At 44.0% G+C, this 283,173-nt stretch overlaps 2 protein-coding genes, 1 long non-coding RNA gene and 2 pseudogenes across 11 annotated transcripts; 4 read left to right on the top strand and 1 right to left on the bottom strand.

Moving 5' to 3' along the window:
- Positions 1 to 17,808: 17,808 nt before the first annotated feature.
- LOC102138821 (small ribosomal subunit protein uS2B-like) lies at positions 17,809 to 18,834 on the top strand (annotated as a pseudogene).
- A 46,354-nt stretch (positions 18,835 to 65,188) lies between these two features.
- CMTM8 (CKLF like MARVEL transmembrane domain containing 8) lies at positions 65,189 to 195,102 on the top strand. 3 transcript variants are annotated; one of them, XM_005545549.4, is made up of 4 exons: positions 65,189 to 65,628; positions 182,191 to 182,364; positions 192,667 to 192,783; positions 194,665 to 195,102. In XM_005545549.4, exons 1-4 carry the CDS (start codon positions 65,482 to 65,484, stop codon positions 194,746 to 194,748), a joined length of 522 nt encoding a protein of 173 aa, XP_005545606.1. In that variant the 5' UTR covers positions 65,189 to 65,481; the 3' UTR covers positions 194,749 to 195,102. The 3 variants fall into 3 exon arrangements, with proteins under 3 accessions (XP_005545606.1, XP_045243008.1, XP_073886949.1); XM_045387073.2 differs by lacking the exon at positions 182,191 to 182,364; XM_074030848.1 differs by lacking the exons at positions 182,191 to 182,364; positions 192,667 to 192,783; positions 194,665 to 195,102 and adding an exon at positions 87,417 to 89,221 and having other exon boundaries at positions 65,269 to 65,628.
- Positions 83,952 to 85,406, top strand: LOC102125922 (keratin, type I cytoskeletal 18 pseudogene; annotated as a pseudogene).
- A 22,548-nt stretch (positions 195,103 to 217,650) lies between the features above and the next one.
- On the top strand, positions 217,651 to 281,771 carry CMTM7 (CKLF like MARVEL transmembrane domain containing 7). 7 transcript variants are annotated; one of them, XM_045387075.3, is made up of 7 exons: positions 217,651 to 217,838; positions 264,391 to 264,573; positions 268,829 to 269,002; positions 276,403 to 276,501; positions 279,318 to 279,399; positions 279,715 to 279,814; positions 281,189 to 281,771. In XM_045387075.3, the coding sequence occupies exons 2-7, from the start codon at positions 264,415 to 264,417 to the stop codon at positions 281,679 to 281,681; spliced, it is 1,107 nt and encodes a 368-aa protein (XP_045243010.2). In that variant the 5' UTR covers positions 217,651 to 217,838; positions 264,391 to 264,414; the 3' UTR covers positions 281,682 to 281,771. The 7 variants fall into 7 exon arrangements, with proteins under 7 accessions (XP_045243010.2, XP_065395878.1, XP_073886946.1 ...); XM_065539806.2 differs by lacking the exon at positions 264,391 to 264,573; XM_074030845.1 differs by lacking the exon at positions 279,715 to 279,814.
- On the bottom strand, positions 234,539 to 258,747 carry LOC135969602 (uncharacterized). Its single transcript, XR_010584891.2, has 2 exons — positions 258,631 to 258,747; positions 234,539 to 235,094 (listed from the first exon to the last, which is right to left on the bottom strand). It is a non-coding gene; the product is annotated as an uncharacterized lncRNA (long non-coding RNA).
- Positions 281,772 to 283,173: the final 1,402 nt, after the last annotated feature.

Genomic DNA, 283,173 nt, shown 5'->3' with positions numbered 1-283,173 from the left:
TTGTCACCCAGGCTGGAGTGCAATGGCACAGTCTAGGCTCACTGCAACCTCTGCCTCCAGGGTTCAAGCAATTCTGCCTCAGCCTCCAAAGTAGCTGGGATTACAGGGGCGTGCCACCACATCTGGCTAATGTTTGTATTTTTAGTAGAGACAGGGTTTCACCATGTTGGCCAGGCTGGTCTCAAACCCCTGACTTCGTGATCCACCCGCCTCAGCCTCCCAAAGTGCTGGGATTACAGGCGTGAGCCACCTTGCTCGGCCTCATCCTTCTTTTTCTAGGACAAATGCCAGCAAGTTCCAGGACTTATAACATGTGCTTAACATCAGAGAAGTCTTCACCAGGTGGTGATGTCCTTAAGGTGTCTTCCTCGTTTCAAAAGCTTTAAGTTAGAAACGTCACGAGATCTTAGACAAGGCCATATGCTACTTGTAACTTCTAAAACCATGTCTGTCTGAAACCCGAAGGAGTGGTTCTTCAGCAAAGACTGAGGAATTAAACTTACCTGAATTGTACACATTGTGAGTGAAATAGAGTCATTGGAAAGTACTTTACCATTCAACTCAATGCACCGTGTTATTTGTCAAATTGGTGTTATTTGACTCATTACAAATGAAAATGCTTTTATGCTATGATAGAAGTGTTATTTGCATTTTTTGTAACTAGTCTTATTTTTAAATAATTTTTCAATAGGTAACACAGTCATTTGGTTAAAAAATAAAGCCTGCTTCCCAAGTAGTTATTAGTTTGTAACAATCTCTTCTAGAATTTCATTTCACACACATAAGCAAAATATATATATTCTTATTCCCTTCCCCATTTCTCTACACAAAATTGAGCCTACTAGATGCATTGTTCCTTATCTTGCTTTTTTTAACTTAACATGACATCTTGACAATCTTTTATGTCAGTTATTTTTAACAACTGCATGTTTAACTTTTTTACTTTGAAATAATTACGAATTCATAATAAATTGCAAAGGTACCCTTCACCCTGTTTTCCCCTAATATATCAACACCTAGTTTTTAAAATTGTAAGTTAAAATAACAGTAGCAAAACACTTTCAGCACTGCTCGCTTTCTCTTTCCTTCCTTCCTTCCTTCCTTCCTTCCTTCCTTCCTTCCTTCCTTCTCTTCTCTTCTCTTTTCCCTCCCTCACTTCCTCCCTCCCTCCCTCCCTCCCTCCCTCCCTTCCTTCCTTCCTTCCTTCTCTTTTCTCTTTTCTTTCTTGTCAGGGTTTTCCCTCTGTTGCCCAGGCTGGAGTGCAGTGGCTCTATCGTAGCCCACTGCAGCCTCCAACTCCTGGGCTGAAGCATTCCTCCTGCCTCAGCCTCTTCCAGTAGCTGGGATTTCAGGCATGAGCCACCACACCCAGCTCATTTTTGAATATTTTGTAAAACCAGGGTCTCACCATGTTACCAAGGCTGATCTTGAACACCTGACCTCAAGTGATTCTCCTGCCTTGGCCCCCCAAAGTGCTGGGATTATAGGTAAAAGCCACCATGCCTGGCCCACTTTTAGCACTGTTCTAAGTGCTCCGCGTATACGAACGTACTAATAAAAATGTATCACCCCCATACACAGATGGGGAAACTAAGGCACAAAGAGGATAAAGAATGTGTCCAAATAACAGAGATAGTAATTAATGAGGCCAGGTTTTGGACCTGGGGAGTTTAGCTTAAAAGTCGGTGTGTTCTTAACTCTTAGATAATACTACATTAGCTCCTTTGAGTAATGGGTGTTCATAGTTAAGCAAAAGCAAAGAATGGTGTGAAGGGTTGGAAGTGTAATCACTCTGAATTCTCTGGCAAACTTTCATCAGTGTACTGTGTTCATGCATGCGACATATTTTAAGACAATACTGTTTTAAAACTTTTTAAATAGTTTTAATATTGAACTTTCTGTATCAATATAATCTCCTACACCATTCTGCATATCTGCGTCATTTTCTGACTCTTCCTTAGTTTATTAAAGATAACTATTTGTTTTCTGTCTTCCTTTTGTTGTAATAATTGGTGCAGAAAACACTCTTGCACATGGATTTCTGCTCATTTATGTAAGTGAATCTACAGCATTAAAGCCCGGAAGTGAATTGCTGGCCCAAAGGTATGTGTGTTCTACATTTTAATAGAAACCGCCAAATCCCCCTTCACAAAGATGGCTGCAATTTATGCTTCTGACCTCGCTTTCTGTTCCTAATTACCTCTACAGCCTCTATTAGGAACTAATTACCTCTACAGCCTCTATTAGGGAATTCTTTATAATAACCGGAGACCTAAATTGAACCAATACATCCCAGAAATGTGAGCCTGTGTACTTATCAATCATTTATGTCTCTCCTATCAGTTTCACTGTGAAAAATAAAATTTTTTGTTATCCAGAACTACCATTGTGTGAAAGCAGCCATCTTACTATAGTTGTAACAGTTGGTATTGAAAGTTCTTTTTTTTTTTTTTTTTTTTTTTTTTGAGACAGGGTCTTGTTCTGTCACTCAGGCTGGAGTGCAATGGCATGATCTCGGCTCACTGCAACCTCCACTTCCCAGGTTCAAGCAATTCTCCTGCCTCAGCCTCCCAAGTAGCTGGGATTGCAGGCACCCACCATCACACCTGTCTAGTTTTTGTATTTTTAGTAGAGACAGGGTTTCACCATGTTGGTCAGGCTGGTCTCAAACTCCTGACCTCAGGTGATCCACCCACCTCGGCCTCCCAAAGTGCTGGGATTACAGGCGTGAGCCACCGCACCTGGCCTTGAAAGTTTTTATAGTCATAGAAAGGTTCATTTAAATGATGTTTATAACGAATGTTAAAACAAGAAACATTTTTTTTAACCACAAATTCACTATTTATGCAAAACCTCTTCAAGCTATTGTCAAAACAAGCTGAAATGGGGGTGAGATGCTTTTCTGGGGGAGTTCCAGGTTCTAATTAACTATGACCCTTGCCCACTAGAGGTCGTTTTTCGTGAGTAACTTTTCCCTAGGCAGTTGGCATCCTGTGAAAGACAACATCCTTATTCCTATGGCATTTCGGTCACGTTTTTAGAAGGACACATATTTCTTATGAACTAAGCTAAATTTGTACTAGGAAGCTGCCCAGTGTCTAAGTTTCACTTTGACTTTTAAACTCAAAACGGACCACAAATTTTTTGTTGTTCCAATATAGACAGTGGACCAGATTTGGCTTGAAGTCTGTCAATCCCTAGGTTAGCAGACAAATTTTTTAAACAAGAAAAATAGAGTTGATGCAGCCTTTCTCTGCAAGGGGACACAGCCTGGGAAATAGAGATCTGGAGCAAAATGTGAGTCCCCAGAATACAAAGGATACAAATGAAGAGATGCATAGGGCCAGGTGTGGGGCCAGGGGCATGGAGCTTCCACGCCCTCGCTGGGCACGCCAGTCTCCAGGGACCTCCATGTGTTCAGCTATCCAGAAGCTCCCAGACCACAAATTTTGACATACAGCAGCTTTACTTTCACTGCTGGCCCGTGTCCACCTAGATGTCTGGGGGACTTTTGTTACTTCTTGATCTCTTTCCCTTCCTTGATGTTGGAGATCCACTCATGAACGTCTTTATTAAATTTCTGTTTTCTTCTCTCTGTCTCTCATTCTGACACTGACATTCTGACAAAAGCAAAAAACACTTGCTTCCTGCTTTTTGATTTTAGAAAAGATTCCAGGAATACACCTGGGAAATACTTTTAAAGGAGGCAGTTTCAGCAAGGAGAGTGGTAGGAAAGATAAAACCTGTTTGCATCCTAATCTTTCTGGTTTGCTTGTCCGTTATCTTTGGAGATAGCATAATTTTCACTAGGATGCTGTGTAATCATGAAGCTAATGAAATTTAAGCTTCAAGACCCTCACTTGTGTAAATCCTTTCTAAGGCCCTGTACCAAACTTTGTTTTCATCGATTTTTATTTTTCTTAAAGTCATGACCCTCTAAAACTAGTCCATCTCTCGTTTCAGGACTTTGGAGTCAAGTGGGTGTTTAAATTTTAGACCTGTGTGAACTTGGGGAAGTAAGTTCCCCCTAGGCCTTAATTTTCTCGTCTGTAAATAGTATCTTTTATCTTGGGTTTCTTGAGAAGTCAGAAAACATGTCATTTGCTTTTGCCAATTCCCTGAACATATTAGGGGACTTCATGATGGAAAGAACCCAGAGAGAAAAGGACAAATCCATATTTGGATTGAATTTCTTGGGGCCTTTGTAGGGAGATGTCCAGGAAGCAAGAGGACACTCTGGACAACAGATCAAAAGGGGATGAGGAGCAGACATGTTGGGTGAGGCCAGTACCCAGGCAGTTACTGAAGCCAGAGTTGGGTGAAGGAAGTATCTGTGTGGCAGGAAGGAAGAAGTGGGAGTCTAAGCCCAGCACAGTGTCCAGGGTGAGGCCTGAACTTCAGGAGTTCACATTTCATTTCTTGCTGGTAATTTATAAATCTTGCACCCCATTCCTCAGGACTTACTCATTCAGGACCCTGTTCTCATTGATCCTGCTGTCCTAAGTGTGACAACCATTGGGAGTCCGTTTAAAATTAATGATTGCAATACCCAGAGTAGTCACTTGAGGGCAGCACTGCGCAAGGGTTATTCAACCAACATCGTTCATTTAACAGATACTTATTGAGGACATGTTGTGTGCTAAGCAAAGTTGTAACTAGGGTCAAGGAAAGCTTTCCTGAGGAAGTGACCCTCGACCCATGTAGCAGGATGGGGTGGAATTAAATAGGGAAGGAAGAGGTGTTCCAGGTAAAGGTAGCAGCATGTGCTAAGGCTCTGTGATGGCAGAAAGTCTGGAAGTGGGGGAAGAAGGGACAGTGCGATGGTAGTTGGAAAAGTGAGTGGGATGTGGAGGTAGATCGGGGTTAGAGCTCAGTTTCTACAGCCTATTCACATTTTCTGAGCGGTTACTACATGCCAGGCCCTTTCCTATAACTTATTTCAAGGAAAGTGGTAGTAGTCCCATTTTGCAAAGGCACAGAGGTGTGGCTACCACCAGTCTTTCTTCAAGGCACCTTTCCTTCCCAGAGCATCCTTGTCTCCACTGGACACTAAGTCCTACCTTTCCTTCAATACATGGGTCAATTGTGTCTTCAAGTTGAATATCTTACCGATCTTTTTGTGCATACATCCTGTCCTGGTGACTGGGCAGTTCTCCCTAAGCCAGAGGTTCTACTGATACTGTGTCCCCTCAGCATCTAGCCCAGAGATGACCACTAGGGGGTGCTTTGTTCCAGTCGGTTCCTGTCTGGAAGTAGGCCCATGACACGGCGATGTGGCTGATTAAATGACATGGTGATGTAGTAGATCTTGGCTCCACTTCACCGCTCCCTGAATCCATGCATTTGGTCACGAGACTTTGCAGACTTTACAGACAGAGTATACTTCCCAGGCCCTCAAATCTGGGTTTGGTCTTGTGACTTGCTTTGCCAATGCAGTGTGGCAGGAGTGATGGTGTGCCAGATGCAAGCTATATATATATTTATCAACTGGAATTTCTCCTATACTTTTGCTCTATTTAGTCTCATTTTTAAGGAGATAAAATATGAATTATATTTTAAATATTTTTATTGCCTACAATAGCTCAAATTCATTTATTTTTATCTGCTGTCTTACTTTCCATTATATGAATAAATCCCATTCTAGTTATTCATTTCCCTATTGATGGGATTTAGGTTGTTTGAAGGTTTTGTTTTTGGTTTTGGTTTTTTTTACTGATAAACAAAATGGAAAATATTTCTGTGCTTGCCTCCTGTGTACCTAAGTGAGACTTTCTCATGGGTATATACTAGGAAGCCATGGGATACTCACATCTTCAAATTTACTAAAATATTACTAAATTGCTTTTCAAAGACCTTGAACCAATCTCTTCTCCCACCATTAGTAAAGAAGAATTCTCATTTCTCCACATTTGGCATCACCTGGTGTAGGTTTTTGCCAATCTGATAGGTCTGAAATGGTATCTGGTTGATATTTTAATGTTCATGTCCCTGATTTCCAAAGATGTTGAGCTTCTTTCTTTGTGTTCATTGGCCTTCCAATGAATTCCTGTGAGTTGACTGTGCATATCTTCTATTTTCCTTTTCTTCTTCCTTTTTTTTGTTTTGCTCCTGAAAGTCTGTCTTCACATGATCTTAATATTTTATATTCTATATCATGTATATCTGTATATTATATAAAGATAACATATTAAAGACTACAATATAGTGTATGCAATACATTTAAAATACATATTATTTGTATATTTGGTTGCTTATATGCACTGCAAAGATCTTCCAGTATTTTGTAACAATTTTATTGAGATGTAGTTCATATATCATACAATTCAACCATTGAAAGTGTACAATGGGTTTTTGTTACAATTTTAGAACATTTTCACAAGCTTAAAAAAAAAAAAACCCTCACCTTTTGGCTATCACTTCCCTATTCCCCCATCCCCAACCCTAAGCAACCACCAACCTACCTTCTGTCTCTATACATTTTCTATTCTGGACATACAAATGGAATCATATAATATGTGGTCTATTGTGACTGACTTCTTTCATTTCACCTCATTTTTCAAGGTTTATCCATGTTGCAGTATGTATCAGAACTCCATTCCTTTTTATGACCAAATAACATTTCATCGTAGGGATATGCTACGTTTTGTTTCCCCACTCATCAGTTGAAGTAATGTTTACTGAAAAATGTAACGAAATTCAAAACTGTTTTTAATAGCATCTGATTTCTACTCATCTGATCTGGTTGCTTACACCTGACCTCTCCTCACACACGCAAAAAGTTTGTTTTTGTTTTTTGGTTTTTGGTTTTTTTACCATGATGATCAAAAAGTTTCTGACTGGCTTTGAACTTTACTTCACTGGCGAGAATCCTCCATTCCAATCCCCATAAAGAGGCAGGCCTGGGGACCCTTGTTATCCTGTGTGGCCTGGGATCAAGAGCATCAGCATCACCTGAAGCTCGTTAGAAACGCCGACTCTCCAGTCTCCCAGACCTGTCTGGATTAGACTCTGAACTTGAAGGAGATCCCCAGGTGAGTCCTGTGCCCATTTGCTTTGACAAGCTCTGCCCTGGACCACTCTTTCTTACCCAGGTCCGCGTTGAAATCACCTGGAAGCCTTTGAGAACAATGCCAAGGACCTGCCCGCCTTTCTGAGATTCTGATTTCACTGCTCTGGAGTGGGTACCAGACTTAGCATGTCTCCAGAGCTCCCAGGGGATCCTACTGAACAGCCAGACCTGATGCAGATCTCTTTGAGGAGCAATCCCAACTTTTGTCTGTAAACCACTGTCATTTAGGGATGTTTAGTCTACATGATTTAAGCCACCAAATTTGCAATTAAGCAAAACTGGTTCTCAGTGAAGCAGCTGCAGGCCCCTTTTTAAAGGGACTGGAGTATGACGGCCAGTTACACCTTATGAGGGGGTGTTCAAAGTTCTGTTGACAAAGATGATTTGTGTTTCTAAGAAAACACAGCTGAAGCCCTGTGAAGGGTAGGTTGCCAAGGATGTGATAGTTTTTCTTGGTTCATTTTCAGTTCCCCATTTACAAATTTGCTCTGCAAATTTGGAATGGCTACTACTTTAAGCAGCGTTTACCCAAAACTGACTTCTTCCTTACTCCTGCCAACAGAGTAAATACAATAAGAACGGACATCTTGGGTAGACATCAGCATGTCTCTTTTTAAATAAACCCCATCCTGATCTTATCTTTGCTAAGGAAGCTGTGGCAGCAACAAGCTGTCAAATCCATTTCCCTCCCTTCTCATCCCTCCGAGGATTTCCTTGAATGCATGTGTTTCTGTTCCCTGTCATGTCACTGGGCTCACACAGCAGTCACCACAGTAACCATCTCACGGGTGGGGTGGGGAGTTCAGTATCCACCCTTCGTATCCACAAAAGGCTTTGCCACCTTACTGGGGGGTTGTCTATGTTTCCTTGTCATTTACAACCCTGTCCCATTTCTGTTCCAGATAGTGGCACAGTAATGCTCCAGATGGAGGCCACTTGTCTTGGAGTTAAAGGAAACAGGAGAGGGATGTGTGGTGTTTGCGCCATGCATCCTGCCATTATCCAACTCACAGGTACGCGTGTGCGTCCTCCGGACTTTCTGGCAATGGTCTTTTCAGCCACCCCAGAGACTGTGTCACCTTGGCTTACCGAAGGGAGTGACCACATGAGAATCAAAGGCCCCGGGCTTCCTGAAATCCACACCAGGCAGGGCACATACAGGTGTCAAATCGCTTCTTGGGTTCTCTCCATAAGCAGCTAAATGACGACACTGTTAACTTGATCTATTTCTCTCATACTGGGCCAGCGAACCCTGCTTTATTTTCCAGATACCTAGTGCTAATTCTCCTGTGTTTGTGACACGTTACGAATTCCAAATCTGGGCTATTTTTCTACTACTTGAGGCAGATTCCTTAGAGGTTTTTAATCTGATAAAGAGTTCTCAAACCTGGACAATCCAAGGTGTGAGTCTCAGTTTGAGAGAGGACAGACCTCCTTTGACCCAGCAAGTCAGAGATCTTTCCTGGGTGGTGAGTTCTGTGCCCACAGAAGCAAGCATGGCTTGCTTAGCAGTACAGTACCTTGGGCCTGCCATGGACAATTACTTCTGGTTTTGATCTTCAGTAAAGACTTTTGCTTCATTTTCTGGTACACTGCCTTTCTGATCACATTACAGGTCTGCACCTGCGTGTCTGTGCGCATGTGTGTGTCCTTTGTAAATAACAGCCTGTTCTCTTCTTTCAGCCAGTCCTTGCCTGCTCCCCTGCCCTGGCTTTTTTATTTTTTAAACTGGTTTCATTCTTGTAAATCAGAACTCCAATAAACAATTGAGTAACCTGGCCTGAGGTCCCTGTCTCCTGGAGGTGGGAGGATGCACACAATGCTTCTTGGCAATTTCCACAGAAGTGTGTTGAGCCACTTGCAATGCGATTTATTTTTCCTCCAGAACAACTGATCACAACTTCTGAGACATCTCTGATGTCCTCTGCAAACTCCAGCGTGCATGTTCCTGCATGTGCTCTATTGACAAGGATTTGATGTGAACATCGTTTCTTTCAACTTTAGTACGTGTATCTGCGGAAGAATCTGCGTTCTTGTTGGTTCACAGAGCTGACTTCTTCATTGGTTTCTATGACAGCTTTCTGAAACAACAGGCTGGGGTGTGTGAGTGTGTGTGTGTGTGTGTGTGTGTGTGTGTGTGTGTGTGTGTGTGTGTGTGTAGAGGAGGAGAGAGAGAAACAGTGCCCCATGGATTGATTTCATTTGATCATTATGCCTAGGTTTCCAAGTCTGTCTGTCACTCCACTGCGTCCCTGTACTCTCATGCCTCTCTTCTACTCCCTTTTCTTTCTTTTTTTTTTTTTTTTTTTTTTTTTGAGACAGAGTCTCACTCTGTTGCCCAGGCTGGAGTGCAATGGTGTGATCTCGGCTCACTGCAACCTCTGACTATCAGGTTCAAGTTATTCTCGTGCCTCAGCATCCCAAGTAGCTGGGATTACAGGCGTGTGCCACCACGCCCAGCTAACTTTTTGTGTGTTTTTAGTAGAGACGGGGTTTCACCATGTTGGCCAGGCTGGTCTGGAACTCCTGACCTCAGGTGATCTGCCCGCCTCAGTCTCCCAAAGTTATGGGATTACAGGTGTAAGCCACTGTGCCCAACCTTCTCCCTTTTCTTTCTCTGCCCCCTCTTGCTTATTTTCTTCATTCCTAACCATCACATCCAGTTTCATCCACTTTAACACAGAACATTATATATGATTCTAAATTAATTGAACTGAAGAAGTTTTACTGTTCTCTGTTATTAAACATCAGCAGAATAGAATGATTTCTTTTTCTTCTTAAAGAAAGGAAAAGAGTGGTAATTCAAATGCTTTCTTTTTCCTCTTGAGTTTTTTGGATGCCATATATATGGTTTTGATGTCAAAATTTCAATCACCCTATATGATCCCATTTTTTTTTCAGTTTGTATTAAACCAAGAGCATTTTCCCGTAGTATTAAATATCCTTAGGAAATATACTTAACCATGTATAAGTTGATGGCATTTTTAGTGTTTTGTTTTAATTTGGGGATACACAACCTAATATATCCATTGGTCTATTGCTAGTGGTAGAATTACAGGATTTGAAGGGTAGATTTTCAAAGCTTTCAATAAATATGACTCAACTGCCTACCAGCCACGTATGAGTGCCCAGGTTAGCGCCCATGCATCTGGCATGGAGCAATATCTTGGAAAATACAACTTTGCTCATTTAATAGGCGAAAATAGTATCTTCATATTTTCAATTTGCATTTAAGTATCAGTAAGTTGAAGATCTGGAGATAACAGCATTTAGAAAAGGAAAAAGTTTACTTGCAAGAAATATGGGGACCTCAGAAGGAACTGCTCATCAGATAACAAACACAACAGGTCATTAACACCAAACACTGCTAAATTACCAACGTGACTGAATTTACAGTTGGTGTGTTCACGACAGAAAACCAGCAATTTCCTTACGGGGTTATCGTTTCTACAAAGGCTGGAGTAGTCTTCAGACAGCAGTTTTGCAAAAGTCTGGGATAAAGTTGTTTGCATTAAATAGTCAGCAACTTACAGGAAATGCTCTGGAGTTCATTTGTTTGGGGGGCTAGGATTAGAGAGGGTTCAAAATGTTTGTTTTCTTCTAACCATGGGACGTGACGGAGGCAAGAGACCTGTTTTGCTTCCATGAGGTTTTTCAGGTGTAGACAGGACTGTGTATTTCTGCTTGTATAACTATATGTGTCTTTTGCCCTGTTTAATTTTACTGGGACTTACCTTTTGCTTATTGAATTTTGCTGTACATTAAAACTCCATTGTCCTAAAATGTAAAAAAAATAGCTTTCAGTGTCATTTGCCTTTTCGTTTATGATATTTTTATCATAACTAACACTTTCATCTTTATGTAGTCAAATTGTTCAATTAGTTTCCTTATAATTTCTGCTTTGGCACCACACTTAGAAAGTCCTTTTCAGTCGGGTGTGGTGCTCATGCCTGTAATTCCAGCACTTTGGGAGGCCAAGGCGGGCGAATCACTAGACGGCAGGAGTTCAAGACCACCTGGCCAACATGGTGAAACCCCATCACTACTAAAATGACAAAAATTAGCTGGGCGTGGTGGTGCACATCTGTAATCCCAGCTACTCAGGAGGCTGAGGCAGAAGAATCCCTTGAACCTGGGAGGCAGAGGCTGCAGTGAGCCAAGATTGTGCCACTGCACTCCAGCCTGGGTGACGGAGCGACACTTCATTTAAAAAAAAAAAAAAAAGGGAAGAAAGAAAGTCTTTTTTGGCTTTGTAAATATTGTTTATAAGCATCCCACAGAATGAGAGAAAATATTTGCAAATCATATAACTGATAAAGGATTGATTTCCAGAATATACAAAGAATTCCTACAACTCAACAACAACAAAAACACTCAATTTAAAAACTGACAAAGGGCTTAAATAGGCATTCCTCCAAAGATATACAATGGCAATAAGCACATGAAAGGATGCCCAACATCACTAATCACTAGAGTAATGCAAACCAAAACCACAATGAGATACCCCCTCACACTCATTAGGAAGCTTGTTTTTTTCATGATATGTAGTTAATAACAAGAGTCAGTAAGGATGTGGGAAAATTGAACATTGGAACCGCTTTGCATTGCTGGTGGGAACATAACATGGTGCAGCCGCTATGGAAAATAGTATAGTGGTTCCTCAAAACCTTACAAATAGAATTAGCGTATGATCTAGCAGTTCTACTTCTGGGTATATACCCACAAGAATTGAAAGCAAGGGCTCAGATATTTGTATGCTGACATTCCTAGCAATATTACTCACAATAGCCAAAAAGTAGCAGGAATCCAATTGTCCACTGAGATGAATGGAGAAACAAAATGTGTTCTACACATACAATGGACTATTCTTTTTCTTTGCTTTTTTTTTTTTTTTTTGAGACGGAGTCTCGCTCTGTCACCCAGGCTGGAGTGCAGTGGTGCAATCTCGGTTCACTGCAACCTCGGCTTCCCGGGTTCAAGCGATTCTCCTGCCTCAGCCTCCTGAGTAGCTGGGATTACAGGCACGCGCCACCACACCTGGGTAATTTTTGTATTTTCAGTAGAGATGGGATTTTGCCATGTTGGCCAGGCTGGTCTCGAACCCCTGACCTCATGATCCGCCTGCCTCAGCCTCCCAAAGTGCTAGGATTATGGGTGTGAGCCACCGTGCCTTGCCCATACAATGAACTATTGTTTAACCTTAAAAAGGAAAGAAATTCCGACACCTGCTACCACATAGATGAACTTTGGAGATATTATGTTAAGTGAACTAAGCCAGATACAAAAGAATAAACAGTGTATAACTCCACCTATATGAGGCACACAGAGTAGCCAAATTCATGGAGACATAAAGTATAGTGGTGGTTCCAGGGACGTGGGGGAGGGGAGGGTGGGGAGTTGATTAATGAGTACAGAGTTTCATCGTAGGAAGATGAAAAAGTTTTGGAGGTGGATGGTGGTGATGACTGTGTAACAGTGTTCATGTGCTTAATGCCACTGAACTATACACTTAAAATGATTAAAATGGCAAGTTTTATGTATATTTTACCACATTTAAAAGATATTTTGCTTACATTTCCTTTTAATACTTTATAATTGCATTGTGTACTTTTCAGAACTATTCTGGCTGTGAAAGCATCAGCAATTCCTATCTACACTTCAAGTTTACCCATTGGTGGTGACAGGTGGTGGTTGGGTGCCTGGTGAAAATGAAATCAAGGCTGAGTTAGAAATGAGGACAGACCTTGAGAGATGGAGTCAGGCGTGCTCCTCAGGCTCTTTTGATGACAAGGAGCTGGATTTTCTTAGACTACCTGTCCCACTTACTATCACTGTATAACAAACTACCCTAAAACTTGGTTGATTAAGCAAAACCATTTTATTATATGTCACAACTACATGGTCGCTGCACGGTTTTTTTGACCTGCCCTTGGAAGACACATCGTGTTACCTCCACTGCACTCTGTTGACTATGGTAATGTCAGCTCAGACTCAAGGGGAAAGGAATCATAGGCCCCGTCCTGATGTGGGAGTGGCAAGGTCACACTGAGGAGAGCATGTGGGATGGAGATACTGTTGTAGCCATCTTTGAAAAATAGAATCTCCTCCACTGCTAAGAAAAAGAGGATTTATTATAAAAATACAAAAGACTAGAATTAGGAAAACCCTAGAATGGACCAGTTGCTCTGTCTCTGACCTCTGCATGTCTGCTTTGCCCTCTTTCTACTCAGTTTCTCTTGGTCTTGTTTGGTTTCCCTCAGCTTCTGCTCCTCCCCAGCACACTGCCCTTTGCCCTGCTATGGCCTCTCCAGCCTTTCTCAAGCTTCCCCGAATGTGTTAGTTCAAACTCCGGAGAGAGGCTCTGACTGGCTCATCTCATATGTCTCAGCAACACTTGGTCCAATCAAATGGAGGGGCTGGCACAGGCGGGGAGTAAAGGGAAAGAGGAGCTGGGCGGCTCTCAGATCACCCTGCACTGGTTCTCACACCTGGCTGCATATTCGGATCACCCACGCAGCTTTAAAAACAGACCCACGGCCTGGGTCCCACCTGGGTCCCACCCTCAGAGATTATGATTCAATTAATCTGGGGTTAGAGACTAAGCATGTGTGTTGTTTTAGATGCGTGGTACCCATGCTTCTCCCGAAACCAGGGAAATTTGCTGCTCGCTGTGATGACCGGGGAATAGCCGGCAGGTGTGGACAGCAAGCTAGCCCAGGGAGTATCATTTATCAGACAGGGAAAGAAAAACCGGCTTTTCTTGCTTTTTAGCATGTGTTGTTGCTTGTGTTGTTTTTTTCACAAATCTCAAAGAAATTGTGAACTCGAAGAGACCTTAGAGACAATCTAATTCAACACATTCATTTCCAGGTATGGAATAGGGCAACCAATTCGTCCTGGTTTAGCTGGGACTGCCCCAACTTTAGCATTGGAAGTACTGCTACATCCCAGGGAAATCCCTCAGTCCCAGGCAAACCAAAAAGGCTGTACCTTATATAGAAACTCTAACCCATTAGCAGTCACTGCTTGTCCTCCCTGCCCCCAGCTGCTGGCAACCATTTATCCACTTTCTGTCTGTATGGATTTGCATATTCTGGACAGTTCATATAACTGGAATCCCACAATATGTTGCCTTTTGTTTCTGGCTTATTTCACTTAGCATGTTTTTAAAGTTCATTCATGAAGCAGCAGGTGCACATACTTCATTTCTCTTTATGGCTAAATAACACTCCCTTATATGGCTTTACCACATTCATCTGTTGATGGACATTTGGGTCATTTCCACTTTTGGGCTATTATGAATAATAGCTCCTGTGAACATGTGTATGCAGGTTTTTGTGTGGACATGTCTTTAGTTTTCTTGGGTATACACCTAAGAGTGGGATTGCTGGGTCATACGATAACTCTTATGTTTAACATTTTGAAGAACTGCCAGACTTTATTAAAGTGTCTCTATCATTTTTTGTTTGTACCAGCACAAATATGAAGATTCTAATTCCTCCATAGCCTCACTAGCACCTGTTATTATCTACCTTTTGATTCTAGCCATCCTAGTAGGTGTGAAGTAGTATCTCATTGTGGTTTTGATTTGTGTTTCCCTGATGATTAATAATGTTTAACATCTTTTCATGTGCTTATTGGCCATTTGTGTATCTTCTTAAAGAAATGTGTATTCAGATCCTTTGCTCATTCTAAAACTGGGTTATTTATCTTTTTATTACTGAATTGTAAGAGTTCTTATCTATTCTAGATACAAGCCCCTTGTCAGATACATGATTTACAAATATTTTCTTCCTTTCAGTGGTTTTCTTTTTCATTTTCTGGGAGGTGTCCTTGAAGCATAATAGTTTTTAATTTTGATGAAGTCCCATTTATCTATTTTTTCTTTTGTTGCTTGTGCTGTTGGTGTTATAGCTAAGAAACCATTACCTAATCCAAGATCATGTAGATTGAAGCCTATGCATTCTTTTAAGAGTCTTATAGTTTAGCTCTCACATTTATTTAGGTCTTTGCTCCATTTTGATGAAGTTTTGTATATGGCATGAAGTAGGAGTTCAATTTCGTTCTTTTGCATATGGCTATCCAGTTGTTTCACCACCATTTTTGAAGAAACTTCCTTCTCCACTGAATGGTCTTGGCACCCTTTTAGAAAACCAGTTGACCATAGATGTATAAATTTCTGTCAGGACTCTCACTTCTATTCCATTGACCTATACATCTATCCTTACACCAGTACCATACTGTCTGGACTACTACAGATTTGTAGTAAGTTGTGAAATAGAGGAATGTAAGTCCTCCAACTTACATTCCTTTTTTAAGATAATTATGGTTATTCTGGATACCTTGAACTTCCATATGATTTTTCTTTTTAGTTTTTCTCATTACTGTTGGGTTTATTTTTTAATTAATTAATTTTAATTGACAAAAATAGTATATATCACGTGCAACATGTTTTGAAATATGTATACATTATGAAATGGCTAAATTGAGCTAATTAACAAATCTATATGATTTTCAAGATCAGTTTGTCAATTTCTACAAAAAAATCCAGGTGAGATTTTGATAAGGACCGCATTGAAACTATAGATCCCTCCAGGGCGTATTCCCATCTGAGCAATGTTAAGTCTTTCGATCCATGGACATGGGATGTCTTTTCATCTGTGTAGGTCTTCACTGATTTCTTTCAGCAGTGTTTTGTAATTTGAGTGTACTAGTCTTATACTTCTTATGTTAAACTTATTCCCAAGTAGGTTACTCTTTTTGATACTATTATAAATGGAAATGGAATTTTTAGATTAATTTCATTTTCAGATTGTTTACTTCAGAAAAATCAGAAATACAATTGATTTTTGTATATTGATTTTACCTCCTTGCTGAACTTGTTTAACAGTTCTAATAATTTTTAGTGGATACTTCGTAATTTCATATATATAAGACTTATGTCTGCCAATAGATAACATATAGTTTATTTCTTCCTTTCAAATATAGATGCCTTTTATTTTATTTTCTTTCCTAATTAATTTGTCAATTAGTTGAATGTTGAGTAGAAGTGGTGAGCACAGACATTCTTATCTTGTTCCTGATTTTAGGAAAAAAGCATTTGTCTTCCACCATTATGTATGATATTATCTATGAGCTTTCTTTTTGTCTATGCCCTTTATCAGGTTTAAGAAGTTCCCTTCTAGTCCTGGTTAGTTGAGTGTTTTTGTCATGAATGTATGTTCAATTTTGTCAAATGCTTTTCCTGTGTCTACTGAGATGACCATGTGGCTTTTGTCCTTTTTTCTATTCATGTGGTATATTACATGATTTATTTTCATATATTGCCAACCTTGTATTCCTGGGATAAATCCCACTTGGCCACGGGGTGTAATTCTTCTATTTCACTGGTATTTTGTTAAAGGTTTTTGACTACATTTATAAGGGATATTGATCTGGAGTTTTCTTTTACTGAGTTGTCTCAGGTATCAGGGATAATACTGGCATCATGGAATGAGTTGAGAAATGTTCCCTCCTCTTCTACTTTTTGAAAGAGTTTGTGAAAATAATGGTATTCCTTCTTTTTCAAATGTTTGATAGAATTCACCGAGTGAAGCCATCTGAGTCTGGGGCTTTCTTTGTGAGTAGTTATTTGATTACTAATTCAATCTCTTTACTTGCTGTAATTCTCTACATAGCATTCATCTTGAATGCTTACACAATACTGTGTCAGGTCCAGTGCTAGTTCTTAAATTTCTTTTGGGAGGTTTGGACACTAAGAAGAGGGAAAGGGGCTAGATTCGTTCATTCATGTGGGTGTTCTTTCAAAACATGTATTGAGTACCCCTGGCTGTGTTCTGTGCTCAGCCCTGAAGCTACTAAGACAAAAAAAGACAGCCACAGGAACTACCCTTAGGACGAAGGAGTGAACAAGCTGATTTCAGATCAGAGTCTGGGTGGCCACCTGCTGAGTGTGAGAGGAGACCCAGCAGTACTCATTGGTGTTGGAGTTGTTCTTAGCTCCAAACAAACGATGATGCCTCAGAGTCCTCTGGCACTTTGTAGGTTAAAAAGTGCTTTCACTTATAAAATCTCATCACAGTTGATCCTTAGAGGCAATTCAGCACAGTTAATTATCCCTCTTTGCAAAAGATGGAAAACCAATGTTCAGAGAAGGTCAGTATGAATTTAAACTTTTAGGCAGTGCTTCTCCTGTACTAGCCCCATGTAAGGCCCTAGGAGATAAAGCTATGACAAGGTTCTTGCCTTCAAGGAGCTGTCAGTCTGAGACAGAAAGAAAGAGACAGGAAGTCAGAGAGACCTAACGGTCTATGATGGTCATCTCACAGGGTGAAATGGAGGCAGAGAGGAGGGGGTTCAGAAATGGTTTCACCATGAATGTGACCCTTAAAATGTGGCTGGGAGCAACCTGGACATTACACCAGGAAAGAACAAAAGTCATTCAGAACTGGGATGACTATATGTCCTAGTTTCCCCAGGATAATACGTTTGCTTCTGTTGTCACAGTTTAAGTATCAGTAACACCCTTTTTTCCTCTCAAAATACATGTTTGCTATATGCATGCTTTCAAAGTATTTCCCTAAAAAACTGTTGTAATTATGAAGGAAAAAATAGTAACTTTACCGTAGAGAAATCTGGCAGATGCTTAATCCAGTAACGAAGATTAATATGTTCACAGATGGTACCGATGGACATCATGTGCCTCCTGTTAAGATGTGCTGAGAGCTTTCCGCGCTCCCCACAGAGCGGTCCATACGGCGTTGTTCTGGATTCCAGTCGTAACTTAAAGGGAAACTTTCACAATATCCGGAGCCCTTGATGTCCTACAAATGAAGGAAGAGGATGTCCTTAAGTTCCTTGCAGCAGGAACCCACTTAGGTGGCACTAATCTTGACTTCCAGATGGAACAGTAAATCTACAAAAGGAAAAGTGATGGCATCTACATCCTAAATCTGAAGAGGACCCGGGAGAAGCTTCTGCTGGCAGCTCGTGCCATTGTTGACATTGAAAACCCTGCTGATGTCAGTGTCATATCCTCCAGGAATACTGGCCAGAGGACCGTGCTGACGTTTGCTGCTGCCACTGGAACCACTCCAATTGCTGGCCGCTTCACCCCTGGAACCTTCACCAACCAGATCCAGGCAGCTTTCTGGGAACCACAGCTTCTTGTGGTTACCGACCCCAGGGCTGCCTCTCACGGAGGCATCTTATGTTAACCTACCTACCATTGTTCTGTGTAACACAGATTCTCCTCTGCACTATGTGGACATTCCCATCCCATGTAACAACAAGGGAGCTCACTCAGTGGGTCTGATGTGGTGGATGCTGGCTCGGGAAGTTCTGCACATGCATGGCACCATTTCCCGCGAACACCCGTGGGAGGTCATTCCTGATCTCTACTTCTACAGAGATCCTGAAGAGATTGAAAAAGAAGAGCAGGCTGCTACTGAAAAGGCTGCGACCAACAAAGAATTTCAGGGTGAATGGACTGCTCCAGCTCCTGAGGTCACTGCTACTCAGCCTGAGGTTGCAGACTGGTCTGAAGGTGTGCAGGTGCCCTCTGTGCCTATCCAGCAGTTCCCTACTGAAGACTGGAGCGCTCAGCCTGCCACGGAAGACTGGTCTGCAGCTCCCACTGCTCAGGCCACTGAATGGGTAAAAGCAACCACTGAATGGTCTTAAGCTGTTCTTGTACGGGCTCTTAAGGAACATGGAAATAAGGTTGATGGAAAATAAACATCAGTTTCTTACAAAAAAAAAAAAAATGTGCTGAGAAGGGCCAGGCACAGTGGCTCACGTTCATAATCCCAGCACTTTGGGAGGCCGAGGCGGGCAGATCACATGAGGTCAGGAGTTCGAGCCAGCCTGGCTAACATAGTAAAACCCCGTCTGTACTAAAAATACAAAATTAGCTGGCCATGGTGGCGTGTGCCTGTAATCCCAGCTACTCAGGAGGTTGAAGCAGGAGAATTGCTTGAACCCAGGAGGTAGAGGTTGCAGTGAGCCGGGATCACGTCACTGCACTCCAGCCTGGGCAACAGAGTGAGACTCTGTCTCAAAAAAAAAAACAAAAAGAAAGAAAACAAAAGAAAAAAATGTGCCAAGAAGGACACAACAGCACTTTTGTGATATTGTTGCCAGAAATATATAAACTGCCATCTGGTCACTAAGAAATATCAGACAAACCCCAACTAAGGGACATTCCACACAACAATTGAGCCACAAAACATATCAAGGTCACGAGAGACAAGAGAAACCAAGGAACCATTCTAGATTAAAGGACACTAAAGAGAAATGACAACTAAATGCAACACATGGTACAAGATTATATCCTGAATGGAAAAAAAGTACATCAGCAGGCCGTGTGAAATCTGAGGACTGGAGATTAGATAACGGCTCTGCTATCCATGTAGAACGTCCTTAGGTTTAGGAAATACACATAGAAGTAATTAGGGTTTTTTCAAAGTGCCACAGTTTGGATGATAAATGGTGATGGTGTGGTCTCCCTTTCCAGAACCCAGTGAGACCCCAGCCCTCTCCACTCCCAGGCTGTGGACCTGTCACCGTCAGCCACCTCAGATGGCCACTCAACTCCTCACCACTGAGAGGGCATTCAGATGAGCCAGCGGCTGGTGTGCCCCGGGACACACAGGACCCCTTGTCAGCACCATGCCAACCTGTCCACCCATGAGGTGTCTCTGTTCCTCCGGCACCTTAATTCCCTAATAAGGTCTCAGCCAAGTGAAACCACCACTCAGCTTTTCCCGGCAGTCAGAAGTAAGAGTCTCAAACAAAGGAAAAAAAAAAACAAACAGGAGAAAAGTTGGCCTTTTTGTGGTCATTTCCACTTTCTTGTTGGGTGGGCTGAAGCCTCCTCAGACCTGATTCTCTGAATATGTCCTACGTGGTCTGTAGGCTAAATGGTTACTAGAGAGACTGTATTTTTTTCCAACTACATCCTTGCACCCGACTTACCGGTCTCTTAAAATCAGGTAATCCTCTAGGGCCAGAATACGAGATGAGGACATCTTGGGCAAGCTAATAATTTGGCATTCCCTTAAACTGATGTTCCGTAAATATTTGTTAATGGGGAGCAGAAGGAACTGATTTTCTGTTCATACATAGGCAGTTTGACTCACTGAATATACCTCTGCTGGCCGGAGCAGAGTCAGTGGACTTCAAATAATGTGCAAAAAATATTTCCCCTGGATCTGAAGTCCTAATTCTTTCTCCAGCTTTTCTCTTCTTTTCTTGTCCTTCTTTTTCTTTCTTTCTCTTTTTTCTTTTTCCTTTCTTTCTTCCTTCCTACCTTCTTTTTTTTTTTTTTTAATTTTTATTTTTTCAGAGACAGAGTCTTGCTCTGTTGCCCAGGCTGATCTCGAACTCCTGGCATTAAGCCACCCTCCTACTTCAGCCTCCTGTGTAGCTGGGACTACAAATGCATGCCAGTTTTCTTTGGGATTTTCTGAACCAGGCAAATATTTTTAACATCAGTTACAGAATTAAGTTCTTTTATGATTCAGTTTATCACTTACTATCATCTCTGCCTGCACTGTGCCTCATTTTTATATGTATTTTATTTTATTGGATTTTCCCCCTTCATCTCTGTTCTATGTTTCTTTTTTTCTTTTTCTATTTTTTTTTTTTTTTTTAAGAAAGGGTCTCCCTCTGTCACCCAGGCTGGAGTGCAGTGGTGCGATCTTGGCTTACTGCAACCTCTGCCTCCAGGATTCCCAAGTACCTGAGATTACAGGTGCACACCACCATGCCTGGCTAATTTTTGTACTTTTAATAGAGACGAATTTTCGCCATGTTGGTCATGCTGGTCTTGAACTCCTGGCCTCAGGTGATCCGCCCACCTCAATCTCCCAAAGTGCTGGGATTACAGGTGTGAGCCACCGCGCCCGGTCTCTGTCCTGCATTTCTGTTCCACCCTTTTCCCCAACAGCACTCATTATAATGTGTAGTATTTCCTTAACTATGACCCTACCTTTGAAAAATACAGAGCACAACTTAGTATATGTATGCATTTTAAGTGCATGTAAATGTAACCCAGCTTTAGCTGCATCAGGATGATCTGGAGAAAACACAGATTCCTGGACCAGAGAGTCTGATTCAGCAGGTCTGCATGGGGCCTGAGAGTTAACATTTGTAACAGGTTGCCTGGGGATTCTGAGGCTGTGGACAGTGGACCACACATCAAGCTGCACAATTCTAGATCCCACTCTACTATAAAATAAATAAAAAATAAAAGAAATAAAATGATAATAATACAAAGTATTATCATTCAACATCATGTTTTCAAAGTCTGTCTATATTATGGACGTACCTTGAGTTCGTTGCTTCCATCTGGTCCAAGTGTCTGCCTCTCTTCAACAGTGTACTTTCCTACTCTCCCAATGAGGGACACCTTAGGTTGCCTGCAACTCCTCTATCACACGGGATGCCGCAATGAATGTTGTTTTCCAGGTGTCCTCATGTACCTAGGAATGAGATTTTCTGGGTCATATATCCAGGAGAGGAGAATACTGGGCTGTCAGGTACATATTTGCACATCTAATTTCTCTAAGTATTTCCAGACTGCTTGTTCTCCAGGCCGACAAAGCCGAATCCACTCCCACACACCGTGGTGCATGAGGAGTCCACACACTTCCTGGGAGACATAAAGAAGTTTCAATTTTGATAATAAAAAAAATCTGTCAGTCCCTGTAACAGCAAGATTATAAACAATCTTTGGTTTCAGAATTTTACCTCACCAATACTACATGCTGCAAAAATCCTGGGCAGCCACGTCTGTGCCCGTGAGGGACGCCCACACACACAGAGGCACACACGCCTCAACCCCATGACACGGCCTGGCTCAGCACAGGCAGGAGCCATGTTTATTCTCCTGTCTTACTTACCCTCATAAATCAGGGGCCTGCTTGATACGGCTCCAACTTCTGCTCAGTGAAGCCTTTGGAACCGGAACTTGCTCCAGGGTTGTGAGAAGACCATTAGCTCCCTGCAGGCTGGACCAGAAGCTCTGTGGCAGTGGCCAGATAACCCATTGTCTGGGATTATCTGATTTCACTCTGTAGGGTTGTTTTCCTGTTGTTACCTGATTCTCTCAACAATGAGCATAAAAATAGAATCTTCCTGACTAGCCCAGGGTTTTAAAATTACCAACAAAAGGGTGCAGCAGATGTCTTTTTGGACTTCAGATCATTTTTTTTTTTTTTTTTTTTTTTGAGATGGAGTCTCGCTCTGTTGCCCAGGCTGGAGTGCAGTGGCCGGATCTCAGCTCACTGCAAGCTCCGCCTCCCGGGTCTACGCCATTCTCCTGCCTCAGCCTCCCGAGTAGCTGGGACTACAGGCGCCCGCCACCTCGCCCGGCTAGTTTTTTGTATTTTTTAGTAGAGACGGGGTTTCACTGTGTTAGCCAGGATGGTCTCGATCTCCTGACCTCGTGATCCGCCCGTCTCGGCCTCCCAAAGTGCTGGGATTACAGGCTTGAGCCACCGCGCCCGGCCCTTCAGATCATTTTTTAAAGGCTATCCTATTTGGCACAACCAAAAGTAAATTGAACATTGCATTCAAATAACCCAGTTTTCCTTTCCAGAGGGGTAAGGGGAGGATTAGTGGGCGTATGGTAATTTGTACAATCCTCTAAATAACAGGTAACTACAACCAGTCTGGTTACACTGAAATGCCAGGAACCTTTTGGAAAAAAGTGATCAATTGATTTGGAGAATAGTAAATGTGACTTTAGAAAAGCAGATTTTAAAAATTTCAGGGAAAAGTACATATTCATTCTTTCAAGTATTTATTTTTTTAATTGACAAATAATAACTGTACATATTCATGGGGTGCATAGACATGTTTCCATACATTTAATGTACAATGATGAGATCAGCATAATTAGTGTATCCATCAGCTCAAACAGTTATGATTCCTTTGTGTTGGAATCATTCGATATCCTCCTTCTAGTTATCTAGCCGTTTGAAGCTGTATAAAATATTATTGGGTTTGTGGGGGTTTTTGTTTGTTTTGTTTTCTTTTCTTTTTTTTTTTTTTTTTGAGACAGAGTCTCACTCTGTTGCCCAGGCTGGAGTGCAATGGCATGATCTCGGCTCACTGCAGCCTCCGCCTCCCGGGTTCAAGCAATTCTCATGTCTTGGCCTCCTGAGTAGTTGAGATTACAGTCATGCACCACCACACCTGGCTAATTTTTGTATTTTCAGTAGAGACGGGGTTTCACCATGTTGGCCAGGCTGGTCTCGAACTCCTGACCTTAAGTGATTCGCCCTGCCTCAGCCTCCCAAAGTGCTGGGATTTTAGGCGTGCGCCACCTCGCCTGGCCTGTATAATATATTATTATTAACTGTAGTCATCCTACACTGGTATAGAACGTTAGAACTTATTCTTCACAGCTAGCTGTTCATTCAAGTATTTTATTGAGACTTTTTGAACTAGTGTGGTACTGTTTATTCCTCTGTCCTTCACATTTTGAAAAAAATCAACAATTAATTTAAAAGCAAAAACCTTAAAATCCATGCTTATCAACTTTGCAAATGATCCCAAACTCAAAGAAATGGCAAATAAAAGAGATGGCATAATCAATATTTAAATGATTTCAACAGATCAGAATCCTGAGGTGTAGCCAACAAGATAAAAGGGAAATGACAGCTGTATTTATGTATAAAATAAATACAACTGCACAGGTATGGGATGACAGGTGCCTGGCATTGTCCCAGTTTGTATGGCACATGGTTTGTTGTGGAAATCAAATACGATAATACAGTTTTAGGCAGCATGAATAGGACGAAAGAGTGGTGGTCAGGAAAAATCAAAGCGGCACCTGGCACTCTGCATACCCAGCTCCCCAACACCTGACACTCTGCATGTCCAGCTCCTTCGAGATACGACACACTTCATGAGGCAGGTATTGCATCTGTCCTGTGCTCTTCTAGAGCCCTGGATGACAAGCAGTGCCAGCCCCCTACTTAGGTGCTCAATGCCTAGTTGATGAAAGAATGAAGAAACACCATATTCAGTACAGCACTCCCCTTTCAGAGGGAACATTCAAAATGAAGATCCATCTTGAGGAAGACGGTCAGAATGGTGTGGGGTTTGGATTCTGGGTACGACTAACTTAGGCCACAGAAAGTCTGGGCTGAACATGTGTAATGAACCTGATAACATCTTAAAATATCCAGAAGGCGGTCATGGGAAGAAGTAGAATTGTGCTTCTTGGTCCAGAGCCCAGAAATGCACGGCTGGATGAGAGAGAGGCAGATTTGGCTTTAATGTAATACCCTTCTCACAGTGAGGACTGGCGGGGGTTGGAAGATGGACAACCTCTTACAGCAGTGTGTTCTCTCCCACAGACATGTTCCAGCAGCACCTGATGACTTTGAGGGGATCCTGTTGAGTTAGGAATTTTATGTCCCCCAGAATTATGTTTCTTGGGTTTCCTCAATTATATAAAAAAAGGAAGAAAACAAACAAAAAGTATCTATAATCCATTTCCGAGGAAACCACCCAAGGTGAAAATAAAAGTATTAAGAAACATTTACGCCAGAGGCGGTGGCTCAGGCCTATAATTCCAGCACTTTGGGAGACTGAGACAGGCAGATCACTTGAGGTCAGGAGTTTGAGACCAGACTGGCCAACATGGTGAAACCCCGTCTCTACTAAAAATACAAAAATTAGCCAGGCATGGTGGCGCATGTCTGTAATCCCAGCTACTCAGGAGGCTGAGGCAGGAGAATTGCTTGAACACAGGAGGTGGAGCCGAGATCGTGCCACTACACTCCAGCCCGGGTGACAGAATGAGACTCTGTCTCAAAAAAAAAAAAAAAGAAAGAAAAAGAAAAAGAAAAGGAATATTTAAGACATTATTTTATTTTTATTTATTTGGTTTTGGGAGATGGGATGTCACTTGTTGCCTCGTCTGGCCTTGAACTCCTAGGCTCAAGGGATTCACCCCACTTCAGCCTTCTGAGGAGCTAGGACTACAGGCATGAGCCACTGTGCCTGGCTTTTAAAACCTTATGTTAAATTCTACTTGTTGAAGCTTAAATCGGTAGTGGAAATAAAGGCTATCATTTTTTAGCTGGATCCAGATTACAAAAGGTCTTGAATATTTGGCCTCCCAAAATCTAAATTTTATTCAGGTGGTCTCAAGCACTTCTTGTTTTTTAGGGCCAATGCTGGCCTTCAAAATCTGAAGGGCTCCTTTGTTAATTAGCTAGATTAACCATTCCACAATAGATATGCACTTCAAAACATCATGTTGTACATGATAAAAAAAAAAAAAAACATACAATGATATCCGTCCATTTAAATAAATAATAATTTCTTTTTTTTTTTTTTTTTTTTTGAGACGGAGTCTCGCTCTGCCGCCCAGGCTGGAGTGCAGTGGCCGGATCTCAGCTCACTGCAAGCTCCGCCTCCCGGGTTCACGCCATTCTCCTGCCTCAGCCTCCCGAGTAGTTGGGACTACAGGCGCCCACCACCGCGCCCGGCTAGTTTTTTGTATTTTTTAGTAGAGACGGGGTTTCACCGTGTTAGCCAGGATGGTCTCGATCTCCTGACCTCGTGATCCGCCCGTCTCGGCCTCCCAAAGTGCTGGGATTACAGGCTTGAGCCACCGCGCCCGGCCATAAATAATAATTTCAAACAAAATAAAACAAAAATACGAAGCATTCAACCAAAGAGATTGTTCTGAGAAACATATGTGAGTTGACTGCCGCCATCAAGGATCATAAAACTTACAACTTTACACCTTCTCAGAGCAGAAACTTCCAAGAAGAAATGGATCCCATTTATTGCTAAACCTGCTGGGTTTGTTTCTTTAATCATAAATCTCCACAACTTCCACCTAAACCCCTAGCTACATTGGCAGAATTGGGTCTATAAAGTAATACAAGTCCTCCCTTGGGATGGCAGGCCGGGAGCCCATTTATCCAAGGAGCCACATTCTTGGTCGCCCGGAGGAGGGGAGGGAAGAGCAGTCTTTATGAGCGATGCCTCCAAGACCGCATGTCTTAAGGTCACGGTCTCTTGCCTATGGTGGATAGCTATTAATGTGTCTGCTCAGGACAGGACACCCCCCTTCTTCTGGCTCTACTCCTCACCCTCAACCTGTTCTTATCCTCTTGTTTAGAGCCATCTGCTTTCAGATCTCACACCCTAAGCCACAGGGATTGGCAGAGGTAGGGCCCCAACTCCAGATAAACCAGTAACATTATCCAATCTCGTACCACAGCAATTGGAACAAAGATGCAACCCAAACTGGGCCAAAGGCAAAAAGGGCATTCCTCTGGGATGACGGAGCTGAAGCTGGGAACCTGAGAATTATTGATGCCCGTGTCTTCCATGCCTGGCAGAAGCTAACTTAAGGGAATGAACATGATACCTGGGTGGCAGATTGCGCTTCCAAAAAATGGCCACAGTCATATTTCCCATCACACGTGTTTTTCCAGAACCTGGCCACTCCCGAACAAGAGGTGGAGTCTACGGTTGTCCCCATCCCCTGAAAAAACTGGGTGGGCCTTTGTGACTGCCTCCATCAGTAGAGAAGGGCAGAAGTTATACTATCTGACGTCTGAGCCCAGCCCACAGAAGCCACCCAGCTTCCTCCTGGCTCTCTTTGGGGATGGCTTGTCCTTGGAACCTGGCTCTGCTGCTATGAGAAGCCACACGGAGAGACCCACCTAGAGAGACCCCTCTAGCCTCAGCCCTGGCTGATTGTCTAGTTGACAGCACCGACTTGACAGCCTGACTGAGCCATCATAGAAGCAGATTTTCCCCAGTTGAGGCCTGCAGCTGACACCACATGGAACAGAGACTTCCTTTCCTTCCCCACCACACCCTGTCCAAATTGCACAGTCATGAGCATAATCGTGTTGTGGGGCTGCAAACTTCAACATAGCACGATCTGCTCTCAAAGGCTTCACTTTACAGAACTGTGGGGTGGTGGATAAACACGCAGCTGACTTGTCATGGCTGGCTCTTCCTAGCAGTGCTTTGCCTCTAGCCGTACTGGGGAGAGACCTAGGTGTTAAATGGCTGCATTCTTTCATGAAGCGGTATTGAGTAATGAGCAGGTAAGCAGATTTGAGATCTAAAGGAAGCCAGGTTAAAATCTCAACGTCAATCACTTATTTTTGTTTACAGAGATTGTGCAATCTACTTCTCAGTTTCCCTGACTATTAAATAGAAATGTCTTCAGCTGAATTTCTCAGAAAGAGACCCGAGAATAGGATTCATGCACAAGTGACGTATCAGGAAATAGTCCCGGGAGACAGGGAAGGGAAGAGGGCCAAGCTAAAGTGCTATATCAAGCCAGATACCATAGAGGAAAGTTTTGGTTTAGTTCCACAAGGGTTTAGGGCTACTGGGGGAGGGAGGTATGTAAACTGCCAGGCATTTGCAACTAGGCAGCCCAAGAACCATTCTAGGACAAAGAAACCAGAGACGCAGGTGCTGGCTGGGGAACCTGCGTGCAGGGAAATGGTAAAGGGATCCACAGGGATAAGGAACATGAACAGCACCAACCAGGGGATGACAGCACTGCTCATACCTAGTTATGTTGCTGTGCCTGGCTTCTGGTAACTGCTTAAGAAGCAGGAGGGAGTGAAGAAGAGGAACAGGAGGAGAAGAAGAGGAAGGCGAAGGAGAGAGGAAAACGAAGGGGGAAAGGGAAGAGGAGGAGGGGGAAGAAGGAGGAGAAGTTCTCCTGGGGAGGGCTAATACCCCATTGCGCAGTCACTCTGAAAGAGAAGAAACAGAACTGGCTATGCTCAGACTCGCTTCTTTACACTTTATGACCAAAACACAAACCTAAGGGTAAACAACCTGGGCTAAGTCAAGCATCCTCTCCTCTCCAGACCTAATGAGAACATATCTTGCACTATGGAGAAGAATCTGGAAAGGGCCCGGGTCAGTATGGGTCACACAGAGGAGAAGAATTTGCTCACAGAGCCACAGCACACTGGCAATCGTTTTGGTAGAGCAGTGGATATCTGGTCTAGCCAGTGGACAGCCGGCTATTAGTGAAAAGAAGGATTGAAGGATGGGACAAAACTGTAACACAGCTGGGATTTGCAAGAAAGGCTTTCCTACAGGGTGTGGTCCAGTCATTATCACTGTGTAACAATCCAGGCTAAACTTCGTGGCTTCAAAGAACAACCATTGTATTACGCTCACGGATCCTACAGGCCCAGGAATTGGGACGGACTTCGTATGGCTGGCTTGCCTCGGCTGCACAGTGTCGGAGGCCTTGACTGGGAAGACCTGGAAGTTGGGATCAACTCAATGGCTGGGAGCTGGAATCAACTGAACACTTACTCACGTGTATGGTGATTGATTCTGGCTGTTGGTCGGGACTACAGCTGGGCCTTTTGGACATAAAACCTGCATGTGACTGCTTAGGCTCCTGAAAGCATGCTGGCTAGGTTCCAAGAACAATTGTCCCAAGAGAACCGGGCAGAAGCTCTTTTGTCTTTTATAATCTAACCTTGGAAGCCATGTAGTATCGCTTCCAACACAGTCATATGCTCACCCAAATTTCAGAGGAAGAAAAACAGATCCAAATTCTCCATGGGAAGAGTTTTAATATCACATTGTAAGAAGAGAATGTGGGAAGATGTGGGAATTTTGAGAAAAAAAAAACTGCTATAGGCAACTGGTACATAACTCTGAAGGAAAAAGGGTTATCAGTTTGATTAATTTGAAGAGAAGTCATTATACACTAGCATATTAAAGCTCTGCAGTGTCCAACAGTAAGTCGATCTTATCACTTTGCTCGGCACAGCATATCTCCATTTTTTTCTGCTTCATACTAGTACATAGAACACTCTAGCGGACACCTGCCTAGACTAAGTTCACCCCTTCAGGAAACCCTTAACCCAACTCAGAATTTGAGTATGTAAGATGAGGCAACTTCTGTCATTCTTTCCCCACAAACAGTCCCTAATGAATTAGACAGAGCTGTATTCTTGGAAAAAACAATTTACTGCTTCTCAGCTCTGAATGCAACCTTCAGTATATGCTCTGGGATCAGCCTAGGATTCTTTTAAGCATTTCTTCTTGAAGTAGGGCATGATGTTCATTAAACTTCTCTGTACAGGGCGCTGGAGGAAACTGCAGGAGGAAGCGACTCTCCTGTCATTTCCCGAGTGAGCCAGGGGTCAGTTATATGGGTCCCGGGACATCCAGTAGAGCCTACCCCAGCCCAGGATTCAGTCCCTCTGTGACAATACAGCCTCAGCCTGGCGATAGCCTTTCCATGGCCCTCTTGTCATGGAAACCAAAGCTCCGGTGCAGCCCATGTGCCCTGAGGGGCTCCTGTCCCCATGCAGACTCCCACGCTCACCCAAGCCCACCTCCCAGGCTGCCCTCTGGAAGGTGGCCTTTTGCTTTCCAGCAGCTGCAGGCCGGCTTTGGTTCAGCAGAATTGGAAACCACTCTGCTGCCCGCTGGGCTGAACGATACCTTCTCCAGTGAGATGTGAACCTCTTTCAAGTTTGTGCTTCCTTTAGTACTTTCCCTCAGCCCAGGGCACCATATAGCATTTTCTTGTATCTTATTGTTACTCTTTTAGCATAGTTAATACTTCTTTATATAAAACCTCCTCTACTTCACCTATGGTGTGGTTCTTTCTCCTGAATGGACCCATACTGTGAAACGCATGATATTACAGTTCATTTATCCAAAGCAAAACATCAAGAAAGAGTAGTCAGGGTAACCATTTCTGATTAAGAGAAAAAAAAAGGGAATTGTAAATTAAATGTGAGGCTCTCATGTCAGCAATTTGTGTTAAGTGTTGAAGTGCCTCCCCCACACCACCCACCCTTTTATTTTTTTTTTTGAGACAGGATCTTGCTTGTTACCCAGGCTAGAGCGCAGTGGCACGATCATGGCTCACTGCAACCTTGACCTCCCACAGCTCAACCTCCTGAGTAGCTGGAACTACAGGTGTGTGCCACCACACCCAGCTAATTTTTAAACTTTTTGGAGAGACGAGGTCTCCCTATGTTGCCCAGGCTGTTCTGGAATTCCTGGGCTCAAGCAATCCTCCCACCTTGGCCTCCCGAAGTGCTGGAATTACAGGCATCAGCCACCACGCCTGACCTTAAGTGCTTTTAATAGCAAATAGTTACTTTTAAAATGATCTGCTTTAGCATGGAGTCATCCTTTAAGTCATTAGTCTGAAAATGGATAAATCCAAAGCACATAAGAAATACAATGGATTAGTTAAAGATGTATGTGTGTGTTTCATGTGACCAAAATCAAAACAAGACAAGACCAACCTCCCTAAAAAACCTCAAATTGCTTGAAGAAGAGATGGACTACATTGGCTTACATAACCACAATATCCAAAGGCAGTGCTGGCTTCAGAATCAGTGTAATCCAAGCCTCAAATGTTGTCTCCATGGGTGACTTTTTTTTCTATGTTTTTAAATTTCTTCTCATACTATACCAGCTGCTCTCCCTCCAGCAGTGTCAGGTTCTCCCCTGTGTGGCAGCAAAATATCCCCAGAAAATACCTTCCTGTCTCACTAGTTCTGATTGGGATATATTCCCTTTGCTGAACCAGTCAAGTGGCCAAGATGGTGACTTAGGCCAGTCAGGGCTCAGCCTTAGCATCAGTCCCATCTAAACCACATGGCTGAGAATGAGGAAACAGTGGTTTCCCAAAGGAAATTCAAAGTAATGTCTTAAATTCAAAGTCATGTCTTAACTGCAGAGTAGATGCTAAGCAGCTTTTTAAAATGACAAGTGTGGCTGGGCGTGGTGGCTCACTCCTAAAATCCCAGCACTTTGGGAGGCCAAGGAGAGTGGATCACTTGAGGCCAGGAGTTCGAGACCAGCCTGGCCAATATAGTAAAACCCTGTTTCTACAACAAATGCAAAATTTTAGTAGAGCGTGGTAGCACGTGACTATAATCCCAGCTACGCCGGAGGCTGAGGCACGAGAATTGCTTAGACCCAGGAGATGGAGGTTGCAGTGAGCCCAGATTATGCCACTGCACTCCAGCCTGGGCAACAGAGCAAGACTCTGTCTAGATAGATAGATAGATAGATACATGGACAAGTGTCATCTGTAGAAAGGATTCTAAATGTGAAAGCAACACAAAACAGAAAGATCATGCTCATTAGGGTGAAGAATTTGTGCCTTCTGCTTACCTTCCAGAACTTTGGAGAAATAGGTCCATCTTAAGGGAGAAACGGTGGTACAATAATGAGTAATATGAGAAAAACACTTCAGAATGCCAGCCCCCAAATCCTAGGAATCTGACCTGTTATCATTTTTAAATACATGTGAAAAAGTTGATCATTCACGAAGCCACTCCTAGCCCATTTGGTGCCTTTGTGCAAAAACGCAATCCTGATCCAAGACATTTTACTGACAACTACCAAAAATAGGCATACTTATCCAGATCTACAATGTGTACAATATGAATGGTGCCTCCACAGAGGGTGACACAACGGGTACAGCAGTATGCAGAACACCAGTGCATTCATTCCAATGGTTTAAAACACAAAGGCACTTGAATAGTATGTCTCCTTCCTTTCCCTGGTTTCACTGACCAGAGGCAGTGTTCCCAGAGAATTTGAGCTTCCCAAGATGTTTCCTTATTCTTCGTCACCTCTTGGGCTTAGAGAATACCAGGAGAAGAATAAAGGTATTAGAGATTGCTTCACATCAGATAAACTGGCTTTCTTCCCAGCTGAAGGCAAGTGATGGCTCATTTTTCTAACTGCATATCCATGGGTACATTGATAATGTGCTTCTGATGGTAACCCTAGAGCACAACTTCTTTTATCTACTTACAATATTTATGGCCTCTGATTACCATAGTGGTTGTTAATAGATATTAATATGCAGGACATCCTCCTAAACTGCAGTGTACATACCATTCTTCCTTGATTCTGTCCCTGATAAAATTTCCACATAGAAATTACTACCTGCTCCCAGGATATTCAGAAATTATTATCACTACTGTTGCCACCAAATGTCCACTGGTTTTCAGAATTAAATTTCACATGAATGACTATCTCACTCCTTTTAGACACTGCTGAAAAAATGACCTTTCCAAATGCCAATATAATCATGTCATTCTTGTGCATAAATATTTCAAAGTTTTCCCCCTCTTTTAAGGATAAATTCCATACCTCTAACATGGTATGCAATAGCCTTCATCAAAGTATAATTTCGAAAACTGAAAAAATTAGACTTTCATACAAATATGGAACAAAAAGGTTAAAATTTATTGAATTCATTAATTAGCAAGGGAACCAATCAGAAAGTAGAGCTGGACTGCTTGGGGAACTAGGATTTATATGGTCCTTTAAAAAAAGGTTAGAATAAGTTTGCTAGGTTAGACATAAAGCTGGTTAATATCCTGCAAGGCAATAAAATTGTAAAATTATTTTTCTACCAGACAGAAATTATTTACACCTCTGCTAGACACAAATCTACTAATTTACATGGAATGTTACAAAGTCTGAGTCCTTAATTAATAGTAAGTAGCAAAATCTGCTGGCACTGTGGCTCACATCTGTAATCCCAGCACTTTGGGAGGCCGAGGAGAGTGGATCACTTGAGGCCAGGAATTTGAGACTAGCCTGGTCAACATGGCGAACCCGTCTCTACTAAACATACAAAGATTAGCCAGGCATGGTTGCACACGCCTGTAATTCCAGGTACTCAGGAGGCTGAGGCACGAGAATCACTTGAACACGGGAGACAAAGATTGCAGTGAGCCGAGATCACCCCACCGCACTCCAGTCTGGGTGACAAAGCAAGACTCTGTCTCAAAAAACAAAAAGGGCTGGGCATGGAGGCTCACGCCTGTAATCCCAGCACTTTGGGAGGCTGAGGCAGGCAGATAGCCTGAGGTCAGGAGTTCGAGACTAGCCTGGCCAGCATGGCAAAACCCCGTCTCTACTAAAAATACAAAAAAATTACCAGAGTGTGGTGAAATGCACCTGTAATCCCAGCTACTCGGGAGGCTGAGGCAACAGAATCACTTGAACCCGGGAGGCAGAGGTTGCAGTGAGCCAATATCGTGCCACTGCCCTCCAGCCTGGGCGACAGAACAGCGCCACCCACTCTGAGGTTCATGTCCCTTTCTCCTCTACTGTAAGGTCCTAAAGGTCAGGGAAGACTGTATTCTCTTCCACTCTATGAACCATTATATTTCTTCAAATCTAAAATTTCATCAACTGTAAGATATATCATTATTTTGTGTACAATTAATAAAGTGGAGAGAAACTCTGTCAAGACAAATACAAGGAGTTTGTCTTTAACTCTATTGTATTAGAGAGGGTTCTCTACAGGGACCAGACTAATAGGATAGATGTATATATGAAGTGGAGTTTATTAGGAGAACTGACTCCCACGATCACAGAGTGAAGTCTCACAATAGCCATCTGCAAGCTGAGGAGCAAGGAAGCCAGTCCGAGTCCCAAAACCTCAGAAGTAGGGAAGCTGACAGTGCAGCCTTCAGTCTGTGGCCAAAGGCCCAAGAGCCCCTGGCAAACCACTGGTGCAAGCCCAAGAGTCCAAAAGCTGAAGAACTTGGAGTCAGATGTTCGCCAGTAGGAAGCATCCAGCACAGGAGAAAGATGGAAGCCGGAAGACTCAGCAAGTCTGCCCTTTCCCTTCCTGCTTTTAGGCTGGTGGCTGATGAGAATGGTGCCCACCCAGACTGAGGGTGTGTCTGCCTCTCCCAGTCCACTGACTTACATGTTAATCTCCTCTGGCAACACCCTCACAGACACACCCAGGAACAATACTTTGCATCCTTCAATTCAATCAAGTTGACAATATTAATGATCACAAGTCCACCCCTTGTCAACTTGAAGCCATACACATTTCCTGAAATCATATATAATCTCCAAATAAAGACAATAATAAGGTCATAATTATACCTAACATAATACAGCTATCCTTTGTACAACCGGAAGCACACTAATCCTTAACCTAAATGTTTTTACATAAAGTTAACACCACTTAAATGCTGATATAAAGTCAAAAAATCTTAAGTCACATAATAAAGGAAAAAGAAAGGAAATTTTGAATGAAGATATTTTCTTAGTACAAGTGTATACATGCACAAACGTATTCTTAATAAAACAAGGAGGAAATATTCACAATTACGGTCCTTGTTTCTGCAACTGGTCACATGGTCGTAGCTGGTATTGATGACTAACTTCTTCTACTACCCATTCTGTATTCTCTTTGCCTTCAGCAAGCACCTCAGCAGGTTGTGTTTATTTATTTATTTATTTTTTTACCTGGTGGAATGACCCAAACCTTCATTCCTGAAGGTTCTCGGCCATTTGTAGTCCTGCCTGGATTGGGCTATTGTAGTTTCCCAATGACCTTAATTACAGGGCATGGTACTACTAAGAGACACCCTAATGGATCTCCTGTATTCCACACATACTCTTCCTTACCTCCATTGTGGAGTAGCAGACTGATTTCATCTTGGTAGTCCAGGTCAATCACCCCAGCCAACATTGTAACTCCCTTCTTAGCCTGTTGACTTAAAGGTAGGAGGAGCCCAAAGTGACCAGGTGACAATCTTAACTTCCAGTTTAATGGAAACATTGTTGTGTCTCCTGATGGCAGCATTCCTCCCTCTGGAACTAAGACCTCTAGATCAGTATAGAACATAATGTCACGGGAATATCTATTTTTCAGTAAACACTGTCTAACTCTGAGCAGGCCTAATGGCTAAATGCTACCTGATCACAGTATCTCACAGGGAAGTCATTAGCGAGAACAATGACCCTCCCCTAAGATAACATGTGAGGCTATGTCTCTGATAGAATTCTCACTGAGAGCAGTGGCGGTGTAGTAGATGTGGTTGCTGCCCCACCCAGATGGCCTTACCTGGCTGGCAGAACGATTCCCTAGCTGCTGCTGACTGTTGGCTGCTAACAGGTCACAGCTCCCCACCTTCTCCAGAGAACTGCATTCAGAACCACCTTGTTCAGAGATGCATATTCCCAACGTGAGAAGGTGTGGCACCCGACACCATTGAAAGACTGAAAGAGGGGTATACAAGCCCAGCCTCTTACCCCAAAGTGGGAAAACTCCCTCTCCAGGGTTGCCCATGAGATCAGACTGAGGCTGGACTTGGGCTGAACCTACATCTTCACTTAGCTTCAATCTCTGGCCCTATGCTGCATCCTTTAGTCCCTTCCAGGTTTTTCCTGAGAACACGACCTCAATAAATCCCTTACACAAAGGCATCCCCATCTCAGGCTCTGCTTCTAGGGAATCCAACCTAAAACAAATGTGGCTTAGGAGGAAGAATTATTGGAAGAACCTTGTCTGAGACTGAGCCTTTACTAGCCGAATGATCCTAGTTAAGTTATTTAACTTCTTTTTATGGGTTCATTAAACCAATGTATATTGGGCTAATCATGTGGCCTACCTACAGGATGGTTAACAAGATGCCACAAATATAAATATAGAAACCCAGTGCAATCTGTAAAGCTCTAAAATATAAGGACTGCTTTGTAGGTGCACTCCCATGGTCCCATTACAGCACTCAGCGCCACCCACTCTGAGGTTCATGTCCCTTTCTCCTCTACTGTAAGGTCCTAAAGGTCAGGGAACACTGTATTCTCTTCCACTCTATGAACTATTACATTTCTTCAAATCTAAAATTTCATCAACTCTAAGATATATCATTATTTTGTGTACAATTAATAAAGTGGAGAGAAACTCTATCAACTAAACTATGAGACAATGACTCCTTATCACTTAAATTTTTTTTGTACTTCTTGAAAGAGCTCTTTTGGATTTATTTTTATTTTTTATTTTTATTTATTTATTGTGAGATGGAGTCTCACTCTATCGCCCAGGCTACAGTGCAATGACGTGATCTTGGCTCACTGCAACCTCTGCCTCATGGGTTCAAGCGATTCTCCTGCCTCAGCCTCCCGAGTAGCTGGGATTATAGGTGCCTGCCACCACACCCAGCTAATTTTTGTATTTTTAGGAGAGATGAGGTTTCAGCTTCTTGGCCAGGCTGGTCTTGAACTCCTGACCTTGTGATCCACCCACCTTGGCCTCCCCAGGTGCTGGGATTACAGGCATGAGCCACCGCACCCAGCCTGGACTTCTTTTTAAAAATTTTTCCCACCATCTTATTTTGAAAATTTTCAGTCATACAAAAAAGTTGAAATTTTATCCCCAATTATCCACCACCTTAACGTTTCAAATTAATTTTGGATACGGTATGAGGTAGAGAGCAAATTATTTTTTCTTGTTAGTATCCACTGTTCTGGCACCATCCATTGGAAGATTTTTATTTTCCTATTGAATTACTTTGGCCTTTTTAATAAACTTATTTACACAAATTTTTATCATATCTTCCTCTTGTGTATATGTAAAAGGAAAATATGTTAATACATATGTAATATATAGATTGTATATGTATCATATTGTCCTCTAAGACATCCAGAGTATCGTATATATTCAGGATCTTTTAAGAAAGTGCTCTATTCTTCCTGGCTGGGAGCAGGGGCTCACGCCTGTAATCCCAGCACTTTGGGAGGCCAAGGTGGGCGGATCACGAGGTCAGGAGATCGAGACCATCCTGGCTAACATGGTGAAACCCCATCTCCATTAAAATTACAAAAAATTAGCTGGCTGTCACGGTGGGTGCCTGTAGTCCCAGCTACTTGGGAGGCTGAGGCAGGAGAATGGCGTGAACCAGGAGGCGGAGCTTGCAGGAGCCAAGATTGCGCCACTGCACTCCAGCCTGGGTGACAGAGCGAGACTCTGTCTCAGAAAAAAAAAAAAACAACAGAAAGTGCTCCATTCTTGTCTCCAGGTTTTTCCCAATGCTTTGACACCCATTTTGTGAATCTTAATGATTTTTCTGGGTCAATAGAAGGGTTTTAGACAATAACCAGGACTCATATTTCTTCTTTAAATGCTTTTTAAATGATTTGTTGACTGATGTAATTTGAGTATGTCTTTCCAAACAACATGTGTTGAAAACGTAATGCCCAATGCAACAGTATTGGGAGGTGGGGTCTAACGTGAGGTGCTTAGGTCATGAGGGCTCTGCTCTCAAGGATGAATTAAAGCCAATTCTAAAAGGGCTTGAGGCTGAGTTCTATCCACTCTCTCTTTCTCATCTTCTCTTTGCCCTTCCACCATGAGACGATGTGGCAAGACGGCCCTCACTAGATGCTGACCCTTTGATTTTGAACTTCCCAGCCTCCAGAACCATGAAATGATAAACTTTTTATTTTTCATTTTATTTAGTTTTTGAAACGGAGTCTTCCTCTGTTGCCCAGGCTGGAGCGTAGTGGCATGATCTCAGCTCACTGTAGCCTCCTCCTCCCAGGTTGAAGTGATTCTCCTGCCTCAGCTTCCTGAGTAGCTGGGATTACAGGTGCCTGCCACCACACTGAGCTGATTTTTGTATTTTTAGTAGAGACGGGGTTTCGCCATTTTGTCCAGGCTGGTCTCGATTTCCTAACCTCAGGTGATCCGCCTGCCTCGGCCTCCCAAAGTGCTGGGATTACAGGGATGAGCCACCGTGCCTGGCCTAAACTTCTGCTCATTATAAATTACCCAGTCTCACATATTCTGTTATAGCTGTACAAAATGGACTAAGACTGACCAAAACATTAAAGGAATTATAACTAAATTCACAAACGTGTAAGCAGTGACAACTACTATCTGGACAATAGCGCTTTTAACTTTTTTCTTCTTCTTCTTTTTTTTTTTTTTGAGATGGAGTCTGACTCTGTGCCCCAGGAGTGCAGTGGTATGGTCTCAGCTCATTGCAACCTCTGCCTCCCAGGTTCAAGTGATTCTCCTGCCCCAGCCTCCGGAGTTGGTGGGATTACAGGTGCGTGCCACCAAGCTTGGCTAAGTTTTTGTATTTTTAGTAGAGATGGGATTTCACCATTTTGGCCAGGCTGGTCTCAAACTCCTGACGTCAGGATCCACCCACCTCGGCCTCCCAAAGCGCTGGGATTACAGGTGTAAACCACCACGCCCGGCCCAATAGTGCTTTTTAGACACCATTAGCTACCTCTCTACTTTTGAGATGTCAAACTGTTGGGGGAAAAAGTCTAATCTAGCATTGTATACCCAGTGAGGACTGTGCCTGCCCACCAGGTGACCTTCAGTAAGTATTTCTTAATTAAATAAATTAATTTTTTATCTTACAGATTCCTTTGACTTGCTATTGTTCTCTGTTTCATAGTTCTGGCTTATGAAATATACTGTCATTATGTTTGCCAAGCCCTAAACCACCTGCTTAATAACGATGAAACCGTGTTTTGGGAACACTCTTAATTACTGTGCTATTAGCTTTCTTTGATTTTGCTATACGCAACCTCAAGAGTGAAGGGAATGAGGTACCAAATGAAGGTGCCAAAATAAAACACATAGCTTTTGAGGAACTAATGTGGGTGAGGCCTTGAAGGCAAGTTTTTAAATTCCAACTAAAATATACTGGTGCCATCGTTCTTACGATTGTTACAGATGCTGCTGATTGCTGTTTGGAGCAATGCTCCAAAGTATATGTGATGTATATATGATGTACTATGAAGTACCTAGTACTTTAAGAAAAATTTATTTTCAAACCCATTGCCACTAAATATAAATGTGTTTGGGCCATCAATATCATTTGTTACTCTAAATTCAGTTATTCAAACTAGGAGGGTGTAGAATTTAAAACAATATTGTCCGTCAAAGCCCATTACATGTTATGTTGTTGACATCTACCCAGTCCTGTGACCTGGTATCTTGTTACTTTCACTAATTAAAAATGTTAATAGGTCCTTCTCCTATATAGAAACCTTGTAGAAAACTTTTATGTGGGTATAAAGAATTCAAAGGGCCTCTTGTTATATTTATAGCAGGATTTTCCCAAAATGATGACTTGATGTTTCAAAAAGAAGTGAGAAAAAGAAAAAGAAAAACAAACAAACAAACACTTTCCTGGCTTGGATAGTATACTATGGTTATATCCGATGTAACCACTGGGGGAAGCTGGCTTCAGGGTTCCAAGGACCTTTACTGTGCTTGCAACTTCTTTTCTTTAAAATTAAAAATAAAGAAATGCTCTTTTGGATCATTGGATTTTAGGATTATAACTGGTAACTGATTTATACTCAATTAACAAGTAGAGTGACATTGACCTCCAGAAAAAGTATCTTTGCATCGATGTATGCGTGTGTGTGTGTGTGTGTGTGTGTGTGTGTGTGTGTGTGTACAAAGCATATTTACTTTTTTTTTGAGACAGGGTCTCTCTCTGCCAGCTAGAGTACAGTGGTGTGATCACAGCTCACTGCAGCCTCGACCTTCCAGGCTCAAGTGATCCTCCCACCTCAGTCTCCCAAGTAGTTGGGATTACAGGTACACACCACCACATCCAGCTAATTTTATTTTTATTTTTGATAGAGATTGAGTTTCGTCATATTGCCCAGAGCTGCTCTCGAACTCCTAGGCTCAAGCCATCCACCTATCTTGGCCTCCCAAAGCGCTGGGATTACAGGCATAAGCCACCGTGCCTGGATTGTTTTCTTTTTCTTTTGTTTTGTTTTGTGTTTTTTGGACAGTATCTCACTTCGTCACCCAAGCTGGAGTGCAGTGGTCCAATCATGACTCACTGTAGTCTCCTGGGCTCATGTGACGCTCCTACCTCAGCCTCCCAAGTAGCTAGGACTACAAGCACACATTACCATGCCCAGCTAATTTTTTATTTTTTGTAGAAATGGGGTCTCACTATGTTGCCCAGGCTAGTCTCAAATTCCTGGCCTCAAAAGCCTCCTTGGCCTCCCAAAGTAGTGGGAATACAGGCATGAGCCACCACGCCTGGCCAAAAACCTTTTTAAATCTTGCTTAAATTAAAAAATACAGTTATTGGCCAGGCGCGGTTGCTCACGCCTGTAATCCCAGCACTTTGGGAGGCCAATGTGGGCAGATCAACTGAGGTCAGGAGTTTGAGACCAGCCTGGCCAACATGGTGAAACCCCGTCTCTACCAAAAATACAAAAGTTAGCTGGGCACGGTGGCAGGTGCCTGTAATCCCATCTACTTGGGAGGCTGAGACAGGATAATCGCTTGAACCCGGGAGGCAGAAGTTGTGGTAAGCCAAGATCGCATCACTGCACTCCAGCCTGGCGAGTGAGCAAGACTCTGTCTCCGAAAAATAAATAAATAAATAAATAAATAAAATAAAATTATTGTTACTTCTGAAGAGAAGAATAGAAAAGAAGCAATTTTCATTTCTTGCATTTCTTTATTGTTAGACAATGAGTTCTTACTGCTTTCACAATTTAGTGGTAAAAAGTGCTTACGGTAGACATTTCCTTAAACAACTGTAAGACTCAAATTATCCAGTGACAATTTTCCTAAATATTCTTTATTATCAGAGGGAAATCTTATTCCCCTTTCAGTCTTATGTTTTGGGAATAATTTCAGCAGAGGAATAAATTTATGAACCAAAACTACTATTTCTACTACTCTACTAAATAAAAGTGAACTACATGATATTAAAACTGAATCTTAACATGCATTTCCCTAAGGATTCTAGACTTTTCAGAAAGGACTAGATACTTATTATAATTCTATAAACTATCATTTTTATGTTTTCAAGATTAAAACATATTCTACAGCCACAAGCAAGTCAGGCACTATAAATAATTTTCTTTTCAGCACGGGATTATCAGTATAAATATTGAAAGATCTTAATACTTGTTGACTGCAAGGGAGATTTCATTCTCCAAACTTTGGTTTTGGAGTAGCAGATCCTGTTCCATAAGAAAATTTTGAAATCATTGCTGTTTATGGAACACTCCCATGCCTTGGGTGATATTTACCTCCTCCTTTGTTTTCCTCTGCCTCGTATCTTCTTAAAGCTCTCTCACTCAATCAAAGGGATTTCAAGTCAATTCATTTTTTCTTTTTCAGTCATTACTAGTGGCCTATTGTGATTAGTGAGCAGGCTCAAGCACAATACAATAACTACAATGAAATAATTAAGACTGGGCTTAATCAAAAAATCTCAAGGGAAAATATCAATCCTTTGTTGACTTTAGTTCCTCAGTAAACATTTCCAGGGTACCTAGCATGTCTCAGATTCTGTTCTTGGCACTGAGGACACAAAGATGAAAAGAAAATAAAGGGCTCCGTTCCTCAGGGAACCCACAGTCTCAGTAGGGAGATGCCACAAGTCAGGGTGACCTGTGCTATAATTAGAGCAACGGGGCAACTGTCCCCAAGGTGGGACAGTTTTAAGAGTCAGAGGAGAAACTATTGATACAACTGGAAAAAAACATGTACACTCAGATTGTCACTGGCTCTAATGAAAGTTTACATCATATGTTATGGGAACAAAAAGGAAGGAGCTGGATGAAAAAACAACTGAAATAAAAATCACCATCCATTTCGATCCCCTAGTACTTCCAAAGCTAGACTTTTAAAAATAATGTGCAATTAAATTATTTAACTTGTGAAGAACCTTTATTCAAATGGCCATGTACAAAAGGCACTATTAAAAGCAAAGTTGCCCAGTGTAATTTTTGAAAGTTGTATGAACATTTGGGTACATGGAAAAGGTTAAAGATAATTTATTCCTGGAACAAGTCTGTCATAGATAGATTCATTTAATATCAAAAGTTAATAAACCAGCTCTAATGGAGTATTTATTTGAAAGCTCCCATCCAAAGCTTTCCTTTTTTACCCATTGCCATTCCCAGCACTGTTTAAAACTTCAATCCGAGCCACTGCAGATAATTATATGTGCTCGTCTGGCATAAGGAATAAATTAATTTTGCAAGTAATTTCCCACAATGACCTATATGATGGGCAATCCTATTTTATACTTCCCCCCCGCCGAATGACAATAAATAGCACTAGATATATGTGAAACTTTACCTTGCTACGGTTTAAAATGTCTAATTATTTTTAGTTTACTCACGACGGTATTTCTAGTCCACAAAAGCACAGGTTTTTCTAGAGGGACTTATAACCATGTAAAATAAATTTTCTGTGTGTGTCTTTAATGGCTGTGCCTGTTGACAAATTTGTTTGTTTTCCCAAGTCAGCTGCCTCGGGTCAGATGGGCTGCACGCATTCTGTGTACAGAGGCTTTCAGAGGGAGCAAAGTCTTATTTGCCATCCAAACAGGCCATTCCACCAGGGCAGGCTGGAAATGATATTTGCATGTGTGCAGCAGATACCTGAACAGTTGGTACATTGTGAAAAAACATCTGGACACCCATTATGTGGTATTTGGACAAATATGGATCGTTGCTTGTCTGTAGGGAAGGGAGTGCTGGGCTTAGGTCCTAACTTTGAGCACTCATCTATCCAGGTTGTTCTTGTATCTGTGAGGTCTGGGGTTCCACATTCTCTAAGCCTCCTCCCTACCGAAAGAATCCGAGTCCAGTCCATAGCCTTGAGATGATGCATCATAGGGAGCAGCTGATGCAAGCCATTTTTGTTTCATATACGCTTTCAGGCTTAATAAGATGGGACACCCATGATGACAATGTGCCAAAGGGGAAGCAGGAGGTGACAAAGGAGGAAATGCTGTCATCCCTATTTGAATACACAGGGCTCTGCCACTGGCCTGTGAGTCTACCATGGCTGGCTTTCTTTGGGATATTTAAATGCATAAAGATTCAGGGTATAAAATAAGACCTCAGAAGTCACCTATAACAACACCTAATTTTCCAACAAATAATTATGATTTTCACCCAAATAATAATTACTACTCCTAATAATAAACTTTAAGAAGGCAGACCCAGGTTTCATGGGGTCAGAAAAGTTTTGCAGTTTTGAGTCTTCTTTAAGAAAGAGAATACACAACTAGGCAAAATAAATAAATAAATAAATAAAGACATTCTTAGAAGTCCTCCTAGGGCCTTTGGAAGGGCCTGTGCAATTGAGGGGCTTATAGATTAAGCATAATTAGTTTCACAGTAGGTCTGCCTCTTACTACGTGTTCAATAAATACTTGTTGCATACATGAATGAAAAGTAAAAACAAACCCTAACATTTCTAGGTCTCAAGAACTATGCTGAGTACTTTACATGTTATAAACTCATTGGATGCTCACAACCATACTATGAGATCAAAATTGCTAATAGTTATTGCTACTTGATGGCAAGCAGCGGCTGCTCTTGGTGCTTTACAATATTTAGCAGTATAATTCTGACAAGAGCACTAGAAGCAAGCGCTCTGATTACAATTCCTGGTTTCCAGATAAGGAATCCAAGGCACAGAGAGGTTAAGTCCATTGCTGATGGTCACATAGTTAGAAATGGCAGAGCTGGAATTCAAAGCCAGGTAGTCTGGCTTCAGAATCTATGCTTCTGGCTACACTCCAGCCTCCTAGATAAGGCTCAGAGAGATTCAGTGAAAAGTCAACTTTGTTCATGCCTGAAATCAGCCCAAATCTCTCTTGCATTAGCCTATGTTTCACAGTTCATTTTTTTTTTTTTTTTTTAAAGACAGAGTCTTGCTCTGTCACCCAGGATGGAGTGCAGTGGTGCAATCTCGGCTCACCAACCTCTGCCTCCAGGTTTCAACTGATTCTCATGCCTCAGCCGCCCAAGTAGCTGGGATTACAGGCACACGCCACCACACCCAGCTAAATATGTTTTTAGTAGAAATGGGGTTTTGCCATGTTGCCCTGGCTGGTCTTGAACTCCTGGCCTCAAGTGATCCACCCTCCTCTGCCTCCCCAAGTGCTGGGATTACAGGCATAAGCCACCGTGCCCGGCTGGTATACACTTCTTAGATAATACAAATATTGCCTGCTTACTAGCATGGGAAGCAAATACTTCTCAGCTCAGTCTTCATTAGAACCCAGACTTTGCTGAAACATAAGAGAAAAGGAAGAATTGAGTTGAAGTCACATTAAAAACCCAGTGGAAAAAAGGAAAAAAAACATTAGATGTCTTTCCATTCAAGATGATGATTTCTAGGGTTCAGAAGGAGTTACCTTAATCACTGTCTCTCTTCACTGCCCGTGGCCATTAGCCCAGACTAGTGAATCTTTCTCCCAATGAAGCCACTTGACATCAATGTAATTTTAAAAGATTCCAATTCAAATGTATTTTGGTCATATTCCACTTCCTCCACCACCCACCACCACCACCACTCACCCACACACACACATCTTGCAATAATATCAGGGAACTTGGATTCAAATACCTACTCATAAGGAGAATGACTGGGCCATCCCTCCAGGAAGTGGCATCCATTTCCTTATATCCTCGGGAAAGGTACTTAACCTATTTGAACCTTCATGGTTTTTCCTCTGTAAATTAAATCAGGATGATGACTTTGGGTTGGCTGAGCTCGCTTTGCTCCTGTGGATCTCCTCTCTATACTTTCCCATCCTGCTCTGGGTACCAGACAGCCATCTTTGGCCCGTGGAGGCCCACCTGGCACTAAACCCTGGCCACTGCACAGCCCCTGCCCCATGTGGTTTTCTACCCTTTCCATAACTTCTCAAATAGTTATTTTATTAAACCCTTCTCAAATCACCCAATCTGATGGTACTATCAGTTTCTGGGCGGGTCCCTGACTGATACAGATATCTTAATAACTAGGATGTTGTGAGAATTAGGGAGAAAGGAAATGTGGAAAATTGTTTTCTCTACGGACAGCTAAAGTGAGCCAGCTGGGCTTTCAGTAGGGAGAGGGAAAAGGAGTGGGTTGCACAGCTGCCACAAGCCCCTCCCCCAAAGCCTAAACTTCCCAAGGGCACCATCACTAAGTCCCCAAGCCAGCAGATGTAACACACCTGTGACAGGTGAGGAGCCGGGCCTCCAGGAGACGCATTAATGTTAGATGTGAAGCTGCTTAAAATGATCCCACCTGAAAACCGACAGTGTTCCTTCTCAAACGGCTCTGCAAGATCACAGCCTTGAGTGTCTGAATGTCAGTAAGAACAATAGTAAAAAGTATTCCTTGGGCATATACTATGCCAGACACAAGTCTCTTAACTTATCCAATGCTCACAAAATCCCAGTTAGACTGTGAGTACTATTATTACATCCCCATTTTTCAGACAAGCTATCTGAGTGTGTACGTAGCATGCACAAGGTAAAAAACGCTAATAGTGGCTGTTCTGGTTATCTGCTGCTGTGTAGTAAACCACTCCAAAACTTGCTCATGTAAAACAACCACCATTTTTTTGTGCTCAGGGAATCTAATGGCCAGGAATTCAGACCAGGGCACCACAGAACTCGCTGGTCTTTGCTCTATAGTGTCTGGCTATCAGCTGGGAAGACTTGGGTAGCTGGTGGCTAGAATAATCTGAAGGCATTCTTATTCACATGTTCGACACTTGGGCTGAGACGACTTGACCATCTGGGCTTCACTAGCACAGCGAACCAGAGTGTCTGCATATGACCTCTTCATGTGGCTTGGGCTTCCTCACAGCATGGAGGCCCTCAGAGTAGTTAGACTTCCTACGTGGTAGCTCAGGGCTTCAGGAGTAACTATTCCAGTGAATAGGATAAAAACAGTATCTCTGTTTATGATCTAGCTGAAGTCACATAGTATCACTTCCACCCACATTCAAGGGTACAATATACATGACAGGACATAGACTTCACATCCTGGTGGGGGAAAGGTCAAAGAATTTGCAGCCATGTTTAAAAACCATTCGAGTGAAACACAAATTTGACCCTCGTCAATGCCTCAGTTTAGCCACCATTTCATTGGGAATGACCTAAAAAATATAATCCAGCACCTGAGATTTGTATAGTCTTTTACACTTTACAAATCAATTGCTTGATTTGTGAAACTTATTTCACAGGGTATTTCTATCCCTGTTGTACAGTTAAGGAAACTAAAGCAGCTCTGAGACTTAAGCAACTTGCTAAAGCCAAATGGCTAGTCATTCTGACCTCCTGACCCCAACTCTAGGGCTCTCTCCTGTAAACACTGGTCTTGACTATAGCAAGTAGCTTGGGCTGTGATTCAGAGGCTCCAGTTACACCACTTTCAAAAACATCTCTTCTAACAATAAAAGTTTGATTCCTGTGGGTTTGGAAGGAATCACTGCTTTTGGCGGTGTGCAAATAGCATAAGGTGAGTATGAACAATTACCTGTCTCTCCTCCATAGGGCATGATTTAAGGCAAAACCCTGCTGGGAAACAGAAGGGGCTTAAGTGGCAAGGACAAAAAGGTCAAAGGAGAGGAAATGCCACCACTGAAAGACATACTATGAGCCTGCGGCTATGCCAGGTGCTTTATTTCCTTCATTTCATTTAACACTTCTAAAGACACGACAACATTATCTCCCATCCCATATGCTCTTGTACAATCTGATATTGTCACTCCTCCAATGAGAGCTGGGGTGTAATTCCCATACTCCTTAGTCTGGGCTGGCCTTACAACTCACTTGCAACTAAAAAGATGTGAAGAAAATGATGCCATCTGACTCCCCAGGCTAGGTCAGAAAAGGCTGTACAGCTTCTACATGGTTCTCTCGGGATGCTTGCTCTGGGATAACCCAGCTGCCACGTAAGAAGTCAACTAAGGGTTGGGTGCAGTGGCTCACGCCAATAATGCCAGCACTTTGGGAGGCAGAGGTGGGCAGACCACCTGAGGTTGGGAGTTTGAGACCAGCTTGACCAACATGGAGAAACCCCGTCTCTACTAAAAATGCAAAATTAGCTGGGTGTGGTGGCACATGCCTGTAATCCTAGCTACTCGAGAGGCTGAGGCAGGAGAATTGCTTGAACCCAGGAGGCAGAGGATGCAGTGAGCCGAGATTGCGCCATTGCACTCCAGCCTGGGCAACAAGAGCAAACTCCATCTCAAAAAAAAAAAAAAAGTCAACTAAGATTGTCATTCCAGATAGGCCACGTGTAGGTGCCCCACTCAACTGTCCCAGCGGAGCCCAGGCTTCCAGCCATCTCCACCAAGGTGCCAGGCATGGGTGACACCATCTTGGATTCTTGCAGCCAATCCATCCGCCAGCTGTGCAACCTCAACTGACACTACAAGGATCACATAAATGACCCAGCCAAGTCCTGCTCAAATTCCTGACCCACAGGATCTGTGAGATATAATAAAATGGTGGTTGTCGTAAGTCATTACCCATTGGGGTAGTTTGTCATGCAGCAAGTGTAGTGGAACACACGCCTTCATTTCCTGTAATCTTTATGACAATCATTATTTCCAGATTAGGAAACCAGGGGAGAAGAAATTAAATAACTTGTCTAGCACTGGCCAGCTGATAGCTAGGGCTATAGCCTGGATCTTTAAGAGCAGGCAATCTCTGCTGCTTCTACTGCCACATGTTCCTTCTGGTGGGTGAGAGACAACCTGGATGAAAAGTCTACAGAATGCTAAGGAGAAGCAATGTCTCTCTCATGATTTGTCTGGGTCAGGCTGGTCCTAAGATAATTAATTATGGAAACAGATACATCTCCCACAGGCTGTGGAGTTAGACTCGAGCAGCCACCACCATGGCCTCAGCTTCAGAAAGGTCTTGGAAAAAACTGTTTGTTGTATCTCTCTGGGGTTCACGAAAGACAGGAAGCAGCTGGGGAAAGAGAGATGTTTGTCACCAGTCGTGAAGTCTCTCTGGGACAATGATTAAAGTCCCCTTTACTGCCTGCCCACAGACCGACTTCCCATCTCAGTTCATGGCAATTCCATTCATCCTGATGCTCAGACCAAAAACTCTGGAGTCATTGCCAATCCTTTCTTTCATACCCCCATCCAATCCATCAGCAAATCCTGTTGACTGTATCTTGAAAATACATCCAGAACGTAACCACTTCTCATCTCCTCCCCTGTGACCACCAGCATCAAGCTATCATCACCGCTTGTCTAGATTATTGTGGTCACCTCCTCACTGGTCTCCCTGCTTCCTGCCCCCTTGCCTACTGCCACTGCCGAGAGACCTTTCCTGGCCATCCCATAAACAGCACAGGCCTCCTGTAACCCTTCCTCCTTTTGAGTTGTGTCTTTCTACATGGCACTTGTCTTCATTTATGATTTATTTTCTGTCTCCTCCTTTGTATGGAAGGGATTTTGTCTGTTTTTTTTTTTTTCACTTCTTTATCCTCAGCACCTAGCACAATATTTAGTGTGTAATAGGCATATAAGAGTTATCAAATGTCATTGAATGAATTGAATCACACACTTCCTTAAAAATCTGATGACAGCAGAGACCTTCTGCTCAGATCAATACTTGGGCAGGCCTCGTTTTGCAGACAATTTCTGGGAGCCCCCAGATTTCCTGTATCCATGCAAGTTAAGAGCCTCTCTCTGCTTTAGAGTGCCAGTTTCAAAAGGCAGGAAGTGTAACCTCTGAATTCTAGAGAGTTGGATGTCAATCTCTAATTAGACTCCAGTCAGGTATCTAGTTATTTAGATTATTCTTTTATCCATTCAACCAACATTTGTTCAGTGTCAGCTGTATGATAAGCTCTGTGCTAAGCCCCTGCGCTAGGAGAACAGAGGTATCTATTCTTAAGGCCCTTAGATCAGAAGAAACATCACCAGGTAAACACCTAACTCTAATAAGATCACTTCAAAACTGGAGTGTTGTGCATCGTTCAATGAAGACCTAAGGGATGGCATGACTAACTTTTCTTAGTTGACCTAGGAAGAACCCACAGAAAAGCATAAGCTTGAATTGGGTCTTGAAGCATGAGTAGGAGTTTGTCTGGCAGACACCAGGGAGAAAGAGTGAGACAGGCAAAGGGCCAGCAAACATCCTGGCATCCACAAAGAGAAAGCCACACATTTAGTCTAAAAATTCAACTTCAACAAAACTGTCTTAGTTTAGACTTCCCCTAGAAGCAGACGTGCATCAAGGATTTGGGCATAAGTCATTTATTTGGGGATCTTAAGGGAGTATGGGAAGAGAACTGTGAAGTAATGAGGAGTAGAGAAGGCAGCTAATAGAGGGGGCATTGCTAAATTACTTACAGACACTGGGCACCTGGAGGTTAACCCCCAGGTGAAGCTCTAGGAACTGATGTACAACACATGGCTCAGAATTATCTCATTCCAAGATAACGAAGCTAGGGTATGTAGGAATTAACTCCTGAGCATTGAGAATTATCATTGAGGGCTGCATCTCCATTTTTCTATCTTTCCCCAACATATTGGCTTGGTCCTCAGACCAGCTTTCTCCACACCAGTCACGATGGCAAAGGGAAGTGGGATAAGCCCCAATTGCCCTGAACCAATCATGGTCCAGCCAAGGAGCTGGGAGTGGGATCAAACTCATTCTTCCATGATGGCCTCCGTAGTGGAGGGGTTGATAGGCGTTGGGGAAGAAATCTTAATGGCTATCAATTCCCTCTTTTCATACATGAACTCATCTTTCAACTTCAAGATGTGGTTTAGGAGGCTCTGAGGAACCTGGCATGTGCTCGTAGTTCCAGGTGGCTGCTTGTTTGATTTGGTGGCTCCCTAGATTTGGGGAGATGACCAAAGTCCTGGTTGGTTCAGTCTGCTATGTCTGACTCTGCCATATTTCACCAGTCACTGCTTGCTGAAAAGCCTCCTACCTCCCACAGATTTTAAGTTCTCTGGTTTTGAGTTTCAACATCTCCCTCAATCAATTTTAGGAAACGTGATTCTTATTACTCAAGAAAAGAAAGGAGTGGGGGAGATTGAGAGGTGACATTGAAAAGCCCTGGACTGGGGTGATGATTGACATTCCGGGAGAGAGCACAGACCCTTTCCTGTGAGGCTAATTTTGAGAATAATAAAGCAAAGGGGTCCCCTCCCTCAGTGAAAGCTGCCTTGACATAAAAGGACAATTGTTCTGCAGTAGCTTTCCATTATTTCCCTCTGATGCTATCTAGCTAAAGAAAACCTGAACTGGCTTTGACGGGTTCTGGAGAGCTTTTTAGTTTAGCTGCTCACAGCAGGAGCAAAGCATAAATTGAGCAGCCCAGAAGGCTGAGACCTTAAGCAAAATGGAAAATTTCCCCAGGTTGAGACATTGAATCAATAACAAATGGCATTCTGTGCTGTGGACACCAAGGTGAGCATCAGGAAGCCTAATATTTATGTTTTCCTTTCCCTGCCTTCAAAAAGTGGCTTGGAAGAGAGAGAAAAGTCCAGGCTGACGCCTAGGGGTGTGGTTCTGGAGATAGAAGAGGTAGAGAAATAGACAGGCATAATGTTTTTCAATCAATTCTTGAAAAGATTCAAATAGAATCTTTAGGGCTATATTTTTGCCTGGAGTTACTTACTTTAAATCTAAATCAAATAGCGCAATAGGATAACTAGGATAACTGCTTTCTTGGAATTCACTGTCCTAACAGAAAGGAGATTTTCAGGACTGACTCTTTAGTTAATTTGGGGGCAGGGAGAGAAGTGGAGTGGAGAGTGTGGCAAGGGAAGACCCTTAAGGCCGTGGTTCTCAAATTTTGCTGCCTTTACAGTCACCCAGGAAGCTCTTGAAAAACTCAACTCTGGCCAGGTGCAGTGGCTCACGCTGGTAATCCTAGCACTTTGGAATGCTGAGGCAGGCAAATCACTTGAGGTCAGGAGTTCGAAACCAGCCTGGCCAACATGGTGAAACCCCCATCTTACTAAAAATACAAAAAAATTAGCTGGGCATGGCGGCAGGTGCCTGTAATCCCAGCTACTTGGGAGGCTGAGGCACAAGAATTGCTTGAACCACTTGAACCCTGGAGGCGGAGGTTGCAGTGAGACAAGATCACGCCACTGCACTCCAACCTGGGCAACAGAGCGAGACTCCATCTCAAAAAAAGGAAAAAAGGAAAAAAAAAAAAAAAAAAGCTCAATTCCCAGACTGTACTTCAGATCAATCAAATCGGAATCCCCGGAGGTGGGATCTGGCTTCAGTGTTTTAAAAAACTCCCCAAATGACTCTGATGTGCAACCAAGTTTGAGAATGAGGGTCTCAAGGTGGCATTTCTCAAGTCTAACGTGCACACAAAGCACCTGGGGATTTTGTTAAAATGCAGATTGTAGTTCAGCAGGTCAGGGGTGGGGCCTGAGATTCTGTATTTCTAATAAACTCCCAGGTGATTATGATGTCACTGGTCTGTGGACCACCTTCAATAAGCCAATCTTCGGATGTTTCTTTAACACCTGAAGAGAATGGAGCCACTAACAAGTCACAGAACAAAGCAAAGCACTTTTCAGAACACACAGCTCCCCACTTAAAACCTTTCTGAGAGGATTCCTCTGTACTGTTAAGATACATTGCAAACATCTTACTATGGCCTACAAATCATCACCTGGGCAACTTTTGACAAAGCACCAAAAAATCATAGTCTCTGGGGTAGGGCTTGGACTTTGGCAGATTTTTAAGACTCCCCAGGTGATGCTGATGTGCAGCCAGGGTTGAGAATCCTGTCCTAAGTCCCCGTAACAATGTCCTAAGTCGTTGGCTCCTGCAGTTTCTATCAGAACAGCCCTTTTCCCAAATCCCCATGGCTATATTCTCTCTGGGCATTGTTGATTGGATGAAAGGCAGGCAGTGGGCTTAAGCTACAACATTGTGCCCCTTCCCTGGGAAATTAGGTGTGAGACCCAGCTTGATCTGGCTATTTCTGTGTATTAGTCCATTTTCACACTGCTGATAAAGACATATCCAAGACTGGGCAATTTACAAAAGAAAGAGATTTAACAGGACTTACACTTCCACATGGCTGGGGAGGCCTCACAATCATGGTGGAAGGCAAGGAGGAGCAAGTCACCTCTTACATGGATGGCAGCAGGTCAAGAGAGAGCTTGTGCAGGGAAACTCCCATTTTTAAAACCAGATCTCATGAGATTCATCACTATCCCAAGAATAGCACAGGAAACAACCACCCCCATAATTCAATCACCTCCCACTGGGTTCCTCCTATGACACGTGGTAATTGTAGGAGTTACAATTCAAGATGAGATTTGAGTGGGGACACAGCCAAACCATATTATCCTGTTAACCCAGGAAATATGTAGTGGGGAGCAGTTGGTCACCATTTCCCCCAGGTAGACTGGTAACAGAGAAAGCTGCTCTCCCACAGGAATCCAAAGAAGAAAAACAGTGGAACTTGGGACTTGGGGCTGGGGGGTGGGGAGGTTTCCAGGTCTCCCACCTTGAGGTTGTACATGGCAGAGTATGCGAGAATCTCAGTAACTACCACCTTTATCTCTGGAAGAGGGCCAGTTTCCAGGCTGAGGGGCTTCATGAAACTGTCCCTGCAGCTTAGAAGGTCTAATGTGACCCACAAACCTGGAATAGTCAAACCTTTTAGGAAAGATCCCTAAAAATCAGCTTAAACGCAGCATTTCTGTGTCATAGCAACATCCACCTCCTTTAAAATTTATAAAAGATGAGCAGCTATTTTGCAAGCTTCAAGAATAAGGGCTTTTGGGGTCTCAAACTGGTTCTATTTGTAAAGGAATCATCAGTCTTTAATTTCTGCAGCTGCAACTTCTAAATCTAGGCTCTCTGTTGACTTTGGGGGTATAATTGCATGTCTTGCCTGCTTTCTCATCTATGAACTGGAACTAAGAGTACCAATCTGATCAGATTGCTTTGAAGAATAATAAAAGGGTTATGAATCATGATACAGACATGGAAATGTCTCTTATGAATGAGTCACCATCTCCAGGAGGCACTGCTGTAGTGAAAAAGAGGCCTTTGGTGAAGACTTATTGAAATCCCAGCCTATTCAACTATCCAATTATGTGACCTTAGACCAATTACCGCCCTGGGCCTCAGATTCCTCATTGCAGATACTGGCCAATAATCCCTATTTTGCAGAACTTTTGTAGGAACTGAATGAGATAATATATGAAGACACCAGATACAGAGTAGGTGTTCAAAGATATGTTTCCCTTCCCTCTGTGACCTAGATTAGTTAGGGTATACCCCTTGTTACAGTATGGCTGTGATGAAAGACTACCTTTCCTCTCCAAATAACAATGGCTAAAATCAGCTCAACACTTCTTTCTTTCTCATGTAACAATCTGAACATTGGGAATCCAGGCTGATGGAGATAGTTCTGTGGCTTTGGGAACCCTAGGCTTTCTTTTTTTTTGAGAGACAAGGTCTCACGCCGTCACTCAGGCTGGAGTGCAATGGCATGATCATGGCTCACAGCAGCCTTGAATTCCTAGGCTCAAGCAATCCTCCTACATCAGCCTTCCAAGTAGCTAGGACTACATGGTCATGCCATCACACCTGGCTAATTTTTTGTTTGTTTTTGGTAGAGATGGGGTCCCCCATATTGCCCAGGCTGGTCTCGGCCTCAAGTGATTCTCCTGCCTCAGCTTCCCAAAGCACTGGGATTAAAGACCACTGCACCCTGCTGCACCCAGGCACTTCCTATCGTGCGGTCCTGCCAACTTCAGTATGGAGCATCCGCCTTGTAGTTGAACATGGTGATTTTTAGCTAGGAGGAAAGAGAGAAGGGGCAATGGACAGCAATCCTCTCCCCTTTGAGGGCACGGCCTAGAAGTTCTGCTCTCATCCATCGGGCTAAATGTAAGCTAATGGCAAATGCAGCAGCCCCATTTTTGAGATGAAACCCCAGCTCTACCATTTACTATCTGTGTGGCCTTGGCCAAGTCATTTAACATATTGGTGCTCCTGTTTTTAAACATTTCATGAAGTTATTGTGAAAAGTACATGGGTTAGTATATCTAAAGCATTTAGGAGAATTACTCAGCACATATAAGAGTATAAACTATTATTATTTTTATTTGTGTAGCTACTTGGCCACCCCTAATTGTGAGGGAGACTGGGAAATATCTCTAATCAGGTGGCTGTGTGTCCAGCTAAGGTTTTAGAATTCTATATTTGAAGGAGGGAAGAGTGGACACTAGCAAACAACCAGAGTTTCTGCCATATCTGGGTAGTTAAAACAAGTGAAAAGACTACAGAAGGGACATGATTGTAATCTCTAATTTGGGTCTTAAAAAGCCTACATAGGCTAGGCGTGGTGGCTCATGCCTGTTATCCCAGCACTTTGGGAGGCCGAGGCGGGTGGATCACCTGAGGTCAGGAGTTCGAGACCAGCCTGGCCAACACGGTGAAACCCCATCTCTACTAAAAATACAAAAAATTAGCCGGGCATGGTGGCGGGTGCCTATAATCCCAGCTACTCGGAAGGCTGAGGCATAAGAATTGCTTGAACCTGGGAGGCGGAAGTTGCAGTGAGCCGAGCTTGCACTATGGCACTCCGGCCTGGGTGACAAGAGCAAAACTCCATCTCAAAACAAACAAAACAAAAGCCCACATAAGGCCAGCCACGGTGGCTCATGCTAGTAATCCCAGTGCTTTGGGAGGCTGAGGCAGGAGGATCACTTGAGGCCAGTAATTTGAGACCAGCCTGGGTGACATAGTAAGACCCTCTCTCTACAAAAAACAAAGAAACAAAAATTTTAGTTAGCTGGGCATGGTGGTGCATGCCTGTAGTCCTAGCTGCTTGGCAGGCTGATGTGGAAGGATTGCTTAAGGCCAGTAGGTCGAGGCTACAGTGAATTATGATTGCACCACTGCACTCTAGCCCGAGCAACAAAGTGAAACTCTTGTCTCAAACAAAAACAAAACACAGCCAGGCGTGGTGGCTCACACCTGTAATCCCAGCACTTTGGGAGGCTGAGGAGGGTGGATCACCTGAGGTCAGGAGTTTGAAAGCAGCCTGACCAATGTGGTGAAACCCTGTCTCCACTAAAAATACAAAAATTAGCCAGGCTTGGTGGCGCATGCCTGTAATCTCAGCTACTTGGGAGGCTGAGGCAGGAGAATCACTTGAACCTGGGAAGCAGAGGTTGCAGTGAGCTGAGATCCTGCCATTGCCCTCCAGCCTGGGCAACAAGAGTGAAACTCCATCTCAAAAAAACCCAAAACAAACAAAAAACCCTACATAAAACTCCTCCTTGTGTGATAAAGCGAATGTGCACCATTCCTAGAGATGGAGAGAAGAAAAATAACAACAATATGTGAGGCTCAGCGCCCAGCTGGATCTTACCTGTCCACAATGCCAAGTTTGGAGGCCTCATAATATTCTGACTTTATGAAAAGTACCGTGTTTTTTAACCCCATTCTCTCTCCAGATCTTGTTGAATGCTTACCATCTGCCAGCTGCCAGGCACTAGGCTGGGTGTCCATGGTGAATTCTCTTCTCTGTGGCAGTGCCATCACGCTCTGAAGTTTGTGAAGGCCCTCACAGGCACGGCATCAGGACTCCCCACTGTGAAAACACGGCTCCCATGAAGGCATCCCCTGCTCCTTCCCCACCAGCCCCCACCCTCCCAATGTGTCAGGAGATCTAACTGGCTTTTCTGGTTATAGATTCACTAGGTCAAGGGAGGGGAGGAACAGTTTGTCATGCAGTCATACACCTAATGCTAACATTACTTGAGCTTGTGCAATGGGAGGCCTAGAAACACGGGCCCAAAGCCTCTCCCCCAACTCCCAAGGCAGGTACAGGCTGGGCCCAAAGGACCAGTTACTTACCTTCCAGCAAAGTGGATTTGAACATGGAAATTAAAAAACAAAGGAGTGATTCTTCACATTATAAAAGATAGGCAATAGAATTTCCAGAAAAACCCTGTAATACATTTTACCTTTTATTTGCTAGTAACTCTTCAAGAATGCACACTTAAAATATATCTTTTGTACAAAGTTGATATTTTACTGATGTTTCTTGGTGGTAACTCTTTAAAGACCCTAGCCACCTTTAAATTTCTCAGCTCCATCATGCCTCCTCAAATAGTTTATTGTTCATAAACAATCACTTAAATGTTTGTTGGCTCCTTTGGCTCAGAAGAGCCTTCCAATTAATTCTTTCTAAAGCCAAATAACCTGGTAAGCAAATAACCACTCTGTAAACTGCTTGCCTAATGTGTTCCTTTCAGAGTCTTCTGGTGAGGAATGTTATGGGTGTAATTACTCTGCCTTTTTTTTTTTTTTTTTGAAACAGGGTCTCCCTCTGTCACCAGGGAGTGCAGTGGCGAAATGGTGGCTCACAGCAGCCTCAACCTCCCAGACTTAAGCGATTCTCCTGCCTCAGCCTCCTGAGTAGCTGGAACTACAGGTATGTGCTACCATGTCCAGCTAATTCTGGGAAGGGTTTGTTTTGTTTTGTTTGTTTTTGTAGAGATTGAGGTTTCACCATGTTGCCTGAGCTGGTCTCAAACTCCTGAGCTCAAGTGATCAGCTCGCCTCAGCCTCCCAAAGTGCTGGGAGTATAGGCATGAGCTGCCATGCCTGGCCTGCTGTCCAGTTTTTTGATGTGCTTCTGATTTCATTTTGCAACCATCATGGCACTTCTTTAGGGGTTGTTAGCTTTGGATGGACAGGCTCCTGCTCCTCCTTGGGCAGAGAAAGGCGTTGGCATTAGGACCTTCATATTCACCTTTTCCAAGACCTTATAAGGGGGCCTAGAATTTTTGTCAGTAAAATACAAATAAAGCCTACAGGTTTTGGCACATGTACTTTTAACAAGGTGCTAGTAACATGCACAAGGTATTTTTAGCAGCCACTGCCTTGTGATTTCCCATGATTCCACGGAACTCCTAGAGCAGGTCCTCCAAACTCAGCTATCTTTTCTCTAAAACCAACGTCCATCTCACTTGGGCTTCATCCACAGTCATTCATGGGTTTCCATCTGCTTGTCATTAATGCTGTTTCCTTCTTCGAACTGGGCCCCTTCAAGACATGTTTCAGGTAAACCTGCCCTTTCTTCAACAAACCTCAGTTACTTTCTGCTCTGCAACCTGATCTGGGGTTAACTAAGCCACCCTGCAGAGGACAAAGTGAACTGTGTGTATCCACCCACCCCCACCCCATCCTCCAGTCCTCTTACTGATTTTTGTGGGAAAATGTATGTGTGTATACATTTAAGTATATGTAGAAATTTAAATTTTCTACTGATTTGTCAAAGTAATTGCTAAAAAAAGTTAAAAGTCTGAAGACCAGGAAAAGACTCAAGGATTTCACCTTTCTAAGATTATACACACACCCACACCCGGTGCCCTTTCACTATCTGGAACAGGATGTGAGTATGGTTTGACCGCAAGCTTCATAAATGCTCATTGATGGAATTTCTCCACATCTGCCCCTTTGCCAAGCACAATTTAGTGAACGTTTATTGAAGGAAGGCAGAGGGAGCAGGGATGGCCCATTGTCTCCTATGCTGCGGGCGCAGAGGGTTGAAACTCCCTGTAGCTGCATTTCTCAGCAAACACACTGGTCATAATGCATCTTGTTGGGACAGGTTGTGTCCCTCCTTCTAGAATTTCCTCCTCTGTCCTCTTGTTCTTTCCTTAGCTAACTTTGAATGGCCCTTGAAAACAGTTTAAATGGCTGCTCCTTGAGGAAACTGCCTGAGCCCCAGGCTGACCTCACCATCCTCCCCTTACATGGGGATGGCCCTGGGCCCACCTGTGGCCTGGCAGGGGTCCCACCCATCACTGATGTACGGTCTCTCTCACTCTCCTGATGACCTATTCATTAAGGGAAGGGATAGTGTCTTATTGAGTTGTGTATTTTAATAGTGAGTGGCATATTAGATAAATAAATGTTGAGCCAATGGATGCAGCTAAGAACTTTGAGAAATCCATCTTTCTCATTAAGGTCAAGACTCCTAAGAATTTTGTTTTAAAAGAGACAGGGTATTTCTCTGTTTCCCAGGCTGGAGTGCAATGCCACAATCATGGCTCACTGCGGCCTCAACCTCCTGGGCTCAAGCGATCCTCCCACCTCAGCCTCCCAAGTGAGTAGCTGGGACTACAGGTATGCGCCACCATATCCAGCTAATTTTTGTATTTTCTGTAGAGACAGGGTTTCACCATGTTGCCTAGGCTGGTCTTGAACTCCTGGGTTCAAGCAATCCGCCCACCTCGGCTTCCCAAAGTGCTGGCATTACAGGCATGAGCCACTGCCCCCACACAGAAAATTTTTTTATAATCAGTGACCTAATAAAATGATTCAAAGAGTTAAGATAGTGCTTGGCACAAAATAGGCCAACAATAAATTAGTTATTATTACATCTTCTAAGAATGCCTACTTCTAAATAAGTTAATTCTTAACATCCCTCCATAGTCTCCCAATCTGAAACTTCCCTGGCTCAGAAAGCCCTCTTCTGCCGTTAGCAGCATCCCATTTGTTTCACGTTTTATTCACCACTCTTCTAAATATTTCCTCCAGCTACTCTGCTCTTAGAGTCACCCTCTTGACCCAAATTTTGTGTCCTCTGAGGCCTCCGGAGGGCCTTGCAGGGAGGTAAGGGTCCGAGGCAGCTGGAGAGAGAAGAGAAAGTCTCCTTGCTTTGTCTGAATCCGAAGGCATCAAATGATGGTTCTCAGATATGTTTGTTTGGCCCACAAAGGCGACACACTGTGTTTTGAAATAAAGGATACTAGCTGCCAATATTTATTCATAAAAATTGGGATTTCTGTCAACACGAGGCCAAAATTATTCTTTTTTTTTTTTTTTTGAGATGGAGTCTCGCTCTGTCACCCAGGCTGGAGTGCAAGTGGTGCAATCTCGGCTCACTGCAAGCTCCACCTCCCGGGTTCCCACTATTCTCCTGCCTCAGCCTCCTGAGTAGCTGGGACCACAGGTGCCCGCCACCACGCCCAGCTAATTTTTTGTATTTTTAGTAGAGATGGGGTTTCACCGTGTTAGCCAGGATGGTCTTGATCTCCTGACCTCGTGATCCGCCCGCTGCAGCCTACCAAAGTGCTGGGATTACAGGCGTGAGCCACCGCGCCCGGCCACTAGGCCCAAATTCTTTCAAGGCAATAATCAGGTGGGGCAGAGACTGAGATGGCCCCTTTAGAGCACTCGTGCTCCTGTTCACCACAGACCCCCTGCCCCGCCCCAACTCCCTATTCTGCCCCAACGGAGTTCAAATGCTGGGGCTGATTTCACGACACTCGCAGTTTCTCCCAGTGTTATTTTCCTCATAGGAAGAGGAAAGGGAAGTATTTCTTGTCCCCGTGTCTCAAACTAAAGAGAAAAATGAGAGTGAGACCCAGGAGGTCATATGTTTTGAGAAAAATACAGTGAAGGTACTCTTTGTGTAAGTAAAGAATTTGATACAAAGTTAACATATAAGCCCAAATATGTCTGGTTCAGAAGTATACAATTCAAGAGGCCATTCTGAAAACAATCTGGCTCAATTCACTTATTTTCTTACCTTATATGCTTCACCGTGTTGTCATTTGGGCTGAAAACCTCTGGTCAAATTGACAGAGCCTCCTGGAACTCAAATCCACCTGAGATCCAAAAGTTCATTAGTGAATGGATTTAGGTTCCATCTCTTCCTATTTTCAAACTGAAGATGGACTAGGCTGACTGGTGGCTTTGGGGACTGGAGTGGGAAGAACACTCTTACTTCTCAGCCAAGCTCCTGATTTCTTTCCCTACAAGACAAGTATTAATAGCAAGATGAAGGGAGGCAGGAAGTTCTAAGATGGATAAACCACAGAATCCAGTGTGCCTGGAGAGTGTGAACTACTGTTTGGATTAGAGAGCTCTATTTTTAATCAACCATAAGTAATTATTTTTATTTTCTTAACTTTTCTTTTTGAAACAATTTCAGTCCTTAAAAAGTTGCAAAAATAGGCTGGGCGTGGTGGCTCAGGCCTGTAATCCTAGCACTTTGGGAGACCGAGGCGGGCAGATTGCCTGAGCTCAGGAGTTCAAGACCAGCCTGGGGAACACGGTGAAACCCCGTCTCTACTAAAAATACAAAAAATTAGCTGGGCGTGGTGGCGGGCGCCTGTAGTCCCGGCTACTCGGAAGGCTGAGGCAGGAGAGTCACTTGAACCCGGGAGGTGGAGGTTGCAGCCTGGGCGACAGAGTGAGATTCCATCTCAAAAAAAAAAAAAAAAAAAAAAAAAAAAGGTTGCAAAAATAGTAAAAAGATTTCATATGAACTTTTACCCAGATACTCAAAATGTTAATACTTGAGTATAAGAATTACAATCGCCAGACGCAGTGGCTCACGCCTGTAATCTCAGCACTTTGGGAGGCCGAGGCAGGTGGATCACAAGGTCAGGAGATTGAGACCATCCTAGCCAATATGGTGAAACTCTGTCTCTACTAAAAATACAAAAATCAGCCGGGCGTGGTGGTGCGTGCCTGTAATCCCAGCTACTCAGGAGGCTGAGGTAGGAGAATCGCTTGAACCAGGGAGTTGGAGGTTGCAGTGAGCCGAGATTGCGCCACTACACTCCAGCCTGGTGACAGAGTGAGAATCCATCTCAAAAAAAAAAGGAATCAAAATCATGAAATTAACACTAACACAATATTATCATTGTATCTATGTAACACTGACACAATGTTTATCTGATCTACACAATTTATTCTGATTTCACCAATTGTCCCACTATTGTTCTTTTTCCAGCCCAGGCTCTAATCCAGGATTTCACATTGCATTTCACTGTCAGGTCTCCTTAGTCTGTTTTAGTATGGAACAGTTCCTCAGTGTTTGTCTTTCATGAACTTGACACTTAATAAACCATCTCTCAATTTCAGTCTGTCTGCTCCCTCCTCAGGATTAAATTCAGGTTATGCATTTGGTAAGAATATCACAGAAGTGATGTTGTATCCTTCTCACTATATCACATTAGGAGATACATACTGTCTGGTGATATCCCAAAGGTTTCTCCACTGTACAGTTATGAATTTCAAAGGGAGAATAGTATCTTCTGAAGACTTTGAAATGATATCTTTTTGTTATTTTCTTTGTTACTTCTATTTTTTAAGAGATGATGTAAATATCCTTTCTCTCATCACACTTTCAACCAACATCCATTGATGATTCTTGCATAAAACTACCATAATTTTTTTTTTTTTGAAACGGAGTCTTGCTCTGTTGCCCAGGCTGGAGTGCAGTGGCACTATCTCAGTAAGCTCCACCTCCCAGGTTCACACCATTCTCCTGCCTCAGCCTCCCGAGCAGCTGGGACTACAGGCGCCCGCCACCACACCTGGCTGATTTTTTGTATTTTTAGTAGAGATGGGGTTTCACCGTGTAAGTCAGGATGGTCTCCATCTCCTGACCTCGTGATCCGCCCGCCTCAGCCTTCCAAAGTGCTGGGATTACAGGTGTGAACCACCGCGCCTGGCCTAAACTATCAGAATTTAAAACTAGAATAACAGTGAGGAGAAACATAAACCTATGAAAATTACCTAAAAAACGGGAATGTCCCTGGTCCTCTCTTTCTCAGAGAGCAGGTGGAAGTTATAAGCTGTCCATTTTTTTCTTTCAATTACTAATGAGTCCTGGGCCTCCACTGAATGGCCTTGACCCTACAGACCTTTGAGAGTGCTGTGTCTCATACCTTTGGCTCATTGGGTAATATGGCCTTGTGGCATCCATATTTTAGACTCTTCATAAACCCTACACTCCACGCTAACAGATCTTAGATTTTTCTGTATCTATTTGCACAGGACCTGCTCATCCTGGCACATGTGGTGTCACTTGGGCTGTACCTGTTTCCATTTTCTTCACCATTTTTACAAATCAAATACTTCCCAGAAGTCTCGGCTTGAAGCTTTCTTCTGCATTAAGGCATTATGGGGGTACAGGGCTTAGCTTTTCTTTTGACATTTTTCTGTACTTAAGAATGAAGCTTGGAGCCAGCATGGTGGCTCACACCTGTAATCCCAGCACTTTGGGAGGCTAAGGTGGGAAGATCACTTGAGTTTAGGAATTTGAGACCAGCCTGGGCAACAAAGTGAGACCTTATCTCTACAAAAAAATAAAAAACTAATTAGCTGGATGTAGTTGTGCCCGCCTGTAGTCCCAGCTACTCAGGTGGCTGAGTGGGGAGGATTGCTTAAACCTAGGAGGCCAAGGCTGCAGTGAGCTGTGATTATGCCACTGTACTCCAGTCTGGGTGACAGAACAAGACCCTGTCTAAAAAAAAAAAAAAAAAGTTTGGGCCTCAGCATTCGTTCAATACCTCCTATAGCAGGGGGCAGACAAGGAAGGGTAATTCATATCTCTTGAGAAGTAGTAAAAAGAAGTGCATAAAATCAATGAATTGTAAAACAAAGAAAAGAACAAAGCTCATGGAAATCCAAAGAAATCACAGAAAAGGTGGCATTTAAAATGGGCCATGAAGACTGCAGATTCTGAGCTCTGTGTGAAGGTAGGAAGCTTTTAGGCAAAGAGGAAAGCTGGCTATGGGCATAAAGTGATCACACTTACAGAGATATATGCAAAGTGTATCCGGGGCTGAAACAGTATGCATTCTAGAGTGGTTGAGAAAAGGGATCATAAGAGATAGGCTGAACTATCTTATATAGGCCCTTATGCTGTGCAGAGTGGTACCTTAGCCTGGGGTTTCAGGACAATAATTCTTGCAGGAAGATGGAAGGTGGACTGGATAAGGGTGTTATTGGAAGAATGGGCACCAATCAGTAGAGTTTCAGGTGGAAGACAATCACCCAAATGTAGGCAGCAGTTAGAAAGGGGCAGCTGGTTTTCAAGCAACCAGTGTATATTTTTTTTCTCTGCAATTCTGAAATCTCAAAAGCTGAAAACAAAAAATATTTTCCTGAGCTTGCATAAAACATATTTGGTAGAAAAACGTAACCTAAACTGATGCAAAGCTATTTATTATCTTTGTCTTTATTTCACCTAGATTAAAAGACAGCCATAATTCTTTACTGCTCCTCCCATCCACAGGTGGTGTCTGTTTCCCCTCTGCATGAATCTAGCTGGCCTTGTCATTCATTGGCTTAGACCAATAGAATGTGGTGGAAATGAGTCTATGTAGCCTTCAGGGCTGGGCCTTAAGAGATCTGCTTCTGCATTTGCCCATCTTAGAAAGTCTCTTCCAGCAGCCAGCTGCCAGGTAGGAGCCCAACCACCATGAGCTTATCCATACTGTTAGAAAGCCCAAAGTTGCACGGAGAGGCAAGTTGAAAGAGCACTGAAATGCTCAAATGGGAATGAAGACTTTTTGGATTTTCTAGCCCTGCCACGTCACCAACTGAAAGCAGCTGAGTAAATGACTCCAATCACACCATGCAAAGCAGAAGAACCTGCCAGCCAAACCCTTCCCAAATTCCTGACACAACAGATTTCTGAGCAAATAAAATGGTGATTTTAAGCCACTAATGTTTTGTGAACATTTGTTACATTGCAATAGATAATCCAAGCATATACTTATGTAATTCATGATTTTCCTTGCAGAAAATTAGTAGAGTGTCACCCCAGACCTTACCGAAGGTATTATGTAATATATGATACACGCACATTTTACCTTTCTAAATTGAAAAACAAAATCTAAATTTAGAAATTCATCTGACCCCAAGAATTTTAAGAGAGGATTGTCCTTTGTACTATGGAAATAGAGTTGTCTAGACTCCCTGTCTTTTGCGTTCACTAAACGTCATGCATGATGGTTGAGTCTCCTCCAGTCATTTCATGTATGTATCTCTTATTTCCCCAAACTCAATAACAGTTTCTCTAAACCAGCAGCTAACTTCAGCATGCATCAGTGTCTTTTGGAAGGCTTGTTCAAACACAGCTTCCTGGCTCCACCCTCAGAGTTCCTGGCTCCACCCTCAGAGTTTCTGATTCAGTGGGTCTGGGGGTGGGGCTTGAGAACTTGCATTTTTGGTAAGTTCCCAGGGAACTTACCTGCTGTTGGTCCAAGGACCACTTTGAGAACTACTGCTCCAGGGAAAAGTGCTATATTTTAAATTTTAATTATTTACCCACCAGCCCAAGGTGCTTACCAAATACACATGGATGGAATTTCTCCGCATCTTCCATCTTTGCCATGCTTTTAAAGCCTCAACTTTTACTCCCGGAGGTCTTCCTGGCTAGGTCCTAGACTTAAAAGACATTAATTCCTTGTTTTATTAGATTGTCGTTTTTGCTTTCTTCTCAGCACATTCGATAAGACACTGTGAAGAAAATGTCCCTTGTGATCTCTTTTTTAACCTGTCTTGGAACAAATCAGCAGAAATGCCTTCACTGTGAATCAAAGTTACCCTCGATTTATATAGCCTTTTCCTCCTTTCCTTATTTCCTTTTCTTTTGGTGGCTTCCAGATAAAATGTTTCTTGCTACCGTTTCACAAAATAGAAGGAGGACCAACAGGAAGATAATGTTTTTGTTCAGAGGCCCATCTGTCAAAGCCTGCATTTTAGAGACTGCATTACTGAGGCCCGAAAAGTAGAGCCACTCGCTCTGGGTCATACAGCGGATAAACGCAAGCACCCGAGCTCAGTTCTTCCTGACCTGTTACAAACGGCCTCAGTAAATGAGGACCCCCATCCCCTTCCCATGCCAGGAAAGCACCGCTCATTTGTCCTAAAGTTAACTTTACACAAATCACACCTTTCAAGCCTTCTTGAAACTTTTTTTTTTTTCCCTCAAGGGTGACGGGACGGTCACGCTGATTCATCTTGGCCAGGGACCGCAAACATCTCCCCTCCTCCGGCCCAGGCGCCGTCACCCAGGCTCCACGGGTCCGCGGGACACAGCCGAGGAGAGCGCCTGGAAGCGTCGCGCCCTCAAAGCCAAGCGATTAAGTTGGTTCCTCAAATTGTTCCCGACAGGAGGGGCAGGAAATAACACCGGGTTCTGGCGGAGGCCGCAGCAGGAGGGGCAGAAGCGCGGGCCGTCTCCCGGGCCGTGCTGGCGGCCTCTCATCGATCTCGGGTCTAAGGTCCGGCCGGGTCATCATTCCTGCCGTTTCCCCAGCATTCGCGGTACCACATCACCCCTGCCTCGGTCGTCGCTCAATCACTCCCTCCGCGCCGTGTCCTGGAGCGGCGGGGTTCCTGGAGGCCTGGGTTTCCTTAAGGGGCCCCAATGCCCGCAGCCCCCGACCCGCCCAGGTGGAAGGAAACAGGTCACTGGCAGCCGCAGGCCCGGGCCAGGCGGGGCCTGACAGAGGCAAAAGCCGGGAGGGGAGCGGAAGACGGCCAGGAGGACCCCTGCGCCCTCTCCTCCGCGCCGCCGGCCGGGCTGCCAACCCAGCCACCCGGGTGCGACGCGGCGCCTTCTCGGCCGCTGGGAGTCGGGCAACAGGTGAAGAGGCCGGGCGTCCGCTGCGCCTCCGCGGGGCGGTCCCTCTCCTGCCCGCCTCCCGCCCGCCCCTCTCCACGCCCCCTCCCCTCCTCCGGGCCTCCACCGCCTTCCCCGGCTGCCCGGCAGCCTCCCCTCGCTCGCTCTCCTCTTCCTCTAGGGCCCCTGCGCAGCTCGGGAGCCCGCGCACCGAGGCGCTAGGGGCGCCGCGCACTCGAGGGACACGCGCCGCGCCTGGACAGCCCCCGGCGGGCTCCCCCTCGCACCCTCTGCCCCGCGCCGGCCGCGCTCCCCTCCCCCGCGCCTGTGTCCCAGGGGCGCAGGGCCGCGCGTCCAGCCGCAGACCCGCCGGGGGTCCCCGGGGACGCGCCAGCCCGGCAGTGGCTCGACGATGGAGGATCCGCAGCGCGCCCGCTCGCACACGGTCACCACCACCGCCAGCTCCTTCGCAGAGAACTTCTCCACCAGCAGCAGCAGCTTCGCCTACGACCGGGAGTTCCTCCGCACCCTGCCCGGCCTCCTCATCGTGGCCGAGATCGTGAGTGCGAACGGGCCGGGGGTGGCGGGGGGCTCAGCTGGACCCCGGCGCGTGCTTCCGCCGTGCTTCTCGGGATGGAGCCTGCTCAGATCTTCCCGCGGGCTTTAGGGAACGGTTTTGCTCAGCCTCGCCTTCTTCCCAAAGTGCAAGACTCTCTAAACAAGGTCCAACAAACTCTGGCTCTCCTGGGAAGAAAGGGTTGTGATCCTCAGGATGTCTTGCTGTGGGAGAAATGCAGCTTGGTGGGCCCTCTCGGTGCGGCAGCGGATCCTGGGAGCAGGATACTTGGGTTAGTGGCTATTGAGTTTGTGTTGAGTGTCAGAGACACCTGGTGCCTTTCTCACCTGATCTCCACGTGGATGGCTTCCTCCCTGAAAATAAAGCTTTCCTAAGATCAGGGGAAGAGGAAAGGGCTTCTTTCTTATCCTAATTTATCTTCCCGGTAGTAACATTGAGGTGAGTCAGGAAAATTTTCCTGAATAAAATCCGAGTGCCGCAACCTATTTTAGGACCAAAGAGGTCTTTTGCAAGGTGCTGTGCACATCCTGGTGTAGGCTCAGAACATTCCTGGGAAGGAGGCAGGGCATGGGCGTTCTTCTCTCCATTGGAGGGCATAGAGGCTGGAAACTCACGTGATCTCCCCAGAAGTCCCAGCCAGTCCTTCATGGCTGAGAAAGGACTGGAGCCCTGTCAGCAGCTAGAGGTGGTCACTGTTTGAGTCTTCTTCGTGTACCAGAGTCTTGTCAAGCCCTTCAGATGTCCTCATACCCTCGTGTCATCCACACGACCACCCTCCCCTGTGAAGGCCTAGAGAGGGGACGTAAATCACACCAGTGGATGGTGAAGCATGGATTCAAACCCAGGCCTGCCTTTCTGCAGGGCCCCGCTAATAACTGCGAACAGTTGAGACAGCTTCCAGCTGCCTCAGCAGTGCCCTTCTGCCATCTCTCATAGACTTTTGTTAAATATTTGGGAATTCAAATCGAGCTTATGTGGGAGTTAGAGAATGGGCACGCCATCACGGTGCAGAAGTGACTGAAGACCTGGCCAGTTCCTTTGAGAAACCTGAAGTAAATCCTGTGTACCTCAAGTAGCTTGCTTGCTCCCCCAGTCTCAGATCCCACCCGGACCTGCTCTGTGAAGCTCCTAGTGGTCATAGTGCACGTAAGGTATGAGAAGTGTTGGCTTAGCTCCTCTCCCAGCTGGTTGCCTCCGCGGGTATTGAGGACTTCAGGAGACTCAAAAGCCGAAGGTATTAGAATCGCCTTGCAGGGCCTGGCTTTTAGGAGTTCAACAAATATTTGCTGTGCAAATGGAGGAGTTGGCAGGCTCCTGTGCTTCAGTAGCACAAACAAAAGCTAAAATGAGGGAGATGGGCCTTCTACCTTGGGGTGGATTTGGGCCAGGCATGAAGCATAACGCCTTTTTTTTTTTTTCTGATTTATGATCAATATGCTCTGTGTACTGCACTTTTCAGGAAATACAAAAGTGAAAGAAATGTAAATGGCCCACAATCCCATTACTAGAAATAGTCACTGTTAACATGTTAGCATGTATCCTTTTAGATTTCATTTAAGTTGTTTGAAAAAGATGGGAAAACATGTAAGCAAAATCACCCTTATTACTACTATAGTTTTTATTTTTGACAGAGATAATTATGCACCTTTTTTGTTTGTTTGCTTTGTTTTGAGACAAGGTTTTGCTCTCTCAGCCTGGGGTGCAGTTGGCACCGTCATGCCACCTTGACCTCTCCGGCTCAAGCGATCTTCCCATCTTAGCCTCCTGAGTAGCTGAAACCACAGGCATGCACCACCACAGTTGGATAATTTTTATTTTTTTTTCTAAGGACAGGGTCTCTCTGTGTTGCCCAGGCTGGTCTGAAATTCCTAGGCTCAAGCAATCCTCCCACCTTGGCCTCCTAAGGTGCTGGGATTATAGGCATGAACCACTGTGCTCCACATTATGCCCATATTTTAAAGATTCGGTCCTACAGGCAGAAATGTATGTTTCTCTGACTATCTTCATCTCTTAGAGCTCTAAACAACATGTTTATCATGCTGTTTTTTGGTGTTCCCTCACCCACCCAGTGGTAGACATTATCCGTTGCCTTTCTACTCTGAAAGGTGAGGCTTTAGCTGGGATGCCCTCTTCCCCGCCTCCAATTATACATACCCTCTTCTTGTCTCCCAGTATAGGTCCCCACTTATGATGGTTCAACTTAGGATTTTTCAGCTTTACAGATGTTGTAAAAGCAGTATGCATTCAGTAGATATCATACTTTGAATTTTGAATTTTGTTCTTTTCCCGTGCTAGTGATACGCGGTAGATATTTTTTCATGATGCTGGTCAGCTCTCAGTCACCCACGCCATCACCAGTGCAAACCACCCATCCTCTCCAGCGTGCTGTGCTGCCGGGTGATTCTGCCAGCTGTAAGCTAACCTAAGTGTTCTGAGCACGTTTAAGGTAGGCTAGGCTCAGCTATGATGTTTGGTAGGCTGGGGTATTAAATGGATTTTTGACTTTGGATACTTTCCACTAGGGTGGGTTTATCAGGACGTAACCTCATTGTAAAGTCAGGGGGCAGCTGTGTAGTCTTCAGGTGATTTGGGTTAGATCAGCAGCCAGTGTTGACCTATGACACTGTACATGCCACTTACAACTGACCCACTGAGTAGACTATGAATGCTTTTCCTTTCCTGCCCAATTTCTTTTTTGCCCTAGTGTTAGTAATTCTCTTTTTTCGTTTCATATTTCTCCAGCTATTCAGTCACTAATTTAACCCTAGTTATTTAAGTCTCCTATCAAGAAGCTGAAAGACTTCGGGTATTCTGTCAGAATCACCCTCATGACCGGCCTCTCTGGGAGCCTCTGGCCTGGTGGCCTGCGCACAGCTGGCCGAGTGGGCTCTCCTGCACCATCACCCTGGAGATTCTCTTCCTTTCTTTCCTGGGTTGGATCCTCTGCTTCCCATGTCCAGTGTCCTCTGTCTTGCCTTGCTTCCACTGGGGGCACACAAAGCCTCTTGTGGTTTTCTAAGAAAGCATGCATGTGGAAATGGAAATTTGCACCTTTCAGAATATCTTGATTCTATACACAATTCTTAGTTCAACTGGGTAAAGAGTGTTAGATTGAAAATGTTTTTTTTCAGGATTTAAAATGTATTCTTTTATTGTCCTTTAGCTATTCTGATCTAGTTTTGCTTTGTTTTGTTTTGTTTGAGATGGTGTCTTACTTTGTCACCAGGCTAGAGTGCAGTGGTGTGATCACAGTTTACTGCAACCTACCCCTCCTGGGCTCAAGTGATCCTCCCACCTCGGCCTCCCAAGTAGCTGTGACCACGGGCATGGGCCACCATGTCCGGCTGATTTTTTGTGTATTTTTGGTGGAGACAGAGTTTCGCCATATTGCCCAGGCTGGTCTCGAACTCCTGAACTCAAGTGATCTGCCTGCCTCGGCCTCCCAAAGTGCTGGGATTGTAGGCATGGGCCACTGCACCTGGCTGTAAAAATTTTTACTTCAATTATTTATCTCCCTCTACCCCCTGACTTCTGGAAATGTGTTGAACCTTCTTTTTCCCAGAGATCTAAAATATCACAATGATGTGCCTTCATTTGAGTGTGTTTTCTCCCAGTGTACTAGGCACCTGGTGTGTTCTCTCAAGTAAGGGAAATTTACGTAAGCTTTAGGAGACTCCTCCCCCGTTTTACAAAGCTATTTTTAGTAAACAAAATACAATTTTTTTTTTTTTTTTGGAGACAGAGTCTGGTTCAGTTGCCAGGCTGGAGTGCAGTGGGTCTCATAATGTCACTCAGGCTGGAATTGCAGTGGCGCAATCCCAGCTCACTGCAACCTCTGCCCCCTGGGTTCAAGCAATTCTGGTGCCTCAGCCTCCCAAGTAGCTGGGATTATAGGCGTGCACCACCATGCCTGCCTCATTTTTGTATTTTCCATAGAGACAGGGTTTCGCCATGTTGGCTGGGCTGGTCTCCAATTCCTGACCTTAAGTGATCCACCCACCTCAGCCTCCCAAAGTGCTGGGATTACAGGTGTGAGCCACCTCACCCAACCAAAATAAAATAATGGCTCTTTTAAAAGTTTATAAAAAATAAACATTTACACATTGTTGATCGGGCATGGTAGTTCACACCTGTAGTCTCAGCACTTTGGGAGGCTGAGGCCAGCAGATTGCCTAAGCCCAGGAGTTTGAGACCAGCCCAGCCAACATGGTGAAACCTCATCTCTACTGAATGCATGGTGTTAGGCATCTGTAGTCGCAGCTACTCAGGAGGCTGAGGCAGAAGGATCACTTAAGCCCAGGAGGTTGACGTTGCAGTGAGCTGGGTTTGCGCCACTGCATTCCAACCTCAGTGACATTGTGAGACCCTGTCTCAAAAAAAAAAAAAAAAAAAAAATCACATTCTTTTAAGTTAAAGGTATAGGTTGGGAGTGTATCCTTGGACACATTTTTGGATAACTGTCTTTTCTTCTCAGCTGCAGTTCACTCAGACTGACTTTTACATTACAAATTCGGGAAGGCAGTACAGCTCACTGTGGTTGAATGCATTTGACCTGTGTTCAGTTTCTGGTTCTGCTCTTCACCATGTACAGTGTGAGCCATTCTTTCAATTGGAAAGTATCTCATAAAGTTGTCAGGACCCGAACCACACAGCTGTGCATGAAATGCTTAGCAAAATACCCTGGATTACTCTTCAGTTATCTCCTGTCTCATTGCCTTCTCTTCAGCTTCCAGTTTTTGCTGTTTTGCTTCCAGCCTTTTCGTTTGGTATATTTTAACTCCAGCAAATGCCAGACAAAAATGAGGCAGGCACGGTGGTACACGCCTATAATCCCAGCTACTTGGGAGGCTGAAGCACCAGAATTGCTTGAACCCAGGAGGCAGAGGTTGCAGCCAGAAACCGTCAAACCTTCTAGCTCCCTGGACTTGACCTTCCACAGCTCCCTCTCCTCATGTACTTGTCTGGGGGCTGGGCTATGTTGATCAGGAGTGAATTCAAAGTTGGTCTACCATGAACTGGAAGATGCTTGAATACTCATCCCTGCTGCTATAATATCTTGGCAGAGAAGCCAATGTAACATCATGTGGAAACCAAACCGTGGTAGTTTCCTTTGTTTTAAAGTTTTATAACAAGCTAGAAGCAATCCAGTACTTGACCTGTGAATTGTAGGATGCTGTGATCTCATCACTATTACAAGTACTTGAAGAATGAAAGTGGTTTGTAAGAAGCTGAGTAAATTGTGCCCTTCCTGTTATTGATGACTTCAAAATGAATTATAGTATCCATGTAATAATGTTAAGTCACCTTTTATTTATTTACTGTTATGAGCAAACTTAGTTGGGAAGGATAAATAGGGTTTACTGAGAGTTGGAATTTTAATTATTCTATTGCCCTGTTGAATTCCTTTAAAAAATAGTGAACATGGTTTCCATTTCTTGAAAGCAATACCCGACATTTGTAGAAAAAACTTTTATTTATTAATTTTATCAGCCTCCTGAGTAGCTGGGATTATACGTGTGCACGCCACCACGCCCGGCCAATTTTTGTATTTTTCGTAGAGACAGCGTTTCACCAAGTTAGCCAGGCTGGCCTCGAACTCCTGGCCTCAAGTGATCCACCCACCTTGGCCTCACAATTGTTCCAGAATTTAAGTTACGTATCATCTGTAATATTTTTTAAAGCGTAGTCTCTTGTAAACTACTCTGTTTCCTGCTGTGACCATCTGTGCTGGATACCTTCCATTTGTCCTTCAGATTCCCTCTCCACCGTGCTCCTGTATGGACTTCATAAGGGCCTCCCTGCCCTCTGATGTCCCACTGGCTGTATCTACTGGTATCATCAACACGAGGCTCTCGGGTGAGAGGAGAGCAGGTTCTGGACCTTCATTCCCCAGGGTTCCTCCCTGCTGGGTCTCTGCTGGTTGTCTGTGTCCCTGCACAGAAGACAGGCTACCTAGCAGCTCTCTGCACACTGCTCTTTTCCCTGACTTCGATAACTATTCGCTCACCCCCGCTTCTAATTGCCAAGTACTGCCCTATAGCCTGCGGTTTTCCTGCACCCTGCTGTATAAACAACATCCTTATTAAACCCTACTCAGATTACCCAATCTGAATGTGCCTGCTTTCCTGCTGAGACCTGATATATTAGCGTTTTCATCAGTGATTAATTTCTCATGACATTCATAATGGCCACATAGTATTCCGTAAATATTCAGGCTCCTACTGTTCAACGTATGTTTATTTCCTCCTTTTAAACATCTTTGAAGCTAAATCTTTCTGGATGTTCTTTAGTGTTTTCTGAGGATGATTACTTAGAATTGATGAGAGGGTATATGAATCTTCTTTAAAGATAAGTTTATTGGCCGGGCAAGGTGGTTCACACCTGTAATCCCAGCACTTTGGAAGGCTGAGGCGGGAGGATCACCTGAGGTCAGGAGTTCAAGACCAGTCTGGCCAACATAACGAAACCCCATTTCTACTGAAAATAGAAAAATCAGCCAGGCGTAGTGGCGGACACCTGTAATGCCAGCCACTCTGGAGGCTGAGGCAGGAGAATCACTTGAACCTGGGAGGCAGAGGTTGCATTGAGCTGAGATCGCACTACTGCACTCCAGCCTGCGTGACAGAGTGAGACTACATCCCAAAACAAACAAACAAAAAAGATTATTAGGTATACAGTAAATCCACATTGTTTAGTGTAGCGTTCTGTGAGTTTTGGCATTTGTGTTTTTGAAAAATAGCTTTATTGAGATATAATTACATATAAAATTGACCTTTTTAAAGTCTGCAACTCAGGGGTTTTTAGGATATTCACAGAGTTGTATAGCTATCACCACTGTCTTAATTTAGAATTTTTTTTTTCCCCCTGAGATGGGGTCTCACTCTTTCACCCAGGCTGGAGGGCGGTGGCACAGTCTCAGCTCACTGCAACTTCCGCCTCCCAGGTTCAAGCAGTTTACCTGCATCAGTGTCCTGAGTAGCTGGGATTATAAGCCACCACACCTGGCTAATTTTTTTTTTTTCTGAATTTTTAGTAGAGATGGGGTTTCACCATGTTGGCTAGGCTGGTCTCAAACTCCTGACCTCAAGTGATCCACCCACCTCGGCCTCCCAAAGTGCTGGAATTACAGATGCGCACCACCACGCCCAGCTAATTTTTGTATTTTTAGTAGAGATGGGGTTTCGCCATGTTGGCCAGACTGGTTTTGAACTCCTGGCCTCAAGTGATCCACCCATGTAGGCCTCCCAAAGTGATGGGATTATAGGTGTGCACCACCATGCCCAGCCAAATATTTTCTCTTTTAAAAATTTTAAAAAATGTCTTCCTACTGTCACTACTCTTATTAAAGAACGTTTTCACCCCTCAAAAACAACTTCATCCTTATTAGCAGTCACTCCCCATTCCTCCCTTCCCTCAACCTTTGGTGACAACCAAGTTAACTTTCTATCTTTAGGAATTTGCCCATTCTGGACATTTCACATAAGTGGGATCCTATGTGGCCCTTTTGGTCTGACTTCATTCACTTAGCATCATGTTTTTTAGGGTCATCCATGTTGTAGTATGTATCAGTACTTCATTTTTTTTTAATTGGCAGATATTTCACTGATGTATACATTATTTTGTTTACTTATCAGTTGATGGAGTTGTCATAGGTACTTCGTGTTCATGTTTTAATATCTGAATCAGGGTGCAGCTTATAATTGATGCCAAATTCGTATACTGCTAAAACAAACAGAAACCAGGCAGCTGGGATTTCAGTCTGGATTCTGTTGAATCTATAGATCAATTTGGTGAGTACTGCCATCATAACAAAATGAAGTCTTATAACCTATGAACATGGGATGTTCATATTGCCTATTATGAATAATGCTGCTGTGAACTTTCATGTACAAGCTTTTCTTTTCTTTTCTTTTCTTTTCTTTTCTTTTCTTTCTCACAGTCTCACTTTGTTGCCCAGGCTGGGGTGAAGTAGCGCAATCTCGACTCACTGCAACCTCCATCTCTCCAGTTTAGATGATTGTCCTGCCTCAGCCTCCTGAGTAGCTGGGATTACAGATGCCTGCCAGCACGCCTGGCTAATTTTTGTATTTTTTTAGTAGAGACTGGATTTCACAGGTTGGCCAGGCTGATCTGGAACTCCTGACCTCAGGTGATCCACCTGCCTCAGCCTCCCAAAGTGCTGGGATTACAGGCAAGAGCCACCCTGCACCTGGCCCAAGTTTTCTTTTTTTTAATTAACAGTTTTTTTTTTGTTTTTTTTTTAGAGACAGGATCTCACTCTGTTGCCAGCCTGGAGTGCAGTGGCATCATTATAACTCATTGTAACTACAAACTCCTGGGCTTGAGCAATTCTCCCCCTCAGCCTCCAAGTAGCTAGGACTACAGGTGTGAGCCACCCTGCCTGGCTAATTGTTTAATTTTTTGTAGAGACAGGGTCTTGAACTCCTGGCCTAAAGTGATCCTCCCACCTTGGCCTTGCACAGTACTGGATTACAGTCATGACCCACTCTGGCTAGGTCATGTACAAGCTTTTATGTGTACATATGTTTTCAGTCCTCTTGAGCATTTAGCAAGGAATGGAGTTACTGGGTAATGTCATATCTTTATGTTTAATATTGAAGTGGCTCAGTGTGGTGGCTCACGCCTGTAATCCCAGCACTTTGGGAGGTCAAGGCAGGCAGAATGCTTGAGCCCAGGAGTTAGAGACCAGCCTAGGCAACATGGTGAAACCCCATTTCTACAAAAAATACAAAAAATTAGCTGGGCATGGTGGTGTGTGCCTGTAGTCCCAGCTACTCAGGAGGCTGAAGTGAGAGGAGCACTTGAGCCAGGAAAGTTAAAGCTGCAGTGAGCTGAGATTGTGCCACTACACTCTAGCCTGGGAGACAGAGTAAGATCCTGCCTCAGGAAAAAAAAAAAAAAATTAAAGCACTGCTAGACTGTTTCCAAAGGGACTGTACTGCTTTACGATCCCTGCTGCAACTTGAGGGTTCTAATTCTTCACTTTCTCGTCAAGGCTTATTTTCTTTGATTCTGGCCATCCTAGTGAATGTGAGATCGTATCTCATTGTGGATTTGGTTTGCATTTTCATAATGACTAACAATATTGAGCAATCTTCATGTGCTTAATGGTCATTTGTACATTTTCTTCAGAAAGCTTTTGTCCATTTTAAAAATGGATTAATTTGTCTTCTATTGTTGAGTTGTACAAGTTCTTTACACATTCTGGGATAAATCCCTTGTCAGATATATGATTTGAAAATATTTTTCTCCCATTCTGTCTGTTATCTTTTCACTTTTCTTGAAGATGTCCTTAGAAGTGCAAAGGTTCTTAATTTTGAAAAAGTCCAATTTTTATAGTTTTTCTTTTGTCATTTGTGCTTTTGATGTCATATCTGAGAAGACTTTGACTAATTCAAGGTCACAAAGATATTCTCTATTTTCTTCTAAAAGTTGTAGGTCTTATATTTAGGTCTACGATTCATTTTGAGTTCATTTTTGTCTATGATGTGAGGGAAGGGTTTAACCTCAATCTTTCACATATGGATATCAATTGTCCCAGCACCATTTATTAAAAGACTGTTTTACTCCCATTGAATTATCTTGACACTCTTGTTGAAAATCAAATGATCATAAATATGATGGTTTGTTTCTGGATTCTCAGTTATATTTGATTGTTGCACATCTCTACTCTTATGCCAGTACCATGCTGTATTGATTACTGTAACTTTGTGGTAAGTTTTGAAATTCAAAATGTGAGTCCTCCAACTTGGTTCTTTTTCCAAGTTGTTTTGGCTATTCTGGGCCCCTTGCATTTCCAAATTAATTTTAGGATCAGCTTGTCCTACAGTGCCAAAACAAACTACTGAAAACCTGGTGGCTGGGATTTCAGTCTGGATTCTGTTGAATCTATAGACCAATTTGGTGAGTACTGCCATCATAACAAAATCAAGTCTTATAATTTATGAACATGGGATATCTTTATATCTATTTAGGTCTTCTCTAATTTCTTTCAACAATATTTTGTAATTTTCAGTATACATGTCTTGCGCTTCTTTTGTTCAATTTATTTCTAAGTATTTTATTCTTTTTGATGCTATTGCAATTGGAAGTATTTTCTTAAGTTCATGTTTGGATTGTTCAGTGCCAGATTATAGAACTCCAATTGAGTTTTTATTTCTCTTATTTTATGTAAAAAATTTATACAAAAAAATTACAAGGTTTCAAACCTTGTTGCCCAGGCTGGTCTCAAACCCCTGAGCTCAAATGATCCACCTGTCTTGGCCTCCCAAATTGCTGGGATTACAGGCATCAGCCACCATGCCCAGCCTCCAAATGAGTTCTATATCCTTTCTCTTGTATTCTATAACTTTGTCAACCTAATTTACTAGTTCTAATAATTATTTTGTGGTTCGACATATGTTTTTAAGGCTTTTGGTGTTGCTGCCAAGTTATACAAAAAAGTTCATACCAGCTTGCATTCGAATGGTGTTTCAGCATATAACAAGATTTGTTTCTGCAAATACTCAAATTTTCTTTAGATATTTGCCAACTTGTTTGGGGTAGGAGATATTTGGAATAATTAAAACCAATTTGGCATGGGCACCAACTGGTCAGAGAGAACATCAGCTATAAATAATATTCAGGGGAGCCTGGACATGTGAAAAAGAGCAAATTGTTTTTATTTGCATTTCTGTGATCATTAAAGTTGAACATTTTAAATATGCTTATTAGACATCTATTTTTAATTAATTTATGTTTTTTGAGACAGGGTCTCACTCTGTTGCCCAGTCTGGAGTGCAGTGGTGTGATCATTGCTTACTGCAGCCTCAACCTCCTGGGCTCAGGTGATCCTCCCACCTCAGCCTCCCAAGTAACTGGGACTACAGGCACACGCCACCACACCCGGCTAATTTTTTTGTATTTTTGGTGGAGACAGGGTTTCACCATGTTGCCCAGATTGGTCTTGAACTCCTGGGCTCAAGCAGTCCACCTGCCTCAGCCTCCCAAAATGCTAGGATTACATGCCTAAGCCACCATGCCCAGCTACATGTTACTTTTTATTACTATTGATGCCACTTTTTTTGTCAGAAATTCTAATTTGTATGAAATATTTATGAAGATAAACTGTTATCTTCCTTTAGCCTTCTGGGCATTACTTAGCTAAACAGGGCTTCCCCAGCCCCAAGGTTACACAAATACTTGAAGAAAATATAGGATAATTTTTTTTTTTTTAATATTTACTTTTTTGGTTGGGTGTGGTGGCTCACACCTGTAATCCTAGCATTTTGGGAGGCTGAGGCAGGTGGATGGCTTGAGCTCAGGAGTTTGAGACTAGTGCGGGCAACATGATGAAACCTTGTGTCTACAAAAAACACAAAAATTAGCTGGGCGTGGTGGCGTGTGCCTGTAGTCCCATCTACTTGGGAGGCTGAGGTGGGAGGATGGCTTGAGCCAAGGAGGTGGAGGTTGCAGTGAGCCATGATCGTGCTGCCACTGCACTCTAGCCTGGGCAACAGAGCCAGACCCTATCTCAGAAAAAATACAATAAAAATATTTACCATCTTAAATTTTAAGAAGATCTTCTTGTGTGTATAATGTAAGAATTTTACTTTTTTGCCCAAGTGGATATCCAATTGCATCACTATTAATCATATTTTATTTCCTTATATGCAGAACTATTTCTTAACCCTATTTTGTTCTATTCCTGTGTGAATTCCCAGGCCCTTTTAATTATTATAGTGTTATATATTTTAATATTCAATAGGGTAAGCCATACAAGATTTTCTGTTTCTTTGCTGTCGCTGTATACTTATACTAACATTTAAGGTGATTTTTAGAATCAGTGTTTCTTCAATTCCATTTCAACTTGGATTGTGATTTCACTATATTTATAAACTAATTTGAGGAGTTGACTTTCTATTATCGAGTCTTACCATCTAGGAATGTTGTATCTCTTCATTTATTCAGGTTATTTTATGTTCTTAAAGTGCTCAGTTTTTTCCAGATTAATCTTAGACATTTCTTACTCAGTTTTAAGTATTTTCAATTTTTGATAAATGAGATTTGTCAAAAATGAATTGGATTTCACTCATTTCTGATCATTTGTGATTTATAAGAAAGCTGTTAATTTTTAAATTTTTGTCTTGTGTGTAGCTATCTTGAGTTATTCTCATACTTTTTGAATATAGGTAGTTTTCATTTTCTTTTTATACTTTTTTCCATTATTGCATAGACTAAGATTGCCAGTATAATGTCAAATAATTGGGATGATGTAGATATCCTTGCCTTGCTCATAACTTTAATTGGATATTTCCAGTATTATAATGATAGTACTGTTTTAACTGTAGGGTCTGTTATTCTTTATTGAGTTAAGGAAGGGAAGTTTAACTGTGTCCCCTTTTTAATTAGGAATGATTTGAGCAGTAAGAATGGGAATGGAGCTAGGAGATAGGATTGTTTTGGTGGGGAAGTGCCTTTTATTGAGGTGATCATTTGAGTTTTGTTTATTTCAGTTGGCTAATGTAGTGAACTGTATTAGGAAACCTAATGTTGAATTATTCTTGTACTCTTGGGATATCCTCTACTTAGTTATATGATTTTAATAAACTATTGAATTTAAATGTTTTTTACTCTTGGATTTGATTTATTAATATCATATCTAGGGATATTGTGGCTATGTGCGTATGTAAAATCAGCCTTAGTTTCCTTTGATGTGTTGCATTTTGTCTGATTCTAATCCTGTCAGACCAGCTTTTTTTATAGCATTTATTTATTTTCTTGTCCCTTTATCTTTTTTTTTTTTTTTTTTTTTTTGAGACAGAGCCTCACTCTGTCGCCCAGGCTGGAGTGCAGTTGGCGCAATGTTGGCCCACTGCAACCTTTGCCTCTAAGATTCAAGTGATTCTCCTGCCTCAGCCTCCCTAGTAGTTAGGATTACAGTTGCCTGCCATCACACCCAGCTAACTATTTTTGTATTTTTATTTTAGTAGAGATAGGGTTTCACCATGTTAGCCAGGCTGGTCTGAAACTCCTGACCTCAGGTGATCCATCTGCCTCAGCCTCCCAAAGTGCTGGGATTACAGGCGTGAGCCACTGTGCCCAGCCTCTTTATCTTTTTAAACTAATCATGGTAATTTATTTTCACCATGCATTTCTCCAATTTCTTTTTTAAGAGACCAGTTCTTGCTGTGTTGCCCAAGCTGGAGTGCAGTGGCTGTTCACAGGTGAAATCATAGTATACTTCAGCCTTGAACTAATGACCTCAGACAATCCTCCCACCTCAGTCTCCCAAGTAGCTGGGACTGCAGGTGAGCACTAATGTGTCCAGCTTGTCCCTTTATGTTTTTATTTTTTATTTTTTGTGGGGGGGGGATGGAGTTTCACTCTTGTTGCCCAGGCTGGAGTGCAGTGGCACGATCTCAGCTCACTGCAACCTCTGCCTCCCAGGTTCGAGTTATTCTTCTGCCTCAGCCTCCCAAGTAGCTGGGATTACAGGCGCGCACTCCATCACGCCCAGCTAATTTTTGTATTTTTCGTAGAAACAGAGTTTTACCATGTTGGCCAGGCTGGTCTCGAACTCCTGACCTCAGGTGATCCACTTGCCTCGGTCTCCCAAAGTGTTGGAATTACAGGCGTGAGACACTGCACCTGGCCTTGTCCCTTTATTTTTTAATTGAGTGGGATTTGTATAACATAAAATTAACCAGTTTAAAATGAACAATTGAGTGGCATTTACTACATTTACAATGTTGTACAATTGCCACTTCTAATTCCAAAACACTTCATGTCCTCCAAAGGAGACACCCCTTTTATTTTTTACCTTTCCTTGTCATCTTGTTATAAGTACATCTTCTATATGTATCATATAGTTAGATTTTATTTCTATACCCAGTCTGAGAACTTGTCTTCCAATATAGGAATTTAACACATTTATATTTATTGTGATTATTTAGAATTCTTAGTTTTCCTTATTTTTTCCTCTAGTGATTTAAAGTTATAAATTCTATTTGTTTGGAGTTACTTTAAATTTTTTACCCAAATTTTAAGCTAATAGTTTTCTAAATATCCAGATAATTAATCAAGATATATAATTATATGATTCCATTCAAAGGACAACACTTTCCTCCTTACATATTCCTGGCCATGTACTTTATGTCAGCCAACTTTCTCTGGATTAAAAAAAAAAAAAATGACAGCTTTATTGAGATATAATTTACATACTGTAAAGTTCACCCATTTAAAGTATACAACTAAGTGGCTTTTAGAATATTCACAGCATTGTACAATCATCACTACAACTACTTTTAGAACATTTTCATTACCCTAAAAAGAAACCCCATACCCACTAACATATATTCTCCATCTCTTCCCAAATCCTCCCTCCACCAGCCCTAGTCAGCTACTAATCTACTGTCTGTCTCCATAAATATGCCTATTTTGGACATTTCCTATAAAGGGAGTCCTATAATATATGGTCTTCTTTGACTTCTTTTTGTGGCTTCTTTCACTTAGCATAGTATTTTCAAGATTTATCCATGTTGTGGCATGTATCAGTATTTCATTTCTTTTTTTTAACCAACTAATAGTCCATTGTGTAGAAATATCACATTTTATTCATCTGTTTATGGATGTTTGGTTGTTTCTGCCTTTTAACTATTATTAATAATGCTGTTAAGAATATTTATGTAGAGGGTTTTGTGTGGATATATATTTTTATTTCTCTTGAATATATTTCATGCAGTTAAGAGTGGAATTGCTATCATCATATAGTGACTCTCCATTTAACTCTTTGAAGAACTGCCAGACTATTTTTCAAAGGGCGTGTGCCATTTTACAATCCCTGTACTACTTTTTAAAAAATGATTTCTTAGGAATCATTGCTTGGCAGTCATCTTAAGATTTCCACCCGTATTACTGAACAACTATTTAGACTTAACCACAAGTTTAAGTTTGTTCACGATATTACTTTTCATGTTATTTTTTGTGTCACTTACTTTCTTGATTTTTCATTTTGCTGGAGATACCTTTTTGTGTAATTCTTTTAGAAAGGGTTTGAAAGTGGTAAACTTTTTGAATCATTGCACATCCATAACATCTTCTTTTACCTTCATACTTGACTAATAATTTGGTTAGTATAAAACTGTAGATCTCAAAATTTCATTAATTTTTACTCAGTTCTTTTTTTGGAGGGGTGAGGACAGGATCTAACCCTGCCACCCAGGATGGAGTGCAGTGGCATGATCTTGGCTCACTGCAGCCTCAACATCCCCAGGCTCAGGTTATCCTCCCACTTCAGCCTCCCGAGTAGCTAGGACCACAGGCACTTGCCACCATGGCCAGCTATTTTTTTTGTAGAGACAGGATCTCGCCACATTGCCCAGTCTAGTCTCAAACTCCTGGGCTCTAGTGATACACTTGTGTTGGCCTCCCAAAGTGCTGGGATTACAGGTATGAGCCAGCATGCCCAGCCAAGACAATTTTTAAAAATTAATTCTTTAAGGATATTGTTCCATTGTCTTCTAACATCCAGTGGTTTTTGTTTTTTGATTTTTTTTGTTGTTGTTAGACAGGGTGTCACTCTGTCACCTAGGCTGGAATGCTATGGCTCAAACATGGCTCACTGCAGCCTCAGCCTCCTGTGTAGGTGGGACCACAGGTGTGCACCACCATGCCTGGATTTTTTTTTTTTTTTTTTTTTGTAGAGATAGGAGTCTCACTTTGTTGCGCGGGCAGGTCTCCAATTCCTAGGCTCAAGCAATCCTTCTGCCTCAGCTTCCCAGAGTGCTGGGATTACAGGTGTGAGTCATTGTACCTGGCTGCATTCAGTGTTGTTAATAAGAGACTTGATGGTCTGGTAGTATCTAAACAGGCCTGTTAGTCTCAGTATCTACCAGGCCTTGACCATTCATGAATGTACATTCCCACAGACTTTGTTGCAGCAGAGTCTTGCGTGAATGATGTCTTGTACTACTACCCATGCAAATGTACACGGGTGGTGTAGCAATGAATTGTAGGTGAAATGGCGGTGTTATATACAGGAGAAATGGCTTATGAAAGGCAGTTTTGTAACCATGTAAGATAATTACAGGGAAGTTTCTTCAGGTTGATGTGGTTTGGAATAAAAGATTGTTAAGGCCTTCCTTGGAGTTTCCCAAGTCCTGGTGGGATCTCTCCCTGCCCTCACTCTAATCTGAGAGGACTCAGGGTGACAAGGCCCTTCTCTCAGGACAGCTCTAGCCTGATATTTCCTGGTGTTACCTGCTGAGAATATGTTCCTTGCATCTATTGCGGTAAATTGTAACTTCTATAATGTTTGTCAGAGGACTAGCTTTCGCTGGGCTTCAAATCCACTCCTCTGTGGGAATCAGGTTCTCTTTTCCTTTTAAGTAACTAAATGGTCTTTTTCCCTCCCTAGAAGCTTTTGAAATTGTTTCACTAACTTTAGGGATCTATGGCGATATCTCCCTAGATACTACTATATGTCTGGAAGAGGCACGATCTCGGATCACTGCAACCTCTGCTTCCTGGGTTTAAGCAATTCTATGTCCCAGTAGCTGGGATTACAGGCGCGGCCACTATGCCTGGCTAATTTGTGTGTTTTTAGTAGAGACGGGTTTTTGCCATGTTGACCCAGCTGGTCTCAAACTCGTGACCTCAAGTGATCCACCCACCTCAGCCTCCCAAAGTGCTGGGATTACAGGCGTGAGCCACCATACCTGGCCTGGAAAGGCATTCTTTATTTGTCCTCCTCGTCACTTTTTGGGCTCTTTATAAGTACTATACAAATCTAGCTTCAGCATAGGGAAATTTCTCTTATTTTCTGCATTGGTTCTTTGTTTTCTCCTTTAAAGGAATCTTAATTCAATCCAGGAGTTCCAGGACAGATTAAACTATCTTCAATATCTCCTAATTTTTCTTTCATGTTTGTCTTTGTACTTTGCAAAGAATGTAATTTTCTAGAAAAATTACACTTTAAGCCCAAATTCAGATTTCCAGTTAAGTATGCTCTGCCTTTCAACCCATCTATTGCTTTATTATGGCTTTGATAGTTTTGATTCCCAACAATTAGTCATTCTAAAATGTTTGCTTTTAGTCTGATCTCTTTTTTATTGAATCACTGTGAGGATCTTGAGCGTACTTTCTCTGTTGCTGAGAGACCACTTCTGCTTGTTGAATCTGTTGCTTCTCCTGTGCTGTTTTCTCCAGTCATGTGGTGATTAATGGTTGTCCATGTTTGTACTCATAGAGGAAATGACTGGAGCCTGTTTGCTCGCCTTAAGTGAGAATCCCCGTACCCCGGCAGGGAAGACGGGTTTTTATCATGTGATCTGCATCTGGTGGTTTTTCAAAGGAAAGGAAATCTTGACAGGCCTGGGAGGGGGAAACTAGGGGTAGTGGAGCTGCATAGGCTGTCTTATGATGTGTGCAAATAGCTTGTTGAAGCATCTGGAAATCTCAAATCTTTATCCTGGGGGCTATTTCCAGAAGTAGCTGCTGCAGGGAGGGGGAAGATAATTCACTCAGTAGTTTCTAAGTCTTTAAATGTACTCCCTAGCAGATTACCCTTGACTCATTCCTTCTCCGATTTTGGTTATTGCTTCGAATCCTTGGCTTATCTGAGAGTGTTTGGAGGCTTGCTTTTTTTTTAGTAGGTCCTCTATTTTTTGCTGCAGAGCTGCAGACAAGAAACTCCCTTGATTATCATTGGTTTGTTCTGAAGTGCCTTCCAGGAAGTTCTCTCTGCTCCAGACTGCTGTTGCTGCTTTTTCTAGCTTTTCAGCACTACTACGTATTTTTTTAATTTGGGGGTGGGAGACGTTTCAGTGGAATTTGGGAAGGATAAAGAGGTCAACATACAGGTCTAGCTACAAAGAAGTTCAGTAGTTTTGTTATTCACTTATAGATATTTTTAGCGTCTATTAGGAATATTGACCCTCTTTGTTGTGAATATTTTTTCTAGCTTATCTCTTAGTTTTATTTACGGGTTTTTTTTTTTTTTTTTTTTTTTTGAGATAGTCTTGTTCTCTCACCCAGGCTGAAGTGCAGTGGCACAATCACAGCTCACTGCAGCCTCGACCTCCCAGGCTCAAGTGAGCCTCTCACTTTAGCCTCCTGAGTAGCTGGGACTACAGTTACATGCCACCATACCTGGCTGATTTTTTTGTTTGCTGCACGGTTCTCAAACTCCTGGGCTCAAGCAATCCTCCCGCTTTGGCCTCCCAAAGTGCCATAGTGATTTTATTTACAAAATCTAAAGTTTATCTTCAAATCTCTCAGTCTTACTGTCTTCCCCATGTTGGACATCATCCTTAGAAAGTACTGTCTCACTAACATGTCAGCAAAGCCTGAGTTCTGTCTCCTCGCTTCCCCTCACCCCCGTCCCCGGACAGCATGAGCTTCACCACTTGTTCCACCTTCTCCACCAACTGCTGGTCCCTGGGCTCTGTCCAGGCGCCCAGCTATGGCATCCGGCCAGTCAGCAGCACAGCCAGCATCTCTGCAGATGCCGGGGGGCTCTGGTTCCCAAATCGCTGTGTCCCGCTTCACCGGCTTCCAGGGTGGCATGGGGTCCGGAGACCTGGCCGCGGGGACAGCCAGGGGTCTGGCAGGAATGGGAGGCATCCAGAACGAGAAGGAGACCGTGCAAAGCCTGAACGACCTCCTGACCTCCTACCTGGTCAGAGTGAGGAGCCTAGAGACCATGAACCGGAGGCTGGAGAGCAAAATCCAGGAGCACCTGGAGAAGAAGGCACCCCAAGTCAGAGACTGGAGCCATGACTTCAAGAGCATCAAAGACCTGAGAGCTCAGATCTTCTCAAATGCTGTGGACAATGCCCACATTGTTCTGCAGATTGACAGTGCCCGTCTTGCTGCTGATGACTTTAGAGTCAAGTATGAGACAGAGCTGGCCATGCGCCAGTCTGTGGAGAATGACATTCATGGGCTCTGCAAGGTCATTGATGACACCAATGTCACTCGGCTGCAGCTGGAGACAGAGATCGAGGCCTCTCAAGGAGGAGCTGCTCTTCCTGAAGAAGAACCACAAAGAGGAAGTAAAAGGCCTACAAGCTCAGATTGTCAGCTCTGGGTTGATCGTGGAGGTGGATGCCCCCAAATCTCAGGACCTTGCCAAGATCATGGAAGACACCTGGGCCCAATATGACGAGCTGGCTCAGAAGAGCTGAGAGGAGCTGGACAAGTACTGGTCTCAGCAGACTGAGGAGAGCACCGCAGTGGTCACCACACAGTCTGCTGAGGTTGGAGCTGCTGAGATGCTGCTCATGGATCTGAGATGTACAGTCTAGTCCTTGGAGATTGACCTGGACTTCATGAGAAATCTGAAGGCCAGCTTGGAGAACAGCCTGAGGGAGGTGGAGGCCCACTACACGCTGCAGATGGAGCAGCTCAACGGGATCCTGCTGCACCTGGAGTCCGAGCTGGCACCGACCCTGGCAGAGGGACAGCACCAGGCCCAGGAGTACGAGGCTGTGCTGAACATGAAGGTCTACTGGAGGCTGAGATTACCACCTACCACTGCCTGCTGGAAGATGGCGAGGACTTCAATCTTGGTGATGCCCTTTACAGCAGCAACTCCATGCAAACCATCCAAAAGACCACCACCGCCGGATAGTGGATGGCAAAGTGGTATCTGACCAATGACACCAAAGTTCTGAGACATTAAGCCAGCAGAAGCAGGGTGCCCTTTGGGGAGCAGGAGGCCAATAAAAAGTTCAGAGGTCATTGGAAAAAAAAAGAAAGTACTATCTCACTAACAAAGCTAAATATAATGGACTATACATTAATATTTTACCTATATTTTTCTTGTGCTTTAAAATATTTAACTTTAATATTGAACTGCATTTCAGCAGAAATATAAAGTTGGGCTCTAATTTTGTTTTCAAATGTCTACTCAGTTGTCCCAACATTTCATATTGGTAAATTCATTGTACATTCCCTTACCTGGATTGCTTTCTGTTTTTCATTTACTACTTGTACCTGCTTGGGTTCAACTGTACACTTTCTAGTCTGTTCTATTCTTTGTTTCCATGTTAGTTCTAGATTACATGTTAATATCTGATAGGATAATCTATCCCAGCTGTGATTATTTTTAAATTTTTTTTCCCCAATTTTCACATGTTTATATGTTTCTTCTTCAAGTTGACCTTTATAACTTTTTTCACAGTCACTGCTGGTGCCTCCTTTCCTTTGTCAGATTATATTGGATTTTTATATGACACATAGATTAATTTTGGGAAAATCATTTTATACTACTCTAGTTCCTAAGAGGGAAACTTTTCAGCTATTTCTTTGTCTCAGGTTATGTCTTAGTATTGATTCTTAAGTTCTTCAAGGTCTTTCCAGTCTAAAATGCTATGAAGGTTGGATACAGTGGCTCATGCCTATAACCCCAGCCCTTTGAGAGGCCAAAGCCAGAGGATTGCTTGAGGCCAGGAGTTTGAGACCACCCTGAGCAACATAGTGAGACCATGTCTCTACAACAAATTTTAAAATGAGCCAGGTGTGGTGGTGCATGGCTGTAGTACCAGATACTTGGGGGGCTGAAGCAGGAGGATTGCCTGGGCAACAGAGTGAGACTGTGTCTGTCTCTTAAAAAAAAGAAAAAAGAATAAAAACTTAAGAAAACAAAATGCTATGAGTTTTACAGTGCAAATTAATAATGCATATCTTGTTTATTGTCATAAAAATGTGTTGAATATTTACTGTGTGCCAGACTATGTGTCTAGCCCTTAGAATATAGTGGTAAATAGCACTTTTCTATGTTTGTTGAAACAAATGATCAATTACAGGATTTAAGACATGTAAAGAAAAATACGCTTAAAAAGATATTAAATTATAGTAGGAAAAACTCAAGTTTTCAAATGTGAGGTGAAATTCAAGAGACATTTATTCCTTGTAGGTATTTGGTCCTTTATTCACCCCATAGAGAGAGTTAAATCTAAAATTTGGCAGGAAAATACCATTTGTTTGTTTTTGATAAGATTGAGTAGCACTGTTTCTAGGAAGGTGCCTATACATTTAGAGAAACACTCTACCATTTAAAGGGTTTTCACGTTCATTATCTCACTTGATAATAAACCAGTCCCACGTTGTGGGGAATCCCTTCTTTCTTTCATTTCCATTTCTAGTTGAGCCCTGATTTGAGGAAACAGTTCTTAAATAACACATGAATGAGTCAACCACACCCTTGTGGAGTTCAGCGTGAAACAAATGCCATCTGATATGCTTGTCCATCCTCTGTACACACCCACGAGATTCATGGTACCAGCCTAGTAATATGCCCCTTTCATGGGAAAGTAGAATATTCATTGTCTTAGAGTTCAACTGAAGATGTCAGTCTACTGTAGCTGGTTGAAGCTGCAAGGGATTTATTATGCATCATTAGTTGGCTTCCAAAATTTTTGGTAGGGTTGGAGGAGCAGGCTCTAGGCTGAGCTTCCAGGAGCACCTACTGGAATACCGCGGAACTGGCCTGCCATCAGAAGGAAGGCGAGGAAGCAGGATCTACTCTCATGTCTGCTGGGTCCTGGATGTCTATTGTCCCCATTGTGGGTCATGATACCAAATGGCTGCCCCCTGACTTGCCTCTCAACACTATGAAGCAAGGAATGGGACGCTGGGATTTCAGTTTTCTGTGGACTGACGCAGAAAAACAAGTACCTCCATGGCTATGTCTGCCAGCAGGAACATAGAGGCATCCAAAGCATGTCCTTTGGGCCATGGTGGTGTCTTTTTCCTTCTAAGTCTAGGTTGGGTGTGCCTGCCGAAGCTACATCATTGTGTGGAACCCGAGCTGTGGTCCAGCTTTCCAGCCTCTAGTGAGCAGTAAGGCACACTGCAAGGGGAATGTGGCAGAGATGAGTGGATCCACATGGAGTATTTACTACATCCACTTCATTGGATTCTACCTGGGTCACTGTGCTGGAGGTGGAAGGCCACCTGTGATTTGTGTTGCTTCTAAAACATCCTAAGGACTTGCCCTATTTCAGTTAAGACACACATTTGATTTCTAGCTATGTAACCTTTACAACTGACCTGATACTTCCTGACCTTCCATCTGTAATAATGAGAAAGATAATGACGATGTCACATGTTAGTAGAAGATAAAGTGAGCAAAAATACATCGAAGCTCTGTCTCAGAGGTAAATATTAGCTTATTTCTTGGGTTACTATAGGCTTATTTCTTCCCTTTTTTTTTTATCAGCCGGTCTAGATATTGTAGATTAATTCTGCTTGGACCAGGCTGTGTTTGGAATGAGTGGTCATATCAGCTTCTAGTGAGTTTTCACACACTCAGCAGTGAGCGGGAACATAGAATTTAGCCTCTCTGGTATATACTAGGGTTAGAATTAGGATCATACCTGTAACTAAAGAAAGCTTAAAAGCTATATTAAAAACCACAGAGACCTGCTTATTTGAACTTTGAACACAACAAGTTCATTTAGACCACGTAAATGATTAGTAGAATGATCTAGACACCATCATGAGTGATGCCAGCTTTGTAGGTAGAGTGGGAAGATTCCACTGATTTGTGTTCCTATAGACTTTCTTCAAAGAAGTCCTAAAAAACCATGGGGTAGTCAATTTTCCAGAGGTCTGAGTTTAATGACCTGTGTTGGAAAACATGCAAAGCTCTGATCTCATGCCTTATCTTGCCTTGCCCTTTCCTTCATCTATTCAAAATCTAATTATAACAGGTACCGCTTTCTGTGGGGAAAATGGGGATCTTTATTGTGTATTTTAACCTGCCTTGTTTCCAGAAAGGGTTTCAGGTAGGACAGAAATCTTTAAATTTAGGTTTTAAAGGATGCAACAAGTAATCTACATCAGTCAAAAACTGAAAAGCATCAAAGATCACTTTGTTTGAAGCACTAAACACTGAGCAGGCTTGAAGGGATATTCTCAGGTAAGTCACCTTTAGAGACAAAAGGCAGTTATGTTGCCTGACACTGTTCACAGCAGTCTCGGGGTAAACAATATTGAGAGCTTGTCAGCTAATCTCCCTGCAACTTTAGTTTCAGAGGGGAGAAATGTCTGTGTTCTTCGAAGCTCTGACCTTCTTTTGGTCTCAGGGAATTTCCTCAGGGAGAGAGATGTCTAAAGAGATCTATAACAGGTATATTTAATATTCTACTAGCTTATGCTTTGGAAATTATGTCTAAGATTCCTTTTAATTGTGACATGAATATTGAGCAGTTTTCCTTTTTATTCACATTTCAGATCATGAACTAATGTTCATACCTCCCTGGGAAGCTAATGTGAGATTTTTAAACTTCCCTTTATGTGATTAGGTTGCTTTTGTGAAAGGTAGAAGACCAAACTCAGTTAACTAGGTCACTGGTTACTAGCAGGCTGGTTTAGCGGCTAGCCTGTGGAACAAGAGCTCAGGTGGGAGCTGACGCTTATGTTTCCAGTCTCCCAAGGTACGAGAAAGGTCAGTCCACAAGAGTTAGGTTGCAGATTTACATAACCAATGTCTTCTGCGTGCCCCCAGAACTAAGATTCCTTCTTTGTTTCACTAAAACTTTTTGTGTGAAATATCATACAGTACTAAAACCCATATACAATTTGTTTTCTTTAAGAGATGGGGCCTTGCTCTGTTGCCCAGGCTGGAGTGCAGTGGCATGATCATAGTTCACTCTAAACTTGAACTCTTGGACTCAAGCAATCCTCCTGTCTCAGCCTCCTGAGTAGCTAGGATTACAGGCTTGCACTACCATGCCTAGCTAATTTTTTTTTTTTTTTTTTTTGAGACAGGGGTCTCACTGTGTTACCCAGTCTGGTCTCAAACTCCTATACTCAAGTAATCTTCCTGCCTCGGCCTCTCAAAGTGTTGGGATTACAGGCATGAGCCGCCGTACCAAGCTACCTGGCTAATTAAAAAAATATTTTTGTGTGTGGGGATAGGGTCTCACTATGTTGTCCAGGCTGGTCTCGGACTCCGGGCCTCAAGCAATCTTCGTGCCTTGGCCTCCCAAAGCTCTGAGATTATAGATGTAAGCCACTGGGCCTGGCCTAGACTTTAAATCATGATCAAACAAGTAACCATACGCAGCCACTGAGGTTAAGAAATAGAACATTACGATATTTTAGAGACCCCTTGTAGCCCCTGCCCTCTTCTGCAGAGGTAACCACTATCCTGTTTTGTTTTGTTTTGTTTTTTTAAGTGTGTATGCATTCTGTATCCTTTTTTTAATTTATTTTTTATTTTATTTTATTTTTTTGAGACAGAGTTTCACTCTTGTTGCCCAGGCTAGAGAGCAATGGTGCGATCTCAGCTTACTGCAACCTTTGCTCCTGGATTCAAGTGATTCTCCTGCCTCAGCCTCCCGAGTAGCTGGGATTACAGGCATGCGCCACCACGCCTGGCTAATTTTGTATTTGTAGTGGAGATGGGATTTCTCCATGTTGGTCAGGCTGGTCTCAGACTCCCGACCTTGGGTGATCCGCATGCCTCGGCCTCCCAAAGTGCTGGGATTATAGGCATAAGTCACCACGCCCGGCCGCATTCTGTATTCTATAAAGTTCAAAATTTTCCAAGTATTGTTTACCTTGCCTCATTTTGCATCTTACGGAATACAGAATCACATGGGATTTCCTTCTCTGACTTGCTTCTTCCATTCATCATTGAGTGTTTTCCATATCGACATAGGTAGCTGTTGTTCCTTAACTTTTAAAGTTTTACCATATTTTATTTTATGAATGCACCATGATTTGCCCCTTCTAGGTTGATGGCCTCCTGGATTGCCATCTTTTGAACTGATTAACTTTGTTTGTGTGTGTTTCTCATTCCCTTTCTTCTGTTTGTTTGGAAGTTATGCTGTATTCTTTTAGTAGATCTCTAGCTGTCTTAACATGCATACTTAGTCTATTATACAGGCTAAAATTAAACAGTATTTTTATCCTGCTCCTAAACAAATACAAAGACCTCAGAACTCTAAATCAGATAACATTCTTCACAATTTATAGTATTTTCTTGTTATTTAGTGTTAGCTACTTTTCCACCTACAAATTAAGCATTCTAGTTGTTTTACATAGTCAACAATTTAGCTTTACTCGCAACCCACATAGTTGCCTTATATCTTTGCTCATTGTTCCTTCTTACACCTCACATCTCCCATTTTTCTCTGGAAATCTTTTTCTTTCTCATTCTTGAAAGATAATTATACAAGTTATAGAATTCTAAGTTGGCAGTTATTTTTGTCTCAGTGCATTTGAAAGTATCATTCTTCTATCTTACTGGTCTCCATGGTTGTTGTTGATGCTGGCAGTCAGAATTGCAGATTGCCATTCTTTTTTTAAATTTAGCTACTTTAGTTTAAAAGTTTTTTTGTCTTTGTATACAGCAGCTTCATTATGATATGCCTAGCTAAGGTTTTCTTTTTATTTATCCTTGGGTTTGATTGAGATTCTTAGATCTAATTACTACTCTTTCAACAATAATGGAAAATTATCAGCCATTATCTCTTAAAATATTGGGAATATTGTCTTTCCCATTTTATTTCATCTACTTCTAAAACTCTAAATATGTATTAGATCCTTAGACTCTATCTTCCGTGTCTTTTAAACTGATAATTTTCAACTCTGGATTCCTGGGCTGCATTTTAGTTATTTATATAACTTCAATTTTAATCATTTTTTTTTTAGCTGTTTAATGTATCATTGGATTTTGAATTTCAATTCTCTTACATCTCTAGAAATTCTTGAACTTTTCCAGATCTACTGTGTTCTTTATGGCCTACATAGACTCAGACCCAACCCAAATGAGAGAATAAGTGTGGTTATAAATTGAAAGGGAGATCTTTTAACCCTCCACTCATTGCCGAGATTGAGATACTGAAGTTATCTTGCTGCTCCCTCTGGACACTGAGTTAATTTCTTGTCCATCCTCACATTGAAGGGATGGCCTTTTAAGATCCCAACTGTACATGGGTGGTTTCCTGTTAGACTTTCTCCTTAAATAGGCCCTTTGCTTTGTCTCCCAACACCCTGTACCTAGATGAAAGCTTGACAAAGGATTTGAGTAGATATTTCTCCAAAGATATACAAACAGCAATAAGCACATGAAAAGATGCTAAACATCATTAGACATCTAGACATTTAGAGAAATACATTCCAAAATCACAATGAGATACGGCTTCATACCTATAAGGATGGCTACAATTAAAAAGATAGTAACAAGTCTTGGCAAGGGTGTGGAGAAATTGGAACAAATATATGTATGTTTGTGTGTGTGTGTGTGTGTGTGTGTGTGTGTGTGTGTGTACGTGCCCAGGCTGGTCTCAAATGCCTGGGGTCAAGTGATTCGCCCATCTCAGCCTCCCAAAGTGCTGGGATTACAGATGTGCGCCACCGTGCCCAGCTAAAACATTTTTAAACATGTTGCTGAGCTGGCATGAAAAGAAAGTATCCCAAGTTATATGTATATCTGTACACACACACACACACACACATATACACACACATACATGCTTTTTCAAGGTCATGAATGTTCATCGTAGCGTTATTCATAATAGCCAAAAGGTAGAAACAACTCAATTGTCCACTAATGGATAAACAGAATACCCATACCATGGAATCTTATTTGGCAATAAAAAGAAATAAAATATTGATACATGCTATAGTATTGATGACCCTTGAAAACATTATGCTAAGTGAAAGAAGTTAGACACAAAAGGCCACATACTGTCAAATTCCATTTATGGGAAATGTCCAGAATAGGCCCATCCGTAGAAACAGCAAGTAGGTGAGTGCGTTAGCGTGTGCTGGGAGAGGGAGGAATGGAGAGCGATTGCTGATAGGTGTGGAGTTTCTTTTGGGGATGATAAAAATGTTATCATCTGAAATCAGATAGTTGTGGTAGTTGCACACCTCTTTGAATAGTCTAAAAATTACTGAATTCTACACTTTTAAAAGGTGAATGCTATGACGTATGCATTATATCTTGAAGTGGTTTTAAAAAAGGATGGAAGCTCAAGAGTCCTCAAGGTTTAACAGACTTTCAGGGTGGAAACTGGTTTTGGCATTGATGACTCCCAGGATTCTTGTTTTATTTAATGTTTGGCTTCTTGGGATATTTTCTTTTCATGCCAGCTCAGCAACATGCTTAAAAATGTTTTAGCTGGGCACGGTGGCTCACATCTGTAATCCCAGCACTTTGGGAGGCTGAGATAGGCGAATCATGTTTGAGACCAGCCTGGGCAACGTGGTGAGACCCTGTCTCTACAAAAAATTACAAAAATTAGCCAGGCGTGGTGGTGCATGCCTGCAGTCCCAGCTACTTGGGAAACTGAAGTGGGAGGATTGCTTGAGCCCAGGAGGTTAAGGCTGCAGTGAGTAGTGATCGTGCCACTGCACTCCAGCCTGGGTGACAGGGTGAGACCCTGTCTCAAAAAAAAAAAAATCATGTTTTACCCATACTTGTTTCATTTGGGAGGATACCCAGTCTGTCACAGTGTCAGAAATTGAAGTCAGAATTCCTTTAATTTTTTTTATTTTAAAAAAGTTCAAGGCACTAAGAAAAGTTGTAAGGACAGTATAGTGAACTTCCTCATACATTCACTGTAATTTCTCAAATGTAAATATCCTGCTTCATCCTCCCTCCTTCCTGTCTGTCTGGTTCATATTTTATGGAACCATTTGAGAGTAGGTTGCAGACATCATACCCCTAAATACCCTAGCTATTCCAGCATGCATCTCTAAAGGACAAGAATATTCTCCTGCATAACCACAGTATAACTATCATTCTCAAATTTTACCAAATTGTCCTAATAATGTTCTTTATATTCTTTTTCCCTGTCCAAGATAGAGCATAAGAGCACACATTATATTTTGTCATCATGTTTCTTTAGTGTCCTTTAGTCTAGAATATTCAGTCTTTGTCTTTCAGGACCTTGACAATTTTGAAGAATCCAAGTGAGCTGTTTGGGGAATGCTCTGCAAATTAGGTGTGTGTGGTGTTTCCTCATGAGTAGATTCAGGTTATGTATTGTTGGCAGAAATCCCACTGAAGCAATGTTTGTCCTTCTTAGTACCATACATCAAGGGGCTTGGGATGTCAGTGTATCCCATAATTAGTGAATGTAACCAGAATCACTTTTCTTTTCTTTTCTTTTTTAAAAGACAGAGTCTCACTCTGTCACCCAGACTTGAGTGCAGTGGTGCAATCACGGCTCGCTGGAACCTCAACCTCCCAGGCTCAAGCAATCCTGCCACCTCAGCCTCCCAAGTAGCTGGGATTACAGGTGTGCACCAGCACACCTGGCTAACTTGGTGTTTTTTTGTGGAGACAGGGTTTCGCCATGTTACTCAGGCTGGTCTCAAACTCCTGAACTCAAGCAGTCTACCCATCTCAGCCTCCCAAAGTGCTGGGGTTACAGGTGTGAGGCATCACACCTGGCCAGAATCACTTTTCTGCAAGCTAAATGTGATCTTTTTCTGAGCAGAATGACACAGAATTGGGAGCCAAACAGACTTGGCTTTGAGACTTGGCCCTGCTGCTATTAGCTCTGAGATCTTAAGCAAAATATTTAATATGTTAAAGCATCTGTAAAATATGTCTAATAATACCCACTTCTTACGATTATTGAAAGAATCAAATAGAAATTCATGTAAATTGTTTAGCACTGGCACATTATAAGAACTTATAACTCTTGTTCTGGGGGAGATGATAGTATCCAAATGGCATGGGGACCTCTCCGTCCGTCAAAGCTATTGGTGAAATTGCTCAGAATCTCTGACAAGCACAAAGGCCTCCCATGTATTTCTTTCTTTCTTTTTTTTTTTTTTTTTTTTGAGACAGAGTCTTGCTCTGTCACCCAGGCTGGAGTGTAATAGTGCGACCACAGCTCACTGCAACCTCTGCCTCCAGGGTTCAAGCAATTCTCGTGCCTCAGCCTCCAAAGTAACTGGGATTACAGGTGTGCACCACCACACCCAGCTAATTTTTGTATTTTTAGTAGAGGTGGGGTTTCGCTATGTTGGCCAGGCTGGTCTTGAACCCCTGGCCTCAAGTGATCTGCCTGCCTCAGCCTCCCAAAGTCTGGGATTACAGGCATGAGTCACCACTCCTATGTACTTCAGTTAATTCCCAAAGAGCCCGTATTCTCTTGCCCTTTTCTGCCTTCTCCCCCACCTCTTTTATCCTTTGCTGTCATCCATCTCTGGTGTCTGTAAAAAGCTCACTGGTCCCTGTGGTGGGTTGGTTTTAGGTGTTGACCGATGACCGGTACAGAGGCTCTTGGAGAATGCAAAGACCTACCTCCTGTTCCATTCTCCTCCCACTTCTGTTTGATCTCCCTTCCCTCCTGGATTACTCATCCTTCTCCTCTCCAAATCCTTCTCCATCTGTTGTGCAGGGAAACTCTCTCCAGCTCCTCCCTCCAAACTGTGTATCTTAATTCAGTGAGGGCACTGCAGAGAAAAGACTTCTCACCAAACCCGAAGCAACTCCCTAGAGGACAGTGGGCCTTATAAACAGGAACTTCTTTTCCTGTAACATGATTGTTTTTATTCTTCTTATTGTGCAACAGCAATGCCGTGGATATTTCCCTGATGTTTATTTTGACTTGAGAGCATAGCAAGTGGTTTGAACCTGTATGAGCAATACCTTCATGCTGGCACTGCTTGGCTGGCAATTAGAGTAATTGCCCGTGGCTAACCATGGACCTTTGCATGGGTGCTTTACCTGAATCCAGAGGAGAAAGCTGGGGTCAGCTGAAATTGTGCCCAGAAGATCTTTGTTCTGTGGAGGGGAGTATTAGCTGGGGCCCCGTGCAATGCTGATGCCACTTTGGTTGTTTTCTTATAACCCGTGTTGTCAGTGGTTCCCACAAAATGAGCATTGGATGTTGCACCTTCTGCGTCTTCCTTTATGCCACCTCCCACTCCTCCTCCACGAAGCTGTTTGTCTGGATGAACTTGTTTGGTGAGGCTGCCAGACCTTCCATATCAAACTGAGGGCTGCCTTTTTCACCTGCTGTTTTTTGCTTCATGATTCTAATATCTAGCCCTGTCTGCTGAGAAAAAAAAAATTTTTGTTTTTTTGAGATGGGGTCTCACTCTGTCGCCCAGGCTAGAGTGCAGTGGCGCAATCATAGTGCCCTGCATCCTTGAACTTGGCTCAAGGAATCCTCTTGCCTCGACCTCCCGAGAAGCTGGGACTACAGGCACATCCCACCATCCCCGGCTAACTTATTAATTTTTTTGTAGAGATTGGGGTCTCACCATGTTGCCCAGGACAGTCTTGAGCTCCTGGGCTCAAGCAATCCTCCCACCTCAGCCTCCCAAGTACCTGGAACTACAGGTGTGCTCCAACGCACCCAGCCCTGAGAAATTATTTAGTCTTGAAAAGGAGAGAAAGGGAGAAGAGAAAGGAACAGAGTTTAATCCTGGTAAAGGCTGCTGGTGTCCAGGGAGGCCCTACATGGTGAGGCTGTGGGCAAGTAAGGCCCCACCGTGGCTGCTGCTGCTGACTTAAAGGCTTTGTCTTTCCATTTTCCAAGGATTCTCCTTTCTTTCTTTCTTCCTTTCTCCTTTCCTTTCCTTTTTCCTTTCCTTTTTCCTTTCCTTTCCTCTCTTTTCCTCTCCTTTCCTCTCCTTTCCTGAGACAGAGTCTCACTATGTTACCCAGGCTAGACTCAAACTCCTGGGCTCCAGTGATCCTCCTGCCTCAACCTCCCAAGCAGCTGGGATTACAGGTGTGTGCCACCACATCTGGCTTATTCTCCAGGGAATGGGACTGCATTTGAGGGTAATGAGAGTTTGTAGGCACTGTGTTGTGTTGCCCAAACTCAAAGGACTCTATTACCCTAAGTTATGTTACTTGTTCCAATGAAGTCGTTATTTTGGAGAGGCCTGTGGACCAGAATGATACCGGGCCCCAGACCAGTTGTGTTGGCCTATACAGTGCTGAAAATCAGAATTAGTTGCCAGGATGTAAATATCAGATATCATAAGAAAATCTAGATTTCCATGATCTCTTGGAAAATTGGACAAATGCACAATACTGAGCCTACAGTTCCTCATGGCAGTAATCCTTTGGAGCCAAGAAGTGGCCGCCCTCTGCATATAAGAGTGTTGGTCAAGATGCGTGTTTGACTGTTGTAACAAAGACCAAAACAAGTGGCTTAAACAAAGTAGAAACTTGTTTTTCTCTCATGTGACAGTCAAAGCACTAATTGCCCAGGGCAGATATGATAGCTCCATGGTGTCAGAGACACTATCTACTTCTGTCTTGTTTTTTCCTGTTCTCTGCAGTGGGTTCCATCTTCTGGTCCAAGATACTGCTTCATTTCCCACCTCCTGCCTGCTCCAGCCTTCAGCAGGATGGAGAAGTAGGTCCCTTTCTTCAAGCTCCAACCTGGAAGTTACATGTATCATTTCCTCTGGCATCCTATTGGTCAGAATGTACAGCATGGCCATGTCTGACTGTAGATGAAGCTGGGGAAATGTGGTCCTTATCCACGTGGCCATGTGAATAGCTAAAACCCACTTCTTGCTAAAGGCAGAAGGTGAGAGTGGATGGTATGGACAAACTATATTCTGTGCTGTGAGGGGCCTTCCAGTCACCTATTTGCTACTACCCTCAGCTCTCTCCAGTCTTCCTGTAACTGAGGCCAAGAGGCATTGTCATTTGTTGCCTTACAACTGATGTGTTTCACTCATTTATGTTACCTGCTTGGTCCTTGTAGACATTTGAGTTTGCCTTCTCAGCTAACCCCGATCGTCTCTTTCAACACACCTCCATGCTTTTATATGTGTTGCTGCCTCTGTTTAGAATTACCTGGCCTCCCTTTCAGGCCTGGCAAACTCCTTCTCTGGATAACACAGCCCCATGCCTCCCTTCCCAAATTGAGTTATCTCTGTTGACATATCCTGATACATAAGCTGCTAATGTTACATAATACCTTTTAGTTTACTTACCTTTATATACTTGATGCCCAGAACAGCACTGGGTACATAAAAGACTAAGGGTCAGTCCCGTTTACTGAGTGTTCATTCAGAAAAAGACACTTCCTAGAACTTCAAAGCATTTTTAATATCTAACAGTGAAATACTCTATTAGTCACAACCTGTACAGCTGTAGATGATGGAAACTTGGCTAAATTGGCTTCCATGACAACGAAAAGGAGGAGGACTTACTGGCTCATGTATCTGACAAGCTGAGCTATGTATCAAGCTTCAGGTATGGCTGGAACCAGGAGTTCAATAGATAGCAGGACTCAGTCTCTCTCCTCAGTGTCTTGGCTGTGCTTTCTTCTGAATAAACTTCATTCTTAGAAAGACTTCCCCTGCATGATGACAAAGATGCCACCCACAGTTCTGTATTTTTCTTATAGTTAGTGACTTTTTAAGAAACCATCAATCTGTTTCTTCACAGTGGTAACCAAGCACTTCATAGTGGCCACCAATCAGGAGGAAGTCCCTGATTGACTTAGCTCAGGTCACATGGTCATTCTCGGTCCAGTCAATGTGGCCAGGCATAAGTGAGGGGGGAGAATAGGGTCTGGAAGCAGGGAGCCTAAGGCTGATTGACGCTGACTTGCTAGAACGGAATCAAAAGGAAAACCCCAACTTTCCATGCCCAGGTAACGAAAGGATCAGAGGCTACTTCCTTTGCACCCCCACCCACTTTTCCTTCGTGGCAGATGGAAAATGGAAAGTACTCTGATTGGTCCCCTCCTGCAACCAATCAGACTGGTCGTGGGCCTAGTCTTCATTTGCATAGGGGTATAACTTTGTAACTTCACTTCAGCCTTTGATTGGTCACCTTCTGCAATCAATCAGACTGGTCATGGGCCACAACTTTATTTACATAGGATGTAACCAGATAACCAATGAGAAATCTCTAGAAGGTATTTAAACTCCAGAAAATTCCATAACCAGCACACTTGAGCCCACTCCCACACTGTGGAGTGTGCTTTCGTTTCAAAAATCTGTGCTTTCATTGCTTCATTTGTGTGTTTTGTCCAGTTCTTTGCTCAAAATGCCAAGAACCTGGATGACTCACAGTGAAGACCCCTCACTGGTAATATAAGTGCTCTGGCCACACTTGGGTTATCTGTCTACTTCTCGTACCTGGCATGGAGTCAACCCTACTCCAATTACGTTGAAGGAAAGATAGGTCTCCAAGACAAGAGAAAACAGGCAAAAAAGAAAAAAAAAGTGACAATTACATTTGGAACTACCTTTGTCTCATTTTATAAATAAAGCAGTTGAGGCTGAATGATTATAGTAACCTAAGGTCACAACCAGGAAATGGCAGAGGTGGGATTCACACCAGATCTTCCTGACTCTAAATGGTAGACTGTTAATTCACTGTACCCAGCTATTTCTGAAGGGAGTTATCCTGGAACCCCCCAACCCCCATCTCTGCATGGGGACAGTCCTGAGGTTTGATGCTCCCGTGTATGACTGTTAGAATATAGAGATACCTTGTAGGCCCATCATGGCAGGATTTTGTGTAGGAGCACATGTTTAGCTGTAAGCTCTGTTTTCCCTGGCACCTCTCTAGCGGCTACACTGTACCTGAAAATATTTCTCTTACCCATCAAAAGAACTCTTTACATTAATAAAAGTTGGAAGAGTCAGGCAGCTGGATTCGTCTCTTCTCTTGGAACACTTTTTGTTAATTTAGCACATGCATTCTCATTAAGGGGCGGTGTTGCTTGCAAGGGAGCAAAAACAGGTTCTTGGCGGTAGGGAGGGAAATCTTACCTTTTTTAAATGAATAAAGTACATATATACATGTAGTATGTAAATAGACAGTTTATCTGTGATGTTAAAATTTCCTGGCGATAATATGCTGTGATGAATGCCATCTTGAAAACTGTAACAAATCATCCCTCCAGGTCTCATTCTTCAACGGTTGTCACCTTTTTTCTCTGCTCCACCTTGGCAGCAAAACTTCTTGAAAGAGTTGTCTTTATTTCCTAATTCCTCTCATCCCATCTGCTCCTGAACCCTCTCCAATCAGCTTTGTCACTAGTCTACCCAAACAGCTCTTACCGAGGGCACCAGTGCTGTCTGTTTTGCCAAAGCCAAGGGGTCAACTTTCAGCACTTATCACATTGAGCCTGTAGGCCACATCGACACAGTTGACCCCTCCCCTCAATCCTTTAAATATCTTATTTTCGTGGCTTCAAAGGTCACTGTCCTAATTTTTTTTTCTTATCTCACTGGATGTGCACCTCATCTTCTTTCCTGGTGCCTCCTTATCTCCCCAACTGTAAACACAAGAGTGCCAGGGCTCAGGCCTCAGAACATTCCTCTTCTCCATCTACATTCATTCCCTCAGAATCATGGCTTTCAACTCTCTCTGTAGGTCCTCATTTCTAGCCTCAGCCTAGACTTCTCCCCTGGATCCCAGATTTGTATATGCCCACTCACCATCTTTTCTAATATGTCTCATAGGGAACTCAGGCTAAGTATCAATTTTGGGTTAATACAGAGAACAGAGAAACATATTAAAAGAACCCATGAGGACACAGTCAGCAAAATCCAGATTGTACGTACAGGACAAATGACCCCGTTTTTTCAAAAAACAAATTTTAAAGAAAAAGTAATAGAGGAGATGCCTATCGATTAAAAGAGATTTAAGAGAGAAATGTCAATCAGTTGCAATATATGTACCATATTTGGGTATTGATCCAAGCAACCATAAAATAATTATAACATGATCAGGGTTATTTGAATATTGACTGGGTATTGGATATTATCGTTAATTATATTTAGCTATGAGAATGGTGATTTGGCGATATTAGAAAGAAATTCAAGAAAATATACCCAGAATGTTATCAGTTCTTACCACCTGCAGTATAATCACCCTCAGCCAAACTAACATTCTCTCGTCTTATTTTTATATTGCCTCTTAGCTGATTTCCCTGCCTGTAACCAACCCCCTACACCAGTCTGCTCTCAGCACAACAGCCAGAGATATCCTGGTAAGATGTGTCATGGTATTCCAATTCCCATTGCATTTGGAGTGAAAGAGCCAGTCTGTTCAGTTTCAGTCTACAAGACCCCATGGGTTCCTCCCTTACCTCTCTGACCTCATATCCCACGCTCCACTCCTGGGTGAGCCGCTCTGGCCCCATTGCTGCTTTTGTGACACAGCAGGCATGCCCCAGCTCTAGGCGTTTGTATTTCCTCTTCCCCGTGCCTAGAACCCACTTTCTCCAGGTCTTATTTCAGCACCTCCTTTCCCTGAACACTCTATGTAATAAGTTAACCCTTATCTCCTTAGCCTACCTAATATTTTTCCATAGCATTTGTCACCATCTGATATATGTACTGTTTTTTAGTCTGATGCTTCCACTAGAACATGAGTTCTGTGAGAGTAGAAACTGTATTTTTCATTGCTCTATTGTTAGGACTTAAATTGCACATAACAGGCACTAAATAAATGTTGAAAGAAAAATAATTTTTCATGCAGGGGAGAAAGTGTTTATAAATGTTTAGGGGGAGCATGATAATGAAATCCCTAACTCAGGGAGTTGAGAATCCCTGCTTTAGCCTTGGGAAGCATGTGGTCATCTTGTCCCTGCTCTTACTGTTGCTGCTGTACTTACATTTCTCTCTCTTTTACACCTTGGGATAGTCTTTTTTATCACATTTTAACGTGTCATACAGCAAAACTTTGTGAATTAGCTCTAACTGGGGGAAAAGCCATTTGAGTTTCTTCTCTTCAGACTGAGCGCTTGCTGTCTGGCTTCTGTACTGCAGTCGGGGAACTGCACATCGCAGGCGCATGTAACGTGACCAGCATATCCCAGGGGAGTTAGCTTCCTTCCCCATGCATGAGCTGGAGCCTGCGGAACAGGATGGGGACAGTTTACTGAGGTGCCATTGATCCCGGGACATGTCTAGGCATTTCAGGCCGGGCAGTTGACCATCATATGGGTCTCTTCTACACAGCAGGATGTTTACTGTGTCTGCCTTTCATGATTTATCTTGACAGACAAAAAAACTTGTTTTTTACATGCCCACACACATCCCCTCCCCTCCCCTCCATCCCTCCCTCCACGCTTGGAGAACTAAGATGTCAGGGAGGCCCCGAGGAGGAACAAGCAAGAAATGAGGCAATCCAGGCAGGCACTCAGATATGCCCTTAGTTTATGGCCGGAAAACAGTGCTCTAGGTGTGTTCAGATGACTGTAGCACCTTTTCTGAAACTCCATTTGTAAATATTTATAGCACACTTCTTTCCAAAAAGGATTTGAAGTAGCTTTATGAGTATACATAAACCGACACACAAATATACACTTCGGGCTGGGCGCAGTGGCTCACGCCTGTAATCCCAGCACTTTGGGGGAGCCGAGGTGGGTAGATCACCTGAGGTCAGGAGTTCGAGACCAGCCTGGCCAACATGGTGAAACCCTGTCTCTACTAAAAGTACAAAAAATTAGCTGGGTGTGGTGGCACATGCCTGTAATCCCAGCTACTTGGGAGGCTGAGGCAGGAGAATCACTTGAGCCCGGGAGGCAGAGGTTTCAGTGAGCCGAGATTGTGCCACTGTACTCTAGCCTGGGCAACAGAGCAAGACTCCGTCTCAAAAATGAACAACAAAAAATAGATATATATGTATACACACTTAGATTTAACAAAACAGGAGTGGAAAACAAGAAACCTGGCCTGAAAGAAGAGGAGGAAGCAGTGAGGGAGTCTTGAGGGTTAAATTGGGATCTGTGAGGGGAATCACATGCAGCTGGATGCCCTCTGCCAGCCCAGTGCCCAGGGAAGCAGGGTGGGGCTGCCTCACCTTGTCCTCCCCTTCTACCAGCCTGTGCATTATATCTCATAATTTTTCCCCTTTAGTCATCACATTGGGTTATCTATTGAAAAATCCTAGTAGCCAACTATATAGTATCATTTCAAAGTGGACATAGGACTTTGAGGAGACATTCTAGGTGATCGGTGCCTGTCTCCAGCCTGGCCTGTGACCACAGCTCGCAGGGGGCGTGAATTGCATCTGTTCATCTTTGTACTCCCGTACCTGGAAGCCAGGAGGAACTCAATAAATATTTTACCGTATAAATGAATGGCATTACAGTTCTTCTTACAAGAAAGGAAGAAGCCTGCCAGTTGTGTGAGGGAAAGGTTTTTGTTTTTGTTTTTTCCTGGTTCTATTTTGAGCGTTCTCTCGTGGGCGGTTATATTAGGAATTTTGAGTGATGTCCTGGGTCTTGTTCTCAAGAAAATTGGAAGAAATGCAGACACAGAATTCATGTGGCTTTCCTTGTAAAGGGGAAAATTGAAGTCCTGACTTTGATGAGCAGTTTAATGCAAATCTGAGAGGCCCCAGCGAAGGTGATGAAGGGACACACCTTTTTGTCATATGACCTGGTTCAAGAGCAAGCAGAGATTCCTCAGGGAGGGTAGAGAACGGTACCTTAATGTTAACTGCTTTCAGGGCCACTTTGGGTACATGCTAGAGGTGGTTCAATTTGGGATTATGTAATATAGTAGTAAAAAGCAGGGACCTTGCATAGAATTATACACAAAAATATACCGCAAAAAATAATAGTACAGCTGGGTGCAGTGGCTCTTGCCTGTAGTCTCAGCACTTTGGGAGGCCAAGGTGGTTCGATCACTTGAGGCCGGGAGTTTGAGACCAGCCTGGGCAACATGGTGAAACCTGATCTCTACTAAAAATACAAAAATCAACTGGGCGTGTTGGCACACACCTGTAATTTCAACTACTCAGAAGGCTGACACATGAGAATTGCTTGAACCTGGGAGGCAGGTTTCAGTGAGCCAAGATGATGCCACTACACTCCAGCCTGGGTGACAGTGCAAGATTCTATATCAAAAAAATAATAATAAAATAAATAATAATAGTAGTAGTACGTGTAAACGTGGGTGAAATCTATGTGAAGTGTATTGCGCTCATTTCGGTTTCCTGGTTGTGATAAAGTACTGTAGTTACATAAGGTGCCACTAATTAGACAAATTGGGTGATGGATATATACGACCTCTCTACACTGTTTATGAGTCTATAATTCAAAATTAAAAAGCAGGGCATTGGCAAAAGAGTTGGATTGAATCCCCCATTACCCCAGCTGAGAGGTGACCTTTTTCTCCTAGCATTTAACATAATTCTTAACTACCTATTTGCTCTTTGCCTTTCTCCCCCAAGAAAAAGCAGAAGCTGAGTCCGTTTTGTTCACTGCTAAATTCTCCGTCCCCTAGCACAGTGTGTGGCACCTGTGTTTTGAAGTCAGATGTTTGGATGAAAGAGTAATTGTGGACACAGGTGACTTAAATTCTCTCAGGCGGTCTGCAGTTAGGTCAATACCTCCCTCTCAGGACAATGGGAGAATTAAATGTGTAAAATGTAGCTAAAGCTTAGGACCTTCTGCAAGCAAACGCTCAACTCCAGGAGGTGGCAGACTTTTCCTGTCAAGGGTCAGATAGCAGTGTCTCGGGCTTTGCAGAGCATGCGCTCTCTTTTGTAGCAGTCCACCTCGGCCACTGTAGCACAAATGCAGCCAGAGACAATCGGTGCATGAATGAGTGTGGTGCATTTAAAAATGCAACTTTAAATCTTTTAAATAGCAAATTAAAAATAATGCTTTTATGAATCTGAAATTTGAATTCTCTCCAACCATTTCAATGTATAAAATTATGTCTCTCTTAGCTTATAGGTGGTGGGCTAGATGTGGCCTCAGGTCCACAGTTTGTGCACTGTGATGGGCACTGTCACTTTTGGCAAGCTCCTTCTCCACACTGCTGGCCACTGGGGTACACAAAGAAGCTGTGGAAACTGTATAATTTGGTGGCAAAGTTAATATTCCCCACAAAAGCATATCTGTGCAATGAGTTTCTCTCTGGGCTGGGACGAAGGCTGCTCCTGTGGCCCAACTAAACCCAGCATGCATTTTACATGGGAGGCTCTGTACAATTGGCACCATTTCCCATAGGAAGGTGTAACACACATGTTCTCAGCTCTAGGCAGCTTGCTATAGAGCAGGGCTGTCCAATCTTTTGGCTTTCCTGGGCCACACGGGAAGAAGAAGAATTGTCTTGGACCACATATAAAATACGCTAACACTGACGGTAGTTGATGAGCTGAAAAAAAAGGCGCAAAAAAACTCATGTTTTAAGAAAGCTTACGAATTTGTGTTGAGCTGCATTCGAAGCCATCCTGCAGGTTGGACAAGTTTGCTGTAGCGTGTTGTCCAGGTGCACTTGTCTGCTAGAAAGGGCAGATGGATGTGGGCTCCAGCCCAGCCTGATAGCCTCTCAGCTCTGAGCATGGGCAGATCTCTCAGGCCCTCTGAAACTGGGTTTCTTCTGCTTTCAAGGTGGAATGTTGAGGTGCGGTGGCGTCCTACTTGTGGCTGCTTTGCTTAATTTGGGGTTAGCTAATAGCTGTTAAATTCCTTTTTCTGTCTAAAATAGCTATACTGACCCAATCCATTACAAAGTTGCTTTGAGGACTAAAATGAAACAATTTAAGGTGCCTGGCATTTAACCATCAGTTTTATTGGGCACCTTCTTAATGTTTGAATCTACAAAAGGTAAGATCACGTACATTCTTTCAGACACACAGCCATTTACTTCTCTGAATTTGAAATTTTTCTTCAATTTTTTGTCTTCATAAGAATTAACGTGTTAGAGTCATAAATTTTGTTTCCAAAATTTAACCTAAAACCCTCAGATATCTTGCTCCTAAGTAGGTTAAGGACCAATGTGATACTGCCCTCAGTCTTAAAATCTTGAAATCCTTCAACTGTTAATACCATTAAACCATTACGAGCTGATTTATTTTTGTAGTGTTCAAGTAAATTTTAATATAGGTTGGGTGAAACCTAGAAAAGTTGTATATTTTGTTTTTCTTTATGTATGATAGGAATTACAAGAAAGTGCCAATTCAGAGTAAAGTTAAATGAAAACAGGAGAGTTAGGGAAATAAGGCTTTGTTAAAATACATAAATGCCTTCTGTGTTCGATTAGATTGTGAGAATCCGAATAAATATTTTAGAAAATTATTCTTTGAATAAAAGTGCACGTTATTTTATGTATCCCTCATTATTTAATGTATTCCCTCAACCATATGGAGATGGTAGAAGAGATATTGATTCAGACTCTGGTTGTGAGTGAAGGAGATAGGAAAACTATCTGGAGGCTGCTGGTAGGATTATAAGGAAAAGCACTAAAGAACCTGGAAATATGTTCATATGCCAGTGCCCCTCACCAGACAGGATTCCGTGCTTGAAGTTTGGCAAGAGAGAGCTAATCCGTTTATGACTTTTTAAAAAAAGTATTTACAAAATCTTAATTCACATGATATATACTATTTATTTGACATGTTTTATTATGGATCATAAAACTAAGGTTCTGGAAGATTAAGTCACTTGCCAGATATCGCATAGTTAGACCTGGAATCTGAACACAGTTGGCCTGACTTGCAATCCGTGGTCTTTTGACAACATCTTTGTTTCTCTGTGTTCAGGACTCTGCTAACACAGGATTTTACATGATGGGTCTTGCTCGCAAGGAGCTTACAACTTAATTGAGGAGCTGACTTTCATATATGAGAGTAATGAGAAGAAAATACAGCTATCATTTCTTTTTTTATTTTTTAGAGACAGGGACTTGCTCTGTCACTCAGGCTAGAGTTCAGTGACATGATTGCCCACTGTAACCTTGAACTGCTGAACTCGATTGATCCTCCCACCTCAGCCTCCCCAGTAGCTGGCACTGCAGGCACCCACCACACCCAGCTAATTTCTTAAAAACTTTTTTTGTAGAGATGGGGATCTCACTGTGTTGAGTAGGCTATACAGCTGTCATTTCTTTTCTTTTTCTTTTTCTTTTTCTTTTTTTTTTTTGAGATGGAGTCTCGCTCTGTCACCCAGGATGGAGTGCAGTGGCTCAATCTCAGCTCACTGCAACCTCCACCTTCCTGGTTCAAGCAATTCCCTTGCTTCAAACTCCCAAGTAGCTAGGATTACAGGCGCATGCCACCACGCCCGGCTGATTTTTTGTATTTTTAGTAGAGACGGCATTTCACCAAGTTAGCCAGGATATTCTCCATCTCCTGACCTCATGATCCACCCGCCTTGGCCTCCCAAAGTGCTGGGATTACAGGTGTGAGCCACCGTGTCCGGCCACAGCTGTCATTTCTAAAGCACCTTTTGGTTTCCAATGAGCTATCTCATTTGTATTTCCTACCACTATGAATTAGCTGAGGTACATGCCATTAGCTCATTTTCATGGTGAGGAAACCATGAAAAGGCTCAAAGAGTTAGTGACTTGCCTAAGATTATACCAGTAAGTGATAAAGCCACGGTGTAGTACTTTGTGTCTTGCAGTTTCTTTTGTACCAGAAGTCACAAAATCAACTGCATACAGGGGCCAGGAAGGCGGAATATATGAGTAAAGCCTGTTGTAAGGCAACAGGGAGCAGTGGGTTTGTGATGAACTGGAGACTGAAACTTCCGTCTAAAGAGGGCATTGCTACTTGGCTACAGCTGGTTGTGCCCATAAAGGAGGGAAAGCCCCAGTGATAACAGATCTAATTTCTCAGAGATGCCCTAAATCTGAATTCAAATTTAAAATCTCCTGATTAACCTCCTCTTTAAAAATTCTCAAAACACTGAATTAACCAACACTATGTGTGCTAAACAAAACTGTCTTTTGGGCCTCGAGTTTGAGAATGAACTCTGCTTTATACTCTATGGCCTCTAAGACAAACTCTGATGGCTTTTCCCCAAATGAGTAAGAAGTCAGGAAGCTTCAGAGAGCCGTGGTGTCAGAAAAGGCTTCCTGGAGGAGGTGGGATCAGAAAGGAACCTTGAGGGATGGATAGTAGAAGAGAAAGGAGGGATCCTTCCAGGCTAGGAGAGGGGAGAGAATGTATAGTACTGAGCACAACACCTGAAATATTATCTGAGGTAATAATATTAGCCGTGATGCCAGTATGCTAGTATATTAATAAGAAAGCCGGTCTAACTGAAATAGATGCATAGAAAATGTAGGACTAGCCGCCCAAACCTCCAGCAAATACCATACTTAGTGATGAAACATTAGAAGCTTTCTTTTATAAAATCAGGAACATAAGGATCCTATTACCATTTATATTCATCGTAGTACTGGAGGCCCTAACCAGTATAGTAAGACAAGAATAAGAAATATAGGGCCGGGCGCGGTGGCTCAAGCCTGTAATCCCAGCACTTTGGGAGGCCGAGACGGGCGGATCACGAGGTCAGGAGATCAAGACCATCCTGGCTAACACGGTGAAACCCCGTCTCTACTAAAAAATACAAAAAACTAGCCGGGCGCGGTGGCGGGCGCCTGTAGTCCCAGCTACTCGGGAGGCTGAGGCAGGAGAATGGCGTGAACGCGGGAGGCGGAGCTTGCAGTGAGCTGAGATCCGGCCACTGCACTCCAGCCTGGGCGGCAGAGCGAGACTCCGTCTCAAAAATAAATAAATAAAAATAAATAAATAAATAAATAAATAAATAAATAAATAAATAAAATAAATAAGAATAAGAAATATAAGGATTGGAGGAAAAGGAGGCCAGTCATGGTGGTGCACACCTGTAATCCCAGCACTTTAGGAGGCCGAGGCAGGTAGATTGCTGGAGCTTAGAAGTTCGAGGTCCGCCTGGGCAACATGGTGAAACCCCATCTCTATAAAATATACAAAAAGTAGCCAGGTGTGGTGGTGTACACCTGTAGTCCCAGCTACTTAGGAGGATCACATGAGCCTGGTCAAGGCTGTAGTGAGCTGAGATTGTGCCATTGTACTGCAGCCTGGATGACAGAGTGAGACCCTGTCTCAAAAAAAAAAAGAAAAGAAAAGAAACAGTCATTATGCATAATCAGTATTATCTGCAATAAAAATCCAAGAGAATTTACAAGTGTTCAGCATGATTGCTTAATGTAAGATCATAATACAAAAGTCAATTCCACTTCTGTATACAAACAATACACAGTTTGCAAATATAATTTCTAAAACTTACTATATATATTACCTTTATGGAGCGAACCTGTGAAACTTCATAGAAAGATAAAGATCTAAATAAATGGGAAGCTGTACCGTGTTCATGAATGGGAAGCATCAATATTGTAAGATGTCAGTCAGTTCCTAAACACATTTGATGTAATTATAATTCAAATCACAGTTTTGTGTGAGTATGGATAACGTACATGTATATTACACTGCTTCTAAAATGTGTTGTATGTGAAACAGGTAATCGAGGGCCAGCTTTGGAGGACTTTGGTGCCGGAACATGGAGTTTAGACCTGATCCATCCTGCTGCTGTTTCTCAGACTAGGGCCAGTGCTTGTGTTTTCAAGCATTAAAAACACATTTTTGTGTTATTTTAACAATTCAAGCAAATTCTGGAATTTAAAATTTGCCCAAGGGCTTCTGGGTGATTTCAGGCTAGACACTTGTGTTTGTGTTTGCAGTCACATTTATACCGAGTTACAATCATTTGTCATGGGCTGATGACAGAAGAACAAGGCAGACTGATTATATAAGCATCTGGTTAGACCAAGTGTAGGCCAACTAATCTTACAGCCCAGCAAAGGCTTGCAGCAGCTAGTGTAAAATGGTTGAAGAATTACGAGCCTGGCTCATTTTTGTATTTTTTATAGACACGGGGTTTTGTCATGTTGCCCAGGCTGGTCTTGAACTCTGGAGCTCAAGTGATCCACTCACCTTAGCCTCCCACAGTGCTGGGATTACAGGCATGAGCCACTGTGCCTGGCCAATTTTATTTTCAAGATTTTACTGCTAGCAATATGTAGGATAAATGGGAGATAAGAGGCAAAGGTGAGTTTGAGTAGAGAAGAATTTTTTCGTTCTTTTTTTTTTTTTTTTGAGACGGAGTCTCATTCTGTCGCCGAGGCTGGAGTGCAGTGGCACAATCTCCGCTCACTGCAAGCTCTGCCTGCCGGGTTCACGCCATTCTCCTGCCTCAGCCTCCTGAGTAGCTGCGACTACAGGTGCCCGCCACCACACCCTGCTTTTTTTTTTTTTTTTTTTTTTTTTTTTTGTATTTTTTTAGTAGAGACGGGGTTTCACCATGTTAGCCAGGATGGTCTCGATCTCCTGACCGCGTGATCCGCCTGCCTCGGCCTCCCAAAGTGCTGGAATTACAGGCGTGAGCCACCGTGCCCAGCCGAGAAGAAAATTTATTGAAGGTCAATTGTTGACAAGTCATTAGGCACTTACTCCCCTCAAAACAACCCCATGAGATAATTTCTCCCTTATATAAATGAGGAAGCTGAGCCTCAGAAATGTTTAGTAACTTATCCAAAGCTACATAGCTAGAAAGTGAAGCAGGTAGGTTGTCAGTTCAGATTGCATTCTATCGAGCGATAATACAGGGATGAGTAGTAGCCACTCTGGCATGGCCACAGGGGAATCCAGATAAAGGAATGAATCTGGAAACCTTAGTTTTGAATTGCCCTTTCCCACTAGAAAACCTGTGATATCCATCACCTGCCTGGTGTATGGTCTGTTAAGCCTGTGACCTAGGGACTGTGTGGCTGGGTCCCAAGCCCGGCTTCCTTAAACCTAGTTCCTAGAATGTATGATTAGAGGGGGCGTCCTTCCCTGCCACTCTGTATAACTAGTCGCGACTAGTTTCATGGCCTGTATGACTGTTGTTTTTTTATTACTTGGTGATTGCATATAGGATGTAAATATTTTCTTGGAAGGTGGAAAAATAAATTAGGTGAGATTATATCTACTTGAACTCTTCCTGCAGGTCTATAGCTCTCGTTACCTTCTATCCGGATCAGCCTTGTGGTCTGAGTTTTAACAACCTGGCCTGGAAACAGAATGTTTTGTGTTTCGAGGAGAGATTACTGGAGAAAATGTTCAGGAGAATCCAAGTATTCATGAGCTTGAGTTTGTGTGTGGTAGAAATGTCTGCCTCCCACATTCAACCCACGCCACCTTGGATTGTCCCCACCTTCATCATGCAGGGCAGCTTGAAATCAGAGGAGATTGTGAAATTGGAGATTTCAAAGGAACCTTGAGCTCCTCTCGTATAGATGCCTGGCAGATAAGACAGGGGCCAAGAGACAAGGATGCTTTGTGAGTTTCTGGAAACCCAGCTGAGTCTTGATCTAAAGCCTCCCCTGTTTCCCATATGTTGCAACTTTGTGTTTCTCTTTTCTCAATTAAACTCAATTTTCAAATAGGCATAGACTAGGTAATCCATCTACATGGTTCAAAAGTATGAAAAGCTGTGCACAGAAATCTTGCTCTCCCCCACCTTCCTGCCATTAACGCTACCTCTTACACATGACAACTTTAGGTTTCTTATTTCTCTTTCTTTATATAAACAAAGGATACTGTTTATCCTTTAGGCCGGGGTTTCTCAACCTGGGCACTGTTGACATTTGGGGCTGGATAATTCACTGCTGTAGGGGACTGTTGTGTGCATTGTGGGATGCTTAGCAGCATTCCTGACCTCTACCTACTAGATGCCAGTAGTAGCAACCCCCTAACCTGAGTCTTGGCGACAAAAATGTCTCCAGATGTTGCCAAATGCTCTGTGAAGGGCAAAATCACATGTAGTTGAAAACCACTGCTTTATGCAAATAGAGGCAAATGTGAACATGTATTTTGATTTTCACCCTTTTCCTTGAGCAATCTATATACATAGCTTCTCTTCCTGACATGCATATATCCTGATAGACATATATCCATATCCTAATAGATAGATATATATCCATGTCCTGATAGACATCTATGCATATCCTGATACATATATCCCAGAATAGATGATATATGTGTGTATATATGTGCATATGTGTGTGTGTGTATATATTTAACTTTTACATGTATAGATATCCTAGAGATCTCTGAATCAGTGGAGGCTGCCCTCACTTTGGAGCTGTGCAGCAGTCCATGGTGTGGAGGTGCCATCATTGATTGAACTTGTCCACTGTGGTTAGTTGGGTACTTGTTTCCAATCTGTAGCTATTAAACTGTGCTCAGGCCAGGCGTGGTGGCGCATGCCTGTAATCCCCACACTTTGGGAGGCTGAGGGGGGCGGATCACTTGAGGTCAAGAGTTCGAGACTAGCCTGGCCAACATGATGAAACCCCATCTCTACTAAAAGTACAAAAATTAGCCAGGCGTGGTGCACACCTGTAATCCCAGCTACCCGGGAGGCTGAGATAGGAGAATTGCTTGAATCCAGGAGGCGGAGGTTGCAGTGAGCTGAGATCGTGCCACTGCACTCCAGCCTGGGTGACAGAGTGAGTGAGATTCTGTCTCAAGAAATAAATAGGCCAGGTGTGGTGACTCATGCCTGTAATCCCAGCACTTTGGGAGGCCGAGGCAGGTGGGTCACCTGAGGTCAGGAGGTCAAGACCAGCCTGGGCAACATGGCGAAACCCCGTCTCTACTTAAAATACAAAAATTAGCCAGGTGTGGTGGCACGCGCCTGTAGTCCCAGCTACTCAGGAGGCTGACAGAGGTTGCTGTGAGCTGGGATACTGTGCCACTGCACTCCAGCCTGGGTGACAGAGGGAGACTCAGCCTCAATAAATAAATAAACTGTGCTCTGTAAGCCTGTTCATGTGTCATTCTTCTTTGTGCAGGTGTATCGGTTGTGCGGGTGTATCGGTTGTGCGGGTGTATCGGTTGTGCGGGTGTATCGGTTGTGCGGGTGTATCTGCTGTGCAGGTGTATCTGCTGCGTGGGTGTATCTGCTGTGCGGGTGTATCTGCTGCACGGGTGTATCGGTTGTGCGGGTGTATCTGCTGCACGGGTGTATCGGTTGTGCGGGTGTATCTGTTGTACAGGTGTATCAGTTGTGTGGGTGTATTGGTTGTGTGGGTGTATCTCTAGGTTAGGTCCCAGAACTGGGGTTGCAGGATCAAAGGTATATACACCTCATTTTGGTGGCCACCTCCAGATCTCTCCTCCATGAGAGTCGTGCCCTTTGGTACTCTTATCAGCGGTGACTTGAGAGGCCAGTTTATCCACAGCCTCACCAACAGGATTATGAAACGTTTGAATTGTTGCCTATCCCATAGATGAGAAGTGTCTCATGTTTCTTAACCTGCATAACATTGATCCAGCCTTACATAGCGTGAACAAGGAGCTAAGTGAACTCAGCCTACTCTGCTTTTCCCTGAGTGGCAAGTGTCCTGTGCACGTCTGTGTCCAGGCCTTTGTGCTTGCTGTCCCTCTGTCAGGAATGCTCTTCCGTTTCACTTCAGACATTTTCACATCCTGTGAGGCTTCCAGGTGCCGCCTTCTCCAAGAAACATTTTCTGATTGTGCTTTATGCTCCATTTTCATCCTTCTCCACGTTCCCTCTAGCTTACTGCTGCTGCCTTGTGCAGCTGCCAGTCACATAGCTGTTGCCCAGAGCCAGGTGGGAGTCTGCGGTCAGACAGGTCTGGTTTTGAATTCCAGTCTTATCACTTACTATCTCTGGATCCTTGGTCAAATTTCTTCTTGGAGGCTCAGTTTTCTCACCTATAAAATGGGAACAGTACTTCCCTAGGAGAAGCCACATGAAGTATGCAGCAGCAGATAGGCGTTTAATAAACATCAGCTCCTCAAGGGCAGACCTGTCTTCTTGTTTTCTGGCCTGCCTTCCATGTGCCTTTGTACGCGGTAAATATTGTATCTGTTCTTTAACACACAAAACTGTGGCCGGATGCGGTGGCTCACACCTGCAATCCCAGCACTTTGGGAGGCCCAGGCGAGCGGATCACTTGAGGCCAGGAGTTTGAGACCAGCCTGGCCAACATGGTGAAACCCTGTCTCTACTAAAACTACAAAAATTAGCTGGGCGTGGTGGTGCACACCTATAATCCCAGCTACTCAGGAGGTTGAGGCAGAAGAATCTCTTGAGCTTGGGAGGTAGAGGTTGCAGTGAGCTGATACCGTGCCACTGCAATCCAGCCTGGTGACAGAGCAAGACTCTGTCTCAAAAAAAAAAAAAAAAAAAAAAAAGTTATAGAAAGTGAATGGTGATTTATTCAGCCATTATTTGAACACATATTTTGTTCCAGGCATAGATCTAAAAACTGAGGATTTAGGCTGTGCGCAGTAGCTCGTGCCTGTAATCCTAGCACTTTGGGAGGCCAAGGCAAGTGGATCACCTGAGGGCAGGAGTTCCAGAACAGCCTGACCAATATGGTGAAACCCTGTCTCTATTAAAAATACAAAAATAAGCTGAGCATGGTGTCATGCACCTGTAGTCTCAGCTACTCGGAAGGCTGAGACAGGAGAATTGTTTGAACCCTGGAGGTGGAGGTTGCAGTAAGCCAAGATTGCGACAGTGCATTCCAGCCTGGGCAATAGAGCGAGCCTCCATCTAAAAAAAAAAAATCACCTGAGGATGTAGCAGTGGAAACAGAAAATCCCTGCCTTTGTGGAGCTTGCATCCAATTAGGGTGATAGACACCCAATGAATAGAAGTAAATGATACAGTAGTAAGTGTAGATCCAACTACTGTATATCGTTTTGTTAAGGAGCTGTAAGTTCCTTGGGGGCAGGAAGGATGACTGCCCTTCATGGAACCTTCTCAGAGCCTAGTACAATGGAGGAAACCCAAACCCACATCTATTAAGGTCTCCCCTCTGCTTAAACCCCTAGCAGCTCCTCGTGGCCTCTGGGCTATGGTTCAGACCCCTTTCCTGGACTGCAAGGCCCTGCGTCGTCCGGGGCCCGCCTTTCTCTCTGGCTTTATTTGTTGCCTGGATATCTATCCACCATATGTTCCAGCCCCACTGGACCTCCAGTTCCTAGATTGCTCCATGCTGTCTCATCTCTGCTTTATTCTACCTGCTATTCCACTTGCCTGTAGTGGTTTCCATGCCTATCTCACCTGGCTAATATCTATATATCCTTTAAATCCTTTTGTTCTCTCTCGTGTGTCACTGCCTTCAGGAAACCATCCTCGATTTTCCCCCCTCAGTCGGGGTCATGTGCCAGCCCCGCTGTGCTCAGTAACAGTCAGGACTTCTTTGCTTCAGACTTTTTTTTTTTTTTTTTTTAAATAAAGATGAGGTCTCACTATGTTGCCCAAGCTGGTCTTGAATTCCTGAGCTCAACTGATCCTCTCACCTCGGCCTCCCAAAGTGCTGGGATTATAGGCATGAGCCACCACACCTGACCCAGACTTCTACAGCATTATAGGGTAATTGCTGGTTTACTTGTCCGAATCTCCCTAATTGTTCAGCCCCCTCCGGCGTAGGCATGTCTCACCCATCTGGTGGTATGTATCTGCAGTGAGTACCTGGCACAATGAGTTATGGCTAGACAGAAGACAGATGGATAGCTGAAGCGTAGAATAGGAAGTGGATACATGTTCTGACTTGGCTCTCCTCACAGGGGCCAGCCCAGTCGGAACCTGTTTTCCTTTGTAGAAATCTTGTTTCCCTTTGCCCCTCCCTTGAGACAAGCAACAGGTCCTGCTTCTGGCCCATCACAGGTCTGATGACCCTGGAATGATCACTTACCATTCTGGGGCATTTATTAAATGACCCACTGGGGCTGCAGGATTGCTTAAGTGCAAGGGCTCTGTTGATGTCTTCCACAGGAATGGCACCCCTTAGGGTTGTGTAATGTGCCCATGTTGCATTAGATGTTCCTACCAGATCTGAGGTTCCATGGGCGGGGGCCTCCTGCCTGTCTCACCCAGGTTTTCCCTGGGAGGAGCAGTGCCTAATTAAACCACAAAGGGAAAAACCAGGGCAGCTGTGTTATTGTGGCTGGTGATGCTTGACCTGGCCAGTAGAGGGCAACAGAGCCATCCACCATGATCTCCACATTTTTGTTATTGTAAATAAGGGATCCTCAGGATGCCTTCTCCGCCCCCTCCCCATGTGTTTGCTCTCCTAGGACGGTTGTTTTTCTGGAAGGTTTGTGGTCTAGCCATTGAACAGAGAGAAAAACATCCCCTTAGGACGTGTTGTTGCAAAAAGATGATTTTAGAAAAATTGCCCTCTGGGTTTGAAGAAAGATTACATCATTTTCTCACCTTGAATGTACACAGTCTGGGGATATCTAACTTTATTTTATTTTATTTTGTTTTGTTTTATTTTATTTATTTATTTATTTTGAGATGGAGTTTCACTCTTGTCACCCAGGCTGGAGTGGGTTATTTATTTATTTATTTATTTTGAGATGGAGTTTCACTCTTGTCACCCAGGCTGGAGTGGGTTATTTATTTATTTATTTATTTATTTATTTTGAGATGGAGTTTCACTCTTGTCACCCAGGCTGGAGTGCAGTGGTGCAGTCTTGGCTCACTGCAACCTCTGTCTCCTGGGTTCAAGCGATTCTCCTGCCTCAGCCTCCGAAGTAGCTGGGATTACAGACGCCCGCCACCATGCCCAGCTAATTTTTGCATTTTTAGTAGAGATGGGGTTTCACCATGTTAGCCAGGTTGGTCTCCAACTCCTGACCTCAGGTGATCCACCCACCTAAAGTGTTGGGATTACAGGCATGAGCCACCGTACCTGGCCTGTACCTAAACTTTGATGAGGCCATTCTCATCTATGACCAACATTTGTGACTAAAGCTCACCTTGGGGAATACAGTGGTAGCCTTGCACAGAGAATGCTGTGGCCAGCAGCAGCCCTGTTCAGGGTGGCACAGACATGCCAGGCTGCTTTATCTGTCTGAAATCCCAGCAGTGTCATCACAGCATCTTGTGCAAAACATTGATGGTGAAAGATAACAATTTCTTCTATTGTTCACCAGCCTCATTTGGAAAGTTAATTACCAGCTTGTGGAAGTTAAGGAAAAATAAAGTTATTAAACTCAGAGGGATTTGGCAGTTTAAAATAAAGGTCTGTGGGTGGGGAAAATAAGGTTTGTGTGTGGGAAGGATTTGGGAAAATGGGCTGGGTACTAATTTAAGGACTTGAAGTGTTTATGAGGGAACCCTGGGTAAGAATAACATTTTTAAAATTGGAGATGATGAGAAATTCAAGGACCGAGGTAAAGAAGTCTGGCTTGTGTTCTTCAGCTGGTTTCATGGTCGTTAGCAGCAGCCATTGCTCAGAGTGCCAACAAAAGCTCTCTAATCGCCTAACTAAAACCTTTTTTTTGGCGGGGGGCAGGGGGGATGCGAGTGGGGGCTGGAGTCTTGCTTTGTCACCCAGGCTGGAGTGCAGTGGCGCATTCTGGGCTCACTGCAACCTCTGCCTCCCAGGTTCAAGCAATTCTCCTATCTCAGCCTCCCCAGTAGCTGGGACTACAGGCTCCCACCACCATGCCCAGTTAATTTTTGTATTTTTAGTAGAGACGGGATTTTGCCACGTTGGCCAGGCTGGTCTCAAACTCCTGACCTCAAGCAATCCACCCGCATTGGCTTCCCTAAGAGCTGGGATTACAGGCGTGAGCCACCACGTCCAGCCCCTAATTAAAAACTCTGTATAAATATTTGAGGATCTAAAATACAGAGATACTATAAACATATGACTTTTTCTTTTTTTTGACTTTCTGAAATCTTTCGTTCTCTTTAAAAAATTTCAGAATAAGAACTCTTGGTCTCTTTCCAGGGCGATCCTTGCTAGGTATTTTTCTTACATCCAGCTTCTGCTAATTAAATTGAAACAATCCTGACTTCATATTTCACTTGCTCTCCTACCATTCAGCTCCTTATCAGATTGCTGCTTTTAAAAAAAAAAGTTCTTTTGAGAACAGGGTTTCACTCTGTCACCCAGGCTGGAGTGCAGTGGTGCAGTCTCAGCTCATTGTAGCCATCTCCTGATCTCCAGCAGTTCTCCGACCTCAGCTTCCCACATAGCTGGGACTAGGGGCATGCACCATGACAACCAGCTAATATGTATGTGTGTGTGTGTATATATGTATATATATGTATGTGTGCATATATACACACACATACATATATACACACACATACACACACACACACACACACATATATATATATGTTTTTTTTTAAGAGATAGGGGTCCAGGCTATGTTGCCCAAGCCAAATCAAATGATCCTCCCACGTCAGCCTCCGAAAGAGTTGGGATTATAGACACGAACCACTGTGCCTGGTCCAGACTGCTGCTTCAAATCCCTCTTGGGATCACACCTCAGAGTCCTGACGTATTTTCACAGAAAACAGCCCGTGGGCCTAGAGCCTGTATTATCATACAGTGTGAGGTGAGAAAATTTCAAGGCACGATTTCAAAATGTTAATTTTTCTTCCTTTACTCCTTCCTTTTGGAGAAGAATTTAAAAAGGACCGTTGGTTTGAATCAGTGAAAATACTGGCTTAGGTTACTCTGTATTTTGTAAACTTGTTGGAGTACTTGGTTTAACCACTGAAATGCCAAGATTCTATTTAGCTCAGCTGTCTCTACACCAGAGATCAACTTCCCTTTTATAGGAGTCATTGATTCAAGAGGAAAATATAAACTTGTATTAGGTCATTTTTAAGAAAACTTTTTAAAAAATTTTTGTGCCTACATAGTAGGTGCTTATGTACATGGGGTACATGAGATGTTTTGATGCAGGCATGCAGTGCATAATAACCACATCTTGGAAAATGAGGTATCTATTCCCTCATGCATTTATCCTTTGAGTTACAAACGATCCAGTTATACTCATTTCTTTTTAAATTTATAATTAAATTATCATTGACTATAGTCTTCAAGAAAAATTTACCTGAAACTTAGAAAAAGGTTCAAGCAGATGACTGAGTGCCCTTTTAATATCCTACTAGAATAACATTGTCTGACAAACCCAGCAAAGATCATCTGATATTCTAGGGAAAAACATAGCCATGTTTTTCTGCAGATGGCCAGATAGTAAATATTTTGGGCTTCGTAGGCCAAAATATGTACTCTCCGTAGCTACTTAACTCTGCCATCATAGTGTGAAAGCAGCCACGGGTAATACATAAGTGAATGGATGCAGCCACTGTCGGTGCTAAAAAGGGACGATGCCTTTCTTCTCCATCATGAAAATCATGGCCAGCATCTCTATAACAAAAAGGTTAACAGACAAAAAGCATAACACATTTCTTTGATCATAGTTTTACATGACACAGGAGTCTTCAGATCGAAGACCCAAAGATACAGGGGAAGCTGTCCATTTTTATGCTTGAGTTTGATGATGAATGGATAGCTGTGTGGAACTGTGGTTGGACCAAAAGGGTATGATCTAACGCTAATAGGCTGAGGGAGGGAACCCAGCAAGGGCTGTCTGTTCAGATTCTTCTTGGACTCTCTGCAGCATAATTTCCTTCCAGCTATGGGGCAGAACCCTATCTGGAATGGGGGTCTCATGACCTACGACCAAACAAGGTCGGTCAGATTATTTCTTCGTGGCCAATTCTTACACAGAAAAGTAGGGGAAAGTTTTAGATTTTATGACTGGCTTTGGGAAAAAGGGTTTTGGTTTCCATGATCTCCATTGGGGAAGAGGGATTCTAGTATCTGTGGCTTGCCTTTTTGGGGGAAAGGGGGAATGAGGCTGAGAGGCAAGCAGGAGAACGTCAGAGAGAAACTGCTTCTGAGTCCTTACTTTAGGGTATTGTCTTCTGAGCCCTAACACTGTTCCAATAAAACTTTATTTATAGACACTGAAATTTGGATGTCATAGCATTTTCATGTTTCATTTTATGTTATAAAATATTCTTTTAGGCCGGGCACGGTGGTTCATGCCTGTAATCCCAGCACTTTGGGAGGCTGAGGCAAGTGGATCACCTGAGGTCGGAAGTTCAAGACCAGCCTGACCAACATGGAGAAACCCTGTCTCTACTAAAAATACAAAAAATTAGCTGGGTGTGGTGGCGCATGCCTGTAATCCCATTTACTTGGGAGGCTGAGGCAGGAGAATTGCTTGAACCTGGGAGGTGGAGGTTGCGGTGAGCCGAGATTGCATCATTGCATTCTAGCCTGGGCAACAAGGGCGAAACTCCATCTCAAAAAAAAAAAATTATTTTAATTTTTTTCAACTATTTAAAAATACAAAAATCATCCTTCACCTGTAGATCTTACAAAAACAAATGGCTGAGATTAACAAACTGCAAATGATTTTTGTCCAGTTAAGATGGGAAGGGTTTTCTAAGGCAGAAAAGGAGCATCAGGGGTACTGCTTTATGCCTGGCAGGACGTTAACCAGGTTTGTTTCTAAGTTTCCAGCCTTATTCCAGCATTCATTTTTCCACAGATTTTTTTGCCCTACTTAGGTTTCTGTGCCATCCGCCTTTGAGCCAGCTTTGTCATTCTGCTTAAGTTGACAAACTCATCAAGTTACAGAATCTTTGGCATATGCATACTCTATATGAGTCAAGAGCTGACCTTTTCAAAAAAAAATTATACTTTGACAGCCATATATATGTAAAGCAACATAAGACATTTTAAATAACAATGTATAAATTTCTATCCTTTTGTTTTTAAAACTAGAAACAGGGCAATTAAATAATCATTCAATATATGGGCAAAAGGATTCTACCTTATCTTTCCCTCCTACCAGTGGTGCAGAAAGTGGTCAAGGGAGAGTTGTGGATGCAGAGGGATGGGGAGACACAGTCCTTGGGGAGGGGTCCTCTGCCTACCTGGACTTCATCAAGCTGCAGTGTGACTCCTCCCAGCATTAATGGTGACATTGCAGTGGAGATTCCGGAAATCTCATACAGTTTTCCACTAATGATTTTGGTTTCCATCCAGCAGTTCTTATCTTGATATGAAACAAACAAAAAGGAAAAATAGTATTTTTCAGAGGGCATTAGTGTGAAAAGGCAGGAGATGTCAGAGAACATTGGACTGAGTGTCAAGAGGTTTCCATTTCAAGTCTGGCTAACCAGCCATGTGACACTGGGTAGATCACAGTACTTTTGTTTTTGCATGTGTCAAATGAAAAGCTTGAATTCATAGTCATTAATATTCTTTCTGGTGCTAAAATTTTTGCAACAAAAATAGGGTAGACCCAAATTCCTTTTGGTGGAATTAACAGTGATCACTGACTGCTGACTTTTTTTTTTTTCCCTAAATAAGAATAGCATAGACTGGACATGGTGGCTCATGCCTATAATCCCAATGCTTTGGGAGGCCAAGGCAGGAGACCAACATGGGCAATGTGGTAAGACTCCTGTCTCTACAAAAAAAAATTTTTTTAATTAGCTGGAATGTGGCACGTGTCCTAACTACTTGGAGTGGGGGCTAAGGTGGGAGGACTGCTTGAGCCCAGGAATTGGAGATGCAGTGAGCTATGATTGCACCACTGCACTCTAGCCTGGGTGACAAAGACCTTGTCTCAAAAACAAAACAAAATACCCCCATAAAATAACTACCTTCACGTTAATTCTTTATTGGAACAAGTAGCACAGCATTGGATAGAAAAGTACAAAATGGAATTGACTGTCCCTGTATGCTGTTCAGTTTATGGTTGTTCCCGACATCTTAGGTCACTTTCCAGTTCAAAGTTAGTTTTAAGTCTGAGAACAAAGATTTCCTTGCCTAAGGGAGGATAAGATGAAACAAGGCTCCCAAAAGGCTATTGGCCCCCTAACAGAGCCGGAACAGTGGTGAGACAGATGGAAGTAGAAGAGAAGGAATCAGAGGCCCTTTTGAATTTAGAAGTAGACTTGTGGTGCTCGGAATTCCCTGGGTTTTCAAGCCTAGAGAAGAGATAGGAGCAAATTTCACAAGGTATGGGTTTTCACCTATTTGAGGAGGTGAGGAATCTGTTGAGAACAGAAGGCGGCTAGGTCCCTCTCCTTGGAAACCTGTGCGCGTACACACCAAGTTTTGTCTATAACTTCAGGATCTTTCAAGACCCGTGGCATGAAACTGACTGGCTGAATTTGAACAGAGGAACCCTGGCGCATTAGATGTAGAACTTTGTTGTCTTTGGAGAGGGACCTGGTCTCACACTTAAATACCCAGGTGGCCCCATTTTGTTTTATTAAACCAATTTTGTCTCTTTAACCCCCAGCTCTTAAACTCACAAGCCCGATTGCACAGCTTTCCCCCTTTCTTCAGCGCATCATTTTCGATCACTATTACATAAACTCTAAATTGAGTGTCCAAACTGCACAAGTCTAGGATCCAAAATAAATGTAGGTTGCAAATAAGTAAGGTTTTTAAAAAAAAGATCTTTGTCTTCTTAAGTTGCTGATAGTTACTGCTTGCTGGGAACTGTAGGCCTTTCCTGGCAAGATTTCTCAACATTCTCTTGAGAGCAGTTGTGTTAACAAGTTATGAAGATTACTTTAATGCTCTGCTTGGAATTCATTTCGTATCGGCATAAATCTTCAAGGCCATTATCATATCAGTGAGATATTTCTAGTATTTTTGAGAACTCTGATGTATCAAAATGTCTGAGTTCAGCTCGTTCTTAATGTGGTGACAGGGTCAAACATGTTGGATTAGATTCAGGTGTTTCGTTTTTGTTATTATCTTATGCCTCCAAACACTTAGAAGTAAATTGGGTCGCTTATCTTCAGATTTGAGGCAGGAAATACTATTTGGTTCTTATACTTTTTTCTCGTATGTTGCATTTCTGAAACATTTTGGCTTGTTTACACATTGATGGCAACCAAGCTTCTCCCTCCTCCACCCAACTATAATTTCGAAAAATTTCAAATCTATAGGACGATAGAACAATATAGACTCCTTCGCTTAAATTTTGTAGACTCCCTCACTTATATTTGCCAGTTCACATTTTTTTACATCTGCTTTCTCTCTCTGTGTGAATGTGTGTGATCATATTTTTGTTTTGGTGGTTGTTAAACCACTGGGAAGTTGCAGGCCTGACGTTTATTCCCTAGGTATTTCAGTATGTATTTCCCAAAAATCGTTAAATAACTATTAAATTATTTAAATTAACTGTAATACCTTCACACTCAAGGAATTTAGCATCAGTTCCTAATATGTGATGCAGTCCATATTCAAATTTCCTGCATTGTCCCAAGAATGTTCTTTACCTCAGCCTTTTGAGGATCCAGTCAAGGATCAACAGATTTCATTTAGTTGCCATGTTTCTTTAGTCACCTTTAATCTGGAAAAATCCCCAGCCTGTTAGACCATTTGGGTAAGAATACAGCCCAGGTGGTGCTGGCATATATCTGGTTGTGATGACATGATGATTGGTTATACCAAAATCAGTGTTGCCAAGTTTGGTCACTTAGTTACAGTAGCATCTGCCAGGTCTTATAAAAGGGACCCTATTCTCATGTAAAAGTCTGGATGTTGGCAGGGGGGTGAAAATGGGGGTCCTATTCTGAGACAAGGAGAATGAATTCTTCCCCAACAGACGTGGCCTCTCTGATTGTAACATCCACTGATCTTCTCAGCTGTACTTTGATTTGTTGTTGGAGGTGGCATGGGGGAAAGGAAAAGTATAAAGGAAATGTATTCCATCAGCTCTTTGTAGAATCATTTCCATTGCTCCTTTATTTGTATAGTTACAAGAAATGAATTATGTGAGTGCTCTGTATTTTCTAGATTGTGATACTCAATCTATATGAACAAAAGAAGCTTAGTTTACTTGTCTCTGTAGAGAAACCTCCAAGGCAAATATTTGTCTGGAGTTAGTAGCCTGCAATGATTACCCAAGGTCCAGATGAGGTTATTAAAATGCCTGGTGTTTGCCCTGGTGGCACACACAAGATAAATGAGGCAGAATTCTTTCAGCTTGGTTACGTGTTGGTTTTTCATGTTCTGGTTAATAGTACAGAGTAGGAACGTCTGCTTTAGCAGCCTCAGCTAGATAAACAGCTTCTGCAGTATGACAGAAATCAGCAGCCTATAGCATTGACTTAAGGAGACAGATTTAAACTTTGTAAATAAAAGATTTGACTAAAGCTTATGAGGAGGAATATTTCTGCATAGATGAGAAAGCCCAAGTGAATTTTGTATTTAATCTTTCCCCATAGGGTAGTGAACTAAAACATTAGTTTGGGCTAGTCGCTGAGAACCATCTCTTTAAGAAGGAAATATTTTGGCAATCTAAATCTCCCTTAGGCAGTATTAGGTAGAGAGTGATGTAATTCCTGATCTCAAACATTTTTGTTTCAAACATATTAAATGTTTCTACAAAGCCATCTTTCGAGTTGTGGCTTTATGGACTCAAGTGGCTAAGGCAGTGGTTCTCAGAGTCAGGGTGCAGTGTTTTTTCCCTAGGGAACATTTGGTAATGACTGGAGGCTTTTTCTTTTTTTCTTTCTTTCTTTCTTTTTTTTTTTTTTTTTTTTTTTTTTGAGACAGAGTCTTGCTCTGTCACCCAGGCTGGAGTGCAGTGGCACAATCTCTGTTCACTGCAAACTCAGCCTCCCAGGTTCACACCATTCTCCTGCGACTGAAGGCATTTTTGATTGTCACAACTAGGAGCATGGTATTAGCCTCACGTACAAAATGTCACTAATGCCAAGGTTGGAAAAACTGCTTTCCAGGATAGAAAACATTTATTGACAAATGTTTGCAGGATATGAGATACTGGGTGTTCCAAGAAAATGAAGTCCTAGACCCTGCCTTCAAAGCTAGTTAGATCACAGCTGTTGACAATCACAAAACTATGGTAAATACACTTTCTTATTCATCTGCAAACCTTAATGATCTGAGAGAAGATGGCACAGCAGGCTGTAAACAGGAGCCCCATTTGGGCTGGGATTTACCAGATGAGTAGGCATTACTAAGTGTGGAGGGTTGAGAAATCCCACTCTTCAGTTCACACAGCTTGGTCCAAGGAGGCCTCCTAGTGTTTCCTCATTTGTGCCTTCTTTCCTCCGTGCCATTGGCAACCATATTCATGGGTTAAACATAATAGAACTCTTTAATTTTGCATATTTTTTAAAAAGTAAAATGTGTATTGACTATAGATAACTTATGTAAATGAAATTGTGTTAAGATATCTCATTCAGTTCTTTTCCAGTTAACCCTACGCTATTAAAATCGATTCATGTTGCTATGGACCCATCTATTCTGTTGCTTCGGATTGCTTCCTGATACTCCTTGGAGTGTGTAGCAGTTAGTATGCTTTGTGATAAACCATCCCAAACTTAGTGACTTAAAACAATGGTCACTCCTTTTTCATGAGTCTGTGGGGTTGGTTGAGTGGTTTGGCTGATTTGTGTCTGGGTCGGCTGATCTCAGCTGGTGTCACTCATTCCTCTGTGATCTGCTGGAGACTGCATGATTTAAGAGGGCCATGGCACTTTATTGCTATCCTTCATCAGTTTGGCCTGAGCTTGGTCACCTGATGGCAAGGCCAGGAATTCAAGGGAGGAGAATTGCTCAAGGCCTATACTTGGAACTTGAACACAGTCATTTCTGCCATATTCTGTTGGCTAAACCAAGGCATGAGTCCAATCCACAAGTCCAATTTAGATTCAAAGTGTGGAGAAATAGACTCCACCACTTGATGGGAGGAGCTGAAAAGTGACATTGCATAGGGAGTTTAATTAGAGCCATTGATTAGTCAGAGTATGCATCCACCACCTTTTCCAGTGATGCATTCACTCTTCCAGTGATGGAAGCCAAAGTTGATTCCAACTCTGGATGCTGTGATAAATATCTTTGTACAAGTCACCTTATGGAACTGTTTGATAATTTGGGAGCTATATTCTCAGGAGTAAGATTGCTGAGGCATGTGGTTACATCTATCTGGAATGTCTGTAGGAACAGCAGGAGATGAGACTGGGGACTTCCTTGTTGAGAAGTTGGGACTTGGTGCTAAGGTTTAGTGGGCAACCTTGAGTTTTAGGTAGGGTTAATGCATTTAGACTCATGTTTTAGAGGGATTATCTTGGCAAGAGTGTGAGGGTGGAAAAGACAGATACTACGTTAGGTCCTTGGGTGCCTCATTGGAAGCTGACTTAGGCCAGCTGAGAACCTGAATTAAGGTCATAAAAATGGAGAGAAGAGGCCAGGCACAATGTCACACGCCTGTAATCCTAACACTTTGGGAGGCCGAGGCAGGCGGATCACGAGGTCAGGAGTTCGAGACCAGCCTGGCCAACATGGTGAAACCCCGTCTCTACTAAAAATACAAAAATTAGCTGGGCGCGGTGGCGGACGCCTGTAATCCCAGCTACTCGGGAGGCTGAGGCAGGAGAATCACTTGAAACTAGAAGGCAGAGGTTGCAGTGAGCTGAGATCACACCACTGCACTCCAGCCTGGCTAACAAGAGCGAAACTCTGTCTTAAAAAAAAAAAAAAAGGGGGGGGAGAGGAGGTAGAATCAACCTGACCTGGTGGCTGACTGGATGAGGGAAAAGCAGGAGTCTAGGATGACTTCCTGGTTTCTGTCTTGGGTAGGTGGGGAGATGGTGTTGGCATGAGTTGCTGGGAATAAGGGAGAAAGAACAGATCTTGGAGGAGATGAGAAGTAGGTCCTTTTTTGGCAGTGTTGAGTATAGGAGACTGTGGCAAGGCAGAGATGTCCAGAGAGCATACTTGCATATGTAGGTGCGTAGCTTGAAGAGAAGTTAAGGTTGAAGATGAAGATGTGGGACTTTCCAGTCAATGGGAGGGGGTGACTGCTGGGGGTGGGTTTGTCTAAGGCAATGGTTCTCAAACTTTAGCTGCATCAGAATCACCTGGAAGGTTGTTAAATCGGAGGTCACCAGGCCCCACCCCCAGAGTTCCTGAGTCAGTAGATCTGGAGTGGAGCCATAGAATTTGCATTTCTAACAAGCTTCCAGGTGATGCTGATGTTGCTGGTCTGGGACCACGCTTTGAGAGCCAGTCTGGGGCAAAGGTACAAATGGAGAGAGCCCTGGCAGGCCATGGTCAAGGAGCGGGCAAAGGGAAATAAGTCAGCTAAAGCATTTAAGAGAGTTTAGGCTCAGAGAAGCCAAGAGAATACTGAGATACCCAGTTAAGACCATTCCTTTTAGTGGCTCAATTCAAAAAGAGAAGAGAGCAGAAAATAGAAGACACCACAGGGTGTCGAGGATTTTTCCTTACCATTTAATTGTTATCATAAGAGACTTAAGCATCCTTTCAGGATGAAAGAGTCACACCTCCTTCAGACTCTACCGACTCCTTGTCTCTAACTTAGCACAGGGAGGAGGAGACATTCAGACTAAATGGTCGTCCTTTCCACAGCATCAGAAAATGCAGAAGCAGATTCATGTCTACAGTGGGAGAGATGTTAGTGATATACTGTGAAGAAATAAAAAATCAAGCTACAGAGAATATACTGAGTTGTCTTTATAGAGAAAAACAATTATGTAAAGTCTCTCTCCATACGCATGGTTATGCTTAAAAGAAAACAATTGCAGGAGAGCTCTTGAGCACACAGCTAAGCATTTCCACCCCGCAGTTTCTTCTCCAGAACTTAGCTGCTTGGATGGGACAGTGGAGAGTGCGCTAGAGTTGGAAAAGGCATGAGATCAGGGCTGTTTCATTGTTCATGACCTCAGCATGACTTCACCTCTCTGTGTCTCAGTTTCTCCATCTGTAAAATGGAACTAATTATGGTACCTACCTCAGAATCATGATGAGAATTAAATAAGAATACATGGAAAGCCCTTAGAACACTGCAAGGTATGTATGAGGTACTCAAAATAGACATAATCTGCTCTTAATATATTTTAATATGGGTTGATAGACACAATGATGCTTAGTGAACTTTAATATATATTATCCATTAGATCCTATGGTGCAACTGTCACATGAAAATAAGGTGGTAACACCTCTAGGAACCTATGGTTCAAAACTCTTTCAGAGTTTGGGGTCACAGCAGCCCCACCAGTTAGAGATGGTCCTTCCTGTACTGGAAAGTCATCGTGGCAGCTCTGTATCAACCATGACTGGAAGGGATTGGCCCCAGTCTCCAGACAGCCATCATCCCTGAGGTTATGGCATTATGAGGTTGGGAGAATCAGGAGGTTTAAAAGGTCATTGGATGTTTCTTAGTGAGAGCTCGGTGTCCTGGGGAGTGCTGAGTCTGGATCATATGTATGCATGTGTACCAAGTTGCTCATCTCCAGACAAGCATCCTTAACACACTTACTGCTGGTTCACAGAAATGGTGGGTGGGGCAGAGCATTGCCTGAGCCTTTCTAGACTTGGTGCTGTGGCAAGAACATGCCTGAGCTCTCAACCAATTTACCTATTTTATTTTATTATTTTATTTTATTTTAGACAGAGTCTTGCCCTGTCACCCAGGCTGCAGTGCAGTGGTGCAATCTCAGCTCACTGCAACCTCCACCTCCTGGGTTCAAGTGCTTCTCATGTCTCAGCCTCCCGAGTAGCTGGGATTACAGGTGTGCACCACCACACCCGGCTAATTTTTATGTTTTTAGTAGAGACAGGGTTTTGCCATCTTGGCCAGGCTGGTCTCGATCACCTGACCTCAGGTGATACACCTGCCTCGGCCTCCCAAATGCTGCGATTACAGGCATGAGCCACCACACCCAGCCAACCAATTTTTTTCTTATGCCCCCATGCTCGACTCTTGTGTCCATGTGGTATTCCAGACTTACAGAACCTAGGTGTCTCACTTTTCCTCAAAGGTCGGCCATGCTTTCAGTAACTTGGCTATTCTAATTGAGCCTGTGGTCCATCAGAAGTCCAGAACAGATGTTCATACCCTGTGCTAGCCCTGTCTCTGCTCCTGCAGTTTATGATTTCCCAAGTCACAGTAGGGAATGGGAGCTTTAGGCAGGGAAGACCCCTCATACTGTGGGCATCCTGAACTTTCGATGAGAATGTCTGTTCACACCCCCCAGGCATCAGATGACTGAGTTCAGTCACCCTCAACCTTGCCTGGTCAGCCCTGCTTTCTGCAGGACCATTTGAGGTCCTCACAGCCAGTCTTTATTTTCACAGGTCAGTTTTTAGAAAAGAGAAAGCAAATTAAGGACATCTCAAGATGAGACTAAGTGAACACAAGAGATCCATCCATTCTTGTTTTTACTGTTCTCACATGTGTAGAAAGGAGTAGTGGCGCTGTGGATGATTTAAAAATTTTTGTGGGTTTTTTCCCAAAAAATTGAGTTTATCAAGGCTAAAGTGTGGCTTTGAAATTAGGTACCCAGCTGTGGGGGGCAGATCTGGGAGATGGCTCTCCAAAGGAAGGTCCCATCAGCATTCCAGCATGGCAGAATTCTAGAGCAAAGGGATGTTGCTGACACTGTCAGGCTTCAGCTTAAATTTACAGTTCAGCTGTGTTTTTGCTCCAAGAAAAAACATATACCCGAGCTGTAGATACACTGTCTGGAGATGCTTTAGAAATCTCCCATCCAGTAAATAACGTCTTAATGGGAGGCCTTGTCCTTGCCAATGAGGGGTGCCAAAGGAAGAAATGAGTTCAAGTAAACTAGGCCGGCTTAAAAATAGCCGTTTACTACTTTCTCCTAGGGTTATTTTCCTGCAGCGCGAGGAAGAAATCATACTGCGAGGCTCAACACAGCAATCATGTGCGCCATTTCCTCCCAGGAACCTGAGAATTCCTCTGCCAGGATTATCCTTATGGTCAGCTATGGGCTCACGCTTTTGAGTGGTGCCAGGTGTGACTCTGAATGTCTAAACAAACTAGGAAATACTCTGACTTGTTTTATGGGATTGGTTTGCATTTTCATATCATACAAGTATAAAGAATTGTGAATTGTAGAAAGTTGGAGGAAAACATAGAAATTTGGAAATATACAAAGTTGGAAAAAAATGGTAAACACCTAAGCTACTATAATTTTTGCTTTTCATTCTGGACATTTTTAGAGCATATGCTTAATATTGCAATAATTAATAATGATTATGATGAAGACAAGGTAAACAATTGAACCTTTCAACAGGTGAATGAATAAACAGTTGTGGCATAGTCAACAATGGGACACTGCACAGCAATGTTAATTACTAATGTACACAACCTGGATGAATTTTAGACATTGTGTTGAATCAGAAGCCAGACACAAAAGAGTATATACGGTATCGGGGTGGTCAGCAAACCACAGCCTACAGGCCACACCCGCCCCATGACACAAGCTAAGAATGACTTTTATATTTTTTAATGACTGTGGAAAAATTAAAACAAGAATACTATTTTGCAGTTTGTAAAAAATTATATGCAATTCAAATTTCAGTGTCTACAAATAGTTTTATTGGAACACAGCCATTCACTTGTGAACTGTCTATGGCTGCCTTTGTGCTCCAAGGACGGAGTTGAGTCATTGTGACAGAGACCGTATGGCTGCAAAGCTTAAAATATTTGCCATCTGGCAGGACTTCACTCCTTCTGGAGGCTCTAGGAGAGAATTGGTTCCCTTGTCTCTCCAGCTGCCTTCCTGGGCTCATGGCTCCTTATTCCATCTTCAAAGTCATCTTCAAATCTGACTCTCCCGACTCGTTTTTCACCTTTGTGGACCCTTGTGACAATATCAGGCTCATCTGGTAATCCAGGAGAACTTCCTCACTTTAAGATTCTTAATCACCCCAGCACTTTGGGAGGCCGAGACGGGTGGATCACGAGGTCAGGAGATCGAGACCATCCTGGCTAACACGGTGAAACCCCGTCTCTACTAAGAAATACAAAAAACTAGCCGGGCGAGGTGGCGGGCGCCTGTAGTCCCAGCTACTCGGGAGGCTGAGGCCGGAGAATGGCGTGAACCCGGGAGGCGGAGCTTGCAGTGAGCCGAGATCCGGCCACTGCACTCCAGCCTGGGCTACAGAGCGAGACTCCGTCTCAAAAAAAAAAAAAAAAAAAAAAAAAAAAAAAAAAAAAAAAGATTCTTAATCACATGTGCAATGTCCTCTTTGCCATATGAATAGAACAACTCCTGTTTCCTCTCTAGTATTCATCATCAGCCCACTTCTGTGGTCACGTGTGCACTTCTTTTTCCCACACCAACCAATTCTCCACCAGCTGGATGTCCTATAAATCAGTTCAATTCTGACAGGAACTAGAGTTAGCACAGATCCCACAGGTTGAAGTCTCAGTCCCACAAGACTGCCCCTACCCACTTCAAATGTCAATTGCAAGTAGTAGGTCCTGTTGACCTAAAGGAAGAAACTGAGGCAAATTAATATAGATAGAGAATTGGTTTGGGATAAGTTGATGACTGCAGCCCGGAAAGCACTGGGAAGTCCTCTGGAGAACAAAAGAGAAGCTTCAGCTTTTAAAGAAAAAAGGATGACTCAGAGGAGGGGCGATTATAAAAATTGTTTTTCAAGAATTCTCTCCTTGGTTTTCAGAAGTAACATTGATGAGTGACTGGCTATACATTGTTGAACTATAGGGTATGGGTTATGGTGTCCAGTGTATGGCATCATTACGTTAATTTATAGCTATTTGTGGTGTCAGTCTAGAGCCCTCGTAGCACAGCAACTCGGAGATGATTACTTAGTTCAAGCTCAGAGCGGGAGGATGTGACCCCTGAAATGAAATGTCTCATTTCAGTGCCTCCCTAGGCTTGATAATTTAAAGGGGGGCTGCATTCCTCAGATTAAAAGTTTCTTTTCTTTCTCAGTCCCCAGGTTACCCACAATTTCTGTCTGACTTAGCTACAAATTGAAGTTCCTGTGATCTCCCCCCACCCCCACCGCCACACACTCAGGTACAATCACTTGCTGGAACAGCTCACAGAACTCAGGAAACACATTTAGTGTAAAGGATATTACAAAGGATACAGATGAACAGCCAGAGGCAGGGGTCCCCAGGGCAAGGCATGTGGGCAGGGGCATGGAGCAGCAGCTCTGTCCCCATGGAGTTGGAGGTCACCATCCTCCTGGCATGTGAACGTGTTCTTGCTCACCAACCTGGAAGCTCTGCAAACTCTGTCCTTTGAGGATCTTATGGAGGCTGCATGACAGAAGCACGCTAGATTAAATCACTGGCCATTGGTGATCAACTCAATCTTCAGTCCCTCTCCCCTACCCAGAGGTTGGGATGCTGGGCTGAAGGTTCTAACCCTCTAATCACATGATTTGTGCCCCTAGCAACCGCCCCCCCATCCTGTGGTGGTTATCTAGTGGCTTTCCAGAAATCATCTTATTAACATAAACTCAGGTGTGGTTGAAAGGGGCTTGTTAAATAACAAGACTTCTTTTCACCTTTATTGGTCCAGAGGTGTTCCAGGAACCAAGGACAAAAGACCAAATCTTATAATAAAAGATACTCCTATTGCTCTAATCACTTAGGAAATTATAAGGGTTTTAGGAGCTATAAGGCAAGAACCATGGATGAAGACCAAAATGTACATCTTATTTCACAATATCACACCATGTAAGGTAACATATTCACAGGTTCTGAGGATCAGGACATGGACATCTCTTGGAGGCCATTATTCTGCCTACCACCAATGGAGACAGGAGGCAGCCAACTCCTGCCCCCAATGAAACCCCATCTTAAGCCTAGAACAGCCTGAAAGCTGAAAAACCGGACTGCTGGTCCCGGATGAAGCCCACTCTTTCCCAACTGATTCTTTCTGAATAATGCCCACCTGAGCACTGGGAGGACAGCATGGGGCCTTGGAAAGTTCACACCATTGGCAGCAGGGAGGAGCCTGGCGTTTCGTGTTCCTGTGTAGTGAGGTGGGATTCAGTCAGTCAGGTAGAGAGCCTATTAGCAGGATTCCATCTCACTCTGCTGAGTTGTTTTTCCTTTTTCCTTTTCACCCAGTAAATTCCATTCCTCACCCTTCTATGTGTCCATGAGCCTAATCTTTCCTGGTCGTGTGACAAGAACATTTTTTTTCTATAACAGCACAATGAGTCATTCTTCCTCCCACTCTTCCTTCTTCACCTAGTCTTTTAAAGCAGTGCTTTGCAAAGTGTATCAGTTACCTGTAACTTGTGAAAATGGATTCCAGAGCACTAAACCCCCAGAGATTCTGACCCAGTAGTTCTGGGATGGGTCCCAGATGTCTGCATTTTTAACAATTTCTCCAAGAGATTTGGATGCCGGGCCAGGCCTGGTGGCTCACATCTGTAATCCCAGTACTTTGGGAAGCCAAGGTGGGCACCTTGCTTGAGCTCAGGAGTTCGAGACCAGCCTGGGCAACATGGCAAAACCCCTTCTCTACTAAAAATACCAAAAAATTAGCCGGGCATAGTGGCATGAGCCTGTAGTTCCAGCTACACAGGAGGCTGAAGTGGGAGAATTGCTTGAGCCTGGGAGGTTGAGGCTACAATGAGCCATGATCGTACCACTGCACTCAAGCCTGGGTGACAGAGCAAGACCCTGTCTCAGAAAAAGATTTGGATGCCAGTAGTCTAAGCATCACACTTTAGTCTGAGCATCTGAGAAGATGACTCAGTCTCAGAGAAGCTGCCAAGGCTAGTTCCTGGAGAGGGTTCTACAGGATCTAGTTCTCATTTTTGGAGGCTGGTACAGCTGCAGTAGCAGCTATACCCTACAAAAGTAAAGCATCATTACTTTGTTCTCCATCAACCATTGGGCCGTCTGGAGAAAGGGGAGCAGTGTGAGTTAAGAAAAGGGCAACCTTGTTATATGACATGAGAGCAATGTTGGGTGTACAGGACTGTGGGGGCTGGTTGAGGTACCAGAGGATTTGCTGATGAGTGCTGGAAGCTCCAGACCAGTGGCTGCTCAGCAGAAATTGAGAGAGGGTTGATGCAAGTTCCTAGTTCCAGAGGAGCCAGCCCTTCAGACCCCAGGGGTGTGAAGGCAGGTCCTACTGGGGAGAGGCCGGGTAGGCAGACTACGCCAGAAATTTTATCTTTTTTTTTTTTTTTAAGACAGAGTCTCTGTTGCCCAGGATGAAGTACGGTGGCACCGTCCCAGCTCACTGCAACCTCTGCTTCCCGGGTTCAAGCAATTCTCGTGCCTTAGCCTCCCAAGTAGCTAGGATTACAGGCACATGCCACCACGCCCAGCTAATGTTTGTGTTTTTGGTAAGACAGGGTTTTACTCTGTGGGCCAGGCTAGTCTCAAACTCCTAAGCACAAGGGATCCACTTGTCTTGGCCTCCCAAAGTGCTTGGATTGCAGGCATGAGCCACCACACCTGGGCCAGAAATGTTAATATGCCTTTCTTTTTTTCTTTCCATTATTGGTAAGGAAGGAAAATTTTCTAGGGTGGGCTCAGGGTAGGGGGGTCCAATTGAGGCCTTGTTGATGGAGATATTGATAGCCTTTTACACAGATCTTTATTTTTTGTGTGTTCTAGTGAACACAGGTAAAAACTTAGTAAGTGCCAAAAAAATTCCCATCACAGTTGTCCCTGTTTCCCTGTTCGTACTTCCTGACTTTTGAGTGCCCCGATGAGCTTTTGGTCTGTAGTTCAGTGGTGAACTAAGTGCTATGGGGAAACAAAGTAACTAAGCCACAGCCTCTATTTTCTTCTTCTTCTTCTTCTTTTTTTTTTTTTTTTTTTTTTTTTTTTTTTTTTTTTTTTGAGACAGGGTCTCACTCTGTTGCCCAGGCTGGAGTGCAGTGGCATCATCTCGGCTCACTGCAGCCTCTCCCTCCTGGGTTCAAGTGATTCTCCTGCCTCAGCCTTCCGAGTAGCTAGGATTACAGGTGCGCACCACCACACCTGGCTAATTTTTGTATTTTTAGTAGAGATGGGGTTTTACCATGTTGGCCAGGCTGGTCTCAAACTCCTCACCTCAAGTGATCCACCCGCCTTGGCCTCCCAAAGTGCTGGGATTATAGGCGTGAGTCACTGTGCTCAGCGCTGTTTTCAAAGACTTTGCAGTTCAAGGAAGAGATGTGGACACTGAACCACGAAACAGGGCAGGATGAACCAATTGCTAGAATAGAGGCACCACTGGCCAGGTGCTCAGCGAAGGCACCCACAGTGGGATCCCCGGAATGTTAAAGCAAAAGAGAGTCCATGGCTGAGCAAGGTTGGAAGGCCAGGTTAGCTTTAATATGACACATTTCCAAGAGATGGCTTGAGTCCAGCTTTTCCCAGATTTGACCATGAACCTTTGCTTCATAAACTATTTCTGAGAACATGCTTTGAAAAAGGTGACTTATGGAACAGATGGCATATTTTTGGTGGCTTGTGTAGTATTAAATACTAATTCCTAAACTATCTGGAGTTGACAACCTATACTTTCTTTCTTTTAAGAAACCCAGATTCCTCTCACTCCCTCTCTTTTTAATGAATCAGATCTATTTTGAGAAACTCCTTAGTTCTCCTTAGTTGTGTACTCTCAAATAACTACACATCCTCTGGAAAGTTACAAAAGAACATTACCAAGATCTAACATTTTACTTGATCTTTTCTGTGATTTCGCCTTTTTACTTTCTCAAGTCCATTCACTAGTTAAGCAGATTTGATGAAGTTTTGGCCATTGTCTTAAAAATAAAATTCCCCTGAGAATACTTCTGACTTTCCCAGATGCTCGGTGTTTATACATTGTGTCCTGAGCCTTGACAGATGGGCAGCGTTTCAGAGCAGCTTAGTAAAAGGTTGACAGAAGGCATGACAAGAATGCAACCTTTATTGTTGAAAGGTTTATGGCTAAATGTATAGAGCCTGATGGAGATGTTGAATCAGTTGTTGAGCTCTATGCTACCCGAATATGAAATGAAAGCTGCACCTAGAAGTTCCTGCTTGTTTGGGAATTTTTTTCCCCCTAAAACAGCGGCAATTTTCATTGAAACTCCAGATTTATTCAGGGGAAATAATATTTGGGAGTGAGATGGGAAGGTGAGTTGAATGACTTGAGTTGAAAGCTAAATTTTTCAGTAAAGTTTTTAGAAACCAGTTATTACATGGCAGGATCAAATCCCTGACTGTAAGTCCAGACTTGAAAGTCAGTTTGCCAATATGGTAGATATCTTCCTATGATAGGAGGATGTTTTTGCATATAATTTATTCCTAAAAATGTAGGACAAGCCAGTGTTTGGAAATTGAACATTAGACTTGCATTTTACTCTAAGAGAACTGAATATTGGAAGTGTCTTGGGATCTAAATTTCTAACGCTTCAGAGAGCTCTGCGCAGATAGGCAGCCAAGGGAAAGGGTGAAGTACATCTGAAATCTGCTTGTCACTTGCAAGCTGTGGGACCTGGGACAGGGACTCATATCTGTGCTACTTTCCTCATCCGAAATCACAGTTGGTCATAGGATTGACCTCAGGGCCAGGCTAGGATTAAGTTTTTCAGTACGTGGAAAGGGCTCAGAGCTGCCTGGACCACAGGGACTTCTCAGTAAATGTTAGTTTATTTTTTATATACTTAAAATATAGATTAAACCGTAAGTATGGACAATTGTGATTACTTTTTTAAAGTAAATTCCTCACCTTTACCTTGGTCCATCTTACTTGAAATGACAGTTAGTAGGAAAATAAACGTTAATGTTGGAAGAAAGACTTACTGCTAAAGGGAAGGAGGTAAATGGTCATGACTTTGGATTTTATTTTTGAATTCACACATTGTTGGTGGGAAATAAATTGGTCAAACCTTTATGAAAGTCAGTTTAACAGTAGCCATCACAATGATGAATGCAGGTACCCTTTGATTTTTTTTTTTTTTTTTTTAGTTATACTTCCATATAAACTTACCCTAAGGTGAACCTGAACACATACAAAGTGGCATGTGTAAAGGTGATACTATGCAACACTGTTTGCAATAGGAAGAGACTGGAAACAACCAGAAATGCTCACCAATGGAGAACTAGTAGACACACTGTCTTATTCAGGAATACCAACTTTGTAGCAGTTTAAAAAGAAATAAGGGCCCGGTGTGATTGGCTAATGCCTGTAATCCAGCACTTTGGAAAGCGGAGGTGAGCGGATCACGAGGTCAGGAGTTCAACACCAGCCTGGCCAACATGGTGAAACCCCATCTCTATTAAAAATACAAAAAATTAGCCGGGCGTGGTTGTGGGCACCTATAATCCCAGCTACTTGGGAAGCTGAGGCAGGAGAATCACTTGAAACCAGAAGACAGAGGTTGCAGTGAGCCCAGGTCACGCCACAGCACTCCAGCCTGGGCAACAAGAGCAAAATTCTGTCTCAAAAAAAAAAAAAAAAAAAATGTGTTCTAACGTCTTAGAAAAGATCTCCCAAATGCAAATGCGTTAAATCAGGAAAGCAACCTGTGGGATGTCGGGGGGGGATTAATGATGACTTTGGAAAGATACACAAGAAACTAAGAACACTGTCCACCTCTAGAGAGTAGGCAGTAAAAGCCGTGGCAAGGAAGACCCCAAAGGGTGATTCCAGAGACAAGGAGACTTCTCCCAGTCTAACCTCTTACACTTTTTCATTTTTTAACCACGTCAATGTGTTATCTATTTGAAGAATTAAAATAATTAGAAGGAATTCAACCCCACCCTTCCTCCTTTTATAAAGGTGTCTGCAGCAAGCCGTAGCCCTGTTAGCGGTGCTGAGACCCCGGGAGCTTCTTTCTGTGTTTAAGTCTCAGGAATGGCTAGTTTTATTTTTATCTGATTGTGGGAAATGTGAAACTGCACACAATAAAATCCCATCTGCCCACTACTCAGCTTTAGTCATTATTAATTTATGGTCAGTATTGTTTCATCCATGTCCCTACCTGTTCTTCCAGCAGGATTTTAAATGAAATTCTAGATGGCATATCATTTCATCCATAAATATTTTCATAGGTAGCCCTAAACAATAGGAATTTTCCTTAATATTTTTGAAAATATTAACATTTTATATATATATATATATATATATATATATAATTTTTTTTTTTTTTTTTTTTTGAGACGAAGTCTCACTCTTGTCACCCAGGCTGGAGTGCAGTGGCACAATCTTGGCTCACTGCAACCTCTGCCTTCCAGGTTCAAGGGATTCTCCTGTCTCAGCCTCCTGAGTAGCTGGGATTACAGGCACCCACGACCATGCCTGGCTAATTTTTGTATTTTTAGTAGAGATGGGGTTTCACCGTATTGGCCAGGCTGGTCTCGAACTGCTGACCTCCTGTGATCTGCCCACCTAGGCCTCCCAAAGTGCTGGGATTACAGGCGTGAGCCACCACATCTGGCCATAAAATATAAATTTGTGAGTTAAGCTTAACTTCTCTCCTCCTCCACCCCTCCCTCTCTCTCCCTATGCCCCCACAAAATCACAATACTATCATACTTGAAAATTTGCCATGCTAGGTTTTCTTAAAAACACGAATCCTCAGTGCATACTGAGTTTTCTCCACCTTGCTTTTTAGATGCTCTGTAGAGAATTACTTCCAGCATTTCCTACATGTTAAGTGGCCCTTTTTAATTGAACAGTCTAGTGACTGTCATCCTGTGAACATGTAATTAACAGTATTAGCACTAGCATCAGCAGTTCTGCTGTTCCATCTTCCACTCACTTTAATAGGCTAATAAAGGTAAAAGGCAAGGAAATATTCAGATATTTGTGCAAACTCTTGCTGCTGCAAAGACAGGCATGGCAGAACTGTCAAAACAGCCCTTGAGGAAACAACCCTTGGAAATATTGGTTTTTCAGCTCATGTCAGGATGCTTAACATAAAAGTCTTTGGGGGTTACAGTCAGTACTGTGCCAAAGTTGAACTTGAAATTTGAGGCCCATGTGTACTTTCTTAACATAGGTACGCTCTGCTCCGTGCAGCTTGTAGGAGGGGCAGCACCAGGAAAAACTTGTGTTCCTTCCGACTAGAGACCTGATGACTCTCTGATCTAAAAATCTAAATTGACCCCTTGCTGGGCCATTCCCTCAGCTCCTGAGCAAGCTTCCCTTGTGCATTTGAAAGTGTGTTTGGTTTAAGATAAATGAAAACACACAAAAACTGTACACGAGTGTCTTTTGCAGCATTCTTTACAATAGCCAAAATGTAGAAACAATCCAAATGCCTGTCAACTGATGAATCTATAAACAAAACGTGGTATACTGAACAGTGGAATATTGTTCAGTCATTAAAAAGATCGAAGCACTGTTACATGCCACAACGAGGAGGAACCTTGACAACTTTAAGGTGTATGAAAGAAGCCAGACACAAAAGGCCACATCTCACATGATTGCATTTATGTGAAATGTCCAGGATAGGCAAACCCATAGAGCCCATAGATGAGTGGTTACCTTGGCCTGAGGGTGGTAGGGGTGGGAGAGAATGGGGAACAGCTGCTAATGCAGAAGAGATTTCCTTAGGGTGATAAAAATCCTCTAAAGTTGATTGTGATGATGGCTATACAATTCTATGAATATACTAAAATCTATTGAATACTTTAAGTGGTTGAATTTATGGTGTATGAATTCTCTCTCAATAAAGCTGTTATGTATCAAATAGGATTCATTTACACTGATGCCTCAAGATATGCCCAGAGGTCTTCACTGGCATTGATTTTTATCTTTTTCTTTGAGTTGGGGTGCAGTGCGGGACCAGGGTGGGGGGTATGCTGGGTAATACAAGGGTGCGGGAAAACCGGTGTCCCTTCATCTTTAAAACTCTGTGTAAACTTAGTTCCTCTCCTCAAAAATCACCCATGAAACAGTGGTGACTTCGTTTGGTCCTGTGGTCTTATTTTACTTCCAGTTCTTCATTGGAGTTACTTTAACAGATGATAAAGTAACTCCTTCCTTCTCTACCCACTCCCCTCAAACTAAATGTAAAGCATCTTTGTACTTCATAGACAACAGTCAATGACTTTCCTTTTTTCTGGAGTTTTCCTGGGTCAGGAATTGCTTTAGTCTTCAAAACACAGTATTGGTATCAGCTAAAGACAGGCCCTTTTATTTACAGGACCCGTCAAGCAGACAGAGTTTAAAAATAACACCAGGTCAGTGGTGTGTTTTCCTAGGGTGAAGCGGGGAGCGGCCAGCATTGTTTCCCAGAGAAACGCGACTCTGGTTAAACAACACTGGGTTCATATGTCAGCTTATTCCCTTGAAAAACTGCTGAATGTAGAAAACCGTGGTGGGAAGAGGGGCAGGAGCGCATTCACCCCGGCGTGCACGTGCGACGGGGGCCTGGGTGTGCACGTGGACCCTGATGCCTCCGTGGAGCCTTGTGAGGAAGAGGAGGGAGGTCAGGCTTGACTTTTTCAGTGCCATGTTGTGCTGAGGAGGAGTGTGCCCTCCCGAGTGGGAGCCCCCAGCCTCGGACCCCCCAAACTCCATTTGCTGTGAAGGGAAATTATGACCATAATCTGCTAAATCAGGAGCTGGCAAACTACAACCTGGGGACCAGATCAGGCCTACTGCCTGTTTTTAGAATTTTTTTTTTTTTAAGACAGAGTCTTACTCCCATCCCCCAGGCTGGAGTACAGTGGTGCAATCATGGCTCACTGCAGCCCTGACTTCCCGGGCTCAAGCAATCCTCCCACCTCAGCCTTCCAAGTGGCTGAGACTACAGGCGCAAGCCACCACACCTGGTAATTTTTTTTCTATTTTTGGTAGAGACAGGGTCTCACTATGTTGCCCAGGCTTGTCGTAAAATCCTGGGTTCAAGTAATCCACCTGCCTTGGCCTCCCAAGGTGCTGGGATTACAGGCGTGAGCCATGGCACCTGGCCCCTGATTTTGGAAGTTTTTGTTCAAACACAGCCATGCCCATTCGTTTATATGTTGACCGCTTTCCAGCCTCAACGGCACAGATGGGTTAGCGCCTGTCTGTCCTCTGAAGCCTAAACCGTTCATTATCTGGCCCTGTCTAAGAGAAAGTTTGCTGACTTCAGTGCTAAATGATGGAATTCCCTTCCCATGGGAGTCCCCGAAGAGGCCTTTATTGGTGGTACTTGGAATTTGAGTCTACTGTGTGTATGAGGAAAACCACAGGTCCCAGAGCTGTATGCCTAGGGGTTTAAGAACCCAACTGAGCGTGCAGTCCAATTCAGATTATTCTGACATGGCACATTGGCTGTGTATTCATTAGATGGCTTGTTTTTGGTTTTTTTCCTCCCTGGAGTAGTCAAGAAGGTAATTATTTGGTCATCTTTCAAATATTTTTTAGTGGTGTGTTTATTAATTACCAGAGCATTTGGAGTCAGTGAGGAGCAGGCATGAGACTAATTTACATTTGGCTTCTAAAGGATGAAGTTGTATGACACCAAGTTTAATGTTTCCCCGTGAGGATTTGTAATCTCCTCATGGACTGATAACCTAAGTAGCTTCCTGACTGGGCTGCTTCTCATACTGCCCTGGTAATGGATACCTGTTGAGTTATTTGTTCACGGTGTTTCTAGGAATTGTTAGTCCTTCTAACAGACTCACATGTGTGGTGGCAGTGGGAAGGGTGTGTTCACTTACTGTGATATCCTCCCACCGACCTTCCCACCCCAGCCATGGCATAGATGGTTGGTTCAAAAGTGGGTGCCTGGCCCAAGCTGAGCCAATAGTGGCATAGCGTTCCCTGGGAAATTAGACCTCAGACCGGGTTGCTGTAAGTCTCTCTCTAAGTAACCGGAGCTCTAACATTTACAACTGGGATTGCCTTTTTCTTTCATGTGGCTAGGATACAGAATAATCCAGAGACCGAGATAGCAGAAGGGGACATCTTGCATTCCCCATGACATCTTGGAAGATCTTGGTTCCTGCTTCTCCAGAGTGGGTATTTTATGGCTTGGGCGGGGCGAGACCTCAGGGGATGCTGCATAGGCTCTCACCATAGACCCTGGCCCAGGTGCTAGCCCTGAGGCCTGGCCTTTCCTACAAGCAAAGAGACAGTGAGGTCAGCCTAGCAGTTGGAGGACCAGGGATGCTGCAGCCAAGGGGAGATGATATTCAGATGCTTTGGTGGCAAGACTAGGAGTGAGACCTCCCAGTTGCACATCTGGCAGCTTTTGAGCTCCCGAGGCCAGCCTGGCTGGGGGCAGGAAGGATGGGGACAGCTGGACAGCTATTGAGGGCCTGTTCGGGTAGCTTTCTACTAGCCACGCTTCCATCCAGGTTCCTGTCCCGAGTTCACTTCCTTGAGATGCATTCATGGATTTCTGGGAGCAAGCAGCAACAGTGGAATAACCGTTTTCACGTTCTTTCCCAACTCACCATCTCTATTTTATGTAGTTTACAAAAACAAGCTTGTTTTACTCCATGTATAAAATATATTTTTTTAAGTTATTGTGGGCATGGCCAGATTTTGACTCTCATACTTTGTAACTTTTACCTATAAGGTAACCTTGTAACTTTTACCACCAATAGTCCTTCCATATAAATAGTTACCTGTTGTTCTTAGACCAGAGACTGAATCATCACACGCTTCCTTGGAACGTATGAGACTCCCAGAGCCTTGTAGCAAAGCCCCTTTCCTGCTCAGGTTCACACTGAGGACGTCTGTGACCCTGAACTGCTGCATCCCCTTGGGCGTTTTGAGCATAACTCTAGAGAGGGCCGAAGATCTCATAAATGAGTAAAACCTCTAGAAGTCAGAAAATCAGGTACAGATTCTGCCTCTTATTTGCCTGCTTTGGGCAAGTTGCCGAGTTAGCCTCTGTTTCTCCACTTTGAAAACGTGGATAAAATCAACACTATCAAGTTGTTGCAGAGATGAGTGGTGATACTTAGGAAGCCCATGCTAGGGACTCCAAGAGTGTTCACTGTTTCTCTTTTTCTCCCCTGCAAAATGATGCAGGCCAGGGCCAAAACTGACCAGTTCTGCTAGTTGCCAACAGCTCTGTAGAAAATTGGGTGGAAGAAGAAGTAAATGGCTTTGAATCTGTTCAAGTGAATTTGGGAGATGGATGGTAAACTTTGATATGCCAGCCCTCCTGTTTCTACTGCTAGTTGAGTCGGCTGCGCTTTAGTTTTCTATTTGAACCCCTTCCTTAATTTCCATGTCTTTCACAATTATCAGACTTTTAATTTCACCAGTGGTTTGCAACATGACCTATTACCCCGTTTATTTAAGAATAACAAAGTAGAGGTCTGGTTATGAAGTCGTATGCTTATAACATTAAAAAAAAAAAAACTTTTTCCAGTCTGGTAGCTGAATCTGGTGAGTTTGGAAAATCTACTTCCATCCAAAAATGCTTTCAAGCTATTCCCAGAGAAAAAGGGTTCCCTGGGCCTTTCCTTCCAAAAGAGAACGCAGACTTGTTATAAATATTATCAATACCTGTCTGTTAACATTTGAGAGGAGGGTTTGTTGTCCACAGTGCACAAGCTGTTGATTTAAGTGTAATTGTCTCAGGTTTATTGGCTAATTTTGGGTATGTCTTTCCCTTACGTAAAACTATGCCATGCTCCTCTAAGAGGGTGAAAAGGTAGCAGATGGTCTGTTTTTCCTCATTTAGGGAATTATTACTGTTAAACTTGTCTAAGGACAAAGATGGCAAGGTCTTTTGGCAGCATCTTACCCAGGAAGGAGCTCAGTGATGTAGAGGAGGCAGAATTACCTACCAACCCCCTGCATCTGGCTGGGAATCAAATTGACATCAGACAGGTTAACGGGAGAGAAGTGTATAGATTTATAGATTTTTACACATATGTGGGAACCCCCATAGGAAAACAAAGACCCAAGGAAATTGCAAAGCCCAAATGTTTATCTACTAGGTTGGACAAAAAGAGGCAATCGTGAAAAAGTAACATAAGAGGAGACCAAAGGAAGATCAGAGTTATGTTAGGAAGTTCTGTTTGCACAGAATTTTCTTGGCCTCAGTTCCCCACTTCTGGTGATAAGAATGTTCCCTTTCCTTCTGGGGCAGGGAGGGCATCTTTTTATCTCCTGCTTTCAGGAAGAAAAGTGGGCGGTCAGAGCACCCCTCTTGCACCTGTTGTTTTCCAAGTGTCTTTAGCTCAAATTAATGCTATGCCAAAGTGGCATATTTCAGGGTAGCATATTCTGCCATCCTGCAGTGAACTGTTTAAAATTTCAGCTCACTTGGCAGCAGCACTTATTCCAGTTTTAGTGGGGGCATTGATTTATGACCATCCCCAGTGGGTCATTACATGCCTATTTAAATTGTGAAATAGACCAAGGGGTGCTTCTGTGTAACTCAGTTACAGGGGGGAAAGTTCCAATAATAGAGATGCATTATTATTTGCATCCTTAAGAAGCCTCCACAATTGTCAGTTCAGATAAAAGGCCATGCTGAGCCATGAATAATCACTTGCTCCTAGAGTAGGGGAGGGGACTTCTCTTTTTTTTAAGACGTAATGGAACAGAAATGTCACAGTAGGCATCTAAATTAATAAGTCTCGTTTCTGTAAGCCTGGACTTTCTAAGCTTTGCAGCCAAACTATCTCACGCCTCTGACAGTGAACTTACTCTCTCAGGGGTCTTAAGGTGAGGCCCAGAACTACCCAGGTTCAATTTTAGTTTGAAGTGTTGTTTTACTTTTTAAATTTCTGTGAGCTGTCTTCTCCCCTACAATATTTCTGGTTGTGATTTTCAGTGAAAATGTATTTATTTATTTCTCTGTGACAGTGCTGCTTCCCTACCTGACTCCCAAATTTTTGAATAAAAGTGATTCTCCATACTCCAGCAGATCTCCAAAATTAGTTGGGCACTGCACAGTTTTCCTTCTCATCACTCAGTAGTCACAAAGGAAGCCCAAAGGGGTGAGCAGCTAACTGTGAAATGCCCGTGGAGCTTTCGAGCCCACCGAGGGGAGGGCTATTCCTCTCCCAGGGGCAGTGGCGTCAGTGGCTTCAGCCAGGATGGGGGCGTTTATTAATGAGACTTGTGAAGCAGCCAGCGCAGGATGACTGGCACGAAACCTTCTCTCAGGAATGCAGGTCTGCTCCCAAGAGGGGCAAAGGCAGCCAGGAAAGGCACAGACCCCACTCTGGCAGGGCCCTCCCCACTACACCACTCATCTGCTGGCCTTCTAGGCAACATTGCATCGAAGCAAATCCTGCTGACTAGTCACACTCGATCGCATGACTGGGTCTCCCCATACAGCCATTGGCAAAGGAGATCTTGAAGATGTGCCAACTCTGCAACACTGATGCCAGAATAGGTTTTCGAAAATGCCTCTGGTTCTATCACTGCCTGCTCAGTGACTAAAATCTGAACTCCTTAACCTGCCATTCCGAGCACTCCAGTGCAGCCCCAACCACCTCTCCCTCCATATCTCACATTACCGTCCAAAGTGTTGCCAACTTTATGGCCCTTTACCGTGTCCTCAAAGCAGGTAGGTGCCAAATCCCAGCCTCAGCCCGGCCTGGAGTACAAGTGCTCACACTGAAGTCCTGACTTTTCTTTCTCTCTCTCTCTCTCTTTTTTTTTTAACAGTCTCACTCTGTTGCCCAGGCTGGAGTGCAGTGGCATGATCTTGGCTCACTGCAACCTCTGCCTCCCAGATTCAAGTGATTCTCTTGCCTCAGCCTCCCAATTAGCTGGGACTACAGGTGCGTACCACCATGCCTGGCTAATTTTTGTATTTTCAGTAAAGACAGGGTTTCACCATGTTGGCCAGGCTGGTCTCAAACTCCTGACCTCAAGTGATCTGCCCACCTTGGCCTCCCAAAGTGCTGGGATTTCAGGTGTGAGCCACCAGGAACAGTCAGTCCTGGCCTTTTTGAGGCAGTGAGTTCTCTCCGGGCACCCAGAGTCATTTATTGGTCAACCCCATACCCCAAGAATGAAGCTCTCAACATGTCTTGATGGGATTCCACTTTCTGGACCTTTGCCGTTGGCTACATTTGCAGTGCTAGTTTTCTATTTGTTTTATCTCCCTGGCCACACTGAACATTCTTCGAGGGAAGGGGCTCTATTGTCTTTCTTGTATACACTGGCCTTGTGCATGACTTCCTTCGTTGTCCTGGTGTCCAGTAACCTTAGTGACCTTCATTCTGCTGCTACAAGAGTTTAAAAAAAAAAAAAAAAAGAGGTTTTCATAAAGGTGCTGTAAACAGGTGCAATCCAGGAAAAGTCAAGTTTACATGGAAACTAAATTAGAAAATGGTTGTCCTTCCAAATAGAATTATATGCATTCTCTTCTGAATAGTACTTCTCTGAGGCTTTTTTTTTTTTTTTTTTTTTTTTTTGAGAGGGCGTCTCGCTTTGTCACCCAGGCTGGAGTGCAGTGGCGCGATCTCGGCTCACTGCAAGCTCCACCTCCCAGGTTCACGCCATTCTCCTGCCTCAGCCTCCAAGTAGCTGGGACTACAGGCACCCACCACCACGCCCGGCTAATTTTTTGTATTTTTAGTAGAGAGGGGTTTCACTGCGTTAGCTAGGATGGTCTCCATCTCCTGACCTTGTGATCTGCCTGCCTCCGCCTCCCAAAGTGCTGGGATTACAGGCGTGAGCCACCGCGCCCGGCCTCTGAGGCTTTTAAAATAAATTTTGATTTACAGCAACTTGATAACATCTTTTAGAAAAAAATCCCTTAAAATGTTGGGCCTCACCTAGATTTAAAAATATGGTTGTTGATGCATTTTTAAAAGATATTAGAAAGGCAATATTGATGGCTGTTAAATTTAAAAATAAAACGTACTCCTAAACTCAATAATTCATCTCTCTCCAAGGAGGATTTTATTTTTAAGGAGTTGCCCTACTTTGATTGCCTGAAGGTTTTGATTCTTCTCCTCTTGGAATGAAATTTGAATTTGAGACTGTCAAGCAAAATTGGATTTTTCTCAGTTGCAAAATACCAGATTTAGCATATAGGGGCTTTCAGAGGGTAACTGGAGGGTTCTATTCCCATCTGCCAAATTATATAAACTGTGCTGCAGCCTCTCCTAGTATTTAATGTAGGTAGAAATTTCATTTTTTATGTGGCAGGTCAAAAAGATTGAAGTTTGGAATACATTGAGAGGAGAAACTGCCTGCACCATCTTTAGTATTATGGCAGATTGGCCACTTTCTCCATGCAGATTCTTTTCTATTATAGCAATAGGTGAACTTATAATCAGTGAATATTAGAACCCATGAATACAGTTATATGCTATACATTTGTATGCTAAAAGGATATGTGATTTTTGCAATCAAGAAAGCAACACCTGGCTAGGTGCAATGGCTTATGCCTGTAATCCCAACATTTTGGGAGGCTGAGGCAGGAGGATCGCTTGAGCTGAGGGGTTCGAGACAAGCTTAGAAAACATAGTAGAACCTCATCTCTACAAAAAATTTTAAAATTAACCTCATTTCTACAAAAAAAAAAAAAATTAGGTAACTGGGCACAGTGGCCCATGCCCGTGATTCCAGCACTTTGGGAGGCCAAGACACGTGGATCACTTGGGGCCAATCACGTGGATTACTAGCCTGGCCAACATGGCAAAACCCCATCTCTACTAAAAATACAAAAAATTACCCAGGTATGTTGGTGCAACCTATAATCCCAGCTACTCAGGAGGCTGAGGCATGAGAATTGCTTGAGCCCAGGAGGTGGAGTGAGCCGAGATCACGCCACTGCACTCCAGCCTGGGTAATAGAGTGAGACTCTGTCTCAAAAAAAAAAAAAAGTAATCCCAGCTACTTGGAGGCAGAGGTAGGAGAATCACTTGAGCCCAGGAGGTCAAGGCTACAGTGAGCTCTGATCGTGCCACTGCACTCCAGCCTTGGCAACAGAGCAGGACCAAAAAAGAAAAAAAAAAAAAAAAGCAACATTTAGTTGGTTTTTTGAAAAGATTAACAGAATTGACAAGCCCTTAGCTCAGCTAAGAAAAAAAGAGAAAGGACTCAAATAACAAAAATCAGAAATGAAAGAAAAGACATTGCTCAAAAAAAAGTTGAAGTATCATAAAAGACTTCTATGAACAATTATATGCCAACAAATTGGATAATCTAGAAGAACAGATAAACTTCTAGAAACATATAACCTACCAAGACTGAATCATGAAAAATCTGAACAGACCCATAACTACTAGAAAGATTGAATCAGTAATCAAAAACCTCCCAACAAAGAAAAGCCCAAGGCCAGATGGCTTCACTAGAAAATTCTACCAAATGTTTAAAGAAGAATTAACACCAGTCCTTCTAAAACTCTTACAAAAAATTGAAGAGAGAATGCTTTCAAACTTATTCTACAAGGCCGTCATTACCTTGATACCAAAATGAGACAAAGATACTGTAAGTAGACCAAGATACTATACTACAAACCAATATCAATATTGATTCAAAAATTCTTTTTTCTTTTTTTTCCCCAATACAGAGTCTAGCTCTGTCACCCAGGCTGGATGCAGTGGCGCAATCACTGCAACCTCCACTTCCCAGGTTCAAGCAATTCTCTGCCTCAATCTCCTGAGTAGCTGGGATTACAGGTGCCCGCCACCAAGCCCAGCTAATTTTTGTATTTTTAGTAGAGATGGAGTTTCACCATGTTGACCAGGCTGGTCTTGAACTCCTGACCTCAAATGATCCACCCACCTCAGCCTCCCAAAGTGCTGGGATTACAGACATGAACCACCACGCCTGACCTGATTAAAAAATTCTGAACATAATACTAGTAAACCAAATTCAACACAGTAAAAGGATTATATGTGTTCAACTGGGATTTATTTCTGAAATGCAAAGATGGTTCAACATGAAGACTGATGTAATACACCACATAAATGGAATGAAGGATAAAACCACATGATCATCTCAATTGATGCAGAAAAAGTACTTGGCAAAATTCAACATCGTTTCATGGTAAAAACACTAAACATACTTGGAATAGAAGGAAAGTACCTCAACATACTAAAGACCCTATATGACAAGCCAACAGCTAGCATCATATTTAATAGTACAAAAAAGATTTTTGGCTAAGACTAGGAGCAGGGCAAGGATGCCTACTCTTTCTACCTCTATTCAACATAAGACCAGAAGTCCTTTCCAGGCAAGAAAGAGAAATAAAAGACATCCAAATAGGAAAGGAAAAAGAGTGATTATCTATGTTAACCAATGACATGACCTAGTATGTAGAAAACATTAAAGATTCTACCAAAAAAGTGTTCAACTAATAAATTCAGTACAGTTGCAGGATACAAAACCGACACACAAAAAAATCAGTTGGCAGTTCTCTGCATTAACAATGAGCAATCAAAAAGGAAGTTAGGAAAATTCTATTTACAATACAATAAAAAAGAATAAAACACTTAGGTGTAAAAGACTTTTACACTGAAAACTACAAAACACTGCTGAAGGAAATTAAAGGAGACATAAATGGAAAGACATTCTATGTTCATAGAGTGGAAGATGTAATATTGTTAAAATGCTTATACTACCAAAGATGATTTACAGATTCAGTGCCATCCCAATCAAAATCCCAGTGGCTTTTGTTGTTTGTTTTGTTTTGTTTTGCAGAAATAGAAAAAAAAATCCTAAAATTCCTATGGAACCACAAAGGACCCCAGAGAGCCAAAACAGTAGAAAGAAAGAAGAATAAAGCCACAGGCCCCACGCTTTCTGATTTTAAAAGGTGATACAAGCTGGGCACAGTGGCATGCTATTTGGGAGGCTAAGGCAGGAGGCTCTCTTGAGCCCAGGAGTTTGGGACTGTAATGAACTATAATCTCACCTATGAATAACCACTGCACTCCAGGCTGGGCAACATAATAAGGCCCTTTTAAAAAAATATGTATATGTTTGTTTTATATGTATATAAAACAAAGCTACATAAAGGTACTGGCATAAAGACAGACATATAGAGCAATGGAACAGAATAGAGAGCCCAGTAATATACGCTCATGTATGTAGTCAAATGATCTGTGGACATTCATAATTTGTGATCAATATATATGGATAATAGATCATTTTCCAAACGGTCTATGGAAAAATGGACAAACATACCAAGACTACACAATGAGAAAGAAAAGACAGCCTCTTCAACAAACAGTTGGGAAAACTAGATATCCACATGCAAAAGAATGAAGATGAATCCTTACCTGACACCATGTATAAAAAGTAACTAAAATAAATTATAGACCTAAATGTAAGACCTGAAACTCAAACTCCTAGAAGAAAATGAGAAAAGCTTCATGACTTTGGACTTTGCAATGATTTCTTGCATATGACACTAAAAGCACAGATGACAAAAGCAACAGTAGACAAATAGGACTATCCCAAACTTAAAACATCTGCCCAGCGAAGGAAACAATGATTACAGAAAGGGAAAAGATACCTGCCATGTATCTGATAAGAGGTTAATATCCAGAATATATAAAGAACTCCTATAACTCAACAACTACAATAAAAATCAAATTTTTAAATGGGGAAAGGACTTGAGTAGACATTTCTCAGAAAAAGATATGCAAATGCCAATAAGCATATGGTAATATGAGCAATATTACTAGTCATTAGGAAAATGCAAATCAAAACCATAATGAGATATTACCTCACACCTGTTAGGATGGCCACTATCAAATAAACAGAAAATAGGTTCTAAGATGGCCGAATAGGAACAACTCCAGCCTACAGCTCCCAGCGTGAGCAACACAGAAGATGGGTGATTTCTGCATTTCCAACTGAGGTACCAGGTTCATCTCACGGGGGCTTGTCGGACAATGGGTGCAGGACAGTGGGTGCAGCCCACCGAGCGAGAGCTGAAACAGGGCAAGGCATCGCCTCACCCAGGAAGCACAAGGGGTAAGGGAATTCCCTTTCCTAGCCAAGGGAAGCTGTGACAAACAGCACCTGGAAAATTGGGTCACTCCCACCCTAATACTGCACTTTTCCAAGGGTCTTAGCAAATGTCACACCAGGAGATCATATCCCACGCCTGGCTCGGAAGGTCCCATGCACACGGGGCCTCCCTCATTGCTAGCACAGCAGTCTGAGATCGAACTGCAAGGTGGCAGCAAGGCTGGGGGTGGGGCACCAGCCATTGCTGAGGCTTGAGTAGGTAAACAATGCGGCTGGGAAGCTCAAACTAGGTGGAGCCCACCGCAGCTCAAGGAGGCCTGCCTGCCTCTATACACTCCACCTCTGTGGACAGAGCATAGCCAAATAAAAGGCAGCAGAAACCTCTGCAGATTTAAATGTCCCTGTCTGATAGCTTTGAAGAGAGTAGTGGTTATCCCAGCACGGAGTTTGAGATCTGAGAACGGACAGACTGCCTGCTCAAGTGGGTTCCTGACCCCCGAGTAGCCTAACAGGGAGGCATCCCTCAGTAGGGGCAGACTGACCTCACATGGCTAGGTACCCCTCTGAGACAAAGCTTCCAGAGGAATGATCAGGCAGCAACATTTGCTGTTCAGCAATATTCACTCTTCTGCAGCCTCTGCTGCTGATACCCAGGCAAACAGGGTCTGGAGTGGACCTCCAGCAAACTCCAACAGACCTGCAGCTGAGGGTCCTGGCTGTTAGAAGGAAAACTAACAAACAGAAAGGACATCCACACCAAAACCCCATCTGTACGTCACCATCATCAAAGACCAAAGGTAGATAAAACCACAAAGATGGGGAAAAAACAGAGCAGAAAAGCTGAAAATTCTAAAAATCAGAGCGCCTGTCCCCTTCCAAAGGAACGCAGCTCCTCGCCAGCAATGGAAGAAAGCTGGACAGAGAATGACTTTGACAAGTTGAGAGAAGAAGGCTTCAGACGATCAAACTTCTCCAAGCTAAAGGAGGAAGTTCGAACCCATCGCAAAGAAGCTAAAAACCTTGAAAAAAGATTAGACGAATAGCTAACTAGAATAACCAATGTAGAGAAGTCCTTAAATGACCTGATAGAGCTGAAAACCATGGCACGAGAACTACGTGACAAATGCACAAGCTTCAGTAACCGATTCAATCAACTGGAAGAAAGGGTATCAGTGACTAAAGATCAAATGAATGAAATGAAGTGAGAAGAGAAGTTTAGAGAAAAAAGAATAAAAAGAAATGGACAAAGCCTCCAAGAAATATGGGACTATGTGAAAAGACCAAATCTACGTCTGATTGGTGTACCTGAAAGTGACAGGGAGAATGGAACCAAGTTGGAAAACACTCTGCAGGATGTTATCCAGGAGAACTTCCCCAACCTATCAAGGTAGGCCAACATTCAAATTCAGGAAATACAGAGAACACCACAAAGATACTCCTCGAGAAGAGCAACTCCAAGACACATAATTGTCAGATTCACCAAAGTTGAAATGAAGGAAAACATGTTAAGGGCAGCCAGAGAGAAAGGTCGGGTTACCCACAAAGGCAAGCCCATCAGACTAACAGAGAATCTCTCTGCAGCAACTCTACAAGCCAGAAGAGAGTGGGGGCCAATATTCAATGTTCTTAAAGAAAAGAATTTTCAACCCAGAATTTCGTATCCAGCCAAACTAAGTTTCACAAGTGAAGGAGAAATAAAATCCTTTACAGACAAGCAAATGCTGAGAGATTCTGCCACCACCAGGCCTGCCCTACAAGAGCTCCTGAAGGAAGCACTAAACATGGAAAGGAACAACCAGTACCAGCCACTGCAAAAACATGCCAAAATGTAAAGACCATTGATGCTAGGAAGAAACTGCATCAACTAATGGGCAAAATAACCAGCTAACATCGTAATGACAGGATCAAATTCACACATAACAATATTAACCTTAAATGTAAATGGACTAAATGCTCCAATTAAAAGACACAGACTGGCAAACTGGATAAAGAGTCAAGACCCATCAGTGTGCTGTATTCAGGAGACCCATCTCACGGGCAGAGACACACATAGGCTCAAAATAAAGGGATGGAGGAAGATCTACCAAGCAAATGGAAAACAAAGAAAGGCAGGAGTTGCAATCCTAGTCTCTGATAAAACAGACCTTAAACCATCAAAGATCAAAAGAGACAAAGAAGGCCATTACATAATGGTAAAGGGATCAATTCAACAAGAAGAGCTAACTATCCTAAATACATATGCATCCAATACAGGAGCACCCAGATTCATAAAGCAAGTCCTTAGAGACTTACAAAGAGACTTAGACTCCCACGCAATAATAATGGGAGACTTTAACACCCCACTGTCAACATTAGACAGATCAATGAGACAGAAAATTAACAAGGATATCCAGGAATTGAACTCAGCTCTGCACCAAGTGGACCTAATAGACATCTACAGAACTCTGCACCCCAAATCAACAGAATATACATTCTTCTCAGCACCACATTGCACTTATTCCAAAACTGACCACATAGTTGGAAGTAAAGCACTCCTCAGCAAATGTAAAAGAACAGAAATTATAACAAACTGTCTCTCAGACCACAGTGCAATCAAACTAGAACTCAGGATTAAGAATTTCACTCAAAACCTCTCAACTGCATGGAAACTGAACAACCTGCTTCTATATGACTACTGGGTACATAACGAAATGAAGGCAGAAATAAAGATGTTCTTTGAAACCAATGAGAACAAAGATACAATATACCAGAATCTCTGGGACACATTTAAAGCAGTGTGTAGAGGGAAATTTATAGCACTAAACGCCTGCAAGAGAAAGCAGGAAAGATCTAAAATTGACACCCTAACATCACAATTAAAAAAACTAGAGAAGCAAGAGCAAACACATTCAAAAGCTAGCAGAAGGCAAGAAATAACTAAGATCAGAGCAGAACTGAAGGAGATAGAGACACAAAAAACCCTTCAAAAAATCAATGATTCCAGGTGCTGGTTTTTTGAAAAGATGAACAACATTGATAGACTGCTAGCAAGACTAATAAAGAAGAAAAGAGAGAAGAATCAAATAGACTCAATAAAAAATAATAAATATCACCACCGACCCCACAGAAATACAAACTACCATCAGAGAATACTATAAACACCTCTACGCAAATAAACTAGAAAACCTAGAAGAAATGGATAAATTCCTGGACACATACACTCTCCCAAGACTAAACCAGGATGAAGTTGAATCCCTGAATAGACCAATAACAGGCTCTGAAATTGAGGCAATAATTAATAGCCTACCAACCAAAAAAAGTCCAGGACCAGACAGATTCACAGTTGAATTCTACCAGAGGTACAAGGAGGAGCTGGTACCATTCCTTCTGAAACTATTCCAATCAATAGAAAAAGAGGGAATCCTCTCTAACTCATTTTATGAGGCCAACATCATCCTGATACCAAAGCCTGGCAGAGACACTACAAAAAAAAGAGAATTTTAAACCAATATCCCTGATGAACGTTGATGCAAAAATCCTCAATAAAATACCAGCAAACTGAATCCAGCAGCACATCAAAAAGCTTATCCACCACGATCAAATGGGCTTCATCCCTGGGATGCAAGGCTGGTTCAACATATGCAAATCAATAAATGTAATCCAGCATATAAACAGAACCAAAGACAAAAACCACATGATTATCTCAATAGGTGCAGAAAAGGCCTTTGACAAAATTCAACAGCCCTTCATGCTAAAAACTCTCAGTAAATTTGGTATTGATGGAACGTGTCTCAAAATAATAAGAGCTATTTGTGGCAAACCCACAGCCAATATCATACCAAATAGGCAAAAACTGGAAGCATTCCCTTTGAAGACTGGCACAAGACAGAGATGCCCTCTCTCACCACTCCTATTCAACATAGTGTTGGAAGTTCTGGCCAGGGCAATCAGGCAGGAGAAAGAAATAAAGGGTATTCAATTAGGAAAAGAGGAAGTCAAATTTTCCCTGTTTGCAGATGACATGCTTGTATATTTAGAAAACCCCATTGTCTCAGCCCAAAATCTCCTTAAGCTGATAAGCAACTCAGCAAAGTCTTAGGATACAAAATCAATGTGCAAAAATCACAAGCATTCTTATACACCAATAACAGACAAACAGAGAGCCAAATCATGAGTGAACTCCCATTCATAATTGCTCCAAAGAGAATAAAATACCTAGGAATCTATCTTACAAGGGATGTGAAGGACCTCTTCAGGGAGAACTACAAACCACTGCTCAATGAAATAAAAGAGGACACAAACAAATGGAAGAACATTCCATGCTCATGGATAGGAAGAATCAATATCATGAAATGGCCATACTGCCTAAGGTAATTTATAGATTCAAGGACATCCCCATTAAGCTACCAATGACTTTCTTCACAGAATTGGAAAAAACTACTTTAAAGTTCATATGGAAACAAAAAAGAGCCTGCATTGCCAAGACAATCCTAAGCCAAAAGAACAAAGCTGGAGGCATCACGCTACCTGACTTCAAACTATACTACAAGGCTACAGTAAGCAAAACAGCATGGTACTGGTACCAAAACAGAGATATAGACCAATGGAACAGAACAGAGCCCTCAGAAATAATACCACACATCTACAACCATCTGATCTTTGTCAAACCTACAAAAACAAGAAATGGGGAAATGATTCCCTATTTAATAAATGGTGCTGGGAAAACTGGCTAGCCATGTGTAGAAAGCTGAATTTGGATCCCTTCCTTACACCTTATACAAAAATTAATTCAAGCTGGATTAGAGACTTAAATGTTAGACCTAAAACCATAGAAACTCTAGAAGAAAATCTAGGCAGTACCATTCAGGACATAGGCATGGGCAAGGACTTCATATCTAAAACACCAAAAGCAATGGCAACAAAAGCCAAAATTAACAAATGGGATCTAATTAAACTAAAGAGCTTCTGCACAGCAAAAGAAACTACCATCAGAGTGAACAAGCAACCTACTGAATGGGAGAAAATTTTTGCAATCTACTCATCTGACAAAGGGCTAATATCCAGAACCTACAAAGAACTCAAACAAATGTACAAGAAAAAAACAACCCCATCAAAAAGTGGGTGAAGGATATGAACAGACACTTCTCAAAAGAAGACATTTATGCAGCCAACAGACACATGAAAAAATGCTCATCATCACTCGCCATCAGAGAAACGCAAATCAAAACCACAATGAGATCCCATCTCACACCAGTTAGAATGGCGATCATTAAAAAGTCAGGAAACAACAGGTGCTGGAGAGGATGTGGAGAAATAGGAACACTTTTATACTGTTGGTGAGACTGTAAATTAGTTCAACCGTTGTGGAAGACAGTGTGGCGATTCCTCAAGGATCTAGAACTAGAAATACCATTTGACCCAGCCATCCCATTGCTGGGTATATAACCAAAGGATTATAAATCATGCTGCTATAAAGACATATGCACACGTATGTTTATTGTGGCACTATTCACCATAGCAAAGACTTGGAACCAACCCAAATGTCCATCAGTGACAGACTGGATTAAGAAAATGTGGCACATATATACCATGGAATACTATACAGCCATAAAAAAGGATGAGTTCATGTCCTTTGTAGGGACATGGATGAAGCTGGAAACCATCATTCTCAGCAAACTATTGCAAGAACAGAAAACCAAACACTGCATGTTCTCACTCATAGGTGGGAATTGAACAATGAGAACACTTGGACACAGGGTGGGGAACATCACACACTGGGGCCTGTCATGAGGTGGAGGGAGCGGGGAGGGATAGCATTAGGAGATATACCTAATGTAAATGACAAGTTAATGGGTGCAGCACACCAACATGGCACATGTATACATATGTAACAAACCTGCACGTTGTGCACATGTACCCTAGAACTTAAAGTATAATTTAAAAATAAATAAACAGAAAATAATGAGTATTGACAAGAATGTGACGAATTGGGACCTTTGTGCCTTGTTCATGGGAATGTAAAATGCTGAGGCCACTCTGGAAAACAGTATGGAGGATCCTCAAAAATTAAAAATAAAATTTACCATATGACCCAACAATCCCACTTCTGTGTACAGATGCAAAAGAATTAAAAACAGGATTTTGAATCTTACACTCAGCTGATTAAAAAAAAAAATGAACAAATAAACCATACAAAAAAAAAAGGATCTTGAGATATTTGCACACTCATGTTCATTGCAGCATTATTCACAATAACCAAGAGTTAGAAGCAACCTGAATGCACATCAACAGATTAATGGGTAAAGAAAATGTGGGATATGCGTACAATGGAGAATTATTCAGCCTAAGAAAAGGAAATTCTGTCATATGCTACACATGGATAAACCTTGAGGACATCATGCTAAGTGAAATAAGCCAGTCACAGAAAGTCAAATACTGCATGCTTTCACTTATTTGAAGTAATCAAACGCTTAGAAAGTGGAATGGAAAGTAGAATGCCAAGGGATAAAGGGAAGGTGCAAGGGGGAGTTGCAATTCAGTGCATCTACAGTTTCACTTTTACAAGATGAAAAAGTTCTAGAGATCTGCTACACAGCAGTGTGCAGTCAACACTACTATACTGTGTACTTAAAAATGATTAAGGTATTAAATGTTACGTTCTTTTGAACACACACACACACACACACACACACACACACACCATGAATAAAAAGGAAAAAAAAGCAACACCTGGCCAGGCACAGTGGCTCAAGCCTGTAATCCCAGCACTTTGGGACGCCAAGGCGGATGGATCACGAGGTCAGGAGGATCACGAGGTCAGGAGCTCGAGACCACCCTGGCTAACACGGTGAAACCCCGTCTCTACTAAAAAAACAAAACAAAACAAAACAAAAAAGTAGCCGGGCATGGTGGCAGGCGCCTGTAGTCCCAGCTACTCGGGAGGCTGAGGCAGGAGAATGGCGTGAACCCGGGAGGCGGAGCTTGCAGTGAGCCGAGATTGCGCTATTGCACTCCAGCCTGGGTGACAGAGTGAGACTCCGTCTCAAAAAAAAAAAAAAAAAAAAGCAACACCTAAATTGTGAGGCAACTGTAAAACAGATGAGGATTCAAGCAAATTTTGGATGAAAAAGTTGAAATCCTACAGAAGCACAGTGCAATTAGAAAAGCAAGGCATTGTCCATATGGGGCTGGGTTAGGTGCAGCCCGTCACAGTGGACGCAGCACAAAATGTAAAGCTGGGGTGCTGGTTTCTAGTTCCACCTGCTGCAGACCTGCAGTGGGGACAGTTACCTTTGAGCGTCAGTAGCCTCAGGCATATATAAGGAAGGTGACCTCTGCCATGTGAAACCCAGCTGGAAGAGAGACGGGGCTTATTAGCTGGGATAGAATCTCAAGCAAAATCACAGTGGGTTTTGATACCTGAGGAGTGGCAGAGAGGAGTCAGGAGATGAGGGGTGGGGAGCTTGGAGGGGGCACAGAAGGAGGTGATAGGAATGGAGATCTGGCCTGTAGGGTAAAGGCCTCATGGGGAGGGGCTGAGAAACAAGGTTGCTGAGACATGAATTCAGGCTGGTTAGGGAAGTGCCTTCTAATGCTGTCCTGAGCACGCTCAATGGCCTGGATCCTTCTTGAATCTGTATAAAGCAGCCAGTCTCTGAAAATAGAGACCATTCGATGGGGCCTCTAGGGGATCCCTGTAAGAGGAGAGAGATGCTTAGCGAGACAGTCTTGGTCGGTGATTCTCAAACTGTGTTGGACTTGGGAAAAGAGTTAACTTCCCCACCCAGTTCATGGCACTGTACCCTCATTGGTCCTCAAAAGGCCCCCCTTGTTTGGTTTGTTGCCTTTTATCCTTGTTTCTTACTGTTATTCCCTCCCCTTCTCCCATGGGTTACCATTAATAATATGTGTTTGATGCATATGCTGTTTGTATGTATTCTTATAAAACAAGAAGGTTTGGAATGTGTGTGCTTTTAGTGTACATAGATGGTAGCAGTCTAGAGCAGCAGTTGGCAAACTGTAAAGGGCCAGAATAGTAAATATTTTAGGCTTTATGGGCCATATGGACTCTGTTGCAACTGCTCCACTGTGTCATTGTAGCACAAAAGCAGCCAACGACATATGCAAGTGAATGAGCACGGCTATGTTCTAATAAAACTTTATTTATGGACACTGAAATTTGAATGTCATATCATTTTTATATGTCACAAAACATTCTTTTGATTTTTTTCCAACTGTTTAAAACCACTTGTAGCTTGTGGACCGTACAAACACACTGTGGCCAGATTTGGCTACTGGGTTGTAATTGTGTGATTCCTCATCTAGCTCCTTGCTGCTCAGTATGTTCTGTGGACCCACAGCAGGGGCATCACCAGAAAGCTTGTTAGAAATGCAGATCTCAGGCCTCATCCCAGACCTGCTGGGTCAGCACCTGCATTTTAACAAGATCCTTGGTGATTGTGTACACACTGATGTTTGGGAAGCACTGGGCTACACTTCATTTTTTTTTTTTTATATCCTTTCTCATTTAGCACTCTTCCAAAGACCAAACCATTTTGCTAGATCTAATCCATTTCTTGTAACTGCAGCACAGTATTTCCATATTCATTTTTCCACCAAAAAAAAAAAAAGAAAAGGTACAGAGACATTGGAAAGATTACCGGTTGTCGAGGGTTAGAAATGATGCAGGTGAAAGATGAATAGGCAGAGCACGGATTGTTTTAGGTGGTGAAAATACTGTGTGCTGCTCTGATGATTGATACATGTCATTATACATTTGTCTAAACCCATAGAGTGCCTACTACCGTGAGTGAACCCTAATGTAAACTATGGGCATTGGTCAATAATAATGTGTCATTAATTGGCTTATCAATTATATAAATTATAGGGGAGCTCAGGGAGGCGAGAAGGGGATATGTGAGAACTCTGCATGCTCCAATCAATTTTTCTTTTTTTTTCTTCGAGACAGAGTCTCCTGTCACCGAGGCTGGAGTGCAGTGGTGCAATCTCAGCTCACTGCAACCTCCGCCTCCCAGGTTCTAAGCGATTCTCCTACCTCAGCCTCCGGAGTAGCTGGCATTACAGGCGTACACCACCACACCCAGCTAATTTTGTATTTTCAGTAGAGACGAGGTTTCACCATCTTGGCCAGGCTGGTCTCAAACTCCTGGCCTCAGGTGATCCACCCGCCTCTGCCTCCCAAAGTGCTGGGATTACAGGCGTGAGCCACCATGCCTGGCCCAATCAATTTTTGTGTACCCAAAACTGCTCTAAAAAATGTCTATTAACAAAAAAAAAAAAAAAAGAGGGCGAAGGAGCGTGTCCCAGAAGCTCCCCAATTCAGCACAATTTGAACTTTTTGAAGCCAAAAAGTTTTTCTCTTAAAAATACATTCAAATTTGTATTTGCCATATTCTTTTGCCGTAATGTGACAATTAAATTTTAAATTTCTTTCTACTTAAAGTTCACCTCCCCTCCCCTAGTTAAAAAAAATTGTGTATAGTGAAAGCTACAGGAAGATGGGTTGTTACTACCCTGTGACATCCCCTGCTCATGCCTGCCCTCCACTGCCTCAGTTGAAAACTGAAATCCTAGGCCAACTCCTACCTTCCAGAAGGTGAGGCCAAGGGTCTCCTGCACTTTTGCTCCCCTAGCCCCTGGGCCATCTTGGTGAGGGAGGGAGGGAAGGGAGAAGTTGCTGGCACATTGGGGGCTGGGTCTCTCAGTGCCTACTATTGCTCCCTGAGTAATAGCATACCTTTGACATACTGTGCCCAAGTGGGGAGGCCTGGCCAGGGGCAAGAACTCTGTCCTGCCAGGGCTCTTATGTCAGATATGGAAGCAAGGACCTGGCTTGGTCTCCAGGGGCACCAGTGGGTCTGCCAAGCTGACACCAGGCTGCACCCCCATCCGACTCCTTTCCTGGGAGAGCTGGGAGAGTATGAAGCCTTCCTGTACATCTCATTCTCCCCACCTTGAGCGTATTTGTGCTCATCTCTTTATGGGTGTAGACAAAGAAGGACCACTGTGGCATGTCGGAGTCAGGCACAGTAGGTGGTGGAACTCTCTAGTAAGCTGTACATCTCCCGTCGGAAGCAGACCAGCTTGCCTGGGGAAAAGGCCACATGGAAATGTGTGCAGTCAGACTCACCTCCATGGAGGGCTTGACTTTACTAAACTTGTTTTCAGGCGCCAGGTGTCAACTCTCTCCATCTCTGCAGCCATGAGTTTACTGCCCTTGGCCATTGGACCCTACTGAGCCTGGTGCAGCTGGCAGCTGTGGGGGCAAAGGCTAATTGGGTAGAACAGATGTGTTCAAGGTCACCTGTTCTCGTGTGTTTCCTGGACTCATCATTATGATTCAAGGCCCTCCTAAGTTTTCTTGTGTTTGAAAGAAGGTCCAATAACCCAGGAATTTTAGAAGTAAAAATGGACATGACAAAGGAGTATAGATTCCTAAAGGGCATGTATGTCTGCCAGGCCCTGTCAGCTTCACAAAAGCAAGGATACTTGTAGGGCGGGAGATCAGAACTCTTCCCTGGAAGATGAGGCGCAGTCTTGCTTCCTGCACTCAGAGGCAGTTACACATCCAGAGGGCAAGTGGACTGCGGGAATGGCAGACTCCAGAAAGCAGCCCTGGCCAAGTGGGAGAGGCCCTCCAGGGCAGCGACTCTCAGCACGAGGGCATGGATTCTCACACCTGCCGGCGCTGGGGCAAATGCTTGGCATCTTTGGTGGAGGCAAGCATTTCATCATCCTCCTTGTTTGATTTTTATTTCGTTGCTTTTGAGATTGACATTAAAGAGTAGCCGTGTGACTTTTGATACATGCACAGTTGTACAACTGCATCTGAACCTTTTTGTGTGATGTCCCTCCCTCCTCCCAACTTCCTCCTTAGTGCCTAAAGGTAGAAGGACAGAGGTGGAGCTATCCCAAGTGGAGCCGGTTCTCAAGCTCTGTGCAGTCCCTTCAGGGGACCTGTGATAAAGTGGAGTCGGCACAAATCAAGGCTTGTACATGTAAGATTTTATCTTGACCTCAAACTGAGCTGTGGACCTGAGGCAGTGCTGGGAGGCTCTGTAGCAGAAAGGAGTCCTTAGACCTGGCTTTCAGCCAAGGCTCCAGCAGCTTTGCAGAACATGGTTTTGAACATAGCCTTTCACTGCTGTGAGCCTCGGTTTCCCTCTCTAAAATAGAGACGATCATATCTCCATCATACAACTGGTGTGTGGCTAAATGAGATGTGAGTGATGTAACTGGTGACATCCTATACAAATACTGATGGTACTGGAAGTGAGACGTTTATTGTCATTCAATAAACGTTTCTCTCCCACACAGAAATGGAAAAAGCTGTTTGTATAGGGACTCTTGCCTCCTCCTCACTACTCTCTCATCCTCTTTCCTGTTGCTTCTTTCCTGTAAGCCTTTATCTCAGTTCTGTTCCTTAGGAGATAGCATTCATTTTTTCCTTCTCCTCTTTGCCTTTTATCCACCCGCTTCACCAAAACAGAAGGAAATTGTCTGTTTTCTGTTGCTATGACTGAATACCTGAGACTGGGTAATCTATTAAGAAAACCGTTGTTTCTTCCAGTTTTGGAGGCAGGAATTCCAAGGCCAAGGGGTTGCAGCTGATGAAGGCCTTCTTGCTGGTGGGGACTCTCTGCAGAGTTTTGAGGCGGTGCAGGGCATCACATAGCAAGGAGGCTCACGAGAGACAGCCAGACTGGCTTTTAAAACAGCCTCCCTCTTGTGATAACAAACCTACTCCCATGATAACTCATTAATCCATGAATGGATTAATCCATTTGTGAGAGCAGAGCCCTCATGATCCAGTCACCTCCTAAAAATCCCACCTCTCAACACTGCTGCATTTGAGGACCAAGTTTCCAACACATAAAGTTTAGGGGACACATTCAAACCACAGCAGAAACCAACATGTGAAATGGAAAAGTGTTTAAAGAAGTAAGTAAATGTGGGAGCCAGGTTAGCATCTGACCACAGACAACACCATCCAGGCCTGCACAGACAGAGGTGGCCCTGGAATATCACCAACTCCAATCCTCTCACTCTAAGAGTCTTCTTTTCACACAGTTTGTTCAGTGTTCTTGAAGACTCTAAGCTGTTTGGCTGGGGCTGGCTGCTACTTTACTTATTGGTGATCCAGGACCATGATCCAGGTGTTTTTCACTGATTCTGGGGGAAGATTTGTGTTCTTTGTGAGTCCTGAGAAGATCTTGGATTGGGTCATCAGCATCCAGTATTCCTCTTAAATCCCTGGTGGGTGGAGCAACCCATGAGAAAGAGGAAGAATATAGTACTTCTTAATAACACTTGAGCTGCTTGGGAAGACACCTTGCTGGGCTCCTTCCCAGAAATGCTGATTCAGCAGGTCTGGGTGTGACCTAAAAGTCTGCATTTCTCACACGCTCCTGGGGGATGCTGATCCTGCTGGCCTGGGACCAGACCACATCATTGGAGAAGCCAAGGCTACAAGGTAGAGGTTGGCAAATTACTGCCAGCTGCCTGTTGTCAATAAAGTTTTGGTGAAACACAGTTGCTCCCATTCATTTACATACTGTCTATGGCTGCTTTCATGCTACAGTGGCAGAATTGAGTAGTTGTGGCAGAGACCATGTGGCCCACAAAGCCAAAAATATTTACTATTTGGCCTTTTTTTTTTTTTTTTTTTTTTTTGATTGAGACGGAGTCTCGCTCTGTTGCCAGGCTGGAATGCAATGGCGCAATCTCAGCTCACTGCAGCCTCCGCCTCCTGGGTTCAAGTGATTCTCCTGCCTCAGCCTCCTGAGTAGCTCGGACTACAGGCGTGCGCCACCACGCCCAGCTAATTTTTGTAGTTTTAGCAGAGACGGGGGTTTCACCATGTTGGTCAGGATGGTCTCGATCTCTTGACCTTGTGATCTGCCCGCCTCGGCCTCCCAAAGTGGTGGGATTACAGGTATAAGCCACTGTGCCCGGCCTGGCCTTTTACAGTAAAAGCATGCCAACCTCTGCTCTTGCAGTTCCTCAGCACCCTTAGCCCAGTGGTTCTAATTACAGGCATGGGATACCTCCCACTCCTCTCTTTCACTGACTGAGTACCTAGGACCACTACTGCTAAGAATTTCTAATGCTTAGAAATGCTAAGCATTAAATCATATTCTCCGGAAGAAAAAACGTGAGACTGATATCACTGCTTTACCTCTCTCTTTGTAGATCACAAAACACCTTAAGACCCTGTAGCAACCTAGGTGGTGCTGTACCCATCTTGAGGAGGTACAAACGAAGGCTCAGAGGAGAAATAGTTATGCCTGTGGTCACACAGCAAATTAGTGACAAACGCGGGTCTTCCAGGCTTTGTACCTAACACACTATCTATTGTATATAAGGCAAAATTGGATGGTACTTGGTATATTGGTCATCTAATTCTGTGTAACAAATTACCCCTAAATGTAATGGCCTAAAGCAGTAGTAGACACTTATTATTGCTCACAGTGTCTGTACGTAAGGAATTCAGGATCAACTTGGCTGAGCAGTTCTGGCTCAGGTGTTTTCCTGAGGCTCCATCAGATGTCAGCCAGAACTGCAGTCATTTAAAGTTTAACTGGGGCTGGAGAATCCACTTCCAAGGATTCAGCTTGGAGAATCAGCTTCACTCACGTGGCTGGCAAGTTGGTGCTGGCTGTTGGTGGGAAACTTCATTTCTGTTCCATGTTGACCTCCCTGCAAGGCTGCTTGAGTGTCCTCACAACATGGCTGCTAGCTTCCCCAGGGGAAATGACCCAAGAGTGAAACAGCTGGGGGATGCTATCTCCTTTTTATGACGCAGCCTCCCAAGTCACATAGCATCATTTCTGCCATGTTTCTGTTTATCAAAAGCAAGTCAGGAAGTCCAGCGTACCTTCAAGAAGAGCGTCAAAGAACTTGTGGGCATATTTTAAAGCCAGCCTAGTAGGCCCATTTCCATTCCCTTGCCTGCTGGGAAAATTCAGGGTCCTGTGGTGTTGTCACAGTGCTGGTCTTTAGTTGATTGTAGAATGTGAGACTAAAGTCCTAAGCAAGAATAAGGTAATTCACAAATTACTAGCAACATCTAGGCCTCAAGTTTTGTTCTGTTCTGGAGTAGTGTACCCAAAGGAATCCTACAGATGGACTTCAGAAAAGGTCAGCGAGGGCCAGAAGGAGATGCCCATCTTCATGCTGTGTTTGAAAACAGAAAGACGACCACGTGGTTCGAAATCCTCCCACGCAATCAGACATGCTTCTCCTAACGGCCAGCTCTCCATTCCCAATTAAAAACTACCTTTCTAGCCCAAAGGCCAAGTGCCTTGTTGGAGAAAGCAACAAGGCCTGAAGCCCTTCGGTTGTACTGGTTGATGCTCCACACAGTTCCCCTATAAAGTATTAAACACACTTCAGTAAGAACTTTGTAGGGGTAGGCCGGGTGCGGTGGCTCATGCCTGTAATCCCAGCACTTTGGGAGGCCGAGGTGGGTGGATCACGAGGTCAGGAGATCAAGACCATCCCGGCTAACACAGTGAAACCCTGTCTCTACTAAAAATAAAAAAAAAAAATTAGCCAGGCAAAGTGGCAGTCGCCTGTAGTCCCAGCTACTCGGGAGGCTGAGGCAGGAGAATGGCGTGAACCTGGGAGGCGGAGCTTGCAGTGAGCCGAGATCGCACCACTGCACTCCAGCCTTGGCTACAGAGCGAGACTCCATCTCAAGAAGATAAATACATAAATAAAAAGAACTTTGCAGGGGTAGAAGGAGGAGGCTGTGAATTTGTGGATTAAATTCGCCCTTCCAAGTCTTTGTATTAATTCATCCTTATCTCAGCAAGCTGACTGCATTTCTTGTCAGATCTGTTTCCAGGCAACATCTGGTACTAATGGGTGAGAGTCGAGTTTATTCTTCTATGCCCTGCCACCTCTATGCAAGGCGTTTTAAGTGTAGGAACTCATTCAGACAGATGGTAAACTCTGATCTCTCTCCATTGAATAGGGTCTGGTTGTAGTGCCTTAGTCTTTCATAAGCAGTGTTTGGATACCCTCTAGTGGATAAGTGAAGATGGTCGCCATGCTTGCTAAACAGAAGGGCTCCAAACCTGGGATGGGAGTGGAGGTGACTGGGGCTTGAAGAGCCCCTTTGACTCTGGAAAACAAATGTAGGGAGAGGTCAGTTTGAGGATAATGTAACTCCTTGATGGTCCAGGAAAGAGGTATACTCTTTCATTGTATAATTGTCTCCAGCTTGATATATTTAATAACCTGATTTGAAAAACAGGTAACAAAAACATAAGGACACATATATGTGCATGTGTGTGTATTTCCTAGTGCAAAGAGTGTATGTCGTGGTAAACAGGAATTGGCAAACCTTTTCTATAAAGGGCCAGATAGTAAATATTTCAGGCTTTGTAGCCAAGAGGCCACATATTCTGTTGTTGTAGTGTGAAAACAGCCAGAGATAATACATTCATGAATAAGCATGGCTGTACTCATTGACTATACAAAACAGTGAGCCACATGTGGCCATGGGCCAAAGTTTGCCAACCCCTGGTGAAAAAGAAAGAACTGAATTGTGTTTGTCTCTTGCACTAGATGGCAAATTCCTCCTGTGCAGAGACCCAAGCCTCATTCACCTTTGTACCCTGGGCACTCAGTATTGTGCCTAGCCTGTGGCAGGTGCCCACAGCCTGCTTACTGACTCAATAAGGCTCCTATGTCAAACTCTGTAATATATCACCTTTCTTGCAAGATTTCTTGGAATTCATTGAATTAAGAGCCGCATGCTCTCTAACTTAGATGTTTAAGCCATCAGAGCACATAGGGTTAGTTGCCATCCTGTTTTCCGTGTACTTGTCCTTAACCAAGATGCCACGTGAAAGACCAGCGATTCAAAAGGCCTTGTCGTGATCAGCCCTATTCAGTCTGAAGATGGCACTCCCTCGTGGGCCAACAGTGGTGGGCAGCTGCCGGGCATCTTGTTTTGCAGAAGTGGGAGTGGGTTTGCACAGGGGCGTCTACTGCCTTTACTAGAATCTCCACATGCCCAGAACTTTGCACGTGGGAAGGGACTGGCTGGTGGCATTCCAGGTAATGTCCCATCCCTAAGAACATGGCAGGAGCCAGCTTCTCTGTCTCAAACACCAGCCTATTCCTCTAAGGCAGGCTTATGGTCTGCCAAACTGCTCTGTTATTTTAAAGTATTAATCGCAATAGCAACTATCATTTGTAGAGCTTATTGTCTTATGTGGATTTTAGAAAATATGTATTATCTCTACGTATTGATGAAGAAACTGAGGCACAGAAGAGTTACATTACTTGCGGCATGGTGTTGATGTGTAATACAGTAAAACTTGAGGCCGGGCATGGTGGCTCACGCCTGTAATCCCAGCAGCAATTTGGGAGGCCAAGGCAGGTGGATCACCTAAGGTCAGGAGTTCAAGACCAGTCTGGCTAACATGGTGAAACCCCCACTCTAATAAAAATACAAAAATTAGCCAGTGTGGTGTCATGTACCTTTGATCCCAGCTACTCTGGAGGCTGAAGCAGAAGAATCACTTGAACCCAGGGGGCGGAGGTTGCAGTGAGCCAGGGTTGCCACTGCACTCTAGCCTGGGCGACAGAGCAAGTCTCTGTCTCAAAAAAAATAAATAAATAAACTTGGACTAAGTTTTTTTAACTCACTGTGCCTTGGTTTTCCTATCTATAAAATCATCATGATAAAACCTATTTTAAGGCTGGGCGTGGTGGCTCACGCCTATAATCCCAGCACTTTGGGAGGCCGAGGTGGGCGGATCACCTGAGGTCAGGAGTTTGAGACCAGCCTGGCCAACATGGGGAAACCGCGTCTCTACTAAAAACATAAAACTTAGCTGGGTGTGGTGGCATACACCTGTGATCCCAGCTACTCGGGAGGCTGAGGCAGGAGAATCTCTTGAACCCAGGAGGCGGAGGTTGCAGTGAGCCAAGATCACACCACTGCAGTCGAGCATAGGCAACAGAACGAGACTCCATCTCAAAAAAAAACCCAAAAAAAACAAAAACCTATTTTAGGGGGCTAGCTGTGTGGGCCAAATGAGGTAAGGTACAAGAAGCGTTTCCTTACTCCATAGTAGATATTAGACTGTTACCAGGGGCTTGGGCACATAGGTCCTCGATAAATATTGGTTGACTAGATGAAAGTTATTTGCCTAGTCACACAGGTGGTAAGAATTCAAAGCCCAGCTCTTCCTACCAGGCCAGATGGCCTTGGCATTATACCATTTAACCAAACAGGAACAGGGGCATGCTAACCATGGTATTGAGGTGGGCCATGTGGCATTCAGGTGTCCACACAGGGCAGGGAAGACAGAGGTTCAGGGTTAAGCATTCACGGTTCACTTAGCCTGACATCGTATTGGCGTTATTACTTACGAGAGAGCTCTCAAGCTCAGTCCATACATCCAGGGAGCTGGAAATAGACTTCTTGGCTCCACACAAGTGTAAAAAGCTTCAGTTACAGAGAAAAGTAGGTGTTTTACCTGAGAAACAGGAGAGGTGTTCCTCCTAAGAGCCATTGTAAACCCTGACAATAATATTAGCATAGCAGTAATAATTGCCACAGCACCTCGCAAGCACTGTTGTGCACACACTGATTAACTCATTTTGTCCTCGCACACCCTAGGAGGGAAGCCTCTGTATCCCCATTTTACAGTTGAGGAAACCGAAGCTCAGGTTAGTAACTTGCCCAAGGGCTAATGGAATTCAGGTAGACTGACTCCACAGTAAGGATTTTCCCCATGAAGCAAACTCTGCCTTTCGGTCTGCTATTACCATGTGTGGTAGTGTCACCTCAGTGAGAGAGGAAGGAGGAGGAAGGAACAGGGAATCAAACAGTGAAGACTACAGGATAAATAAAAACAGCACCAGATTGGAAGATGCCGCTGAACACTAGTTCTGCTTTGACCCCTGACTAGCTCCATGACCCTAGGCTGGTTGCTTCTGAACGTGTCCTGGACTTCTCTTCATTTGTAAGCATCTCTTCATGTGTGAAATGAGTTAATCAATCCAACACTAACATTCTCTGGCCTTCAAACCACTATGGGATAAGTCTTGGCTTTAAGAAAAGGTGCCATCCTTGGAGACTGCTGTCTGATGCCAGGCTTTCTTTGCAAGTGGATTCCCACCTGGTCTTCATGTATCAAATCAAGACCTCGAAAGGACCCATGTCACCAGCTGGGGTGTCTGTCTCAGAGTTTTGGCATTCCTCCCACCACCCAAATTTTGCCTGGCTAACTCTCATTCACCTATTTGTCTCTGACTTCCTCTGACCTTCCAGACTGGGTTGGGTCCTTATGCTTTACATTCTTGTATCAGCATAGTTTCTTTTCATAGGATTTATTACAGCTTATAATTAAATATCAATTGACATACCTTCTCTAGGGCCAGACACCATGTCTTTTTTCCCCATCGTTGCACTGCCATTGAGACCTCAGGTGTTTTGTTTTTGTTTTTGAGATGGAATCTCACTCTTGTCACCCAGGCTGCAGTGCAGTGGCATGATCTCAAGTCACTGCAACCTCTGCCTCCCGGGTTCAAGTGATTCTCCTGCCTTAGCTTCTCAAGAAGCTGGGATTACAAGCATGTGCCACCACGCCCAGCTAATTTTTTGTATTTTTAGTAGAGATGGGGTTTTACCACGTTGGCCAGGCTGGTCTCAAACTCCTGACCTCAAGTGATCTCTCCGTCGCAGCCTCCCAAAGTGCTGGGGTTACAGGCATGAGCTACCACGCCCAGCCAAGACCTCAGGTTTTTGAATGAATGAATGTTGCCACATGTGCGCCATATTAAATGTGCACCAGAAGTAGAACAGCCAGGCATGGTAATATTGGTTGGTTCTCTTCTGGCAGGCCACATAATAGCAAATCTGCAATCACTGATTTCCAATGCCGCTTCATTGCAAGGAATTAGTATGATAAATGATTTAAAATCTAATGAGGTATTTCAGAGGTATGCTGAGATCGCACCAGAACGATGCGAAGCCAGATGGGAACAGCTGGTGCATTGCTTCTAGGTTAGCCTAGTTAATTGTCAAAAGTTACCTGTTTTCAAGGCTAGAGTACATTTTCAATAATGGTACTCCTGCCAGTCAAGGCTAAAGTCAAAACTAAATCAGCCAACTTATGTCCTATAGCAACGTAGCATTTCCTGCCCCAGCAACAGTGCCTAGAAAACCTGTGTCATAATAATGCTCAGTAGGTATTTGAATAAATGAGACTTTGTAACACTGCCATCAGATAATTCCTCTGAGCAGCAGAATAGCTGTCACAAAGCTCATAGATACCACAGGGAGTCCTCAGGGACAAACTTATTGTCTCTCTGGAAGATTTTGAAAATTGTGCCAGAATCAGTGGCTCATACCGGTAATCCCAGCACTTTGGAAGGCTGAGGCAGTAGGATCACTTGAGTCTAGGAGTTCAAAATCAGCCCGGGCAGCATAGTGAGACCCCGGCTCTACAATAAATTTGAAACCTAGCTGGGCATGGTGACATGCACCTGTAGTTCCAGCTACTTTGGAGGCTGAGGTGGGGTAATCACTTGAGCCCAGGAGGTCGAGGCTGCAGTGAGCTGTGATTATACCACTGCACTCCAGCCTGAGTGACAGAGCAAGACCCTGTCTCAAAAACAAAAACCTGACATTTGTTTTCTTAGTCCATAGAATACTCAAATACAGATGATGTGGGGGTAGGAGGGTACACACAAAGGACAGAGGAGGGCAGTTGAAATCAGCTCACTGAGAGCTGCAAGAGGTGAGTTGATTTTCAATTTAAAAAATTTCTTCAGGCTGGGCATGGTGACTCCTGCCTGTAATCCTATAATAGCACTTTGGGAGGCCGAGGTGGGCAGATCACTTAAGCCTAGGAGTTCAAGACCAGCCTGGGCAACATGGCAAGACCTCGTTTCTACAAATTAAAAAATTACCTGAGTGTGGTGGTGTAGTCTCACCTACTTACACTTGTAGTCCCAGCCACTCAGAAGGCTGAGGTAGGAGGATCACCTGAGCCTAGGGAGGTCGAGGCTGCAGTGAGCAGTGATCACGCCACTGCACTTCAGCCTGGACAACAAAATGAGACCAGTCTCAAAAAAACAATTTTTTTTGGTCATAGAAAAACACACATAATCTGGTACCATTCCAAATAGAAGCAAGCAATTTCCTTCTATAGCACAAGGCAGCAATTGAAATATTTCATGTTTGTGATGACGCTGGGTCATCAGAAGGTTTAGCTGTGTTAGTAATACTGTATTTAATTTTGAAAAGGAGATACAGAAAATATATTTAATTGAGCTCATCAACTTACTGTTCACCGGAGAGGTTGGAAAAGAAACCTTAGGTCACTGAAAAGTAGAAACTTTCAGCTCCATAAAAGGTATCCATCATCTATCAAAAACCAACAACACATATAAAAATGTAAAACATTAAAATGATAAAACAGAATAAAATAAGGATTGCCACCATCACTTGTGTTCTGGAAGATTGTTCTGGATATTTAATGCAATAATTCAGGAAAAAGAAACAGGTGATACAAATATTTGAAAGGACCAAAGCTGCTGTTATTGCAGATGGCTTAGCCAGAAAATTCTAGAAATCGGCCAGACACAGTGCCTCACACCCGTAATCCCAGCATTTTGGGAGGCCAAGGTGGGCAGATCACCTGAGGTCGGGAGTTCGCGACCAGCCCAACCAACATGGTGAAACTCTGTCTCTACTAAAAATACAAAATTAGCGGGGGCGTGGTGGCTCATGCCTGTAGTCCCAGCTACTTGGGAGGCCGAGGCAGGAGAATCGCTTGAACCCAGGCGGTGGAGGTCGTAGTGAACCAAGATCATGCCATTGCACTCCAGCCTGGGCAACAAGAGTGAAACTCTGTCTCAAAAAAAGAAAAGAAAAGAAGAGAAAAAAGAAAATTCTAGAAATCAACTAACATCAGTAGGGTGGTCAAATACATGTAGACCCAAAAGGCTTGTGAAAAACAGTCACTTCCATAACTCCCCATGTTTCTCCTCAGAGACAGCTACTCTGGCTTTACCTGTATCTGTAGTTATAAATAATATGTGAGCTGCCATCTTTTGATTCAGTTCTACATGTTAACTAGTCACCTCTCGTTACCTTCTTTCTTAGCTTGGGCTGCCATAACAAAATACCATAGACTGGGTGGCTTAAACAACAGGAATTTCTTTCTAATAGTGCTATAGACAAAGTCCAAGATTAAGGTGACAACAGGTAGGTGTCTGGTGAGGGCTCTCTCCTTTGGTTGCAGACAGCCACCTTCTTGCTGTGTCTTTACATGGCCATTCTCTGGTGCATATCAGTGGAGAAAACATGAGAGGAAGCTCTCTGGTGTCCCTTTTTATAAGGGCACTAATCTCATCATGAGAGGTTTAGACTGCATCTAAACCTTATTACCTACGAAAGGCCCTACCTCCTGATACCATCACGCTGGGATTTAGGGTTCAACATATGAATTTGGGAAGCACACATTTGATCTGTGGCACCATCTACATGCTTGAAGCGTCTTTTCTCCATGTTATAATTCCTTTTTTCTTCTTCTTCTTCTTTTTTGAGACAGGGTCTCACTCTGTCATCCAAGCTAGAATGCAGTGGCACAATCACAGCTCATTGCAGCCTCAACCTCCTGGGCTCAAGCAATCCTGTCACCTCAGGCTCCTGAGTAGCTGGGACTGTAGGCATGCACCACCATGCCTGGCTTGCTTGCTTGCTTATTTACTTAATGTAGAGACAGAGTCTTCCTATGTTGCCCAAACTGGTCTTGAACTCCTGGGCTCAAGCAATCCTCCCACCTCAGCCACCCAAAGTGCTGGGATTCCAAGGTATGAGCCACTGTTCTCAGCCTATTAGTTTATGATTTAAGTCAATATTCTGTGTTTATTATCCTTATGTAAATATTATTTAGAGCTGAGTATCATAGTGAACAGTGATTTTGTTTTTGCTAAGGTTAATAATAGAGTGGGTTTGTTTTGTTTTCTTTAGTTTTTTTGGTCGTTTTTTTGTTTAGTTTTTTTTGTTTTGTTTTGTTTTGTTTTTTGGTGTTTGTTCTCTCTATTTATAGAGACTCTGGTTCTAGAAACAGCTCGCCTGCAGCTGGCTGGCTGGACCAGCACACACTGACGCTGACGGGGCTAGACTATTTACAGGCCCATTGTGGGCTGTACTTTGGCCACCTCCCAGCATAGCACTAAGCTGTGACGATAAAATAAGTTAGGTCCAGCAGGGCAGGGCTTGGAGGGGGCAGGGACAGGGGCTTTACACACACGTGCTGGGGGGCCCAGGGCCTCAGTACTCTCAAGGACCCAGCTTTGTAGTTAATTTTGTCTCACATTTTTTCCAATTGCCTCTCAGTGAAGTTTCCCACAAGGCCAATCACATCACATAATCAGAGTTCCCATTTTTATCTTGGATGTATTTCTCTTGGGGTCCTCCCTTCACTGTCATCTGTGGAATTCCTTTTGCCTTTCTGTTAGGTTGAATTTCTTGTTTTCTTATCTTCCTTATTGTCCTCTTTCTTGCTTTCCTCCCTCATTGTGATGGAGCAAGTTCCCTAATAGCTTCAATCAATAAAAAGGGAGGAAAATGACATCAGGCATGGTGATGAGAGCCTTTAACGTGGCGTGGCTGTCTTTCGAGTCACTCTGCTCCAATCTGGTTACCTTCTATGTCTGAGGCACCTGTCATGCTTGGATTTCCCTTCATCCTGGGGATGACCTTCACCTCTCTCTGTAGTTCTCTTGTTGGTTTATTCCATGTTGCCTTTTTTAAAGTTTTATGCTCTCCTTTTGGTGAGTCATGTCCTTCAGTAGATTCCTAAGACAGAGTGCATGGAAGGTAAATTTTTCAGATATTACATGTATGAAAAAGAAAATATTCTCCACTTGCCCTTCATTGATCATTTTTGCCAGGTAATTTCTAGATCAAAAATAATTTTCTTTCAGTAATTTGAAATCATTGGTCATTGTCTTCTAACATTCTATTTACTTTTAGAAAAGGTTAAAAGCCATTCTTGTTTCCACTTCTTTTGTTAGGCAGCCTATTTGTTCTCTGGTGGTTTAAAGAACCTTCTCTTTGTACCTGATGTTCTGAAATTTCATCATGTACCTTGATTTGGGTCTATTTCATCCACTGTGCTGGGTACCTAGAGGAGTCCTTTTATATAGAAATTCACATCCATAAATTCTGAGTTTCCTTGAGTTATTTTTCTTCACTCTCTCTTCCTGGAACCTTTTTTTTTTTTTTTTTTTTTTTTTTTTTTTTTTTTTTTTTTTTGAGACAAGATCTGACTCTGATCTCAGCTCACTACAGCCTTGACCTCCTAGGCTCAAGCAATCCTCCTACATAAATCTCCCAAGTAGCTAGGACTACAGGCCTGTGCCATCACACCCAGCTAAATTTTTTTTTTTTTTTTTTTTGATGGAGATGGAGTTTTGCCCTGTTGCCCAGGCTGGTTTTGAACTCCTGGGCTCAAGCAGTCCGTCCACCTCAGCCTCCCAAAGTGCTGGGATTACAGGTATGAGCCACCTCGCCTGGCCCCTGGAACTTATTAATCAGATGTTTGACCTTCTGAACCCATCCTCTAACTTTTTTACTTTATCTCACCTGTTTTTTAATTTTTCATTGTTATCTTTTCTAGGAAATTTTCTTGATTTTATCATGCAGCATTTCTATTGAGTTAATTTCTACTATTCTGTTTTTAATTTCAAAAACTATTTTTGTTTTAAAGGACTATTTTTGTGTCCTTCTTGCAACCTCCAGTTCCTTTTTCACTTTTGTAATATCTTTTCTCTCTAAGATTCTGATGATTTTGGGGATGGGAAATGTTTTCTTCTACCGCTTCAAAGGTACTTTCTTCCAGTTTATTTTTTGGTTTGTACTCTCTGCCCTGTTATATAGGCTTTGCTTTCTTCACAGATCCAATAATCTTGGTTATCTGCCTATGTTTCAAGAGTGCAAAGCTGTCTGGATGCTCTGAGCAGGTAGACGGGGCTTATGAACCTTGAACTTCATTGAAGATTGACCTGGCTGGGCTGTGTGTTGAGGAATCCCCAAAGTCAGTATCTTTGTCTTTTTTCTTACGCTAATGAAGACCTGGCTGCCAGTATTCTTAGGACCAAGCAGAGGGAAAGGTTAGGGATTGGACAGATGAGGAAGTGTTCATACTGAATACTTAGTCATTTAAGCCCCTGGTTTTCACTATAATGTTCAAACCTTCAACTGTGTCCCTCAATCCAGAGACTATTTCGTTTTACCTTTTTTAGTGTTTCTCAATCAAAAGTAATTTTGCCTCCTAAAGAACATTTGCCTCCTAAAGATATTTTCGATTGCCATTAAGAGTGGGGAGGTGGAGCACAGCTGCTGGCATCAAGTAGGTAGAGGACAGAGAAGCTGCTATACACATCCTACAGTGCACAGGACAGCACTCCAGATCAATAATTTTATTGGCCCAGGCCAGGCGCAGTGGCTCACGCCTGTAATCCCAACACTTTGGGAGGCCAAGGCAAGCAGATCACTGGAGGCCAGGAGTTCTAGACCAGCCTGGCCAACATGGTGAAACCCCATCTCCACTAAAAATACAAAAATTAGCTGGGTGTGATCCCAACTTGTAATCCCAACTACTCAGGGGGCTGAGGCAGGAGAATCACTTGAACCTGGGAGGCGGAGGTTGCAGGGATCCAAGATTGTGCCACTGTACTCTAGCCTGAGCGACAGAGCAAGACTATGTCTCAAAAAAAAAAAGAATTTTATTGACGCAAAATGTCAATATGCCTGAGACTGAGGAATCCTAATCTAGAGAATAAACTTTTACACTAATGACAGAAGTGGGGCAATCAACCAGCAGCTTGCAGTAGAGCAAAGGGTAAGGACTTAGTGACTTTCAAACAGCTTCCCACCAATCCTCCTTATTTTAGCCGCTCCTCTCCCACCCCCAACCTTCGTTTTCTGTCCTAGAGCTACTGAGTCTTTTTAGACTTTGCAGTGAAGTTGGTTTGTTTCTTGACTTACCTGTTAACCACCTTAGAACTCGGCTTTCTCAGGGTCATTAAGTCAGTTATCCATTGTTCATATGTGTTCTAAGCCTTTTTTTTTTTTTTTTTTTTTTTTGAGACAGAGTCTCGCTGTCACCCAGGCTGGAGTGCAATGGCGTGATCTTGGCTCACTACAACCTCCACCTCCCGGGTTCAAGTGATTCTTCTGCCTCAGCCTCCCAAGTAGCTGGGACTAGATAGAGGCATGTGCCACCATGCCCGGAAAATTTTTGTATTTTTAGTGGAGACGGGGTTTCACCATATTGACCAGGCTGGTCTCGAACTCCTGACCTCAGGTGATCCACCCACCTCAGCCTCCCAAAGTGCTGGGATTACAGGCGTGAGCCACCATGTCAGGCCTAATTTTTGTATTTTTAGTAGAGATGAGGTTTCACCATGTTGGCCAGGCTGGTCTCGAACTCCTGACCTCAGGTGATCCATTCGCCTCAGCCTCCCAAGGTACTGGGATTACAGGCATGAGCCACTGCACCTGGCTGTGTTCTAAGCTTCTAAAAATGTTACTGTTGTCTCTTCTCCTATTCAACCCATCCTCTTGAAAATTTTAAAAGGGTTTTTGGAGAGAGCAAAATTAGGTGTTCAGTCTGATATACTTTCCAAGAATGCTAAAATACATGAAATACATGTTGAAGCTACAGTCATTGGCACTGACACAGCAGATGAACACGGGTGAATGGAATGGAATAAAGATTCCAGAAACTGCCACAATATATGGGAAGACACCGATAAGTGTCTATCTGCTAGAAAAAATAAAATTTGCCTTTATTTACCCCATATATAGAACTCAATGCTAGTTGGAGTAAAGATGTAAGCATATATACAAAACTATAAAAATATAGGAGAATGTTTTTGTAATCTTCTGTTGAGAATGACCTTGCTAAGAAGGTAAAAAAATAAAAGAGTTAAAGAAAACCAATTATGTCAGCCAGGCATGGTGGTTCTCAACTATAATCTCAGCACTTTGGGAGGCCACGGCAGGAGGATCACTTGAGCCCAGGAGTTCGAGACCAGCCTGGGCAACATAGCGAGACCTCATCTCTACAAAGAAATGAAAATCAGAAAGTTAACCAGGTGTGGTGCATTCCTGTAATCCCAGCTACTCAGGAGGCTGAGGTAGAAAGATCACGAGCCCAGGAGGTAGAGGTTGCAGTGACCCTTGATCATACCACTGCACTCCAGCCTGGGCAACAGAGTGAGACCCTGTCTCAAAAAAAAAAAAAATTATGTAAAAACTTAAAACTTCCATAGACAAAAGACTGTATGGCTTTGAAAAATAAAACTGGATCAGGAAAATGTTTGCCACATATATGGTTGGTTACCATCTCTCTTATGTAAAGATCTCTACAAATCAGAAAGTGACTTTTAAAAATCTATCAGGCCAGGCATAGTGGCTGGCCAGGTGCAGTGGCTCACACCTGTAATCCTAGTACTTTGGGAGGCTGAGGCAAGCAGATCACTTGAGGTCAGGAGTTTGAGACCAGCCCAGCCAACATGGTGAAACCCCGTCTCTACTAAAAATACAAAAAATTAGCCAGGCATGGTGGTGCACTCCTGTAATTACAGCTACTGGGGAGGCTACAGCATGAGAATTGCTTGAACCTGGGAGATGGAGGTTGCAGTGAGCTAGGATCACACCACTGCACTCCAGCCTGGGTGATGGAGTGAGACTGTCTAAAAAAAAAACCACACACACACTGACAAAAAAAAAAAAAAAGAAAAAGAAAAAGAAACTATCAGGAAATAAGAGGAGAACTCTACATGGTTGATAGCATTATAAGCATTCAAAAAAAAATGCTCTACTGTCCTTGACACTGATGAAGAAAAATGCAAATTAAAGTAGAAACAAGATGCTATTCATCAGTGGTTCTTCATGTGTAGTCCCTGGGCCAGCAGCATCAGCATCACCTGAGAGCTTGTTAGAAATGCAAATTCTCAGATGCATCCTAGACCTGAATCACAGGCAAGTGGTAGGCCTAGCCATTTGTTTCAACAAGCCCTCCAGGTGATTCTGATGGTCAAATTTGAGACACCAGGAGAAAGAAGGAACTACCTTCGGTATTGCAGATGACTCCCTCACAGTATTTAGCAAGAGATGTCAGACATAAGACTGAGTACTATAGGATCCATTTATATGAAGATCAAAAGCAGAAATTAATCTAGGATGATAGAGATCAGGGCAATTGTCACCCTTAGAGGAGAGGAGTAACTAGAAATGGGGGTAAGATTTTCAGGTGCTGGCAGTGTTGTGTCTCTTGATTTGGATGCTGGTTACACAGGTTCGTTCAGTTAGTGAAACTTCCCCAAGCTGTTCACTTAGGACTTGTATACTTTTCTTTATGCTATATTTCAATACAGCAGTGAAAGTTAAAACAGTGAGAGTTCTGTTTTTTAAAATCAGGTTTTTAGCCATTAAAACATAGAAATTTAGTCTGGTGAAGATGGAAAACATGCATATACTGATAATAGAGTAAACTCATACAAGCATTTTTTTTTTTCCTCTGGAGACAGAGTCTCGCCCTGTCACCCAGACTGGAGTATAGTGGTGCAATCTCAGCTCACTGCAACCTCCACCTCCCCAGTTCAAGGTATTCTCCTGCCTCAGCCTCCCTAGTAGCTGGGATTACAGGCACTCACCACTACGCCCTGCTAATTTTTGTATTCTTAGTACAGATGGGGTTTTGCCATGTTAGCCAGACTGGTCTCAAGCTCCTGGCCTCAAGTGATCCACCTGCCTCAGCCGCCCAAAGTGCTGGGATTATAGGCGTGAGCCGCTGTGCCCAGTCAGTAAATTAGTACAAGCTTTTGCCGAACAATTTGGTAGTACCTCTAAAGCTTAAAATATGTATTCTAGAAATTTTCCTCCTAGACATCTCCTGGAATTCAGGTATACAAAGGCATAGGTTATAAAAATGTTTCTGGGTATTTTTGTACAAACATAAAGAAGACAACCTAAATTTCCATCGATGGGGAACTGGTTACATGAATTATGGAAGACTGAGCAACTGTTAAAATTGGCAGAGATGCGTGTGTAGTAGTGTGGAAGGTTGTCCTCTATGGTATTACTGACTGAAAGAAGCAAGTTATAGACTCCGTGAACAGAGTGATCCATATTTATACGGGAGAAAAAGAAAGATGTGCAGGCAGTGGTTATAAATGCTAGGAAAGAGGCTAGAAAGGGTAAATACAAAATTGTTTATGTTGGTTTTTCTTGAATTTTTATAACTGGTGGATAGGAATGGGGTTGTCATTTCTTTATATACTTCTGTGTTGTTTTTTTTTTTTTGAGATGGAGTCTCGCTCTGTCGCCCAGGCTGGAGTGCAGTGGAACAATCTCAGCTCACTGCAAGCTCCGCCTCCCGGGTTCATGCCATTCTCCTGCCTCAGCCTCCCAAGTAGCTGAGACTACAGGCGCCCACCACCACGCCCGGCTAGTTTTTTGTATTTTTAGTAGAGACAGGGTTTCACTGTGTTAGCCAGGATGGTCTTGATCTATTGACCTCGTGATCCGCCTGCCTCGGCCTCCCAAAGTGCCGGGATTACAGGCATGAGCCACTGCGCCCGGCCTACTTCTGTGTTTTTTATTTCATTTTATTTTATTTTATTTTATTTTATTTATTTTTGAGATGGAGTCTCCCTCTGTCACCCAGGCTGGAGTGCAGTGGCGCAATCTCGGCTCACTGCAAACTCTGCCTCCTGGGTTCAAGCGATTCTCCTGCCTCAGCCTCCTGAGTAGCTGGGACTACAGGCATGCACCACCACGCCCAGCTAATTTTTGTATTTTTAGCAGAGACGGGGTTTTACCATGTTGGCCAGGATGGTTTCGATCTCTTGACCTCGTGATCTGCCCACCTCAGCCTCCCAAAGTGCTGGGATTTACAGGCGTGAGCCACCGTGCTTGGCCCTGTGTTAATTTTTTACCTGCGTTTATCACTTTGAAAGGTTAGTTCTGCCATTAAAAAAAAAAGTCTTAGCCTAAAAAAAAAACATGCTTATAATGCTTATCAGAGAAAACAAAAACAAACAGTATTTTTGTAGTCTAAGCAAATAAAGATTTAGGTTTATCTTAAAGCAGAAGATGAGTCACATTTTTGAAGAGTGGTTTTTGTCAGTATTGGCTATGGTGGAGAGAAAAGGTTTGCTTCTTGATATATTTCAGTTACCTAGGAAATTCACTTGGGTAGAACAATTCTTTTCTTGACGGAGACATTCTTTTTACTTTGTTTGCTTGTGAGGTCATGTGTCAAGTATTCCTGTTCTTTGAAAGACGGCTCAGTTAACAATATTGTGCCTTTGTGTAAAAGATGACCACAGCCAGCAAACTAGACAATGCAGCCCGGGACAGCAGGCTTCACTTGTGTTAATAATGAAAAACGTTTTTGCATTCAGAGCCAAGAGCTGTGAGTTGAGCCTGTTTAGCTGGATACAGACTTGTGATGGAAACTCTTAAGCCCTTGTGATCACACAGAGAGATACTATCAACACATCTACAGTGCCTCTTCACTCACTGTTATGTTTCCTATGTGAATCATCCACAAAGGGCCGTTCTGACCCCAACTCAATCAAGAAGCCTGAAATGTTTCAGACGCTGCCATGCCGGATTACATCTATTACCAGTCTTACTGATCCAACAGAATGTCAAACACATTGTATAGATTACCTGTCAGAATCAATTTGGGCCAAAAACCTCATTAGTGTGAGGCTTAGCGCTTTCTGGAATTATATCCCATTCTGTGTGTCTTCACTTTCAATAAGTGTTGTTGCCACAGATGTAAACACAAAAGCACATCTCCATTAAGCATCTTGTCTCTGGAATTCATATACTAATATCAAGCAGATAAAAGAATGTTGATGCTCAAATCTAAAGAGCAGAAACAGCAACATTTAGAGTCTTAGCTGCTCCCCGGCACAGGCACCCAAACTGTAGCGGGAAAGTGGCTTCTCTCGGGAAGCGGTTTAACACGTCCCTTGGAAACCTGTCTGATGGCTTCAAGATCTTCACAGGAAGTCTTCCTTCTTAAAGAATGGCCTGAAGTCTTCTCTCTTCAACATCCACTTCTTCTAATCCCTGTTTGAAGGTCCCCAACTACCTCAAACTGAGTAGTTTGAAAATTTAACTCATGAACAACACTCCCTTAACCTGTTCCTCTTCCACTGTTCCAACAGAACAAGTCAAACCCTGATCTACTCCAGAAATCTTTCTAGAGACCTAGGGATCATTCCACTGTATCCTCTCCCTTCTCCTCCCCCAACCCCATATCTAATCCATTAAAGTCCCATCTGCTGAAATTTGTCATGAATTCACTCACTTCTTGATATTCACTGCCACCATATTGGTCTTAAAGACTTCATATTCTTCCTGCTTGGATTATTGCACGCTTTCTGAATTTGTCTCCACACCACTGCTCCCCCCTTCCCCTCCACATGTCCATTCTCTACCTGCAGCCAGAGTGGCTTTATAAAAAAATCTAGCCTAATCTTAACATTCTCTTGCTTAAAACTCTCCCACTGCCCTTTGGATAAAGCACAAAATCTGTAGGCCTCCTGGGCTCGTATCATCTCACCTTCCCCAGGTCTCTAACATTTTGCACCAATATCCTAACTTACTACTTGTTCTTATAGGTTCTAGAAGGTAGCAGAGCCCTTCCCACCTTCAGACCTTTGCCAACACTGTGCCCTCTGCCTATAACGTTGCCTTCCCGCTTCTGTCTCGCCAGTGCTTTCAGCCTTCAGGTTATTCTTCAGCCTGGACTTCTCCGATGCTTCCTGTGCCTGCCAGCAAGGTCATTTCCCCCATCACAGACCCTTATCATACCCTTTACCTTCTTCATAACATTTGCCACAGTTGTAATCTGTCAGGTATTTCCCTCCACTAGACTTTAGTTCTCTACAAGCAGGATCTGTACAATTTGTATACCACTGTCCTTGGAGCCTGACAGCAGGAAGCCCAGATATTGTAGGTGCTCCTGTGTTAAACAAATAAAGGAAATCTGTCTTCCAAGCCTGGTGATTAGAGTTACTTTAGTATTTTGTTTCATATACCACAAAGAAAGCTAAACCAGAAATGAAATTCTTTGTCCTGAGTCACACACAGCAAGCCAGGACTTGCAGGGCTAGAACCCACCCTGGACTCTTGTTACTGTGTCCTGGGCATGTGGTTCACATCTCAACTTTTTGGGACTTAGGAATAAAGTCCACTTGGAAGGTGCTAGAATGTGAGTGCATACCTTGCTCTAGCCTTCCTTTGTCCAGGACTTAAGACACCTACAGTTTAGGTCAGTTTCCTTTTCCTTGATGAAGCCTTCCTTTAGTCAGTGAGTGGTGTTAATTTGTTTGGGTATGGTCTTCCTCATCAGCAGCTGGATGACTATTGCTGGGGTAAATGCACAACGTGTGGTAAAATACTGAGTGTCTACATCTGGACTGGGCTGTTGCTCACTCTCTCTTCTGAAAGCTGTCTCAGACCACATGTTACTGGCCATCTGTGAGAACAGCAGGGAATGCCCAGAGGTTCGTCCCTTGAAAGCAGATCAGCTCCAGGGACCACCTCCAAGTGCACCTGCAGTCTTGTTTCCTTGGCACGTATCAGCCTGGGAGCAAATTCCAGCCTTGGATGTTGTTTTTCACCAAGTGGTGTTTTAAAACCCCTGATTAGTGCTAATATTTAAAATCGAGATTATTATGTACAAGCTTGAGTTTCTGTGTTCTCCTGGGGTGGAGGAGACCTGGCAAAACCAGCCCACAACTATCAGCTAGGGCTGAATTTTAAGAGAACCCCCTAAAACAAGACATTATTGATCCCTGCCTGGACTGCCATGGTTACCTTCCTGGCATTTGTAGGCACATGAGTTTGCAAACCCTGTAATATTTTTAAGTCACGGCAGGGGAAGGTGGGGGTATATGCATGAAAGTTGTAATTGACTTAGCTGGGCGTGGTTCTGCACGCCTGTAATCCCAGCTACTCGGGAGGCTAAGGAAGGAGAACCCCTTGAACCCGGGAGGTAGAGGTTGCAGTGAGCCGAGATCGTACCACTGCACTCCAGCCTGGGTGACGGAAGCAAGACTCCATCTCAAATACATCAATAAATAAATAAGTTGTAATTGACATTCTGTATAATTTTTTTTTCTTTGTCCCTACTTCCTTCTTTTTCTTTATCTTCTACTTTCCCTTCCTCTCTCCACTGCTTCTACCATTTTACAGGTTCTGGGGCTGCTGGTATGGACGCTTATCGCTGGAACTGAGTACTTCCGGGTCCCCGCATTTGGCTGGGTCATGTTTGTAGCTGTATTTTACTGGGTCCTCACCGTCTTCTTCCTCATTGTCTACATAACAATGACCTACACCAGGATTCCCCAGGTGCCCTGGACAACAGTGGTAAGGAAGCTGTGGGTGGTGGTCTTGTCCAGTGCCTGCTCGGTAGGATGGCATTAGTCCTCCACTAGTCAATCCAAGACTGTCTCTCTGCCCAAAAAAGGTGGGCCATACCATGGAGAACCCGACACAGCAGACAATCTCAACATCCTCTAAGTGCCTCTCAAGTGGCTTACAGCTGGGTGTGAAACTGGGCACATCAGAAGGTCCAGAAATTCCTTTCAGGCAGAATTGCAAACCAATTCTCAGAAGACTGAATCAAGAAAAGCCAAGTTCTCTCATGTAGACTCTCATTTTATTATTTCCCTGTGAACAATGTCACGTGGAAATAAATATGTCAGGGCGCCAACCTCTGCAGGTCATGCTTCCTACAAACCTCTCCTGGGGCTGTGGCCTTAACCCTTTGTACATCACAGCTCTTTGATGCTGGAGCACATTGTGTATGGAGTTAGCATGCAAATGAAAATTGAAATTAGAACACATAGGTGTTCTTCTATATTTGACAAAGAGAATTGTCAGGAATGACTGGATTCTCATCCTGGCTCTGGCACCATGCTGGATGCAGGATGGTGAACATGCGGTCCAGGGGAAATAGGTAAAAAAATGAGAAGATACGAAACCCTGTGGCACACACTGCAGTGGGGCTGTGTAGAAAGTGTGATGGAGGCTGCCACCTCAGCTTAGGATGACTGGGAACTCTTCAGAGAGGAAGGGACATTTAGCTTCATCCTGGAGATCGAACACACACATCCTAAGTGGATTCACAGCGACGGAAGGTGGGTTCCCCTTGCCTTAAGAGCATTGACAATCTGGTTGGGAAATTCAAAGTAGCTAAATGATTTACAAAAGAAATTCCAGTGGTACCACATGTGTTTATGTATAAAACAGAGCTCTCCAGTGACACTATTTTTTTGTCTGTTTTCAACCAATATGTGAGAAAAAATATTTAATTCCAAATAACTGACTTATGAACCAAATTTGAAATATAGTCTATTTGTAGTTATAAACTAAGTTAAGTTGGCAGACTTTCAGACAACACTATCATTGTTCAGAATGCACCTGGCTTTGTTCTTTCTGTGTTGCTAAGTCCCCCAGGAAAACAAGTCTTATTTTATTTCACAAAGCAGTTTGACTGACTCTTGACCATTTCCCCAAATCCAAAAGTAAGGACTCTTTATTAAGGTTTTCAAGAAAGCGTTGCAAGTTTGAAAAGTAATTCCAAACAAGGTGCTTAATCACTGTCTAGGGTGGGGGAAGCAGCCTTGTCAGAACTGGTGTTTTGCTGCCTCAGGTGGGCATCCGGAGGGAAAGACTCGTTTAGATGCTGGATTCAAAAACAGTTAGCACTTTGAAGTAATAGTAACTACAGAAGCACAGGATGAGGGAATAATCAAAGTTGGTTGGAATTTAAGGAATGCCATTTTGGAGAAAGTTGTGTTCTAGGGTGGGTCTTGAAGAAAGTGCCTGTGAACTTGAAAGAAGAGGAACTTGGACAGTGTAGTAGGGGAGCAAATTGTTGGGATGGAGGAATGGACAGTACCCTTGTTTCCACTTTTGCCTGAGTCTCAATTTCTAGTATGTTATCTAGATCAGCAGTTGGCATGCTGTCTTTGTAAAGGACCAGATAGTAAGTATTGTAGTCGTCTTGGGCTATACTCCCATGGCCCAGCCACTCAACTCTGCCTGCAGCATTGAGAGAAGCCATAGGCAATTTGTAAATGAATGAGCATGGCTGTGTTCAGGTAAAACTTTATTTATAAAAACGGATGGTGGCTGGGCACGGTAGCTCACACCTGTAATCTTAGCATTTTGGGTAGACACCTGAGGTCAGGGGTTTGAGACCAGCCTGGCCAACGTGGCAAAATCCTGTCTCTACCATAAATACAAAAATTATCCTGGTGTGGTGACGCATACCTGTAATCCCAGCTACTCGGGAGGGTGAGGCAGGAGAATCTCTTGAACCCAGGAGGCGGAGGTTGTAATGAGCTGAGATCACACCACTACTCCAGTTTGGGTGACAGAATGAGACTCTGTCTCAAAAAAACAAAACAAAACTAGTGGTGGGCCAGATTTGACCCACAAGCCATAGTTTACGGACCTCTTGTCTAGATCATATATAGTCTTTCTCTTCTCCAAGCCTAAAACTCCTTCACTGATTTATTACATTAAAAATTTAAAAAGATTGCCTTTAATGGGATTTTAAAAAGAATATTAACATGCCTTCTTCCGGCACCCCTAGTTTTAAAATGCTTTGATTTGCATTATCAGAATTTATTATCATAAGGTATGTCCCCATTTTATAGATAAGGAAACTGAGGTTTGGAGTCTTGTGACTTTGCACAGATTTATACACAGCAGGGGTCCACATCTCTTGACTTCCATCTGCATTTTTTTTCTGATCTCATCCTGCTCCAGGCCTCCTCTGCCTGAGCGGTAGGTAACAACTGCAACCAGACACCAGGAAACCAGGACTCCTAGTCCCTTTAGAAGGGTTTAATCATTTATCCCCCTTAAGCAAGGCTGTCAGCCTCCAGGTCAGGGGTTGCACACTCAGATGTGTGAGGCACCAGTCAGGTCGGACAAGTGAGTAAACTCGGCATGGTGTTGAACCTTGCCACCCAGACACACTTTCTTAGCATCTTAAACAACTTGAGAATATTCTCACTTCACAAATAAATAAGCTGGAAATGTGCTCCCAGGATTGCTAACTGTTCTGTTTGTTTTCTAAGGCGATCTAGAAATCTGGGCTTTGGTGTGAACTCTCCCAGTTTTAAAACGCTTACAGCCATAGTCTTAAAATTCATTTGCTGCTGGCAGAAGCTACAGGTCAAACATGTCTGACTTCTGGTTGGGGTTTATGTTTACTGTTACAAATAAATACACCTTTGTAACTTCTTAAAGCATTTGTGAGTTGGGTACATGGTGTTAACCAAATATCCAGAGTGGAGACTGGAAAAAGTTTCCGTCTGTTAACAACTAAAGACTCTGACTAAACTTCCATATTTTCTACTACCCAGCAGAATCTCTTACAGAACAGCCTGTGGGGGATTCAGATCCCAGCCCAACTGTCGTGTCCCAGCACAAATCAGGAGCGTAGCAAGTGTCAGGCTGGGACTTCGTGCTGAGGCAGCTGACAGGCTCCTGGTGCCGAATTGGACTGCCTAAACTCTTGCTACTCAAAGTGTGGTCCCTGGACCAGCAGCATCACTGGGAGATTATTAAGAATACAGAATGTTAGGCCCTACTCTAATTCTGATTTGTACTGACTGAATCAGAAATTCTGTAGAGGGCTTTAGAATCTCTATTATGACAAGATTTCCAGATCATTCTTAGGCATCTAAAGTATGGGAAACACTGGTTTAAAAATATAGATCCATAATCCCTGAGTCAAAACCTTTGGGTCAGATGTGAATTAAGAGTTTGTTTTGTTTTTTTTGAGATGGAGTTTCACTCTTGTTGCCCACGCTGGAGTGCAGTGGTGCAATCTCGGTTCACTACAACCTCCACCTCCCGGGTTCAAGCAATTCTCCTGCCTCAGCCTCCCGAGTAGCTGGGATTACAGGCATGCGCCACCACGCCTGGCTAATTTTGTGTTTTTAGTAGAGATGGGGTTTCTCCATGTTGGTCAGGCTGGTCTCAAACTCCCAAACTCAGGTGCTCCACCTGCCTCTGTCTCAAAGTGCTGGGATTACAGGCGTGAGCCATAGTGCCCGGCCTAAGAGGTTTTTTTTTCTTCCAAATTTTAGAAAGGTAATAAGGTAATTTTGTGCATTTATGTCAATATGTGACATGTACCCCTGAGTCTGGGACTGCACTGTAATGAGACAAATTCATGTTTCTGCAAGAACACGTGGATTTTCCTGCTAAGAGGGATAATGAGGACCACATTGCTCCCATGTCAGCTCAGGTCAGCTTTTACTGCCAAATGACTTTTGAATTTACTCTTGCTTTTCAGAGGATTTAGGGAATCTACGATTGCAGAGAAGGGATTGGTAGACTTGGTTTTAGTCCCCTGGGAACTTGTCTGGGAGACCACTGCAGAAACCAGAGTTTTATAATCTCGCATGTAGCGCCTCCATTGATAAGGCATGAACTTTGCATTGGAATCTTATCTTAACAATAGCTCATTCCCTTAATATGTCTAGGAAGATAGAAAGTGACCTATATCCATTTTTAATGTGCAGCAGGAACCACAGCTGGTTCCTACTGGCACCTCTAAGCTCCTGGGCCACAACGGTTATGATACCATTTATTCAGAGAGGCTTCGATAGGTTTTCCAACAAATCTGATTTCAGCTAAAAGGTCAAAGCAATAACATTTGCCTTCCTCATAGCACCAAGCACTAGGGTCTACACACATGTGTTTCCTGAGGATTCATTCTCTGTAGCTCATCCTGCTGACCTCACTGCAAGCCTTGTGAGCTCCAGAGAACAGGGCGTTTGTCTCCCTTTACCAGTAAAAGCAGCTACTATTTCTTTTTCTTTTTTTGGAGATGGAGTCTTGCTTTATCGCCCAGGCTGGAGTACAGTGGTGCATTCTCGGCTCCCTGCACCCTCCGCCTCCCAGATTCAAACAATTCTCCTGCTTCAGCCTCCTGAGTATCTGGGATTACAGGTGCCCACCACCACGCCCAGCTAATTTTTATTTTTTTTTAGTAGAAACGGGGTTTCACCATGTTAGCCAGGCTGGTCTTGAACTCCTGACCTCAGGTAATCTGCCCACCTTGGCCTCCCAAAGTGTTGAGATTATAGGCGTGAGCCACTGCACCTGGCCAGCAGTTACTATTTCTTAAGTACATGCTGTGTGCCAGATGTCACACTGGGTCCTTTATATTTTATATCATTTTATTTAATCCTCATAGTAACTCTGCAAAGATGGAATGCATTCTGTCCATTTTGCATATGGAGAAACTGGGACTTGAGGGCCTGAAACTGAGAGGATGCTTGAGGGCCAGGAATGGAATGCAGGTCTTCTAATACCAACCACAGTTGTGAACCTTGGCGTCTGTTTGGCTCCCAGTATACACAGATGTTCCAGTTTCTCTTGCCCCTGGAAGTAGCCATTTCCACTGTACCGTCCTGAGCAGGAAGTGCCAGCCCAGATGTTGGGTCTTGGCAGTCTTTTCAGCACAGCAGCTCTAAAGAGCACCATTTGTTATTACAAATCTTCCAAGAGACCCTTCTACTAAGGATGGTGCCAGAACGGAGCACATGACTTATTAGCAGGGGCCGAGAGTCAGAAAATGAGACCTTCCTGTTGGCACTGTCTCCAGCCAGCCTGCCTGAACCTACAGGCCTCAGTCCCTGCTGTCACCTGGTGGGATCACGTTATAATCAGGATCCACTGAGTCTTCCTGTCTCCTCTTAACCAGTCAGTCCAAATGCCTTAGCCTGACAGGCACAGTCAGGTTCTAAATGACTGCCTCTGGCCTCTAGCTGATACAATCCTTAAACAGGAATAAGAAAAGTAAGCTACTGTGTATACTTTATAGTTTACACAACTCTTTAGCAATATGGTCCCCTTTGAGATGGGTGAGATTTGTACAGTTTTTCCCATTTTGTAAATGGAGTACAATCAGTTTGATGGAAGGTTTAATCCCTATAAGAGAGGTCCAAAATAGCATTGGTTTAAAACTTATTTCTCTCTCCTGTGATAGTCCCGAGGTAAGTCACCCGTTCTATAAGATTACCTGTGCCCCAGGTTCCTCCTTTCTTGCATCTCTGCCATCTTTAACAGTTGGCCTGTGGTCCAAGGTGGCAGCTTCAGCACCTGCCACCACATCTACATCCTAGTCAGGGGGAGGGAAGGTAAAAAGTGGGCAATGGAGGGCACACTTCCTCCCTTTAAGGCATAGTGTTGACGTTGCATATGTTACATCTGCTCACATTCTGTTAGCCTAAACGGGGTCACCTGACCACATCTCCTTCCAAAGGAGGCTGGAAGGTGGAATTTTTAGGTGGCCATGTGCTCAGCTGGAAACTCCGTTACCAAATAAAAAGAGAGAAACATAGCCGGGGACAGCCAGCAGCTCTGCCACCGATGAAACAGCTAAAGAGGTTATTTGCCCAAAGCCACATAGCTATGAGCGCTACTGGCCCATCTCCTGGATCCAGCAGCCCTTCTTCTAGTTGCTTATTATATCTTCCTTCTTTCTTTTTTGGTTGTGGATTCAAAATACAGCTTTTTAGATGAAACCTACATGGAGATTCCCAACAGACCTGAATCGGTGTGTCTGGGGTAGGGCCTGAGAACATGCTTTTCTGACAGATTTCCGGATAGTGCTGATACCACTCCTGCACTTTTAGTAGCACTGAGTTCCTTTACTAGCTGGTTGTAGACAAGGTGGGGAGGGAAAAGGGGATTCTTATCCAGCATCAGCCTATACCTTTTTCTCAGCCTTTGCCCAGACCCAATTTTCTGTCAAGCATGAGTGTCTCTTCCACTAATGTGTGGTAATAGGGACTAGAGGGCCAGAAAAGCAAGCCGCAGGTGAAGAGGACATCCCTACCACCCTTAAGAAGTGAACTCTGGGCCAGGTGCAGTGGCCCACGCCTTGTAATCCCAGCACTTTGAGATGCCAAGGCAGGAGGATCACTTACGCCCAGGAGTTCAAGACCAGCCTGGGCAACATAGCAAGACCTGTCTCTACTAAAAATAAAAATTAGGCTGGGCGCAGTGGCTCACGCCTGTAATCCAAGCACTTTGGGAGGCCGAAGCAGGCAGATCATGAGGTCAGGAGATTGAGACCATCTTGGTTAACCCGGTGAAACCCCATCTCTACTAAAAATACAAAAAATTAGCTGGGTGTGGTGGCACGCGCCTGTAGTCCCAGCTACCCGGGAGGCCAAGGCACGAGAATCACTTGAACCCAAGAGGCAGAGGTTGCAGTGAGCCAAGATCACGCTACTGCAGTCAGCCTAGGTGACAGAGTGAGATTCTGTCTCAAAAAAAAAAAAAGAGAGAAAAGAAATGGACTCTGATGGAAAAGATGTGTACAATGCTGATTATACTAATAAAAGGGATATTTAAATAAATGCTGAAAAGAAAGGCAGGTGAAGCTCCAGGGGAGCCATCCTTCCCAACTGTTCACTTAAATTTTCGGCAGTTTGGGTATGCCAGATGGTGAACCTAGGTAGCTATGTCTTTAAACTCTTGAGGACCCAATATCAGATGCCTGAAAATCTTGCCTTCTTAGCTGTCTGATTAGATGTAACAACAGGGACAGGAGCTGCTCATTATCCCCCAGTATCCGTTTTCTTCTGTAGTAATAGAAGTTTCCATTGAGCCTTGGCCACTCTGCCACTGGGTGGGCCCTGGGACTGAGTTCCAGCTGAGAGGATGTTAGCAGCAGTGATGTGTGAAGCTTCATGGCCCTAAAGTGAGGCTACTGCTTTTCTCCTCCCCCACCCCCGCTTCCTAGCCGCTGGGATTCTGCTGTGGTAGTGGGACACCTCCCGGGCCATGTGGAGAATGGTGAGACCCTAGAGATGACCAAGTATTGCGGATGGAGCCTGTGTCCCTGTCACCCTGAGGCTGCCGGAGCAGCTCTGGTTGCCTACGCCTTAGATAGGAGTGAACTCTCTTTCCTAGGCCACCATCTTGGGCCATGTCACCACAGCCAAACTTACTAACTGTATATTATCTCAGGGCTTCTTTCCATTATCTTGAGACCTGAGATTTATCTTAATATGTCCACAAGTACTATGCGTAGCTGGGTAAAAATAAGCCAGTATTTGAGGAATTAAAAAAAAAGAGAGAGAACATTTTTATACCAAGGAGGGATTGGCTTTCAGAAAACAATAGACTTCTCTCTCCTCCCTTCCTCCAAAAAAAGAAGTTGGAAACCTTTTGGGTTTTTTGTTTGTTTGTTTGTTTTTGTTTTTGAGACGGAGTCTCACTCTGTCACCTAGGCTGGAATGCAGTGGCATGATCTGGGCTCACTGCACCGTCCCCTCCCAGGTTCAAGTGATTCTCAAGACTCAGTCTCCCGAGTAGGTGGGATTACAGGTGGCTGTCACTACGCTCAGCTAATTTTTGTATATTTAGTACAGATGGCGCATCACCCTGTTGGCCAGGCTGGTCTCAAACTCCTGACCTCTCAGGTGATCCACTCGCCTCAGCCTCCCAAAGTGCTGGGATTACAGGTGTGAGCCACTGCACCCGGTGGAAATTTTAAGTTACTATATTGTCCTTGTAGCTGTCTTTCACCATGGCCCAGGGAACTGGCATTTCAGTTGGAGGAGCTATAAGGTTTTTCAACTTGAAGACTCTCTGATCCAGGGCCTATTTCTCTATAGCAACAAGACCTCATGTTTCTGTGAAGCTCAGTGCCATTCTAGAGCCCTCTGAAGCTTCACGTATCCCTCCTTCACTTCTGTAGCCCAGATTTCTTTTTTTAACCTTTATGATGATCCTGGTTTCTTTATTCTTCTCTTTTCTTTCATCTCTCCACTTATTTTCACTACATTTCCTCCAACCCAGGCATTCCCCTGGATATGTTTACTTTTGGGAGTGTTAAACAAGACTAGGGAAGTCACAAAGTTAGGTACTATGAGATAGTGCCTGAGAGAGGCTTCTAATAACCTGGCAGAGCCCCCAGCGTGGGGGGTGCACAGCGGGAGAATGCCCCTGCCTTCTACTTACGTCTCTACCAACCTTCTTCCCCTTCCCCATTTCTTTCCAAGGGAAATAGCAGTTTGTTTTTTCTCTAGAGTTCAGAAAAATGGGCCATCCTTACTGAGAGATGGGGTCATTGCATGTTCACAGGTCCTAGACTCAGAGAGTCTTTCTTTCCCCCATCTCCCCTCTGCCCCTCTCATCCACATGGGTTCATGCACAAGGCCCAGGACATCAGGGCAGTTCTGGCCAGGCTGAGCTTTCCCTGAATTCTCTTTCATTCATTCTCATTCTTTCCTTGTATAAAGAACTAGACATGCATGACAGCCCTGAAACACATCCTCAAAGATGTTCACTGCAGTAGCATTTGTAATCCTGGAAAAATTAGCAACATTGAAATGCCCATCACTAGGGAAAAAGTTAAATTATGAAGTATTAGTGACGAGACAAGACTAAATGGCTTGGCAAGTACTAAATGTGCGTAACTCTATATTCTAAGAGGTGATAAGGCGGAAAAAATACCAGTAAGAGCTTCTGTGTGAATGCACAGATGTGTTTCTAGACCAAAAAGTAAACAAAAAAACAACCAACAATCCTAATGAGTCATTCAGTGAGACCAGGGCTTCTTAGGGGACAGTTTCGGCAGCCTGACCCTGGGTCTGACTGTGATGAAGCCCTTATCTTAAAGGTGAAGTGCCCTGACCTGGGGACAATGTGAGCACAGGTGGAGGTGGTGACAAGGACATCCAACCTCTGCCACAGTGCTAGGGCCTGCAGTGGGAAAATTCTATGTACCTTTTTTTTCTCTGAGAAGAAAAAGATTGCTTCCTCCCTTTCCCCTACCCCTTCCTCTGTCTCCAAGTTACCGAGGGAAAGATGTTAGACCGCAGAGGGCCCGCTCCTTGAGAGGCATCCCCCTTCCTCCCCAGTTGGTTTCTGCTCTGGTTTCACCTCACCACCGCCCCTCCCCTGTTCAGGCAGGACCCAGCTTTGCATGGTTCAGAGCATGGTTTCTTAGAGTTTAGACATAACTGAAAACCAAATACCTACCGGGACTTACATAACTTCTCTAAAAATAGGAAAAAATAAGGTGAAGCCAAGGGTGACGTTAGCTCCCAAAGGGCTGTAATAGTGTCTATAACCGCCTTTTTAAGAACTTACAGCTAGGACAGAGAAGCTCACTTAAATATCCCTCCCTGTTTGGAACAGGAGGTTAGGGAGTCAGCTGGGTCTGTTTTGGGGGACACTCTATTGCACCTCTATGTCAGGGACACATGCAAGGACCACAACTGCTGCTGAGGGCCAGGGGCTGAGGCTGAGCCCACTGAGTGGGCGCCACTGTTGCCTGCCATCCTCAGACAGTGTCAGCTCGGCTGACATCTGGATGAGATGAGGCTCAGGAGCAAACCGAAGAAGCAAAATGACTGAAGGGGTGGCATGCAGTCTCAGTGTCTTGTGGGGGCAGGGGGTGGCATCTGGTATGAGCTGCCGTAAAACCCTCTCCTCTCGCACTTGCTGCCTCCCCAAGGCCCTGAGAGCTGCCTTCCCACCGCCTTGTCTCCCACCCTCCCACAGGTGTCCCACTTGGGCCCCTTCCCTCACCAGAGGTACAGCCCTGGTCACTTCTGAAGTCCAGAGATGTGCAGACCCTCCCCTCTCCCTAAACACTCTGCCCCTGTGTCCCCCCAGGGCCTGTGCTTTAACGGCAGTGCCTTCGTCTTGTACCTCTCTGCCGCTGTTGTAGATGCATCTTCCGTCTCCCCTGAGAGGGACAGTCACAACTTCAACAGCTGGGCGGCCTCATCGGTGAGTAGCCCTCCCTCCCCACATGATCCTCCTCTTCCCTCTCCAAGGCTTGCTTGGGGCTGGGGAGGACAGAGTCATTTACAGGAAAAAGCAGCGCTTGCAGTAGTGACAAATTAGCAATTGGCTTATTGGTTTGAAAATATCTAAAACTGGCAGGGGCCCTCCTGGCCTGAAGTGGGAAAAGGCTGGGAGATGCTTGAGTGAATGCTGAATGACTGGAACAAGATAAGGATTCAAGGGAGAAAAACTGTGTAAAGCATGCTAAGAATAATTCTACTGCCTATAATTTATTAAGTGGGGGAAGGTTGCAGAAAATGAACAGAATATGATTCCATTTAGTTTTTTTTTAAAGTGAAAACATTTGTTTATGCATTGAGAATGCCTAGAAAAATATATACCAGTAGAGGTTCCTTCTAGAGAATGGGATTGGGAAATGAGGGGAGTGGGACGAGGAACTTCTACTTTTTTTTTTTTTTTTAGAGAAGGGGTCTTGCTCCATCACCCAGGCTGGAGTGCAGTGGCATAATTATAGGTCACTGCAACCTGGAACTCCTCGGCTTGAGCCATCCTCCTGCCTCAGCCTCCTGAATAGCTGGGACTAGAATCTGCACCACCATGCCCAACTAATGTTTTAACTTTCTATAGAGACTAAGTCTCGCTGTGTTGCACAGGCTGGTCTGGATCTGGGCTCAAGTGATCTTCCAGCCTTGGCCTCCCAAAGTGCTGGAATTACAGGAGTGAGCCACCGCACCTGACCTTACTTTTTAGTTTATATACTTCTGTTTGCATTTTTAAACCATAAGTGTATATTATTTTTCTAATTAAAAAGAAAATACTGGTATTAAGAATCTCTCTGAGATTGGCCTTAAAATAGCCCATCTCCAAAAGAAGCCTATCAGAGGAGGGGAGGCAGTTAGACAGAAATGCCAGAATGATTATGTCAGAGCTGATTGATGGTACATGGGGGTTCATCATATTCTTTACTTTTATTTCTATTTGAAGATCTCTATTTAAAAGAAGATTGGTCGGGCACAGTGGCACATGCCTGTAATCCCAGCACTTTGGGAGGCCTAGGCGGGTGGATCACCTGAGGTCAGGAGTTCGAGGCCAGTCTGGCCAACATGGTGAAACCCCATCTCTACTAAAAATACAAAAAAATGAGCCGGGGGTGGTGGTGGGCACCTGTAATCCCAGCTACTTGGGAGGCTGAGGCAGGAGAATCACTTGAACCCAGGAGGCAGAGGTTGCAGTGAGCCGAGATCACGCCATTGCACTCCAGCCTGGGCAATAAGAGCAAAACTCCCTCTCAAAAAAACAAAATAAAATAAAAGTAGAGCACATGGATGCCGGTGACATTAAAAATCACAAGCTTCGTCAAGACTGGGCTCAAGTTAACACATAGCAAGAGTGGACTAGAACTGGGTGGACGCTGCCCCATTAATTCAGAAGGGCCTGCATTTCCTCCTCCCTGTTCACACCACACACACCATGTGGGCTCATTGCTGACTCTGGCCCACTCCACTCATTTATGTGAACTGACACTGTAGCAATCCCAGATTGTACCCTGGACCTAGGTTGTCTGTGCTAAATTAGAAATGATATACTTTTCTCAGATGCACTGCCGGTGCATTCACTCCTAAGTGAACTCCCTGAGGTTATTTGAGCAAAACTACAGGCTTTCAGATGTTCTCTAAAATAAAAGCAGCATAGCCAGAAATCATTTGAGAAGGATAGCAATTGAACCAATAAAGTAGTTTTAGATGACAAAGCCTGGTATCAAGAGAAGGTAGTGAGTGCATGATTCAATGGAGGTGAAATGATAACTTTTGCTAATTAGGATGTGCCCTAAACCCCACTTCTATTATGCTTTGTTTTCTCCAGTTCTTTGCCTTCCTGGTCACCATCTGCTACGCTGGAAATACATATTTCAGTTTTATAGCATGGAGATCCAGGACCATACAGTGATTTACCATTTTGATAATTAAAAGGGAAAAAAAAGGAAGACTGTCACTGTAAAAACAGCTGTAGGTATAATGTATATTCCCAGAGAATTGTATTTAACTAATTAATGTTTTTTATATTCTTAAATTTGCTCACAAATTGTGGTTTGTTACAATTAAACTGGATACTTATTTGCACAGTGTTGTAGCTTATAATGAACTCTTAAGTATCTTATTAATGTATTAATGTCTTCATAGATGGTATTTTCTTAGACAATGTTTAAATAGATAAATTGCTAATATCGAGAATGTATCAAGTTTGTAAACCTAACTTTTAAGATGCCAGATTCTTTTTTGATTAAATGTTGCAAAATCCCAACTAATGTGTTTGATTGGAGAAAGGAGACCTACTGTTGAAGCCGGAGGCTAGGCTGTCAAGGCTGGCAGGAGGCTGGGAAGTCTCCCTCTCCACAGGGCTGCATGGTATGATATTGTCAGGAGACACTTATCCATAGTCCCAGGGCAAAGAGGCAGGAGATTCATCTCCCCAGTTCTGGGGATCATCGATCAGTGTTCATGATTTTCATATGCTAACAGGTTGCCCCAGAAAGCACCTATTCAGACCTGGCCTTGGACATCAGTGATAAGCTCATGGGAAGCTATGCTACCAAGTGCAGTGACTGACGTGCTTGTGATGTTTTTTCTAATATGCATTAGAAAAAAATATATAACCATTAAAAGGATAAATATCTGAATTTATTGAATATATCTTAAAATTATCTTGCTGGCTGGGCGCCGTGGCTCATGCCTGTAATCCCAGCACTTTGGGAGGCCAGGGTGGGCAGATCACAAGGTCAGGAGATGGAGACCTGCCTGGCCAACATGGTGAAACCCCATCTCTACTAAAAATACAGAAATTAGCTGGGCGTGGTGGTGGGCGCCTGTAGTCCCAGCTACTTGGGAGGCTGAGGCAGGAGAATCGCTTGAACCTAGGAGGCAGAAGTTGCAGTGAGCCAAGATTGTACCACTGTACTCCAGCCCGGTGACAGAGCGAGACTGTGTCTAAAAAAAAAAAAAAAATTGCTGACCACAGTAACACGTGTACTATCTTTTGTGAAAACCACTGGGCTGGGCCAGGCATGGTGGGTCATGCCTATAATCCCAGTACTTTGGGAGCCTGAGGTGGGTGAATCACTTGAGGTCAGGGTTCGAGACCAGCTTGGACAATATGGCAAAACTCCATCTGTATCAAAAATACAAAACATAAGCCGGGCATGGTGGTGCACCCCTGTGGTCCCAGCTACTTAGAAGTCTGAGATAGGAGGATCCCTTGGACCTGGGAGGCAGAGGTTGCAGCGAGCCGTGATCATGCCACTGCACTCCAGTCTGAGCAACAGATTAAGGCCCTGTCTCAAAAAAAAAAAAAATAAATAAATAAATAAATAAATAATAAGACACTGCTGGACCAAAAGGTTTCAATATGCCAAATCTTCAGTGCAAAAATATTATAACAACATCATTATTAGATATTATCAGGTAAGGAGAAGAACTCAGCAAGGCAGTATGTACTTAGAGGAAGTGTTTTTAGGTAGGACGGTTCTTGTTAGTACAGCAGTGTATCTTGGATGACTTTTCAATATGAGCTTTTGAAAAACAAAAAACCACAGAAACGTTCGTGTAGCTGATGAGAATGCACAAAGCTGAAGCTGTGAGCTCTGTTGGTATGACTCCCATGGCCTCTGCCTCTTGGTCTCTCACCTGTTTAGCAGTGCTGTTTTTTTCTGTTTGTGCTGGTTCTCTTTTTCTGATTCTAATTCCGTATCCAAGCTCTGATTACCCCTACACAGGAGAGTTGAGATTTCTTCAGTGTCTAGTCATACCCACCACAGACCTTTGAAAGTACCAATGAAGAATGTTCTGGGGTTGTGGACTAGGCCCCCACAAAGAGGTAGTGGGGAGGGGAGCTCCAAAAATGAGAGGTGAGTGTAGGGTATGGATGTGTGTGAGCGGGTGGTGTTGGCGGGCACACAAGGCCACTCTGTGCCCAAAATGTAGCAAGCCATGGAAGGCGGAGCTTCCATAGCACAGACCTGTAGGCAATTGGTGCTGTGATCTTTGGGGAGCTGATTCCCAGTCATCAGTGATTTTTTTTTTTTTTTTTTTGAGAAGGAGTCTCACTCTGTCGCCCAGGCTGGAGTGCAGTGGCGCGATCTCCGCTCACTGCAAGCTCCACCGCTTCCTGGGTTCATGCCATTCTCCTGCCTCAGCCTCCCTAGAAGCTGGGACTACAGGCGCCCGCCCCACACCCGACTAATTTTTTTGTGTTTTCAGTAGAGACGGGGTTTCACCGTGTTCGCCAGGATGGTCTCGATCTCCTGACCTCGTGATCCGCCCGCCTCGGCCTCCCGAAGTGCTGGGATTACAGGCGTGAGCCACGGCGCCCGGCCGTCATCACTGATTTTGCAGAAAAGCTGAAATAACTAGTCCCATTTGGCATGCTCTGCCTTTCCGTCCAGCTCTCCCTCTCACACTCACAAAACCATGTGCACCTTTCACATACCCTGTGGGTTTTTCAAGTACTTTATGTTGCAAACAACACTCCATAAAAGTCAGAAAAACAGTAACTTACAGAGGCCTGCTTCTGGAAACAGAAAGAAGCGTGCTTTTATGCTCCATGCAAGCATGTGTGTGTCATTTCTATAATGATGGCCACATTTATAGAATGTAACTTCTGGGGTGAAGAGTGCCATAAACCACACTTTGAAATGTTCTCCAAGTAGACTGTAATTTTAGTTCTTTCTTGAACTGGTAGCACCAAGGCATCTGTTTCAAAAGAACAATGCCTAGTTTGTGTCCATGCAGAGGCACTTGCTGTCTTATTTTATTGGTGTTTTTTCAGAAGCATGATCCTTTATGTTACCTGAGAGTTCACTAAAACAACACCGAAAAGCATTTATTTTTAGCTGAAAAATAATTATTTCATCTTTTGAATACTGAGGCTTCGTTCATGAATAAGCTTTAAGTATAGGTTTTTAGACAACAAAATGATTCTCCATTGTTCAGATTGGAGCTGTAAGTTGTGTATTGGGTTTGCTTTAATTTTTTTTTTCTAATAACAAGAGAAAACAAAGCCACACACAATGCAGTCAACATAAGCATAGGTTTCTGGGAGCTTGAAAAATATTATTACAGGGATAGTATACAAGGTACTTAAACTCATCTCTGCCATCTGCACTCGCCATCTGCATTCACCTCTCAGCCATTCCAAAACCTTCATGTCCTCTTTGGTGGAGCACAGTGAGTTTTTAACTTGATATATTTACCCACTCATGGAAAATCAATAAAATGCTTTAGGCAATTAATCTCTCTTTATTGCTATTTCCAACTTACTTCTCCCAAAAGATAAATATTTGGCCAACCTTTGAAAACTACAAGAAAATCTAGAGAAGAGGATGTTCGATATCAGTAATTTATTTTTTATTTTTAAGTTGCTGCCTTCACAGGAAAATCCCTTCAGGGCATCAGCACAAAAAAGATTATAAATACATGAAGTATCTCTGTAATAGAAGGTAGACATTTAGAAATGCTAACTGAAGATGCAGCCCTGGGTAGAAAATCAACTTAAAGTCCATATTTTTGTCCTCTAGACAATTATTATTTTGATTGAAAAGATGAGTTTTCACAGAAAAAAATTGGTTTTATTGAAATTTAATTGAAAAGATAAATTTTCACAGAAAAAAAAAAATCTGGACATATGATATATGCAAGCAGATGCGCACACACACACAAGCCCACACACTCTGAAAGGTGGCAGCCTGAGCACTTGTTAACTTGGCTGCACATGAATATTCATTCTGCTGGCAACATCTGCCGCCAAATGTGAATTGTAAGCAGACACCTGGGAAGGAAGGTAAGATAACTTCCAGTGTTGATGGTGACCTAGAATAATGGGGAAGATTATAATGTATATTGTTATAAGTTGGGGAGTATATAAACTTGGGTTTTTGGTAAATACAAAAGAAGATAGGGTTTGGGAGAAAGTGCTTGGCATCACAGAGTGATGACTTTTCAGAAACTTAGGAAGGTAAGTGGGAAGAAAGGTGTTGATTAAAAAGATATTCCATTTGGAAGATATGTTTTGAGAAAACTTTCCTATCTATGGCAGCATTGTTTTTGCTAGAATATTCAGAATAGCTAAATGAACCCAGGGCATAGTGAACCTTGTGGCTGCCTCCCCAGCATCTTTTCTTCCTCCTCATAGTCTCAAACTGCCCTAGTTTTTAATTCAGTATCCAGAACACCCTCTTATAGCCCCAGTGTTTTGTGAGAGGCCAATTCCATTAGCACTCTAGGAATGTAGCCTACGGCTCTGCCTCAGCTCATCCGCATGAGACCACCCTCCGCCACAGTGATTGGTTCAGAGATGGTCATGTGACCCAGGGCTTGCTTGGGAGTTCTGGGAAAGAGGCATGCTGTGTATGTGTGTGTTACGTAATATACATTGACCCTTTATGCCAGGCACTGTACTAAAGGGCCTTCCATCTATTATCTCATTTAACTCTCAGAAGGGGAACCCTGCACAGTAGATACTAGATTATCCTCACTTTACAGATGAGGAAACTAAGGTACAAAGAGGTTAAGCAATTTTATAAAATGTTATAAAAGTCATCTAGCTAGCAAGTGTGGAAAGCAAGCATATTAACTGCTGGGGTTAATGTATTATGTATTTAAAGCACCTGGCACACAGTTGGTGCTCAACAAATGATTTCCCTTTCCTTCATTTTTTTTAATGTTTTGTTTTAATTGACAATAATTGTATGTATTTTGTGGGTACAATGTGATGTGGCTTTGGGGGGTTTTCTTTTTTATTTATTTATTTATATTTTTCAAGACAGGGTCTCACTCTGTTACCCAGAGTACAGTGGCACAATAATGGCTCACTGCAGCCTCAACCTCCAGGGCTCAAGCAATCCTCTCACCTCAGCCTAGCTGGGACCACTGGGACCACAGTCGTCTACTACCACACCTGGTTAATTTTTTATTTTTTTCGTAGACATGAGGTGTCACTACATTGCCCAGGCTGGTCTCGAACTCTGAGCTTAAACGATCTTTGTGCCTCAGCCACCCAAAGTGCTGGGATTATAGGCATGAGCTGTGCCTGGCCACAATGTGATGTTTTGATTTTTGTATACAGTGTGGAATTATTAAATCCGTGCTTACTCTTTTTTTTTTCTTCTTCTTCTTCTTTTGAGACGGGGTCTCACTCTGTCACCTAGGCTGGAGTGCAGTGGCAGAATCACGGCTCATTGAAGCCTCGACCTCCCTAGACTCAGATGATCCTCCCACCTCAGCTTCCCGAGTAGCTGGGACTACAGGCATGTGTCACCACGCCTGGCTAATTTTTGTATTTTCTGTAGAAACAGGGATTCGCCATGTTGTCCAGGCTGGTCTCAACCTCTCAGGCTCAAGCAATCCACCTGCCTCTGCCTCCCGAAGTGCTAGGATTACAGATGTGAGCCACTGCGCCTGGCCTGCAGCTCTTTTGATGGAACCCTTAGAACCAACAGTCCTCTCCTTGGGTGAGAAAATACGTAGCCAGAAAGTCGTTTGCAAATATTTTGTGACCACAAGGGGGAGTCAGTCATAGGATAACAGTAACGAAGAGTAAAGAGGTGTTAAGAAACTTCATCAATGACATCATTGAACCATTAAATCAGTTCAGCCCTGAATGCTACCAAGCTTTGACTTTGCAATTACATGAGCATTTCTACCCACTTAAACTAATTTCCATTACTTGCAACAACATGCATCGTAACCATTACACAGGACATCCTGGCAAACAGCTTTCAAGCAAGTCACCACAGGGGCCTGTAGAGATGGTAGTGATGATAAGAGGAGCCACCTTTAGCACCAGTGCTATTTAGCAGTAGAAGGGTACATAAAGGGACATTTTGAGAGCCCATTTGAGAGTGACTCGGGCCTTCCTAAAGTTATTGCTGAAGGTGGCAATAGCATGGGAAAATCCTAGAAAGAGAAAGAGCTGGGAGGATGGGTACTCAAAGGAGCACCGCGTGACCTGTCTTTGGCCATTGCAATAGGAAAGCTGAGTGTGGAGGAGGAACACGAACCATCTGGCCTCCAGCCATTTTGACTTAGGAGAATTCCACCATGTTGTGTTGTCGTAAAGGCAAATAGCCACTGGAGAGGTGGCTTCTTTCTCTCTGGGTAAGTTGAGCATTAAGTGCCAAAGAACGTTGGGAATGAGGTCTAGACCTAAACTCTTGGCATTTAGGAAAAAGAACTTAGATATCAAATATGGTCCAATCAAAACCACAATGAGATCCTATTTCACACCCTCTACAAGGGCTAAATTTTTTTTAAAAATACCAGGTGTTGGCAAGGTTATGCAGCATCTGGAATTTTTATACATTGCTGGTGGGAATGTAAAATGGTATAATTACTTACAAAGTTAAACCATACTTACAACCCAGCAATTCCAGTCCTAGATATCTACCCATGAGAAATATATCCACCAAAAGATTGTGCAAGAATATGCATAGCAACTGTATTCATAGTTGCCCCAAACTGGAAACAACCCAAATGTCTATCAAATGGTGAATGAATACATTGTGTATCTCTACAATGGAATACTGCTCAGCAATAAAAGGGAACAAACTACTGATATAGGCAACAATGCGGATGAATCACCAAAACGTTATGCTGAATGAAAGAAGCCAGACCAAAAAAATCATTTGATTCTATTTATATGAAATTCTAGAAAAGGCACAACAAAGCTATAGTGACAGGAAGCAGATCAGTGGTTGCCTGGAAATAGGGATGGAGCAGTTGGCTTAGAAAGGGGCACACGGAGATGTTCTGAGGTGACAGAAATATTCTACATCTTGATTGTGGTGGGGATTGCATGGGTGTATACATTTGTCAAAACTCACAAAATATTCACGTAAAATGGGTGTATTTTAATATAAATTATAGCTTGATAAAGTTGATTTTAAAAGAAAAAAAAGTGGGATATTTTAAAATGTCCACTGTAGCCCTTCTCCCATCGGCCATGCTGTTGAATTGTTTATTACCTCCTATGTTCCATCTGGTTTATGATCTTTTGGAGAGTTGGGAAGGTGAGGTTTCATCCCCATCTTCCCTCTGGAGCTCAGCACAGTGCCTGGAATGTAGTATGTGTTCAATTAAATGTCTACTGAAGTGAAAAGACTAGGAAGTTAGAGAAGAGTCCTGGAACACCGTGAAGGGTTATCGAGTCAGAAGACAATAGAGGTAAAGCAATAGAGAGGGCAAGCTGAAGAGAGGTCTGTGAAATGACAGCTGTGGGGATGAGAGACTGCCAGGAGATGCAGGAGGCTACAGCTGGGTGATGAGGCCACCAGGAACCTGGAAGTGAAGAGCTGAATCTGTGGATGCATCTGTGTTGCCCAGAAATAGATTGTCAGAACAGTGCTTGATAAATAGCAGCTACCAGGTGGCTAATGAACTGGGTACCTGGGAAAACACACAACCAGTACATGGGTTTCTAGAATATAGAAATGACTGTTTATGAGCTGTGGAGCCAAATAACCTCCAACCATTTAATGATACGGTATTAGGTTGAGCCATGTGAAATGGTCACTATTAGACTCTGTCCTACAAAAATGGCAATTTCATACAACTCAACCTACAACTTTATACTTGAGTTTCAAACATAATATCGGTTGATCCTCAAATCTTTGCCTTGGCCGGGTGCGGTGGCTCACATAAATCCCAGCACTTTGGGAGGCCGAGGCGGTTGGATTACCTGAGGTCTGGAGTTTGAGACCAGTCTGGCCAACATGGTGAAACCCCGTCTCTACTAAAACTACAAAAAATTAGCTGGGCGTGGTGTTGGGCGTCTGTAATCCCAGCTACTCGGGAGGCTGAGGCAGAAGAATCTCTTGAACCTGGGAGGCGGAGGTTGCAGTAGGCCAAGATCTTGCCACTGCACTCCAGCCTGGGTAACAAAGTAAGATTCCATCTCAAAAAAAAAAAAAAAATCTTTGCCTTACATTAGGCAGGTGTCCACTGTTCCATTTATCTGATAGGGACAATGGAGGCTTCATTGAGTGGTCAATGACTTGCCCATGGTTACACAGTTAGAATAGCTTGGGCTGACACAGATTTTCTCACTCCGTCGCAACTGCTCCAGCCTAGTTTACTGAAGACATCTGAACTGCGAGGAAAGGAACCAAGTGAAAACTCTGCAAGGTGTGGGGATAAGGTAGTACATTTCCAGAAATCTGTTTGGCATTGTATATGAAAAGTCGTATATATGTTTGTTCCCTTGATTTGGGGATGCATCTCTTAGGAGTTTAAGATTGATGCACAAAGATGTTAATCATGTCTTTAATCCAGGGAAACAACTGGAGTCAGCCTAAAACCCTAACGGTAGGAGAAAGCTGAAGTAAGTAGTTAAATCTACTCAAGGAGCCTTTAGAAATTAATATACTACCAATATCCCCTCCCAAGATTTTTGAGAATCAGAATCAGCTAACACCATTATTAATGACTCCACTTTGTATTTTTAACAGATATATTTCTCAAGCTGTGCTGAACCGTGGTTGCTAGATTGTTTATGAAATCGAAGATCAGTTAACATGTTGTCTTTCTAAAAATACATAATGGAGAAAAGTTGTGCACACAAAAATATCAGTAGCACTAAAAACTGTTTACGAGGAGTGTTTAGTAGAAAATATTTATGGTGTAACTTCGAATTTACAAAAGGCAGAGCAAACTTGAGTAGTAAAGAGTGGCAGGATTGCAAGGTGATTTTTTATTATGTTTTTCTGTATTTCTCCCAATTTTCTCCAGTAAGCATAAAACACATTCATAATCTGGAAATAAATATTTTTAACTAAAAGACAAGATAAAGCAGTAGTCTTACTAGGTTAATCAGGATCCTACTTGTGGAAAAATTAAAATCTTCCAGCCTCTTTGCAAAGGCAAATAAGCAGCCTGGGCAGTTGCATGAGGACCACTGAGAGGACTGCACCTGTTGCCTTTGCCTTTTTTGGGGAAGGAAGTGCAGTCAGCTTTGGTCATCATTTATCTCATTTATGAAAGATTTCATGGATAAAGTAAGAAAGAGAGCTAAGCGTGAAAGAAGTGGATTTCAGTCTTTAAAGGTTATTATCTACTACTCAGTGGCTGCCTGCTTGCAAATCCCTCATTTACAAATTTTGAGTAACAAGATTATTGTGAAAATTTATATCTGTTTACTTATGTATAGTAGAAAAAAAAAACTATGAGAATTTACATTTGTATTCCTACCCTACATGGAGAGAAGTTCTTGCATTCACACTATTCTGCTGTCTTACACAATTCTAGAATATTCGTTCACCATACTTAGAGAATGTATAGCATGTAATAGTCTTCTGTGATTTCTTAAATAACACGGGACTTTAACTTTTTAAAAATAAGCGATAGCTGAGCATGATGGCATGTGCCTGTAGTCGCAGCAATTTGGGAGGCTGAGGCAAGAGGATTGCTTGAGTCCAGGAATTCGAGACCAGCCTGGGCAGTATAGCAAGACCCTGTCTCTACAAAAATAAAATAAAATAAAATAACTACAACAGAAAAATTAGCCTAGTGCGGTAGCACATGCCTATAGTCTCAACTACTTGAGAGGCTGAGATGGGAGGATTGCTTGAGCCCAGGAGTTCGAGGCTGCAGTGAGCGCTGACCATGCCACTGCACCCCAGCCTGGGTAGCAGAGCAAGACTTTGTCTCTAAAAAATAAATAAAATGTAAAAAATAAAATAAGGGATGATGTTCATTATGAATAATACTGTAATCCAGCAAAGTCCCACCCCAAATGGCCTCATTCTTAATTCCTGTGTCTACTTTTCATAGATTTACAGGCTCTTTCCTCACTGTCCAGACTGACAGTCTCTCTTTTATGATCGTACATCTCCCCTCGCAGCAGTCTAACCCCTTCTAATGAAGTGTTCTTAATTTTCACTAGACTTGTTGGAATGGTATATAAAATGAGAGCTGGCACAGGCTGAAGGGCAGCATCTCTTATAAGTTTAGGGCATGATCCTTAATGCTTGAGCACTTAAACTTGGTCTTAACGAAATGTTTAAGTTTAGAGAGAAAATATTTGCAAAGTGCAAATCTAATAAGGGAGTAAATATAATAAAATATATAAGGAACTCAAGAAAAAAAACAACACAATTTTTAAATGGGCAAAGAACGTGAACAGACATTTCTCCAAAGAAGATATGCAGATGGTCAATAGGTACATGAAAAAATGCTCAACATCACTAATCATCAAGGAAATGCAAATCAAAACCACAATGAGGTATCACCTCTCACTTATTAGAACAGCCATTCTCAAAAAAGATAAGGGCTGGGAAGGATAAGGAGAAAAGGGAACCTTGCACGCTGTTGGTGGGAATGTAAATTAGTACAGCCATTATGGAGAACAGTATGGAAGTTCCTCAAAAAGTTAAAAATAGAACTACCCTATGATCCAACAATCCCACTTCTAGGTATACACCCAAAGGAAAATAACTCAGCATGTCAAAGTGGTATCTGCACTTCCGTGTTCATTGCAGCATTATTCACCATAACTGAGAATGGAGGCAACCTGAATGTCCTTCAACAGACAAATGGATAAAGAAAATGTGGGCATACAGTGGAATGCTGTTCCACTTAAAAAAAGAAGGAAATCCTGTCATTTGCAACAAGGATGAACCTGGATGACATTATGCTAAGTGAAATGTCAGGCACCGGAAAGACAAATACTGCATGATCGCACTTATGTGCGGAATCTAAAGAAGTCACACTCCACAGAAGCAGACTAGAACGGGGGTTGCCAGGGGCCGAGGGGAGGAGAGAGGAATGTTGGTCAAAGGGTACAAAGTTTCAGATAGACAGGGGAAAAAAAAGTTTAAGCCTTAGTTAAAAGGCTTTTATTTTTCTTGCTTGTTTCCTCTTTGTTGTTACTATAACGTTGACAGTTTTATAATATATTTACATTCAGAAAAAAGGCAAAGATATTCCCAAATTTTAAGGATAAAAACAGTTTTTAATGTTTTAAAAAATGCTTTTGATTTTTTGAGAATGATCAAGAGATTTGTTTTCTGGAAGAATTCTTGATTGGTTCTGAATGCAAAACATAAATGGTATATTCTGCTGGGGTTGCCGTAACACAATACCACAGACTGGGTGGCTTAATCAACAGAAATCTATTTTCTCACAGTTCTAGAGACTAGAAGCCCAAGATCAAGGTGTCAGCAGATTGAGTTTCTTCTGAGGCCTTGCTCCTTGGCTTGCAGATGGCCACCATCTCACTGTGTCCTCACTTAGTCACCTTCTCACTGTGTCGCCTGTTCCTAATCTCCTCTTCCTACAAAGACACCAGTCATATTGAATTACGGCACACCTTACCAACCCCATTCTAACTTAATTACCTATTTAAAGGCCCTGTCCCCAAATACAGTCATATTCCAAGGTACCGAAGGTTTGGCCTTTAGCATACGAATTTGGTGGCGGATCAGGCGAGGCATAATTTAGCCCATAACAAATGGTAATGCTTTTTTCTCCCCAGATACATGTATTTTCCCTCTGTCTCTGTCTGTCTCCCTGTCTCTCTGTCTCCACTTTTTCCTCTCCTTTCTCTGCTGGTAGCTTCATAAAGAAGTACCAGTTCTAGGCCGGGCGCGGTGGCTCACGCCTGTAATCCCAGCACTTTGGGAGGCCGAGGCGGGCGGATCACGAGGTCAAGCGATCAAGATCATCCTGGCTAACACGGTGAAACCCCCATCTCTACTAAAAATACAAAACAAATTAGCCGGGCTTGGTGGCTTGAGCATGTAGTCCCAGCTACTCGGGAGGCTGAGGCAGGAGAATGGCTTGAACCCAGGAGACGGAGGTTGCAGTGTGCCAAGATTGCACCACTGCAAATCCAGGCTGGCGACAGAGCGAGACTCTGTCTCAAAAAAAAAAAGAAAAAAAAAAAGGACCAGTTCTGGCAGAAAGCATTAGCATAAAGACTAATAATGCCCTACACTTGTGTGGTGTTTGATGGCCTTTCTCAACATTTCAAACCCATTTCTGGGTGAACATTTCACAAAAGCAATCACTGAGGTCCGGACAATGTCATTTGCAGGCAGGCAGACCAGCAGCTGGAGTCCCACTTGCTTATTCCAGAGGTCAAGTGAAGCAAAACTGGCCTTAACGCAGACCACCTCACTGCTTACAAAATGAGGGGTTGCTCCCCTTGTCCCGCCCTTTCTGCAGGTACAGCCAAAAGCATGAGGAAGTGACCCTCCTGCAAGTTATAACCAATAGAGAGCACTCATGAAGCGAAATGTCCGCAGGGAGGCCACGGTCTGTCTACCTGGGGAGACACGGCAAATAATCACACAGGAAGTCATCAAAAAATGAGAGTCAACTGTCTAAAGCTTCACTGCCTGACCCATGAAATGTCACCATGCCCTCACTGGCCAATGTCAAACCTCTTTTTGCCAATCATGTCGAAGCACACAAACATCAGTGGTGATCTGTCTGCTGGTTGACAGTCAACTTTATGTTGGTTTTTCTAGAGATACATTGCGGGGAGATGGGGTAATGCAGGGACCACCTGTGCAGTTCAGCGCCAAATCATCTCTTGCCGGTTGAAACTAAGTACAAGTGGCCAGAGCTGGGAAACAATTGTTAACCAATTTTATTGTCCGCCCGCAACTGTGCACAGAGCTCTGTTTTGGGAACCCGAGGGGACCCTGGACGATGCACATAAGCTGGGCGAGAGCTACGCAAAAGAGGGTGGGACTAAGCCAAGGGCAACCCAGAGGGGCGTTTTGTTTTGTTTTGTTTTTGCTAGGTTCTGGCTCAAAGTGCTGTTTGCACTTGTCTGCCAATACTCCCAACATGCCAGGCCCAACCACTTTCATCCCAGCCTATTTCAGAGGCCACTAATGGGAACCAAATACCTGAATAAGTAAAATTTCATTTAGTCCTTAGCCCAGTGAGGTAAGATATGTGAACCCCATTTTGCAGATGTGGAGACTGATACGCAGAATGGCTCTGAGGCCCCTAAATTACAATCCAGGTCTTCTAAATCTGAATCCAGTGCTCTTTCCACTTTTTTCTTGAATTCCCAGATGTTTCCTCTAATTTATTCCCCACTTTTTTTTTTTTTTTTTTTTTTTGAGGCAGAGTCTTGCTCTGTCACCTAGGCTGGAGTGCAGTGGCACAATCTTGACTCACTGCAACCTCCGCCTCCTGGGTTCAAGCAATTCTCCTGTCTCAGCCTCCCGAGTATCTGGAATTACAGGTGCACACCACCACGCCCAGCTAATTTTTTATTTTGAGTAAAGGTGGGATTTTGCCATGTTGGCCAAGCTGGTCTCGAACTCCTGACCTCAGGTGATTCACCTGCCTGGGCCTCCCAAAATGCTGGGACTACAGGCATGAGCCACCACACCTGGCCTGTTGCCCATTTTTAAGTAGACAGTTATTCTGCATGCTCAACAAATAATGCAGACTGAGCTTTCATGTTTAGAGTTAGACTCAATTTCATAAAAGAGTGAAGTTGATCTTCCCTGTTTAATGACAGTCATAATTATTCTTGGGCTGCATAGCAATTAAGCATAACTAAATAGTAAACAGGTCTCCCCTGCCTAATTTAAAAATTATAAAGCTCCACTACTGCATACTAGGCATTGTGATTGGTGTTGAGGATGTCAGGATGAAGGCCAAGAAGAGCCTGCACACTTCAGAAGACTTCGTATGTACCAGGCACTGTGCTGAGGACTTTCCATGCCTTAATTTATTGAATCCTCACAGAAGGCTTTGCAGATTCTGTTTTCCAAAGATGATCACAACAATATCATCATACACCTTCCTAATCCAGTGGTGGAGTTTATTTCAGCATCCCCTTCAATGTGGGCAGGCCCTGACTGGTAGCACACAGAGGGAGTAATGATGTTCAGTTCCAGGCGTAGTCCTCATCTGTCTTGGCAGCTTCTTCTTGCTTCCTGGAATACCTACTCTGCAATGTTTCCTCTCAGAACCCAGCTATCATGCTCTGAGAAGCCCAAGCCATGTGGAGAGGCCACACGTGGACATTCCAGTGACAGCCCTCACTGATCTCCCATCCAACTGCCAGCATCAGCTGTCAGCCATGTGAGAGCCATCTCGGATGTCCAACCCAGCTGAGCCTTCAGATGACTGTATCCCCAGCTGCATTCTGACTACAACAGCATGAGACTCCAGATGAGAACCACCCGGCTGAGCCCAGTCAAATCACAGAACCATGAGAGATAATTTAAGCCACAAACCTTTGTGTTGCTTTGATTTGCAGCAGAAAATAATTGGATTAGGAAACATAGGTATGAGTTTTCATCCCCATTGGGACAGATGGGAAAGCGTGACCCATCTGTCCCATCTGGGTTTAGAAATTTCCCAACTCCACAGAGCTGGTAGGTGGCAGATTTAGGATTTAAACCCAAGGCAGCATGACCCTGACTGCCGAGTTTCCACACATGACTTCTTCTTTCTATGAGCTCCCAGTCTCAAAAGAGTCAGCCAAGACTTAAGTGAGATATGTCACACACACTTCCAGTGTGGGCAGAGGGCTGGGTGCACATACAGGAGTGAGGTAGCTCACCCACATTTGCCATATTATCTTGCCACCTATCTAGCCTCAGGTAGCACCTCCCACTTCTTTGGACCTCATGCTTAAGCTTGCATGAACTTCATACCCTCTAATCTGTCATGCCCAAGTACTTACCTGGAACTCTCTCCTCTCTACCCACCCAAGGCTGGTTAACACATCTTTATCCTTCAGTATGCAGCTAAGATGGCCCCTCCTTCGGGAAGCCTTCCCTGACTTCCCCATCACATCCCTGACAGGGTAAGGTATCACGCCATGGGCTCCCATAGTACCCCACTTTTATCATTAGCATTTATCATACATATTGCCTGTTTTCTCAGTCTGGGCAAAGAACATGTACTCATGTGCCTGACACAGGGCCTGGCACTTTGTCGATGCTCAGTAAATATTGCCATGGGGATTACTCATCACTCAAAGAAGGCTTCTCAGAGGCCGTAACATTTTGGCTGGACTTTGTGAGATTGGTGGACATTTGCCAGGTTAGCAGTTTTCAACCAGGGTCATATATGCATGGAAATCACCGGTGCAACTCTTCCCGAACATGGATGTCCAGCCCCTGCCTGAGCACACTGAATCAGAATCTCTAAGGCTAAGCCTGGGCAGGGACAGTTTTCATAGGTTTCACAGGTGATTGCAAATGACAGCATGGGATAAGGAAAGATAAGACAGATCTCATTATCATCATCATACTCATCATCTTACTGTCAGCAACAGTTCTCAGCATTTGACATATCTTAACCCCTTTGAGCCTCACAGTGTTCACTGTCTACATAAAGCACAAATCCTAAGGTGGGCATCCACAGTCCTGTGGTATCTCTCCAGCCAAGGCCCCCAGCCCTTTCCCCACGTCCCCACACTCCAGTCACGCCAAAGGACTGGGAATGCCTGGAATCCATGGTGCGGTTTCATGCCTCCTTTCTCAACATGTGTCATTCCCTCTTTTGCCCACCCCATACATTTTTAATCGCCCTTCAAGGCCTAGTTCCAAGCACAAATTCTTTTTTGAAACTTTCTCCTCCCAGTTCAAGACAAGCTGGTTACCCCCAGCTTTGGGCTGTCCCTTACAGGGATGCTACAGCTCTGCATTAATCCCACAAATATACACTGAGTACTACTTTGGGTCAGGCACTCTGCTAAATAATACTGGACACAAACAGGGAACCGTCTAGCCCAGACCTCTACTCCTCCCAACGGAGATGACGACCACAGCTTCCTCAGTTATCGGACTCTATTTCCCTGTATTGCTATGGTTACAATCTCCCTGGGGGAGGGAATTCTTCTGGGAAGTGTTGGGTCAGGCATGCTGAAGGCTCTCAGTAACATTTGCTGATTGAGGGTTGTGAGCAAATAACAAGGTGAATCCTCCTCTCCTCCCTTCCTCTCTCAGTAAAACTTTTCCCCAGCAGCTCTCAAAATTCCTTGGATTACCTAAATCCAAAAAGTCTTTTATTTCACCCTTAAAGATGGTCTTTGATGCTTACGGTTATGGAAATGGCAATCTACAGGAGTCCCTCAGCCCTCAGATAATGAATCCTCATTGTTCGATACATAAGGACTTAGGAAAAATGATTAAATAGGTCACATTTATTACTATGAGCCAGACGCTACTCTAGGCAGTTTCCATAGTTCTTATCCCATTTAGATCTCGTAGTTACCCTGAGGGCTCATTTCTATTGTTGTTCCTCTTTACTGAGAAGGAAATGGAGGCTCAGAGAGGCCTGCCCAAGGTTGCACATCTAGCAAGTGATGGAACTAAGGGCCAAACCCAGGCAGTTTGGTTCCAGAGTCCTGCGTCTCAGTCACAGTCAGGCAGCACAAAGACAAAGGTTTCAGGGTCCCACCTGGCCCTAAAGACCAGATGTCCTGGCTGGCCCCGCTGTGGTGGGCACATGCTGCTCTCCCTCTGCTGGGCCTGGGCCACTCTCTTCTGCTCTGCCCTTCTTATTTCCTCCCATGGCTCATCCAGCCTCCTGGCTTCCACCTTCTCTCTATGTCCCAACTGCTAAATCCCTCTCAATGCCTCACATTCAAACTCCGCAGGAGACAGAATCATCAGAGGAGCTCCCACTCTTACTAGGCAAAGTTCCGTTATAAGGCCACTCCAAACACTACTGGCCAACCCACTGATGGGCTGCCCTTGGCTCAGGAGCCACCCTGATGCAATAAATTTCCAATGGATATAAGGCAGCTGATTGGGGATTCTCAGAAGGACCTGAGAGTTTGACTGATTTACAGAACCCAATAAACTTTTAAAAATTCACTGGAGGCCGGACGTGGTGGCTCATGCCTGTAATCCCAGCACTTTGGGAGGCCGAGGCAGACAGATCACGAGGTCAGGAGATCGAGACCATCCTGGCTAAGACGGTGAAACCCCGTCTCTAGTAAAAATTCAAAAAATTAGCTGGGAGTGGTGGCAGGCACCTGTAGTCCCAGCTACTCGGGAGGCTGAGGCAGGAGAATGGCTTGAACCTGGGAGGCGGAGCTTGCAGTGAGCCGAGATCGCGCCACTGTACTCCAGCCTGGGCAACAGAGCGAGACTCCGTCTAAATAACTAAATAAATAAACAAAAAATAAATAAGTTCACTGGAAAGAGATTTTAAAGACTGATATTGGAAGAGTTTCATGGATACCTGATGCCTTTGCCTGCCTGGCATAGCTCAGACTTCCTAACAAAATACCATAGCCAGGTGGCTTAAACACCAGAAATTTATTTGCTCATAGTTCTAGAGTCTGGAGAGTGCAAGATCAAGGTGCTCATCAATTTGGTTCCTGTTGAGGGCTCTCTTCCTAGCTTGCAGAAGGCTGCTTTCTCGTTGTATTCTCACATGGTGGAGAGAATGCCAGCAGGCTCTCTGATGTCTTTTTAAAAGGGCACCAATCCCCCCCTGAGGGCTCCACCCTCATGATCTCACCTAAGTCTCATTACTGCCCACAGGCCCCATCTCCAAATGTCATCGCACTGGGTGTTAAGGCTTCAACTTATAAATGCTGGGGGGACACAAACATTCAGTCCATAACACTGCCTAATATTCACTCCCCTTTCTGATGCTCGCACCCTGATTTTCCTTTTTGGAACCACCCCTTCCTCACTCAGTTCCTGTGGTTCTACTGGGCTGAAACTATCCCACCCCCAGCTTCATGGGTAGGTAGAACTTGACCTGGCCACCAAAAATGTTCCACTCCTCTGGTCATAGTAATTCATTGAAAGATGGAACCATGACCCATATTTGGACCAATGAGAGATAGTGCCTATTATGGACTGAATCGTGTGTCCTCCCTGCCCCAAATACATATGTTGCAGCCCTACTCCCCAATGTGACTGTATTTGGAGATGGACCCTTTGGGGAGATAATATGGTTAAATGAGGTCATAAGAGTGGAGCCATAATCCAATAGGACTGGTGTCCCTTTAGGAAGAGCACCAGAGATCTCTCTGTCCCTCTCCATGCCCACAGAGAAAAGGCCATGTGTGGACACAGCAAGAAGGGGGCCATCTAAAGTTATAAAGAAAGGCCTCACCAGAAACCAACCCTGATGGCAACTGGATTTTGAACTTCTAGTCTCCAGAATTGTGAGAAGTGAATTCTTGTTGAGAAGCCACCCAGTGTGTGATATTTTGTCATGGCAGCCCAAGCAGACTAAGACAGTACCAGAGCCAGTGGAAAAGACAGGCTGTTATAACGAAGGTGGGATTATCATGTAAGCCTGAGCTGTCAGAGCTCATGAGAGGGCCTGCCTGACAGAAAAGCCAACACAGAGCAAAGTGAAGCCAGGAGATGGAGGTCCTGACTGTGCCTGAGGAGCACCTGGATCCAGCCATGCCTGAAGTGGGTCTATACCTCTGCACATCACAGTTACTCAAGCCAATGAATTATTTTGTTTTGCTTTTTATTGGTTTGTTTGTTTGTTTTTGAGACAAGTTCTCACTCTGTTGCCCAGGCTGGAGTGCAGTGGCACGATTATGGCTCACTGTCATCTTGAACTCTTGGGCGCAGGTGATCTTCCCCCCCTCAGCTTCTTAAGTTGCTTGGACTACACACTTGGCTAATTTTTTAATTTTTTGTAGAGATGGGGGTCTTACTATGTTGCCCAAGCTGGCCACAAAATCCTGGCCTCAAATGATCCTCCTGCCTCGGCCTTTCAAAGTATTGGGATTATAGGCATGAGCCACCATGCCAAGCCTATTTTGTTTTGTTTTGTTTTTAAAGACAGGGTCTTGCTATGTTGCCCACGCTGGCCTGGAACTTCAGGGATCAAGAAATCTTCCTACCTCAGTCTCCTGAGTAGCTGGGGACTACAGGCAGGCACCACTGCTCCCAGCTTGAATGAACTCTTTTTTTTTTGCTTGATTTTAGTTTCTGTCATCAAAAGCACCGTGACTAATACAGAGTCAACTCTAATTTTATTACTTTTTTCATTATATCTGATCAGATATAACATCATAAGCACACTGGTGAAAAAGAGTTGTAGTCAGAGTACCACTCGAATTGAAGCTTTAAACTGTTAATAAGCCACCTGCAATCCCTCGGTGCAAAGAAAAGGAGAATTTGGACATCTTGATTTCTCACCTGGTATTCAGAGGTCACCAACCTGGCTGGCTCCCTCTTAGAGTGTGACATCTTTAAAGTGGGCTATGAAGCCCTTTGCCTAAGACCTTGCTTTCCCAAGGGGCAGCTATTCACACCTAGCAGACAACACGCTGGTGTAGACATCTCAGTGCACTCGGTAAGCCTCTGAAGCCTCTTCTTGTGAGTCAGGCCAGCAATGGCCCTTGCACTGGCAAGCATCTTGCTCAAGCTCTTAAGTGCTCATAATACAGTGATTAACACAGAGTGTCCAGAACAATGATTATTTCCTATCAGAGGTGGGTGGTGCATTAGTCAACAACAGGCAGAAAAGCCCAGCAATGTTTCTGAGCAGACTCAGAAAGTGACAGTTGTTCTCAAACCTGAGTATGCATCAGAATTGCAGAGAATGGTGGTGAAGCGGGTGGGGAGTAAGGGTGGGGTTGCGAAGACTTGTCAAGACACACACGGCTGAGCCCTACCCCTAGAGTTTCTGATTCAGCAGGTCAGAGTGGGCCCCTAGAATCTGCATTTCTCACAAGTTCACAGGTGCTGCTGGTCGGGGGGCTATACATTGAAAATCACTGTTAGAAGATTGCTGAATTGGATAAAGGCCCCTCAAAGGAGAAATGATCCAGCACTTGTTTTTTCTGCTTCCCTGAAACCCTCATCTCAACAAAGATGCCCTGTCATCTCCATTGTGGGTCCTGAAGCCTTGGACAAGTACAGGAGTGAAATGTACATCTACATAAAAAATGATACACAATGCTAACTTCATGCCTGTGGGTATAGAGCCAGAAATGTCACAGCACGCCTGCATATCTATCACATTGTCACAACAGCCCCTAGATGCAATTATTCCTGTATTACAGAGAAAGAAGTGGAGGTACCAGGCAGCTGTGACTGTTTCTACAGAGAAGACACACATGGAAGGCAATTTTTTTGGTCATGAGAATTGTCAAATGTACATAAAGGTGGAATAAATAGTGTAATAAATCCCCAAATGTCTCAACTGCAGTGGACTCTGGCAATGACAGTGGTTCTCAAATTTGAGTGTGCATCAGAATCACCTAAAAGACTTGCCAAAACAGAGATTGCATGGGTATCATCCACAAATAAGAATTATTAGGACTTCGCCACATTGAAAACTCTTTTGATGACAAGACAGCACTGGCAGGGAATAAACTTACAAAGGTAGTTTTATGTTTCGCTTTGTTTTGTTTTGTTTTGTTGTGTTCTTGAGGCAGGGTCTTGCTCTGTCACCCAGGCTGGAGTACAGTGTTGTGATCATGACTCACTGCAGCCTCAACCTCCTGGGCTCAAGTGATTCTCCCACCTCAACCTCCTGAGTAGCTGGGACTACAGGCATGTGCCACCATGCCCAGTTAATTTTTGTATTTTTTGTAGAGATGGGGTTTCGCTATGTTGCCCATGCTGGTGTCAAACTTGGGCTCATGAGCTTGACTTTGGGATTACAGACACGAGCCACCGCACCCAGCCAGATTGTTTGATGTTATCTCCAAATGAATAAATGTTGGCCACAGGGACACTGCTCAAAAGGAACATTGATAACATACCTCGTTTTGGTAGTCCTGTTCGGGCCTATCTTCATTTTTATGTTTTTTTTCTTTTTCTTTTTAAGAGATAGGGTCTCACTCTGTCCCCCAGACAAGAGTGCAGTGGCAAGATCATAGCTCACTGCAACCTTGAACTCCTGGCCTCCAGTGATCCTCATGCCTTGACTTCCCAAAGTGCTGGGATTATAGGCGTGAGCCACCACGCCTGGCCTCTTCATTTTTCAAACAACCCAGAAGGGATACAGAATAGAACGTCACTTGGATAGCTGTTTGACAGCTTTTTTTCTTTTTTTTTTCCTTTAATTGAGACAAGGTCTTGCTCTGTGGCCCAGGCTGGAGTGCAATGCCGCTGTCGTGGCTCATTGCAGGCTCAACCTCCTGGGCTCAAAGGCTACTCCTGCCTCAGCCTCCTGAACAGGCATGTGCCACAGCGCCCAGCTTATTTATTTATTTATTTATTGAGAGGGAGTCTCGCTCTGTCGCCAGGCGGGAGTGCAGTGGCTCAAGCTCAGCTCACTGCAAGCTCCGCCTCTCGGGTTCACACCATTCTCAGCATCCCGAGTAGCTGTGACTACAGGTGCCCACCACCACGCCCGGCTAATTTTTTTGTATTTTTAGTAGAGACGGGGTTTCGCCGTGTTAGCCAGGATGGCCTCGATCTCCTGACCTCGTGATCCGCCCACCTCGGCCTCCCAAAGTGCTGGAATGACAGGTGTGAGCCACCGCGCCCAGCCCAGCTAATTTATTTTTATTTTTTGTTTTTTGTAGAAATGGGATCTGGCCATGTTGCCCATGCTGACAGCTTCTAATAGAAGCAAATATATGCTCTCCTTGTAACCAGTAAGTTCACTTGCAGATATTTATCCCAGAGAAATGAGAGTTTGTATCCACCAAAAAAAACTTGTAACAGAATAGTCACTATAGCCAGAAAAGAAATGAGGGAGGTGGGGAAGGAGGGAGGGAGGAAGGGAGGAAGAGAGGTAGGTAAGCCGGCAGGCAGGCAGGCAGGCAGGTGGGAAGCAAGCTAGGTGTCCATCAACTGGGTAAACTTTTTAAAAATACGGTATCGGCCGGGCGCGGTGGCTCAAGCCTGTAATCCCAGCACTTTGGGAGGCCGAGACGGGCGGATCACGAGGTCAGGAGATCAAGACCATCCTGGCTAACACGGTGAAACCCCGTCTCTACTAAAAAAGACAAAAAACTAGCCGGGCGAGGTGGCGGGCGCCTGTAGTCCCAGCTACTCGGGAGGCTGAGGCAGGAGAATGGCGTGAACCCGGGAGGCGGAGCTTGCAGTGAGCTGAGATCGCGCCACTGCACTCCAGCCTGGGCGGCAGAGCGAGACTCCATCTCAAAAAATAAAAAAATAAAAATACGGTATCTTTACACAGTGGAGCACTACTCAGCAATAAAAAGGAAGGAACTGATATGAACTACTTATATTCCCAACAGGATGGATCTTCTAATTTGTTATGTTGAATGAGAATATTCTGTATTACTTCAAGTTTATGAAGTACAAGAACAGGCAAAATGAACCTACAGTGACAGAAAGCAGAATACACTGTAGTAGTTGCCTGAGGCTGGATGGGGAGAGGTCTTAAGAACCGGGACAGGGAAGGAAGGTAGGTCAGGAAGGCCCACACGGAACTTTCTGGGGTGATGGGCACGCTCTATTTGTTGATCTGGGCGACGGTTACACAGGTGTACACATATATAAAAATTAGTGGAGCTGAACACGTAAGGTCTGGGCATCGCACTGTATGTAAGTTAAACTTCAGTAAAGTGCTCTCGGCACACATCCGCAGCCACACCCACACAAAATCCCAGGAGGCTCAGTACCAGCTGTGGTCCGGGCCTTACCCACTTCGGAGAGGCCACGACCCAAGGCATCCGGTTTCCTCTCGCTCCAGTTCAACTTCCGCGCTTACGAGGGCCGGGACTGCAGCTACCTTTCTGGAAGGCGCCGGCCAGCCAGTCACCGGCTGAATCCCGCAGGAGGCGGCTCCCAGTCTCCGGCTGCGGGGCAGAGACCCGGGCGCCCCGCCCTCGCCAGCGCCCGCCCCCGCCCGCCCCCAGCCCGCCCCCAGCCCGCCCTCCGTATCTGGCCCCTGGGCAGCTGTCCCGGGAGGCGGCCAGCGAGTTGGGGCCGCGCGATGTCACACGGAGCCGGGCTCGTCCGCACCACGTGCAGCAGCGGCAGCGCGCTCGGACCCGGGGCCGGCGCGGCCCAACCCAGCGCCAGCCCCTTGGAGGGGCTGCTGGACCCCAGCTATCCCCGGACCCACGCGGCCCTGCTGAAAGTGGCGCAGATGGTAAGTTAGCGCGGGGCGCGAGGCCGAGGTCCCACGAGGCGTCCCGGGAAAGCAGGGGTCGGGGAGCGGACGCGCCGGGCGGCTGGACCGGGCCGGAGCCCAGGGAGCATCGCGCAGCGGGCGGGGGAGCGCGTCGCTAAAGTTCGCGGCAGGCTTCCTCCGGGAAAGTTGCTGCCGCAGCCCCGGCGCTGGAGCTCAGTCCGCCGCGCTGGAGCTCAGCCCCCAGCGCCGCCCCCGACCTTGCTCCCGGGGACCCAGGTCGCCAGGGTTGCAAGTTTCTCCGGCCATCCCCCTGCGGAGCCTGACCCTCCTACTGACTGAAGCCACGGGCACAGTTCCTTTTCGTCTTTCTTCCTCTTCTCTGGGCCGCGCCGCTTCGAACCCGAGTCGGGGGTGGAAGAGTCGCCCAGGCGGCGGCGCTGAGGCAGCGAAACCCTACCTCCTCCCCGTCCATGGCCTCCTCTTTCCTCCGAACCCGGCGCGGCAGGGCTTCCCTGCTGTGTGTGCAGTTTCGCTCGAAGGAGGAGGTCAGAGGGTCTTCCGTTCCATGGTAGGGAGAAAGAACTGGGACCATTGAGACGGCCGTCCTGGCCCCCTGCGCTCTCAAGTTCCGAGGGAGGGCCCGGGTCTCAGGGGACTCTGGACGGCAGGTGGTCAGCTGGGAAAGGCCTGTTCTCAGGGGCTGGTACTCATGTGGGGGAGCCAGACTGTTGAATGGGAGTCACCCGTGGAGCCAGGCAGGATGAGTGTCTGGGCTTGGATTGTGACCAGCTCAGCACAAGGGCCTTCTACCAGGGCAGACGTTGCCTGGCCGATTCTCTTGTTCCCCACTCTTTTCTCTTCTCCCCTCCCGTTTTTTTCTTCTTTAAAAAACACCTTTTCCGTTTGTATGATGTGTTTTGAAACTGGGTTGGGCTGTTTGTGACTCTCCACCATTGTAATGTTTGCACCAAGAATGGTGGGGAGGGCAGCGGTAAGTTTCAAAAAGAGGTGTGGGGAAAGGCGTGTGGGGCCTGGACAAGGTCACAGACCCAGAAGCTGGGGCCTGCTAAGGTGGACTGGCCCCAGGGGGTTGGGCACAGGACGTCTGTGCATCTATAGCATTGCTATTCCAGACACTGAGTGTGCATAAGGTGGCCCTCATGTCTTGCTTGGGCCAGACCTAAAGAGAAGGGGCACTGAGTTCCTGCCTCCCTAGGAAGGGTGTCTAGATAGACCAAAAATTAGAAATAGAGGCATTTTAGCAAAGTACAAAAAAATATCTGGTGCTGAGCATTGTTGGGTTTGAGCAGGGCATTTTTTGGCCCAGGCTAAGAGATTTGATCAGCCAAATAGAAGAGATCAGCCCATCTCACCATCCTTAAAAGAAGGGCTGGGGTGAGACAGGCCCTACCTGAGCATTGGAAGGGATGAGTTTGGTAGAGAATGGGATCAGAAGCCTCCATCTTGGCCCATGAGTTTGCTGGACAAAGATATTGTGGGATGAAAAGTCTCCTTGTTGGTCTATGAGTTTGGTACACAAACATAATGGAGATGAAACCTGGGCAACATAGCGAGACTCCCATCTCTACAAAAAAAAATTTTAAACCCGGTGTGGTGGCAGGGGCCTCTAGTCCCAGTTACTTGGGAGGCTGAGGTGAGAGGATTGATTGAGCAGAGGTGGTCAGTGAACTGCACCACAGCACTAGTCTGCATGACAGAGGGAGATCCTGTCTCAAAAAAAAAAAAAAAAAAAGAAAGGGTAATGGAGATGAGAAGCCTTCATGTGGTCCATGATTTTGATGAATAAAGATATTGGGAGATGAAAAATCTCCATCTCATTTTAAGCTTCTCAGCTAGCCTCTGGCCCTTGGGCCAATTTACAGGTGACAAGAGTGGGGCCTGTTGTTCCAAAAAAGAGAACAAAGACTTGAAGAATTTCTTTATGTGGCTCCTGCTTCTCTGTGTGCCTCTCTTAAAACCATGCTGAGGAGTCTTACACCTGCCCTGGAGGATTCCCCATCACTGCTGCAGGCTTGTTTGATCAGACCCTCTGGGAGCAAAGTTGCCCTTGCAGGATGGCCTTGTTAGTCCTAGTTAGGGCTATGTGCTTGGGCCTCTTGTCTAACTCCTCCCTATTTTCCCCCTTCTCCTCCTTTCTAAGGCTCTGCTTCGGCATTTGAGATTCATTTGTCTTCTTTGCTGGAAAATGCTTGTTTAGCCAAGTTTTAACATTGGAGAAGGACAGAAGCAGCTAAATTAATACCACCCATTGGGCTCTCTTTCTATGGGTCTCTCATTTTGACCATTGATTTCTCAGTTGCATGCTGAACAGGCTGACCCTTTTGTCCTCAGCTTCTCATGAGATGTTTTCATCATGATCTGATCAATAGATCTGCCAACACGTTGTCTTAAGAAATCACTGCAAAGGCTGTTCCATTGGAGAATGACTTCCCTTGTCTTGGGCCTCTTCTGGGTCCACCATTACTAGAAAATGAGTTTCTAAGTGAATGTGTATACTTGACATGTCATTTATACATGTGTAATTTTTATAATCTTCTGGCCATGATAATTCAGTTTCTTCGGTCTTCCTTTTCAGAGTAGAGACACAGTCACAAGTTTTGACTTTTGACTTTAAAGGACTCTTTTTTTTTTTCTTTCTTTCTTTCTTTTTCTTTTTTTTCGAGATGGAGTCTCGCTCTGTCACCCAGGCTGGAGTGCTGGAGTGCAGTGGCGCCATCTCAGCTCACTGCAAGCTCCACCTCCTGGGTTCATGCCATTCTCCCACCTCAGCCTCCTGAGGTAGCTGGGACTACAGGCGCCCACCACTACGCCCAGGTAATTTTTTTTTTTTTTTTGTATTTTTTAGTAGAGACGGGGTTTCACTCTGTTAGTGAGGATGGTCTCGATCTCCTGACCTCGTGATCCGCCCACCTTGGCGTCTCAGAGTGCTGCGATTACAGGCATGAGCCACCGCGCCCGGCCTTTTCTTTCTTTCTTGAGAGGGAGTCTTGCTCTGTCGCCAGGCTGGAGTTCATTGGCACAATCTCAGCTCACTGCAACCTCCACCTCCCGAGTTCAATCGATTCTCCTGTCTCAGCCTCGCGAGTAGCTGGGACTACAGGCACGCAGCACCACACCCAGCCAATTTTTGTATTTTTAGTAGAGATGGGGTTTCCCATGTTGGCCAGGATGGTCTCAATCTCTTGACCTCATGATCCACCCCTGCCTGTGCCTCCCAAAGTGCTGGAATTACAGGCATGAGCTGCTGTGCCCGGCTAAATGACTGGTTTTTTTTTTGAGGGAGACAGAGGGTCTTGCTCTGTCGCCCAGGCTGGAGGACAGTGGTGTCATCATGGCTCACTGCAGCCTTGACCTCCTGGGCTTGGCGGTTGTCCCACCTCAGCCTCCTAAGTAGCTGGGACTATAGGCACCCACCATGATCCCAGCTAAATTTTGTATTTTTTGATACAGATAGGGTTTCGCTATGTTGCCCAGACTGGTCTTGAACTTGGGGGTTCAAGGGATCTGTCCACCTGGGCCTCCCCAAGTGCTGGGATTACAGGCTTGAGCCACTGCACCTGTATGAGACTCTTTTTTTTAATAGCTATATATTTTTTAGCCCTATTATTGTTCTTGATAATGTTCTAGTAATTATATACTATATACCATGTGTGTATAATCTCATGAAATGTTTCTAAGAATCCAGTGAAGTAACATGTTTGATAGGTAAGGAAACTGGCTAAAGAGTTAAAGAGACACTAAAGTCACACAGCCCTTAGCAGTAGTGATGGAACCGATCCAGGCCTAATGGCCTGATCTCTAAAACTCATAACTCTGGCAGAGTTATTGCTTGTTAATAGTTCTAGGGAAATAAAAGCCACAGTGAGATAACACTTCACACCCACGGAGATGACAATAGAAAATAACAAGTGATGAAGATGTGGAGGATGTGAAGAAATTGGAACTCTGATACAGTGCTGATGAGAATGCAAAAATGGTGCAGCCACTTTGGGAAACTGTGCAGTTTCTCAAAAATTACCATGTGACCCAGCACTTCTACTCCCAGCTCTACCCAAGAAAAATGAAAACAGATGTCCACATGAAGACTTACACGTTCATATGTGTTCATAATAGTATTATTCATAATAACCAGAAAATGAAAACAACACAGCTGCCCATCAAATGATGAATGTATAAACAGCAACTAAAAGTAGGTGGTACATTCATACAATTGAATATTATTCAGTCATAAAAAGGGAGAATGAAGTACTGATGCCTGTAACCATATAGATAACCATGAAAACACTAAGGTGTGAAAAAAAGCCAATCACAAAAGACCACGTGTTACATGATTCCATTTATATGAAATGTCCAGAATAGGCAAATGCATAGACACAAAAAGTAGATTAGTGGTTACCTAGGTCAGGGAGCAGGGGTTGAAAGGAAATGGGACGTGACTGCTATAATGGATATGGGGTTTCTTTTAGCGGTGATGAAAATGTTCAAAAAATTGGTGATGGTGCCGGGTGCAGTGGGTCACGCCTGTAATCCAGCACTTTGGGAGGCCAAGATGGGTGGATCACCTGAGGTCAGGAGTTCAAGACCAGCCTGACCAATATGGTGAAGCCCTGTCTCTACTAAAAAATACAAAAATTAGCTGGATGTGGTGGCAGGCGCCTGTAATCCCAGCTACTGGGGAGGCTGAGGCAGGAGAATTGCTTGAATCCGGGAGGCAGAGGTTGCAGTGAGCTGAGATTGCGCCACTGTACTCTAACCTGGGTGACAGAGCGAGACTCCGTCTCAAAAACAACAACAACAACAACAAAATTGGTGATGGTGATAGTTGTACAACCCTGTGAATATATTAAAAACCACTGAGATTTACACTTTAAATGAGTGAACTGGATGGTATGTAATTATGTAAACAGACCTGTCGATGAGTGTGAGGGGGCAAGGTGCGCTGCATGCAGCCACTGGGTGTGGGGAGGCAACAGCTACACTTCAGGAAATCCCTGTGGTGTTCCCGCCACATCCACTCCTAGAAGAAGGGGTGTCCCCTGCAGGAGTCACAAAAGGTGGGCTGAAGGGCATCCCCTGAGTGCCTGAAGGGTCTGAGCTGAAAGGGATGCTCTGGGATCTGAAGGGGTCTAGATATCTTTGCTGTGGGATTAAGGAGACCCCAGGATGGGGCTTGTGGCCCTGCCAACACTCCCTATCTATTTGTTCATTCAGCAGACATTTATAACTGCCACATTCGTCTCCATTTGTGCAGAAGCAGATGACTGTGACAAAGTTCTTGCCCTCAAGTAATCTGTGGTTCAGCTTGTCATGGGAAGAGGGGTCTTGTCCCAGATCCCAAGAGCCGGTTCTTGGATCTCGTGCAGAAAAAAAATCGGGGCAAGTTGTAGAGTATAGTGAAGTCAAGATAGTTTACTAGAGACGACTCAGTTACAGAGTAGGGAGTCTTCAGAAAGCAAAAGGAGGAATGCACCCATTGCAAATACAATGCTTGCTTATACAGGTTATTAAAAATAGTGTACTTTATTACAAAAGTTTGTGGTCAGCTTGTGACAAGCTATTAGTATTGTTACTTTCCTATGTGATTATTGATCTTAGCGAGAATTTATGAGTGGGCCATTATTTTAAAAGCAGAACCTATTCTTAAACTAAGAATACTTTTTCTTCTTAAAGTACTGGGACATTTCCATAAGTTCTGGGTCTTTATTTAGTTAGTTAATATTATTAACTCGGGCCGGGTATGGTGGCTCACACCTGTAATCCCAGCACTTTGGGAGGCCAAGGCGGGCAGATTACTAGGTCAGGAGATCGAGACCATTCTGGCTAACACAGTGAAACCCCGTCTCTATCAAAAATTCAAAATATTAGCTGGGCGTGGTGGCACACGCCTGTAGTCCCAGCTACTCAGGAGGCTGAGGCAGGAGAATCGCTTGAACGCGGGAGGCAGAGGTTGCGGTGAGCTGAGACTGTGGCGTTGCACTCCAGCCTGGCAACAGAGCAAGACTCTGTCTTAAAAAAAAAAAAAAATTATTAACTCATTCCCTCAGCCATAAACATCTTGTGACCGAGAGTGCCCAACCCCTGGGAATGTAACCTAGCAGATTTGGCTTTCTCTCGGCCTTTATTCAAGATGGAGTCACTCTGGTTAGGACGCCTCTGACGAGCTGAGGGGATGAACAACTACCAAAATTGGCTGCTCAGGAAGGTAAAAGTTCTGATAGTTGCCCACCTTATGGAAGAGGGTCAGAGGGCAAAGGTGATATTTAAATTGCATCTTGACAGATGAGTGTAAGTTTTTCAGGTTGGGAGTGGCTCATTTACCCCTTTAGTGCCTTTATTCAGTATATGTTTAAGTTAGAGATAAGTGATATGTTAGGGGTGGAAAGGAAAAAGATGTAGCAAGAAATGAGCAAGTATTGGGGTAATTATCTTAATCATCCCATCCCAGACACTTAGAAATGGGTGCCATCTTATCCATTGAGCATCTGCTATGCTCTTACTCTTATGCTATGTGAAATACAGCTATTAACAAGATAGACTCTTTCTGCCTCTGCAGCAAAACAGACTGTGACATTTGCATAACCATAACATGGACAGAGAATCAGAATGTATTTCACAAGCGGCAATGATGGAAATCTAAATGTCTTCCGGGAGGTTCATTTATTTATTTGGCAAATATTTGTTGATCACCTGCTGTGATCAGCTAACTAGTAGGTGATCACGACTGTGTGCTAGGGCACTGTGGAAAGAAGACGGATGAGCCCCTGCCTCTTTATACTCAAATAGAGAAAATAAACATTAATCGAAATGGTTATGAATATGTAATTACAAACCAGTTCCAAATTATGAAGGAGAAATACTCAGTGGTGTAGAGCATATACGAGAGGGTGTGACCTTTTGGGGATCAGGAAGGGTGTTTCTGAGGAAGGGACATCTGATGTGAGCATGAGGAAACTGCATCACAAGCAGAAAAAAGAGCACTGGCCGGCGCAATGGCTCATGCTTGTAATCCCAGCACTTTGGGAGGCCGAGGCAGGCGGATGGCTTGAGCCCAGGAGTTTGAGACCATCCTGGGCAACATGGTGAAACCCAGTCTCTACAAAAAATACAAAAATTAGATGGGTGTGGTAGCACGTGCCTGTAGTCCCAGCTACTCAGGAGGTTGAGATGGGAGGATCGCTTCAGAGGTCTAGGCCTCAGTGAGTGGTAATCGCCACTGCACTCCATACAGCCCAGGTGACAGAACGAGACACTGTCCTCCCATCCCCCCAAAAAAGAAAAGAGCATGGACCCTTAGTGGAGGGAGGAGTATCTCTAGGGCTGGAGGGGAGAGAACAGGGTGGGAGTATTGGGAATGAGACTGGAGGTATGCAGGGACCAGACCCCAGGGTCTGCCAAATCTTGGTGAATATATAGTCCTTAGTCTAAGAAAAATCAGCAGAGCATCCTATCAACTCACCATTCATGAAGTGACTCCTAACTAGGGGCTGTACTGCCCCCTAGGGGTTATTTTGGAATTTTATGGAAGTTTTTTTTTTTGGTTGTCACAGGGATTAGGGTCATATTACATAAACATTTTATTCATTTCAGAATAGTAATGCAAACTGGAATTTTGACAGTGCGATTTTTGGTTGTCACAGGGATTAGGGTCATATTACATAAACATTTTATTCATTTCAGAATAGTAATGCAAACTGGAATTTTGACAGTGCGATTTTGACAGTGCAAAATACTTTATATCCTAAAAGGGTGTTTTGTCTGAAATAAGATTGAAGATGCCTTCCCAGACTGGGTGCTACGGGGAGTACACTAAGGTTTCTTGTCAGGAGGGTGGGTCCTAGAGACCCTCTGAGAGGCCTGGGCAATTCCAGGCTTCACTTTGGGAGTTCACAGCTTAGGTGGCAAGTGGAATTCAGCTGTGGGGGATGTCTGCCTCTGGTATAGCTGTGAATAGACCTGTTAGCACAGAACAGCCCAGCCTCATCCAGAAGGGCCCACCGCTTTATGTTCTGCTTTAGACCTGGATGGTGGGGGGGAGGCGGGGGTCTAGTTTGGTTCCCAAGTGCAGTCTGCACACCATGTCCTACTTCCTGGAAGCTGGAGAGTAAAAAGCAGCAAAGAACCTAACTGCCAAGATTCTTTGACCTCGGCCCATTCCTGACAAGAAACTACTTTCCATCAGTGACCAAACAAATGCAAAACTAAAATATAATAAAATAAGTTACTGACTTTATTCCTGCTAACAAAAGTAATACTTGTTCATTGTGGAGACTTTGGGGAGCACAAGAAGAAAATAGATTCACCCACTCCCTCTTCCCCAAGACTAAAAAGTAAAACTATTTTATAGTAGATACACATAATTTTGGTGGTGGGTTTTTTTTGGTTTTTTTAATTGAGACAGAGTCTCACTCTGTTGCCCAGGTTGGAGTGCAATGGTGTGATCTCAGAGTGCAGTGGCGCGGTTTCAGCCCAGTGCAACTTCCACCTCCCAGGATCAAGCGATTTTCCTGCCTTAGCCTCCCAAGTAGCTGGGATTACAGGCATGCGCCACCACACCCGGCTGATTTTTGTATTTTTAGTAGAGATGGAGTTTCTCCATGTTGGCCAGGCTGGTCTCGACCCCCTGACCTCAGGTGATCCACCCGCCTCGGCCTCCCAAAGTGCTAGGATTACAGGTGTGAGCCACCATGCCCGGCTGGTGGTGTTTTGCTTTAAACAAAACTAGGATGATTCTATACATATTTTGTAAATGCTTTTCTTTTTTTTTCTTCTTTTTTTTTTTTTTTTTTTTTGAGATGGAGTTTCGCTATGTTGCCCAAGCCGGAGTGCAGTGGCGCGGGCTCACTGCAACCTCCGCCTCCTGGGTTCAAGCCATTCTCCTGCCTCAGCCTACCGAGTAGCTGGGACTACAGATATAGGCCACCACGCCCAGCTAATTATTGTATTTTTAGTAGAGATGGGGTTTCACCGTGTTAGCAAGGATGGTCTCAATCTCCTGACCTCGTGATCCGCCCACCTTGGCCTCCCAAAGTGCTGGGATTACAGGCATGAACCACCATGCCTGGCTGTAAATGCTTCTCTTGCTGTTTGTTTAATATGTGGTGCATTTTGTTCGTCTGCAGTTTGGTTTCTAACAGTGCTGTCGTGGCCAGTCATGGAGGTACCGTGGTTGTGTGTACCATGGTACACTGTGGCTCAGGGAGCCTCCAGTTCTACCTGCATACAAAGGAGGCTGTGATGAACCTCCTTGTAGAGAATCCTGGTGTACACATCTGTAAATACTTCTTCAGGATAAACGGCACTGACCTTTTCCGAGAGAGAAATGAAGTGCCTCTTGCCCTACTCAGGTGGCTGGCATAAAACAATTCTCTAGACTTTTTAACATCTAGAAATTAATGAGCGCCCCTTTATCATCCAGGAGTTTCAAGGAGCCAAGTGCGATAGTAATAGTATTTAAGCTGTCATCGTATTTTTGGTGTCTGATGATTTGGAAAAGGAACAGTGACAGACAGACTAGAAAATTCAAAAATGCTTTTAAATGTTCTTGTATTTAAGTAATGGCCTCAGTAGCTGCATATATTTGAAGAATGGAAGTTCCACTCTTGTGGAAGACCTTATCCATTCAGGCTGCAGAGCTTAAGGCTTTAGTAATCACTGGCAAGAATTCCCATCCAGGACACCTCAAATAACCACGTACACTCCGGCTGGGAATCACTGGCCGGAGTGAGGCGATAGGGATGGAAACACCAGCACAAGGTCCTCCAGGCTGCCCGGCAGCCAGGGCGAAAGCGGGTAGAGGAGGGGTTCGGGGTTGGTTTTCTCCACTGCAGGGGCCCTAGAGACCCCCGCCCCCGCCAGCACGCCAGGACCCTGGAATCCTGGGGGAGTCCCTGTGTGGGCCGGTGTATTTATTTAAATTCTCGTTGCAGCGAAGGCCGCCCTTCTGTCTTCCTGCCAGCCCTGGCGCTTCCTGTGCAGCGCCACTGGACAGCCGTCTGTTTCCTCCCCCTCTGCCATCTGCCTCGCGCCCGGCCCAGCGTGCGGCCCTGGAAGCCTGGCTCGGCCGCCGCCCGCGCACGCTGGCCTTCTTTGTTACCACTTTGGCTCAGTGGTTTCCTGGGCTCGCTGCTCATTCCCTGGCAGGGCTTGCAGCGTCCGGGGCGACTCCTGGGATCGGCAGGGGCCTGGCTTCGAGCCCAGCGCCGGCAGCAGCCCGGGGACTGCGGAGGGGAAAGGGGGCTGGGACGCGGGCACTGCTCCAGGCACCCCGCGCTTCTGGGCGGAAATCGCGAGCAGAGCCCTTCTCAGCCTCCTGCAGAAAACGCGCCTCACCTGGCTTGTGTTTAAATCAGCAAGGGCAGTGACGCGGCTCTTCCTTTTCCTGGGGCAGTCACGCTCCTCCCTCTGCCGAGCCCTCTCTCTTTAGTTTACTTTAAGCAAAGGTTTTGTTTGTTTGTTTGGTTTAGGTTTTTTTGAGACGGAGTCTAAAAAAGTCTCCAGTCTGTCGCCCAGACTGGAGTGCAGTGGTGCAGTCTTGGCTCACTGCAACCTCCTCCTGCCCGGTTAAAAAAGATTCTCCTGCCTCAGCCCTCCCAGGTAGCTGGGGCTGCAGGCGCGGGCCATCACGTCCAGCTAATTTTTATATTTTTAGTAGAGACGGGGTTTCTCCATGTTGGCCAAAGTGGTCTCGAACTCCTGACCTAAAGTGATCCACCCGCCTTGGCCTCCCAAAGTGCTGGGATTACAGGCGCCCTGCCAGTTTACTTCAGATAGTTAGAAAGACCGATTGATAACCAGAGAGAAGGTAACCCGCAGTTTCCACTTACTACTCCCAAAGGGTTGATCTGAAGCTTAAAAGCTGTGTCATGCTCATTTATTTTATTTTATTTTATTTTTCGAGACAGAATCTCGCTCTGTCGCCCAGGCTGGAGTGCAATGGCCTGATCTCAGCTCACTGTAACCTTCGCCTCCCGGGTTCCAGCAATTCTCCTGCCTCAGCCTCCCGAGTAGCTGGGATTACAGGCTCCCGCCACTGCGCTCGGCTAACTTTTGTATTTTTAGTAGAGATGGGTTTCACCATGTGGCTAGGCTGGTATTGAACTCCTGACCTTGTGTTCTGCCCACCTTGGCCTCCCAAAGTGTTGGGATTGCAGGCGTGAGCCACCATGCCTGGCCACTCATTTTTTTTTAAAAGAGAAAAATGAAGTTCCTTCTGAAATAAATGGGAAGGGGAAAAGGAGAAATTAATTAAATGCTTTTGGGTACAGAGTGAAGTGGAGCCTTCTGGAAAGCAGAGAGAATTACTGTAGTGTGACCTCTGAATACTTTGTCTCTTCTTCCTCTTCAGATTTCCTTTATTCCCTGAGAAGCCAGCGTCAGCTCTCAACATTGTTTGTGAAGAAATCTCTTTAAACGTTTCCTCTTAAGTTATGAGAGTGGTACTTAACTAAATAATAGCACTTTGACCTCCTTAGGTGACAGCCACTGGGCTAGGTGGTTTTTGTTTTGTTTTGTTTTGCTTTGCTTTTGGTTGTTCTTGTTTGTTTTTGAGACAGGGTCTCACTTTGTCATCCACGCTGGAGTGCAGTGGCGCTCTCTCTGCTCACTGCAGCCTTGACCTCCTTGGCTCAAGCGATCTTCCTGCCTCAGCCTCCCTAGTATTAACAGCTGGGGCTACAGACGCAGGCCACCATGCCTATCTAATTTTTTGTAGAGACTGTGTTTTGCTGTGTTGCTAAGGCTAGTCTTGAACTCCTAGGCTCAAGCGATCAGCTCACCTCGGCCCCGCAAAGTGCTGGGATTACAGGCATGAGCCACGGTGCCGGCTGGGCTAGGTATTTTTTTTATATGTGTTACCTTGCTTAATCCTCACAACAATATTATGGGGTGGGTCATATCATTATCTCCAATCCACCGAGGAAATTGAGGCACAGAGTCATAAATACTGAAGGTGGATTTGGAGCCAGGCGGTCCAAGTCTACCACTTGAGCTCTTAAAAGGACAATTTGGGATATTTTTTTCATGATCATTATGTTGTGTATATTTTCCTGTGTCATTAAACACTGTTTGAAAATGGTGTTGTGATCACTGCATTCAGTCCGTTACTTGGTCGTACTCTATGTTCATTTGGCTCTTGCTTGATGGGCAGGCTGTGGCAGATCTAGAAGGAGGTGCTGAGACATAACAGCAGGTACTAGTGTGACTTCATCCTTTGCCAGAGATGAATTCGGCTGGAGTGGGGAAAACGCCTCCCTGGGGTATTGAACGGACTAAGTACATGCCATATTTTAGGAAGCATTTTCACATTACCCAACGTTATTATTATCTTCATTTTTAAGTTCTAAGTTTCTCCAGGAAGGACTGAGAAGAGAGAGGGGATCTAAAGTTTCAATTCCTGCTCTACTATGTCTGGTGATTTTACATGCCATTTCCCTTTGTTTTACCTTTTCTTCCTTTTTTTTTTTTTTTTTTCTCTTTTTTCTTTTTTTTTGGAGACAGAGTCTCACTCTGTTGCCCGGCCTGGAGTGCAGTGGCTTGATCTCAGCCCACTGCAACCTCTACCTCCCAGGTTAAAGCAATTATCTTGCCTCAGCCTCCTGAGTAGCTGGGATTGCAGTTGCATGCCACCATGCCCTGCTGATTTTTGTAATTTTGTAGATTACGGGATTTCACCATGTTGGCCATGCTGGTCTCAAACTCCTGACCTCAAGTAATCCCTGCTCCTTGGCCTCCCAAAGTGCTGGAGTTACAGGTGTGAGTCGCTGCGCCCAGCCTGTTTAACTCTTCTAATGACTCTGTGGAGTATTCAGTTTTTCCTCCTTTTGGTTGAACAGAGCTGAGAGGTTAAAAGTTAAATACATAGCCGTCCAAAGTTGAATACATCTATGAAGTTGTGGATCCAGCATTTGAACCCAGGTCCAGCAAGTCTTCTTTTTCCACCGTGGTGTGCTGTCTGTGTACAGAAAGCAGTCCCCCACCCTAGCCCACCATGGTACGCACACCTGAGGGTGACTCCTAGTCAGTCACATCCTGTGTAAGTCCATCCTCTTGAGTGTGAGTGAATTCTCTGACTTGCTTCTAACCAATGGAATATGGCACAAGTGGCAGGATGTCATATGCCAAGGTGAAGGGATGTTACAAATGCAGTTAGGGTCCCAAAGGAGTTGATTCTGAGTTAATCAAAAGATTTTCCCCAAGCGGGCCTGCCCTCATCAGGTAAAAGCCTTAAAAGAAGTACTGGGTCCTTCCCAAAGGGAGACAGTCTCCTGCTGGCCCTGAAGAAGTAAACTGCCTTGTTGAGAGAGAGCCTGTGAGGGGCCATGTCACAAGCATGCAAGGGTCATGCCTGGAAGGCAGAGCAGCCCTCAGCTGACAGCCAGCAAGAAAGCGGGACTTCAGGCTGGGTGCGGTGGCTCACGCCTGTAATCCCAGCACTTTGGGAGGCCAAGGTGGGCAGATCACAAGGTCAGGAGATCGAGACCATTCTGGCTAACACAGTGAAACCTCATCTCTACTAAAAATACAACATAACTGGTTGAGGTGGCAGGCACCTGTAGTCCCAGCTACTCGGGAGGCTGAGGCAGGAGAATGGCGTGAATTCGGGAGGCAGAGCTTGCAGTGAGCCGAGATCACGCCACTGTACTGCAGCCTGGGCGACAGAGCGAGACTCCGTTTCAAAAAAAAAAAAAGAAAGAAAACGGGACTTCAGACCTGTGGCTACAAGAAACTGAAAGCCACTAAGAGCCATGTGAGCTCAGAAGAGGACCCCAAGCCTGGCCAGCCTCCTGTTGCAGTCTTGTGAGACCCTGAACAGTGGACTTCTGCCCAGACTCCTGCTCCATGGAAACTGTGAGATGATAAATGAATGTTGTGTTGAGGTGCCAAGTTTGTGGTAATTGGTTGTAGAGCAATAGATAAGTAACGCACTCACAAAAGCCTTTTTATCCTGCATCAAAGCTGGAGCTCTGATGGCTGCTCCTCAGCAAGGGAAGATGGAGCAATAGCAGTGCAGTGGGCAGCAGGGGCAGTGGCCGTGTTTATCACTGGGCTCTGGTCACGTAGTCATTAGATTCATATGGAGTAAATCCATGTATCAAGTTATTGCTCTTGGCATCCTGTGGCTTGTTTTACATGCAAGAACTCATTCATTATTACAATATCCCTATGAGATGTTAGTATTCCCCCTTTACAGATGAGGAAACTGAGGCAGGGAGTTTAATTATCTTGTCTGAGCCAAGTGTGGTGGTGCGCGCCTGTGGGCCCATCTACTCGAGAGTCTGAGGCGTGAAGATTGCTTGAGCCCAGGAGTTCACGGCTGCAGTGACCTCTGATCTGTGCCACTGCACTTCAGCCTGGGTGACAGAGCAAGAACCCATCTCTTGAAAAATTAAATAAACAAACAAATAAATATCTTGTAAGTTATACAGACTGACTCCATCTCCAGGCTGTCAGCCTCTAATCCATGGTATTTTCTTGGAGCAAGTCCAAAGCCAAATCCTGATGCAAACAGTAACTGTGGTTGTACATTGTTAAGTTGTATTTACTTTTTTGAATAGATAACATTTACATGATCAAGATTTAGAATGTACCAAAGTCCCCCAATTTTCAGTTTTCCTCTCTGGAAATATACAGGAGGCTACTGGTGATACCAGTTTCTTGTGTAACCTTTAGGAGTTGTTTCACACTTCTGTGTCGGCCTCCCTTCCTGTGCCAGATAAGAGCATACGTACACTCACTGCTCTGTACTTTTATAACCTAACTTTCTGACTTGGAGGTAATTCCACATCCATTCAGAAAGTGTCCTCATTCTCCTGCTTTTTTATAGCTGCATTGTATTCCAGAGAATGGATTTACTATATTTATTTAACTAGTCCCCTATTGACAGCCATTTAGGGTATTTCCCCCTTTTGTTATCTAGCCTGCTGTCATGGTTACTCTTGTACATATAGTCTTGTGTATGTACAAGAATATGAGGAGGAGCAGCTCCTGGAAGTGGAGGACCTGCACCGAATGTTGCATGCGTTTGAACATTTTTTCATCCGTTCTGAAACTCAGCTTCTCAAACATCAACTTGTGATCTTCTCCCAGCGGGTTTTAGGGGTCTTCTGCGTCCGCTGTCATGGAGAAGGACTCTACTTAGTGTTGAGACAGTGTTCAGAGTTCCACTGCTCTCATATCCCACTCAAATTTCTTTAGCATATTAGGAACCAGAGGCGTCTAAGTCGGGAAGAAGAAGACCTGCTTGACTACCTTTTTTCTTAGTGTTTCCCAAGGTTCGTTAACACGGAGTGTTCAAGTCAGCTTCCCTAAAAGCAGAACTAGATATGGGGATTCTTGTGCAACTGGTTTATTGAATGAGGAAAGAAAGCAAGGGTAGAAAGAGGAGGACAAAGACGAGTTTCAGAAGCCCAGCCTCAGCCTGATTCTGTGGGGAACACTGGAGAATGAACTGCACCACAAAGATTGCCCTGTTCTGAGGCAAGGGAGCTGGGCTTTTGTACACCTTTCGTTGCCTACAGACCAGAAAGGAGGGTACATAAACTCCCAGGGATCTCTGAATCAGACAGCTCTAGTTGTTCAATGGAAACCACTAGCAGAAGGGTGCATGCATAACAAGTTAGCAGCAGCACCTGCAGTAGCTGGGGGATGGATGCACAGACTTGGTGAAAGGGAACCTGGGAATCTGAACAGGGCACCAAGGGAGTCTTTTTCCTTGGTAGCTTATTCAATGAGAGAAGCAGTCCTTGAATTTCTGCTGAGAAAAACAGAACAATAAAGACAGAAGAAAACATCAGAGAGTGGTTCTCAGATGGCAGGGTGGGGGCAAAAGATGGAAAGTACATTCCAAAGAAGCACTGCTTCTAGCCTTCCACAGATGATGAATAAAGTATCCCCAGATTCCCCCAAACCATCAGAATGCCAAATAAATCTTATTGCATCCTAGTAGAATCTTTTTTTTTTTTTTTTGAGACGAAGTCTCCCTCTGTCGCCCAGGCTGGAGTGCAGTGGCGTGATTTCGGCTCACTGCAAGCTCCGCCTCCCAGGTTCACGCCATTCTCCTGCCTCAGCCTCCCAAGTAGCTGGGACTACAGGCGCCCGCCCCCACGCCGGCTAATTTTTTTGTATTTTTTAGTAGAGACGGGGTTTCACAGTGTTAGCCAGGATGGTCTCGATCTCCTGACCTCGTGATCCGCCCACCTCGGCCTCCCAAAGTGCTGGGATTACAGGCGTGAGCCACCGCGCCCGGCCCCTAGTAGAATCTTTGAAGATGAGCTACTGCAACCCAAAAACATATGTATTAAAGTAGTCAAGTTAGTATTGCTTAGTCTACTAGTTGTGAATTGATTGCTATCTTTTTAGTGTTTGTAGAAGTATAGGATGATTTAAGTCTCTTAATTATATATTTTTGTAACTTTTTTTTGAGACAAAGTGTCACTCTGTCGCCAGGCTGGAGTGCAGTGGTGCAATCTCGGCTCACTGCAACCTCTACCTCCCAGGTTCAAGCAATTCTCTTGCCCTAGCCTCCAGAGTAGCTGGGACTATAGGCACGCGCCACCACACCCAGCTAATTTTTTGTATTTTTAGTAGAGACGGAGTTTCTCCGTGTTGGCCAGGATGGTCTCAATCTCTCAACCTCTTGTCCTTGTGATCCACCCACCTGGGCCTCCAAAGTGCTGGGATTACAGGCATGAGTCACTGTGCCCGGCCGTAACTTTTTATTTATAAATAATCCCAGGTTTATACAAACTTTTGAAGAACAGCACAAAAAACTCCCCATATCTCCTTCCCCCAGGTTCTCCATTTGTTACCGTTTTACATTTGTTTGATTGTTTTCCATTTGTATACATGCTATTATTTTCTCGGAACCATTTGAGAGTGAGTTGCAGGCATCATGCTCTTTTGTCCATCAGTACTTCAGCATGCATTTTCTAAGAAGAAAGACCCCTTCTTACATAACTGCAGTACAGTTACTTAAATCAGGAAATTAATAACACAAATGCTGTTACCTTATCTACAAGCTTTACTCAGATTTTGCCATTGACCCACTAATGTCCTTGGGTCTAGGATCCCATCCCAGATCATAAGGTGTATTCAGTTGTCACATCTCTAATTTCCTTCAATCTGGAACAGGTTCTCAGTCTTTCTTATTCTTCATGACCTTGACATTTATGGAGAGTCCAGGACAGAGCAGTGCCTTTGTTGGATATTAAAGTCGGTTTGGTGGGACCCTCTGATTCTCAGCATTTTGTAGCTACACTGAAGGCAGAAGGCAAAGAAAGAAAAGAAATCATGTTTGGCATAACTTGTCTCAATTTGAATGCTTTTGTTTCCACCAAAGTCCCTTTTGCAGGTGTCTTATCTGAAGTTAATAGTTAATAGTTAAAGTTAAGCTTTGCTGGATGTCCTGTTCTTTTAAAAAGCCTTAGCTCAGATGTCACCTCCTTGGGACAATGGCTAACTACCAAGTCTTATTGTGTGAATTTGATGTGAATCACCTCATTTAATCCTCACAATAGCCCTATCATTTAGGTACTCTTATTTTGCTATTGTATAGTGAGGAAACAAAAACAAACCCAGGTCTAGGGTGTGCCTGCTTCCCGGCTGGACTGCCCCCTCTCCTGCCTCAGAAGGGCCTTCCCCAGCCTCTCAGCTTAAGTAGTCCCCTGCACCACCCTGCTACCATCACTCTACCCTGTCTCCTGGTTCTGATTGCATTCCAGCACTTTGCCAGCCAGAATGCCTTTGTTCACTTAATTACCTGTTGATGGTGGGCCCTCTCTACCAAGCCCTGAGCTGCAGAGGTGCAGCCATCTTTCTGTTCAGGTCACCACGGGGTGTCCAGTCCCTAAGGTGGTGCCTGGAACACAGGAAATACTCATAATCTTTTTTCAAATGAACACGTGCATATTTTCTTTGACAAGGCCTTTGGTAATAACACTGCTTTCCAAAAAGTCAGCATGGGTGAAGTGCTTGAGAGACTTGGGTCTCCTCCAGAAGATGAAATAATGCTGTGTCAGACACGTGCTGAGGAAGGGGGCTGGGGTGTGGGCCCAGCGGTGGAAAGAGCCCTTCTGCCGGGCCCAGAACAGGCCATGGGGCCTGGGGCACATATCTTCAAGCCTGTGGGCCAAGAAGCTGGAAGAAGGCACAGGTGGGTACCCCAGCGAAAAGAGGCTAGGATGCCTGTCCTGGAGCAGCCCCCCCCACCCCCCCACCCACAGTTTGCGATAGAGATGCAGTTTCTGTAGTAGCTGCTAGCCTGTTGTGATAGCGCCTTTCTTTTTTCTTTAGTTGAGTTGACAGGTTTCGGCAGACTCACAATCAAAACAGCAGAAGCAAACAGAGACAAGCAGAGGGATGACAGAAGTGTCTGTCAGCTCATCAAGCTGTCAGGGCAGGGTTTCTAATTTAAAGCAACACCAGGAAACACTGAATAGTGGCATTACTATATTGGATTAAAGGCTAAAAGAATCAAATGCCAGAAATGGCAAGCTCAGTTTCTGATACCATTCCTCACTCGAGTGTTAGCCATTTGGTGTGGTCCTAGCCGTGGCTCTTTGCCTGGCAGAGGCGCTACCTTAAGTCACTTCATCAGATGTTTATTGAATGGCTGCTGTGTCCCAGCTCTGTGTCACCCGCAGGGGATACAGCTGTGAATGAGACAGAGCCGGCTTCCCTGTCACTGAAAATCAAGACCCTAAACAAGGATGGTATTTCACCACATTGAAGGCACCGTTGTTTTAGGCACTCCCTAAGAAAGAAAGAAAAATATTTATTATGTGGTAACACAAATCTTTCTTATCGTTTAGAATTTTTGTCTTATGCTTATTGAAATGACTTTTAATTAAATATAGATTTTATATATTTTTATGAATATATAAAAAGGAAAATAGGTGAAGAAAAATAAATTGGTTAAGATATCCCTAAAACTTGTTTTACAGCCAGAGCATTCTCTTCTAAATCTTTTTATTTTTAGAATATTTCTACACAAGCTATTGTCCTCTATGCCATCAAGAGTGTGAGCCATGCAGCATTTCTCAGAAGAATCCATACAAAAACTACAAGCCATCAGTGCTGGGTTTGTGCACTGGCTTTTGACTCCCACTTTGGGAATGATGCTTAGCGACCCCTGAGTCACTGTCCCTGCCATCAGTCCCACACCCTAGGGGTCAAGGTGCTCTACTCTTGTCTCTGGGATTTTCTTCCTCCTGCTGGCACCTATGCCACACGTTTTGATGCTGGTGTGTCTGACCTTGCCACGTGCATAGGCAGTGATAACTACACAACTGTTTTTCCAGTGGCCATTGAAACACCCCGACTTGGCCATGTGCAGTGGCTCACGCCTGTAATCCCAACACTTTGGGAGGCCGAGGCAGGCGGATCATTTGAGGTCAGGAGTTCGAACAAAGCTCCAGGCTGAGACCTAATGCACGGGAAGGGGCAAGGCAGGAGGAAAAGGTGGAAGGGTGTCCTGGAGGAGAGAACAGTCTCTGCAAAGGCCCAGAGTTGGGAGAGAAAGTAAAGGGTTTGCAGTCTTCTTGGTCAGTTCATAAAGTAGGCTTTTTGCTAGTGGGAAGTATGGAAGAGCTGTTAGCCACAAAAATGGTAGTGGTTCTGTTGGGCTTTGCCAGCATCCCCACCATAGCTGACTGCCTCGTAGAAGTTGCTGGAGGAATTAATGATGCAGTGGGCATGTTAATATACCTAAATTAAAATATCCATTGTAACCTGGGCATGGTGGCTCACACCTGTAATCCCAGCACTTTGGGAGGCCGAGGCAGATGGATCACCTGAGATCAGGAGTTTGAGACCAGCCTGGCCAACATGGTGAAACCTCATCTCTACCAAAAATGTAAAAACATTAGCCGGGTATGGTGGCGCGCGCCTCTAGTCCCAGCTACTCAGGAGGCTGAGGCAGGAGAATTGCTTGAACCCAAGAGAGAGGTTGCAGCGAGCTGAGATCATGCCACTGCACTCTAGCCTGGGTGACAGATTGAGACTGACACACACACACACACACTCACTGCATCATTAATTTCTCCAGCAGTTTTTCTTTCATCTGGGTCTTAAGTTGAAGGATTTTATAGGTCTAGCATTTTTTTTTTTAAGTTTTTGAGATGTTTATTTTATTATACAAATATGAATAGGGAAATATTAATATAATTAAATCTGAAAGTTATTTGAAACAACTAAATTCACCCATAGGCCCCCCATTCCACAGTTTCTACAATGTTATATTTTGGCCCTTATTTGAGAATATGTGTGAAGTTTGCAGGGCTGTTACGCTACTGACAATAATAGATTCTGCTTTGTTGCTTATTTTTCTATTACAAAATTTAGTATTTGGTAATGTCCCTGTTGCTATAAAAGCTTCATAATTGCGCATAATATATACAGACATCTAAGTGGATATTTTTAAATTTACGTGACCACTCACTTTTAAACATGTAGGTTGCTTTTGAGCTTTTAGCTACTGTAAGTGATATTACACTGAACATTTTCAGGGGTTGGCAAACTACAGCCCACAGACCAAATCTGGCCTTCCACCTGTTTTTGTAAATAAAGTTGTATTGGAACACAGCCAGACCCATTCATTCATGTATTACATATGGTCACTTTCGCACTAGCACTTCTATAAAGATTGTGTGGCCTGCAAAGCCTGAAATATGTACTATTTGGTCATTTACCAAAAATAAATTGCCAATCCCTGTTTTACAGTATGCAGTACAGTTTTCTTTTGACTTAGATTCTTTTCCTTAAGATAAATTCTGAGAGATAGATATTTATTCATAGGATATATAACTTAGTTTGTTGATTTCAAAATAACCTCTATTTGTAACATGAATATGGCCTTAAAGACATTGACATATCAGAACAAATGAATTAGCTGATTCATTGATACATTCATTTATTAACTGCTATAAGATTAGAGTGATTAGAAGATACTATTAACGCACCTTTGGTCCATTTCATTTGTACTCAGAAATAACTAATCTTCATCTCCATTATAACTCCTCTAGTAGCACCCAGTTCTTTTCATTCACAGCATTTTTCATAGTTTTACATTTTTTTATTAGTGTAACACTAGCTGCTGTAACAAATAACTCTCAAATGTTACTGGTTTGACACAACAGCTTTCTCCCTCCCCCATTTAGGAACCCCAGCATGGGGGTTCCTGGTCCGTGGGCAGCTTTTTCCTTTGTGGCTATTCACGTTTGGGCCAAGATTTTTTTTTTTGTTTTTGTTTTTGTTTTTGTTTTGAGATGGAGTCTCACTCTGTCACCAGGCTGGAGTTCAGTGGCACGATCTCGGCTAATTACAATCTCAGCCTACTGGGTTCAAGTGATTCTCCTGCCTCAGCCTCCCGAGTATCTGGGACTAGAGGCATGCACCAGCACACCCAGCTGATTTTTATATTTTTAGTAGAGACGAGGTTTCACCATGTTGGCCGGGATGGTCTCGATCTCCTGACCTTGTGATCCACCCGCCTCGGCCTCCCAAAGTGCTGGGATTACAGGCGTGAGCCACCGCGCCCGGCCGGGCCAAGATTTTTCTGTTCTTTTTTAACTACTTTTTTGGGGAAAGAGCCCACTTAAACACTTGCAGTGAACATACTGTTGTGTGCCCAGATATCCCCTTTATTGCTGAGGCATTCATCCCCCGCAGGTTCCAAGAATGTGACCTGCCGAGTCCCTCCCCACAAATCGATGTCCACCAAAGGGACTCTCCTCACCCAGGATGATGCCTGTCCTCTCCCTGGAGACAGCCTGTATCCAGTGGTCAGTGGAGAGTCAGGGAGGCCTGGTCTCCTTGCTTCAACAGAGAAAACTCTGAAGAGCGGTCCTAGCTTCAGCACTCCTCAGAGCATCAGCCAAGGCCTTTATTATGACTGCTCAAATCCTCCCTCCACCTGGTCCTGCCTGGCTTACTCTCCCACTGTTACCTCCTGGAGAGCACTCCCCAGTTAATTTTTTGAATGCAAGTATCTTTCTCTGAGTCTATTTCCAGGGAATTCCACCACCCCAGGCCCAAATGACCAAGCTACATGTTCTTGGTTCAGTTTTCATTCTTCACTCTCCATTGACTTTGAAAGTTTGCACCTTCTTTACTACTGTATTTCAGCACTGTGTTCACAGCTTCTGTTGGGTGCAAGTCTCTGCTCTTCCCCGCGTCTTTGGCATTTCTTACTAAGGCTCCTTTTATTGCCTCATTACCTTAGGAAGAGGTGAAGTACAAATTACCATGATAATAAATACTCAGATTGCACAGACCATCTGCCCCTGAACAGATGTCCACTTTAGGTCAATGTCAGTCTCCATCCATGGGGCAAGGGGAGAGGTGAAGAAACTTTACCATTGAAGCTTCATGGGAGGAAAAGGGACGCTGGGGAAGTGTGGCTTGTATTGAGTTTCTGATTCATACACAGGAAGAGATTCCTTCCAGAAAATTCAGCTAAGGAAGAGGAAATGATAACCCAAGAATGTTACGATAATGCAGCCTGCCAATTGTTTACGACAACAGAAGTGCTGCATGGACCCAGTGAGAGTTTTACTTTTGCATTTGGCTCTTGTGGGCAGAGCATGTGATGCATGCCAGGAACTATGCATAGTGCTTTTCAGGTATTAGAAGAGCTAACTCTCTAAGTGGGTTACTATTTGTCACCCCCACTTTCCAGGTGGAAAACAGGCCCTGGGAGGTTACATAGCCTTTCCAGGTCACACAGCTAAGAGGCAGTAGGAATTTGACCCCAGAACTGTTTGACTCCAAACCCAGGTTCTTAATCTGTATTTCCTCTCTTCTGTAGAGGCCAAGGTTGTCCACAGTCTAGCCCAGGGACCAGCCAAAGTACTTTGGCTGGGGAGGGAAGTAAACCTGTTCAAAATGCAGATTCCTGGGCCCCAGCTCAGACCTACTGGATTAAAAACTACTCTGACTGACGAGATCATGCCACTGCACTCCAGCCTGGGTGACAGAGCAAGACTCCATCTCAAAATAATAATAATAAAAATAATAATAATAATAATAATAAAAACTCTGGCTGAGGGGCCCAGGGACCTGCATTTTAACACGTCCCCTTGTGGATGCACTCTCTAAAGGATGAGAATGTCGAGTAGTGACTTTCTCACTGCCGTACAGATCACAGGCCACCTTCATAACTTCCCTTGCCTTGTGTCAAGCAAACCAGCAGGGACCTGAGACCATCAGCACCTTTGTGACACCTGCAGGTCGCTTCCACTCTCATGCTGCCTTTTCAGTAGGCCCTCCTGTTGGGATTGAGTACTTTCTTTCATGCTGCTCTTCATCTCCTGATAAGGGAGGGAAAGTGGGGCAGTGGAACTGCTGGATTCCTACTCCTCAGTGAAATCTTGGGTACGTCACCTACCCTCTCTGTGCCTCAGTTCCCTCTTCCGTGAGATGGGGGTGATAATATTACCGGCACAGGGTTACTGTGCAGATCTTCTCTGAAGTATTTAAGCTCTGAGTGAATGTTAGTTATTATTTTATTACCTCCTTTCAGTAGTCTAGTGAGATCTTTAATCTTTTCTCCAGAAGTCAGGTGAGTCTGTTCTTGCTATTCCATATTCATAATACTTTCTACAAGGTCTTCATTTCCTTCTTCCCTTTGCACATCTCCACTTTGCCTCTACAAATCTATGCTAGTCCCTTTCATAAGAATATTAGATTAGCACAGGTCTGTGTCCGCATGAGGAGAGAGTTCACTTGGTCTTTGTTCAAGGCATTTCAGACGTTTGATTTTGCAGTTAGCTGTCATCTGTAGAGCATATCATACATGCCGGGCTCGTGTTTTTGACTTAGCATAGACATCAAGGTGATGAAGAAAGAGCATTGGGTTGACTCTTGGCTCTGCTGCCCACTAGATGGGTAATCCTGGGTAAATCACGTCCCCTCTCTTGGTCTCAGTTTTCTCTTATGAAGTAGGGGGAGATTTTTTGAGATCAGCATTGTTCTAATCATGATATATATGTGCACATAAGTACTTTTTTTGTGTTGTGTTTTGTTTTGTTTTTGAGACAGAGTCTTGCTCTTGCAACGCAGGCTGGAGTGCAGTGGTGCCATCTCGGCTCACTGTAGCTTTCACTCCCGGGTTCAAGCAATTCTGCCGCAGCCTCCCGAGTAGCTGGGATTACAGACATGCACCACCACGTCGGGCTGATTTTTTTTGTACTTTTAGTAGAGACGGGGTTTCACCATGTTGGCCAGGCTGGTCTCGAACTCCTGACCTTGTGGTCCGCCCGCCTCGGCCTCCCAAAGTGCTGTGATTACAGGCGTGAGCCACCGTGCCCAATCATATGTACTTGTTAAGAATGAATTGCTGGGCAAGCTCAAAAAAGCCTGGGCTCTGATATAGATGAACTGTGAGTACTGGGGGCTGTGGCATTGCTGCAAGGTTTTCTTTTGGTATCAAGAAATTCCGGGGCAGAGAAAGTAAGAGTTCTAAAAAAGCTCTATGGAAATGAAGTGAACTTCTTACAAAGTGTACTAAGGGCTGGGACCTCTGAATTTCATCTCTTCTTCACAATCTAACTCTCATTCCGCAGTAGTGTGATTGTGCCATTTCTTGGCAGATGTCTTTTTCTTTTAAGTTTCTTAAATAAGAGTTTTATTGAGATAGAATTCACATACTATAGAAATCATCGATTCAAAGTGACAATTCAGTAGTTTTTAGTCTATTCACAGAGTGTGTACCTTCATCACCACAATCAATTTCAGAACACTTAGAACAGTTCTGTGGGTTTTGGCAAATGCATAGAGTCATACATCCATCGCCACAGTGTGTACAGAACAGTTCCATCCCCCTCAAGTTCCCTCATGCTGCCCCTTTGTAGTCAGCCCTTTCCCCACCTAGTAACTCCTTGCAACCATTGATCTGTTTTCCATTCCTATAGTTTTGCTGTTTCCAGAATGTCATATAAATGGAATCATATAATATGTAGCTTTGGGACTGGCTTCTTTCACTTAGGAAAAGGGGTTTAAATTAATCCACGTTATCACATGGATAATAAAAATATTCTATTACTGAGTAGTGTTCCGCTATATGGATATGTGTCTGTTTACCAGTTGAAGGACATCTGTTTCCAGATTCTGGCAATTATGAATAAAGTTGCTATAAACATTCACTTACACGTTTTTCTTGTGTATATAAATGTAAGTTTCCATTTATCTTAAGTAAATACCTATCCGTAGTTTTGTTGGTTTGTATGTTAGGTATATATTCAAATGTGTAAGAAACTACAAAATTATTTTTTACAGTGGCTATACCATTTTGCATTCCCATAGCAATGTATGAGAGTTCTAGTTGTTTACCACACTTGCCAGCATTTGATATTATCAGAATTTTCTAGTTTGGATTTTGTTTAATTTTAGCTATCCCAATAGGTATGTAATGATATCTTACTGTGGTTTGTTTTTGGTTTTTGGTTTTTTTTTTTTTTTTAGGACAGGGTCTCACTCTGTTGTCCAGGCTGAAGTGCAGTGGCATGATCTCAGCTCACTGCAACCTCTGCCTTCTGGGTTCAAGCAATCCTCCCATCTCAGCCTTCTGAGTAGCTGGGACTACAGGTGTGTAACACCACACCTAGCTAATTTTTGTATTTTTTTTAGAGACCAGGTTTCCCTATGTTGCTAAGGCTGGTCTCGAACTCCTGGGCTCAAGAGATCCACCTGCCTCAGCCTCCCAAAGTACTGGGATTACAGTTGTGAGCCACCGCGCGTGTCCTTATTGTGGTTTTAATTTCCATTTCCCTAAAGACTATAATGTTGAACACCTTTTCATGTGCTTATTTACCATCCACATAGCCTCTTTGGTAAAGTATCTGTTCACATTTTTTGCCCATTTTTAAAAATAGGCTTGTTGTTTTTTTATTTTTAGGTTTTGAGTATTCATTGTATATTCTGGATAAAGTTCTCTGTCAGAAATGTGATTTACAAAATATTTCCACTGCTCTGTGTCTTGCCTTTTCTTTCTCTTAGTCTCTCAAAAGAGCAGGGCAAAAGTAAACTTTGATAAAGTCTAATTTATCAGTTTTTTTTTTTTTTTTTTTCGTGGATTGTGTTTTTTTTTTCCTCGTGGATTGTGTTTTCAGTATCTTATCTAAAAACTCTTTTCTTAATCCAGGTCACAAAGATTTTCTCCTGTGTTTCTTCCAGAAGTTTTACAGTTTTATATTTTAGGTCTGTGATCCATTTTGAATTAATTTTTGCATAAGGAGTTAAGTATGGGCCAAGGGTCGTTATTTTATATGTGGATATCGAGTTGTTCTAGCACTACTTGTTGACAAGGATATCCTTTCTCCACTGAATTACTTTACACTTCTCTCAAAAGACCAGCTGATTATATTCATATGGGTCTATTTTTGGACTCTGTTTTGCTGCATTGATCTATTTGTCTGTGCTTTCACCAGTACCACACTGTCTTGATGACCATAACTTAATAGTAAATCTTGAAATTGGATAGTGCTCTTTTGCAAAATTGTTTGGTTATTCTGATTCCTTGCCCTTTACATATGAATTTTAGAATCAGTTTTCCAATATTACAAAAATAACAATAAGCCTGTCGCTGGGATTTGATTGAAATTGTGTTGAACCTGCATATCCATTTGAGGAGAATTGGCTCATTAACAATACCATGTTGTTCAATCCATGAACATGGTGAGCCCTTCCAATTATTCAGGTCTTTGATCTCTTTCACCAGTGTTCTATCGTTTTCACCATATTGTAAAGTTAGATTTACACCTAATAAATATTTCCCTTTTTGCTGCTATTGTAAATAGTCCTCTCCTTTGCTTTTAATTTTTAACTTGTTGTTCATTGCTAAGATATTGAAATGCAGTTGATTTTTGTAAATTGATTTTGCATCCCATGACATTACTAAAGTTATTTATTAGTTCTACGGAGGTTTTTAGTAGATTCTTTGGGATTTTCTAACATAGATCATTATGTTGTCTACCAATGAAGTAGTTTTGTTTCTTCCTTTTCAATCCATATGCCTCTATTTTTCTTACCTTATTGCAACTCGCAGCAGTATGAGAATGTGAGAAAAGACATCCTTTCCTTGTTCGCTGTGTTAGGGGAAAGCATGCAGTGTCTCACCAAGTATGAGTTAGCTGTGGGTTTGTAGATGCGTTTCTCAGTTAAGGAAGTTCCCTCCTATCCTTGCTTGCTGAAAGTTTTTTTGTTTTGTTTTGTTTGTTTTTTTTATCATGACTGGATATTGAATTTTGTCAAATGCTTTTTCTGTCTCAATTCATACCAATATATGAGTTTTCTTGTTTTGTCTATTCATAAGGCATATACCTTTGAAACATTTGGAAGTACTGAACCTGTCATGCATTCCTGTGACGAACCTTAGCTATGGTGCATTTATATTTCTTATATATGTTGGATATGATATGCTGATACTTTATGGAGGGTTTTTGAGAGCCTGGAGTTTCTCTGTAAGCTTGTTAATGACTCAACCCACTTTGCATCCTTCCTTTTGAGATATTCATGTATTCATAGTCTAGTGTGAGTTATTCTGAATCCGGGTCTCTCTTTCCTGTCTCTGTGATTGGTGTTCTTTTGGCTTTCTGTGTTTCTCCTTTTTGCCTACATGTTAGGAAAACATGAAGTTACGCAACTCAATTCAGGAACAGGATTTACGAAGACGTATTTGAGTCCAGTAACAAGATTCAAATTGATTTGTCTCACATTATTGAGGTCCTACCAAGTGCTGGTTCCCTCTTGTCACCTTAGAAGAACAGTTTGTTTGTGTCTATCTGAGCAGTCCGGTTCTCCATTAGGAGGCACATGAGAGGTATTGTTGAGGATGGACCTTTCCTCCATGTCTCTCTGTGGCCTCCCTGTTTCTTCCAGAGGCATCCAGATCAGGGCAGAGGCAGAGCCCGCTCCATGGGGACTGAAAGGCCTTCTTTGTCTTTCCACCAGGAGACTTTTGCAGCGGCCAGGAGGCCTGAGAATGACCCTGCAGGCAGGGCAAGGGGAAGTGTAGGCAGTGACCAGGTTCCGGCCTAACAGGTTATTTTTAAAAAGTGAAGCCCAGGGAGGTGGGGAACTTTCTGAAGGGAGGTCTTTGTTTTCACTTGGCACTTAGATGACTCAAAAGTGAGAGAGCAAAGGAGAATGCAGGCTGACTCTTCGCCTGCCTTCTGAAATGACTTCAGCTCCCCCTGGGCTGCAGGTCACAGTGGTCATGCCTTTGAACGGTTGAAAAGGCTGGAAGAGGAAGAAAGGGGCAAGGTGTCCACGCCACTGCCTGCCTGACTGAAGGGCGGTTTACCACAGCTGGCTTTTTGTTCCCTAGCAAATACAGCGGCCAGAGAGCAGGTGGGAAAGGCCCTCTCCAGGGCGTTGTTCCTCAGAGCTGGGTCTGGGGGCAGGAGAGGGGGCCAGCTAATGGCCTGCAGAAGTGGCAAGGCCTGCTGCCTTGCTTGCTTGACTCAGCGGTTTAGTTTGTGGAAGAGTTTGCACAGATGGAATCGCTTGAGCATAGTGTCAACAATCTGAGGCAGCCAAGCCAGTCAGTCGGGGGAGTTTTTTTGTTGGTCTCACCAGCTGTCTGGACCCTCCCATTGGAGGCGACCCTGCCCCCCACCTCACCATGCAGCCTGGGTCCCTGGAGGCTCCCTGGGACATTCCTGCCACCTGCTGCCCTCCTCTCCCACCCAGCTCCTCTCCCTTTTCTTCTGGCCAGTATTCTGATTTCAGTCCCCATTACCTTGCTAGAACTGACACAGCCTCCTACAAACTGACTTCTGTGTCTCTTCTCTCCCATCTCCAGTCCACCTACTACTAGATTCATTTTCCTCAAGAACAATTCTGCTGTGGCTCTTCTCTGCTCAGTAACCTTCACTGGCTCCCCATTGCCCACCTGGCGTATCTACTTCCTCAGCCTGGAATCTGATCCCCACTCCATCCCGCCAGCTTTGCTTCCCATCACACCTCTTCACACACCTGTGCAGTTTGCCTAATATGGACAACAACCCTCTTGTTCCCAAATATACTCTTGTGCTTTCCCACCCCTATGCCTTCTGTGGCTGTGTTCCCACTGCCAGAAGCCTCTGATTCCGCTTCTCTGTGTGTTGGAATGCTTTTGTGGAGTCCACACCAGGGCCACGTCTGCTCTTCATCGGGGCCATGCCTGACCACCTCCTTCCTCTATTCCTCACAAATTGTAGCTCTCTGGTAGTATTTATCCCCTGGTTTGTTGCCATTACTTGTGTCTGGATCTTAAGCTCCTTACCCTTTAGGACGGGGTCCGTGTCTAAGCTGTCCTCATCTCCTGGTGACAACACACTGCACTCAGAGGAATCATCATTTTTGTGCTACTCTGTGCCAAGACCTCAAACATTATCCCATTTTTTTCCTCCCAACAAACTTCTGAAAGGAGTTTTAATACCTAACATTTGTTGAGCATTTACTGGAGCAGTACCAGGCTGTTCTAAATATTTTGCCTGAATTAGTTCATTTAATCCTTGTATTAACTCATCAACTCTTTGTGGTACGTTTGATTATTGTCCCTCATGCCAAAGATGAGGAAACTCAGGCCCAGCGGGGTTAACTAGCCCCTACTGGCTGTGTTGAATGACTGTCTGACCTGTGGGGGTTGCTAGCCATGCTTTATTGCTCCCGTTTGGCCTTCCTTCCTCTGATGGAAGGCCAGCCTTTGGCTAACACTCAGACTTCCTTCCCCAGGCCCCGCAGGGCACCACGCAATGATCACACGTTCTCAACAATAGTGATTTTTCATCCGTGACACACGCTTACAAATCCCTTAATGGCTTTTGTATTCTTGCTTTGTCGTTTTTTATCCCAGACTAATTTCTTCTTCCCCAGGCTGGCACTTATTTGGCATTGTGCTGCCTGGGGTTTCAATCAAGGCGGCCTACACCCACATTGTGAAACTCAACAGGCACTCACTTGTGGCACGGGCCCAGGGCTGGGTGCCAGGCCTCCTGCTGGGACTGGCCCCACAGCTTCTCCAAATATTTATTTCCCCAGGGTAGTGGCCAAAGTACTCAGCAGCAGAACTATTTCTTCTGTGTCAAGGTTCCTTAGGATTCTCTTTGGCAAAATGGCACCCAGTGTCGTCTCGTATCCCTAATGCCAAGCACAGAGCTGGACATGTGTTTGGCCGTCAATAAATAATCCTTGAATGAATAACTTCATTCTCTTTTCCTTTTTAAAAGCTAGGGTTGCCTGACTGGGAAACCAGGAAAATTCTGAAAACAGATGTATCAGTTAGCTTTTGCTGGATAACAAATATAGACACTCCTCAACTTATGGTGGGTTACTCTCGAGAAATCCATTGTAAGTTAAAAGTACTGTTAAGTCAAAAATGCATTTAATACCCTCAACCTACCAAACATTATAGCTTAGCCTGGCCCACCTGAAACATGCCCAGAACACTTACATTAGCCTACAGTTAGGCAAAATCATTTAATACAAAGCCTATTTGGTAATAAAGTGTTGAATAACCCAAGTAATTTATTAATGTTTTACTGAATGTGTATCACTTCCATACCATTGTAAAGTTGAAAAATCATAAGTTGAACTATCATAAGTCCAGCCATCATAACTGGGCACAAAACCTCAGTGGCATACAACAATAAGAGTTCATTGCTCACATGACTGAGGTCAGCTGGGGATTGACTGTGCTCATTATAAATTAGGCTTGCTTCTGTGGCTGGGGGTTGGCTGCTGTCATCCGATCTGGGCTGGTTTCAGCTGGGGTAACTGCAGTGACAGCACTGTACATGTGCCTCTTATCCTTCTGAGGCCAGCTGAGTAGGGAAAAGTGGTCAGATAATTGCATTGTCACAAAGCACACGTTGGTGGTATGAGCACACCAAACTCAAAAGGACCTTCCTGTGCTGTGGCACTGAAGAGTGGCCACATTTCATTTTAAGAAAAATCAATATGTAGATATATTTGCTGATAGGACTCTCTTTTCAGATGGAATCTTACAGAGAACATGAGTAAATGATTCTTATAAGCTGCTCAGGGGTAGGGGCCGAGAGGAGGGTGGAGGCAAAAGTTCTGTGTCTTCCTACTGCTCCTTCTCAGTTTCTGTGGCTACTGGGAAGCCAAAACCAGGAGCTCTCGAAAGTGCCTCTGTCGCTGACATTCTTCATTGACCTGAAGCAGAGCGTGGATGCCCCAGGCCCAGCAGTTAGCCCTGTCAGAGTCTCTAGCCTGCAGAGATTTCAGAACGAGCAGAACTGCAGTGATGTAGTATGGAGGTGTGGGTTTCTCACACTTTTCTCAAGGTTTGGCCACCAGGGTGGTTTCATTCTATAATATTCAGTAACAAGCTTCTCAGAGGTGACAGCTGCCTTTTAGCTGAGCCATCCTGAGAGTATCTGCTGAGGATGCATTTTTAAGCCAGACCCCCAGGTGCAGGTCACAGATGGTGTCTCTCTCACCTGTGCCTGTGACTGTCCTCTGGATAGATTTCAACTTCCCTGTGCAAAGAATCAAAACATGAAACCCAGAACGGTGCATATGTTACTTTCAATAGAGGCCAGATAGGGCCTTTTTCTCTTTAAGTGCTTTTTCTGTAACGGATTACTCAAAAATTTAATGGTGTAAACCAATCACTTACTCTCACAAATTCTGCAGGTCAGGAATCCAGGCAGGGCACAGTGGAGAAGGCTTATCTCTACTCCACAATGCCTGAGGCCTGGGCTGGGAAGACTTGAAAGTTGGGGCCAGAGTCATCTGAAGGCTTACTGTCTCACATCGCAGTTGATGCTGGCTGGGGGCCTTACCGGCCATAACACCTACACATGGCCGCTCCAGTGCTCTAAGCCTCTCGTCAAATGGTGCCAGGGTTCCTAGGGTGAGCAGCCTGAGAGTGCGGACCAGAAAGAACTGGTATGGTAGACTGCGACCTCGCCTTACAGATCATGTCCTGTCACTTCCATCACATTACAGGCGGCCACCAAGCCCTACCCAGCTTTAAGGGGAGAGGAAACAGATTCTACTTCTTGATGGGGAGTGGCAAGGTTCTGCAAGAGCATATGAGACTAAAAGTATCGCTGTGGCCGTTTTTGGAAAACACAGTCACCCTACATGAACGCAGTGTTGGGTGTTCTTTTATATCCCATTACCAAGGCCAAAGGATTCAGAATATCTGCTTACAGGGAGCTTGTTTAAGCCTCTTGCCCCCTCTCCCAGACCACTGAGGCCTTGGGGAAAGGTGGTTTGTTTTTTGTTTTTTTTGCAATGGGGGGGATACAGGGTCTCACTCTGTCACCCAGGCTGGAGTGCAGTGGCATGATCATGGCTCACTGCAGTCTCAACCTCCCAGGCCTCCAGCAGTCCTCCCAGCCTCAGCCTTCCGAGCAGCTAGACCACAGGTGTGCACCACTGCACCCAGCTAACTTTTCAATTTTTTGTAGAGACGGGTTTTGCCGCGTTGCCCAGGCTGGTCTCGAACTCCTGAGCTCAAAAGATCTGCCCACCTCGGCCTCCCAAAGTGCAGGGATTATAGGCGTGAGTCACTGTCCTGGGAAACCTTTACAGTTAGAGCTTTGCTGAAAACAGAGCCAGAGGCCCAAAACGTAGAAAAAACATAGAAGAGGCAGGAAGCAGTGTCAGTGGTTAAGAAGCAGACCTTGGAGCCAGATGGAAAGGACTGAAGCCCAACTCTGTGCAGACCGCTCTGTGGCCTAGAGCAAGAGCCTCTCTGTGCCTCAGTTTCCTCATCTGTAGAATGAGGGGAATAATAGGGTTGTCATCATAATTTGACAGCCCTATGCCTGGCACATAAGTGCCTAATGAGTATTAGCCATTTATGAAACTAATTATCATTATTGGTATTATTTCAGCTCCTTGTAAACAAAAAAGCTTATGTCTCAGCAAGGGCTATAGATCCTGCCCCACTCCTGCCAGTCCTGGAGAAGATTTCTTGGCAGTCACTCCCTTTTATTTTGTTATTGACCTCATCAGGGAACCTGCGGGAAACATGAGCTCCTAATCCCAGTAAGATCCTAGCCATATATAGGGATTTCATCTGTCTGATTTTATCTGGTTACCCAGGTCTTAGAATCTTGACTTTCCAGGAAAAAAATTTTTTAAAAAGAGCATTTACTGTATTTTCTAAATTTTTCTCATTTGTAAATTAACATGCTCTGTTTCCTCAATTCTAAGCTCCCCCCAAACATAAGACCATTGATTTTTATAACTTGTTAGGTTGGTGGGGGAAGAGTGCCAATCTGTTGTATAGTACATTCCAATCTCAACAACACTAAAATATAGAAAGGTACAAATTGGAATTAAGGAAACACATTGAGTTCACTAGAATTTAGAAGTCTAGAAAAACACCTTAGAACTCCTTATAATTAGGTTGGGTGTGTAGTTTTAGCAGGAAACTTTTGAGCAGGAGAGGACCCCGGTCTGCACCTGGTCACAAGCATAAAACCTGGGGTTTGGCTGGGTGCGGTGGCTCATGCCTGTAATCCCAGCAGTTTGGGAGGCTGAGGTGGGCGGATCACCTGAAGTTGGGAGTTTGAGACCAGCCTGACCATCATGGAGAAACCCCGTCTCTACTAAAAGTATGAAATTAGCCAGGCATGGTGGTGCATGCCTATAATCCCAGCTACTCAGGAGGCTGAGGCAGGAGAATCGCTTGAACCTGGGAGGCAAAGTTTGCGGTGAGCCAAGATTGCACCATGGCACTCCAGCCTCAGCAACAAGAGTGAAACTCCGTCTCAAAGAAAAACAAAAAACAAAGTAAAAACTGGGATTTGCCTGAGCAGACTAGAATATCTGCTCCCCTAACCCAAAACCCTGAGTTAAAACTAGAGCTAACCACAGTTAACACACCAGGCCCTTGGCTTCCATTTCTTCTCTCATTGGTTGTATTTTCGCACCATGAGTCTTTCTTAACCTTTTTAATGTGTATGTCATGAATATTTTCCCGTGTTATGAAAGCAAGATTATTTAAAGCTACATTTTTCACAATTACAAAAGTAGTAATATTTTTAATACAAACGTTTAGAAAACACAGAAAAAGCATGAAGGGGAAATAATCACCCATAATACCGTGACCCCCAAAGAGTCCCAGTTAGCATTTTGTCCGCAGTACTTTTCTTTAAATATATTGTCTGTGGTTTTATTAGGGTGGTGGAAAGGGTGGAGTTACAACTTCTATGCCTGATTTTTTTTTTCTTTGCTAGGTGAATGTTTTTGTTAATGGCTACATAGTATTTTGTCATAAGGCTAAACTATAATTTCTCTAATTAACAAGTACTATTTCATATCTACAGGTTTTGTAATTTTTCCACTTTTATAACACTGTCATGACTGTTCTTGTAAATAAATCTTGGCCTATATGCATGAGTGTTTTAAAATTATTAGAGGTGAAGTTATTGGGTCACAGAATATGCACTTTTTTTTAGATATTCGATACTTTAATGCTAAGTCCAGAGGTGCCTTTTAGACCCAAGCTCAACCATCAACCCTTAAATATTAGTAGTTATTTCACTACTTATTATGTACTTTATAATGTGCTATATTATATACTTACTTTGTGTCAAGCACAGTGCTTTATATGTATTAACTGATTTTACCCTCATAACTTCCTTGTAGAGTATATGATCACTTCCATTATATAGGTGAAGAAATTGAGACATGATAAAGTTAAGGCCACACCACTTGAAAATGGCACCAGCCATTGAACTGAGTGGAAATACAACTGGGTTTACATAGAAATGAACTCAGGGCATGGCTGGAGGGACCTCTCCCTGGCTGATATCTATGAAAGGTTACTGACTTCTCCAGACTAGCTGAGTAGCCATTCCTAGAAGCCCAATACTTAATCTAAGGAGGGACAAAGGTCTGGTCCCACTGAGTAGGACAAACACATAGTGAGTTCTTTTATTGAGTGGCCGCCTTGTGAGATCCAAAGTAACCCAAACCCTGCCTGGATCTGAAGGAAGTTTCTTCTCATGAAGGGCGTGAGAATGAGACTGGAAGGAGCTGTGGCACATGCTAGAGAAAGCGTGGGCAGGAGAGATGCCCTCAGTATGGGGACCAGGAGGGCACAGAGTGCTTCTTAGACGGTCTAGAAGTGTATCATACCATAGCCACTAGCCACATGAGGCTATTTAAATTTAGATTAATGAAAATCAAACCAAGAATTCGGTTCTTTGGTCACACTAGCCCATCATAAAGGCTCAGTCGTCACAGGAGGCCATGGGCTGTCGTATTGGACAGCACAGGTAGAGAACATTTCCATCATCACAGAAAGTTCTATTGGAAATCTGATCAAGAAGCAGGAGTTTGGCGCGGATTAAGGGATGGAGAATGACCTGTAGTCTACTTCAATTTGGACATGGGTCACGCATGGGAAAGTAGAAGCAGACGTTGGAAAGGGAGTTTGGGGCTATTCCTTGGCATGTTCAGTGAGCCTCATTTTGTGTGGAGTTTGTATTAGACCTCTGCAGTATTTAGAATAGATCGTTAGATCAAACTCTCACGTGTCTATCATGCCCATAGCCTCTTGTGAGGAAGCTATGCCAGTGTGTGGTATCACCTAACCTTGGGCCAAACTGGCTAGAGCAGGGACTGCATTAGCCATAGTCTGGACACAAGGAAGGTCGGAGGCCCATGAAGTGACTGGTAAATACGGTCCTCCCTGTGAAGAGTGTGCTGTGAGAGAGGCTGGGTCCCAGAATACATGGCAGGGACACACCGGAGCAGGAGAGAAGGATGGCCACTTGTGGCTGTACCCTGAGTGGTGAGGAAGGCCCGCCAGCTCTCTCCAAAGCCTGCCTGAGAGGTGCTGAGAGGGCTCCCCAGGCCCTTTGCAACAAACCCCATTGCCTGAGGTGGCCAGAGTGCAGCCTCAGTCCTCCCTGCAGCCTCAGAGTCCGTCTCCTGGAGCCACCTGCCTGACAGTGAATTTTCCCTTCATTTCCTCCTCTCACTACCAACCGGATCCGGGTACTTCATGGAGGAGAAATGTAAAATAAACAGGAGTTTCAGTGAGCTTTCAGGAAGGGGTTTAAGCATCTGCTGAGCCTCTAGAGAGTAGGAGGTCAAGGGTGTCTGTGAGATTCAGGCAGGTGAGAGGTTTAGAAAGGAGCGAAGCTGAGGTGTTGTGGGGTGACTTCCCTGCTGGGGGCTAAGCCAGCCTGGACTTTGGCTGTAAGGAGTCAGTCTCATCTTAGTGTGAGCCCTTTTGCTCCTTTTTCTGCTTATATAACATCTTTGTTTGGCTTGGAAAATTGTACCATGCCAGACGTATTTCCAGACACCTCAGGCTCTCGTCGCTGCCAAGTTGATCCAAGCAGCTGGGTGGTTTTTCCAGCCAGTCCTGATCGTCGTTGCTCCAGAAGGTTTCTTCCGCTCTTCACGGAGACTTAGATGAGCTGTGTTCAGCCCACCTTGCACCTGAGAGTCATGGAAAGCCGCAGACAACAGCTGTCCACCTGCGGCCCACCTGGCCCCACTCTCAGACACCAGCCAAGGTTTGCTTGACTGCATCAGACCTGCTCCCACCTAGGCTCTGCGCTGGTATTTGCACTGGTGACTTGTGAACAGAGAGCCTCATTGTTTGGTCTGGCTGTGGTCAGAATGTGAACTATTGCACTTTCATTCAGTTTATGGAAAGGAACCAAAAATCGTTGTCTACTCTTGGGTGAAGCCCTATTGTGTATCACACTGCTCAAATTGCTTATTAAACAGAATTATTATTTTATAGTTTTAAAAATGAAAAGAATAAATTCACAACTTCCTCTCACGCCTTTAGGGGAAGAGTGATGACTGCAAATCTGAATCCTTTTTTCCCCCTCCCCTCTTTTGTCTTAATGACTATTAATTCTTTCTCTAAGCTTATTGAGCAGTGTATTTTTTTTTAATTTATTTTTTGAGACAGGGTTTCACTCTGTCACCCAAGTTGGAGTGCAGTGGCATGATCTCGGCTCACTGTAGCCTCCACCTCCCGGGTGCAAGTGATCCTCCCACCTCAGCCTCCCGAGTAGCTGGGACTACAGGCGTGTGTCACCATACCTAGCTAATTTTTATGTTTTGGTAGAGACAGAGTTTCACCATGTCGACTAGGCTGGTCTCAAACTCCTGACCTCAAGTGATCCACCTGCCTTGGCCTCCCAAAGTGCTGGCATTACAGGCATGAGCCACCACGGCTGGCTGGAGCAGTGTATTTTTAAAACATTTTTTATGGAAAATTTCAGCCATGCACAAAAGTAGAGAGAATAGCACAGTGAACACTTGTGTACCTGTCACCCGACTGCAACAGTCACCAACTCATGGTCAGTCCTTGTGGAGCTGTGGTTTCACTGCCATATTATTGTTTAACAGCTTTATTGAGATACAAATTAATATCAAAAGAGTCATTCTTTTTAAGTGTGTGCAATTCAGTGATTTTTAGTAAACTGACAGAGCTGTGCAGCCATCACCACAATCCAATTTTTGACATTTCTGTCACCCCCCCACCCAAAGATCCATCGTACTCGTTTGCTCCCATATTGTTGTGAAGCAGATCCTGCGTTGTTTCATCTCATCTGCAATCATTACAGTATGTGTCTAAACTGCTGGCCAGCGTGCCTGCTTGTCATGGCGGTGCCTTTTCAGGCAGTCCCCATTCTGCTGATGCCTTTATAAAAGCACATGTGAGCAGCCGGGCGCGGTGGCTCACGCCTGTAATCCCAGCACTTTGGGAGGCCGAGGCGGGCGGATCATGAGGTCAGAAGATCGAGACCATCCTGGCTAACACGGTGAAACCCCGTCTCTACTAAAAATACAAAAAATTAGCCGGGCATGGTGGGGGGCGCCGAGAAGGGGTCCCACCTTCTCGGGAGGCTGAGGCAGGAGAATGGTGTGAACCTGGGAGGCGGAACTTGCAGTGAGCCGAGATTGTGCCACTACACTCCAGCCTGGGTGACAGAGCAAGACTCCATCTCAAAAAAAATAAAATAAAATAAATAAAAGCACATGTGTTCAGGGCTACTCCCTATTACAAACCCCAAAGAGCCTGCGCTCAGCCTGCTGGCCATTTTTACTGTTGAGAATTCGATTCAACCCCAGATTCAGTTCTACATGACTTATTGACAGCCTACTATGTGCTGGGCACTAGGGACAAAACAGGGAATCCATGTAGTCCCTGCTGTGTGCACACAAGGTCAGACTGTGCACATAGTTGATGATGCAGTCATCAGAGGCAGCCTCGATGGGATGTGCGTTTAGTAGGCTGCTTGTCTCCAACTGAAGCATCATTCTGCCCTGATCTGAGAGTGTGTGTGTGTGTGTGTGTGTGTGTGTGTGACACAGCGCTCCTGATGACCCTTTGCTTCTGAGTGTAAAGCCCCTACTTGTTTCAGGATGGACAGGAGAGAGTGACCGTGCTGCTCTCATCCCACATGTTAGAGAGAAGACTTCGCACCAGGGTGATGGTTTTGTGTTTCTTTACTCACCTCTCCTCTGGACAGTACGTGGAGATGGAGTAAGAACGTGGCCCAGCACAATGCCTGGGCTACAGAAGGCCCTCAGAAAAAGGATATAAAATTGCATTTGTTCATTCAATCACTTATTCAGCAGATATCTATGGAGAACCAATATACCATTCAAGGTTTCTGGCACTGGTAAAACAACAGTGAACACAACAGATCATCACAGGACTCACATTCTGGGGTGACAGACAGTAAGCAGACAGGTAAAATATACAACTTCCTGGGCAGTGATAAGGGGATTGAATTGAATGAGTGGCGTCTGCAAATGAGAAAATATCTTTTTAAGAGGCAGAGGATAAAACTATGTGTACAGTATGATCCGTTTTTGAAAAGAGGAAATAGCACATATGTGCTTGAAACATACATACATGGAAAGAAATACCTCGCAATGCCAGAGGAGGTGGTTGTCTCTGAGGGGTAGCATTATGGGTAATTTTTGTTTTCTTAAATAGACACCTGCCTGAATTAATTTCTACAGTGAGCAAGTATTGATCCTATAACTAGAGTAACACTTTTATTAAAGCAAGAGACTTGACATGAGCAACCTATCTAATGGGCTGAGCCTTGTGAGTTGGAGTCCCAGAGCCCTGCTGGCCAGTGTGAGGGAATCTGAGGCAGTGTTAAACTACGGACTTTCCTTCTGTCACCTAGCTCTCAGTGCTCACTCCCAGGTGGGACAGGACTGAGGCCCTTGACTGAAAACAGAGGCCAGAAGCTGGGACAGGGGGCTCTGTATACAAGCAAGTGCAGCCTGTAATGGAGCAGCGTAGTGGTTAGGAATAGGGACTCTGCAGCTGCAGGCCATGGTCCCAGGCCTGGCTCCTTAACCTGGCTGTGTGACTTTGAGCAAGTTACTTGACCTTCTGTGCCTCAGTTTCTACATGAAAAGATGATAGTAGTACTTACCCCCTAGGACTGTTGTGATGAACTTAGTTAAAAATTTTAGGGGCCGGGTGCGGTGGCTCATGCCTGTAATCCCAGCACTTTGGGAGTCCGAGGCAGGTGAATCATGAGGTCAGGAGATCGAGACCATCCTGGCCAACATGGTGAAACCTCGTCTCTATTAAAAATACAAAAAATTAGCCAGGCGTGGTGGTGGGCCCCTATAGTCCTAGCTACATGAGGCTGAGGCAGGAGAATGGCGTGAACCCGGGAGGCGGAGCTTGCAGTGAGCCAAGATTGCGCCACTGCATTCCAGCCTGGGCGACAGAGCAAGACTTTGTCTGGAAAAAAAAAAAATTTTAGTCCGGGCACGGTGACTCACGCCTATAATCCCAGCACTTTGGGAGGCTGAGGTGGGCAGATAACTTGAGGCCAGGAGTTCGAGACCAGCCCAGTCAACATTGCTGACTTCAGAGGAGACACCCCCTACCCTGGGCGTGGGTACAAGCTCAAACCACTGAGTTGTTTCAGCCCAAGTTCACTTCTTGAGGCCTCCCTCTGGGATGTGCTCCCTCTTATGAGCCTTGGATTCAGATTGACCTGGATTTGCTTCTTGGTTCCACCACTTGCCATCTAGGTGATCTTCCTTGGGCAAGTGACCTGCCCTTGGTCCTCACTTTCTTTAGATCTGGGAATTGGGCAGAGTGCCACCTGGCCACAGTTGTGAGGATTAAATGTACCAGCATTGCGCTGCCTGGTATCTAGCAGGTATTCCGTAGATGATTGCCGCTCCACTTGCCTCCTCCCACCATGGGCTTCCCAAATCACTCCCTGGCCTTCCATACCTTCCGCCCTGCCTCAGCTAGTGCTTCCTTTGCCCCTGGGGATTCCCATGGCCCTGACCCCCAGACATTTTCCCTGCCCATTCCTCGCTATGCTGTTCACTTTTGGTGACCACATGTCAATAACCAGTGGTGAGGCCGGGGTACCCTTTGGAGCCACAGCCTCTATGGCGAGGGACATCATTGCTATGGCAACAAGAGGCAGCAGCCCTGAAGAGGGTGCCTGCTGAGCTGGGCTGCCTGGGTCCCAGCTCTGGCTCTGGATGCACTAGTTGTATGATCACCTCAAATAACTCAATGTCTCTGTGTCTCACCTTCCGTTTGATACAGTGAGGACAGTAATAGTGCCTACCTTGTAAGCTTGTGAGGATATGATGGCACACAGATGTAAGGCACATAGAGCTTGGTGCACGGTGAGCGTACAATCAGGGTTAGTGATTACTTTTGCTCTTCTTGTCATCCTAGGATTCATGCTGATAGCCATAGCAGATACCCTTCTCTTTGGGGTTCAATCCTCAATGCCCTGTGGCATCCCCACATTGTGTCTGCTGCCCTTGGTTCCCTTTGATGACCTACCCCTCCAGGGATTTTCTTGTGGAGATGGCCGTCCACAGCCCCGTCCTTTCGCTCTCATGCCCGTCTAAAGAAGCATGTCCTCCTGCAGTGATGACAAGAGTGAGCGGCAGAAAATGCTCTTATTGCTGTCTTGAAATTTAGTCAGCCCCAAAAGAAACCAGGAAATTGTGTCAGACACCGAAAGAGAAACAAGCTAGAGAAAAACCATTGCTTGTTGCAAACCAAAATTTGTGATTTCAGTTCAGTTCAACACAAGCACCAAACCACCAGGTTTGCTACACAATAAGTGTCAATGGTGCTTCTTGCCCTTTTGGACACAGTGACATTTTTGACAAGTTGAGCTTTCCAGCCCGATCTTTTTTTTTTTTTTTTTTTTTCGCTCTGTCGCCCAGGCTGGAGTGCAGTGGCACAATCTCGGCTCACTGCAAGATCCGCCTCCTGGGTTCACGCCATTCTCCTGCCTCAGCCTCCCGAGTAGCTGGGACTACAGGCGCTCACCACTATGCCCGGCTAATTTTTTGTATTCTTTAGTAGAGACGGGGTTTCACCGTGTTAGCCAGGATGGTCTCGATCTCCTGACCTCATGATTCACCTGCCTCGGCCTCCCAAAGTGCTGGGATTACAGGTGTGAGCCACTGCGCCTGGCCCCAGCCCGATCTTTCTAAATGTGATCCTGAAGACCTTTTGCCAGTGAAGTACAGTGGTGACTCAGTGATGTGATTGGGGTACAGGCCATCTGTCTGGGCTGCACCTGTTGTGAGAAATCGGTTAGGGATGAAGAGAACATGGCCTGGCTTGAATAACAAGCAGAGAATGTTCTGGCCCCATCACTAGCCAAGAATCTGGAACCTGAATCCCTACATCATACCCACACCCTGGGTAGTCTGCCTGGAGAGCCTGAATGGCACCCTCTGGGGGCATTTGATGAGTACATTCTACCAAGTGGAAAGAGGCTCTGAGGGCAGCCTCCAAAATCACCTCCTCTCCTAGTCACAAGGGACCTTGTGCTGGGTCCATAATTGATGTTTGGCAAAAACACAGCACAGTTCTCTCCTAAAGTCCTACAGACCAGTGAAGGAGGGAGGTAGGCTTTTTAAATGCAACAGAGTGTCATGGAGCTGTCATAGAGGATGGCGGGATGAGCCCAGGAACCATTCATTCACCCAGTGTTGAACTGAGCACCTACTATGTGCAGGACACATAAAGGATACAAGTGAAACCAACAGGGTCCCTGTACTCGTGGAGCTTGCATCCTAGGTGGGGAGGTTAGCAGTAAACAAGTTAACCAACAAACACAGATATAGTACAGGTTGCAAAGGTACCCTAAGAGAATATTCGAGACCTTCCTGAGGGGCAGGGTGTGAGGAACTCTAGGAACCCAATGTGTTTAGAGAAGCAGAGGTAGCTGGGATCCGAACCTGCAGCTCCACTGGGCCTCATTAGAGGATGCTGAAACTGATTCAAGAGTACGGGACTATCGAAGGGTTTTACATTAAGACTTTAAGGTGTTCTAAAGTTGATGATGATTGCTGTGTGGACAGTGGATTGGACAGTGGATAGAAGTTTTTATTAATGGTGGCATTTCAACCAATGGGGAAAGAATGAGCTGTCCAGTAGATAGGTTAATACAGTCGACTGACTGACTGGATACAGTCAGAACCCTACTATATGCTCTAGTTCATGCCATCTACAAAAATAGATCGCAGGCGGGGCACAGTGGCTCACACCTGTAATTCTAGCACTTTGGGAGGCCGAGGTGGGTGGATCACCTGAGGTCAGGAGTTTGAGACCAGCCTGGTCAACATGGTGAAACCCTGTCTCTACTAAAATACAAAAAAAATATCTGGACATGGTGGTGGGCACCTGTAATCCCAGCTACTTGGGAGGCTGAAGTGGGAGAATTGCTTGAACCTGGGAGGCAGAGGTTGCAGTGAGCCGAGATCACGCCATTGAACTCCAGCCTGGGCAACAAGAGTGAAGCTCCATCTCAAAAAATAATAATAATAATAGTAATAATAATAATAAAATAAATCCCAGATGATTAAAGAGCTAAAAATTGTATGTATATTTTTAAAGGCAGCAAATATTTATTTTTAATGTAGGAGACTATTTTATTTATTTATGAGTTAGGTTCTCACTTTATCACCCAGGCTGGAGTGCAGTGGCCCAACCACAGCTTACTGCAGCCTCTAACTCCTAGGCTCAAGTGATCCTCCTGCCTTGGCCTCCTGAGTAGCTGGGACTACAGTTGCATACCACCAGGTCTGGCCAATTAAAAAATTTTTTTTGTAGAGATGTGGGTCTCACTATGTTGCCAAGGCTGGTCTCGAACTCCTGGCTTCAAGTTATCCTCCTGCCTGTCTTGGCCTCCCAAAACACTGAGATTACACCTACTGCACCCAGCCTTTTTTTTTTTTTTTTTTTTTTTAATAATTTTGAGATAGAGAACAAGACACAAAACCCAGAAACTATAAAAACTGATGCATAGATTTGACTGTATAAAAACTTTTAACTTTAGTCAAACAAAAGACTAAAAATAAAGGCAAATGAGAAATGGAGAGAATATATTTGCAGTATCTATAAGAGACTAAGTAAGTTAGTATTTAGAATATAAAGAGTTCTTTGAATTCATAATAAAAATAGAAGCAATAGAAAATTAAGCCAAGAACATGAAAAGGCAGTAGCCAATAAACATATGAAACGATATCTAATCCACTAGTAATTAAGGAAATGAAAATTCAAATAAGGTATTATTTCCATTCTTTTTAAATACTATTCATCTGTGTTGGCAAGATTCCCTGTGGAGGGAGACAGGTATCTCTTTTGGATAACATTTTGGTAACAAACAACAAAATTTTAAATGTGCATATGCTTTCACTCAGTAATTTCACTTCTAGGAATCTATCAGAAATATTCATACAGAGACCGGGCGCCATGGCTCATACCTGTAATCCCAGCACTTTTGGGAGGCGGAGGCAGGCAGATCATGAGGTCAGGAGATTGAGACATCCTGGCCAACACGGTGAAACCCCATTTCTACTAAAAATACAAAAAAGTAGCCAGGCGTGGTGGCGGGCGCCTGCAGTCCCAGCTACTCGGGAGGCTGAGGCAGGAGAATGGCGTGAACCTGGGAGGCGGAGCTTGCAGTGAGCGGAGCTTGCACCACTGCACTCCAGCCTGGGTGACTGAGAGAGACTCCATCTCAAAAAAAAAAAAGAGAAAAAAAAAGAAATATTCATACAGTTACCAAGAAGTACGTCTAATGCTTTGCCAGGTTGTTTGTATTAATGAAAAACTGGAGATGTGCTAAATGCCCACCAATAAAAGATTAAGTAGGTCTCCTCAACCAGAGGCAATTTTGCCCCCCAGGGGACCTATGGCAATGTCTGGAGACATTGTTGATTGTTGCAAGTGGTGAGTGGGTAAAGGCTGGTATCTCGTAGGTAAAGGCCAGGATGCTGTGATAAGACAACCTATAGGACAGCCACCTACAACAAAGAATTACCCAGCCCCCAATGTCAGTAATGCCAAGGTTGAGAAACCCTGGGTTAAATAAAGCCACTGCCGTACTGGGGAATAGTATATAGCCAATGAAAAGAAAAAGGTAAAATTATATTTGCATGACATTAAAGATCTCTAAGATGTGTTATTTTAAAACTGCTTTTTTGAAACTTAATATGTGATTCTTACAATGTAAGAAAACAAAATAAGTGGATTTTTAAAACTACTACATATCACTTCCCCTCCGCAGAGGCAAGTGCTGTTACCAGATTCTTATGTCCTTCCAGAATTAACGCCAGCGTGGACCAACATAGAATCTGGTTTTCGGTATGCTGTAAACAGGTGACTCTGCTGTGCAGTTACATTCAGAAACCAGTGGTGCATCACTGACCTGCCCAAGTCCTAGAGCTCAGGACCCCTGACATGTTTCCTAGATTATTCTCCCTCCCTCAGGTTTCTATGGCATTTTCATTTGTAGATACAAAACAGAACTATGTTTTGTTTTGGGGGAGGATAGGGCCATGGGCAGACCCTGGGGCAAGATTCTGATGTTGGTGAGTGAGACAGGACCTAGAGGAAGCCACGGGGCAGGTTTCTCAGCCAGTCGGTGTTAATGAGATTGCACAAAGGCTATTAGATGATGATGACTTTAACAGGGAGGCACGGGTAAATCTCCTTACACTCAGTGCAAAATTCAGCCAAAGTTGGGAGCATACCACATTCCTCTTCCTGTCTGCCACTGCCAAGCAGTCATTTATGGGCCCACTTGCATTTACAAATGCAGGTTCCAGGCACTGCATCCTCATCCGCATCTCTGACTTTCTGAACAAGCCTGGCTTTCATATCCTGGGGATTTCCTGGAAAGCCTCTTAGAGTTGGGTCTGAGACTTTTGATGTTGGCTTTCATCAGTTACTTCTCCGCCTCCTGCCTTCTCTCACTGAAGTTTCATTCCAAGGTCAGATGCAGGGAGAGTGGGGTTGGGTGACCTACCAGCATGCAGCCCAGGGCTTCCAAAACAAAAGGTGTCTGGGTGGCATCGTTAGCCAGACACAGGCACACTCAGTGGACCAGAGTTGGCAGAGGCACGAGGGCTCAGGTCTGCTGAGGAAATGTTCCCCAGCATGGGTGGCAGGAGACAGGGTCCTGAGACCACCAGACACCTCCCCAGCCCAGCTCAGAAGCAGGCATCTCTTGAAAACTGCCTCTTGAGTTTTCTCTAGAGTTTTTCATCTTAGACATCAAAATCTCGTTTCTTTCTGGGAGGATACTCAGCCAGGCTGAGAACCTGGGCAAACTTTCTGGCACCTGGCTGGCTGTGGGTATACACTCAAGCTGCAACCAGACTAGTTTGGTTCCAGAGTCCTCAGGGGACCGTCACTTTCTCAGATCATGTCAGCTTGCTTCATCTCTTGTGAAATGTAAACCCTCTGCTCCTTCAAAAAAATAATCTCTTCTTTCTAGTAAGAATTCTGACAGAATGGAGTCAGAAAGGACACGGGTTTCGGGGAGTGATGTTTTTAATCTGGAATTCTAATTCCAGTGACTCTGTGGTGTCATGGCTGGTCTGTGGGACCCTTGCTTTGAGTTGAGGGCTCTTGCAGTGTTACTTTTAAACCCCTGGACATGGCTGGGCACCGTGGCTCACACCTGTAATCCTAGCACTTTGGGAGGCTGAGGTGTGTGGATCACTTGAGGTCAGGAGTTTAAGACCAGCCTGACAAATATGGTGAAACCCTGTCTCTACTGAAAATACAAAAATTAGCTGGCCGTGGTGGTACAAACCTGTAGTCCCAGCTACTCGAGAAGCTGAGGCAGGAGAATCACTTGAACCCAGGAGGCAGAGGTTGCAGTGAGTGGAGATTGCGCCACTGCACTTCAGCCTGGAGCAAGACTCTGTCTCAAAAGAAAAAAATAGGCCGGGCTCGGTGACTCACACCTGTAATCCCAACACTTTGGGAGGCCAAGGCATGCAGATCACGAGGTCAGGAGATCGAGACCCTCCTGGCCAACATGGTGAAACTCTGTCTCTACTAAAAATACAAAAATTAGCCGGGCATGGTGGCGCATGCCTGTAATCCCAGCTACTCGTGAAGCTGAGGCAGGAGAATCCCTTGAATCAGGGAGTTGGAGATTGCAGTGAGCCAAGATGTTGCCACTGCACTCCTTCCTAGCGACAGAGTGAGACACCATCTCAAAAAAATAAAATAAATGAAATAAACTCCTGGACATTTATGTTAGATATTTTATTTTTATGACAGTTCAATATAAAATAAGAAACCGTTATGAGAGGAGCTAGAAGGCACCTTAAGAGACAAGTGAACCCTTTGGACAGCATCACTTTGAAGTCACTCTACACAGAAACATCGTCTTCCAGGAGCCTCCCAGCTGCTTCACTCGGTCCTCAAGTCGGAACCCCGACCTCCAGTCGTCTCTCAATTCAGGCATGTCTGTTCATGTGCCTTTTTTTTTTCCCCCCCAAGACGGAAACCTTGCTCTTTCGCCCAGGCCGGGGTTCACGCCATTCTCCTGCCTCAGCCTCCTGAGTAGCTGGGACTACAGGCGCCTGCCACTACGCCCGGCTAATTTTTTATATTTTTAGTAGAGACGGGATTTCGCCGTGTTAGCCAGGATGGTCTCGATCTCCTGACCTCGTGATCCACCCACCTCGGCCTCCCAAAGTGCTGGGATTACAGGCGTGAACCGCCGCGCCCGGCCGTTCATTTGCTTTTCTAACTGGGAACATGAAGACACCTGAGAGGGGTAGAGCTGGCGGGAGGAGGGCAGGGATAAACACCCCAGCGCCTTTTCCCCACTGTTGTCTTGTTCTTTTTTTTTTTTTTGAGACGGAGTCTCTCTTTGTTGCCCAGGCTGGAGTGCAGTGGCCGGATCTCAGCTCACTGCAAGCTCCACCTCCCGGGTTTACGCTATTCTCCTGCCTCAGCCTCCCGAGTAGCTGGGACTACAGGCGCCCGCCACCTCGCCCGGCTAGTTTTTTGTATTTTTTAGTAGAGAGGGGGTTTCACCGTGTTAGCCAGGATGGTCTCGATCTCCTGACCTCGTGATCCGCCCGTCTCGGCCTCCCAAAGTGCTGGGATTACAGGCTTGAGCCACCGCGCCCGGCCGTCTTGTTCTTTCTTCTACTTCACCTTTCTTTTTTTTTCAACTTGTATATTAAGTTCAGGGGTACACGTGTAGGTTTGTTATATGGTAAACTCATGTCATGGGAGGGGGTTGTTGTACAGATTATTTTGACACCCAGGAATTAAGCCTCTAAATAATTCAGGGGGCCCCAGCATTTGCAGAAGTTACCTACTGGCTTTAGAAGGATTTCTGAAAAGTTTGATGTCAGTGAATTTTTTTTTTTTTTTTAATTTAATGTGCTGGCTAAGATGCTCGCTATTTAAACTTGGAATGAATGAATCCCTGGGCAAAAAGGAAGCTTTTAGGAGCATGCATAAGCACACACCATACTCTGGCTAAATTAGATTTTCTAAAATTGGGCTTTCCTAAAGAAAGGCATATGGTAGACGGCCATAGGCCAAGTGAACCGAATTCAGGAAGTGTTATTTCATGAGCACGTTTCCCACGGAGGTTTGAGATGTTTCTCACAGAGCAGGAATGCACTTCCTGTCACACAGTACTCAGCCCTGGAAGCTCGGAGCGGGGAGACCTGCACAGGCCCCTTTTGTGCGCTGGGAAACTTCCACATCCCTGTGTCACCATGATAAAGAGCTAACTTTGTCTTCAATGAAGAGTTGGAAAATTATTTTAATCTCTGCATTAAACTAGATGCAAAATTGCCTCTTTACCTAGGAATCACACTGCATAATTGCACATTATCTACATTTTCAGTCATGCCTTGAATAATACTTCTTGAGTTCATGAGGAGGTCAGTGTGGGGCTGGGAAGACCCCTAGACTTCCCCGTGTAGGTGTGGCCTGGAAGTAAGACTGACGTAGCAGCAAAGCCCTGGCGATCATGCACACTTCTGAGTAAGGCAGAGGTGTGAATCATTATATCACCATGGCTGGCTACCTTCAGAGGAACCGAAAAAATGAAAACCCTTGGCGTTGCTCATTAGCAAAGGGAAATACACAAATGTTGAGGGACTCTTCGTGTCAGAGCCACAGTCTTCTGTTTTGATCTGGTAAGCAGAGCACTCTCCATGCCCACTTCAGGCTTCTTCTGGCTGAGAGTCCTCTTTTAGCTGTTGTACCTGTTGCTGAGGATCTTGGTAGCGGGCTAGCCACAAGGGGCTTTAGAAACTAGGAGCATTTCAGCATCAACTGTTTTAACTGGAGTTAGATCCATTTTGTGATTTGATTTGATTTTGATTTTTTAGAGACGCACTCTCACTCTGTCTTGCAGGCTGGACTGCAGTGACATAATAATAGCTCACTGCAACCTCGACCTCCTAGGCTCAATTCATCCTCCCACCTCAGCCTCCCAAGTCGCTGAGACCACAGGTGCACGCCACCACGCCCAGCTAATTTTTGTATTTTTTGTAGAGACAGGGTCTTGCTTGCTGCCCAGGCTTCTCAAATTCCTGGCTTCAGGTGATCCACCCGCCTCGGCCTCCCAAAGTGCTGGGATTGCAGGCGTGAGCTACTGCACCAGGCCCCATTTTGTGATTTAATTCTCATTGTAGACTGACATTTTCTACAGCAGTTTTTCAACAATAGTATTGTAGTTGAGGGGCCACATTTGGGGCTGGAGCTGGGTAATTCTTTACTATGGGAGCTCTCCTATTTATTGCAGGGTGTTTAGCAGCACCCTGGGCCTCTACCTACTAAATGCCAGTAGCAACCCCCATCCCCGCAAATTGTGTAAACCAAAAATATATCCACACATTGCCAAATGTCTCACAGGACACAAAATCGCACACCCATTCACATACCCCCTCACACACACACACACGCACACACACACTTTAAGAATCACTGCTCTGGCCAGGCGTGGTGGCTCACGCCTGTAATCACAGCGACTTTGGGGAGCTGGGGCAGGCGGATCACTTGAGTTCAGGAGTTTAAGACCATTCTGGCCAACATGGTGAAACCCCGTCTCTACTAAAAATGCAAAAATTAGCTGGGCATGGTGTTGCATGCCTGTAGTCCCAGCTACTCGGGAGGCTGAGGCAAGAATCACTTGTACCTTGTAGGCAGAGGTTGCAGTGAGCCAAGATCATGCTACTGCACTCCAGCCTGGGCGACACAGCGAGACTCCATGTCAAAGGAAAAAAAAAAACAAAAAAAAACACTCCTCTATAGGAAAGAGGCAGTATAAAATAATCGTTTTCCTAAGTTGGTTGTGCATTTTAAATAGATTCCTGGCTGGAAACAATGGCTTACGTCCATAATCCCAGCACTTTGGGAGGCCAAGGCGGGCGGACTGCTTGAGCTCAGGAGTTTGAGACCAGCCTGGGCCACATGGCAAAACCCCGTCTCTACTAAAAATACAAAAATCAGCTAGGCATGATGGCACACGCCTATAATCCTAGCTACTTGAGAAGCTAGGGTGGAAGGATGGCTTGAGCCCAGGAGGCAGAGGTCTCAGTGAGCTGAGATTGGTTCACTGCACTCCTGCCTGAGAGACAGAGCCAGACCCTATCTCAAAAAAACAAAAACAAAAAAAAATAAACAAATAAATAAATAAAATAGATTCTAAGATTTTACACACATTGAACCCTGTGTGTTACTGGTTTGTCCTGTACATGGAGTAGACAGGTTTTCTCTTTGAGTGGCCTTCACAGAAGCTCTGACTCTTACTCATTCTACTCTCTTGTACTCATGCATTGCTAATAATATTTCATCTGATTATTAATCCAGTAGTGGGCTGTTAAGCATGTTCACTCGTGCTGCGATATTTCTTAGTGAGCTCTCACCACATGCCATGATGGCGAGCAGCCTCATCTCTTAAACAGGATTCCCACAGGGTTGAGAACCCGTCCACCTTTCTCGGCTTGTTATGATGAGAGCTTACACTTTTGGGAGGCAGAACTCCATCTGACGTGGAGGAACATGGTCCTTAGAGTCAGACAGATCTGGATTCAAATCCCACTTCTCCTGCTTACAAGCCAGATAGCCTTGGACTGAGATTGAACCTGCATGCCTCAGTCTACCCTTATGAACACGGGGATGATTTTGTCTACCTGGCAGGGTTCTGCATGGCCTTAGTGAGATCATGTACGTCAGATTTCAGTAAATGGTAACTTGTTATCTGTCAGTTGATAGCTGTAAGGTATGAATTGCCATCTTTGTAGGTCGAAAACCATCAAATATTGGCAACTTCATACAATTGGACCTAATGTGTAAACCCCAGGTCACCATCACGCTGTCTTCTTTGCTCTGTGGATATCCAGCGGATGAAAGGGATGGTTCTGCTTTTATATTTTACTGTTTTCCTGCTGCTTCTGAGGGGGCTTCCTGCCAGCACAATCTAACGAACTTCAGAGAGGACAAAGTCAGTCTCTGCCGTCATCAGTGTTCACAGCCAGTGTGTAGTTTTCAAAGTGTGTACCACATGAAGTTGCACCTTCCAACCTTCCAGCCAGTTTGTGTGGAAATAACCTGAGTTGTATTAATAGCAGTTCTTCAATTTGGGACTGCCGGGGGATGCTTGGTTTGTTTTCCATTGTTTATTCCCTGGGTGCCCGTCTTGGGCAAGCATTTCTCTGATGTCTCTATTTTAATGTGGCAGGTCACCCTGCTGATTGCCTTCATCTGCGTGCGGAGCTCCCCGTGGACCAACTACAGCGCCTACAGCTACTTTGAAGTGGTCACCATTTGCGACTTGATAATGATCCTCGCCTTTTACCTGGTCCACCTGTTCCGCTTCTACCGCGTGCTCACCTGTATCAGCTGGCCCTTGTCGGTAAGAGAGTGGCCTGGCCCTGTCCTCCTCATGCACAAGTCAGGATGTTAGCTGGCGTACTGAGACCTGACGGAGTTTTTCCCGTCTGCCCATCTCACCTCTTTAACCATTCTTTGCTGCCTCTGCCCTGAATTTCCTATTGTTTGGTGAACATCTCTGCCTGATGTCCTGCTGGTTTTTAAAACTCACTTTCCAGCTACAAGAAGGCTGTGACTATTGCCTCGTGCTTCTTTTCTCAAGCAACAGAGAATGGCTGTGGATGTATGAGTTGAGAAAAGGAACATGGAAGGAAGGGTATTGATGCTGTTGTGAGGATCGAATGATAAGATTTTCTGGCTAAAAGGGACTAGTAGGGGCTGAAGAGACAGTCAGAAGTTGCCAGACTTTTTCTTCCCACTGTATTATTTTTTTAAGTTTCATTGAGATGCAGTTCACATGCTGTGTTGTTCACCCATTTCAAGGGTACAATTCAATGGAGTTTAGTATATTTCCAGAGTTGTACGACCATTACTACAGTCATCTTTAGAACATTTTCATCATTTCAGAAAGAAATTCCATATGTTTTAGCTGTCACCACCCTAACACTCATCCCTCCGGTCCTAAGCAATCACTAATCTTCTGTCTCTAAAATTTTTCTGCTCTGGACATTTCATGTAAATGGAATTGTATTTGTGGTCTTTTGTAACTGGCATCTTCCACTTAGCAGAATGTTTTCATGGTTCATCCATGTTGTAGCATGTATCACTATTTCATTCCTTTTTTTCTTTTTAGAGACAGGGTCTCACTCTGTCACCAGGCTAGAGTGCAGTGACGTGACCACGACTCACTGTGGCCTCAACCTCCCAGGCTCAAGTGATCTTCCCACCTCAGCCTCCCAAGTAGCTGGGACTACAGGTGCATGCCACCACACCTGGCTAGTTTTCGCATTTTTTACAGAGATGAGGTTTCACTGTGTTGCCCAGGCCAATCTCAAACTCCTGGCCTTAAACAATCCTCCCACCTTGGCCTCCCAAAGTGCTAGGATTACAGGCATGAGCCACCATGCCAGCCCTTTTTATAACCAAATATTATTCCATTGTGTGGATAGATCAGACTGCATTTTGTTTTTCATTCATCATCAGTGGACCTTTAGGTTGTTTTTACCTTTTGGCTATTATGAATAATGCTGCTATGAACATTCATATGTAAGAAAAATGACATATTTTCATTTTTCTTTGGTATATATCTAGGAGTGGAATTGCTGAGTCATATGGTTGCTTTGTGTTTAATTGTTTGAGGAACTGCCAGACTGTATGCCAGAGTGGCTGCACTTTTACATTCCCACCAGGAGTGTATGAAGGTTCCAATTTCACCACATCCTTGCCAACACTTATTATCTGACTGTCTGATTCCAGCCATTCTAGTGAGTGTAAAGTGTTATTTCCTGTGGTTTTGATTTTCGGTTCTCCAATGAGTAATGATGTTAATCATCTTTTCATGTGCTTTTGGCCATTTGTATATTTTCTTTGAAGAAATGTCTATTTGAGTCCTTTGCCTATTTTTTAATTAGGTAATTTGTCTTTTCATTATTGAGTTGTGAGAATTCTTCCTATAGTCTGGATAAAAGTCCCTTATCAGCTATATGACTTGAAAATATTTTCTCCCGTTCTGTTGTTTTTCACTTTTTTGATGGTGTCCTTTAAAGCACAAGTTTTTAATTTTGATAAATTCAGTTTATCTATTTTTTTAAGCTCACGCTTTTCTTATATATAAGAAGCCATTGCCAAATTCAAATTGTGAAAATGTACTTCTATGTTTTCTTCCAAGAGTTTTGTAGTTTTAGTTCATATATTTAAGTATTTGATCCATTTTGAGTTAATGTTTTTTGCATAGGGTGTGAGGTAAAGATTCATTTCATTCTGTTGCATGTAGATATCGAATTATCCCAACACCATATGTTGAAAAGACTATTCTTTCCCCCATTGAATGGTATTAGCACCCTTGTTGAAATCAGTTGAACATTAAATACATGGATTTATTTCTGGACTCTCAATTCTATTCCATTGATCCATATGTCTGTCTTTATGCCATTATCACACTATTTTGGTTATTGTAGCCTTGTAGTTGTAAAACTAGCCTTGTAGTTGTAAAACTAGGAAATATGCAGCCTCCCAATTTGTTCTTCTTTTTTAGGATTGATTTGGATCGTTACAATTCCATATGAATTTTAGAATCAGGTTTTCAATTTCTGCAAAAATCAGCTGGGATTATAATAGGAATTATGTTGAATCCATAGATCAATTTGGAGAATATTGCTCTCCTAATAATATTAAGTCTTATGATCCATGAACATGGGAAGTTTTTCCATTTTTTAAGATAATCTTTTATTTCTTTCAATGTTTTGTAGTTTTCAGAGTAAAAGTGTTTTTTGTGTTTTGTTTGAAACAGGATCTTGCTGTTACCCAGACTGGACTGCAGTGGCAAGATCATAGCTCCCTGCATCCTCAAACTCCTGGGTTCAAGCAATCCTCTTGCCTCAGCCTCCCAAGATACTGGGACTACAGGCATGAGCCACTGTGCCTGGCCTGAACTTTTAAAATTAAATTTGTGTCAAAGTATTTTATTATTTTTGATGCTATTTTAAATGGATTTTTTTCCTAATTTTATTTCCAGATTGTTCATTGCAAGTGCACAGGAGTCCAGTTACTTTTTGCATATTGATTTGTGTCCTCAACTGTGCTAAACTACTTAGTAGTTCTAATATATTTTTCTAATATATTTTTAGTGGATTCCATAGGATATTCTATAAACAGGATCTGCAAATAGAGATATTTTTACTTCTTCCTTTATAATCTGGATGCCATAACATTGTCTTGCTTTATTGCAAGAAATTAGTTGAATAAATTAGACAAATATTGAATAGAAATGGCAGAGCAGCCATCATTATCTTTTTCCTGATGTTAGGAGGAAAGCATTCCTTCTTTCATCACTAAACATAACATTGGGTGTGAGTGGTTTTTTTTTTTTTTTTTTTGAGACGGAGTCTCGCTCTGTCGCCCAGGCTGGAGTGCAGTGGCGCAATCTCGGCTCACTGCAAGCTCCGCCTCCCGGGTTCACGCCATTCTCCTGCCTCAGCCTCCCGAGTAGCTGGGACTACAGGCGCCCGCCCCTGCGCCCGCCCCTGCGCCCGGCTAATTTTTTCTATTTTTAGTAGAGACGGGGTTTCACCATGGTCTCGATCTCCTGACCTTGTGATCCGCCCACCTCGGCCTCCCAAAGTGCTGGGATTACAGGCGTGAGCCACCACGCCCGGCCGGGTGTGAGTGTTTTGTAGAAGCCCTTTATCAAGTTGAGGAAGTTCCCTTCTAGCACTACTTTGTTGAGTGTTTTTATCATAAAAGAGTCTTAGATTTTGCCAAATGCTTTTTCCATATCTACTGAGGTGCTGAGTTTTTCCCCCATTATTAATATGGTGTCTTACATTGTTTTTCGTTTTTTTGTTTCTGTTTTTTTTAAACAGGATCTTGGTCTGTCATCCAGGCTGGAGTGCAGTGGTATAATTACGGCTCACTGCAGCCTTTATTTCTCAGGCTCAAGCGATCCTCCCACCTCAGCCTCCTGAGTAGCTGGGACCACAGGTGTGCACCACCATGCCTGGCTAATTTTTTTTTTTGTTTTTGGTAGAGATGAGGTCTCCTTATGTTGCCCAGGCTGGTCTTGAACTCCTGGGCTCAAGTGATCCTCCTTCCTCAGCCTCCAAAAGTGTGGGGATTACAGGCATGAGCCCTCACACCTGGCCTGATTTGTTTGTATATGTTGAACGAACCTTGCATTCCTGGGGTGAATTCCATTTGGCTGTAATGTATAACCCATTTTATATGCTAGTATGTTCAGTTTGCTAATATTTTGTTGAGGATTTTTTGCATCTGTATTTAAAAGAGATATTGGTCTGTAGTTCTCTTTTTCTCTGATGTCCATCTGGTTGTGGTATCAAGGTAATACTGACCTCACAGAATAATTTAGGAAATATTTCCTCCTCTTTTATCTTTTGAAAGAGTTTGTGCAGAATTGGTATTAATTATTCCTTAAATATTTGATAGAATTCAGCAGTGGTACCATCTGGGTCTGGGTAATTTTTTTTATTGTTAATTCAAACTCTAATTTTACCATCTTTTCAGATTGTGTCATTTATTCTAGAGTCAATTTTAGTAGTATATATGTCTAGGAATTTGTCCATTTCATCTAAGTCATTGAATTTATTGGCATGCAATTATTTATTATATTTCTTATATCCTTTTTATTTCTGTAAGTGCAGTAGTAATGTTTCCTCTTTCATTTGCATCTTCTCTCTCTCTCTCTTTCTCTGATCAGTCTAGCTAAAGATTTGTCAATCTTGTTGATCTTTTCAAGAACCAGTTTTTGGTTTCATTGATTTTTTTAATTGTTTTCCTATTACCTTAATAAATTTTGCTTTAATCTTTATTATTTTCTTTCTTCTGCTTGCCTTAGGTTTAGTTTGATTTTCTTTTCCTAGTGTCTTAATGTATAATATAGTTTGGATATCTGTCCCCTCCAAATCTCATGTTAAAATTTGATTCCCAGTATTGGAGGTAGGGCGTAGTGGGAGGTGTTTGGATCATGGGGGCAGATCCCTTATGAATGACTTGGTGCTGTTCTAGTGGTAATAAGTGAGTTCTTGCTGTGTTAGTTCCCATGAGAACTGATTGTTAAAGAGAGGCTGGCACCTTTTTCCCCTCTCTCTCTTGCTTCCTTCCTCTTGCTGTGTGATGCCTGCTCACCTTCACCTTTGCTTCAGGAAATAGAAGCTCCCTGAAGCCCTCACCAGAAGCAGATGCAGGTGCCATGCTTCTTATACAGCCTGCAGAACCATGAGCCAAATAAACATCTTTTCTTTATTTATTACCCAGCCGTGGGTATTCCTTTACTAAAATAATGCAAAACAGACTAAGATGATGTGGAAGGTCATCTAATTTGAGACCTTCCTTCTCCTTTAATATTGGCATTTACAGCTATAAATCTCCCCCTGATAACTGTTTTACTTGTATTCCATAATTTTAGTATGTCTTCATTTTCATTCATTTCCAGGTATTTTCTAATTTCTCTTATGATTTTTTTTCTTTGATCCATTCATTATTTAGGAATATGTTGTTTAATCTCTATATATTTCCCTGATTTCCCTTTGCTCTTGATTTCTAATTTGATTCCATTGTGTTCAGAGAACATATTTTGTAGTCCTTCTACCTTTATTGAAGTTTGTTTTATGGTCTGATATGTGGTCTGTCCTGGACAACGTTCTGTGTACGTCTGAGAAGGATGTACTTTTATACGTTGTATATTTGCATATTATACTTTTGTTGGATAGAGTTTTTATACAGGATTTTTAGGTCTGGTCATTTTATGGTGGCGTTTGAATCTTCTGTTTCCTTGTTGACCTTCTTCCTGGTTGTTCCATACATTGCTGAAAGGAGGGATATTGAATTCTGCAACTATTATTTTTGAATTGTCTGTTTTTCTCCTTCGTTTTTTTCATTTTTCCCTTCATGTGCTTTGGCTCTTTTATTAGGTGTATATATGTTTATAATTGTTGTATCTTCCTTATGGATTCAGCTTTTCATTATTATAAAATGTCCCTCTTTATTTCTAGTAACTTTTTTTGTGTTCGATTCTATTTTGTCTGATGCAGTACAGACACCCCGGCTTTGTTTTGGTTGTCGTTTGCATGCCATATCCTTATCTTTGAATATAAAGTCTCTGTCCCATAGACAGCACATACTGTAGTTATATCTTGTTTTGTTTTGTTTTTTTAATCCAATCTGACCACCTCTGCATCTTGATTAGATTGTTTAATTGTTCACATTTAACATATTACCCACTGTTATCTTGAGAGAAATTTCCTTTGTGTTTCTAAGTTCTAAGGACCCTTTCAAAGCTATGGCATTTTTTCTGCTTCTTTTGAAAACAAATTCCTCCGGGGCTTACCTGATGCAGATACTGAACAAGCAAAGGAGAGAACAGAAGCTCAGCGACAAGCACAAGAGTGGGCTGCGTGGGGAGTGAAAGTTGGAAGGACAGACTGAGCCACACATTTCTGGTTACTGTGTAGGTACTTCCGGTTAGGATTCTCTCAAGTAGGTTTTCTCTGCCCCGTGTCATCCTCCTCTGTCTTAATAGGTGAGAATCTTGGAGGTGGGGAACTTGCAGTTACTCATCTGCTCTTTAGTTAAAATCTCTGTGATCTATCTTGTGATATTCCTTTCTAGTCACTAAGGGAGAAACCAGGGTCTTTGATTGTACATAGCTTTGAGAGGAGCTACAGCTTTAAATTGGAATGCTTTTCCAAAATTTAATAGCTGCCTGCCCTAAGGGACAAAACTTCATGAAGGAATGATTTCTAAATTCTCATTGAAGACAACTGAAAATGGATGCACCCTGGATTCAGGGCAAGCACTGGAAGTGGCCGCCAGCCTCAGTTCTTCTCTGATCTGATGTTTAATGGGGAAGAGAGAGGGTGAGGCGGAAGCTTTCCCTCGCTACTGAAAGGCCTGGTCTCATCCAGGGCCTGCAAGGATGCTGATTAATCATGATGAGTGAGTGGGGTGGAGATACACAGCCCATGGGCCAAGGCAAGAAGCAGAGGTGGAACTAGTCCCGCCAGTGGATTCATCGGCAGAGCTTGGCCGGGAGGGCACTCTTCTGGAGAAAAGAGAAGAGGGAACGACTGAAAAAAAAAAAAAAAAAGGAGGGGGCAGGAAGGCTCAGGAGTGAGAAAACCAGCTCCCACCACACATCCACAGGCACGTCACGGAAGTGCCACTGACCTCATTCTAGAGTCTGAGTCTGACAGGCCCCGGGAATGAACACCTCTCAGGTCCACACTCGGGGCCGTTCACATAGTGGGCAGACACTCCAGTCAGTCACACGAGACCAGCATATTGTTAGCCCAGAACTTCCTCTGAAGCAGAAGAGAAAGGCAAATATCTCTTTAAGGCACTGTGCTTCTCAGAGCTGGAGCTTTCTTTAAACTCTCCAGCCAGGAAGTTGCAAGAAGCTCGTTTGCCTTTTAGTAGCTTTAGCCAAAGGTGAAGGCACTGTCCACATATTGCTCTCAGGAGTAGAGGAGTCCTTAGTGGCTATCTCTGCTCACACTGGAAGCTTCCTTTCTCTCTGTCCTCTTCCCTTCCCACCTGCCCGGCATCACTTCTGTCTTGCTTGGCCTCTTCCTGTTCAGCCCCCACGTTGGCTGCCTGCGAGCTGCATTGCTCATCCCATCTGTGTGTTGCAAGGGAGAAGAGGAAGCGTCACTCTCTCCCTTTCTTTTCATCTCTTCTGATGCCCAGTTGCTCTTCCCGAACCAGGAATGGACCACCCTACCCACTTCTTTGCTTTGTTTCTGCCCCCAGGAACTTCTGCACTATTTAATCGGTACCCTGCTCCTCCTCATCGCCTCCATCGTGGCAGCTTCCAAGAGTTACAATCAGAGCGGACTGGTAGCCGGAGCGGTGAGGACGTTTTGGGGAGCCTTTAGGAATGAATTCATATTTAAAATGCTCATTTTCTTCCTGATGGGGGAAGAGAAGGGTTTGGTTTCTGGGGCATTCCTTTCATAGAATCAACACCTACCTTGATCCAGTCATCAGCTCTCTTCAAAGAGCCTTAAGCAGAGGCGTCCAGTCCCAGAAGGTGGATTGTCAGGGCTGCCGGCAAATTCACAGAGCCCCAGCAGCCCAGGCCACTCTCTCTTACAGCCACTACTGAAATCAGGGGGCCAAGCGGGTTTTAATTCACACACCCACTCTGATCATTTGCTCGTTGGATGCCTCAACACTGTGCGGAGACAGATTCTGGGGCCTCTTTTGGGCCCAGTGGGAAATGTACTGTGATCAGTTAGAGATACATGCCATGAGCCTGAGCTTTGCCATTCCTGATTTTTAACAGTATGCAGGCCAGGAAATAATACTCCTGTATCTTTCAGAGGCAAAAATTGATCCATCTGATAGCCATAAATAGAAGCAGATGGAAATATACAAAACTACAGTCCTGTGAGATATATACATACATATATATGTATATACATACAGATGTATATACTATTTTTTAAAGAGTCATAGATTCCTGTCATCTGATTTCTGATTTAGCTGTTTATAGTTCAGTGACCTGTGGGCCAACACTGATTGGCTTCACTGATGAGTAGACAAGATTTTAAAAATGAGTTTTATGAAAAGCTCTCTGAAGCCAGACGTGGTAGCATGCACCTGTAGTCCCAGGCCCTCGGGAGGAATGCCTGTACCCGGGAATTCGAGTCTGGTCTGGACAACATACTGAGACCCCGTGTCTTAAAAAAAGAAAAAGAGAAAAAGAAAAGCTCTTTCTGTATGTGACATTCATTGTCTTTCACTTACACATATTACCAAAACTTTCCAGACTTTGGCCTGGGAGTGGGTTGGCTCCTGGAATTCCACTGAGGGATGGAGTCTGTCCTCTGAAGGTCAGCATGGGGGCAGAAGGTCACTGTAGAGGGTGGCCAAACCTCCCAACACTGATGCTCCACATGGCCCTCCCACAGCCCACCGCCCCACCCCTCTGCCCCCTCTCTCTGCCCTCTCTGAAGAGAGGGATGGTTGCCCCCTGCAGCTTAACACCTGCCCAGCTACAGTGCAGGGTGCTGGAAGAGGCATGCAGGAGACCTGTGCCCACTGTGTTTCCGGGCCCACTTGGGGAGATTCCCACTGTGTTTGGTAATTCAGGTTGCACGTAACTGTTTAGCCCTGGAATGTCTATAGCTAACATTCATCATATGCTGTTTTGTGCCTAGGACCAAACCTGGGCTATGAGGAAGTTAGAAGAAATTTTTCAAATATGGTCCCTGCTTATAAGAAAGTGGTCATCTAGCTTAGGAGACAAGACACATGAAACAATTAGCAAACAAGGCATTGTAGTCTAGAATAGCATTCTGTAGCGATACAATAAACTGTTCAATTATGCAATGCAGACACTTGGAGGCTGGGATGGTATATAATGTGCTAATTGTGCAGAACAGACAATGGGAGGCCGGGACAGGCTCTTAATAGGCTAATTATGTGCTGCAGACAACTGGTACAAAAGGAGCCCAGGAAAAGGAACCCAGGGAAGAAGTGGGGGCAGCTGTTTATGTAAAGCAGCATCTGGGCTTGAAAAGAAAACCAAACCTTGTTGAAAATCCTACCCTTTAGCTGCCCCTGTGCCATTCTCACTGGACGCCAGTGCTGGTGTAGTGAAGTGGAGGCTGTTGCGTGGGTCCGAGAATACCTAGGCACTGGGTACTGCAGAGCGCAGACTCTGGAGTCAGGCTTCCTGGGCTCCCATCCCATATCTGGCCCTTGCTGGCTCTGTGGCCTTTGGCAAAATAGTTGACCGCCTGTACCTCTGTTTCTTTAGTTGTGAAATGGAGGAGCAGGGGTGGGTAATCGTAGCTCCCACCCAGCTGAGTTGTGAGGGTTAAAGGAATCAATACACCCACAGAGCCTCGCACCCTGGTAGGGATGTAGTAAAGTGGTCAGTAAGTTTTCACCACTGCAGCTCCCAGTGTTGTTCACAAGCAAGGAAAACGGCTGCAGGCTTCAAAGCCCAGAGATTCCAGAAGAAGCTACTGCCTCTCCCTCGACCATTTGATGAGCCTCCCCACAGGTGCTCTTCCTCTCCCAGCACCCGAGTCTCATCTACAAGTGAGGGGGCTGGACTAGGTCAGCCTTCCTCACACTTGAGCGCCGGATGACCCTGAAAAAGGGAAAGGCTGCTGCCTTAACTTAGTTTAGTCTAATACTGTTTAATATGTACAAACATAAACCTAGATGTAAAGACCTCAGCTTCTGGTTCTTATACGGCTGTAAAGCCAGAACGGAACAGAAAACCATTACAGATGAAATGCGAACAACGCCACTACACCACAAATCATGTGAACGTTCAGATTTTTTAAGCCCAAGTTAAAATTTCACCCTTTTCTTCTCTACTGGTCTAGGATAATCCAAGTCCATTGGCTTAGCCCCAGCTCTCTTGTAAATGTAAACCCAAACCAGGCACTGAGGCTGCCAAAAGACCGAGAGGCCTGGCTGCCAGCCCTGACCTGGCCCAACCTGGGGGACCGGGGCCAGCGGCTGGGCCTCTTGGGGCTTCCTCTCTGCACCTGATCCAGGATGAGGTGGTTGGGTTAGATGACTCTCCAAGCTCCTTTCTGGCCAGAGGCATGAAGGGAACAAGCGCAGAGATGAGAAGCAGACAGGATTGCCCGAGTAATTGGCCCTACGGCCCGTGAACTTCCTCTCCCCTCTCTCCACTGCAGATCTTTGGTTTCATGGCCACCTTCCTCTGCATGGCAAGCGTATGGCTGTCCTACAAGATCTCGTGTGTAACCCAGTCCACAGGTGAGTTCTGGTTATCTGTGCACAGAGGGTCTCCCAGGAACAGGGGGATGGCTTGTTCTTGACTTCAGCCATAGGGACAAACCCTGCTGGTGAGAAGGCTGTGTCCCAAGGGGACTTTAGAAGTAGTATTAGAGCCCAGGGGCCGGCAAAGGGGGAGATGTGGCCCCAGAATCTCCCCTCACATGCCCATCTCCACACATCCAAGGATGCCCTAGCATTTCAGCCTCGGGTGGCCAAGCTTTTTTCTCTTGCTTGCTTGCTTGCTTGCTTGCTTTCTCTCTTTCTTTACTTTTCTTTTTCTTTTTTTTTTTTGAGATTGGGTTTTGCCCTGTTGTCCAGGCAGGCGCAGTGGTGCAATCAGAGCTCACTGCAGCCTCTGCCTCCCAGCCTCAAGTGATCCTTCAACCGCAGCCTCGTGAGTACCTGGAACTACATGTGTGCAGCATCACCATGCCTAATTTCAATTTTTTTTTTTTTTTTTTTTTAAGAGATGGAGTCTCACCATGTTGCCCAGGCTGGTCTCAAACTCCTGGGCTCAAGCAGTCCTCCCACCTCAGCCTCTGAAAGTGCTGGGATTATAGACATGAACCACTGCACCCAGCCAGCTTTTTCTTAAGTTTCCTAATGACAAAAATAAAATGTAGGTTTTTAGAAAATACAGATAAAAACATATTTTTAATAGAAACCGTCTGAGCCAGGGACAGCGGTGTGTACCTATAGTATCGGCTACTCAGGTGGCTGAGGCAAGAGGATCACCTGAGCCCAGGAGTTTGAGACCAACCTGAGCAACATAGTGAGACTCTGTCTCTAAAAAAAAGAAAAATGTATTTTAAAAAATTAAGAAAAAGCCATCTGTCATCACACTACCCAGAAGTAGCACTGAGTATCTATCCTTTTGGTATTTTCTCTCTGAAAAAATACGTATCTGTTGCTTTTATTAAAAGGATCAAATTTCATGTGCTGTTTCATAACCTGTTTTTTCTCCTCCTTAGCCACCTATCAAACATTTTCCCAGCATCATTAGGAATTCTTAGTGGCTCCGTGGGTTGCAGCATGAAGTCCATGGCATGACTGGGCAGTTTATTTAACTTGCCTCCTGTTTGAGGGCATTACTCATGGAATCCTACACTAAGCCCATGGAGTGTAGGATTTCTCTAATAAAAATTGTCTAGAACAGGCAGATTCATAGAGACAGAAAGTAGACCTACGGCAGCCTGGGGCTTGGGGGAGGGGACTCAGGGGTGACTGCTAATGAGGATGAGGTTTCTTTTTGAGGTGATGCAAAGGTTCTAAAATTGTGGTTGCCGCAGTCTGTGAATATACTGAAAAACACTTTAGATGGGAGAATTGTATGGTATATGAATTATTAAAATATCCCAGTAAAGCTGTTTAAGACAAAAAAGAATGGTTTTTAAAAGTAGAGAATGTAAGGGGAAAAAGAAGTTAATAGGTGATGTCTAACAGGATAAATCTATAAATACTGGTATAAGTCGGTTTTTAAATTATGGAAGAATCACCAAAAGAAACAACTAAAGGGCTTATGGAGGTTACTGCTGAGGTAAGACTGAGGTGTGGGGCGTGGGGATGGGAGTCTCCTCTGTGCTACCGAAGTTTTTTTCTTGTTTGGAAATGTATTTTTAAAAAATAGAATCATCTCAGTGAAAGTCGGCGCTGGGTGGAGGACAGAGGTGCCCCCCGAGCAGAACTTGGAGTCAAACCTGTGGAGTGTGGCTTGTGGGTGGGCCACATCCCTGGCAAGCTGTCCTGACTTTGCCATTTCCTTCCCAAGATACAGCCGTCTGATGAGGCCACAACCCCTGGGCCCCTCAGGAGCTTTGCAAAGAGGACGTGTACTCCAGGCGAGGCCTGTGGACCTGTGTTCCTGTGCCAAAGTCCTGTCAGGCTGGTGGGAACCAGGAAAGAAAGGCCTGCCCCCTCTTCCTGTTCTCCCCGGAAGCCAGCTCCCAGAGCTCCTGAGCCAGCCGGAAACTCTTCCTCCAGCCTTCCGGGGAGAATATTCCTCCCCTTCTGGAAAAGGAAAGCAGCCTCCAGGGAAATCTGTTTTCTGCCTTCCTGCTTCTAGAACCACCTCAGGTACTGGAGGGGTTTGTGAATACTCCTGCCTAAATCCCTTCTACTTCACTCCTCAGTGGGGAGTGAAGCGCCTTAAGAAACAAAGCCCCCTCCTAATTTATCTAGCTTGTCAATCCAGTCTTAGAGATATCCTCTTTCCTGAAGCGAGGCGTGCCTGTAGAAACACTATGTGGTTAGCCTGTCCCTAAGGAGATCTCGCGTCTCCTCTCCGTCTCCGCCTTTGTTACCATTGTACACATGTTTATGCGTTTTTTAATAAAATATTGACTCGGCCAGTTGCACAAGGATTTCTTATTGAACCAGATGAAGACCGTAAAACCCGGCCTGAAACAGTTTCCATTCAAGCTTGTGTCTGGCCCGTGGCCCTCCACCCGTGCTCTGTGGGTGCCCCTTGCTGAACTGCTGGACTTCAGGTTTTCTCTCCATCTTGGGGGATGGTATAGCAGGGCTGAGTTTTAGGTAAATGTGCAGGTTCTCATTTATATTAACGTCCTCCTTCTCCTGGAAAGAGCTTTAGAGCAAGCTAAGGATTGTGTTTACACTGTGATGATTAATGATCTTGCCCTAAATGCGCGGTTTCCCTGATCTTGAGCTGCTCGGTTGGCTAGAAAAAGGAGGGATGGAACAATGTTTGAGCAACCCTGTGTGCAAGCACCTACATTCACGACCACAGCCAATAGCGATGATAGTGACTCCAAGGGGGCAGGTTATAGGACCACATTTTTAGAAATGAAATCGGGGCTCTAGCCCAAGGCACAGGGCAAGCCAGTGGGGAGGTGGGCTGAGGATCTAGGTTCGCCTGACTCCCAGCCCCATCCTTGCCTCTGCTGACTGTTGCCGGAAATGGAGGCAGCCCCTGTGGGCTTTGAGCTGGCGCTCTGGGGCTGCTCTTGTGGCTGCTGGCCAGCTCGGGGCATCGGGCTGTCTGGGATGATCTAAGGAAGCAGCACCCATGGTGTATCTGGAGCCCAGTGCTGCTAATGGGAGGGGATCCTGTGTACCAGCTGGGCCGAAGCAGGAACACGGCTGAGCTGACCCTGGCACGGTCGGCTCCTCCGGGGCAATGGAATGGAGGAGCCTCAGCTGAGGAGCCTGTGTAGTGACGATGTGGGCCTCGCCAAGCAACGAGGATCCGGGTGTAACCATTCGAGCCTCCCCCTAGGAGGGCAAAGGTGGGTGGAGGACAGTTGGGGGAGTAGTAGCAGGAGCCAGAGTCTGCTCAGTGAGGAAGGAAAGCAAAACGCAGAACCAGGTGAGGCCTCCACAGACAGCGAGCAGCGGACCGTGCAGCCAGCAGCTTGGCTGAGGGGTGGCTGTTGGAGACCACAGGGCCTTTTTAGAAACAAGGGTTTCTGTGACCTCCCAGAAACTGGTAAAACCACCGCTTCTAAACAGCCACATCCCCAGCACCAGGGAGTAAATGTTTAAGCAAAGAGCTAAGGATGGTGGGAAGAAAGTCAGGCTGGGAGCCAGCAGACGTGGGGTTGAGTCCAGCTCTGCCATTGACTAGCCCCCGACATGGCGCGGGTCATCTCGCTGAACCTGAGCTCCCCCTTTGTGTAACGGAGAGAAGCAGCCCATCCTGCCTGCCTGTGACCTTCCTGGAATTCAGTAACATAGCAGCGTGCCTACCTTAGCGTTATCTTAATCCCCAGAGAGCTACCAGAATGACAGGAAATG

This window comes from Macaca fascicularis, chromosome 2, assembly GCF_037993035.2.
Source record: "Macaca fascicularis isolate 582-1 chromosome 2, T2T-MFA8v1.1".
NCBI classification, from domain to species: domain Eukaryota; kingdom Metazoa; phylum Chordata; class Mammalia; order Primates; family Cercopithecidae; genus Macaca; species Macaca fascicularis.
This window is presented reverse-complemented; position numbering and strand designations above follow the sequence as displayed.

Coding starts and splice junctions, on each gene's coding strand:
- CMTM8 (XM_005545549.4), top strand. CDS start 65,482: ATGGAGGATCCGCAGCGCGCCCGCTCGCACACGGTCACCACCACCGCC. Junction 65,629..182,190: donor TCCTCATCGTGGCCGAGATC/GTGAGTGCGAAC, acceptor ACCATTTTACAG/GTTCTGGGGCTGCTGGTATG. Junction 182,365..192,666: donor AGGTGCCCTGGACAACAGTG/GTAAGGAAGCTG, acceptor GTGTCCCCCCAG/GGCCTGTGCTTTAACGGCAG.
- CMTM7 (XM_065539806.2), top strand. CDS start 217,680: ATGTCACACGGAGCCGGGCTCGTCCGCACCACGTGCAGCAGCGGCAGC. Junction 217,839..268,828: donor TGCTGAAAGTGGCGCAGATG/GTAAGTTAGCGC, acceptor TTAATGTGGCAG/GTCACCCTGCTGATTGCCTT. Junction 276,502..279,317: donor GCGGACTGGTAGCCGGAGCG/GTGAGGACGTTT, acceptor TCTCCACTGCAG/ATCTTTGGTTTCATGGCCAC.